General features: G+C 37.7%; 1 protein-coding gene across 2 annotated transcripts; it reads right to left on the bottom strand.

Annotated features, from left to right (window-relative positions):
- Positions 1–125,248: 125,248 nt before the first annotated feature.
- TDRD3 (tudor domain containing 3) lies at positions 125,249–288,156 on the bottom strand. Of its 2 annotated transcripts, XM_043580167.1 has the most exons (15): positions 287,990–288,156; positions 228,650–228,734; positions 223,315–223,380; positions 209,437–209,597; positions 204,850–204,991; positions 198,528–198,599; positions 195,831–195,980; positions 189,980–190,120; positions 187,040–187,196; positions 186,239–186,364; positions 166,236–167,086; positions 161,024–161,149; positions 130,551–130,676; positions 127,556–127,595; positions 125,249–125,510 (listed from the first exon to the last, which is right to left on the bottom strand). In XM_043580167.1, exons 1-13 carry the CDS (start codon positions 288,028–288,030, stop codon positions 130,560–130,562), a joined length of 2,235 nt encoding a protein of 744 aa, XP_043436102.1. In that variant the 5' UTR covers positions 288,031–288,156; the 3' UTR covers positions 125,249–125,510; positions 127,556–127,595; positions 130,551–130,559. The 2 variants fall into 2 exon arrangements, with proteins under 2 accessions (XP_043436102.1, XP_043436113.1); XM_043580178.1 differs by lacking the exon at positions 287,990–288,156 and having other exon boundaries at positions 223,315–223,376.
- Between the last annotated feature and the right edge of the window lie 202 nt (positions 288,157–288,358).

Genomic DNA, 288,358 nt, shown 5'->3' with positions numbered 1-288,358 from the left:
GTGCTTGTAGGTCCTAATTACCTACCTAATGATTACTATTTCCTTCCTGGAGGTTTATTGAGACCTCCCCTGAGGAAACTGCAGCCCGCACCCCTTCCAAATTCTGCTCCTTTATGACTTGTCTCTTCCAAACATAACAAAACAAGCACTTTACCCAAAGCACTGATGGCTTGGAAAATGGATTGCAGCTGTCATTTTGCTCGAGTAGACCAAAAGTCAACTTCCAAATGTCATAATGTGTTTGCAAGAACAGTAAAAGTGGCACCAATGTTCATAAAACAGCAGACATTGATGCTTGGAGGAATTCTCTTCTATAACAGGATTTGTGTTCTACTGCAAATACATCGAGTCTTGGGCAGATATTCTGAGGACGAGGGACCTTAGAATTACAGGACAGATTGCTTGGATTCATATATCATTGCTAGAGCCAACCCATCATTTTCCTCCCAATTCTCTACAGTACTATTTTTCAAACTTTAATGTGCTTACTAATTACCTGGGAATTGTGTTAACGTGCAAATTCTGATTCAGTAGGTCTGAGGCTGGGCCTGAGGCTGCGGTTCTAAGAGGCTCTCAGGTGATGCTGATGCTGCCTCCCTCAGGCACACTTTGAGCAGTAAGTACTGAAGTACTGCATAGTTAGCACACAAAAAAATTCCGGTAAATTCTCTCTGGAGCTCATAACCACATTGTGATACCTAAGTCCAGAAGAAGGCCTTTGCCCCACCACGTCCTCTGAAGGTAATCTGAAAAGGTGATGAACTAAAAACAAAACATTTTCCAACTATTTTTCAAACATTGACTTCATCACTAACGTCACATGATTGAATAAATTCTAAGGGCAGAAATTAGGTAATAGCCTCAAACTGTAATCGAGAAATGTCCACGTTCCAATTATTCTCCCTACTGCTACTGATGACTGAAAATCTCTGTCAAAACAGTATTTTAGAATGTACACAAAAGAACTTTAACATGAAATCCAAGGTAGCCAGAATTCTATTCTACGAGAAAATATCCAGCCCTTCTACAAAGCCACTCTGCACACAGCAGGCTCTTCAGGAGCATTAGAGCCACTCGTGGAGAAAAATGGAATAAACTACAGTGGGAAACTATGGCATGCAGGCAGCAATGCCCAGCAGAATCTGTGGGCAGCTCAGGTTTGCTCGGAGCACCACTTTCCATCTTCCCTCACCTTTATTACTGACTCTGAATTCACCCGTTTGCACAACAATCATAGAGGATATTTCTGAAAGTTCTATTGGGGATTGTCTAAACTTGCATTTGGGATGAGAAAGGTGAAGCAGATGTGTGGGAGTCTTCCTCCACACGTATATTCTCTCCTTTTGTTGAGCGATTCAGACTGAGACCACAGTACTGACCAAAATTTTGATAGTGGGTGTGTTTCAGATCAAAATGCATCATGAATCAAAAAGTAATTTTGTACTGGCGAATGAAACCCAGTCGGATGTGTGTCCTAATGTATTAATGTTACTTCCCTACATAAAATGAAGTGGTTAAGCCAGTAGTATATATCCTGCTTCCTCTGTCACTGTCTGAGTACTGAATAAGCCCCACACGGTTCAACAGAACAGCCTCAGGGATTAGAGAGAATCTGATCTGTCTGATGCACAAAAGTCAAGTGGGGAGATTTTGTATAATGTCTACACAATGCCCTATCTCTGTTTAGTAGGGTCCACACCAGTCTGGTCAGTTGACCCCCAAGCTCATCAGCCTAGGACAAAGCAGGACAATTTTTCCACCACTGTCTCAATTATAATGCTAAAATCCCACATCCTAGAAAGCCCCTCTGTCTTGGGCAAAACAGGACGATTGTTCATCCCAGCCCTGAATCCTAACTCTACTCCTCTAGCCCTACCTATGATGTGAAACACCTGTGCAGCTAAGCACATCTCCCATAAAGCCTCTTCCATCCCAAGGGTACATATACCTATACCCATGAGACTATCCCACTCCAATGAAAGAAATGGAAGCAGAAGGGTAGCAGATGGCATATGCATCTTTTTTTCCCCTTTTTAATACATGTATCACGTAAGTGGAAGTCTCTCAAGCCCTGAGTGAGAGTGCTGAATACTCCAACTCAGGGGTGAGAGATGGAGAACTGAAGTAGTTACAAACTACTGATTTGGGTCCATGAAGGCATGCTGGAGCCTACCGCATTCTCAACATGACTCACTTGAACATTCTGAGTTTCTCCTGCATCGCGCCCTAACTCAAGCACTGCCATGATCGGTGTCCGCATGTCTGTGAACCTGACTATTGGTTCTGTACGTGACCACAGTCCATCTCGTCTGCTCCAAACTCCCAGTTCATCTCCAGCTCTCCCCAACTCTTCATCTCCTCTCCAGGGACCATTAATGGTAGGGTCCACCAACACCCACAAAGGAATACTGAATCCTAACAAAAGTAATTTATCCTCTGAAGAGGCTGTACCTCAGAGAATTTTTTAAGTGGGAATTAGAGGATTAATTGAATTATAATATATGTTGCAAAGGACTACGTAGCAGCAGAGGAAGAGTGCAGTGTTAAGAGTTGTCAGCTTTACTCAAATGCCCATCCTCTTCTCAATAGAGTCACAAGGTTTGTGCTTTTCTTTCACAAATTCAACTGTTTGAGCTTCATGCTGAACAGAGAGTTGTGTCCTCTGATTGCGGGGGGGGGGGGGGGGTACAGTGCAAGTAATATCCCAAGGAATCTTTGACTACAAGAGAATTAATGAGGTGGCTGAGAGAGAAAGATGGGTGTTAACATTTTCATACTTAGAAAGTTCCTCAGAGATAATTTGGAATACTCCAGTACTGAGTATTCTAGATAGGCTTAAACCTTATCTGTCATGGCATCCCTAAACATACACTTGCCTGTGAGAGTCCTTTCTCCATATTCCAGGGACTTGGGCTAAGCCACATGGATCCCCAGGCTCTCTCTGATCCAACCTACACAGGTTAAACGTCTGGTCTTAATAAATCTGAGAACCTAATTTGACCTGAAAAAACTTTGGTCATCCTTTCCACAAATGTCCACACTGTAAGGTAACAGAAAATAATAGAAGACATAATTCTAACCAAGTCATTTTCCTCTTTGGAAAAAAAAATGTCTAGTTGTGAAAAATTGCTGACCTGTCCTTTTGTGGATGACCATGTGTTGCTATTAACTTTAAAAACCAATGGTTAGCCCTGGTTAATTTTGTGGTTAATGTTTTTCTTTTTTTGAAAGTGGGCATTTTTCCTGAACTCTCTCTATATACCAACAGCTTTGCACTCCTATACTAAGTCTCTTCCTACAGGAGACTGACAGTCATGCTAGGTTGAGCCCTAACAGATGGCTCTGTGGCTCTGTGAACCAGCTTGGACCAGTGATCATATTTTATTCCAATCCATCCATCCCAGGTTTTCCAAGCATGCACACCTGCCCCATAACTCACTCAGCCAAGTCCTGATAAAGCATTTCCTTTTCACTTCCTGTCATGATGTTCCATTCACAGAGAGAGTCACACATTGAAAAGAAATAATTCATTTTCTGCAAATTAACTCTGAGCCTCATCGTGTTGGGCCAGCAGCTGGCTGTTTTCCATGTCAGCTATTCCCGCTCGTTTGCCATTCTGATTCACTGGATGGGTCCCAAGCTGCAGAAGATGCCTTTGAGCCCTGCTCAGGTGGCTGTAACCTTACATCAAGCAAGAGGAGTCCAGAGATCCAATCACACCAATGGCACCAAAGCACCTTGGCTTCTCAAGGGGGATATCCTGAATAAAACAATTCATTTCTCATTTCAGAATGACCACAGAATCTTTTAACTGGACACTAGCCCACTGCAGCAACAGAAAATCTAATTCTTCAGCAGTAACACAAGACTACTAAAAGTAGAAGAAATTCTCATCATCATTTTCACCAAATGGCATCCTGAAAAGGTCCCATAAGGCTACCCTTGCTAAGGGCTCTAAGTGAAGGGAAGCTATAACAAGGTCCTTCTGGCACTTAAAGGAACAAACTGCTCTCACTGCTTGCAATGGATCTGCCTTACATGAAATTTTACGCTATAGTGAGGCTTCTGTGTGTTTAATGATGTGTTTGTCCTACATTGACCAATTAGGGAGGAAATCACGTACTGCAAGGAAAAGGACCCCTACATAGTTCCTTAAGTGCTTATTTATGACACATACAAAAATGGGCATACCAAAATAAAAAAAAACAATCAAGACAAAGCCCTAAGATATTTTAATCTGCTTTTTGAGTTTTATACCAATTTTCCTTAACTCTATACTTTGTGTTTTCCAATAGTGTTTAAGAGCATTCAAAAATTGACTTAAATATAGTTGCATATTACATAAAACCTGACTATACCTGATTTAGTGCTGTGTGTATACATGTGTGTTTGTAGACCTAAGAATCTTAGCACCATACCCAAGACTGAACAGGATATATACTTTACCTGTGTCTCTTTATTCTGAATATATTGTACATAAGGGATACTTTGTTCCAATGAACTTGAAGCAAATATAAGAGCAGCAGAGCAAATTGATAGATTGCTAATAATTAAAAAATTATGATGTGATAATCTTCCATGTATATTTTCAAACAAAAATCATACAATTATTCATTTTAACACATAATGTTTAACATATAAATCCTATAACACTTATAAACTTATAAAATGCATCACATAATTTCAGAGACCAAGCAGAGTGTCATCGTCAGACATAGAAGGGTTAGAATCCTAGACTTGCAATTAAGTAACTTTGTGAGCTGATGCAAGTCACTTAACTTCTTTGGGCCACATTTTCCTCATCTTTCAAAATGATAAAAATAACATGTGCCCTGCTGGTGTTGTGAGGACTAAAGAAGGATGCATATAAACCATTTAGCACAGCGGCTGGCACATATTACATGCTCAATAAAATGATATACATTATAAACTTCACTACATCTTTATAGTTATTTAGTCAGATTTAAAATGTACAGCTGACATCAAAAAATATTTTAGTGACATTCACAGATAATTACTGACAATGTACTGTGCTCCAAGTGCTATTTTAATCATGGGAACTATAAAGAATAATGAAAGTTTCTTGTGTCCAATGAAATCATTATATAAAGAGCTTTTTGATTTATACTTAAAATATTCCTACCTGCAAACTGGTGCAGCCACTCTGGAAAACAGCATGGAGTTTCCTCGTAAAGTTAAAAATAGAACTACCCCACGATCCAGCAATTGCACTACTAGGTATTTACCCAAAGGATACAAAAATACTCATTCAAAGGGACAAAAGCACCCCGATTTTACAGCAGTGTTATGTGCAATAGCCAAATTATGGAAAGAGCCCAAATGTCCTTCCACTGATGAATGGTAAAGAAACTGTGGTATGTATGTGTAATGGAATATTACTCAGCTATAAAAAGAATGAAATCTTGACATCTGCAATGACATGGATAGAGCTAGAGAGTATCATGCTAACTGAAATAAGTCAGTCACAGAAAGACAAATACCCTATGATCTCACTCATATGTGGAATTTAAGAAACAAAACAAATGAGCAAAGGGAAAAAAAGAGAGAGAGAAAGACAAACCAAGAAACAGGAGCTTTAACTACAGAGAACAAACTAATGGTTACCAGAGGGGAGGTGGGCAGGGGAATGGGTGAAATTGGTAATGGAGATTAAGGAGGCCACTCGTGATGAGAAGTGCTGAAGCGCTAAATTGTACATCTGAAACTAATAGTATACTGTATGTTATCTAACCGGAATTTAAATAAAAACTAAAAGAAAAAGAAAATATTCTTATCAAATGAAGAAAATGGGAAAATATGGATGTCTGGCCTTCCGTCTCACAACTTTCCATTTAAATACTAACACAGAGACAAAGAGAAATTTAGAGTTTCAACAGTTCTAAAAACTAAGAATATTGTAATATTGACCAGTGATCTACCAGACATTAGCCAAATCCATGATGAAGTCATGAGGCAGAAAGCAGGACCCTAAAGAAGTGACAGAGGTAGAGGAACAGACTCCATTCAGCAACCCCCACTGAGAAGCTCCTCTCTGCAAAAGCTAAGGAAATGCCCGTGCCGGAGCTTTCTAGGTTGGCCACTATCATTTCTCTGCCACTTCCAGGACCCTCGTCAAACCCCCCACTCTTTTTCTCCCAATGTGCACTGTGTGTCTTAACTTTTTATCTTCAAATAATTCCAGATCTACAAAGAGTTACATACAACGGAGAATTCCACATCCAACCAGCTTCCCCTAAATTAGTAGCTTACACAATATAAATATCAAAACTAAGAAATTAATGTTGATACAATATCATTAACTACACTACAGACTTTATTTACTTTTCACCAGTTTTACTATTAATGTCCTCTTTCTGCTTGAGGATCTAATTGATATTGCACTGAATTCATTAAATTAGATGATTGACATTGCAATTCATATTACATTTAGTTGTCATGTCTCCTCAGTTTTCTTGTCTTTCCTTGTGTTTCATCACCTTAACACTTTTTTTTAATCACCTTAACACTTTTAAAGAGTACCAGTCCGTTATTTTCATAGTACGCCTCCCAATTTGGGTTAGTCTGATGTTTTCTCATAATTAGGTCACAGCTGTGCACTCCTGGAAATGACACCAGAGATGGCAAGCCCTTCTCAGTGCCTCATATTGAGAAGTACATGACATTGACAGGTCCTAAATGGTAATGCTAACCCTGATCCTTGGTTAAGATGGTGTCACCCAGGTTTGTCCACTGAAAAATTATCATTTTCCCTTCTGTATTTAATAAATATTTAGTTTGACTCTCCCTTATTTTTTTTCTCTCTCATATTAGAAATTCCCTCTGTTTCACCTGCATTTCCGTGTACATTTTACATTTAGGGTCAACCATAACCTCACAACAGTCATTCCTCAGGTCAGTGGGGTTTCATGTAAGGCTCAGATACCTCACAATGAAACAGAGACAAGCAAGTACTGTCTGAATTCTTTCAACTACAAGCTACATAAACCCAGCGAAAACAAGCTTAAGTAAAAAAGGTATTTATTGGCTCACATAACTGTGAAGGCCGATCATGGATTTGTTCAGAAATTGTCAAATCTTTGGGCTCAAATAACACCATTAAATCTTTCTCACTTCTCTCAACTCTGCTTCTCTCTTTGTGTGTGTTTTGTTCTGTACAGTTTCTGTCCACATGGACTGGAATAAGACTGACCAAGAGCTCTCGAGCCATACCCTGTCAAACTAGCAACCCTGTGAATAAAGGCATTTCCATTGCTGAATACCCATATAGGAATTCAGTAAATGATTCTGTTCAGCTCCTACCCTATAGAGGACCACTGAGCCAATCTCAATAGCCCATGGGACAGTCTGATCTGTTAGATTATTTCTACTTGTGCTGCTTTGTTGTGTTTTCCTCATCTTTTACATGTATTACTCTTTTTTTTTTAACGTTTATTTATTTTTGAGACAGGGAGAGACAGAGCATGAACAGGGGAGGGTCAGAGAGAGGGAGACATAGTATCTGAAGCAGGCTCCAGGCTCTGAGCTGTCAGCACAGAGCCCAACGTGGGGCTAGAACTCACGGACTGCGAGATCATGACCTGAGCCGAAGTCAGCCGCTTAACCGACTGAGCCACCCAGGCACCCCAACATGTATTACTCTTAAAATACGTTTTTACTAAGTGGCAATTGAATAAAATAAATATTACATTTTCAATGATAAAAATGTTCATTATGAAAGCCCATAAATCCTTCTCACTTCATATCTAGAGAGGCTCACAGAATCTCATGAACTGTTTCATGGTCTTAGAAAAGGTAAGAAACCCTATTAGGATTCTCTGTTGCTGTGATCTTCTAGGGAACTCCCAATGCAACCACCTCCAATGCAGTCACTGAGAGGTGATGGTGAATGTCAGCACTTGTAGCAGAACTGAGCCTGACACCTAAGCACCCCATTAGGACTCATTGCTTGATTCTATGAGGCCTCCGTTCCTCTCCTCCATCCCAGTGTAATCTACCCTCAAGAGAAAAAATAAATAAAAAGTACGCTTTCACTCTCTACTTAACATTCAGTTATAAGCAGAGATCACTGACTTTTTTGTAATGTTCCTTGTTAAAGGAAGGAGTAATAATTCCTCAGCAGAAAACCTGATAAGACGTTTAGGGAGCCTGAAAATCTAGGTGGAAATTTGAATCAGCACAAACCTAATGGGGAAGGTTAATCTAGGGAAAAATAATTACCCTGAAGGGACTAAAATTAGACTATAGGCACACCACTTGGAAGATTCTGGAATACTGTACTTTAAGAACCACTGACCTGATAAAAAATATTCACTGGGAATTCTCCCAACAAACGGAATCATATATTCCAGCCACAGCAAAGCCAAGAAGGCACTGGAGAGATTTTTAACAAACATTACCAATGCACAGGGAAGATTACACCTTTGTCTCTGTATCTTGTGCCTTTATTGAATCAAGAACAGAATGGCAACAATGCCAGACCTAGATATTTCAGTCCAAATTATATCTCCAAGTAAAAAGTGCTAGATCTTTCCTAAAGTCAGCCACAGTCCCAAAAGCATCTGGTAAATTTGAATAATGTATGGACAGAGAAGGATTATGTAGACTTTCAAAACATAGACACCATTGACTGTTAGACATTTAATCCTCCTTTGCCTCCCAAAAGTAAACCTACATTAAAAGAAATCAAATCCAATACAATCTCACATTACACTTTTTGAAAATACACTAGTATACTCTGCAACAACATGCGTATAACTTTATGTATTGTTAGTAGTGGCTTTGTGTAGTAAAAACTATAATCTAGGCTTTATTTTCTATTTTCTCCTATATGCACACAAGGAGATGTTCTGGATCCATGCAAACTAGTATACTTGATCCTGAGAGGCCAAACATGTCTGCACTGTGGTTCATTCAAATTCCCCTGGCTAATTCCATAATTACCTTAATTAAGCATAATTAACTATTACTTTAAAATAACTTTAATTAAGCTACCATAATTAGCTAAAAGGGCACTGTGATTTTAAGGGTTTCATAACAAATCTTTTGTTCTTGCGTCTATCTCCTTGGATGCAGCAGACTCGCATTGCTTTATTTCTGAACTCTTCCTCTCTTCAGGGAAAGAAATGGGACTAAGTTAATCACCATCATAAACCCACACTGAATTAACTTCCTTTTTGTTACCCTCATTATCTAGATGTTAAATTGTAAGTGATTTCTGGAATATTGAGTTTATTGACTTTTATGAACTTACGTAAAACTTATACAGTAAATAAAACTCCAAATGCAGAGGACAGACAATTAAAGTACAAAACTGTTTTCTTACCCAGGAATTTAGTGGTAATGATTCTGAGGTTTTCTCTGGCAAGCACCTTACTTAGGTAAGAAAAAGTTGAGGAAAATGTCATATAAACAATCATATTCTTCTCATTAGAGAATGAATAAGATATGGGGCTTCAGTAAAAGATTATATTGAGTTCACATCCTCAGCTCTTCCTTCAATTTGCTAAATTGGACAAGTTTTTGTGTTTTTTTTAATGTTTACTTATTTTTTATATATATAGAGAAAGAGACAGAGCATGAGCAAGGGAGGAGCAGAGAGAGAGGGAGACACAGAATCTGAAGCAGGCTCCAGGCTCCAAGCTGTCAGCACAGAGCCTGACATGGGGCTCGAACCATAAACCCTGAGATCATGCCCTGAACCAATGTCAGATGCTCAACTGACTGAGCCACCCAGGTGCCCCACTAGACAAAGACTTTGAGCTTTACTTCAATTTCCCTTCTTTTGAAGGATTCTGCTTTGAAGATACGTTATGAGAACTCAAGGAGATAAAATTTCACAAGTACTTGGTAGTAACACCAGAGAAAAATGGTGGTGCCTTTCGTTCTACCTTCTTCATTCTTCTCTCAGATACTAATTCATGACTCAGAATGGCTTCCAAAATAGGTGGAGGAAAATTAGAGATGCCTAAAGAACCTCCATTAAATTAACACAAAAAAACTATTCTTTGAAAGAAGTCAACCATCAACCACCCCACTTCCCCATGTATTACACTTCGTCTCTCTTCTGTGGTTTTCATCACATAATTCTCCCTATGTGTGGTGCTCTCTTTTAGCTAACTGTAGCTGGTAAGCTCTTACTCACTGATTAAGATTCATATAGAGTCATCTCCTCCCAGATACCTCCCAACCTGATGTAATTTTTATCATCTGCTCTCCTCGAAAAAAAGGCCAAATTAGATGTCTTTTCATTAAGCTAACATGATGAAAATATGTATAGGTCCTACACATATCTGCATATGATGGCCCTGAATATATACCCATCAGTGCCTTACTAAATGTCATCACCATTGCCTATTTATGTGTCTGTTTCCCTCACCTGAATGAACTTCTTTAGGACTGAAGTTGGTGATTTTCATTATTGTATCCATTACCTGGCATAGTGCAGGCACAGAGAAAGCACTCAATAAATATTTCTCGTATGAATGAATGAATGAATGAATGAATGCAATACAGTGGTTTAGAGCATTAGCTTCAGAGCCAAAAATATGTGGGTATCCATCTCAGCTCAACTACTTGTATGACCTTAGACAAATAACCTTTCTAAGTCTCCCTTTCTTCTTCAAAAATAGGAATATTACCTACCTTACAGAACTGCTGGCAAGATTATGGGTGACAATACATGCAAAGTATATAAAGTGCTTAGCACACTCAATAAATGATATGGCAGGGGTGGAAGTGTGTACCATGGGTGTATATATATGTTTAAGAGTAATTTCATCTTCTAGCAATAAATTAAAGTGAAAAATGTAACTTTGGGCATTGATGCTCTTTCTTGTTATATCAAAGAGGGAGACACAGTACAGCAATTTGAGACTTGGAACTTTGTCCTTTGGAATGAGCGACAGTATTCCTTATTTAAGAAGGAATCTATATTGTCTCGTGTCCTGGTTAGAGGAGCAAGAAAAAACTAGGCTTTGAAATCAGATCAAATAGGTTTCAATGCTGAATCCACCACTTTCTAACTGAGAATCTTCAAAAATCACTAAACTTTCCTGAACCTGTTTTCTCAAATAAGTGCTAATGCCTGATTTCCATGGATTAAGTGAGATACTGCACAATGGAGCACCTACTGTAGTGTCTGCACCCAACAGGCAATGCATAAGTGTGACCTTCCCTCCACCACCTCTCTCTGAACTCCACTATGGGCGTGATGGTATCCACACTGCACCCATCCTCTTGCACACACCCTTCCCCTGGAAGGCAGTTGGAGGAAGGGAAAGGAGAGTGTCCTGGGCTAAGTTCATGGCCCTAAAATACTGATTTCAGAAAACTCAACCCCATCTATTTTGTCATTTTTGTTCTATCCTACATTGATTATCATTGTTTCTCTGGTAGGTGGCAGCAAGAGGGTATTTAAAGGAGAATAATGTAAAAGAACTCAAGAAATTAAAATATGAAAACAAAAAGGGCAGAAAAGTCTGTGATTTGTCTCCTATAATGCCATGACTTCCCCTCATGCGATGACCACAACACACATGATAGCCTTCAGATCATTCCATCATCCCTTTAGGGTATATACACAATGCTTTCTCCATGTTTCTTAGTTCCTTGACTTCTCAGTTTCAAAACAGCTTAGCTTCAAAAGTTCTTTGAAACATTTCTCCACTTTGCCTTTAATCCTCAGTTAATAAATTATAGGGGTATAATCCCTTGCTTGTTCATCATAATTTCTCTTTGCTTCTTTTAAAATATAGTGACAAGGCAAAGAAAAACAATGTCCTAGAGCAAGGTGTTTGTTAAAGGTCTCCTCACCATGCAAATCTTGATCCCATCTCACTGCCAGCTGCTTTGCTTGGTTGGTGTTGGAAAATGAAACATGGGGAACTCTATACCAAATACCTATTCTTGGTCTCTTCCTAGGTCTCTGCCCATCTGCTTTCCAACCCCAGTGAAATGGGTAAACAATTCCAACTACTCATTGATTCTCCAAGAACAATAACTTTTGGCACTGGAGATACAACAGCAACTAAAAGCAGACCCATTATCTGCTCTTAAGCATCCCATAGTCTGGTAGGGAAGACAGATGTTAATCACAGAGCCACATTAAGTTTATAGTTTCAGGCTGTAATATGATGTCACTCTGTCCATGAAAAAAAGAGGAAATGGGTGTTTGGGATATTATGACACACCTTGGCCTCAATCATCATTGAGAAGCAGAATAAAGAAGGAAAGAGGAACTAATATTGTTATCTACCTGTGATGGTTAATCCTCTATGTCAATTTGGTAGGCTTTGGTGCCCAGCTGTTTGGTCAAACACTAGTCTAGATGTTGCTGTGAAGGTATTTTTTACATGTGATTAACATTTACAATCAGTGGACTTTAAGTAAAGCAGATTGTCTCAGATGGGTGAAATCAGTTGAACGCCTTAGGAGTAAAGACTAGGATCTCCCAACTAAGAAATCCTGCCCTCAAACTGCAACACAGAAATCCTGCCTGTTTCCAGCCTGCTTGCCTTCCCTTCAGATTTCATACTTAAGACTGCAACATCAACTCTTACCTGAATTTCCGGCCTACTGAACTCGCCTTAAGGATTTTGGACTTAACAACTCCCATGGTTACATGAACCAATTTCCCCCTTCCCTAACAATTACAAGAAGCCAATTCTCTGGAGAATCCTGACAAATATATTACTGTTCTCCCTACACCATACATGCATCCCTCACAACACACATACACACAAAAAACCCACACACCCCAGGGCTGCAAACTCTAAACATCAAAATGCTGTCTGTGCAATGGTGGCTCTACTTTGATCCAAGGAACAAATTTTGACTTCTTTCTTTTTTTTTTTTTTTTTTCAATTTTTTTTTTTCAACGTTTATTTATTTTTGGGACAGAGAGAGACAGAGCATGAACGGGGGAGGGGCTGAGAGAGAGGGAGACACAGAATCGGAAACAGGCTCCAGGCTCCGAGCCATCAGCCCAGAGCCCGACGCGGGGCTCGAACTCCCGGACCGCGAGATCGTGACCTGGCTGAAGTCGGACGCTTAACCGACTGCGCCACCCAGGCGCCCCAATGCTAGATATTATAATAACCCATGAAAACATCTTAGCATGTTTAACAGTAAACTAAATGGAACATTTCCTGATACCTTAGAACTGAAAACACTACACTGTTCCCTGATTCACCTATCTCAACCTGACTTCCTGATGTGAACCCTACCCAGACTCTTGCAGTGGGTACCTTGCACCCGCCAGGTAGATTTCCTTGTCAAAATCATTCAAGATGACTCATTTCTGGCCACCCTTTACAGCACTCATTTAGCTCATGGGGTAAATTCAACCCCCAAACTCCTTCAAATGCTGGAAATGCAGACCATTTCCAGTGCATCCCCCTCTCTCTTCACTCTACTCTGGTTACCTGCTTATTTTGGACTTTTTCAGGCACTAGCCCCTGTGCCTTTAAAATACTAGAGTTAGATGTCAAACTCTCTAAACAGTTCTCTTGGGGGAACCACTTGGCTTGAGGTAGCAGTGGGAGTAGCAGAAAGTTTCCAACATACAGCACTTCTATACCTCACCGTAAAGTATTCTTGACTCAACGGTCTTTACTCATCCATCTCCTGGTGGCCCTTTCCATCCATCTCCTGTTGGGGAATGAGTTCAATGTTGCCTAACTAGCTTCGGGCCAGTTCTTAGCAAGTCATACATAGGTGTTTCCGTATAGGTATTTTGGCATATCTTTTTGGAGTATTATACTTTACTATGTTTGTCTTTACCTTTATGGCTTTCTCTAAAGCTTTGAGACAACAGGAAATGTTCCATTTAGTATACTGTTACACATGCCAAGATGTTTTCCTGGGTTATTATAGTATCCAGCATTGAAAGAAGTCAAAACCCAGAAGCGCCCCAGAACCCAGAAGTGCCTAGAACCCAGAAGTGCCCCAGAAGAGAAGGGCTCAGCTATAGGGCATTGTCTCACAGAGAGCACACATGACAGACCACACCACTGCCAATCAGATAAGCCCTTCTCCTCCAGTTCTGGCTCATCCTTCTCTCTGACCCGGAAAGCCTTAGACAGCAGTGAGTCAGGAAAGACAAAAATGCCTGTCACCTTCCCTATGTAGGTTTCTGACTCTGGGAAGAAACTTTTAAGTTAGACAAGTGGGACTAGATTATTAATACATGAACCTGGAGAAGTTAATGGATCTGCCACAACCTTAAAAAAAAAGTGGTTTAAAAGGAACCTTACCCAAGATTCTACCCTAAAAAAGCAGTCTTGCCCTCTCTGTGTCATTTGTTCCTCAAAAGTGAAACTTCTTTCCCTATTTCATTTCTTCTACTGAGCATGTGCTCCAAATTCCCATCTTACTCAACCTTCCTAGACCAAATGACTTCATTATAATTCCATTTTACCCTAACATAATTTTTAAAGCACACTTAAATAAAATATATTATCATTTTGAAATTGAGATAAACATGATTTTTCTGTTGTAAATAAGTTAAATATTATGTCTGAAGAACTAGTAACGGTAATAAAAAAGAGAAGATATGTTTCAGATTTTACCAGAAAACAGACAAGCAGGTAGAAATGATCATTTACTAAAACACTTATGGAAACAAACCTCACATTAGGTAACCTATATTTAACAAATAAAAATGCCTATGAATACTTTCCTAACAGCAACATATTTAAGGTGAATCAGAAAAAGATATACAGGTACATACCCACATACATGAAATAAGTAGTAGTTGTTTCTATATTATTTATGCCATGACAGATTGGATGGATGATGAGAGAGAGAGGAGAGAGAGACAGTAGGTGCACCAGCCAGCTATCAGTGCATTGTTTTATACTATGAGAGATTCAAAGTTCATAAAACATGAAAGTATCAGAAATAATGGTACAATGAGTAGAGACGGTGATGAGCAGAGATTCTTCTAATTAAAATACAATAACAATAGTAATTATAATAATTAATTACTTTTATAGTCTTTTAAATGTTTGAATTTGAAGAGCATTGGTCAATGGGCCAGATAATTTGATAATCAAGGCTCTTCTATTTACTAGTTAGGCCACTTTAAACAAGCCACTTAAATTCTCTCAGCCACCATTTGACCATTTATTATAAATGGTATGACCATTTATTATAAAATGAATAGATTAGATCAATCTTTAAAATTACAATGAAATATAATCTTCCATAAATCAATTTCATACTTCACCCCTCCCCATCTTAACATGATTCCTCATTTCTCTTAACTCTATCTTCCCCTTCCTATGGTAAAGGATATTACATGGTGGCAAAGATAGGAAGTAAGGAGGCTTGCAAAGAATGTAAATGAAATCTCAACCTCTGTCCCAACTGCACTGATTTATGCTGATTTGTTCTTTTTCTCAGTCTTCATTTGATCTCCTAATGGGGTGCCTCATCAGAGAATAAACTTGCTTGGTTTTCCTCCTTTGAGCTAGTTAGAGAGGAAGTGCTGGAAAGTCCCCATTGGTCATCCTAATGGAGCAGATACCCTTTGATGTACTGAAGGCTGCCTCCAGAGAGTAGATGTAGGACTCTTTGAATGCAAGATGCAAAAGTATTTCTAGGATGGTAGGTAGGAAATAAAGTGCAATCAGACCCATTTTTTTCTGCAGTTTGAAAAGAGAAATCTATACATTCAATACAATTTCAAACAGAATCCCAATGGACTTGTCTCGCTTTGGATCTTGACAAACTGATTCTAAAATTTGTATTAAAAGAGCAAAAAACTATTTGAAGTATGAGAAGAATAGGGAAGTCACTCTGCCATACATCAAGTCTTATTATAAACTATATTATTTAAGACAGTACAATATTGAAGCAGAGATAGATGACTAAACCAACAGAAGGGATGAGAGCGCCCAGAAACAGACCTGTGCATATCTGGTAACTTCATACAGGAGAGAAGTATCACTGCAGATCAGCCAAGAAAATAGGGACAATTCAATAAATGGTGCTCATACAAGTAGACACATGGAAAAAAAAATTGGATTCCCTGCCTCAGCCCATAAACAAAAATAAACTCTATAAGTAGTTAAAGACTTAAATACAGACAACACAATTTTAGAACATTGAGAGGAATATTGCTTTAAAAAAAAAAAACAAAGGGGGCACCTGTGTGGCTCAGCTGGTTAAGTTTCTGACTTTGGCTCAGGTCATAATCTCATGGTTTGTGGGTTCAAGCCTCATATGGGGCTCTGTGTTGGAGCCTACTTCAGATCCTGGGTCTCCCTCTCTCTCTGCCCCTCCCCTGCTTGTGCTCTGTCTTTCTCTCTCAAAAATAAACAAACATTAAAAAAAGACCAAAAAATAATCATAAAGGAAAAGACTAATAAGTTAGACCATATTAAAATTAGGAATTTCTGCATATCAAATGGCAATATTAAAAGGAATGATGTCATGTCAAAAGACAAGCTGAAGACACCTGTAACCAGTTTAACCTAGAAGGGATCAGTATCCAGAACAAGCAAGCCAAGAGAAAAACATGAGCATGCTATTTAATCATGGAAGAGAAAATTCAAGTGACCATTAAATATATAAAAAGATGCTCATCTTCACAAGAAATCAGGGAAATGCATAAGAAAGCGAAAACAAGTTAACATTTCACACCCATCTAATATTACCAACTGTTGAGAAGAATATGGAGTAATAGGAACTCTTACCCAGTATTGGTGCCAAAACACACTGCTTGGTGGCCTTGACTGGCTCATATTATTGAGCATAAATTGGTACAATCACTTTGAAGAGTAATTTAACAATATCTAATTAATCTGAATATGCACAGATCTTTTTTACCCAGGTAATCCATTGGAACAGACTACCAGGAGCAAAATCATGAAAGCAGAAAAGATCTGACATTTTGGGGGAAATGACAATGAATTCATTTTGGCTGGAGCTCATGTGAAAACATGCTGGATGAAATAAAATCTTTGATTTGGCAACAAGGCACTCTGGCTCCAAGCTGAATTTCCTACTCAAATTCTATTCCATAGGCGATGAGGATCATTTGAAGACTTGATAGGACAGCAAACCCAGCAGAGCTTTGAGAATTCAAGCTTAGGACAATGAGGAAACCTCTGAACGATTATAAACTGAAGAGTGACATGATCCAACATGCACTTTGGAAAGATAACTCAGACAAAAAATGATTATTCCGTCTCTGTGTGTTTGCTGCCAATCAGAGTTGATGCTCGGTGTAATCGGGTGGAGACAGGGCAAAAGGACAAATGGCCACAGAAACCAGTAAGAGACCAGATCACACTAAAGAGTAAGTCAAGACCTTCAGTGTGAAAAGTTTGTCCAACACAGACTTTATCACAGGAGAACATTTCCTGGTGGATGTTAAGAAACAGAGCTATTACAGGATACTAAGATAGTACAATAATTTGCTTATTACAGATTTTTACTCTTTTAATAAAACCTTCTTCTTATAGTAAAAAGCTTTTCCCTTTTTGCCAATAGACAATTTTGATACAAGAATTATGTAAGAATGCTTCCCATGTTATTACTCACATATTTTTCACTGTCCAGCTTTTTATACAGCTAAGAAAATAATCTACAGAAAAAGTACAGCAATGCTAGAGAAATGTAAGTGTAATAAAAGAAATATGCTCATATACCCACCCTAATTCCACCTCATAAATGAACAAAGGTGCTTTGCTATGATTTCATAATATTCTTTACAGAGGTCTGTAACTAAAAGAAATTTCCAAAAAATAATCTCCAAAACAGTAAAATGCTGCTTGTTATAGACTATTGCTTATTAATACAAAAGATTGTATTGCAGAACTTACTATGTAGAGAACAATGATATATTCTTATTTTCTCTTAAACACAGCCTCAGTATACATGAATGGGGCATATTACAAATGATTGTAGTATATTAACAATTCTTCTGAAAATAGTCCTATAGCGACTGTCAGGTAGAATAGTATAAGAAGTGACTCACATAGTTATTTTTACACCATATTTCTTTTATTTATTTTCCTACAGAATCTGAAACTGAAAGAACATCTGAAATAGTTTCTTCAAAATTTATCATAAAGAACTACTTATTCCACTTACTAAAATCCCATTCACTAATTTCTACGAAATATTAGAAGAGATTTCTGTTTTTCATCTCAAATGTACCAGTGAGAAATAAACAAAAATCTCCAGCTTTTATCCAAACATTTAAAAAATTAACACCCACTGTAAGCAAAATGTAACTGGTCTCGCTTTGTCTAAAATGCCCATTAGTTTCATTTTAGTGCTACTCTTCAGTATTTTAATACAATATTATTTGACAAAGTTTCTTGTTTATTTCCCACAATAAGAATGCCTGAACTTTGAAAAGAACATCTAAGTACCATGAATTTCAGGTGTGGATTCAAATATCCTGACTATGTGCTTTTTCTTCCTTCCAAAATTGGCATCAGTTAGCTCTTCTTGGAGAACAGATAGAGGTACCACAATTCTTAATGGGCTCTCCATTTTCAGAAGACGTTCTTTTTCAACTACACATAAAACTATGGAACTAATATAAAACTACTTCCTCTAAACACAGCAGGGGATAGGTTTCAATACTGTCAATATTTTGTCCAAACCAACTTCACAAAATGAACAAGCTGGACAAATGGAGCACACGTGGGGAATCTTGGATCACAACTCCATGTATAATTATTGTCATGACTATTGTTGTCATCATAAAGTATATAGCATGCTAGCACCACTAAGGGCACAAAGAAAAGGCTGAATTTTGGCTTCAATTTTGTAACATTTTTCTCCATTATTCTTCTTGATCTATAACTAGCTTGTTTCTGCTATTATAATAGGGAAAAAACACTTACTCCCCATATGAATGTAGGAGTATTTTTTCTTTCCTTTTCTTTCCTTTCCGTGTCTCCTGAATACCCACTTCAGAAAATCACAGGATGACTTATTCATACAGGCATTTTCCCATAAAACCAGCTTCTTCGGAGATCCTTAGTAACAGGAGAGCATCATTATTAGAATCACATCTAAATGCATTTTAGGAGTTCATCACAAAATAAATTAGAAACGCCACCAACATTATCTTTCAAAATTGCTCACACAATTCTATGAAAGAACAGTCCTTCATTTAGGCTTTCAAATTTCTGACCATTAAATCTGACCCATTAGTGTCATTTTGATTAGAAAATACTGCTTACCCAGTAAAGGACTGTATCTCTGGAAGTGAAAGTAAGTTTTTCCTATGTGTACAACTACATCTTCTTCAGAGAAAAAAAAGCACTCTCATGAATATCTAAAGGAAATTATTTTACCTTTCTGATATTCTCAATTACCTTTCAGATAGAAGCAAAACCAAAAATTTTGGTATTTCAGCACTAAATAAAAAACATTTAACTTTCTAGGGCTTTTTTTCTTCTTGCTACAGAGCTCATAATTATTAATATATGAATATATCATATCATATATCATATCATATATATATGATATATTCGTATATTAATTCACATCTATCCCATAGATTATTACTAATGGAAACCTGACACACCAAGGATGTACAAAACCTTTGAATCAACTCATTCCGTCTTTTGTTTTTCAAAAAAGGACCTTTTGCCAGAACTTGTGCTTTGTTTGCATAAAAATAATTTGTAATTGCTAAAAGGCAGAAAGTGTACCTCTGAGCAGTACCAGGCTCTACTGAAAGCCATGTCCCCATGAGCCAATCATAACCTGGATTCTGACAACTACCTCCATTTCCTACAGTTACGGTCCTTTCAGCTTGCATCCCTGAAATCTCCATGAGGATGGAAAAGCTGTCATTTCTTCTCTTTTAAAAGTAACTCATTGGGGCGCCTGGGTGGTGCAGTCGGTTAAGCGTCCGACTTCAGCCAGGTCACGATCTTGCGGTCCGTGAGTTCGAGCCCCGCGTCGGGCTCTGGGCTGATGGCTCGGAGCTTGGAGCCTGTTTCCGATTCTGTGTCTCCCTCTCTCTCTGCCCCTCCCCCGTTCATGCTCTGTCTCTCTCTGTCCCAAAAATAAATAAACGTTGAAAAAAAAAATTTTTTTTAAATAAAAAAAAAAAATAAAAGTAACTCATAACTCTAATTTAATATATTTAAACTGTGGGCTAAACATTCAGATGATGCACCAGGGGTACAAGATCCAGCCCTTGCTCTCAAGGGGATGTTTAATGAAGCTTCATAATGCTACAAATTAATTCTGGTACCCTGTCAGAAAGAAACAAATAATTAAGTGCCCATTGAAGCAAAACAAATACTCCAATATCAATATAGCACATAAGACACCACAACTTGTCAGGTAATTTAGTGTGCTGGAATTCTTTCAATGTAACTGACAGTAGCAGGCCCAATTTTCAAGGTAATCTGGAAATTTTATCATGTATTGAAATGCAGTTCCTTTTCAACGTTGAACACTGCACATTTTAACAGCACTTATTTCACAGCCTCATGCACAGCCCATTTATTCCGCTGTCAAAACCTGGGGCCAAGGAAGCTAGGAACAGGAAAAAGCACCAAAGAAACTCATGTATAGTACTCACTTCCCCTTTAGAAGGACCCTAACTAAAACTACTTTGCATTCATAACGAACTGAAATTATAAGAGCAAACAACAGTGCGATTTGACTGACTTATATGACACCTGTGACTGAAGATGCTATAATTTCCCTCATTAACCAAACACAAAACAAGAATTAATGAGTAGAAGCAGTAGGGGTTTGGAGATAGCCTGAAATTTTTTGGTCTCTTTTTTTTTAGGGACTATACTTGAATCTTACATTGACCCCCAACTCTAAAACTAGTTTACAATAGCTTTTCTTGTCTTAAAATTGAAATGGATTAAACCTACCTTTCTTCCATGGTTATCTTCAACAACTTAGGACCCAAAATAAAACCTCTTTCTCTCTCCCTCTCTGCCAACCCTCCCCCTGCCTTTAATTCATTTCTTAGGTTTTGCCTATATATGCATGGATGAATTCACATGCTTTTTCAGTTAGAGAAGCCCTATCTGCTGTAACAAATAAAACCAAAAGTTTCAGAGACCCAACATAATTAAAATTTCTTGATTTCTCACCTAATAATACTGAACAGGAAAACAGAAGGAATAGCCCTTCAATGAAGCCGTAGGAACTCAGGATTACATAAATTCTGCCATCTTTACCAGAAAGCTTGTAAGTTCATCCTGGGAGTTATCACCTTCCCAACTGGCTAGAGGGAAAGAAGAGCCTGGAAAAGAGTAGGACAGAAGAGTATGTGTCGGGCTTGAAAGTCACGGGCATCACTTGCAGTCCCTTTCCATTTACTAAACCCAATCAGCAGCTAAATCTAACAAGAGGGTCTTGGAAAATGTGGTCCCCAGCAGAACAGCCACTTCTCACCAACAGCTCCATAACATGTAAGCTGAAGGGTTGAGGGACAGCAAAATATTTTGCTTGAAAGTTCCATGTTCCATGTTTCTATCATACATGTGTCCTCATCAGAGACATGCACTCTAAGGCAGCTTGGGACCAAGCCTGGTTGGCTACTGCCTGATACTGTCAACCTCAGTTTACCTGTAAGTTACCTTTGAGATACATGTTGGGGGAAAGGAAAAAAAAAAAAAAAAGCATGAAGAGACTCAAGATGACCACTGATTTTTTCATGTGTTAAGTGATTTTGAAAATAAATGTTATTTGTGACATCCACAAGCTATCAAGTGTTACAATTCATATCTCAATACAGTTTTCCTATTCCATGCAACTACTAATTTTGATGCATAGGAAACTAAGAAAGGGTAGTAGAAATCAACTTTTATCTCCAGTAGTAGAATATGTGATATCCATGGCATTTCCAGTTTAAATCAGTGAAGAAGTGGATCTTTAATATAGTCTGTAATGGTCTTTAATACACTCATATATCTCATACAAAAGAGTTGTATGCTGTAAACATGACCTATTCATTTTCTACCAAAGGAAATCTGACCATAATTTCAGCAGAAACTTGTAGTTCTAGCAGTCAGATATGAAGAGTTTCGCAAAGGTATTTTTGAAACTTTTTAATGACATCAACCTCTGCCTCTGGCCCTCGTCTTTTTACTGGCAATTCTAAGAGGATTGAATAAATCTAATGAAACATTGAACTCTTTCAAGTGGCTAGTAATCCATAGAAAGTGCACTAGTTAGAAATCATTATTGCCTGAGCTATATCAAAAAAAAATTGAGTAGAGCACTAGGTCATAATCTTCCAAGAAGAAGTTATAAATAATTCAGTCTACATCTCATGAAAATCATCTGGAAAAAAAAATGAATACTATGCAGCTCTTTCTGCTACTGAACAAAATTGGAGAACAAAGTAATTTGCAAGAGTGGCAATCAGGGGTAAGATATTTGCCATGGTAAATGATAAAAATAACTGAGATTTAAAATTTCTAGAAAGAGGTGAAAAGTTATAATCACTGAGCCTTCTTTACATGTTGCACAACATCTCACCCATTTGAGACAGAATGAAAGGATACAGGAAACCTCCCACTTCTCCATACAACACACATCACCAACTGCCTCTGCAATATTTTCTACCTATTCCCCTGAATTGTACGCATGTCCTTGCAAAGTAGTTCTCTCTCTGAAATTCACAACAGCAACAAATTTACATATGAACTCTAACTCTGATTGAATTTAATTGAACACTGATGTGGTTAAGTATAATTAAGGGCACCAAGACTGGGGGGGGGGGGGCGGGGCAGGGGTGAAAAGTGTGTTAGAGCTGACAATATGTTATGCATAGCAACTTGGTCCAATTTAACTTTTGATCAATAGTGGTGTTTGGGAGTAAAGAGAAAATAGACTGTGCATATCAATTAAAAATTGGTCTGAAATAACAGGAGCCACTTCGGATGAACTTCAACTGCATTTTTAAAAAATGTGATTTTTTTTAAAAGGCCCATATAATGCCTGGCTACTGCCTAGATTCCACTTTTACATGAGATCTAGAAAACTGCAGACCCAGTGCTGGTCTACACAATGTATAACATTTCCCATTTTGCATTTTGTGATTTGAAAGAGAAATACACTTGTACCCATCCAGATGAACTATGCAGTGAATGGCAAGTACTCTCTGGCAGAAAACCACATGCTGTGGATTTATTTTCACTTGAGAGGCTGCTCCAACATGTGCTGCAACTCAGTTTCTTGGGTATTCTCTTGGGGGCTCTCCAATCAGCCACTCAGCAACCTTATCTGCCCTTTTCAACATAACTCATTATGGTAACAATGGAAGCTGATCCCCAAAAGATAGCAGCAATATAAATCAGAAACCTGTTTCCACTCTCTATATTTACAATTTGTTCTCTACCTTAGCATGGCATGACACTTTGCTTATTCTTGTTAGCCTCTCAGGGAAAAAAAATCATTCTATAATCTTGCTATAGTCTGTTTCTCATTTCATATATAAATATTAGACTCAGTTAGCCCTGAATAGCAGGAAGAGCACAAGCAAGATTTTTGTTCCAAATCACTCAATGCTATTTTGGGGCTGGGGGCTTTGGGCGAAGGGCTGAGAATCATTGACACACATTGTTACTTAGTTTCAGGTGTACAACACAATGATTCAACAAGTTTATACATGATGCTGTCCCCCCTACATCACTATTACAATATCATTGACTGTTATTCCTTATGTTGTGCCTTTTATTCCCGTGATTATTCATTCCGCAGCTCAATGCTATTTTGACTGGAGGAACTTTAATTTTGTAATGTGAAGTATTATTAAATATGCTACATAAATAAATTACTTAAACCAACAATCTTAGTGAGATAATTCAGTATCCTTGTTACCCTGAAATACCTCCACAGTAGATATATGATACTTCACACATAAACTCTAATTACGCTAATTACAATGCAGGGGGAAAACAGCCTTTGTTTTGTAAATGCCTAATAAAATTGAGCATCAGAGCATTCCAAATGAACACATTAGGCATTGGTTAAGCAACAAGTCTCTTTGTCAGGTTATTTACAGGGACCAAGAGAAACAGCCTTCTCAGATATTTCCTCTTGCCATAATTCTCCAACCTGGGCCCGAATATTTAATAGCTAAACTTAAGTTAAACTGGGGGAGAAACAAAAACAAACTGCTATTTACATTTATAACCCAAACTAATTTTGCCTAATTATCTTTGGTGAGACTAATCAAATAAAGTCACTATTTGATTCCATGAGGCATCTAACCTATCTATCTGAAGACATGTTTGGGTTGAATTAAGACAAAGCACAAGAAGAACATCACTGGTTCTTTATAAGCTACTCCAAGAAAGCTATAAAGCATTGAAAGATGTATATACCATCCTGAAAGCAGGAGGGAATTATCTAGAGAAAGAGAAAGAATATAGAAAGGGAAAATGAAAGAAAAGGACGACATATAGCAATAATATGGCTTATGGTGATCCCATGATTTTAAAACCTTATTTTCCAGTAATCATCTTTTCATTCATTCTATGATTATACACCAACTGAACACTAGTTATACTAGTCATAAAACTACTGAACTCAAGTAAAAGATCTAAATGTCTGGATGTAAAGAAGCAAAATAATGGCACTATTTCTCATACTATTCTCACTCCATCAGAAAAAGAATATTCTGGTTTCTTGGCCGTCAAAAAGAATAGAATCTTGCCATTTGCAATGATGTGAATGGAACTAGAGAAAGGCAAATACCATATGATTTCACTCATATGTGGAACTTAATAAACAAAACAGATGAACATATGGGAAGGAGGGGGAAGAGAAGAGAGGGAAACAAACCACAAGAAACTCTTAACGATAGAGAACAACCTATGGGTTGAGGGAGGTAGGTGGGAGAGGGGCTACATGGGTGATGGGTACTAAGGAGAGCACTTTTTGTGATGAGCACTGGGTGTTCATAAATAAATCACTGAATTCTACCCCTGAAACCAATATTGCACTGTATGTTAACTAAAATTTAAATTTAAAGAAAAGAAATATTCCAGGAATATGGTGGCCACATAGTTCTTGAAACTTCTTAAATCTTCACATAAACACAGAGCAGAAAAACAATTTAGGGACAGCATTTCTATCAAGCTAAGTGACAAGACATCCCCCACAAACCCTAAGTTTCAAGACAGTGAGAACAAATCACTAACAACCACAAGATCTGCAAGGTATCAGTGTTTGTGCAGAAGAAAACAAAGAGAAACAATACAGTATCTGATGATCCTGAGGACAAGAAATGCACCTGAAACTGGAGGGATTTTGCCCAATCTAACGGTGGGAGAGTACAAGGAAATGGCATCAAGGACTGAAGGAAACAGAGTAGACTAGACCCTATAAAACTGACCAGACAGGCTTCTCTTCTCAAAGAGACCCACATGCTGAAAAGAAACGGGTGGGAAGTGAATCAAAATTTCACAGAACAAGGAAGACAGAGATGAAGTGAAAAAGGAAACAGATGCAGGAAATCTCAGAAAGGAAGCCACCAGCTTTTGAACACTACTCGACAGTAATGGAAGAAGAAATCCGAAGTTAGAAAGCATTATTAACAGTAAGACTATGGTTTTGAGTTGTCTTTTCCTATGAAGAGGAGCCAACGCTTCTTGGACAAATAGTTGATTTCATGTCCGGGGCAGGCTATGTACAAAACAATCCTGAAATACCCTGTCAAAAAGAAGCAAAGACTACCAGACCTGTTAAAAGGACTCAGTAGACAACTTTATGAGGTTTCCACTGGTCAAAGATGGGACAATTTGGCTTCAATAAGGGAAATAATTCCCATGGATTGAAATCAACAAATATGCATAAATCCATTCATTTATATTTAAATTAAAAGTTAAATGATCATCTTCAAAGGATGTAAATAAAGAGAAAGAAAGAAGCATTTGTTCTGCCTTTCCTACATGACTAGACCACTGGATAAACAAATAATAGATGAGAGCAAGTGTCTATTTATAAAATATTTCAGATTACAATTTTTTAAATGATGGATTATCTTCATTTGCAACCACCCCCCATTCAATGCCTGATAACAAAAAGAGACAATCAGACATATGTACATTCTACTGACTTGCTAAAATGTTAAACATGAGTATGACCAACCCTCTGAATCCTGTGGCACATTTTCAGAAAATAGAGAGGAGAATAGAACGTGTTAACTTAGTCAAGTATATATAGTTAACAAAATCTAGACAATAGGAAACTTGACAGTTCAGATTATCTAGGTCCTTTAACAAGAAAATTTTAAGGAAAAGAAAGGGATGAGACAGGGGTGGGGAGAAAAACTGTAGATTAAAAGAGAATCTAAAGACATCATTTTTTAATGCAAAAGACTAAGATACAATGTATAAAGATGCACTGTTGGTAAAAAATGTATATATACAAGGACATAATTACTATAAAAGTCAAGATAATAGTTAATATGACAGAAGGGAGTGTTTGTAACTGTGAAGGGCCTCACCAAAGGGTTTCTGGGATGGCAGGCATGGTTCTGTCTTTTCGTTTGGGTGACAGTTACCACAGTGACTATTTTAAAACAATTCACTATCGGGGCGCTTGGGTGGCTCAGTAGGTTAAGCGGCCAACTTCAATTCAGGTCATGATCTTGTGGTTCATGAGTCTGAGCCCCACATTGGGCTCTGCGCTGACAGCTCAGAGCCTGGAACCTGCTTTGGATTCTGTGTCTCCCTCTCTCTCTTCCCCTCCCCCACTCGTGCTCTGTCTCTCTCTCAAAAATAAATATTTTAAAATAATATTAAAATAAAATAATTCACTATCAAGAAATATTAATAAAAGGAGAAATGAAAGGGGAAAAAAGGGGGGGAAAGCAACAGGAGACTTGTGGCTGTGGGAAGATGGTAGGGGCTATGCATGAATTTCTGTCTATGCAATCAGAAAAAGACTGAATTAAGATTCTCAAACACCCACCTTCCACCTCCAATGAAACCTTAAAGAATATTAAAGCAGAGGCCAATAGCAGGTCTTTAGTAGAAAGTACCCTGTTTCCCCCCAAATATCTGTGTGTTCAGATTTTTTTTTTTTGTCACAGTATTTTTGCAGGACTAGGTTACAACACTCACTATAGATCTCACAATCAAGAAATAGAAAAACTGGGGCGCCTGGGTGGCGCAGTCGGTTAAGACTTCAGCCAGGTCACCATCTCGCGGTCCGTGAGTTCGAGCCCCGCGTCAGGCTCTGGGCTGATGGCTCAGAGCCTGGAGCCTGCTTCCGATTCTGTGTCTCCCTCTCTCTCTGCCCCTCCCCCGTTCATGCTCTGTCTCTCTCTGTCCCGAAAATAAAAATAAAAAAAAAACGTTGAAAAAAAAAAAAAAAGAAAAAAAAAAAAAAAGAAATAGAAAAACTGTCCTAGGAAACTTATACTTTATACTGACAAGAAAAGAATTTGCCTCAATGTTCCATCATCTCATGTAAAAAACAAGAAGTTGGAATTGAAATGTTTCAGATGATTTTATTTTATTCTATTGTTTTTTTTCTTTCTATATCCATAACGTCTATAACAATAAAATAGTTTTGGCATGGCAATACATTGTTATGTATTGTATAATAATATATGAAAGTATAATTTGATGAAATGACAATTCTGAAGCCTGAAGCAACTACAAACGCTTAACATAAGACAGGGGAAGATGGGTGAGGAGGAAGCCAATTTCTTGAACTGAATTTATTTATTTTTTTTTTTCAACGTTTATTTATTTTTTTGGGACAGAGAGAGACAGAGCATGAACGGGGGAGGGGCAGAGAGAGAGGGAGACACAGAATCGGAAACAGGCTCCAGGCTCTGAGCCATCAGCCCAGAGCCCGACGCGGGGCTGGAACTCCCGGACCGCGAGATCGTGACCTGGCTGAAGTCGGACGCTTAACCGACTGCGCCACCCAGGCGCCCCTCTTGAACTGAATTTAAAACCATGCTGTGGTTGTTACTCTTCTGCTCCCCACAGCATTACCTGGATACAAACTCCCTTACTGTGGAAGGGAAGAGTAGCACCTTCAGCAAACAAAATGTCATTTCTACTACCATGTTATGGGGCCCCACGGAGGACTTTTCACCATACTGCCTTCTACCCTGAAGGAGTCAGGGCATCAGCTAGGGAGAGGGAAGGAAAGACCATCTTACAACCTATTTAGTCCATGAAGCACATATGCAGAATCTTTTTATTTTTTAAATTTTTTTAATGTTTATTTATTTTTGAGAGAGAGATAGAGACAGAGAGAGAGAGCAGGGGAGGGGCAGAGAGAGGGAGACACAGAATCCAAAGTAAGTTCCAGGCTCTAAGCTGTCAGCACAGAGCCCAACACCAGGCTCGAACTCATGAACCACAAGATTGTGACCTGAGCCAAAGTCAGATACTTAACCAACTGAGTGACCCAGGTGCCCATAGTTGGAATCTTAAAAAGCGTCCAGTTAGTTATTTACTGTAGGTTCAAACAATTTAGTCTACAGCGGGGGCAGAGATCTAGGAGGTTTCCTGCAAAGGAGTCATAGTCCAACTGGTCTCTTGGAGGATAGCATGCAAGCCCTCTCTGACCAGAAGAGACTCTCCATCAGAGCCCTCCAGGAACTCCCTCCTGCTCCTCACTGCCATTCCCTCCTTTTAACCCTACACCCCCACACCCCAATCCTACCCCTTTGTTCTCTTCTAGTTGGCCTCCAGAGAGGGATTTCAATCAGTCCCTTCTCTCTCTGGCTCTCTCACTGCTTAGGCATAAAGGATGCTTCGAATTCCCCATGGTGGTGTGACCTTCAAATAGGATATCCAAAAAACAACCAAGCCATCCTGTAGCGGGAGAAATAACCTACTGCCAGCATACCTCTTCAACCTTATTCTGCTGAAGCAGAAGCTTTTCCTTTGCCAGCTTTCAGTTATACTATCAAAAACCTCCATCCACTGCATCAAACTTAACATCCAGGAAAAAAGGCAGGATTGCCACAGAGCTAATGCAAGGAGAATCAGTGTTTATGACTTAATAAAAATTTCAGATTTATATCACAGATATTTACATACATAGACATACCACATATTCTGTGGTATGTGTAAGACCATTACTTGAAAAATAATAATGGAAATCCCCAGGAAAACAACACTAAATGGGGAATCATGAAGAATAAGAAACCTCTGATGTAAGGAAAAGTAGGGCTGGGTTTCAGGAGCTGGCCCTTAGGAGGCCTACATGAGTCTCCAAGAAAGCATACAGTCACAGAAAGAGTTGTTTCAAAAAGGGCTCTGAAACATCAGCAAGAGTTATGAGCAGAATTACAGAATATAGTTGGGGCACCTGGGTGGCTCAGGTCATGATCTCGCTGTTTGTAAGTTCAAGCCCCACATCGGGCTCACTGCTATTAGCCTGTCACCACGGAACCCACTTCAGATCCTCTGTCACCCTCTCTCTAGCCCTCCCCGCTTGCACTCTCTGAAAAATATTTTTTTTTAAAAAAAAGCATGACTATATGTAGTAGGTGACCAATAAATAGTTGTTGAATGACTGAATGATTAAAAAATATAGTGTGGTTGATGACACATGCCACCATTCAAATGTGCAAAAAAAAAAAAAGGAACTACTTTCAACAACAAATCTCATCTTGCTTTTGAGCCCACTGAACAGTAATAACCATCTTCAACTCATCAATGATCAGAACTGAGTCTCTCTCAGTTTTCAGCTATTATCTACTTTTCAGCTATTATCTCAGTCGCTTCAGGATTTAATCTCAGTAAATTACATCTTTTTTCCTCCTTCCTTCTGATGACCTCTTAGCCAGGGACTTTCTAAGTTCTTGCAGACTTGAGGCAGGGACGTTTTGGCAATAATGTGCTCTGGTCTAGCTTGTCCCAACTGGCTCATCATCCTGCTAATGTGAGATTGGTCCCATACATTTCCAACTTGCACCCAGTGTTGAAAGGGATAGGCCCTCCTCCAGACTCCAGCCACACGGTCGGTCCCCACATGTGGCAGCCTCCTTGTCCTGACTCTATGGCTCTTGCAGTCCTCTTAGCATTTATGCACACCCCACAAGCACTATGAGAAAGGTCCACTCCCCAGATGACACACACAAGCCACAGGAACTTGCTAGCACAGGCTGATTTGCCTAGACCTCTTCTTCAGACATTTCAAAGCAACCACAGCCGGCAGCTATGCATGCTGAATATACTGAAGGTTTGACTTCATTAAGAGAGTTGCAGTTTCTCCAGGCTATGCCATGAGAAACAAGGAAGCTTCCTTGTTCCAGACACTCCAAATCTCTCTGGCTTTCCCTACCCTTTGCCTCCTTCCCAAAGATTTGACTGTGGAGGGGGCGTGGGGGAGAGGTTCAGGAATGAAGACACTCTGACTTTTGGCTTTTCTCCTCCTCCTTCCTCAGGCCCCTGCATAAGAAGCATTTTTCTCCTTCCCCTTGGATATCATTTATCTGTGTCACTGTTCTCCATTGGTATTATACAAATATTAATTCCCACTCTGTAGGAGGTGGTAAGACTTGAATAAAATATTATGTAAAGCTTTCCTGCCTATTCAGTGCTCTCCTAATTTTACCCCAACAGTGAGTTGTCTCAGTCCCAAAATCTGCTTGGACACTTATATGCCCAAACCCACAGATACATGTCCAGAGTCCAACAGTGGGTCAAAAGACAGAATCCTGGTAAAAGCCAGGACTCCTGGTGTGTAACTAAACTTCTCAAGCTTTTCCACAATAAAAACTTCTTTCCTGAAAGATCTGTGAAAAAGAAGAGCAGAAACATTTGTTTATTCTTTCAGGAAACACATCTACTGAGAACTTCGGGTATATGAAGCACAGTGCTCATTACTGGGGAAGAAGAAGGTAGGAGGGCAATGAGGGGTCACATTCACAAAGATGAAAAAGCACTTTTGTGTGCTCAAGAGAACTTGGAGCATTTGGTATTGCTTGAGCATTCTAGTGAGATTCTTGGCTGGAGAGGTAAGAGACGTAGGTGAGGAGAGCCCTGAAGCTGCCCTAATGAGCTCTAACTTGGCTAAAGGGGGAAATGTGGTTAATACTGGTAATATATGGCTGCAGCGACAGTGCAGAGAATGCTTTAAGGAAGATAAGATTAGAGATGAAGAGACCATTTTATAGGCTGTTGTAGTAACCCAGGTCAGGTATTATTATATGGGCTACAATGAATAGTAATAGGGATAGAGGATGGGAAAGATACAAAAGAGGAAAAGATTTTTTTTGAAGTGTCAAAATCAGTAGTCCTATTTTGACTCATTTTTTTCTCCCTTTGGAGCCACAGTTAAGACCTTCCCATAAACCGAACTTGTGTACTTAAAGCACATTTTATATTAAAGCATGTTATAGAAAAACATTCCACGAGTAAATGAATGTGGAAGTGTAAGAATAAATTTTGTGATTAAAAAGGCATATATTTTCAAATAAATCTTTTCCTATATTGCCATGTTTAAATCTTGACTTTGGCTTTAGAGTAGGGAAATCTGGATTTAAATTTTGGTTCAGATACCTTTTTAACCACTCTGAGTAGAATATAACATTTATGAAATTAGTATAATCATTATTCTATCAAAGGAGATTTGGAGTACCAAACGAATTGACCAATGAAAGTAGAGTTCCCCACCATGGAAGAAAATGTGTCCTATTCATCTTAAAACTTTTCCCAAGTATAGAAACAAGAAAGCATCCAAAGCAAGCGAGAAGCAAGCTAACGTCTATACCAATATCTGATTAAGAAAAGTGGTTAAACTGATGAAGCACTATTCTAGGCATTTTTCATAGATTATCTGCAATCCTCACAATAACAGCCAGTAAGTGATAGAGCTGGGATTCATCTGGCACTGACCCATGTAATCTTACATTACATTCACAGCCTCTTAATAATAATCATTCTTACATGGCTGGGACAAAACTTATACACAAAAGTAAGTAGCTTTCTGTGTAAAAATAATAACCAATCAAAAATATAATGGAAAAATAACAAAACAAAGAGAAAAGATATCTAACATGCTTCGAAAGAAGTTTAGATGAAGAAAACATTAAAATGCAACTAAAGAGGGGTGCCTGGGTAGCTCAATTGGTTCAGCATCCGACTTTGGCTCAGGTCATGATCTCATAGTTTGTGGGTTCGAGCCCTCCGGTGGGCTTTGTGCTGAGAGTTCAGAACCTGAAGCCTGCTTCAGATTCTGTGTCTCTGCTCTCTCTCCCCCTCCCCTGTACGTGCTCTGTCTCTCCCTCTCAAAAATAAATAAACATCAGAAAAATAAAATAAAATGTAGGGGCACCTGGGCGGCTCAGTCGGTTAAGCATCCGACTTCGGCTCAGGTCGTGATCTCGCAGTTCCTGAGTTTGAGCCCCATGTCAGGCTCTGTTCTAACAGCTCAGAGCCTGGAGCCTGCCTCTGATCTCTGTCTCCCTCTCTCTCTGCCCCTCCCCCACTCTCTCTCTCTCTCTCTCTTTCTCTCAAAAACAAAATAATAAACATTAAAAAAAATTTTAATAAAATAAAATGCAACTGAAGAAACTAGAGACACTTAATAAATTAAAAGATATAACCTATTCTTGGGTGGATAGATAGTAATTCTGTATTAATACATGATCTCTACAACAATAACAATAGGCTTCTTTATTAAGAACTACTCAAGGGGCACCTGGCTAGCTCAGTCAGTTAAGCATTTCACTCTTGGTTTCCACTCAGGTCATGATCTCACGTGAGGTCGAGCCCCACCTAGGGCTCTGTGCTGATGGTGCAGACCCTGCTTTGGATTCTCTCTCTCCCTCTCTCTGCTCGTGCCCTGCTTGTGTACATGCACATACACACACTCTCCCTCTCAAAACAAATAAACATGTATAAAACAAAAAACAAAGAGATATATACACCCCTATGTTCATCACAGTATTATATACACAGTCAAGATATGGAAGCAACCTAAGTGTCCATGTATCCATCCATACATAAATGGATAAACAATATATATACATATATGTATATTTATAAACACAACACACATACATACATACAATGGAATATTATTCAGCTGTAAAAAAAAAAAATGAAATCTTCCCATTTAGCAACGTGGATGGGCCTAGAGGGTATTTGCTAGGTGAAATAAATCAGACAGACAAAAACAAATATCATGATTTCACTCACATGTAGACTCTAAAAAACAAACGAACAAACAAAACAGAAAGAGGCTCATAGATACAGGAAACAAACTGCTGGTTACCAGAGCTAGAAGCACTCATGGGAATGAGAAAAATAGGAGAAGAGGATTAAGAGGCACAAACTTTCAGGTATAAAATATAATTCATGGAGATGTAATATACAGCATAGGGAATATAGTCAATAATATTGTCATAACTTTGTATAGTGACATACAGTAACTACACTTATTGTGGGGATCATTTCATATCTATAAAAATACCAAATTGCCATGATGTACATCTGAAACTAATAGGACGTTGCATGTCAATGATACTTCAATAAAAAATTAAATATATGCATATATAAAATCTAAAGATGATCTAATTAAATGATCCTTTTTTTGATATCTGATTAAGAAACCAAAACATCATTAAAAACTTAAGGTTTCCAGATGTCATTATTTCCATTCTAAAGTGAAATTCCAATGATCTCTTTGCCAAAAATTAATGTTGAATTTTTTTTGTACTACTACAAAAGGCTTTTTAATGCTGAGATTCCTTCAAAAGCAAACAAATGACAAATAATCAGAAAAATACACTCATAACAAAGAAATGTTGCTAATTTATATGCTGCTTATACATCTTTGCATTTTTTTGTGGTATTTATCACACTGTGTTGCATGGCTAAGAACCAAGCACAAGCTTCACACGGTAAAGCTCAAGAAATACTGCTGTTCATTACAAAATTAAAAAAAATAAAAAAGTACTGGAACAGGAAGAGGCACTCCTCAATCTCACCACACCCCAGGACCTATGCAGCAGGGAATACTGCGGTGGCTTCAGTATAACTCACTGCACATTAGAAATACAATTCTACCTGTGTTCAGCTCAAGCAACACAGCAAAGAAGAAGTGCATTTTGTGCATAATGGAAATGTGCTTAGAGCAATCTGCCTTCTGAAAAGTTCTTACGGCACTAGGGGATGCTGCCATCCCCAAAGTGACAGACAATTTTAAATTATGGTTTGGTTTTACCATTTTCATAGAAAAATTACTGACATTTCTCTTAAGATTGTTTTCTTGAAAAATGAGATGTTGTTACAATTACTGCAAAATAAGTGAGAGTTGGCTAAATGATAACACTTAATACCTATTTTTTTCCTAGAAGAGTATTCTGTGGATCCTCAATCTAAAGAATCTGTCCATTTTCTTCCATTGTATTCTTAAATATTACAAAGCAGTAAAAGTTATGAGATAGAAGAAAAGCTAGTATCAAATACCATTTTTACTTATAATTTAGCAAATAGCAAAAAGCAGAAAAATTCGTGCAGTATAACTATGGAGAAATATATATTTTCATACTTTGTTGATGGAAATGTAAACTGTATTCTTTTTATATAAAAGATATTCCAACCATAGCAAAATTTGAAAACATCTGTAAAAGTAAATATACATATACCATTCTAGATGAGCAATTTTACTTCTAGGAAGTATTCTTCTCCATATACATGCACATGTGTGCAAACATAAACTTTTGAGCATATTCACTGCAACACTGCTTGAAATGGGGAAAAATGGAAACAATCTTCATCATAACTGTACTTAAATCATGACATTTATGTATACAGTATACAGCTATCAAAAAATAAATAAATAAACAGCCTTATATATACTAGCATTAAGTAATCTCAACTAAATATCCTTAAGGGGAAAAAACAGTTACAAATAGAAAACTGTGTGCATAATATACTACTCTGTATAAAGAAAGGATAAGTACAATGGCTAAGCCCAGCTCTAGTGTCAGACATTTCTAGGCTCTGCCACTTACTAGCCGTAGGCATAATAGTTTATGAATCTGTAAAGTGGGCATAATAGTAGCCCCTAGTTCATAGAACTGTTGGATGAACACATTAGTAAGGCAAAGACGGCTCGCTGATGGCCAAACACAGTTCCTCTTCATCTGTGGGCACAATAAACCATATCTGCCAGCCTCTTTTGCACTAAGGTGTGGGGACACGACTGAACTCTAGTCAATGATTGGCAGACCTGGCCTATAAAAGCCTCTCACATGCTATCCTTTATGCTCTTTGCCCTTTTGCCAGGCAGATATTAATGGCCAGGTCAGTCTCAATGACACATATGAAAGACTGCAAAGCCTCTTTTAGTTGGGGTCCTTTAATGACTCACTGGAACAAAGACTCCCTTCACCACACACACATACTGCTCACCTGGATTACTTTCCATTGGGGTTGAAGAATAACTTTTAGGGTCAATTGTCACAGCAAGCTCTTACTAAATGTTTGCTGCCATTACCACAGTTATTACTTTTTTTGTTATTAGCACATAACTTATCTCTGAAAGATAAGTAAGAAACCAGGAACAGTGGTTGCCTCTGGCAAAGGAGACTGTCAGGACTTTTACATCTCTTAAACTTTGTGCATCTGCATGTCCAATATGCATAGATCATGTCTGAATCAGCAGGCTAGCCTGTACTATGCTGTGATCAATTAGCCCTGAAACCTCAGAGTCTTAACACAGCGGAAGTTTATTTCTCATCAACACCAGAGTCTGACAGAGACCTGGAGATTCAACTGCCTGCAGCTCCTCCACAAGGTAACTCAAGAATCCAGACTGTCTCATCTGCCAACCCCTTCCCTTACCGCAGCACCGAAGGGAGAAACAGGCACACCCTTTCCTAACTGCCATTGCTGCTCCCATTTCAGGGGCACTGAGACCCCACTGAGAACCTGAGAAATGGAGCTCAGCCCTGTGTGCTTGGTAATTAAATGTCTTGATGAATGCCCTTACTTCCCCATGACCTCTGGGGAAACTCTGACAATACAAAAGACACAGGATAAGGTTACTTTCTTGGCCATTTGCTATGCTACAATGTTTCCTTTAGCTGTGACCCTACAGATTGAGGAACCTGTCTCTACAAAAGCATGATGTATGAAGGCCTAGGCTATGCCAGGTCTATCAGATAACTGATATAAGATACAACAAATAAAAATAACTAGAGCTTAGGTGTTCTTGTATCTTACACTCTATCATAAGAGCTTTGTTGTGTGCTTTCTGTTTTAATATCTCTACCCAAGAACTGCAGAAGTTCACCTCTCAGCACTCCAAATGAGAAAGTTAAATCTGTGATCAGATGCTTTCACTAGCAATATTCTCGAGTACATAAAAGGAAGGCAGGTCACTTTTCTTGAGATGAGAAGCAGTGACCAAGCTATGGTCCATCACCACACTTGTCCATCACCAGCCTCTTTTTGCCCAAATCTCCCCAGACTTCGAAAACAGAAGAGAGGTCACACATCGCTGCTTGGACGGAGACCTCATCAGGGGCTCAGAACTAATAAGAGTAACAGCTACTGATTTCCTGATATTTATCATTAAAGAACAGCTTTTGAGCTGAAAATCTTTCTAACTGGTATTTGTCTCTTTCATTTGCTAACTCATTCAAAAAACTATTAATTTGGATGCTATCGATTAAAGGAGTATTAATGATTAACTGACAATTAATGAATTAGATATTTGTCAATTATAACATACAATACCCTTTTTAATGAGGTACAATTGACATAACATTAGTTTCAGGGGTATAATGCAATGATTCCCTATTTGTATATATTGCTAAATGAGCACCGCAAATCCAGTTAACATCCATCGCCATACATAGTTACAATTTTTTTTCCTTGTGATGAAAACTTTCAAGACCCACTCCCCTAGGTACTTTCAAATATGCAATACAGTATTATTAACTTCAGTCACCATGCTGTACGTTACATACCCATGACTTTCCGAATTTCCAGTTATAAAATGAATAAGCCATACCCGTTTTTATACTGCAGAGGGCCGCCTCTCACTGACAACTGCATTGTTCAATCCCCTTGTGAAGGGGATGGGTGAAAAAGCCATCTTCCCCATCACAGTGTGCTGATAGATGTGCTGGGTCAGAAAGAGAGAGGAATGCTCTGAGGCATGCTATTCAGGGGAAAGCTTCAAGGAACAGGCAGCAATGGTTTCCTGGGATGAATTTTAGACACCTCGCAGCTGCCTGGTGGAATAACTGGCACCAGGGATGTGCGATGGGGCGGCACTTCGGGGCTGCTGCTGTCCAAGACTCGGACAGTCCCACAGACCAGCCAGGGCCTTTCCGGATTCGCAAGGCTTTGCGGCCCAGGCATGCGCAATTCACTCCCCAGTTCAGGCCTCAGTCATGCCTCCGTTCCTCGGCTTTTGGGCCACACCCCGTTCGCATGCACCTTTCCGGGGCTCTGAGGCGAGGCACCGCTGCATTGTGACTCTGGGTTGAGGGAGCGAAGCCACGAGGATTGGGTTTTGTGTGAGAAATGGAATGAGCCAGATTCCTTTGGATCGAGTCTCAGAGGAGAGCCCGCCAGCCCCCAGGGCGCCCAGGTTTTTCTCATCCCAGCTCGCTCCTGCTAATTTCCGGCGGGAACTCCTGAGATCCCGCGAGAATAGGTTAGGACGTGTACGCCCGGCCAGGTCAGTTTGCCTCCAGCCTGATTCTGCCTATGTCTGAACGGCCGCTGATGATCAGCCTGCTCCAGTACATTGGCCTTCCATGGGGACCTGCACTTACTCCCCCTACACCTCCTAAGTTCCATAGCCCACAATGTGGGACCCAACTGCACCCTGTTTGCCTTCCTGAAAAAAAAAAAAAAAGAGGGCGGGGAGGTGGGGGCGGGTATTCAAGATCTTTAGGTCACGAATTCCCATTTTTTTAATGAACACATCAGATGGAAAACTAAATGTAAATATTGATCATTGGATCCTACTTTGCTCTTTCTCCCTCTATGGCAGAGTCATTTCCTGCTGTTTTCTTCCACATTTCCCTGTCCTCTTGCAAATCTTTCACATTTCCCTGTCCTCTTGCAAAGGGCTGTGAGCAGAAGTAAGGTGTGTCAGTTCTAAACCAAAGTATTTGGGAACCAGTGCATGGCTCTCTTTTCCTACTATGGGGACTTGGAAGCCTCCTGTTTTAGATGGCAGAGCTACGGGATATTATAGGCTTGGACCTTGGAGTCACCATTTGAAAAGGAGCTGCTCTGTAGAATTACCAGGTCTGTGGTGCATTATGCATGACTGAGAAATTTTTATGTGATAAGTCACTAACATTTAAAGGCATGTTTGTTACTACAACATAGCCTAGCCTAAAATAACTGATTTCCAATTCTCCAATACATTTGAAAAACCTATTCCAATATAATTCAATTGACAACACATATTAAATATCTACAATATACAAATATGCTAGGTAGATAGATAACAGATACTATCCTACATAAAGTAGATACTCCATAGAAACATTGAAAATTAGACATGGCTAGAGTACAGAAATAACAGGAGTTCTTGGAACTCCAAGAGTTTCCAAACGAATTTCAGCACACCTTTATTTCATTTTAATAAACATTTATTAAATGCCTGTTATGGACAAAGCATCTGCAAAGCAGATGGCTGCAAACAACTCCTGCTCTCAAAGGTCTGTCAGACCAGTGAAGGAAACAGACAAGCTCACAGACAATTACTGAACAGTGTTCTGAGTCCAGCAGTCAGCATATGAGGCCATGGGAGGGACATCTACCTCAGACTAGAAGAATCCTGGAAGGCTTTCCCAAGGAAATGATTCATAAAGAACGATAGTTGGGGTACCTGCGTGGCTCAGTCAATTAAGTGTCCAACTCTTGATTTCGGCTCAGGTCATGATCTCAGTCATGAGATCTAGCCCCACACTGGGCTCCATGCTGCTGAGTGTGGAGCCTGCTTAAGATTCTCTCTCTCTCTCTCTCTCTCTCTCTCTCTCTCTCTCTTTCTCTCTCTCTCTCTCTCTCCCCCTCCTCCTCTCTCCTCCAAAAAAAAAAAAAAGCTATAGTTGGATTGATTCTACTTTGCTTTTCACAGAGGACAGCTGTCAAAAGTAGATGTTGCTTTTCTATTCAGTTGGAATTTGATGTATGTAAAGCAGTTGGCTCTTGAAGAAAATGGGGCAAAATTCTGACTGTACAATTCTTGGAATTTCAACCTTCTTTAATCAATCAGGAAAGAACATAAAACTCTTATCAACTCTCACTGTGAAGCCCAAACCATAGGAAATCCCACCCTTGATATGCATTGGCCCTAAATATAATTTCCTTCTGCACATTTATAAAATATGCTTCTAAAGCATATGCCTATATCCTGTATTTCTATTCCTTTGTGTAAGTTATATGTCCATATGAACATGGCTTAGAATGTTTGTGGTATTTAGGATGTACAGCTTGACAATTTAGTATAGTGACCAAGAACTTGGGTTTTAAAACCAGTTTTCCAGGAGCGCCTGGGTAGCTTAGTTGGTTGAGCATCCAACTCTTGATTTCTGCTCCCATCATGATCCCAGAGTCATAGGATGGAGCCCTGTGCTGGGCCCCGTACTGAGAGCATGGAGCCTGTTTAAGATTCATTCTCCCTGCCCCCCCTCCTCTGCTCATGCTCTCTCTCTCTCTCTCTCTCTCTCTCTCTCTCTCTCTTAAATAAATAAATAAATAAATATTTTTTTAAAAGTTTTTCATATCCTAGCTCTGACCATAACTAGTTTTGTGACTATAGGCAAGTTACTAAAATCAGTGTACTTTTGTTGCTTTGCCCAAGGAGAGGAGATTATTGTGGATTCTACCTCATAAAGCTGTTAGGAGGATTAAATAAGCTGATATAAGTTCCACCTACAGCACTAAGTGTTTGATGAATTAGTTAATATTGTGAGTATGGTTGTTTTGTTGTTGTCATTAACTCTATAAAGATGTTTTCATTTGGAATTTATAGTTCCAATCTAAAATTAGGTACATAGTCTTGTATGTAAAGCATAAAAATAACAAAGTTAAATGCTTGAGAAATACTATTAATAAACTAAAAAATGAATAGTGTCCCAGCATTTTCATGAAGGAAGGAATTAAGAAGGGAATTAAGGAGCTATGGTACCAGAGGAGTAGGAATATAGGAATAGGGGATTCATTCAGTGGCTTTGTGTCCTGTTTGTAAAAGGGATTCGTTGCTTTGCCTATTTAAGTAAAAAGGTGCTGTTGAGAAGAATATGAACATCAACACTTTGTCAATTTCACGTTTCTGGAGGTGCCATATCTGGAGCATGTTCTTTTCTACCTGAATAAGCAACATTGATTAAAAAACCCTAAGGTTAGGGACGCTGGGTGGCTCAGTCAGTGAAGCATCTGACTTCAGTTCGGGTCATGGTCTCACTGTGTGTGAGTTCGAGCCCTATGTTGGACGCTGTGCTGACAGCTCAGAGCCTGGAGCCTGCTTAGGATTTTGTGTCTCCCCCCCTCTGTCTCTCTCTGCCCGTCCCCCACTCACATTCTGCTCTAAAAAATAAACATTAAAAAAAATTTTTTTAACCTAAGGTTGAGAAGTCATCTGAAACAGTCCCCTAACTTTAGTCAAATTAATTTTAATTATTTCATTTTACAGATTACGAAGTGAATTCCAGAAATGTTAGTGTTATTATAAAGAGTTACAATGGGGATTAGAACTTGAAATTTCTCACTCTGGGTAAAATAGCCTCAGCAGACTTTAACTTCAACCATACAGAACCCAAAGTGTAATACCCCAGGAAACTGAAGAGGAAAATAGATCAGTTGAGTGACTATAATCCTGGAAACTAATAAATCTGACTGTTAAACACTGTTCTGGCCCGGATTTGCTCTATGCTAACATCCAAGTAATTTATCATTTTAGGATTTCTCATACTCTAACAATAGAAAACCAAAGCACTTTATAAGGATATTAATCCTACCTGCTTCCTGGGGATGCAATAATAATGCAAAGTTCTTTGAAATGGCAAGTACTAGAAGGAAAACTATCCGATTCAATGTTCTATTCCTATTTCAATATCAAAGCCCAATGCTGCGAGTTAAGGACAGAATGAAATCACTTGAAATCAAATGGTTGATGAAATTTCCCAAAGCCCAGCTGTATCTCATTACATCAGATCCTTTAGTTACTAGTCTTTGCAACTATTATTTAAAAAAAAAAAATTCCCTGTCTGTTCAGAAGGTAGACTGACATTCTTCCGTTCACTGTGCATTACCTCATACACGTGGTTCGTGACATTATCCCACACCTTCTTAGATTTAATGATAGATGTGTGTGCATGTGCATATGTGTGTGTGTGTGTGTGTGTGTGAGAGAGAGAGAGAGAGAGAGAGAAAGGGAGGGAGAGAATATGCAAAATATTCAAAGCAAAGTGGGTGCTCACAGAATCTGAAAAACTCACTCTTCTTTTTACAGAAGGAATTCCCCTCCTGCCATTTTAAATACTTTTTTTCAAAAATCTTTTTTTTTCTCCTTCACTCAAACAAAAATAAAAATCTGACATAAGGATAATGGGTATTGTAAAAATGGAAGGTGAACAATACGTACACTTTAAAGCAGAGACCCTTAAAGGACTGTTTAGCCCAGTTTCTACATGTTTGCTGCTATTCCCCTGCAGACTCTAGAATCCTTCTGTGCACAGTTCTGTACGACCACAAAGCTTCCATGAGTTTATAGAGATTTTATGTTCTAGCATATGACCTAATGAAATAACCATTCAGCTGCTATCCGCAGAAGTACAAAAGCCAACACCATCAATCCCTGGTTTCAAAAGCACCCCATTTTCCTCCATGATTCCTGTGGAATTCATTTCCTAAATATGGAATTGATAATGGATTAAATTGATTATTTCAAAAACAGCCACAAGTTGCTTTGAGTTCTCCAAGTAATACAGAATACATGGAGTAGATGGTGGAAGTTTAGGAAAAGAGAAGCCGAACAAAAGTCTCCGCCCATTGTAAGGATCAGATCTTGAGATATTGGGAACATATGCAAATGAGCTTAAACTTTAATCTGCTGGATACTTTGAGCGAGAGATCACCATAATAAGGTATGTGCTTTAGGAGCACAGATTATGCATAAAATTCAGAAAGAAAATTCAAGAGGATAATGTGCTATTTTGGGAGAAGTTGATGAAGAGTGAGTTTATCATTGACATTGGGGATGAAGAGAAAAGGATGAATTCAAGAGACAGTCAAGAGGTGGAAGTAAAAGAACAGGTGGGAGAATCTCAAATCCCTGGAAATTCGGTACACATTTATCTTCTGAGATTGGACAACCTACCAGAGGGTGATGCTATTCACGGAGAGAATAATTGCATGATGAGGATAAGGAATACATGTACTGAACACCTACCACACGCCAGGTGGTGTTTTAGGAGCTGGCATCACTAGGCTGAACAACACTTCTCCTTCAGTGGGCAAATGATAAACTGGTATATCCAGACAATGTAATATTATTCAGCGCTAAAAAGAAATGAGCTACTGGGGCACCTGGGTGGCTCCGTCGGTTAAGCATCTGATTTAGGTTCCGGTCACAGTCTCATGGTTTGTGAGTTTGAGCCTCGCATTGGACTCTGTGCTGACAGCTCAGAGCCTGGAGCCTGCTTCGGATTCTGTGTTTCCCTCTCCCTGCCCCTCCCCCACTTGCGTGCTCTCTCTCTCGTTCTCTCTCTCTCAAAAATAAACATTAAAAAAATAGTTTTAAAAAAATGAGCTATCAAGCTATGAAGAGACATGGAAGAACCTTAAATATATGTTAATAAGTGAAAAAGGCCAATCTAAAATGGGTACATGCTGTATAATTCCAATTATATAACATTCTGAAAAAGCCAAAATATGGAGACAGTAAAAAGACCAGTGGTTGCCAGGAGTTTGGAGGGAAGGAGGGACAAATACATGGAGTGCACAGGATTTTTAGGGCAGTGACACTACTGTCTATGATACTACAGTGGTCGTTATATGTCATCATACATTTGTCAAAACCTATAGACCATAAAACACCAAGAGTGAAGCCTAATGTAAACTATGGACTTTGGATGATAATGATGTGTTGATATGGGTTCATCATGTATAACAAATGTCCACTCTGGTGGGGGATGTTGATAATGGAGGAGGCTCTGCATGTGTGGGGGCAGGGGGTATATGGGAAATCTTTGGATCTCCCTCACAACGTTGCTGTGAACCTAAAACTGCTCTAAAAAATAAAGTCTATTTTGTAAAAACTATGTCCTTTGGGAGAAAAGGGGAGCTGCATACATTCTGGGGTGGGGGGACTCACATTCCAAAATAAAAACAAATTATAAACAAAGACAAATCATCTGACTGCCAATGAACTGAAAGGTAAAAAGAAGAAGGAGAGGAGAGGAAGTTGTTTCTGTACTGGACTATCAAGAGAATAAATATTACACAATTGGGTCATAGAAGAGTATGTGTGGAATGCAGGAGATCTTCAGAATGCACATTTTACTACTCCCATGTTCTAGGATTAAAAATAATGGATACAATATTGGATATATTATTGGATATTGGATAATATTGGGTATATGATTTCCTTTGTATATATTGGATATTTTACACACACACACACATTCTATGGAGGAAAAATACAGTCAGACAGGGGTTAGGAAATGCACAGAGTATGAGCTTGTTCCTTGAAAAAGGTGGTCATTGGGGGCACCTGGGTGGCTCAGTTGATTAAGTGTCAGACTTCGGCTTGGTCATGATCTCATGGTTCATGAATTTGAGCCTCTCTTTGGGCTCTCTGCTGTCAGCACAGAACCCACTTCAGATCCTTTGTTCCCCTCTCTCTCTGCCCCTCCTCTGCTCAGGTGTGCAAGCGCATGCTCTCTCTTTCAAAAATAAACAGAAATAGGGGCGCCTGGGTGGCTCGGTCGGTTAAGCGTCCGACTTCGGCTCAGGTCATGATCTCACGGTCTGTGAGTTCCAGCCCTGCGTCGGGCTCCGTGCTGACAGCTCAGAGCCTAGAGCCTGTTTCAGATTCTGTGTCTCCCTCTCTCTCTGCCCCTCCCCTGTTCATGCTCTGTCTCTCTCTGTCTCAAAAATAAATAAACGTTAAAAAAAAAAAACAGAAATAAATAAATAAATCAGGTGGTCATTAAATAAAGTGATTACGAAAGGCCTCATTGATTAAGGGACATTTGGACAGAAACCCAAGTACTGTTGATACCTGGGAAATAGCATTCCAAGAAGGACCTAAGTATGAAGTCTCTGAGGCAAAAGTATGTTAACGTGTTCAAAAATGTCACAAAGTCCAGTGTTACTAGAATGGAATAAGCCAGAGATTTTAGGACACAGAAGTATATAAAAGTAGATTGTTCCAGTAATTAAAGGATTTTGTAAGGATTTGAAATCTTACTCTAAATGAGATGAGAAGCCACTGAAAACTCCACAGCAGAATGGCATGATGATTCTTTCATGTTAACAGGCTCTAACTGCTACCCTGAGAATAGATCAGGAGGAGAGAAAAGGCAGAACCAGGAAGAATAATTATGAGTTGATGGCAATTATTCAGGTAAGATATGATGGCACTTTAGACCACCGTGGCAGCAATGGTGAGAAGAGATTGAATTCTAGATGTATTTTGAAGGTAGAGCTGGCAGGATTTGCTGATGCCTCTAAGATGGGCTGTGAAACAGAGAAGTCAAGATGGCTCCAGGTTTTTTGTCTAAGCATCTGAAAGTCTGAAGTGGTCATTTACTGAAGAGGGAAAGCTGTGGAAGGAACAGAACTGGGGATGGTTAAGAAGGTTAGGAATTTGGTTTTGGACATATTAAGTTCTTGGTAGACATCCAAATGAAGATAGAATCCTGAAGACCAGGATTGAGACCTGTTTAAATTTTGGCATCATCAGCACACAGGAAATTAAATAAGGCCATGGGAGTAAATGTACTCACCTAAGAGGTGAGAGTAAAAAAAGAAGAAAAAAGTTCAACAATCGACCTCTGGGACACTCCACCAATAAAGTTTGGAAAAGTAAGGAATAAACAGAAGAAGAGATTGAAAAGAAACAATCTGTTCTACAGAAAGAGAAAGACAGAGACAGAGACAGAGACCTTGGCCAAGTGAAGAAAGGGTTGCAAGAAGGAAAAAATGATCAATTGACAGGTGAAGTGATGTGAGGGATTAGAATGGCCTGTTGAAATTAGCGTTGGGAGGGGCGCCTGGTGGCTCAGTTGGTTGGTGTCTGACTTTGGCTCAGGTCATGGTCTCACATTTCATGTGTTCGAGCCCCGTGTCAGGCTCTGTGCTGACAGCTCACGGGCTGGAGCCTGCTTTGGATTCTGTGTCTCCCTCTCTCTCTGCCCCTCCCCTGTTCATCTTGCTCACTCTCTATCTCTTTCTCTCTGTCTCTCAAAATAAATAAACATTAAAAAAAAACCCAGAAATTAGCATTGGGAGAGCCGCTGGGGAACTTGAGAAATCAATTTCAGTTGAAAGTGCTGGGGGAAACCCGATTGAAATGAATTTCAGAAGAGAAAACAAAGGATAGGAGTTGGACACATTGATGATAGATAAATGTCTTAAAGAACTTTGCTATAACTGGAAGCAAATAAATATGGTGGTGGCTGAAAAGGGATGTAGAATTAAGGGTAATTGTTTGTTGTTGAAATGGAAGAAAACTATATTTGTTCACCTGTGGGAGTGATCTACTCAAAAGGAGATCATTTATGATGCAGAAGAGAGAGGAGACAATTGTAATATCAATGTCCTTGAGGAAGATAATCATTCAGAAATCAGTCACTCAAGAAGAGACATGATGACTAATATGGGAAGAAGAAATGTATTATAGAGGGGCGCCTGTGTGGCTCAGTTGGTTAGGCATCAACTCTTGATTTAGGCTCAGGTCATGATCTCACAGTTTGTGGGATCAAGCCTCATGTCAAGCTCTGTGCTGTCAGCAGAGCTTGCTTGGGATTCTCTCTTCCTTTCTCTTTCTGTCCCTCCCCCGCTGGTGCTCTCTCTCTCTCTTTCTCTCAAAATAAGTAAATAAAAAAATGTTTAAAAGAAATATATTATGGAAATTAGAATTTATGCTTATGTAAGAGATGCTGAGGAAGTAAAATTTGTAGGGTCAGAGCAAGAGTTACTAGTCAGCCTGCCTAGGTAGTGTGGGTTGGTAGTTTGGAGCTTGTGGAAAAATCCAAAAAACCAACATTTCTAGCTGCCAAATTAGGACCACAAAGCTCATGGAGGGATCTATGGAAGTTGTTGTTTCTGTGCAGCTACCACCTGTGTGGGTTCACATCCAAGCATCTGGTGGTTGGCCTGGGGCCACTGGTGGTCAGCAAGGCCAACAGTTAGGAAGATGAGCTAGACATGGAACAGAGTGAAGACCAGCTGAGACCCACTAGACACCTTCACATCTGATGGTCACAGTATCTGAGCACTATAACCTTCCAAAAGCAATGACCACTGATTCACTTCCACCTCCTAAATCTTGTGCAAGTTGCCCTTCGGGGCACTTCTAATCTAGCCATTCAAGGGATTCTAGAAAAACGTAGTTCCTAAATTGACAATAGCACAATCCAGGACTTTTCAGCCCTTTCAACTTAGAATCCACATACAACTCTTTCAGGCATACTTAACTTTCAGATAAAGATGGCAAAGGCAAAAATATGTTTCCACTTAATATAATGCAAATGTCACACAAAAACTGCTAACCCTCTCTCCAAAAGAGAATACATATATTTAATCCATCTCTAGGTAAATTTATTCCTTTTCTACCTGAGTCACATGCTCACTTTGATATCTTAAAACTTAAATCCTGAGATATAAAATTAACCACTATTAACTGTCTATTAGTTAGTGGAAGAAGAAGTTGTTGCAGTAATCAACCTGTCACCAGGAAAGAGAAGGGAAGAGGGAAAAAGAAATGTTTTCATTGGTTAATTGCATATTCAAATATATTTATATAAAAGCAAGTAAGAAAAACACATACCTCTACAAATTCTATAACTGGTCCCATAGTCATACTGGTATTTGCTGACCTTCTGCTACCTATTCTATGTTGATTTTGTCCTCCCCAAGAATGTCTGCTGGTCATGGTTCCTTGCCTGTGGAGTGACAGAGACTTTTATTTCAAGAGGCTCTGTCAGTTTGGGGCAGTTTCTCATGGTTTCTATCACAGAACATGGGAGTACTAAAAGGTAGCCCTGTGAATCTTCAGCATTCCATATGTACACTTCTCTGGCCAATTGTGTAATAGTTATTTTCTGGATGATATAAATTACCCCAATATAGTAACCACTTCTTTTTTTCTTTTCTTTCTTTTTTTTTTCTCTTTATGTATGTATGTATTTATTTATTGCCTATTGTTTCACTAGTGTGAGAAACACTAAGTTGCCAGGTGACTGCTGATGAACAAACTTTCTTTTAATGTTAAATAAGAGAAGCAGCACTATATGTAGGTCAGTAATTCAGAGAATACTCCATATTCTGGAGAACATAACCCCATATCACAAAGTTTTATTACCCTCAGAGTGGTATAATTGAGTCTTCAAAAGGACATTTCACCAACCCATCATATAAGCTCCTATAGGGTGAGAGAGATGGTGGTAAGACCAGCGAATTCCATAAGCACAAGCCCATTTCCTTTACAATGAGTTGCTTTGTCAGAAGCAATGGTTTGTAGAATATCATGACATGAATAAGGCATTCTGCAAATCCATGGATGGTAGACTTGTCAGATGCATTATAAGCAGAGAAGGCAAATCCACATGCAGAGTGTCTATTTCAATGGAACAAAATGCTGTCTTTTCCAAGATGGATGTGGTCCAGTATAATCAACCTGTCACCAAGTGGCTGCCTGGTTCCCCCAAGAAACTGGTGACAAATCAGTGGTTCAGGGTTGATGTTTTCTGTTGGCATATTGGACATTTAGCAGTGGCTGTAGACAAATAAGTCTTAGTAAGTAGAAGTCCATGTTGCGGAGCCCATGCATAACCTCCATCCCAGCCACCAAAGCCATTCGTTCATGAGCTCATGAGAAAGAATGGGGGTGTCTGGGAAAATGGTCTAACATCCACAAAACAGGCCATTTTTCCACCTGACAAATAAAATCCTTCTCTACTCAGGTTTTTCTTTAATGAGCACTCATATGGAACATAAAACTCCTTGTACTGTTTTGGAGAGAGTATTTCCACAAATCTCTTCCCAGATCTCCTAGCTACCTACTTTCTAATCATGTTCCTTCCAAGCCTCTGACCACCAAGCCAAATTGTTAGCCACTTACCCTGAAATAATGTAGATCACTACCTACCTCTGACCATCTCATCTCCCAAGAAAAAGGAAAAAAAGGGGTTGTACTCAAAATTCTGCCTTGGTGGCGGGGGAGGGGGGGTTCCCTTCACCACTATTCTTCAAAGACATCCCAGAGAGGATTTCTAGTGCTGTCACTGTCTGCTCCCACATGATACCATCATACTGTGCAGAACCATCTGCAAATTAGGCTTTGATTTTTCTTCCTCAGTCATCAGTTAATGGGGAGCTTCCCATGACGGGGATGCAGCAATGTGTCAGGAGTGAAGACCATGGGCAACTGGGCCACTCACCCATGCAACTTTCTTGAGCCTTCAAGATATGCTCGAGCCTGATCTCACATATATCACCTATACTTGATGATGGAATGCTGCTAAACATTATATCTTATTGAGTCAGGTAACAAGCAGTTTATGATGGTTACTTCGTGGTCCATTTTCAAGTGTAGAGCCTGGCAGGAAGCCAGAAGTTGTTTCTCAAAAGAAGAATAGTTATCTGCAGAAGGTGGCATTGCTTTCATCTAAAATTCGAAAGGTCTGTTTTGTCAGTCACCTATGGTGTCCCGTCAAAGGCTCCACAAAACATCCCTCTCTGCCACATTCACTTCATGTACCATCAAAGGGACCTACTGGGTCATAGAGCCTAAGTGGCAGAGCAGTTTGGCACTTTCAACCAGCTGCCGAGTTTCTCTTGTCTGAAGCTCCTCAAAACTGACAGCTCTTCAAGTTATTTGATCAATGGGTCTGAGCATCAGGCCCAAATGAGTGTATGTTGCCTTCAAAAATCCAAAGGGATGCATTTGGTGCTATGCCACTATCATTGTTGTAGGAAGGGGTTACAAGCAGCAACTTATCCTTCAATTTAGAAGGGATATGTCAACGTACCATGAGATGCCTAGAACTCTCACAAAGTAGAAGGCCGTCTAAATTTGGGGGCAGTTATTTCCTACCCTATGTTTTGCGTGTGTTTTACCAAGATGTCTAGAAGTGTTGCTACTTTTTGCTCACTAGTCCAATTAACATGATATCATCAAATTAGTGGAGCAGCATGGTGTCTTATGGAATAATGAAGCAATCAAGGTCCCCATGGACAAGATTATACCAGAAAATTGAAGATTTTTAATCCAGAGGTAGTACACTGAAGGAGTATTGATGACTTCGTGTATTGAAAGCAAACTGCTTCTGATAATATTTAGTAAAACATACAATGAAAAAGCATTCATTACATCAGTTGCTATATCAGTCAGGGTTAAACCAGAGAAACAGAACCAGTAGGAGATATATATTAAGAGATTGATGGCAAGCAATTGGCTTCTATGCTTAGGAAGGCTAGCTAGGCAAGTTGCAAATCCATAGCATAACTGGCATGGACTGATGCTGCTATCTGTAGGAAGAACTTTTTTTTTCATTAAGGAAGCCTCAGTTCTATTCTTGAAACCTTCCAACTGATTGAATCAGGCCTACCCAGGTTATCTAGAATAATCTCTCTTTCTGAAAGTCAACTGGCTATCTAATCACATCCTCAAAATAATCACCGCAACACCTACATTAGAGTTTGGGTGGATCACGAGGGCCCACAGCCTACCCAAGTTGCATACCAGGTGCCAGAGGTATTGACTTTCTCCAGCAAGGGAAACATCTGGAACAGCAGTTGGAATTTGATTCACCACTTCCTTAAGTTTACAAAAATCCCATCGTCATTCTCTAAGATCCAAGATCCATCTGTCCTCTGCAAAAACGAAATAGGTGAATTGAATCAGGATGTAGTAGGAATGATCATGCTTGCATCCTTCAACTTTTTGATCAAGGCACAAATTTCAGCATTCCTTGTAAGAATGCAATATACTTTTAGTTGGAGGTACAGGCCTTCCTAGTGGCTTCCATGCAATCTTTCCTACCAAAGCAGTCCTTTGGGTCAGAAAATTAGTGTGGAAATTCTCCTAGTGGCTAAGTATGTCTCCTATAACTATAAATTCAGACTTGAAAAAATAACCACAAGATAGACTTGGGAACCAACTGGCCCACTTTGAGATGGGCACAAGCCAAGATTCCATTAATTATCTGAACTCCTCAAGCCCTTAATCTTATAGGTGGACCATGGGGATGTTTTGAGTCTCCAAGATTTAGGGTCAGTTCAAAAGCATAAAGTCTAGTTAGTTCTCCTTCCCCAGTGCACAGACACCAGGTAAGTACCATGGTCACTTCAAGGAAATCTAAAAAGAAAGATTTACAGTATAATTTTTGGCATCATAGCAGGATTTTCCTCAAAGGGACTTAGTCTCCCCTTCATATAAGGGGCTCTTGATCTGTGAACTGGCTCCATCCAGGAGACAATTGAAGGACTGCAAACCCTTCCATGGTGACTAAAGTCAAGACTACTGTTTGCAAGATACAGAGATCTTCACTTATTTTAATCAAGTACAATTTTAGTAGACTGCCCATTGATTTCAGTCCAAAGGACACCATGATTGATTAGCCAATGCCAAAATAGATCAAACCACACTGTCACTATTTTACCTCTGCTGTTTATTTCAGTAACCACGTCCACTTTGTCTCATCTGACTACCTGACCACCATCTGACCCCTTCTTCATTATCGTCATTAAATCCCCATTATCCCCCTTGACTTCTAAATGGACTTCTGGAATTCCTATTATCCCTGCTAAATTCAGGAAGTTTATTTCAACGGCAGAATTTCCCATTCTCCTTTCTGACCTACAGAAAATTATCCACAGAACTCTCCAAAGATGTCAGTTCACCTCTAAGTATTCTTAATGTCCTGCTAAATGGGAGGCTTTCTGCACCACTCTCTCCCAGGTGGCATTTTTAAAGAGTGTAAGCATGTATTCATAATACATCTATGATAGAGATTTTCCCCCCATTTTACAGATGTGGAAATTGAGGGATGCTGTTTACTCAAGGTTATTCAATTTCCAATTTAATTGATGTATTTGGAATTTGAACCCTAACTCTATTTGACCCCAAATTCATGCTTCTTATAATTAGACCCTTAGCCACACAAAGTACAAGTTTACTCTAGTTACAGCTTTTAAGGATTTTTTTTAAAGTAGACTTAGTTTATTTTTAGAATAGTTTTAGGTTTACAGAAAATTGAGTAGAAGGTACAGAGAATGCTGATGAACTCCCTGCTCCCACACATGTATAGCCTCCCCCCATTATCACCATCCCCACTAAAGCATTTGTTTCAATTGATGAGCCTACATTGACAAATAATTATCATCCAGAGTCTATAACTTACATTAAGGTCCACTCTTGAGAGTGAATATTCTATAGGTTTGGACAAATATGTGATGATATGTATCCATGTAGAATAGTGTCACAGCGTGAAAAATCCTCTGTGCTCTACCTCTCTCCCTCTACACACACTTTTCATGGATTTTTATGTAATAAACAAAGTTTTTATGCCAGATTTCAAACACAAACATTCTTGATCAATTCTTTTTTGTCCAAAAAAATTCACATGAGTAAGAATATTTTGAGATACTGTTAAGATACTTAACTGGACGGGGCATAACCTGCCAATTATAATCAATATCTTGGTGCACATGATAGGCAAGTCAGGTAAGCAGCACCTTGAACAGGAATGCAGCCTAAAAGAGGTTTATTTCTGCCCATGCATGCTGCATGCTAAATGGTCCCTTTTCACGCCTCTGCACCTTGGCACATGTTGCTTTCATTTTTACACTGCTATCCTTTTTTCTACCTAAAAGTATGCCTACTCATCTTTTAACACGTTAGGTAACACGTCCCTCTTCTATAAGCTCCTACTGGATTTTCCTGAGTGAGAAAAGACTTCTCCTTTCTTTAGGACATACATTCTCAATGGAGGTGACATCACACCCAAATGGGCAAAAAATCTTGCCCTTTTTTATATAAGACACAGATAAAACATTAGTACTTAAACAGATACACAACATATGTGTGGTATTAAAATTTAATGTGGGAAGGAGTTTTTGAGATAAAAAATGTCTAGAAAGGCTCTTTTGGGACAGAGGATAATAATAATAATAATAATAATAATAGTAAAAAAGGCTAAGAAACATTGCCCCAAGATGACATTGTATCTGTACATATCTGAATTAGTCTTCATAATGTTTTATTGTCTCTATCCCCCACTCTATTATAAGATCTTGAGAACAAGACCCAGGTCTTATTCTGTTTAGTCCTTCTCAACACACAGTAGACACTTAAATATATGTTGAATACATTAATGAACCAATTTCCTCGTACATTAATGAACAAATCATATGAGTGACTATTTACAAACTCATGATGAGATCTCTATCTGGGAAAACAACCGCTCATCCATCATCTGTCTCTAGTTTAGAGAGCAGAAATTCCAGGTACAAGAACCTCCCCTGCAGCCCCCCAAATCCCTCTTTTTCTTTTTCCAAGGATGTTTGGGGTACAGAACAGTTGATGGAGGAGCGTCCTCATGAAATTCCTGAGTACTTTATGCACACGGAGAGTTTTCAAGAAAAGCATATGGACTAATTACTTTCCTCCTTTCTTCTCCCTACCCTTTAAACTGCTAGGTGTTAAGTTGGGTCATTTTAGGATAAGACTGCTTATAAATATAGTTTTGCAAGCCATCACCAACAACAGCCCAGAACCCCATCCCAAATCACTTTCCAGGTGAAAAATAGCTGAGGTCCAAGACTATAAGCTAACTGATACAATGTGTCCAAGAGAAAAGAGCAGAAACATTGCTATCAAATTGGATTTTCTGTGTCCCAAAGGCAGTGTTATTTTTGACAGGGTTCGATACAAAATACTTCTACAATTGTAAATGTATGATTCCTAGCACCTCCTTTACCCACGGTCTGTGGGAGGGCAGCATCAAAAAGCCACCCGGTGCTCATTAAAGACTGCCCTGAGAAAATAAGAAATCGTCCTCCACCAGCCCACAGTAAACACAAAGACTGAGCAATGTCTTCAAGGGTTTCCGAACAAGCAGTTGCTACTCGCTGCCAAGAGCAACTGTCTCTCAAACGGATTGTGCATTTGGCCTCCAATAAAGAGATTCTGTGCACTTGATGCAGTGAAATGATATTAGAGTAGAAATACAACTTTCATTGCACTGTTTAGCTTTCTTGGAGAAGCCAGGCTGGGGATGTGCAGGTGTAAAGCAATTAACCTTTTAATACAAACATTGAAAATTGAGCTAGAATTGACCCAGGAAATAGCTGACTCCACTGCCTGGCCAAGATGAGAGACGCCTCCTGCAGCACGCTAGCTCCTCGGTTCACAGGAAGGGAAGAGCATTCCAGGCCACACTAGGGTGTCAGTCACAGGCACTGCCCCGGCTCACCTCAGCCCAACTCAGCCTCCAAGCCCTCACATGTCTTCCAGAGCAGCTAGCACGGCTCAAAAAAGCACAGGTGGGGGGAGATTCATCAGAGCTGGGGTGGGGGGTGGCCAGGGTAAGTGTGACAGGGCCCCAGCTCTGCAGAGAGCACGGCTCTTCTGGATTGAAAAGGGAAGTGACAATACTGAAGGAAGATGCCCAAGTGAAGCACAGATAATAGAAAAAAAATCTGTTCCTTTGTTCACCCAAACTTTGATACATCAGAGGCTATCCACACACACACACACACACACACACATATATATATATATACACATATGAAATATATATGAATATATATGGATATATAAATATATATATGAAAACAATATATATATGAATATACATATATATACATATATATATATATATATATATATATATATATATAAACAAAACCAGAAAACAAACAAACAAACACCTCATGGTCTTTGCCCTCAGGTGCTTACGTCCTAGGTACACAGACAGAAAACAAACAATAAGCTAACAAATGAGGCCATTTTGAATCAAGGATTGAACAATAAAGGAGAATAGATGTTCTAAGTAAGAATACTACTGGGCTCAGAAGAAGCTTTGCTCGAAGCTTGTTTCCACCCTGAGATTCATGCTGTTGGCAGTCAGGGGGCCAGAGAGTCTGTCTTTTCTCATGAGCTGATTTCCTTTGGGAAGTGGTCCACGTGGATGAGCTCTCTCCACATACCTGCAAGACAACGAATGTAGGAGATGGAGAGGAGTTTTCAGCTAGAGCCCAGAATTCAGTGGCAGAGCAAATATTCAAAATTGAGCTTCCTGCCTTCAACTCCATAGTGTGAAATAGTCTGCAAGTTCTTGAGAACGAAGTAACAGAATCATATGAAGTTCTTTTATGGAGGCCTACATTCCTAGCCTCTCTCACCTCCCAACATACTTCAAACATTCAAAGTCTAAAAATCAGTGGTGTGTTTCTATTTTCTATCCCTCACTCTCCAGCATCCTCTCATCTCTACTCTGTAGTCAGTGACAGTCAAGGCTTGGTGTAAGTCCACCCTCCGTCTTAACTCCCTTCCCAGGGGAGATGGTTATAAAGAGTGGCAGGCAGATGAGCACGTTGGCTGGTCTGACCCTACTAAATAAAAACCTGGGATCCCAAGACGCCACTTTTCACCAGAGGGCTACCTGATTGCTCCCCTAAAATAGCATGCAATTACTCTTACCTTGCATGGAGTATGCCTAGCATCAAGCCTATAGGTTCCTAAATGGATAAAGCCTAAATAAAAGATTTCTCAATGCATCTTGTTTCCTCACTGTTTGATGATGGTTACTGTTTGATTTGTTTGCACAGTATCTAGAATGCCCTGGGTGATTTCTACATTAATACATTTAAGGTCTGAACTTGAGCCAGTGTTTTGGTTTCCTTCCATTTTGCTTGAAAATAAAATAAGGATGCCACTAAGAATACACTTGTTGCTGCAACCATATTTGATATTCCTCTAAGAAGTTTGAAGTCTAGAATAGAAAGAATTACAGACATTACCAAGGTTTTTTTTTCAAAGATTTCATGTATATTATTCATAATATTTTTGCCAGGAAAGTTCCTTCTGATGAGGAGAGTCTAGAGATTACACAGAGATAGTTATTGCCAAAAGACTGAATGTTGCATGAAATAAAACTGCCAATTTACAGTTGATTTTCAGCAGTTATGTAGTGTTCCTATACTTACTTCCTGATACTAAATATGTGTTCCTTTGCAACTGTGTAATAGCTGTGTAGATGATGATGATGATAAGGGAGGTAAACATCAAAGAATTACTGAATACCAGAGGTAACGGATTCATATCCAAGTGTGAGCATAAAGATCCAAGAACAGAACAAATCTTCTGTCTTCAAGGGAATATGTTGAACCAATATTCCAGATCACCACCATTAAGCATTGATTTGTCACATGGATTCTGAACTTCATCATGTTTGCCTTCCTTTAAAAACACGAACATCAGGGGAGCCTGGGTGGCTCAGTTGGTTGAGTGTCCGACTTCGGCTCAGGTCATGATCTCACAGTCTGTGAGTTCGAGCCTCGCGTCAGTCTCTGTGCTAACAGCTCAGAGCCTGGAGCCTGCTTCAGATTCTGTGTCTCCCTCTCTCTGCCCCTCCCCCGCTTATTCTCTCTCTCTCTCTCTCAAAAATAAATAAACGTTAAAGAAAAAAATGAATAAAAAAAAAGAAAAAACCACGAACATCAATTTAGAGGTCAGAGGAGAATAATCTAGTAGCAGTTTGTCCATTGGCAGGAGGCTCTCAGAAAGGAAAGATAATATAAATCTAGGGATAGATTCAGGATTAGAACACAGCAGTTGGTTGAAACCATTCAATACAATGCTCACTGGCTCCTTTGCCATTTCATGGGCCGTCTTCAGCAAATGTTCTACACATGCCTCTATATGCGCAGAACCCCAGTAGCTGGTGTGTTGAGGTAACAGGTGTGCAAACAATCCCCATATCTGTATTCTGACAACCAACTCCCACATCAGGCACCTACTAGCCCCAAAACTGAGAGCCTGACTCCAGCTGATACTCAAGGCAATCCCTTCACTCCTTCTTAGCCCTCATCTCCCATCTCAGCCCCAAGGAGCCTTAGACCTTCCCTGACCCATCAGTTTCCTCACCTCTTGCTTCCCCATCCTTGAGGGCAGGCAGAGCTAGGCACAGGTCACTGCAGTCTATATACAAACACACACACACACACATTTTATATATATCTACATACAAAGTACATTTTATAAATAATGCTTATTTTCATAAGTGATACCTATAAATATCTTAATCTATGCTCATATAAAAGTATATTTGGTATTCTATTAGTATGTGCATAATTATTTGTAATAGCTTGAGTTTCAAAAAGCAACTAATACCGGTTATGTCCTATTACGGATGTCAGGTGTTAGTGAAATCAGAAGTTCTGTAAACATCCTGCTTCTGCTCTTAGTTTCTTAACTACTTTAACCTGTAGAGTAGTTCCTGGTACACAGTGACAGCTCAGCAAATATTAAATCAAAAGGAATGGCCTAGAGGAAATACCGGACTTGGAGCTAGAATATCTAGATTCAAGTTTAGACCGATTCACTACAAATGTTCTTCAGCTATAATATGGGAATAATACCTCCCGCTTGTCCCTGCTTTCCTCAGAGGGATATTGATGGCAGAAATAGTAATAGTTCCAGAAGCAGTAATAGTATCAGAAGAATTAGCTTTAGTAGCAAGAAGAGTGACAATACGAAGGTAGAAATTACATTTAGTGTATAAACAGTACATTGGAATAAATTCATTCATTCATTTGATTGTACCAAGAACCATACAATTGGCTAGATACAGAGTCTTTACCCAGGGAGTCACCATCTAGCTGGAGGACAAAGTTGTGCATGCCAGGGAGATAACTACTCGTACACAAAGATATACAAGGATGTTTTCTGTTTTCCTTCTCAGGGTGAGATGCTATACCATGAACCTCAGGCAAAGATGGCTAGCCCCTTCAAAGTAGTTCTTTTTCATGCCATTTCCTGGAACAAATGTCTTATCTTAGGTAACTTTTTTCCTCTTGTATTTACCTAGGTCCTCTTTTGGCAGACCATTCATTGATGCACCGTACCAGGTGCTTTGCTAAACCCTGAATTTCAAAGAAAACAGAATCCCTCCCCTCAAGTAAAGAATTTTCCCCCATTGCCAGGAAAAGCAATAAGAACTTACCAAAGGGACTGCTTTGAAGATAGCTAAAAGCTCACTTTGAAATGAAGTCTCAATATCGAGAGGTGTAGTGTCATATCTGAAACTTGCCTTCAAATATTACAGCAAGAAATACATGTGTACACAGAGAGAGAATGCAAATATGACAAAATGTTTAAAACAGTTGCATATTGAGAGTATAAGTTCATAATACTATTATTTCAACTTTTCTATATGTTCAAAATATTTCAATAAAAAGTGGGAGCTAATAAGAACAAAACCTATAATGGAGTCGGATCACCATGAGTTGAGGTACAGCTTCAAAACAGTCTGGCAGTATGAGCTGGGGGAAATTATTAACCTTTCTAGACCTCAGTTTCCCCATCTTGAAATGAAAATAATCTTTGTACCTATCAGGATGGGTTGTTATGAACATTAAATTGGATTACACATATCGAGCCCTTCTCCGAATGCTGGCACTTAAGTAAAATAAATATTAGCTACTATTATTTTATTTTAAAGTAATACTTTTGTGAAATGGTGTAATCATTAAAATGTAGAAACCAGAAACAAAAAGAAAGTACAAAAAAGAATAAATAGAACAGACTAGAGATCCAGAAAGTCCTTCTAAAAATATGTTTAAAAGTCTTTTCCCAACATTTTAACCACATGGCTGAGCTAATAGTAAGTTAAAGGAAATCTGCTGATGTCAGAAAAAAAGTAGAAAGGGTGTTTCCGGAGAAAACCCTAGCAAGATCTAGAGTGGGCGCTGCTCTGGGGGGATATGCTAACCTCTGGTGGTTTTGATGCTGAGTTTTAATGGTCCCATTAATGAGGGAAACAAAGGCAAGAGACATAGAGCTTACAGTAAATCTCCTTACAGCTTGCTGCCCACTGATAGACACCTGGAACATGCAGAGCATGACCTTCCTCAAGGAACTCATGGCTGCCTTAGCGCCTAAATGTTCATGGTTCATTAAAACTGAAAGTAACCTTATCTTAACGGCAGCTAGCCCCTCAAAGTCCTGAAAGCCTTGCTTCCAAAATTCCTTAGAAACTTACTTCATCTCTATCCCCCGCCCCCCACAAACTTAAAAGTATATAATCAGTCACCCATCACAGCCCATCACAGGAGGCAAAGCTTAGGGCTTGCAAAATGCAAAATTTTATGTCAGAGACAAGTGAATGAAGTTAGGACTTCCCTAAGGCAACAACAGCAGTAAGTGGTCTTCAGAAAAGCCCTGATGGACAAAGTGAGATGGGGAAGTTACTTGCTTAGTTCTGAATGGAGCCCATACTCACATGCATTTAGAAATAGAAGCTCTATCCCTGGGTAGTCCAAAACCACAAGCTAAATTTTACTTGAAAATCTATTCACGTCGGTAGTACCTTCTAGCACCTGTGGAAACAAACACAATCCTATGTGAGAGAAGTTACTTTAAGCCCACACTTCAAAGAATTCCCAGACAGAATAACCCAGAGACATGAATTCATGATCAAAATTCATGGCACATGAAGACCAAGGTAACATGAGCAAAGGTCGACCTTAACAACAGACTACAGAATGTGATTCACAAAACTATGAGTTTGTTAAGATGAGTTTGATATATTAAGAAAAATAGTAAAAGTATGGCAATGGAATAAGACACTTTAGAAGGCCAAATTTTGACCTCTAGAAGTAAAAAAATAAAATTACATTAAAAATTCTATTATAGATTAAATAGCCAGATAGGACACAGCATGAACTGGGATATAGGTCTGAAGAAATTATCCAGAATTTACTATAGACAATCAAAGTGGTAGAAAATATTGACTATCATATGGAAAGAATAAAAAGAATAGAATAGAGGAAATATGCAAAGGGAAAAAAGATGGAAAACTTTCCAGAATTGGCAAGACTGGTCCTCAGATTCAGCAGCAAAGTGTCTGATGCAAAAACAAATGGAGATAAACCCACATTATGTTGTAACTGCTGAACACCCAAAGAGACTACCTGAAAAACATATAGGAAAAAAAGATCAATGGCATAAAAAAAAAATTATAAAAACAATGAAAGATAACTTCAATAACCACAATGGAAGCCAGAGGAGAATGGATTTATGTTTTCAAAATGCTAAAAGAAAATAGCAAAAAATTACAAAAACAAGATAACTTTATTTCAAAAAAATCAGTTGAGAAAAAAAAAAAAACCTGAGAGTATTTACTACCAACAGAAACTACAAAGAATTTTCCAAAGGAGGAACACGAGTAAAAAGAAAAATCATCTCAGAAGGGAGGTCTAAGATGCAAGAAGAAATTCTGAGCTTCAAAAATGATGAACATGGGGGTAAATGTAAACAAATAGCAACCTTATAATTTAATAATCAGGAAAAATGTCTGCATTTTAAGGCTTTTAAAAAAAAGCAAAGTAAAACTAAAATACTGCAATGGTGTAACACTCACACATTATTGACATGAGTGCTTTTTAGGACAAAAGTAATGATGTTAACGTTACACTTTGCTAAATTAAAAAAGGAACTTAAGAATTTTTAGTGAAACCACTAAATGAAAAGAAATGTAATATATAACTTCCTTACTTCATGGAGTTTCTTTTAAATGCAAAGAAATTTGTTTTTGTTTTTGTTTTTGTTTGTGAAATTTATTGTCAAATTGGTTTCCGTACAACACCCAGTGCTCATCCCAACAGGTGCCCTCAATACCCATCACCCACCCACCTCTCCCTCCCACCCCCCATCAACCCTCAGTTTCTTCTCAGGTTTTAGGAGTCTCTTATGTTTTGGCTCCCTCCCTCTCTAACCATTTTTTTTCCTTCCCCTCCCCCATGGTCTTCTGTTAAGTTTCTCAGGATCCACATAGGAGTGAAAACATATGGAATCTGTCCTTCTCTGTATGATTTATTTCACTTAGAAAATGCAAAGAAATTTGTATTAGGATCAATGGTCTAACAATAGCTAAAATACTCCTAGAAAAAAAAAAAGACTGGAAGTATCTGTCTTTCTGGATATTGAGTTAGGCGCCAAGGTATTGACACAGGAATAAACAAACAAACAAAAACAAAGTATTCAGATACTAAAAGAGAAGTATTTTCAAACTGGATTAAATAAAAACATAGCGTAGTATATGCCGTTTCAACATCATACTGGAGTGTCTAATAATAACATTTAACACTTATTAGGCATACATGTACCAGGCACTTTACATGAATTAATTTATTTAATCCACACACAGTCCTATGAGGTGTACATTTTTGCCATTTTTATCCATTTTTCCAGTGAGAAAACTCGGGTTATATAGCTTGTCCATGGTTACACAGCAAGTTAGTAGCAGAGGTGGGTTGACCCAGAAAGACGGACTCCAAAATCCATGCTCTTAACCACCACACTATACTTACCCAGCAAGCAAAATAGAAACAGAAATTTTAAAACAAGGGTTATAAAGGAAGAAACAAAACTGTCTCAGATGACAATTGTCTACATAGTTAACCCCCAAACATTTGCAGATAACATATTAGAAATATTGAGTGTTTAGCAAAATTGATGGATATAATATCAATATATAAAATCCCATTTTATTTCAATAAACCAAGTTAAGAAAGCATACTTTTAAAACAATCATTTAAAATAGCAACCAAAAGTAAGATCCTCAGTAGTGAATCTAACAAAATTTGTGCAAGGACTTTATTTAGAAAATAATTTTTTAATGTTTAAATATTAATGACCTAAATAAAGAGATATACCATATTCATGGACAGAAACAAGCAGTATTAAAAGATATTAATCTTTTCAAAATGTTTTATAGATTCAATGCAATTGCCATAAAAATTCGAACAGTATTTAAAAAAATTTTTTTAATGTTTATTATTTAGAGAGAGAGATCATGAGGGGGAGGGGCAGAGAGAGAGGGAGACACAGAATCCAAAGCAGACTCCAGGCTCTGAGCTGTCAGCACAGAGCCCAACGTGGGGCTTGAACTCAAACTGCAAGCTCATGACCTGAGCTGAAGTCAGATGCTTAACTGACTAAGCCATCCAGTCGCCCCTATCAGTATATTTTGTGGAACTTCCCAAACTGATTCTGAAATGTAGATTTGAAGATCAATTGTCTCAGGATAACTAAAACACTCCTGAAGGAAAAAATAAGACTGGGGGTATTTTTTTCTTATGGATACTGGCTTATTATAAAGCTAGAGCAATTTAGGCACCAACATCCTGACATAGGGGTAGACAAACCAATGAAACGGGATAGAGAGCCCAGAAATAGTCCATGTATATATAAAAGCCAAATATAAATTAGAGCTATCACACAGCTAAATAGACAAACAAACAAGAAAAAGGACTGAAAAGTCAAGCTGAAACAATTGTTACTCATATGGGGAAAAATGGATTCAAATACTCACTTTGTCAATGATAAAAATCTATCCCAGGTGGATCAAAGACTTAAATATCAAAGGTACAACTTTTAGGGAAAAAATATCAGGGAATACCTTTATGGCTTCAGCATAAGAAAGAATTTCTTTTAAACAACTCAAAAAGCCCAAACTATAAAGAAAAGATAAATGAATTCAACTACACTTAAAGTAAGGACTTCTATTCAGGAAAAAACACACACACACACACACACACACACACAGATGGACAATAAAGGTGGTAAAAGGTAAGTTACATTCTATGAGACTATATTTGCAACATGTATAACTGCTAAAAGGCTAGTGTCGAGAATATATAAGAAACTCCAACAAAGCAATAAGAAAACGACAATCCTTTATAAAAGTGGTCAAAGTACATCAACAGACATTTCACAGATAAGGAAACACAAGTGGCCATTAAAAGATAATTCAAACTCAGTGTTAATCAAGAGAAAGCAAAATGAAAACACAGTGATATGCCATTTTATTCTCATGAAATTGATAAAAATCTGAAAGTATTGACTAAGATATAAACCAAAAGAAATTCTGAGATAATAGTGAGTTTAAATTGGTGCAATTTGGAAAATAATTAGGCATTCTCTTGTAAAGTTGAACATAAGCATTCCTCCTGACCTTGTGATTCTGTATGAGTCTACATCTTTGGGAAATTTATATATTTCTACCAACAGATATATCTAAAACTGTTCATAGGAGTATTATTTGTAATATCAAAAAACTGAAAAATAACCCAATCGTCCAAGTAGAATAGAGTGGGGAAAAAATCATGTGTCATACACCTCACAATGGAATACTATACAGCATGAAAAATAGATGAACTATACCTACATTCATCAATTCAGATGCATCTCAAGAGTTATACCGAGAGAAGAAAGCTAGACACATAAAAACATATAGTATAATCCCATTTATATAAAGGTCAAAAGTAAAATTCTATAATTTATTTCTTAGGGAAATATACTATGTGGTAAAAGCATTTTTAAAAGCAAGCCAATAATAACAAAAATTTGAATTCTAATTCCTTTCTGGAGAAGGGAGAAAGGAGATGAGATCATTGAGAGACATATAAGGACACTCAAAGTTGCTGTTTTGCTCCATTTATTAATGTACCTTCTTGTTCATTTTGTTGCTTTTTAAGATGTACAAATATCTTAAATATTCCTCTGTTTATGACCTATTTCTCCAAAATAAAAAATACAGACCATCTGAAAACATGTACTTTGACAATACTTTCCATGAGTATCACCTATGACTTAATACATCTAGCTCAGATTTCAACACAAACCATAAAAATTAAAATAAAATAATAAAATAATGTGGGAAAAATTTACCCTTTGCAAAACACCCAACACATTTAAAGAATTATTATGATCACTTCAGTACTTTGTCCAACAGCTTGCATTGGGGACCGTTTACTGCTAGGGTAACATAAGTTGGTAGGAGTGCTTTCACTGCAGACAGCCCCCTCATAGCAGGTGGCAGACAATTAGCACCACCAAATATGGAAAGAATTCCATGATATTTGATGATCATGAATGGCCACATTATCTCCTTGTGATAGAGGCATTGTCTGCCCTGGCTGAACTTTCAGTCTATACAGTGGAATAGATCATAAACAAGGAAATGAGCCAATGAATTGTGAAGAGTACTGTTAATAAAATGAACAGGGTTCAGTAATAGAAAATAATAATAAACAGGTGTGTGGAAAGGGTTCGATCCTACCAGGCTGACCAAAAGGAGCCTCTCTGAAGAGATGGCATAGAAGAGATGACCCGAGGGAAGGGAAAGGGACCCATTTAAAGAATATGACAGGGAGAGAATTGGCCCCAAGAGGAGGCAGGATTCCAGGGTACAGGAAGTATACCTACCAAGGCTGGAGAGGAGATTTTGGTCTCTGAGAACATAGGGGCTGAAAGGTAAAATGTTGAGAAAGTCAAGAGTGGGACTGCAAAAGCGGACTGGGACCAGATCACGCAGGGCCTTGAAGGCCAGGCCAAGGAGGTCTGATTCTTTTTTCAAACATCACTAGAAAGAAATGGAAATGGTTACAGTGTAGAAGCCGCGTGATTGAATTTCCGCTTTCAGAGATTGCTCTGACTGCTAATTAGTGAATAGTAGAAACAGGGAGACAGTTACTGTAGTCATTGTACATTGGAAGAGAAGGACAGGGTAGAACTAGGGTTGTAGCAGTGTTGGCAGAAATCAAGTGAACAGATTCAAGCTACATTTTACACATGAAATTAATAAGATGTGCTGCGAAATCAGTTGTGGGGGAAAATGATATAAAACTGGTATGTCAAAAATGTACATCATTCTCATTTGCTAAGCATGCACAGTTGTTTTGGTTAGTTCAACTGATTTCTGTCTTCTTTGACAGAAGTTAGAAAACATAAGAGCAAAAACCTCCTGGGGCACCTGGGTGGCTCAGTGGGTTAAGTGCCGACTTCGGCTCGGGTCATGATCTCACGGTTTGTGGGTTGGAGCCCTGCATCAGGCTCTGCGCTGGCAGCTGAGAGCCGGGAGCCTGCTTCAGATTCTCTCTGCCCCTCCCACGATCACACTCGGTCTCTCTCTCTCTCTCAAAAATAAATAAACATTGGGGCACCTGGGTGGCGCAGTCGGTTAAGCGTCCGACTTCAGCCAGGTCACGATCTCGCGGTCTGGGAGTTCGAGCCCCGCGGCGGGCTCTGGGCTGATGGCTCAGAGCCTGGAGCCTGTTTCCGATTCTGTGTCTCCCTCTCTCTCTCTCTGCCCCTCCCCCGTTCATGCTCTGTCTCTCTCTGTCCCAAAAATAAATAAACGTTGAAAAAAAAATTTAAAAATAAATAAATAAATAAATAAACATTAAAGAAAATTAAAAAAAAAAAAAACCTCCTGATTACTCATAGCATTTGACCACACTGCCCAAGCCACTCTCTGGCACACACATTCTCCCAGGGGAAACAGGTGGAACGATCACAAACATGTCAGTATGTCACCAACTCTTTCGATCATCTGTAAATGTATATAAAACTCTCTCTATATAAATAACATCTCATTATTGTGTTTATTCTCCAGTCTCAGATTTTCACGGAGGTGGACGATTTGAAGCCTTTCGCTACACAGCCGACTCATCTGTGCCCCCCATTTCCAAACACAGGTGTGATACGCTGACCCCCCAACTTCTGGAATAATAAAATAAGCTAATGCTTCCTGAGAGCTTACTAGGCAGCAGGCACTGCTCATAACACTTGTAAATGTTAACAAGTGAAATCCTCACTTCAGCCCTGAGAGAAAGTTACTCTTATTATTCCCATTTACTGTACCTGAATTCAAACATGTTTACTGTTTCTGAAGCGTTAGGCTTTAGAAGGCAGCTCCTTCTGACTGACACCAAAGAGTGTGTTTTAAGCTGCTCAAATTGCACTTGAAGAATCTTAAATGTCTTTGCTGATTAATTGTGGTGAAAAGAGCCAATCAAAAATTTAGGGAACATACAAATATTGGGAAAACGAATCAATCTCTTGCCCAACAAAAGACCGAAAATAAGTGATTTCTCTATCACAAGGAGAGAAAAAGATGCAAGCAAATTTCAAGGAAATAAAGCCTTTATTACCAAGTATTCCAAATGTTACAGAGTATATAGAATGAAACCAGACAGGATCCAAAGATCCCCCTTCAAATGGGGGGGGAAAGAATCTAACATCTGGATGTATAAAACTTAGCTTTTATTTCAATTTTGTTTTGTTTTGTTTTTTTCTCAGCTGTCACACTCTAAAACAGCTAACACTGAAATCTTTCTCAGGAGCTGTAAAATCCACGTGTGTTGACAGCTAGAGGAGACACAGCCTCTGGAGTGGAAGTCTCTCGCTTGCATTTAAGTACTAAGCCCGTAATGAATGGTTTAGAGTCATCCTAAGTCTGTAATGCACAGTTTATGGTGGTTCTCAACCTCAGCTACACATTAAAATCACCTGGGGTGCTTTCTTAAAATACTATCCCCAGAGGTTGGTTTTTTTTTTGTTTTTGTTTTTTGGCTGTTCTCAGGTTGGCCCTGGGAACCAGTAGCTTTTACAAATCCCTAGGAGATTCTAGTGTACCACCAAAGCTTGAGAACCACTGCTTTGGACCCAAGCCTGTGGGCATTCTCATGGCGACAAAAGAGCCGTGCTCTTGGGTTTATCACTGCCCCCCAGAAGGTAAGAAAATCAGCAAGAAGCTAAGGGCATCTTCTGAATTAATACAGCCACGAGGAGCAAACACTGTGGTTAGACCTCTCCCTCCCCTTCCTGCGCTGGCATTTGGAGGAACTGCTTACCAGCAACGCCCTCTAGGGAACTCACCTGCCCATCAAGCTAGCCACTGCTGACAACTTCCTTCAGATTTATTTGCTTCAATATAACTTGTTAACACTCTGAGCATCAATAAACACTATAGTTTTCTTCATTGTAAGTGTGAATTTGCTAAGTATAGATTAGACAAGGAGAAGGCACCAAGTAGAGACATAGAGTACCTAGTATGTGTTGGACGTTTTGTATATTTTGCTTTTAATCCTTACAACAAGTGTCTGAGGAAGGTATTTTTTATTTTGGTCCTCCAATGAGGAAACTGAAGTTCAGCGGGATTATTAAGTGATTTCTCAAGGTCACGGGGCTACTGAGAGGAACATGGGGAGGAGATCCATTCGATTTTTTACTATACCACACTGCCCCCTAGGGCTGCAGGCGTCAATGGCAAGCAGGGGCCGTTAAAAAAAAACTTGAAATGCCTGAAGGCTGGAAGCCTGAAATCCCCTGGTGGACGTAATTGGCTGTGATTGTTCTTTCCTCTGAACCCTTAGAGCCTTTTCTGTTGGTACCACTGGCTTAGCACTTAACTCTTGCTGCCTTTTGTTAATTGCCAGTTCATGTGCTTTCAGCTCATTGCCATTACAAGCAAGCTCAGGCAGGGCAAAGACGATTCTTGATATTTTTAATCCACCTGAGAGCCTAAATTTGCCTTAGAGCAGAGCTCCTGTAACTGTATTGTACTTACGAATCACCTATAAACCTTGTTAGGAAGCAGATTCTAACAGACTGTCTGGGTGGGACTGAGACTCTGTATTTCTAACGGGGATACCGCCAGGGATACCAGTGCTACTGGGGAGAGGATCACACACTGAGCATCAAGGAACTCATTATTCCAAATAAGTGGGTTTTTTAACTATAATTTTGAAACAAGCAGTAGTGGGTGTAGTTTAGTAAATTATATTTCACCACATATTTTACTTCTTCAAATAAGTTGTCTCATTATCCTAATGAGACTGTCTACAATCGTTCCTTTCCCACTCAGTGAATCTTTGCAGATTGATTTGCTGATAGGTAGGACATTGCAACATGAAAAGAAAACACCTACAAATTACCGTTGCATTTTTTATGAATAACACAAAGAAACATTAGCTGGTTAATCAATGGTTTAAAACAAGGATGGTAATACACCCCTCTCGTCATTGCTCCTATTAGCTCAGGACCCCCTCCTGTGGGGCCGTGACATCCTTGGGGATGGCATGGTAATTAGGTTGCTTCTGATAGGAAAGCTGGAGGTAAGTCTAACTGTACTCTGAGTGAGACCAGTCATTAAGAACATCAGCTTCAGGGTCAGTAGACCCGAGTTCAAGCCCTTGCTAACTTTTTTACTTTTCAAAGCTCATTTCTTGTCCAGTACCACCCCAAAGCAAGACTTGTAACTCTGACTATCCCCAAAATAGTCCCAAGTTCAAATCATTAACGAGAAATATATTCATACACTCCATAGAAGAGCTTTTCTCATTCAAAAAATGAAGTATTTCAGTATTGATTTTGTGGTCCAACACATAAAAAGGCTTTATGTTGTAGTTCATACAATAAAACATTATAAATCCTTAAATATACCTTATCACGGTTTAGAAAAGGACATCTTTCTGACATTCACTTCTGTGCCTTCCCACCCCCAATGCACAAACACACATCCTGCTATTATGGAACAGTGCTTTACATGGATATAACTGTATGCCTCAGGCAGCCTCAGTTTCCTCAGCTATAAAAGGGAACTAATAATTCTTTATAGGTGTCTATGAAGGTTAGACGCATATCTCCCTTCAAAACTCCCTAGCAACCCCAGCCAGCAGGTCTCTCTAGACCATTTCTCCCCATGCACCCCTCTAACCTCCATCTTACCAGCCATACCCCCCAACTTTCTATGTCCCTTTTTAGAGTGATTTGCTGGTCTCTTGGCTTTTCCAGCTGGGATCCAATCCTTTAGATGACAGTGGAGAGTTAGACATAGCAAATAAATAATTTCACACACACACAGTCAGTTCTCTCTAAATATTTATTAAATTAATAAATGGCTGGCCTTCCTATAAGCCAGGAAACCCCAGGGGATCCTCAATATTGAGTTCCAGAAGATCTATTAGAAAAATTAGAGGTGGAAATATTAAGAAGTTTCAGATATCTATATCCCTCTTCATTGGATTTTCTCCAGCCCCTTTTCACAAGGAGAAAAGAACAAATCAAAGGCAACACCAATTTTTGATGGAATCTCAGACATAGTGCTTTAGAAAGGACATCAGGATGTCAGAAATGCTGTTTGATAGCACCTAGAGCTCACATCTCCCTATGGCAGTCTTAAAAATGTATTTAGAAACATAAGAAATGCCCAGCCCCATAAAATGTGTGATTCACTTAATACACACTTAAGCTGTCACATGGGTGAATTGAGGATATTATTACTTCAAATATAGGTTTGTTACAAAGAGTAATGGAAATGGCATGTATGTTTCTTATCCTGGCAGTTAACACTTAGTAGATATTTAGTAAATGTTCCATTCCAGCTTATCTGGGTAGCAATTTTCATCACAAATGTGCAGGAAGGAAGGTAGCAAATGCGTAGTCAACATCTGTGTTTGGTGAACTTAAAAATATAGAAAGCTCTGACCATGTCAAACAGTTTATATGTTAGGCAACCTTAGCTCTTGTAGCCTTCCAAAATCTTACGAAAGGAGGTTTCAAGATCTAAAAAGGATAGTTGTCCATGTACAATCAACTTGCATGTTATGGCCAGGAAAGAGGGAATAATAAAAACAATGTGATGATAGAAAGTCCCATCACTACAAAAAAAGAACTTCATAAGAAGAGATCAAATCATAGCACCAGATAACAGGCAGTCTAGTAAATCAGTGACATTAAAATATCTATAAAAGAAGGGTACCTGGGTGGCTCAGTCGGTGAAGCGTCCGACTTCAGCTCAGGTTATGATCTCACGATTCATGAGTTCGAGCCACATGTCGGGCTCTGTGCTAACAGCTCAGCACCTGGAGCCTGCTTCTGATTGTGTGTGTGTCTCTCTCTGCCCCTCCCCTGCTTGCACTCTGTCTCTCTCAAAAATAAATAAACATCTTAAAAAATTAAAATAACTATAAAAGAAAATCTGAAAAAAATCCTTACCTAAGGAAAAACTGAAAACAAGGAAATAATGCCTATTAATTGAATAAAATTTAAGCTATAAACTTAAGATAGACAAGATATCTTCACCAGAGAGAAATTTTCATTAAAGTCATATAAAGTCATATAAAGCGTACCTGCACACAAAACCTGGGGCAAGATGTCAGAGCTAAATGATTGTATGGCAAACCAAAAACACAACACAAGACAAAACAAGAAAAGACCGCAAGATACTTTACATTACATATTTATTTAGCAATGAAATCACCTTTTCTATGTCTCTTAGGGACTCTCAAGTATTCAAGAAGCAATTGCCCTTAAAGTACTAGCTGAAAATCTATCCAATACTTCATTAATTGAATTATACGCAGTAAAATCTAGGGACTACAGTGAACACATTCAGGCAGTGTGCTCAGTACAAAATCTAGTACATGCGATTAACATTTCTAAGGCCAGAAAGAAAGCCCATGGGAATGAAGGTAATTTCCAGATTTTATCCACGTATGGAACATGTCCACTACCTCCTCTCCTGGAGGTTTCTGAGGAATGCATTTTATTCCAGTTGCAGCCGAAGGCATGTTAGAACTTCTCAGACAATGTGTACTCTATACCTCTGTCTCCCCTGCGTGTTGGACGTGATTCCTTAAGAACCTGTATAAATGATCATGCTCAGGGATATCTTCTGTCTTCCTTTTCCTTTTCCTTTTTGTTTTTGTTTTTTTTTTTTTCAAATTCACATGCCCATATTCCTGTTGATTATCTTACTAATGCTATAACTTTAATAAGCCGCCACCACCACCTAAAAACCTGCAGAGTCTATTAAAACACATTCTCGGGGTGCCTGGGTGGCTCAGTCGGTTGAGCGTCTGACTTCGGCTCAGATCATGATCTCAGTTTGTGAGTTTCAGCCCCCGCATCGGGCTCTGTGCTGACAGCTTAGAGCCTGCAGCCTTTGTGGATTCTGTGTCTCCCTCTCTCTGCGCCCCCCCCACCAGTGCTCTGTGTCTCTCTCTGTCTCTCAAAAATAAATAAATGTAAAAATATATATATATTTTTAAACATTCTCAAATCTTGAGCTGAGAAAGAGAAGTACTAGCTAAACATCAGTAAGGACTATTGTTGCAAAATGTCAGAGACATACCAGCAGTCACCCATATTTTCTATTGAAAAATGAAACACTTAAAAGAGCAAATGTTAGCCCTAGTAAGGCAAGTACGTTGAGTGAAACCAGCATAGAAACGGGAGAGGGCTCATCTCAAACTCAATTCCCAAATAAGGATGGGGAATCGTGCCCTTGACTTCAGAACAGAGCTCATGACCCTCCAGAGCAGTTAGTCACTTGTGTGGCAAATTCCAAAAATTCCAGAAAATTATCCTCATCCCAGCCACATCACATAGCCATATCTACCAGAAATGCACGTCTCTTGGATGATGGTTGAAATTGCTATTATCTTCAGGGCTGCTTTTGTTGGTTTCCGGTTGTTGTCCTCCACTTGGATGAGAGTGGTATTAAAAAGGTAATGCTGGGGTGCCTGGGTGGCGCAGTCGGTTAAGCGTCCGACTTCAGCCAGGTCACGATCTCGCGGTCCGTGAGTTCCAGCCCCGCGTCGGGCTCTGGGCTGATGGCTCAGAGCCTGGAGCCTGATTCCGATACTGTGTCTCCCTCTCTCTCTGCCCCTCCCCCGTTCATGCTCTGTCTCTCTCTGTCCCAAAAATAAATAAACGTTGAAAAAAAAAATTAAAAAAAAAAAAAAAAAAGGTAATGCTTCGGACCTTGTGTAGTAGCGGGATCTCAATTTATCTGTCCCTTTCCCAAGAGCTGCAGTGGTGAAAAGATGGAATGAAGAGTTTAGGAGGACAGAAAGGCCCAGGGGGAGAGAAGGAGCAGGAGGGGGGCACTAATGACTCCAAAGACTGAATTTACCTAAGGCTGCAGCAGGGCAAACATTTGTTTAATGAAATCATACATAGAACAAAAACACAAAACAAAACAAAAAACCACCACCACCAACAGCAACAACAAAAACATTTGAAACAGATAAGCCTAGAGCTGTTCTGATTGCTGTTACAGTTGGAGCCTGGACCTCTGCCCACTGTCCTTTCCTTCCAGTCGCCCGCGTAGTTCCGAAGGTGCTAGGGTTCCAGGAAAGATGCTTTGAAAACCACTGGCCCATTGGAAGTTGATATAGTGAAAGCCATCATCTCTGATGTAAGAACCGTTCCTTCCTTTACACCTGTAATTATACAGCGGCGACGCATAGACCACAGGCACCATTCAAGGGCAGTTCCGAGCCCCCACCACACACAGCGCCCAGCCCCCCAACCCCCTTCAGGAGGAGATGCCGTGGGAGCAGCAGCCGGCGGGCGTCAGAAAGGTAAACTGAGTCCCAGGCAGCTGAGCTACGAACCGCCTATCCCTGAGCTAGAGGCGACGTGCCACCACCCCAGTCACCCCACTTCTGTGTGTCCTTCCACGCCCAGGTCGAAAAGCCTGGGAGGGCCGCTGAGCGACCCCCGGAGCAGGAGCCAGTTCGAGCCCAGGGCGCCACCACCGCAGGAGCAATGTGCAACAGCGTCGCTTTCGTGGCCTGCTCACCGAGGACTGTCCAAGTTCCCGGGATGCAGAATAACACAGCCCATCCAGCAGAACTAGTCACAAAACTAAAACACATCGGGAAAGGCTCCTTTGGAGAAGTTTTCAAAGGAATTTGATACCGCACCCAGCAGGTGCTTGCTATTAAAGTCCCAGACCCCGAGGGAGCGGAAGAAGAAACTGCAGGCATTCAGCAAGAAATTGCTGTTTTGAGTCAGTGTGACAGCTCATATGTAACAAAATGCTATGGAGCATATTTAAAGCGTTCAAAATTAACAATGGAATACCCGGGTGGTGGTGGTTCATCCCTGGCTCTTCCTCAAGCTGGTCCATTTGATGAGTGCCAGATCGCTACCCTGCTAAAGGAAATGTTGAAAGGTCTGCACTATCTCCGTTCAGAAAAGAAAATTCACTGAGACATAAAAAGCTGCCAGCATCTTGCTGTCAGAACAAGGAGATGTTAAACCTGCTGACTTTGGAGTTACTGTCCAGCTGACAGATACACAAATTAAAAGAAATACCTTTGTGGGAACACCATTTTGGATGGTTCTTGAACTTCTTCAACGGTGGGCTTATAACTCAAAAGCTGACATTTGGTCATTGGGAATGACTGCTATTGAACCATCCAAGGCAGAGCCACCTAACTGTGATGTGCATCCAATGAGAGTTCTGTTTCTTATTCCAAAAAAAATCCCCCAACTCTTGGTGGAGACTTTACTAAGTCCTTTAAGGAGTTTATTGATGCTTGCCTGAACAAAGAACCATGATTTTGTCCTACAGCTAAAGAACTCCTGAAACACAAATTCATTGTAAAAAAAAAAAATTAAAAGAAGACGTCTTATTTAACAGAACTGATAGATCAGTTTTAGAGATGGGAGGCAGAAGGGCACAGTGATGATGAAACTGATTCTGAGGGCTCTGATTCAGAATCCACCAGCAGGGAAAAAAATACTCCTGCTGAATGGAGCTTTACCAGCATGTGAAAGAAGCCCAATCCAAAGAAGCAAGATCTTGCACAGACCCTGAGCCATTGGTCTATGGTAATCACACCTGCATTTGCTGAACTTAAACAGCAGGATGAGAATAACTCTAGCAGCAATCAGGCAGTTGAAGAACTCCAGAAACATATTGCTGTGGCAGAAGCCGCCTGTCCTGGCATCACAGATAAAAAGGTGAAGAAATTAATTGAAAAATTTCAAAAGCATTCAGCAGATGGATTCCTTGAAGGGACTCCTTATTATTGGCTTCTACTTCATACAGACCCAGAGAAACCCACCAAAGCTATTTCAGCCTTAACAACGCTTAACTCATGAGCCCTGTGTGCCTTTTGGATCTTGGCAGCATTAAAGATCTGGGAGAAGCCATTCAACTACCTTGTGAGAGTGTTTATCATGTTATATATTTTAAAAATTTTTTTCAATGTTTATTTTTTGAGAGAGAGACAGAGCATGAGCAGGCCAGGGATAGAGAGAGGAGACATAGAAACCGAAGCAGGCTCCTGGCTGTGAGCTGTCAGCACAGAGCCCGACGTGGGGCTTGAACTCACAAACCGTGAGATCGTGACCTGAGCCAAAGGCGGACACTTAACCAACAGAGCCACCCAGGTGCCACTTTATCATTTTATATTTTAAAGAGATTACTTTGTAAGGAATAACTTCTAATACTATGGTTTCCCCTGTATTCTACTAAATGTTGAGAGACAGTTTTGCTTTTAGGTATCATTATTACCTAAGTGACTGGCATGAAAACCTTTCCTGTTTTGATCTTTAGTTAACTGTATGCACACAGGTCTTTCAAAGTCATCCTAAATATTTGACTTTTGTAACTCATCAAGCTGCAAAATGCTTTTTTAAAAACATGAGCATATTCTAAAAATGACTATTGGTGGGGAGATGGAAACAAGTCTTACCTTCTTAAACAGAGGTTTTTCATAACCTCTTGGAAATGAAACCCGGAAAAGTATTGACTCTTCTACGAAGTTGGTATGATATTCCAGGCAGCTCAGTGACAATCATATTTGAGAGCCCTGTGTTTGAAGCATTTATAGGCAACAGAGCTACCTCTTGGTGTGTGGTATTTACCTTCTCTTTTAGAAGAGGCAATTAACCCTTTTTTAACACGGTTGGAAATTTAAAGCAATGCTAATTAGCCATGGATGGGGTTTTGGCAATACTGAAGAAATTAGTCAGGCTTCATTTTTAAAAACTTCAACTCATATTACATATTATATACCTGGATTTGGGAAGCTTAATAAAAGCTGATAATCATATGATTAAATACCTGATCAACAGGTATAGAATATACTCATAGCAGCATATTTTTTCATGGTAGTAAAATGTCCTATAAACTATTTATACATTTTTGTTCTTCATAATTACCCAGTACATAAGTATCATTTGTTCATATGAAAATAACCATAGGACAGGCTGATCTCTGCCCAAAGTTAGGTTAGACGGTATAGTTAATTTTCAGTTATATTTATGGTACTGTAACGTGGGTAATACCTTTTCATTTTTAAGCCCAGTATGTATATTATGCCTGCCTAAGTTCTGAACTGGGGCTGTATTTCATTAGTTATAGAATTATTGATATTAATTAGTTTTGATAGTTAATGTTTGGATCTGCACAGTTTTGTTTTGTCACAGAAGTCATTTTTGAAAATCTGAATAATTGCCAAATATTAGAAGAAAAATGTTCTTCAAGAATACAATTTTTAATCAAAGTGGCCATTACTCCTCTTCTTCTGTAATAATACAGACATTTGAATAACTTGTGGTTGTGTCATACACCAAGAAATTTCTTTTCAGTGGTGCCTATACTGTACCAATTACTTTTAACACATTCTATTTTAAAGTAATAGTTCAGTTAAAATGTTCACCTGCTATGTAACTGAAACTGAATTTCAGTTTGTAATCTACAGAAATCTGGAAATAATTTTGCAACTCATCTCATGGATGAAATGAATATTTTTGTAAAAGTAAAGTCAACAAATTTATAAATTGATTATTTGAAACTACAAAAAAAAGAAAAAAAAAAGAAACTTTACAGCTGTGTCATGGGTAGGAATTGTATTGCTTATTAATTATTATTGTTATTAGTCCTGTAAACTGTTTCTAGATGAGGCATACTCCAGGGTTTTAGGAGGTTTAAAAATAGATATTTAAATTTCAAAAAAAAAAAAACCCTATGATCAAAGTTTTATGATTTCGGGTGTTAGTTTCTGAACCGATAGTTGGGAGGATGAACACAGAAAAGAAAGGTTTGATAGTTGTTTTTCAGCCAGATTCTCTGTACTATTATCCTCTGTACTATTAACATGCCTGTTTTCAAATACACAGTGCTAACTTAAACAAAGGTAAGGGGGCGCCTGGGTGGCTTAGTCGGTTAAGCGTCCGACTTCGGCTCAGGTCATGATATCACGGTCCGTGAGTTCGAGCCCCGTGTGGGGCTCTGTGCTGACAGCTCAGAGCCTGGAGCCTGCTTCGGATTCTGTGTCTCCCTCTCTCTCTGACCCTCCCCCATTCATGCTCTGTCTCTCTCTGTCTCAAAAATAAATAAACATTTAAAAAAATTTTTTAAAACAAAGGTAAGTAGGGTCAGGCAGTCTCTCATATCCATGCACGGAGGTACTCCTCATCTCAGATGCTAAAGAGCTATAGAAACCCAGTCATTCCCTTCTTCATATATCCTGTTGCTGCTTCTTTCTTGCTGCAGGTGGGCTTATTCTACTCTAACTCCATGTTAAGGAAATGGCCGCTCTAACTCCTGATCTATGTCTCTGTACATGAAACCAGCCAGATTCCCAAACTAGGTGTATTAGAAAGTACTTTGCTCAGCCCAGCTGGAGTTGAGCACCTCCAATCCCATCAGGATAATCCAGCTGGTAACTCTGCAGGGTTGTAAGGCAACTTTCAGAAAAGAGAGCAGGGTGCTGGTCAGACTAATGATAGCTACCCAGCACCCCCTTCCTGGAAGCCTGTGCCCCCTGACATAGCAGTGATGTGCTGGACCGGCTTGTACCAGTTAGCAAGAGCCGATTCTACCTATCACTTCCCAACTCTGTGTTCAATGATGTCATATTGGTAGCTTGAAATCAACCACAGTAGGCGTATTTATACCACACAAACTGGCAAAAGCTATAAATCAGGGATCTCTTTTATTTCAGAAAGTCCATTTATGAGCACCACACCATCACACAAGTCTCCATATTTGTGATGTTGGAGACAGTCACGTTAACATGGACTCACACACTGTGAAGCTCTGCAGAAAGCCTTAGTATCCTCTTCCTCACAAGTTTAGTCCTCTAGAAGGAACCCAGTGGACCTGTTCACTCAGGTGTGCTTATATGATGAAGAAAGCAAATAAAGCAAGACATAGGCATCACCATGGGCCAAATGCAGTATACCTCTGATTCTACACAAAGCCTTGTTTTCTCCTATACTTATTACAGGGTCAGACATAGATAAGAATGATCCTGAAGATTATCCACATTCTTGGTAAAAATAGAAAAACAGCAAATGAAGAACTCTAATGCAGAAGATGTGAAGAAATGGTAGAAAGAGGTTAGAAGAGCACTTCTTGGAATACAGTAGGGGTTCAATAAGTATTTTGGAAAGGAGGAAGAGAAGAAAGGAAATGGGAAAGGGGTGGGGGTACAGGAGCAAGAGGGAGATAGGGAAGACAGAGAATATAAAAGGAAATAATGAGCCGTCAATCAAAGGAAACAGTCCTCCACTGAGAGTAGAAGCAAATGGTCTATTAACTGATAAATACAAAAGCATTCATTCAACACATTGTATCAAGTGCTGAACCTGTGACAGGGCTGGGTGCACAATAGTTAGTAGGACAGGATCCCTGCCTCAGGCACTGTGCAATTCAGTGGAAGAGAGACTCAAATAAATCATCGTCTCAATATTGGTACATATGATGATTAGTTAACTGTGAGGTGCTGAAGGAGACCATAGAGAAGCTTTCATCCCAAATCTGGGAGTCAGAAAAGACTTCCCAGAAAGGGAACATATAAACCAAGCCCTGAAGAACACATAAAAGCTTCACAAATGAATAGGATGAAGCAAAGGGAAATTCAGATGGAGGGGAACATTTGTAAAATGGGTTTGGTGGTAAAGAGAAATAGGCAATCGTGAGTCTGAAGGAAGTTCAGACTGGTTGAGTATAGGCAAGAGAGTAAACTGAAGAGCTATACCACACCCGGTCATGGAGGCTTTCAGGCGTACTTGGAATTGGACTTTAAGGACAAAAGGGAGTTACGGAGAGGGATCTAAAGAAGAGAACGTTTTAGAAAAAATCACTCAAATTAGTTCTCTTCTTCACCACCACCACTTTTTTCTCTCAACAGGATTGATACTACAACCCCCAGCTGGTCTCCCTGATCCCCTCCATCCCGCCTCCAAACTGTTTTCCACAGGGAAAGTAGAGAGACCAGCTGGTGGTTGTAACATCAATGCTGTTGAGAGAAGAGCAATGTGGAGGTAACGAGAAGTTTGAGAGTTACTTAGGGGATAAAGTCAGCAGGATTGGATGATTACCAGGCCTTGGGGGATGAAGGAGAGACAGTCACTAAGAGAGACTCCAAGATTCCTGACCTGGGCAGGCGGCCGGATGGTGGTGCTATTGAATATAAGAAGGAAATGAAAGAAAAACAGGTTTAGCAGGGTGTATCAGGAGTTTAATTCTGGGGTGCTGTGGGGCATCCTGAGAGAGATGTATAGTAGGCAATTAATTAGAAAAGCATATGAGAGGGATTACCATGATTTACAATTTTTTACATGTTGGGTTATGAGAGAGTCGATAACATTGCTTTTCCCCATCCAAGCTAGCAATCAAATGAAACCTGGCCATGAGCAGACAGAAGCAAAATATCACCTTTGATTATAGATACATGCCATGTTTGTGTGAAAGGATTTCAATGGAACCAGAGGATATGAGATGTAGAATCTCACACATGTGCCCTCAGGATAATGGACTTTAAGAACCAAGAGACTGACTTTCATTAAGTGTATGATTTACAGAAGGCCAAGACTTACCTCCTGACCTGTGAACATCTGCCAAGAATCTCTCTACATCCTCAAGCCAATGAAATTACTTCTTGGACTCTGGCTCAACTTCCTCCTCTTTGCATTCCTTACCATAAATACATTCTACTCCAAACCCTCCACAGACTCACCTGTAGCTTGTTATAGCATGGGTTTCCCGAATTGCAATTCCTCTGCTCTTCCCAACTAAACTCAATTTCTGGTAATTTGTGTTGGCCTTCGTGTACCTCTTTATTTAGGTTGACATTTGGGAAACTTACATTGCCACTGTTGCATTTCTGATTTAGAGAGACTATGGTAGTCAGCCTCCAAGATGTCCCCCAATGACCCCTGCCCCATGGCATTCATGTCCCATACTAGGGCTGAATTTCATAACCAATAGAACATTGTGAAAATGGAAAATGTGATTTCTGAGGGTAGGTTATGAAAGACACTACAACTTCTCTCTTGCTGTCTTTTGGATCTCTTATTCTGTGGGAAGCCAACTTCCTTGTCATTCAATTATTCAGGCAGCCCTACAGAGGTGCTCACATGGTAAGCAACTCAGAGGTCTTGCCAACAGCCATGGGAGTGAGCCACCTTGGAAACAGACCTTCCTAGTCAAACCCCTAGATGACTGAGGTCCCAACCAACATCCTGACGGTAACCACATGAGAAATCCAGACCCCGAACCACCCAGCTAAGCTGATTCTGAATTCTTAACCCACAGAAACAATGAGATAATAAATGTGAATTATTTTAAGCTACTAACTGTTGAGGGGAATTTGTTACACAGCAACAGATTAATAATACAGAAACTTACCAGGTCATAACACACATGCGAAAGAACTACAGGCTTCACCAATGGGTGTCCTGCCTTATGAAAGACAGTGGTTCTCAAACTTCAGCATTCAACACAATCACCTGAAGCATTTATTAAAGTATAGATTACTGGTCCCCACCCAAGAGTAGAGACTTAGTAGGTCTGAGACAGGACCTGAATTCTGTAATTCTGTAGTGAGTTCCAAAGATTTGGGAGTTGATCAAGGAACAGATGTGATAGATGTGAACACTGCAATAACATACAACAAGCTTTATTTGGCTGACACTTTGACACGTTCATATGTGGGGCAGGTCTCTCACCGCGTGAGATAATGCAGAGACCACCACCCAGCAAGAGGATCAAGTGTTTGGGTGATGTTGTGCAGCTGTCCATGGGGAGGGTCTGGGTCACAGAGCTCTGAAGGGCAGCAGCATCTTGGAGTCTTCTTTACAGCTCCAGTAGTTACCTTATCTTATCTATCTTCTCTTCTCTTCTCTACGGTTAGTGGAGGCTGGATGCAATTATATGGGGTATGCAAAGCAGGTAGGATCTACTTGGCTAATAATCTGCTAATTTATTAGGGCTCTGCTTAAAACATTTGGATATGTAAAAAATTAAGTTTGGTGCCAGTGGGCTATTGAGCTAACTGGTCCCATACTGCTGTGAAGAAGAAAACAGATTGGGCCAACACCCAGAGGCCATCTTTGGCTCCTTTAAATTTTGTTTGTTTCTTTGTCTATTTTTGAGAGACAGACAGAGCATGAGTGGGGAAGGGGCAGAGAAAGGGAGACACAGAATCTGAAGCAAGCTCCAGACTCTGAGCTGTCAGCACAGAGCCCAACATGAGGCCTGAACCCATGAACCGCAAGATCATGACATGAGAGGAAGTTAGATGCTTAACTGCCTGAGCCACCCAGGTGCCCTTCTTTTTAATTTTTTAATATTTTTTGGGGGGGTGGCTCATTCAGATAACAAATTCTCACAAGTCTCCAGAGAATCTTGAGGCCTTTGGTCTGAGAACACACTTTTGAGAACAACTGACCAGAGGAAAAATAATGCAGGCTTCTTGTGAGCAGAGTGGCTCTAAAAAAGAGGGTGAGGTTCAGCTCTTCTCTCAAGTTGGCATACCAAATAAAGTCTCTTTTCCTGAAGACAAGTAAAAAGGAAAGGGGAAGATTATTGTAATAGAAGTTCTATCCACAAGGACCAAATATTAGGACTAAGGAATAACTGTTTTCTCCCTAAGATGATGACTCTATGTCCTAAAAAAACATATTTTCTCTATGGATTTTTGTCATTGTTGTGCTTGTTCAGAAGAAAAAGCTCCAAGGAGGGCTGCCTAGTTTTCTATAAGCAGAAACCAGTTTCATTACCCAGACAAACATCAGTACTTTGCCTGTGGGTGGTGCAAGCTGTTTATATATCCTTACCTTAATTAAGTAATCTGTGACTAAAAATGATTATCTCATAAGTGTTCTCAACAGACTTTCTTTAAAGAATTCCAAGAAATACATCTATTTTCAGTGTTGTAAAAGCTGTGTAAATTGTATCAGCCTGGATAATAAAACAGCCAGTTATTTTAATAGCAAAATGGGTTTATTTCTGAATAGCAGAGGAATTGCAGTTCAGGACAAGTAAGCTATGGTGAACCATAGGCAAGCCTGAAGAATAAGGGAGAGGCTCTTTTATAAAGGAAAGGGGGGAGCTGGGAAGGGCTTTTATAAGCAAAAAGTCCATTGGAGTAAACTGGGAGTTGGAAACGTAGTGTCTTTTCATTGGCTGATTTGTGACAGTCCTCATTGGCTGGGCTGTTGCTGGGGGAGGAGAAAATCTTCCTCCTGTTAGGTAGTAAAGTAGGCGTCTTCCCCTTAGGATCTGCAAAGAGTTTCAACCAGTGGTAGGTCTGTGAGAACTACCCCTCCTGGCCTCCTGACTCCATTTTTTTTCCCCTTCAGACTCCATTTTAAATACCTTTTCTTAAATGTTTGTTCGTTTGTTTAGACAAAGAGAGTGTGCAAGTGGGGAAGGGGCAGAAAGAGAGGGAGAGAATCCCAAGCAGGCTCCATGTTGAGCATGGAGCTCAGAGCATCGAGCTCAGTGCTCCATCCCATGACCATGAGACCATGACCTGAGCCCAGATCAAGAGTCCAATGCTCACCTAGCTGAGCCACCCAGGCACGCCTTAGACTCCAGTTTGAATGAGGTTTCCTTTGTTCAGTTTCATAATTGAGATCTAATATTGAAGCTCTGTCCCTCAGTTGGGTTTTTAGTTTCTTTCCTTTCTCCTTTACAACATTCATGTCCCCATAATCATCCGTTCATTCAATCATTAATTTATTTATCAAGTCTTAATAAGTATGTTCTATGCATTAAGAACTGCCCTGGGTACTTTGAAATGATAGATATTGAAGCCAGAGCTGGGAATTAAAAGACAAACAATAATGTTTTTTTGTTGTTGTTTTTGGTTTTTTTACTAATAAGAACCTATGTAAAGAACATGTTGGTCTGCTATTTATTTACTTCTTCCTCAATTCACATTTAAGGAAATTCACACTAAACTGGCACCAAAATTTCAGAAGGGAAAAGACAACAGAAGTACTAACCTAACAAAGAAAATCTCCACCTTGAGATTTAGTGAATGGAACCGTGTCACTTTATGCAGTAGTTTTAATGACAGATGCTGAATCTTCGGTAGGTGTTGCACATCTCCCTTCTGGCTCCAGCCTCTTCATTCTGTCAGTGTTGATACCATTTGCATAAGTACCTGTCATTATCCCCTATCAGGAGCCTCCTTTCCAACCTTGAACGTTTCTTCTTGATTCATTATAATTAAAGAGCTAATGTAGCCATTCAAGTTCACATTGTCAATGACCATGTAATCATCTTCCCTAGTGACCAGAATTCCTTTCTTTTTATGAGGTTACAATTAAATTCCTTCCAGCCATAAGGTCAAAAGAATCTGGAACAGTTAGCCTTCCCAGTGACTAATTTCACACCTGTGACTCTGATACACATAAAATAAGACCTCTTAAATAGAAGGTGTCAAATTAAGAAATAATATACATTTGACTACACCTCAACTGAAGTCAATTAGACGTAAAAATTAAAGACTGTGGATTCCTTTCCTGTTATTGGAAGTGATGCTTGACACTCTACTTATCAATTTAAGACACATCTGTGTCCCTTATAAATGTTAAAGTAATTTGTAAATTGGAAGGGAATTAAAATGGACCAAAGCCTGGGAGAATACTGGCCAGGAGATTAAGATAATGTTCTCATGTCTGTTCCATACAATAACTTGTCTATCACTTTGGTTTTTTCCTTTCCAAAGATTTGCTTAAGTTCTTCCAAAATGGATTTTGTTACTTTTCCTTCTCCTGAGGCTTTTTATATTTTGTAAAAGATTCTGATTATTAGATCACTATGCATGGCTAAATGCCACTGGCAGACTTAGCCTCTGGCTTCTAAGACGTAACACTGACCATGGAAGCCTCTTTTTCCTGTCATCTTGAAAGCTATTGTGGACTTTCCGTTACACCTATAGCTTTCAGTGGTTCTCATTTAACTCTTGCACACACACTCCTCTCCAACTCCCTATGCCTTTATCCTCTCTTCTTCAAGACAGTTGTTTTCAGCAGTGAGGCTATTTACTGGAAGTCTTGTGGCTCTAACTACAGTTGGAAGTCACTGTCAAGTTTCCATCAGTGTATCTCAAGGAGATTCCCCAAAAGGAGTCTTTCTATGGCAACCACAGTGCTACTGTCCACATGGCTCAAAAAGGTTTCTGGAATGTGAGGATCGTGACCCACAGCCAGCAACCTCCAAATTCTGTGGTTCAGTGGTCCTGGGATTCCAAGAAGTTAAAGTGAGCACCTCATCATGAACAAAGGCAAATGACATTCACTCAGAAACATCTAGGTGAGGACTCTGTGCCCTGAAGAGCAAACAAGATTTGACTTCTGTGCTTTTTGAAGTTATCGTTGGTGTCACAAGAAAAAATATTGTTGTTATTGTTGTCTATCTATTGTTTCTGCTGCTTGAATCCAGTTACTCTTCTTGAGATACATAAGTGTGTGTGTGTGTGTGTGTGTGTGTGTGTGTGTGTAGTGCCTTGATTTCCCTCCAAGTAACCATGCTTTCCCTCTTCTCAGGCCATATGCTTTGGATAACATTTTGCATGCTGTGGACTACATGTACCCAACTGTGGAGACAATGGACTGAGCAGTATGAGGTCTGGTTCCATTTCTCTAGCACAAAGAGAGAAATGTCTAAGAATAGGGACAAAACAAAAGAAGCAGAGTCCAGAAATAGAGGGGAGGGAAAAAAAAAAGATTCTAGTGATATTGAGTCCCTTCATCAACATAAAGCTGAAACCAAACCTACTTACAATAACTGAATTCTTCATTCATGTTTTCATTGAAAATATTTATCAAGCCCTTCTGTGTACCTTACTCTCTGCTAGAGCCAGAGAGACAGTGTGGTTCCTGATTTCCATGACATGTAAAAGGCGATGACCAAGCAGTGTGATAAATGCTGAGTCATGACAAAGCTGCATGGGGTGCACCCAGAACAGCAGCCTAACTCAAAAGAGATTATCTGTGTTCTAGAGGAAGAAGAGTTTGAGATCTGTGGAGACTCTGATTATTGTAAATAATATCAGCATGTGGATGAGTCCTCCCAGCCTCTGACCTCTCACTTCTTTGACCCGTTCCCAGATAGTGATATTCTCCACCAGACCATCCTTTGACATAGCACATCATGAACTGCAATTTTACCTGGAACTTCTGTACCTTTGGAAAAATGAGCCAAACACCCCACTCTCTGAGCACAATTTCAATTTTCCCAATTCTTTTACTCAGTGCTTCCTCCAGATAGTTGATCCCTCTATTCCCTATCACCACACTCTATCTTCAGGTGTTTCCCTACCCAGCTACAATCCTTAGATCCTTATTTCAACCCTCATCAGTGTCTTCCCTTACCCTATTTCCCATCAGCCTCACCAACCTGGCACATCACTTATCATATACTATTCTGATTGCCTATTTAATACTTTATCTTCTTTGTGAAACTATAGCCTATAAGAAGCAGGGACTTCTGAATCACCATTGGATTCCCAGTGCTTAGTGTCATTTTGCTTTACATATAGCAGACAATTAACAAACTCATCCACCCAAAACATATCTCTTACAAACTTCTATGGACAGACATCGTGCTGAGTGCCTAGAATTTGATGATTAGAAGACAGGAACTCAGCCCTGCCCTCACAGAACTAGACCATGGTGGCGGCACTGCACTGAGCAGGATGTAGTCCAAGAAACCTAGTCAGTAACCAGCAGCAAACAGAGTGGGGTTCACTGCAGAAAACCTGCAATTCAAAGAATTAGCTGCCAAGTAGTTAACTCCCTGACAAATACATGGTAAATAACTTCTTTTCCAAATATATTGAAGAAGCTGCCCCTTAAAGTTGGAGACTTTGACATTTATTACATATGTACTGAGAATTGGCCAAAAATCATAAAAGGGATAAGTAAGTCTTGATATGTTTCCTTGACAACAGGGTTAACGGAGAGAGATCACACAAGGAAGTGGTAACTCTTTTTAAGATTATCCTGCTAACGTGGAATCATTTTCAACAAGTCCAACTGAGCACATGCATTATGTCTCTCCCTGGGATTTTCCTGGCCTGTGCCTCTCAAAGATCCATAAACATTGAACACTAATAACAGAAAAGGAAAATAGAACACACCTGGTGAAATGTTTAGATGTTAGATGATGCTAAACTGGGAGAATATGCAAATGCCTCAAAAAAAAAAAAGAAGAAAAATTACAAATGGCAGTAATATGGATCCAAATAATAAAATAACATCCAAATCTCAAGTTTAAAAATTAATATACTTAGAGAATAAGCACACACTAAAAAAGAAAATACTGAAATGAAAACTGCATAGTAACAAACACTAAATTAGGTGAAAATTTTAAATATGAAAGGGTAGGGGTGCTTGGCTGGCTCAGTCAGTAGATCATGAGACTCCATCTCAGGGTTGTAAGTGAAAGCCCACATTGGATCTGGAGCCTACCTAAAAAATAAAAAATAAAATAAATAAAATAAAATATGAAAGGTAACCGTATGCTAATTTTAAATCCAGGGACCCAGAAAAAAACAAAAAAAACAAAACCAAAAAACATTGAAAAGGGCCCCATGATCAAAACAGGATGCATTAATAGGGTCCTATGTCAGAAGAGGGTGGTCTTAAATGTGAGTCTGGGCAGAATTCACTGTCCAATGAAGTAACAAAATTAAAATACTAGTTGATTTGTATACAAAAAAAAAAAAAAATGAGGAGGGGCCAGAGAGTTCGTTTCTCGGGTTTTCTAGGTAAAGCTAAGACTCCCTGTACTGACTGGTAGCCCAACACAGAGGAAAGTGAGCAAATCTGAAAACTCAAGATGTGCAAGAGGAAGGATTAAACACACACAAAGGAATTTGAACATGAATACCATGGTTTAGACAAGATTCAAATCAAGCTGGGGAGTTTGCCTTTGAATACCACATAGAAAAAGTGTCAATAATCAGAAAAAGAAAAATATTGGATATAGATAACATTCTGTTGTTACCAGAGCTTCAGGGTGCAAGATCTTACACCTGGTCCCAGGGTCCCAAAGGGACCAGGTTGTGCTACTCACTACTGACAAAATGTGAAGGCAGAGAGGCCAATGGTGGTGAAACAAGAAAGGATTTTACTTCAATGAGGCCAACGCCAGGAAGACAGCAGACTAGTGTCCCAAGAACTGCTGAGAATACTTCTAAGTTTATATAGGGAAAATGCAGAACAAAGATTGGTGGGTATGTGCAGCTGAGCAACAAAAGTCAGGTTGATCATTATCTTGGGATCGATCATATGGGGTCTTACTGACATCAGGGCAGTCGTTACTGCTTAAAGGGGCAATTTTGATTCCCATCAAGGGAAGTTTTGCCCACCACGCCCCCTGCCGGAGTTACCTGAGTAGATAGAGGGGAACACAGCCATTAAGTGGAACTGGTTGAAGGCAAAATGGAGTCAGTCGGGGCAATGACTGGGTCCTGCTTCACTATTTGATCTGTTTCTCTGGAGAACCCTGACTACTCCAGCAATCATCTTTTCTGTTGTTTATGACTCCTTAAGTCAATCTCTGTGTCTCTGTCTCTTTACTTTTTTATTTAGTTACCCAATAATCCAGATGGTAAACTGGATAGTAGTGGCTTGGTCTCTGGCTTCCCTATGCCAGTCTTTCTACTCGTTGACCAGCATTTCTCCATCGAGTGTGGACAGCTCAGATAAGTCTTCAGCATACGAGGTTTCACGCGATCCCTGGCCTGAGACAGCTGGCCTGAGACCCCTTAGTTTGGGGTTTCTAGTTAGATGGTTGGTCATATTACACAACACATTGTGTTCAAAGACCTCTCCTCAGACAAAATTCTCATCAAGGGGGATCCGTGGCGCTTACACATTGGGGTGTGAGAGCTGATGGGACTCTCGAGGCCACTGAAGAGTCATCACTCACATTCTTGCCTCTGTTAAGGCAGCAGAGTCTGAATGGAAGAAGCATTGCTTCATAAGAAACTTGCTGAGCTGGTGAGGACATGCTGTTTCTCCTTCTGGGATCTGGTTTTGAATAGGATTATGGAATAAAAGGAGAAGAGGGGGAAAGAATTTGTCCCAATACTCACAGTTAATTAGACAAGCATACCAATTTAATTTTGCAATGAAACCGATATTTTCTGCAACTGAAAGACAAGTGGTGAGGCAAAGCATCTGCTTAACTATGTGCATGGCTCTAAGTCTGACTTTAGTATTTAAGATAAAAGGCAGCCACCTCGCCACAGAGTGTGATTCATTAACGTTAAACTGGTCAGATCCCATTACTGTGAACTTCCACCAACACAGAAACAAGATGGGTATTAGCTAAGCCTTGTTAATCACTTAGGTGTATGGAGATTTTCAACATGACAGCATCTGTTGCTGTAGGATCTGACTCCTAGCATAGAAAAGGCTGAAACTCAAGTGCCTTCAGAGGGCAACGATAACAAGGAGTCATGCAATCCACCCTTTGGAAGCCTGAAAAGTCAGAGAAATCAGAAGTAACACATAATTCAGAGTGCACTTGAAAGCTAAATACTGGGATGGGTGGAAAGCTTCTTTAAGGAGCAGGTGGACCTTCAAGTCCCCATTTCCCAGTCTGTGTGGTTAGGCATTCCCCTTATGCTCACTCCTGAGGAGACCAAATGCTTACTCTCCAGAGGAAATGAATCTGAACCACCCTAGACTCAAGGACACCTCATACAGGGGAGGGCTGAGGCAGGGCGATTAATTGGAAGTCTCCATACAGAGTTACTGGGAAGCCCAAGGCCTTCTTCTCTTCTCCTGCCCAGCCCTAGAGCTCCAGCAGGCAGACTCATTCACCTAGGAGTCTCCCATGAAACCCTGAACTCCAAAATAAAGACCTACAGATATTGATATTTGGAAGCTCCAAAGCAAAACTCAGATGTGCCCAACAACCCCCTGGCAAACCCCACCTGCCAGTCAGCCCTGCCCTTGCATATAGAGCTTCCAAACAGCATCTTATTACTTTGCTTTAAGTATTAAAAGGAGCACCAAGTAATTGAGGAAATTTCCCAACATTCAAGAAACCAGAACAAAAATGTAAAATAAATAAAGAACTCCAAAACCAAAGTCAATTAAGGAGCAGGAGAGAACTAAAGAAACAGAGAAAGATGAGATATATGACCCCAAAAAAAGAAAAAAAGAAAAAGAAAAAGAAGATTCCAAGATCAAGAAAGAGATTTAAAAAAATGTTTAAATAAAACACCAGCTTTTTTTAATTTTTTATTTATTTATTTATTTATTTTAATTTTTTTTTTCAACGTTTATTTATTTTTGGGACAGAGAGAGACAGAGCATGAATGGGGGAGGGGCAGAGAGAGAGGGAGACACAGAATCGGAAACAGGCTCCAGGCTCTGAGCCATCAGCCCAGAGCCCGACGCGGGGCTCGAACTCACGGACCACGAGATCGTGACCTGGCTGAAGTCGGACGCTTAACCGACTGCGCCACCCAGGCGCCCCGTTTTTTTTTAATCTATAGAAGAGACAGAAAATAAAGCCAGGATTTCTGTGTGAAAGACGAACAAAAAGACACGGAGGTGGACAACAGAAAAGAAACGGTAAGAAAATCAGAGAATCAGTCCTGGGGATTTCACATGCAATCAACATACATTCCAGAAACAACATAAAACAGAGGGGAGATTGCTATCAAGGAGTTAGTACAGGAAACTCCCGTTCCAGGAGGGGGGCATGGGAACCTCTGATTTACAGTCAGTCAGAGGTACAGGTAACAATCTGGATTTGCCACCAGCGTCTGAGGGGGAGGGCAGTCTTCTGGGACGGAGCCAGGAAGCTGTGGAATCTGACTCTACCTCTCGTTAGATGGTCTCAGAATTGAGTTGAATTGTCAAATACCCAGCTGGTGTCCAAACATGGCTTGATGGTGTGGGGAAACCCTCTCACACGTACTGGACTTGAGCCTGAGGCCCTTTAGTAACCTTTGAGAGAACACTGATGGAGTCTCTATCCCAACACATGTTCCCATGATTTGAAAGGAAGGCAGAAGAGAAGATACAGACACATATCATATGCCTTAGTACATCAGTGCTGGATCATATAATCCACTCACAGGAGGGAACACCACTGGGCCCACATTTATTTTTAGCAGATATCTGCAGGAGTCAAGTAGCAATGATTCCTTTTGATGTGCACGCACACTCAAATTTGCTACAATTTTCACTATATCCTAACGTCTCCTAAACTGAGACCACTATTAGTTGCCATGCATGATTGCATTTTTATAGTATAGTATTTGCAATTTTTTGCAATTTTTTGCAATTTTTTAGAGTATAGCATTTTTAAATTTTGTTTTAATGTTTGTTTACTTTTGAGACAGAGTCAGAGCATGAGTGGGGGACGGGGAGAGAGAGAGGGTGACACAGAATCGGAAGCAGGCTCCAGGCTCTGAGCTGTCAGCACAGAGCCCGACACAGGGCTCAAACCCATGGGCAGCGTGATCATGACCTGAGCCGAAGTCAGATGCTTAATCGCCTAAGCCATCCAGGTGCCCCTAGAGTATAGTATTTTTAAGAGCAGATGTAAAAATAAAATAAAACATCTCCCGACACCCATGAAGCAACAAGAAATGTAGAACAAGATAACTGAATGTTTCAAGGAAAATGGAATAAACATCATATTTCATCACAGAAGTGAAGAATACACCTACCAATTTAGGGTATGCAAACAAAACATACTTTCCTGCACACTCATTTGCTTTACCTTCTTGTTGTGGTTTACACTGTGTCCCCCCGATTCATATGTTGAAGTCTGAACCCCTTATACCTCAGGATGTGACCTTAGTTGGAAATAAGGTCTTTGCAGATGTGGTTAGTTAAGATGAGATAATCTTGGAGTAGGGTGGGTGCTTAATCCAGTAGGACTGGTCTCCTTAAGAGGACAACCAAAGAGAGAATGTCATGTGATCATAGAGGCAGAAACTTCATACCACCACAAACCATTGAATGCCTAGGGCTTCCGGAAGCTGAAAGGGGCTGGGAAAGATTCTCCTCCAGAGGCTTCAGAGACAACAGGGCCTGGCAACACCGTGATTTTACACTTTGAGCCTCTAGAACTGTGGGAGAATAAATTCCTTTTGTTTAGAAGTTTAAACACACCAGACCGTGGTGCTTTGTTACAACCCCCCTAGGAAATCTCCTAACCCCCGTGGGACCAAACGGTCCAGCTTCCAATTCAGAACATTTCTGAGTAAGAGAGATGGCGGAGGTCACCACAAAACTCCTTACTCAAGGCCTGCATTTGTGTCTTTGAATAAAGCCTTCCTTCTTTAATCACATATTTAGTGATGACACAACAGACGGCAGAAATTATTCTGAGTCTGATAGCATCACTCAGCAGGTCACGAACAACTCGTTACCAGTTAGTTCAGGCAGGCATAGGGCTGCAGATTTTCTAGACTGTCAAGTGCAGTAGAAGCTGCAATCCCATTAGAAAACTGGGTTCTCCCAGGATGCGCATGTGAGCACTACATATCACAAGGGCAAGTTAAGGTCAAAAGTAAGAAATCTGAGCGGGTAGGAGGGAGCAAATCCCAGGTAAGCCAGTTGGGGTTACAATCCAAACAGAAGGGCATGAGCCAAAAGATCATTCCATAAAGCAGGGATGGGAGTGTAGTCTTGGGCTCAGAATAAGTAAGAAAATCCTCACAAGGAGCAGAATGGATGATGATGACTTATTCTAGGACAGAGATGAGCTGTTCTCTGTGGAAATGGAACTGGTAGGTCTAGGCTGAGAGCAGGTATGGTCTGGCAAGGCCAGGCAGCAATGCGGAGGCCCAAGGCAGCACATCTACAGGGGGTCTTCTGGCCCGTGGTACCTTTTCTCAGTGTTTGTGAACATCACCGCAATCAAAGTGAGATGAGAATATCTATTTGAGTCAAGTACCTAAACCACCACCTAGGGATTCGCTAAAACACGATAGTAAGAAATAGCACGTTAGGCCTATAGATGCCATGTTGTTTGGGAAGATGATGTTTTAATCGCCTTTTGGTAGTCTGGCCCTGCTTTTTATCTCACAATTCAGGGCTTACTGCCTTTTCATTTGCATCGTGTCAAAACTGCCCTCACTGCTTTCTCTAGTTTTCACAGATCACATACTTTTTCATTAGGGGATTACAATTTGTATCTTTATTTCCCATCATGTTCAATCAGTTATAAGTCTCCCAAATAATTTCTTTCTCCTGTATATACAAAGGCACATCAATACTAAAAGGCTAATTAATTTGGACTTTCATCCTGTGTTGTTTTCCTGTCCTTTTTAGTAAAAGGGCTGGAGCACATCATTTGCTAGTCACTTATATAATAAGCACTAATTTTCACTCTTAAATAGTTATTGATCTAAAGAGCCAACCATAGAAGAATCATTAAGAAAATGAAACAATTCCCAGTGATGGAAGATTAGCCACCGCTAAGCATGAGGCTTACACAGAATTTTTTATATCTTGGGGAAAGATTTGCTGTAGGATAAGTGAAAAATCAGAATCTAAAATACAAATATGGGATCAGTCTAAGTATATAAAAATACATATTAAAATCTAGATAGTATTTTCTTTTTCTTGTTCATTCTTTCTGTACTTTTCAAAATTCCAGTAATGAGCACATATTGTTTTTATAATCAGAAAAAGATAAACTTAAAAAAAAATTTTTGGAATATAAATGGTATTCATGTTACCCAATTTTATAGTACTACTTTAGAAGGATTTATATTTGCATTCAAAATCTTTGAACACTTTTTCCCAATAAAAAAGAATAGAAAACAAATGAATATTTACATTAGTGTCCAGGCCACAACATTCACACACGGCGTGCGGCCTCTCGGAAGGTATGTCCAGAATAACACTGGAACCCAGGAAGAGAGACTGCAAACTGATTCTTAAAGGGTCAGATGGGGGGGGGGGCGCGCCTGGGTGACTCAGTCATTAAGTGTCCGTCTTTGGCTCAGGTCATGATCTCACGGTTCACGAGTTCGAGCCCCGCGTTGGGTTCCATGCTGACGGCTCAGAGCCTGGAACCTGCTTTGGATTCTGTGTGTCTCTCTCTGCCCCTCGCCATTTGCACTCTGTCTCTCAAAAATAAACAAACATTAAAACAAATATGGGAAGTATTTCAGGCCTTGCAAGCCAGTCTCTATGATAGCTCCTCAGCTCTGCTGTTGTAGCACAACAATCCACAGGCAATGTGTAAATATGTATGGCTATGTTCCAATAAAACTTTATTTACAAAAACAAGTAGTAGTTTGCCAACCCGGCTGCAGAACAGTGTTTCTTAAAACTTTAATGTGCACATGAATCACCTGGGGTTTTAGCTGAAAAGCATCGTTTGATCCAGGAGGTGTGCAGTGGAGTATTTCTAACTATCTTCCAAGTGATACCATTGCTGCTGGTCTGAGGACAACACTCTCAGTAGAAAGACCGAACATCCATCCGCCACATAATATAGAGATGAAAGAGTCATGAGACAGACCTCTTTAGGGGACAAAAAGTACCTTATGTTTACCCATAATACGTTTGCATTACAGTAATAACACTTTGCTTATTTTTTTTTTCTTTTTATCTTATGCCTTGTTTTATAATCAAATTTAGGGCATTAAGTGGGAGATAGATTACTTCAAATGTCTAAAAATAGTTTGCTGAAACAAAATACGTAACTGACTCTCACATAGACAAACCTGTATTTATTCACTAAATAAGCATTTATTGCATCTGGACACTAGCTTGTCAATTGCTTGAAATACAGGGATAAAGACAGCGCAGCGCTGCCTTCAAGGAGCTCGTGATTAAGTGGGAGAATCAAGCACATAAGGAAATAATTACTTTCATTTCAAAAAATAGGACGATCCAAAGTAGTTTTGCCTGGAAGCATTCAGATCCTTTTACAAAGAGATGACAATGACCAGCGCTGAATATTGAGCCACTTCTCCAGCTATGCCATGGATATATCCAACTTCTAACAAGTCACACTCACGACTTCAACAAATATCCCTTCAAACCCTGCCAACTTAAGGTCATGTTGTGGATGTAATCCATATTTCCCCAGGATTCATCACTTGAGGTGCTCATGAGTTCACAATAACTGAAATAACTCAAGCCTTGACATCCCCACTTGAATGACCAATAGACATCTCAAACTCAATATGGCCAAAACCAAACTCCTGAAAGCCCCAAATCTGCACTAGCAATACCTTCCTATCTCATTTGATAGCAGCTGCATTCTTCCCATTAATCAAGGCAGCCATCCTTGATGCCTCCCTGTCTCTAACACAACAAATCTTGTTAGCTTTACTTGCAAAACTTATCCAGAATCTGACCATTTCTTACCACTTTCACTGCGACCAGCTGGTCTAAGCTTTCATCTACATTACTGCAATGCTGTCTTGGCTGGCTTTCCAGATTCTATGCTGACCTCAACACAGCAGCTCAAGAGATCTTTTTAAATTTTTTTTTTTTCAACGTTTATTTATTTTTGGGACGGAGAGAGACAGAGCATGAACGGGGGAGGGGCAGAGAGAGAGGGAGACACAGAATCGGAAACAGGCTCCAGGCTCTGAACCATCAGCCCAGAGCCCGACGCGGGGCTCGAACTCACGGACCGCGAGATCATGACCTGGCTGAAGTCGGACGCTCAACCGACTGCGCCACCCAGGCGCCCCTCAAGAGATCTTTTTAAACTTAAATGTAATCATGTCATTCCCTATTCAAAACTCCATAGTATCTCCCCATTTCACTCAGAGTAAATCCTTACAAAGGTCCACAAGGCCCTTGTGATCTAGACCCAGATCATTGTTCTGACCTTATGCTTATTTTCTCCCCCTTGTTTACTCCCCTCCAGCCATGCTGGCCTCATTGACGTTGCAAGAACATCCCAACCACCTTCCCACGTTAGGACCTAGGACCGTTGCCCTAGCTATACCTGCTATCTGAAACACATTTCAATCAGTTACCTGCTTTATCTCCTTCAATTCTTTGTTTAGATATCACCTTCTTAACGAGTCCTAGTCTGACCAACTTTGTTCCCCACACCTATACTCTTGATCTCATTTATCCTGCTTCTTTAAAAAAAAAAAAAAAAAAAAGTTCTATAGCAGGGTGCCTGGGTGGCTCAGTCAGTTCAGCATCCAGCTTGATTTCAGCGCAGGTCATGATCCCAGGGTTGTGGGATCGAGCCCTGCACTGGGCTCTGTGCTAAGTGTGGAGCCTGCTTGAGATTCTCTCTCCCTCTCTCTCTCTCCCTCCCTCCCTCTGCTCCTCTCCCCCATTCTCACTCTCTCTCTCTCTAAATAAAAATAAATAAAATTCTATAGCACGTATCACTTCCTAACATACTAGGTAATTTATCTATGTGTTATTTACATTCTTTATTGTATTAGTCAGCTAGGGCTGCCATAACAAAATATACCATAGATTGGGTGACCTAAGCAACAGGAATTGATTTCTCACAGTTCCAGAGGATGGGGATTCTAAGATCAAAGTGGTAGCCAATTTGATTCCCTGGTGAGGGTTTTCTTCCTGACTTGTAGACAGTCATGTTTTTACTGTGTCCTCACATGGTAGAAAGAGAGAAAGAAAGCTCTCTGATGTCTCTTCTTCAAGGACACCACCACCATCATGAGGGCTCCACCTTCATGCCCTCATCTGTACCTAATTACCTCCCAAAGGCCCCATCTCCAAAAATCATCACTTGGGGGGTTAAGGCTTCAATGTACAAATTTTTAGGGGAAACGATTCAGTTCATAGCCTGTATCATCCCCTCCTCCTCACTTTGTGTAAACTTCACAAGAATGGAATCTTTGTTTTCTTCACTGCTACGTCTCCAGCCCCAAGACGACTGTCTCACATAGGTTTGCTAATGACTGAATGAGGTCTATCTATCCCACCGTGCCAATATAGGACCTTCTGGACCCCCTCAAAGTCCTGCCCAGTAATTTGGGGGAGTCTCCAGGAGTGTCTCCAGTAAGTTCATGTATGCTCTTTGCCCTGCTGATGGCTGCTGTTCAGTATGATTCTTGAGGGAACCTCCCCCCACTCCTACTGCCAGTCCCACAACCACCAGAGCCAGCCCATACCTGTGTCAGGAACAAAGCCTCTTGAAGTTTCAAAGCAGCAAAGCTGTGCTGGATTTCCTGCAGCTCTTGCTGAGCTGAACATTGTGTTCTGGAAGTAGTGGAGACAATGCTCATCTTTCTCATCTGCGGCCACACATTGTCATTGAGGCACCACAACAGGCTTGCGCACAGAAGCCTGTGGGTGACTGGTCCTGCAGCCTCCTCCAAAGGGTCAGAAATGTCTGAAATTCCACCACAGACAACAGCTTCAAGTTCTTCATTCCAAGACAGTGCTTCCAAGTTGTGCTAATGGATGAGGTAGACTATGTAAATCTTTCCTTCAAGATGTTCTCAGGTTGTGGAGTGCTGCTGCTTTCGGTTCAAACCATTACTGTGGTATCCAAAATGTTACAGTTAAGTGAAAAAGCAAGTACCCAGCAAGCCACACCTAATTCAAAGTACACCAGGTATTTGTACTTCCTTGAAAGAAAGGTGCCAAATGAATAAATGTTCTTGTTATACATTATTCAGAGGCAATTTGAATACGCATCTTGTTATACATTATTCAAATGCAATTTTTCACAATAACAAATAAATACTCTAAAATGCCCCAGTGCCAAAGGACATATCAATATTGGATGAAGTTCATTCACAATATTTTATTTAGAAACAATTTAAGAATCAGAGTCTTTCTATTACTTTTATAAATGTAAATTTGGTGGCTTTTTTCTTGGTTGAATTACATTTCAGATCCCTTTTCCTCAAACCAATCTAACCGCGGTGTTTCTGTCTTCATCAGAGGCAGAATCGGTGTCTCAGACATGGAATCAAGCATCCCGGCTCTGGTAACAGCGGGCCCGTGTGCTCATGGGCACAGTTGCTGTTTCTTAGCTTCCTTGTTGATGAAATAGAATGGTTGGATCAGATCATCTCTACCTTCTCCAAAAATACATTTTCATGATCCCATGTTTTAAAGAAAAAGCAACACCATGTTAAGGGTTGGAAATGACCCACTATTCGAGTACATTCGAACTCAAGATCAAGTAGTAAGTTGCAATTTCAATTCGTCTTTAAAAATTCAAAAATTACTTATTTCTAGGCATTGTTTAAAATGTCCACATGTATTATTGGAAAATAGCTCTTTGAGGTATTCTAAACTAACATAATTATTCCAGTTTTCCAGATTCATTCATTTAATCAGGTGGTTGGTCAACATCTTTTGAGCACCCATTATGTGCGTGGTATTATGTTAGGTCCTGTGTCAGCAAAGTTACAGCATAGTCTCTGCTTTTAAGGATTAGATAAATAAGATAAAAGCAATGGCAATAAAAATACTGCAAGTGTCAGGTAGAAGTCTAAATAGGGTCCAAAGTGAACATAAGGAAAGAATATTGATTCTATCTGAAGGGGTAAGAAAGGTTTCCCAGGGGAAATGGGGTTTGACCTGAGACTCGAAAATGCTGAGGAGGGTAAAGGTCTTCTGAGCAAGGAAAATACACCTGCAGAGACAGTAAAGCCTGAATTAGGGTGGCCTCCTTGGATGTGCAGATACTTCACTAAAGTTGGTGCTTCGGTGTAAGGAGGGAAGATAAGGGAAGGCTTCCCGTGTCAGGCTAAGGAGATAGGTTTTATCTAGCATGTAGAAGACTCATTTAAGGATTTAAAGCAGGAGAATAACTTGATTAGATGTGCATTATTGAGAGCTTCCTCTGACACTGTTTTGGAAGTTGAATCAGATCATGGCCAAGAAGGGCAGGGGGGCTGGTGTATTGGTTCATCAGGGCTGCCATGACAAAGCACCACTGCCTCAGCGGCTTAAACAACAGAAGTTTATTTTCTCACAGTTCTGGAAGCTGAAAGTCCAAGATCAAAGTATTAGTAGGATTGTGTCTTTTAAAGCCTCTCTCCATGGCTTGTAGGTGGTCGTCTTCTCTGTTTGCACAAGAGCTTTCTTTTATGCCTTTCTCTGTCCTAATCTCTTCTTCCTAAAAGGACTCAGTCATATAAAGCCCATAAATATGGACTTACTTTACCTTAATTACCTCTTTAAGGCCCCATACACAAATACAGTCGCATTCTGACTGGGGTTAGAACTTCAACATAGGAATTTAAGGTAGACACAATTCAGCCCATATCAGATGGACCAGGCAGGGGCTGCTGTAATTGTCCAGCAAAGGATGGTGAAGGACATGAACTAAGACAAGAGCAGTGAGAACACAGAAGTTGTGATGGGAACAGGACACATTATAGAAGTCCTGCTCACCACCAAAATCTGGCAAGAAAGGGCAAGAAGAAGCAGGAGGACTCCAAGATTTCTGATAGATGGTAGTGTTCCCTGAAAGAGGAGGGGCCAGGTAAGATGAGGGGATTTTGAGTTAAGTTCCTCTAGGTTTTGATATGACATGTTTTCATTGATTTTTAAATTTTTTAAAAAATTTTATTTATTTTGAGAGACAGAGAGAGAGAGAGAGAGAGAGAGGAGCAGAGAGAGGAAGAGAGAGAGAATCCCAAGCAGGGTCCACACTGGCATTGCAGAGCCTGACCAGGGCTTGAAGCCACAAACTATGAGATCATGACCTGACCCAAAACCAAGAGTTAGACATTAACTGAATGAGCCACCCAGTGCCCCATCATTTTTATACCTATCAATATATCCTATGTCTAGACCTTCAGGGGTCATACATTGTGAAGAGGCTTAAATCAAAAAGAAGCTCACTGTCCACCACCTCCTATGTCATCTTCCCTCCCCAGAAACAATCACTTTCAACTGATTAGCTCTTTCTTCTGGTGTTTACCTCAATGTTTCTGAATAATATTCTGATTTTGTTGATAGGGCTTCACATAGTTTTTTCCTCCTGATTTCAGAACTGATTGGGAGACTGGTATGGAAGTCAGGTGGCTGAACATAAAATATCAGCCTGATTATTGACCAAAGCAGACGGGCTTCCTAAGGGTTCACTGTTAATTTAACTTACCTGCCCAGGCATGGCAGAGGTAGACAAACTGCAGGCCGAATATGACCCTGGGAGCTACGCTTCAGCAAGGGCAGAGGTACAGGACTCCCACAACTGGGTTGCTTCTAGAAAGAGCTCAGAAAAACCTGACCAGGCCTCACTCCAATTTCCCAATTTCCCAATAAGATAAAGTCTAGGTAGAAGAAACAGAAACAGAAAGGTATTCCAGCCTCCAAAATAATAATCAAAACAGCTCAAAATAAAATCAAGAATGAAGCTGATGATATTAAGGAATTGTTATCTTTAAGTTTACTTATTTATTTTGAGAGAGACAGAGACAGTGCAAGTGGGGGAGGGACAGAGAGAGATTCTCTCTCTAGAGAGAATCCCAAGCAGGCTCTGCACCGTCAGCACAGAGCCCCACATGGGGCTTTAAGTCACGAAACCGCGAGATCATGACCTAAGCTGAAACCAAGAGTCGGACGCTTAACCAACTGAGCCGCCCAGGTACCTCAAGGATTTGTATTTTTTTATGTGTAATGACAGTGTTGAGATTATGCTGCTTAAAAGATTTCATTTCTTTTGGCAATGAAATCTGAAATATTTGTGGGTGAAATAGAAGGGTGTCTAGGGTTGTTTCAAATTAACATGAGAGAGGAGTGAAGGTTCAGATGAAACAAGATTGGCCATGAGTTGAAGCTGGGCATTGGGTACTGGGACCTTTGTTATTTTATTTTTCCTTCATATCCATTTATGAAATTTTTCCATAATAAAAATTTCAAAGAGAAGTAGAAACAATTATGTTACAAAAGCTAAGATGCGTGGGTCTCACCACAGAAGTGCTCAAAAATGACAAAGCTCCTGAGAAGTCAGGTGAGGCAAAACAGGCAGGATTCATTTGCTTTGATGATTAGGGAGACATTTATTTATTTCTTGAGCAACTATTAAGTTCCGGGCCCTACTCTGGAGACAGGACATCCCGTGGGGAACAAAAGAGAGAAGATCCCTGCATGCATAGAAATTACCTTCTAGTGACACTGTGACTTTTCTCAGAACAGTTCCACATAGCGGTAGAGTGTGGCCGTCTCACAGCACTAAGGGAGGGAGTTACAGAGAAGTGAGGAAGTAAATACAAAAAGAATAAAATGTTCAAGGGAAAAAAGACAAACACTACAGTAGCTGAAAGAGGCTTTGGTTTTTTTTAAATATGAGAGACTTGAGAACGGAGGCAGTCTTTGGGTAAGGAGCCAATAGAGAGGGAGATATTATAAAACAGAAAGAATAACAATCAATAAATTCCTGGGAGACAATTGCATCAGACCACAGTGGAGGGATTTTCCTTGAATAAAACAAAGACCATGTTTTCCCAAGTTGAGGAAGGCAGGTGAAGGTGGATTCTGTGGGATGAAACTGGGCTCAGAAAAGTTAGGCTGGCCCAGGTTATATGCATCATGTAGGAAGTGGGCACAGATGTTCTTACTCCTAGACCACCCGGAGTGCTCGTCCTTCCCTGCAATCCACATCTGGATAACCCCTTTTCATATCGTATTCACTGCCTCAGAGATTCCATCCCAGACTCCATAGTTCAGACTCCTATATATCAGTTAGAAATGCATTCAGCAAGGGGTGCCTGAGAAGCTCAGTTGGTTAAGCGACTGACTCTTGGTTTCATGAGAGTCATGATGATTCAGGTCATGATCTCACCGTTTTTGAGTTTGAGCCCTGAGTCGGGCTCTGCACTGACAGCATGGAGCCTGCTTGGGATTCGCTCTCTCATTCTGTCTCTGCCCCTCCCCCACTCATGTGCATGTGTGCTCTCTCTCTCTCTCAAAATAAATAAAATAAGCATTTAAAACAATTTAAAAAATGAAAAAGAAATGCATCCATCTACAAATAGCAAAGGGGCTTACCAATAACAAGGAAGCCCCGAGCCTTGTTCATTCTTCTCCTCCACTATTTCAATTGGTGTTTCATCCTCATGGATGTAGCACCAGACATCATGTCTCAAGCAGGAAAAGGAGGGAAAGAACTGTACCAGATGCATCTGTCTCTTTTATCACAGAAAGCAAAGGGTTTTCCGTCAGCCCTCTAGCAGGCTTCTGCTTATACATACAGGCTAAAACCATGTCACTTAGCCATTTCTAGCTGCAAGGGAGTCTGGGAAAGTGAGTACTTCACTTTGTCAAACTATGAGGTAGAGCTAGGCAAGAAAAAACAAGGCAGGAATGGCTATAAGGTCACTAGCCAGCAGGATTTGTCATACCTTGTTACACTTTCTTACTAGGCTCCATGCTCCCAGTGAGTAGGGCTCATCTCTGTGCCTCTCACCAACATAAGCCGTGGCTATAGCAATGCTTGGGGGGCGGGGGGGGGGGAACTTTCTGAAAGTTTTGCTGGCCTGCATGCATCCTTTGTCCTTTCTTTTGGCGACAGAAACTTGATTTCCTCTGGGGAATGGCTCCTCCCCAATCATCAGGCAAGGGGGTCCTTCCTTTCCTTCCAGCCAAGGATAGCACAAGTTAGTCTCTTTACCTTCTCTCCTGGAAAGTTAAGGCTTCACAGGATAAAAAGGTTGGGAAGCCTGGATCCTGGAAAGCCTCTCTCTTGCTCCTGCTGTTAGAGCCCGGGAGGCTCCCTGGGTCCTATCCTGGGAGCTGGCTTGTTTGACTTTTCTTTCTATTCTGTTAGCCACTTCCTACTCTGACCACAAATTCTTCTTTTATTATTTTGTTCCCTTTTTTGACTGCATCAAAGAAGCCTACCTGATAAAAATAGGTGTTTGATTATTTGATGGATGACTATTGTTTTAACTAAAGGCAAACAAAATGGAACCAAACACAATGAAACTAAGTAAGATTGCAACTTCTTATTTCCGGCCAAACTTCTTGATTTGCAAGAAGCTTTACTTCTGTGACTATAAAATGTTCCTCTTTGTCAGTCTCTTCATCTCCACTGTCAATAATTGTGTTTTTTCTGTCTGACTTACTCCCCATGGTGTTTCCATTCCAATTTCCACTGTCTGCCAAGCCCATGCCCTCCTTGTTCCCTCACCTCATTCCTTTGAAAAGCACAGTTATCTCTAGACAAGCAGCCATCAAAGGAATGCCTTCCTCACACGTCTGTGAGTTGTCAAAATGACAGACTCCGAGGGATGTTAGATCACCGCCTCGAACGCTGAATGGCACATTTTCTTTTCCTTCAGCTTTGTCTCCTGGATTTACAGTTTCGAGGTCATCTTTGGAAATCTCGTGGTTGCAGTCAAATTTTGCTAAATGTTCTTAGACTTTCTAATCCAGACTGATGGAAGGGCAGAGGAGGGAGGTACTTTGGGAATATGCTTTTCCAACTCTCTTCCCTTTGTAGAAGAGGAGGGAGGCCCATGGGTTGCTGGGACTGTCCCAAGGTCACGCATTCAGCTCTTAGGAGAGCCCACATAAGCACCAGGTCTGGGAACTCCCCAGCAATTATTCTTTCCACCAGACTACATTTTTTTTTTTTTGGTTTTATATCTCTTCACTCTCCTTTAGAACCCCACATCATTTAAGATATTAAAATACTTCCTCCTAAATTCTCTACCCCTTGCCCTAATTATTTACCATCCTCAGCTAAACGGGGTTGCAGGTAGGGTTCTCCAAGAAGCAGACTCAGATGGGATTTTGTGTATAGAGTGTTCATTAGCCAGTGCCCTTGGGCCAAACACCTGTGTAAACAAGGGGCAAACTAGGAGTGGACAGAGAGAGAAGGCCACTGGCAATGCAGGCCACTGAGAGCCTGGCCAAGCCCATGGAGAAGCTCTGAAGCTAGAGCAACATTTCAGAGTTGTCCCAAGCCAGGCTGGGATGGGGGGCACCAGTCATTGGAGATGTATGGCCCCTGGAAGGGTGTGACCTGGGCCAAGGCAGCTGTCTGCAGCTGAGGGCATCCTCCAAAGGCTGCAAGTTGAAGGGCTCTCACCTGACAGCCTTCCAGCTGCCAGAGTAGCACATCCCTGACCCCCTTGAAGGGGGTCAGGCCCATCAGACACTACTCCTCCTTCCAACGACTAACCTTTACTGTCCTGGACACTTGTCATGATTCCTGCCTCTGAGATGCTTATAGTCTGATGGGAGAGACGGTGAATAAGTCATGATGACAATGTGAAGCATCCGATCACCCCCATGTGTCTATAGACACACAAGGAGGAGGTGGTCGTGTGCAGACACACAGCGGAGTCAGTGGTGACTGACTCAGGATGGAGAGAACCCAGAGAGACCCAAGGGCAGGGGGGTGAGCTGAGCAGCCTCCGACTTCCTCCAGGAGGGGAACCTGCTACTGTTTACATTGTAAAATCTTCATTTTCCTCTTTCCTTTCAGTGTCTCTCCCCTGATATCTTTCCTGTGGATATAATCCTCATAATTTTATTTCTCACTCATTTCATGCATTTTCCTTATTTCTTCTAACATCTAGGGAGCCATTTTTCTCCACTTAAAAAGCTAGTCCCTCAGCCTGTTTTCAGTTAAGCTTTAAAAACTAATTGGGCAACATTTTTGCACATTCACTGTGATTGCACACCTGGCAAACAACGTTTTCAAGGGATCTATCGACTTAACGGGTTCAGGTTTCAAATACGTCCATAATTAAGTTTCCAATCTTAATAAAAGACATTATAACTAGATGCTAAGTAGAAATAAAACCCTGAACACGGAGGGGGGTGGGGAATGGAGTAAGTTAGCAAGCATGTACGCTGCCAGATTCGAGAGGTTATATCGCAAATTTTACAAAGGGAACGCAATCGGGCAATACAAAATTGGGACTTAACAACTCTGTGGCATAAAAACAGGAAGGAAAAGGAAAGGGGGAAAAAAAAAGGAAGAGGAAAAGTTAAAGGAAAGCACCTTGCTACGTGCAGACTTGAGAACAGGAAGAAGGTAACACACCGAAGTGCCCCGGAAAATAATTGGCAAGTTGTAAGCCTCCTCCAAGAGCCTGGCTGCTTTCCATTTGCCGCACAGCGGACCTTTGATAAGCCCTGAGCGCAGAGCCGCCGCTTCGGTTCCCAGGGGACCTTCCCACACACTGCGGGCGCGAGCGAGGGCAAACCTCAAAGCCACAGAACACAGCGCTGGAACGCGTTCAAGCCAGGCACTTGGACCGCACACCGGCTGCAGCCTTTTGGCAAGTGGCAGATGGAAACGCCCCGAAGCCTTTGCTGTGCGTGCCAAGAAAAGCCTGTGCAGTCAGGGACCGACCTGGATCCTGCGCTGAGAGGGCTCTGGTCGGCGGTAGATGCCCCTGGGACACAGAAGCATTCTGTTAGATGCCAAGGCTGCTGCCGAGTGGTTTGACCTTTACATTCGGAATCCCTTTGCTCCAAAGATGAATGGCAGCCCAATACAGCCGAAAGGTGTGGCAGGCGTCTCTAAATCCTTGAATTAGGTGCGCTCCCAAGAGGAGGAAGCGGAGGATTAGGCACCAGTTCAGACGTTGGCGCCTTTCCCCCATTGCCTCCGAGCTCGCTGCGTCCCACTGCAATCCCCAAGCCGACTTCCGACATCAAAAAGCAAAGCCAAACCTCAAGCAGGAGCGCCAGGTGCTGTTAGAATAACAAAGAACAAATATGTGTGCGTCTGTGGTCTGTGCGCACGTCCAGGTAACTGGGAATGTGAAAACAAGGCCGTGAAATCAAATACCCAGCTGGCGCCAAAGACTGAAATGTTTGCATTCACATACTTCAACTTAAAAAGTAATTTAAAAAACATTTTTTTAAGAATAAATTATTCCCGAACATGGCTTCAGTACAGGTAGCCTTTGGTACATACGATTTTATTTAACAACTTAACCATCATTTGAGGGCATCTTTTATGTATCAAACATGGTGGTAGGAGAGGGTAAAAGGTAAATGTATTTAAGCTCAAAAAAGCTTATGTTATACAGGATGCTGGGAAATCATTTTGTGTTCAAAATGATCATAATTAAACTTTGAATGAACTCAATTATTTCCTTCAAAGGCACTTTCATAGAGATCATCCCCTCTGGCCTTGAGACATCCCTGAGGACAGGCAGTTTCCCCACTTTCTGGAGGGGGAACTGTTTCTACATGTGTGGAATTATGATGCGATGGAACAGCAGCGCTTTCCTGCCCGTTCTTCTTGCTGCCACACCAGATACCCCAAGGCAGCAATACGAGAGGGAGAATGGGTAACCGGGAGAACTCCTAAATCCCAGGATGGAAGGGCCCTTTTTATTTCTGCCATTATAATTGGAGCATGTCCTTTTAAAAAGAAAAACACCTATGTTAATGCTTGCAAGAAGGCTTAGGCAAGTAATAATAGCAGCTAATATAAAATATTTAACATGTTCCAGCCACAGAATGCAGCGTTTTACGTAATTTTTTGTTTCCATTGAAGAGTCAATGATATAGATAGATGCAGTTACTACCCTCACACGAGGAACTGGAGGCTGAGAGAAGCTAAATATCCTGCAGACAGGGGCGCCTGGGTGGCTCAGTTGTTTGAGCACCTGATTGCAGCTCAGGTCTTAATCTCGGGGTTTGTGAGTTTGAGCCCCACATCGGGCTCACTGCTGTCAACCTGTCAGGGCAGAGCTCCCTTCATAACCTCTGTCTCCCTTTTGCCCCTTCCCCGACTTGCACTCCCCCCTGACCCCCCGCCCCCCAAAAAATAAATAAATAAATAATAACCTGCAGACAGTTAACACGGGATAGCACACAGATACAGACCCAGGCACTTGGACTTTGCAAATCTGCCTCCCCCTGTTGGCAACCATTTTGCCTTCTTTATCACTTTTCATTAGTGTCTAATAAATGGGAGGATTTTTTAAAGAACTGCTAGGACTACTTGCTTGCAAAAAGTCTCCATTTGGATACATTTATGGAGTACCAGTTGCCAAGGTAGCCATAAATCTGAACCCTCCTCTCCCACCTTTTAAGACAGAGGCAATGCATTCTCTTCTGGACCCCTGGAGCCATTCTACTCCTCTTGTATTCTCTAGTGTGTCGATTTATTTATGGGTCTTTCTCCTCTAGTAAATGATTATACCCAGCAGGAATTTTGAATTATTCATCTTTGGATCCCCAGCACCTATCACAGTGCCAGGCATATTGTATGTGTTCAATGAATGTTTAAATGACTGAATAAATGGGTTAATTCCAGAGGTTTAAATATTTAAATTTTTCTTAACATTTATTCATTTTTGAAAGAGAGAGAGATAGAGAGAGTCAGAGTGCAAGCAGGGGTGAGACAGAGAGAGAGGGAGAGACAGAATACGAAGCAGGCTCCAGGTTCTGAGCTGTCAGCGCAGACCCCAATGTGGGGCTCGACCTCACAGACTGTGAGATCATGACCTGAGCTGGAGCTGGATGCTCAACTGACTGGGCCACCCTGGCACCCCAAGAGGTTTAAATATTAAAAAAAAAAATCCAAACTAAGAGAAATCGGATGAATGGGGTGGAACTGGAATTTATTGAGACCTACTATATGCAAAGTAGTGTGATTTGCTGATTTTAACTCAATTAATCCTCCGAACAAGGTTGTGTGGTAATGCTATAACATCTCCCTTTTTATGGACAAGGTAATTAAAGCTTAGAGTATTTAAGCAGGCTGCCCTGGGTCACACAGCTAGTAAAGAGTGGCACTAGAAATTTACCCAGGTCTTTTGCTTCCAAAGCCCATGATTTTTCTGTCTGTCCTTCTATCTCCTTTAAGGATGATCTCTATCTTCCCAAATGTTACCTCCAAGATTAAAGAAATCTATTCTTCCTCTGTTGCATCATGTCTTATCTTCTCTCTTAAACTTTGCACGGACAGCCTCATAATGTTAATCCTTTTAGAATCTCCAAAGCAGGTGATGTTAAGTTTCAGTTAGTGACTGATTTACTGAATGAATAACCTGATGGATGGATGGATGGATGCATGGTTCATTAACACCTTTCTTATCCTTACAAATACAACTGTTGTGGGAAAACTAAAGATGAAACATTTTGCTAACAGAGGATTTTGGTCTCTATTTGCACAAGTGTAATATCTGCAAAATTTTCATTAGTGTTTTTGAATTTCTTTAATTGATTTTATAGTAAGTATGGAAGTTAAACTTTAGTTTTGCCTGTATACTCCTTAAAATGTAATTAGAGTTTATGAGAAATACAAATTGCACATTTAGCCACTTTAAACAGTATGTGTAAAATGTTATAATTTTAAATGAAATTGCAACTGAGCTTAATAATAAAACCCAATTCTTCACATATTGTGTTAGAAAGCGCTATGTTAAATGAATTCTCAAAAGACAGGAAATTGCTATTTAGTACTCAAAAATCCTGACTTCTTCTGCCCTGCTATTCATTAAAATTGTACCTCAGAATATACATTACACTTTGAGAATTTTAGTTTTGGCTTGTAAAGCAGTGTTAAGATTTTTATCCTGAAATTTGTTCATTGAATTCTTTTATTTATTTATTACTTTAAAACAAATTTTTTAGCATTTATTTATTTATTTATTTATTTTTTTTTTTTTGAGAGACAGAAACAGAGCATGAGCAGGGGAGGGGCAGAGAGAGAGAGAGTCACAGAATCTGATGTAGGCTCTAGGCTCTGAGCTGTCAGCACAGAGCCCGATGCGAGGCTTGAACTCATGAACCATGAGATCATGACCTGAGCCGAAGTCGGACGCCTAACTGACTGAGCCACCCAGGCATCCCTGTTCAGTAAATTCTATAGGTCTTTTGTTGCATCCACACGACTCCTGAAACAGAATGCTACGGGCACCAGTGACAGTCACAACAAAGTTTATTACAATAGAGGCAAGGCGGACCGATCGGGACCAACACTCTTGATAAGAGTGCAGCCCCGAACAGCCGGGGTACAGAGTTTTTAAAGCCGATCACATCGTTTTATCATTATCTGGGAACAGAACAGAGAAACAGTTCCCAGATGAATTAGAAACAGTTGCCAGATGAGTCAGAAACAGTTATCGAATGAGGTGATTATTTTAGACTTTCTGCCGCTAAGTTGCAACCAGTGGATCTCCTTGACCTTGTCACTGATGCTCTTTTTTTGAGCTTTTGTTTCCTTCATTGGTAAAGCTGATTCACAAGAGTATGAAGCATGATTTACAAGAGTAAAGGCAAGGCTGTTATCTTTTGACCTTTGGTGTCAGAACAAAGCTGTTATTTTTCAAGGTAAGCATTAGCCCTACACTACAATTTAACCCTTACACTTTCTCTACCTCTCATTAGGGAGTAGATAAAGAGCCCTCAGTGGGTGAAGACACAGAATCAGAATAGACACTGACAATCAAAAACAAGTTGATCGTTCAGACAGCAAAGGAATGGGAGTAAGTGGCAACATGTGATTCTTTGGAACAGGAAGTACAACGGACAGTGGGCTTCAGGGGTGGGCAGAGAACCCTGGGGTCCATACGGGACACCATTGATATTGAACATGTGAAAGGGTCCAGTTTCAAGCCAGGAATGCCAGGCACTGACTGTGTATGCTCTGATTTAAAATCCCAAGCTCACAGATACAGAAAACCGATGGTTGCCAGGGGTAGGGGGTAGTGGCAGGCAAAGTGAGTGAGGGGATCAAAAGGTACAAACTTCTAGTTATAAGATGAATAAGTTCTGGGGATATAATGTACAATATCGTGACTACAGTTAACAATACTGTATCATATACTTGAAGGTTGCTGAGAGAGTAGATCTTAACAACCCTCATCACAAAAAAACATAATTCTTAATAATATATGGTGATGGATATGGTAATCATTCCACAATGTATACAAATATGGATTCATTATGATGTACATTTAGAACTAATATATGTTATATGTCAGTTATGCATCAATTTATAAGAAGAAAAAAGATGCTGGTGGGCACTGGCTGACCAGTCTTGGCTCTTTGCCAGAGCAGCCACTGTCTTGTATGTATCTGGCTCATCCATACCTCACAGCTGCCCTCTTGGATGGGGACTGAAGGGGTTCAGAATGAGCCTCTTCATAGCGGGCCACTTTGGCATGTGGAGTATTCTGAGCTGAGGGCAGTCAAGACCCAAAAGACTCCAGATGAGCTTTTTACCTCCTCCTTAACTCCTAAAAATTTAGATAGAGGACCTGGTCCAGGAGGAGAGCAATCACCAGCAAGAACAACAGAGTGAAGGGCAGGTGTGGTGAGTGGGGGGAGCTCAGCAGGGCCTGTGTGTTCCAATTCTTCTCTGTGTCTCATTGTCTCTGCCTGGTGTGACGAACATGTTTATCAAACATTCGCTCTTCCCACCCTTCTACCCCCGTCTCCTTAGCTCACAATGGTATATAAGCCTCAACTGCCTGACTGCCAGGGAGCCTCTCATGTGGGGCTCCTGTATGTACTAGTTAAATTTGTTTTTATCCTGTTAATCTGTCTTATGGCAATTTGATTATTAGGCCAAAGAACATAGAAGGGAAGAATGGAAAAGTTTCCCTCTCCTACTATGATGGGAACAGATAGGATAAAATAGGCAGAGAGGGAAAGGTTAGGGCCTGGAGTCCCTGGGTGGGAAAAAACACATATTTGGGAACAATGTTGGGAGCGTCTGACCACAGCAAACCCCCTCACGCGTAAGGTTCCTCTTACGAATGTAACCGACCCCACCTACTCCCCGTCAGGTTCCCTCAGGAATGTGACAATCAAAATACCTGACTAAAATAAGTAAACCATAAAACTTATGTCATATGAGGGGCAGTATGACCATAGTCTGATCCCTCACACAATGTTGTTGAACTAATCAGGAATGACATCCCAGCGCTTACAGTTATCAAGCCAATAAGAATAGAACCTGAGAAGGAAAAACAGGGAAGGGAAGGGGAGGGGGGTGACCAGAACCTTAGAAAACAAAGACCCTTACCTCTACTTGGGCATTTCAAATGCACCCTCTCTATAAAGAGAGTTTTCATACTATTCTTCCTTTCTGATCTTATACCCTAATAAACATTTGCCTGCTGCTCATTAAAAAAAAATTTTTTTATGTTTTATTTATTTTTAAGACAGAGAGAGACAGAGCATGAGTTGGGGAGGGGCAGAGAGAGAGGGAGACACAGAATCCGAAGCAGGCTCCAGGTTCTGAGCTGTGAGCACAGAGCCTGACGCGGGGCTCGAACTCACAAACTGGGAGATCATGACATAGGCCGAAGTCGGACGCCCAACCGACTGGCCACCCAGGCGCCCCCACCTGCTGCTCATTTTGTTGTGTCCACCTCTTCATTCTTTGAAGCGGTGAGGCAACAAACCCCATGTATTGAGGTAAAAATTCCTGCAACACTACTGTACTATAATTGCTATGTTCTGTGAACTGAAGCTCAAACTTAAATCAAATGACTAACATCTCACCAGGGAGTGGTGGGTGTGAGGTTCAAACCTCCAACCGACATTTGCAAAGCTGCACTCCAACACTAAGGTGTATCTACAAAGATCCACTCTACTACTGAACACGGGGGTTTCCTCTGGGTGGTCCAGAGAGTTCACTGGGATAGGAAGGGAGGTGATGCCAAAGGTCCTGGGATAGAGATCTATCCACTCATACACAATCCATATTCATTCAACCTTTCTTGTGTTCTTTCTTTAATACTTGAGTACAGCAATTATTGCCCAGGAATTGTGAACCTTGAAACATTTGATGGATAGTATATCTGTATCTCATATGGCAACAGAGCACGTGAAAGAAATTGCTTCCGATGTTTTGCAAAATTGCTTCGCCAGAGCTGTGGGTTCTACCCTAGGGTCAGTCTCACTATTTACCCTGAGGAACCTATAATAAAGACAACTTGCCCGTGTTGGAGGAATAGCATTAAAAAACAAAATCTTCTCTCAATCCAGAAAAACCTCGCCACAAAGACAGGAGGAACAAGAAACAGTTGTATTACTGAGACAGGGAGACTAAAGGGACCCCATGAAAAACTGCTCTTTTCACTCCTTTTTCTGCAGTTATTTTTGCTAGGACCTATACCCCTGCCTTACACACACCTTAAAGAACAGATAATGTACGTCCTCTTTGTAAAGGTCAAGGATTTAATGATCTTTTGGTGGCCCTCAGCACAGTAGGTAACATCAAAGGAGTTACCAGGTTTCCAAGACGACTGACTCACCAAGGCCCCGGGCTCCGGGCATACATAACTTATGGAGGACACTTAACTACTTGTCTTTGTTCCTGGATGCCTGAGAAGACTTGTACACAGATCCACAATCCTCAGTAAAAAGTCCAAACCCCAGGCAAAGATAAGACTCTCTCTTCTTTCCTTTCTGAGGCTCCCAGACACTCTGTCTATATCTGCTCTCTTTTTATGCCTTCAATAAACTCTGCTCTCACTTCCTCCCGGCTTACATTTAATTTCTATCCTGTGCAAAGCCAAGGGCCCTCTTGGCTGGCCTTATGGGACCCCCTCTTGATCCTTGGGCCCAGCCTGAGGGTATCATTAGTTGGGAAATAAGCCAGCTGACCCAATCAAAGGAGGGATGCTGAGACTCAGAGCAGAGTGAAGCGAGGTTTTAATCAACATTCTTGCAAGAGCAGTGTCTGAGGGACAGGCACACTCAGGACAGTTACAGCAGGCAATTTATCTCCTAGTGTGAAGCCCCTCCCCTGGTTCTTCATTGGCTAAGTACTACAGAAGTTACAGCCTTACCTGGCCGTCGCCTATGCCCATGTAAGGCCAAAAGTAGTCTGATTGGAACAAATGTCCAATTCCTAAGGTGACACAGAGACTTTCAGTCCCCCCTTTGTTCTTTGGCACATGCTCATTGCAAAGCCTGCGAAATGGAGAGGGGAAGCAGAACTAGGAAGTGAAGTGTCCAAGGGTTTGGGACTCCATTGTTGGGGGAGGCGGGTTCATACATATTTCCAATAGGTTGTAAACCTACTGTTAACTAGACAGCACAGCTTTTGTTTGGTATTTTTAAAAATGAATCATCTCCTTACTTCTCACAATTAGTGAATGAGCATTAAGCCTGAATGTGACACATATCACAGGCAGTCTGCTAAGAGATAGGCAATGACAGAAAGAAATCTCACCCCCTCCTATAGCCAAGCAGATAAACAATAACTAGTCCGCAAGTAAGGGGACAGCATCATTTGTTATACATAGTCTATCCTTATATCAAGTGGGGTGGTTACCCGGAACTGGGCTTGCCTCTTGGTGGATGTCAAGCTAAAAGACAGAGCCGAGAATAGGAAAAGAAAGGGTTTTACCTGCAATAAATAAAAGAAGACATGGGGATGGTTCCCAAAGTAGTGTCTCCCCAATAACAAAACTGGGGAAATTTTAAGCTAAGTGTGTGTATGTATTCATGAAGGGGCTTGTGTAATGGGGAATACAACATAGACCCCGGGCAAAACTCACCTTAAGGTGACTGCGTCCACGTCAAAGTCATGAGGACCTGCCGGAATCCACATCATTACTTCTCTGGCTCCGGTTGGTCTGGTATCTGAGTGCTCAAAGGGGTTTATCCTGCAAGGATAACTCCAGGGGATGTGTGGGTCAGTCTTCTCTTCTGAGTACGATTAGGCTATCTCCCGGACTGCTACTGGCTCTTTGCTTTTACATTCTTTCACAAGATGGCTGTGGGCCTAAAATGACTTTTCTTATGTCAAGAAAGCTATATGTTGTTGTCTTTCTTTTTCTGGGGATTCTGCCTGCAGGTCTGTATTAGTTTATCGGCTTTATCTAGTGGAGAAACAAATTCTCATACCTTTGCGACTGGCACTTTGCACCTTCTGCAGAGCACCCTGCCTCCCACAGAAACTAGGAGAAGGAGGGAGTACATTCCTTGTGTTTACATTTCAAAGAGATGCCTCCCAGGTCCCTGAGAACGGCATTCATGGGTCATCAAGCTGACAAAGGCCTATCTAGTTTTCAAAGGATTTATATACATTTCAAAGAGAGAAGAAACTACCAACAATTACAAGTTTTCTAAAGTAAGGTTCTGAGAAAACGGAGGGAGAGGAATCTCTTCCCTTATTTTCAACAGGGAGAATTAAACCTCTTATTTTTAAGTTTTACTTTTCCTTATTACACACGCCACCCCTAAGCCTTCTGATTCTGAGGCCATGACCTGCATTTCTAAAGCTGCGGGAGATTCTGCTTATCCTTTCTGAAGGGTGTTTCTGAGAGTTGCAGCTGGCCAAAAGCATCAGCTCAGGAGACTGGCTCACATGCATATTCCCAGGGCGGAGCTGAGAGCCACAGAATCAGAATCTTGGGGGTGGAGCCGGCAGCTGCCTGTAAGCCAGCCTTCTGGAAAATTCTGCTGGTCTCTAAACATGGGGCATTGCTGCCTTAGGCAACAGCACTGATATTTCACAAGGGGATACCTACATCTGGGGAGACCTGACGATTTCCATAGGCCACACAGACTTGAGTAGTTTGAAGGAAACATTTTCTAAACCCTGAAATTTTCATTTTTATTCTTCCAAAAACTGATCTTTCCAAATGTAATGCTTATGTCTCCTCTGTCACTTCTTCCTCTTCCTCCTGGCTGTTTAGGGTCATCTTTCTCTCTCTTACAACAAAGAAAAGGCATAAAAAGGGGCCTGTGCGTTTATGATTGTCCGATACTATGATAGGAGAAGATAGGGTTCAGTAGGCAGACAGGGAAAGCTTAGGGCCTAAGGTCCCAGGGTGGGGAAAAACATCTATGTTCGAACAATGCTGGGACTGTCTGACCACAGCAAACCCAAGGTTCCTCTTAAGAATGTAACAGACCCCACCTACTCCCCCTCAGATTTCCCTCAGGAATTTGACAAAAGACCAAAGTATGACCATAGACCACCCCTCATATGATGGAAACGAGCCAATCAGGAATGGACAACCCAGTGCCTAGAGCTATGAAGCCAATAAGGGTAGAACCTGAGGAGGAACAGGGGGTAGGGCAGGGGGAAGGCTGACCAGAACCTTACAAAACAAGGACCCTTGCCTACAGTCCTCGGGCATTCACTTTGCAGTGTTCCCCTCTCTGTGAAGAGAGCTTTCCTCCTATTCTCCTTTCTAATCTTATATTCTAATCAACTTTTGCCTGCCGCTTATTTTGTGTCCACCTCTTTCATTCATCGAAACGGGGAGACAACGAATCCCGGGCATTGCGGTGAAAAATCCTGCAACAACACCCCTATCTGAAACCAATATGCTTTTGATAAAAAATAGATACATTTAGAACAAGAAGAAGAAGGGGAAGGAAGAGGAGAAAGGCATAGCTCTTAACTTCCATGGATCTGAAAATGCTGCTTTCTTCCTGGTTGGGGAGAAGGGGTGGCAGTGGAGAAGACTCAAGAAGAACTATCCCCTGAGGGAGAGTCCCGGAGCTGCTGTGAAGAGAAGGTGGCCAAGGCACCCTGAGTCAATCTTTCGTTGTGACAAACACACAGCCAGGCTCTATCTACCTTAGAATTCAGGACTGAGATGAATGTTTCAAAGAAAGGTATTATGCCATATTTCTTGATTCGGGGCGGGGGGAAGAAAATTAAAACATTTGCTGAGCCCCAAGCCCCCATGCTTTGATTTGGCTGACCGGTCTGGCCTGAGCACCGGCCTTGGCTAACCTATGGAAAATGGAGGACATGGTCCAAAAGCTGAACCATGTGCAGCTCCAAGGTTTTGAAGAAAATACATAAATACGTTAAAAGCACACCATATACACCATGGGAGGAACTGTATCTTTGCAACTTATAAAATCCTCATATAATTTTTTTACATCGCCTTAAAATTATGCCAGAAGCCATTTGGCTGATTTTGCTTTGTATTTTAATGTTTAGGGATCATGTGGGGAAAATATTCAAAAAGCACAGCCTTAAAAGTCTGGGATGCTTATGACCTTAGACAGACACCCCATTCAGAGCTACCCAGCCCAGAACAAGCAGAGACCAAAAGAAGGAAGCATTGTCCCCCACCCCCCACCTCACCCACTCACACCCCTACCCCACCAGCCGTGGAAGCTCTTATATTTGTGGTAAGTGTAACAAGATTGTGAAGGACCCTAATAAAAAACTTACTGTTAGGAAGCCCATGGGATGCTGAGCCCATATGATGCTTCCACAAAAGTGGAAGGGTATAGAAATTAGAAAAAGAAATGTCGAAGGAAATTCTCTCATAGCTAGAAAATATTACCAATTCCTTGTAATATGGAAGGTGCTTATCAACTTACCTGTTTAATATATTATTTATTAATTAATTTTTTAAAGTTTATTTATTTTGGAGGGAGAGAGAGAGAGAGAGAATGAGAAAGTGTGTACAAGCAGGGTGGGGGCAGAGAGAGAGAGAGAGAGAGAGAGAGAGAGAATCCCAAGCAGGCTCCACACTGTCAGCGTAGAGCCGAACTGGGAGCTCGATCTCACAAACCATGAGATCATGACCTGAGCTGAAATCAAGAGTCGGACACTTAACCGACTGAGCCACCCAGACACCCCTAATTAATTTATTATAATTAATTGTTATGTTAATTACATCTGTGAGGATTTGTTTCGGCTGAAAGTAACATACTTAGTCTCCCTTAAGCAAACTGTATTGGGATTAATTAGGATCCTGGGGTATCTCACAGGATCCAAGGGAAGAGACCTCACCAGACTCAGGGAATGGGCATAAACAAGATACTGGTGAGGAACGCAGTTAATTCTCTTATCACCCCCACCCCACCCCCACCCCCCACTTCTCTGTGAGCATTAAATGCTTTCTACTCTATCATAGTAGATGGGTTCTGATGAAGGAGCGTGGGACAGGTTGAGGACAAAGTGCAAGCTAGCCTCCCCGCCATCCCAGGTGGGATGTGTGTGATATTCCTCTGCCACTCCTGGCTGCCCAAGGACAAAGGAAAGGAAAGAAAACAAATGGCCAAGTGATAGAGATCACACTCATACAGGACATGGGTCTCCACAAGTTTCAAATATTTTAGTAAATTGCAGGAAAAAGGCAATCTTATCAGTAGCGATCTCCAGAAACCTATAGACTTGGTTTCCTGGATCCCCAACATCACCCTTCCATAATGATATGGGAAACAAAGGCAGAAGGAAATGAATGACAGATAAAATTAAATTTCCTTATAACCTGCAGCCCATTGACAGATACTAGACGCTGGCAGAGTTAAATATTTCTCCTGGAACTCCCTACTGTCTTAAAGCTAACTAATGTTTTGCTAGAGGGAAAAACAACCTCAGCTTGACAATAGCCAGGCCACCAGTATCCTGTGAATCTTCTTCAGCATATGAAAATCTCATTGAAAACTTCCCCTTGACTTTACCTCCCCCAACTCCCAGATATATTACCTGTCTCTCCACGGGGTCCATGACAGTGCTTTCTGCCCACAGGTCCTGTCCCCGCACCTTAATAAAACCACCTTTTTTTACCAAAGACGTCTTTGAGAATTGTTTCTTGGTCGTTGGCTCCGGACCCGCCCCCCCATCACTCCAAACCCTCATCAGGTTCTATTTCCTAGATAGAGAAAACAACAAAACAGGTTCAGGAACTTCTGAAGTTCACTTGTTGCAGGTCCATTTGTCTAAAGAGAAATCTCATTGGTCCCCCAAGGTCATCTCCTGAGCCAATGACTCATGGGCAAGGGAACCAGATGACATTTTTAATGATATCATTGAAGTGTTTACAGTTTTCAGTGATTGATCTTTACAGGCATTACTTCACATGACCTCATATTAACGTTCTCCAGCCAAAGACCACAAAAAACATATGTGCCGTAAAATGAACTTGGCTTATTGGCTCACTGAAATGCAAGAGACCACATGGCATGGAGAACTGTGGAATGTGTTAGTAAGAGGATGTTGGAAAGAACTTACAGGCATTTGAAAATGTACGTGAGATTTTGCTTTCATTCCAGTTCGGTGAGAACGACACAAGACAATTGCCATCGAAAAGATATATTTTTTTGTACAGTTCCCCAGAGTAGGGGATACGCTACAGGAAAGAACACTGAGGCTGGCAGAGAGCGAGGAGAAAGGGGAACGCCTTTATTGTGGCCTCCCAGGAAGGAATGGGCTTACTAGGTTTAGGAGAGGTGGAATGATTTCACTGGGTTGTGGGGCTGCCCTTAGTTGTCACTGCCTGGTGCCTGGGAGATTAGGACAAGGGGTTAGTGTCTCAGGAGGGTAAATAGGCTCTGGAGTGGTTAGTTTGCATGTGAAAGTGTGGATCAAGGCAGCAGTGCCCCAGAAGGCAAAACATCAGATACAGAAACTAGAATAGTTAATAGTTAATAGGGTCTGACCTGGTGTTAGGGGACTCGGGATGGTGCGAGAAAAGTGGGCTTCGCTCGGCACTGGATGCTGTCAGGAAGCAAGAACATTTTGTGATTGGACATCACGATCATTTTTATCCAGATGGTGGGACAAGTGAAGTAGAACAAAAGCTGTACCTGGCAAAGCAGCTGTGGAATTATGGTCATTCCAGTAATCGCCAGAAAAAGGGGACATTCGGTCGTTTTTGTGGTTTGAACAATATTCTTCTTACGGTTTTGATTTTTTTTCTTATGTCTGTTGTTGATTTTTGATATTCAGACATGATTATGGAGCGCCTTTGTTGTTTCTTGCCTCAGCATGGTCACAGTGACCTTGTCTGCTGTCGGTATCCTGTGAAATTGCTTATGGGCAACAAGAGAGTTGAGTGCCAGGCCCGGTTCTGAAGGCCAGAGGCTGTGTCTCTCTCTCTCTCTCACAATAATCCTATAAGTACAGTTGACCATTGAACAAAGCAGGGGTTGGGGCAATGACCTCCATGTGTAGTCAAAAACCCATGTATAACTTTTGACACCCCCAAAACTTAACTGCCGCTAGACTGTTAACCAGAAGCCTCACCCGTAACATAAACAGTTGATTAACACATATTTTGTACATTATATGTATTATATGCAGTACTCTTACAACAAAATAAGTTAGAAAAAAGAGAATGCTATTAAGTAAATCATAAAGAAGAGAAAAATATATTTACAACATTGTACTGTGCTTACTGAAGAAAAAAATCTGCGTATAAATGGAGCTGTGCAATTCCAACTCATGTTGTTCAAGGGTCAAGTTTACTACTATTATCCCCAGTTCACAGATGGGGAAACAAACTTAGGAAGGGTTAAGCTGAGTTACCAACGTCACAAAGTCAAGAAGCCATAGAACCTTTGTTTCCTGCTATTTCACGATTCTACTTTCTCTCTATGCTAAATACTATGCAAACATAGTATTTTGGGCCGCCTGGGTGGCTCAGTCGGTTGAGCATCTGACGTCAGCTCAGGTCATGATCTCATGGCTCTTGAGTTCAAGCCCCACATCGGGCTCTGTGCTGACAGCTCAGAGCCTGGAGTCTGCTTCGGATTCTGTGTCCCTCTCTGTGCCCCTCCCTCACTCATGCTCTGTCTCTCTTACTCTCAAGAATAAATAAAACATTTAAAAAAATTTAAATAAAAAACATAGTGGTTCTCTCTGAAACCATGTGCTGAAGACAGTGGGGAGAAGCAATGCCGAGAGAAGAGGGTCTGGATAGACAACAAAAACGATGTCCACTCCTCTGCAAAAGTGTTTAAGTGAATTAACAAGTAATTCCATTGGTGCATTGTAGTATGACTCTGATAATATTAGTAGCTTTCATTTATTGGTATCTTAAATCTAAGAATCAGATTCAGGGTTTAAAGTAGGAACATTTGAACCCAGAAAATCCCACCTTGGTAACTGGGCATGGGCTTGCTAAGTAGGAACTATTTGCCATGATGGATCTAAGATTTAAATTCCAAGAAGCAGTATGAATGGAACTTGGAAGGGACAATTCTGCTGATTTTACTTAAGCAGCTTACATACAGCATACGACACAATTTTCTACTAAGGTGATTAAATTAATTCATGGAAGAAATTATTTTGGGAGATAACTAAACTGTAATCTGACCAGGCCAGAAATGCTTCTACTTGTATTTTCCATGAACGAGGAAGTAGCAAATGGCCTGAATTCCTTGGGCCATGTTCCTCAGCAGGACCAAAAAAAAAAAAAAAAAAAAAAAAAAAAAAAAGACTTCTCAAAGCTTTTTTGAGAGCTACAAAGAAAAATTTAGATGGAAACCATTATATATAAAGGGGGTTATGTTGTGTGCATACCATGAAGACATGGAAAAATTACTGTTTCATCTCAAAATGGAATGTTTCCTATACAATGGTTATGAAAATCTTCAACCTTGTGATTATCACATGTATCTGGATTCCTCTATTGAGCTTATGAGTTTTAGCATGTTATAAATCCAAAGCAACAGGTTAAGGCAAAATGTGCCAGTTATTTATTCAGTGTGCATAAACCTGACTACAAAAAACAGGAGAGTTACAATAGTACGTAAATACTCTGTAACTGTATTTATTTTAGGGCGTATATGTCATGCAGATCTAATATTAAATTGGTGGGGGAGAAATTACTGCATGTTTGAAAAAGATGCCATGGAAAGCTTAGAAGAATTCAAAGCACTGTAAAAATGCCAAAGTTATTCACCTATGAGCTGTATTTTCCCAAGAGATGTAAAAGATGTATAAAATTAAAACAAGTACCTATTAAGCAGCAAATTAAGCCTCATGTACTAGAGTTACTTCTGTCAGCACTTGAAAACTGTATAGTAAATACAAAGAAAAAAATTGAGAGGGCTCATACAGACAAATGTTTATAAAAAACCCTAGTCCTTCTAAGGAAGTGCCTGGGTTTTCTGACAGATGAAAGTTTAACAGTAGAAAATTTAGACACACATACATATACATAAAACCTCAGGCCACAAGAAGAGTTAGTCTAAGTAGCAGTAACACAACAAATGTATCAACAATTATAACAACCTCTCTGTCCTCTGAGAATCAAGAGCTTTACAAATAACAGCAATAATTTAAAGTGTCTAAAATGATCATAAAGAATTAATATTTTTATGTTAAATATTTCCTAACAAGGACAATTGTAACTGTCAACATATCGTTAGCATAACCCAATGAGGAGTGGAAAGTTATGAGTGTTTCATTGAATGCAGCCATAATGCCCACTATTATTCCAGTGAGTTAGTAAGGAGCAAGAAAATACTCACATTGGGTTCACAATTGTTTTTATTGAGGTGTAACTGGCATACAGCAAAGTGCATATATTTAATGGTCCCATTTGATAAATTTTGGCATATATATACATATATATATGTGTGTATATATATATGTATATGTATATATATGAAACCATCACTACAGTCAAGAGAATGAACACATCCATTGCCCCAGAAAGTTTCCTCATGCCCTTTGGTGATTCCTTCTTCCCACTCCACTCCTCCCCAGCCTTGGCAAGCACTCATTATCGGCTTTTTGCCACTAGGGATTACTTTGCATTTTCTATAGTTTTCTACAAATGTAATCCTCCAGTGTGTTTGCTCTCTCATTCTTTTTCTCTCAGGAAGTGGGGTTGGTGGGGTGCTAGCCTCTTTCACTCAGCATAATTATTTTGACATTTATACTTGTAGTTGCTTTTCATTCTTAAGTTGTATTTCATTTACAGATATACTACAATTTGTTTATCCCCTTACATGTTTGTTGGGGAGGAAAAGTTTTTCTCTATGCTTCAAGATTCTTTTGGCTGGCCTAAGAATTAAATTGATATGAGACAGATTAATAGGAGAAAATCTAATCTAATTACATATGTACAGGGCTCCATAAGAATACGAGAATCACAGGTAGTCAGGCAAGTGAGGCTTTTATGCCATGCAGAGCTAAGGAGAAGGGGGTTGGGGCCTGGAATGTCAAAGAGAAGGGAAACAATTTACAAAAAAATGAAAAAGAGTAAATGTTTGGTAAACAAATGTTTGCTGAGCCATACAGAAACAATGGGACATAGGAATTTTAACAGACTTTGCCAAGTTCCTCCCTGTCTACCACTCCTAGTTCATAATTATCTATGGTGACAGCTCCTTTCCTGGAGTCGGTCCTCTATCTAAATTCCTTCAAACAGTTTTTTTTTTTTTAATGTTCATTTATTTTATTTTGAGAAAGAGACAGAAAGCACGAGTGAGAGAGGGCCAGAGAGGAAGGGAGAGAATTCCAAGCAAGCTCCCTGCTATCAGTGTGGAGCCTGAGGCAGGACCTGATCCCATGAACTGGGAGATCATGACAGGAGCCAAAACCAAGAGTCAGACACTCAACCAACTGAGCCACCTAGGTGCCCCCTCTATCTCAATTCTTTTAAGCAGTGAGGGGGAAGATCAAAAGTTCTTCCGGAGCCTTCTGTTTCTTCAAAATTATCAGCCATTGCCAAAGACACATATTTTGGGGTGACGAATTTTGCTCCCCTACATGTTAACAGATTTTGAGTTGTTTCCAGTTTGGGCTATCACAAATAAAGACACTATGAACATTCATGTACAAATCTAAGTATGAACATATGCTTTCATTATCATGAGTAAACAGGAATAAAATGGATCATTCAATAAGTATATATTTAACATTTTAAGAATCTGCCAAACTATTTCCCAAACAGTTTGTACCATTTCACATTCTCACCAGCAGTGTATGAGAGTTCTAATTCCTCCACATCTTGGTAGGGTGGGACTTTTCAATTTTGGTCATATTAATATATGTGCAATTGTTATCTCATTATGGTTTTAATTTGCATTTACTTAATGTTGAGCATCTTTTCATGTGCTTAATTGCCATCTGTGTATCTTCTTTGGTCAAATGTATGTTCGAATCTTTTGCCTATTTTTTATTGGGTTGTTTTCTTACTGGATTTTGAGAATTCCTTATATATTCTGTATAGAAGTCCTTTATCAGATATGTGATTTGCAAATATATTTTTCCAACTCTGTGTCTTGTCTTTCTAGTTTTTTAACAGTATCTTTGAAAAGCAGAAATTCTTAATTTGATTAAGTGCTATATTTATCAATTGGTTCTTTTATGGATCACATTTTTGGTGTTATAGAGTTTAGAACTCCGTCTACATGCAAAGTCATAAAAATTTCCTGTGTTTTCTCCCAGCTTTAGGTATTATACCTAGGTCTATGTGCCATTTCCTGATATTCTGCCCTGCAAAATCTTCCTACTCTGTCTTCCCTACATTCCCTCCTCCATCTCTCAACTCACAGAGAACAAAACACACTGGCTGGGTTCCAACCCCCCCCCCCCCCCCCAACAGTCTCCAAACTTTCTCTAGGCAGTAGTCTGGAGCAATTGCAGGGCTCACCTAGTTGCTTCCCATCCGTCAAGACTCACAGTACCTCATTGCCTTGTGGCCAATGTCTGGAGTTCCAGTGTCTCATATATTTTGTCTAGTTCTTTAAGGGTTTCAGGCAGGAAGGCAAATCCATCCTCTGTTGCTTTATCCTGACCATAAGCAGAAGCCCTACAAACCCTTGAACTTTAACAAAATTGCCTTTCTTTAATGATGAAAGGGCAAGAGTTTGCCACTCATAATTAGTATAGGTCACCACATTCTTCTAAGTTTTGTTCTTTTCCTATAAAACCCCAAAGCACTTAGCCTGTGATAATTATGGATATTTCTGTACTCCTCAAACCATCAACATAAAAATAGGTATCCCCCCCCAAAAAAAATCCTGTTTGCCCTTTCCTAGGGGTACTTTTCCTAACAACAGCTACTCTAAAATTATTGTTTAAATAAAATAAAAACACCCTACCTAGACCCTGCAATACAGGCAGCTAGTCTCTCAAAGTCATCTATAAGACTTATTGAGGGTACCCCAGCAGTCTTTGAATTGAATCATTATATTACTTCAGTTAAGGCTATCCTAATGTGAAACAAAATATGATGCCATTAGAGTTCCCTCATGTTATAATGTTCACTATCTAGGATTGTATTATAATGTGCACCTGACAATACTAGCAAGCAAGGACTTGAGATTTTAACCTACATTAGCGGTCTAACCATGGTCATAAAATAAACCTTGTTATCTGAAAAGAAGGCAGATGGAAAAATTAGCAAAGAAAAGAGAAAGGAGTTACCATGTGCCAGAAAACCCATCCACTGCCAGAGACCAACTTGAGATCATTTAGCAGAAAACTCTTAACATAAGGGGTAATAAGGCTAGGGTTTTTACATTCTGAGTGGGCGGGGGAATTCTCCTTTATGCAGATGGCTTGCTCTCTTGGAGAATGAGAGCCAAAAGAGTCTGCTCTTCCTTTTCAGGTATTTCCCTAAGAGCCCTTTCCTTTGTTTAATACCCTTATTTTGACCTTCCACTTCCCCTCTGACCACTGTGTTCCTCGTACCTACTAGTCTTCGTCAAGGGAAACGGTTTCATCCTCTTGTGAGCAGAATCTCTATGCCTTTTTGAGCCCCATAATCTCCAGGTAGCAAACCCAGCTTTCCTTGTTATTTCTATAGACCAGAGGGATCCCAAGTCTTTTGTAGCAGGCACTGTGCCATTGGTGTGTTTCACGCCTATGTTCTCAAAGGAGACAAAATAAATGGGAGGAAAATAAATGTTCGCCAAACGTGTCTCTTTATCAACCAGTGTTGGCTAAGAGTCACAGAGGCAGGCCCACGAGACAAGTTAACTACAGAGACACTAGGAGACTATACGAAGCTGGGGTTGTTGCCATTATGGCTCGAGCCTGGAAGGTCAAATATACTACAAACTCTTTATCTAATAGGACAAAGACAGTCTCATAGTCCTAAAAAGCTCGAAGTGAGTAATTAGAGAGAGAGAAAGAGGGAAGCAGAGAAAGAGGGAGGGAGGAAGAAAATAGGGAGAGACAAGGAGGGAGGGAAAAGAAGAGGGGAGGGAGCTCAAGGGAATCTTCTTCTGGCCAAAATAAGTGACAAAATCTAGTACTCTGCTTTGAAGAAGAGGGCTTAGGAATTCTCTTAGAGCCTACCAACTCTTAGTCTTCTTCATTTATTAAGTGATAGTTGTTTCTATAGTATATTTTTTAAAGTTTATTTATTTTTGAGAGAGAGAGAAAGAGAGAGAGAGAGAGATGGCACAAGCAGAGAAGGGGCAGAGAGACAGGGATAGAGAGAATCCCAAGCAGGCTCTATGCTGGCTGCACAGAGCCTGACATGGGCTTGATCCCACGAACTATGAGATCATGACTCGAGCCGAAGTCAGACGCTTAACCGACTGAGACACCCAGGCGCCCCCTCCAGTATCTTAATAAGTGAAAGGGTAGGAAAGACGTGGTTGGCAGTACTAACCATCCCACATGGTGTCAGCCACCTGGGGAAGGTGGCAGAAGGTTTGGAGGCAGCCTCGGGTGCTTTCCCCAAACTGTGAAGACTTCCTTCAGAAAACTAATACCCATGGCCCAGAGGGGGAAAATACTTTAAAATTAAAAACATCAAAAACATAATAGAGAACAGAAGGTAAAATATTAAAACTAAAAAAATGGATAGTTTTTAGCAGTTTAGCAAAACTAAAAGTGCACAAAAAACTGTGAGGGAGGAAGTTATAATAAATAAAAGGAACATGAAAAGGATAATATGCCCAAAGCAAAGCCAGCTAAGGGAGCCAGACCACGAGCACTAGCAGACTGGAGAGCAAGCTGGGCTTGGTGACAGCACAGTGCCCAGCACCCCGTTAGTACTCGTGAAGTAGTGACTGAACTCACACAGAAACATCCACTTTTGAACTGTAATTAAAATCTTTTTTTTTCTTTGAAAGGAGAAACGAGAAACTGAGCCAAGAATACGGATATGGGAAGTCAAAGGACAAGCAGGGTTTGAAACGTGAGGGAGAGCCGGAAGAAAGGAGAGGGATGGTGAGTCGGAGAGACAAGGATCCACCACAGAACTAGGAGGAACAGTCAACTGTGAACATCACCTGGTACGACAGTGACAAATTGTGGAGCAAACCTAAGGGGCTAATTCACATGACAGAATATATCCACAACGCAAACCAAAACAAACAGTAAGAGGGGAAAAGAGGGAAGAGAAAAGGCACTCCGCTGATGCGGGTTTCTAACCATCTTCCTTGAGCGTGCTTGTCCACTGTCCGCTTTGAATCCAGGCTCTAACCCTTGCACTTTTGTCCTGGGCAAGTGGCTTAACCTCTCTGAAGGAGCTGCTTCAGCTGCAGAGTGGCGATAGAAGTGCATATGTCAAGAGTTGCTGTGAAGGTTACAAAAGACAACAAGTGCAAGGTGTTTAACGCAGTCCTGGCACCCAGGAAAACCTTTGCCAATCATAACGATTATTATCACATACCACTTGCACATGCAGGCCAGCGGCTGCCCTACTTACAGAAAGACACAGAGAAGCTTGTCTTTTGGTATACTTAGCCCAGTATATCTTGCTCTGTCAGGAACGGACTCCTGCCCTTCTGTGTTCCAGCAGCCACAGTGAGGCTGGCTCCCTGGCTGTACTTAAACTTTCAGGTCAAATCATATATATCACATCTTTCATACAAAGCTGTTCTTAGGGACTGCTGAGTTACCAACCACTAGCCATTTCTAGTGCCAGCCATCGAGAGTCTATTCTGGGTAACACTGCACTCGGTAGGATTGTTCTGTTAAACGAGAAAACGTGGACAACCACTTACCTCAAGTTTAAGCTCTTCTGCCTCTTCCCTTACTGACCTATCAGCTGTCAAATTAATCAAAACTACCATGGTTCCTCCCCTGGTTCTCAACCCAGGAGACACTTCAGATTCCTTGGAGATCTTTTTTAAAATACCATGCCTACGTCATCCCATTCCTAGTTGATTACGATGCACAGCAATGGTAACGAACAAAAGACAGAAAAGAGAAAACTCAACACTGTTAGCCATGTCATTTTCACCTGCACCCTTTCACTTATTATGATGTTGTAGAAACAATAAACTGTGGATTAATAAAGAAAATGTAGAATTAATAGGCCTTGGGCAACATCCTAAAGCCCTCTCCTTCAAAGCAAAGTATGACATTTTGTCAATTACTTTGACCAGAGGATTTTGAAAACAAAATCCTTCCTTCCTTCCTTCCTTCCTTCCTTCCTTCCTTCCTTCCTTCCTTCCTTCCTTCCTTCCCCCCTCCCTCCTTTCTTCTTATTCTTTCTTTTCAACTGTTCTCTTCTGGCCTCACAGGATTGAGACTATGGGAAGATTGTCTTCGTCCTATTACACAAAATTTATAGTTTAGACATGTTTGTTCTCTGTAATGGACATTCTGGTCTCCCTCTCCTTTTGGCAAGTATGTTGGCTTTCAGACACGTATTTCTGCCTCAAAGTGTGCTTCCACCTCCACTTATAATATCGAAGCACTTGGATCAAAGCACTTGGATCGAAGGCCTAAACTGATCCACAGACCCTTGCTGAAGTCACTGGTTCCCAGGCAGAAAAGAGCACAATGTAGGTAAATGCAGTATCAGGAGAAAGGCTTCTTTTCTCTTTTGAGAGTACTTCTGGAAGTGACCCCAACCCCATCCCTGGACTTCACAGCTCTGGGAGTTGAAGCCACCTCATGGTCCCGTGGGGCAGCCTGCTGTAGGATGAAGCTGATGCCAGAGAAAGCAGAAATGAAAGATGCAAAGAATCAGGGTCTTTGTTGACAACTCTGAGTCCCTGAATTAAACCAACTGAAACCTACTGTTTCAGTGAACGTGTGGATTCCATTTAGTGTCTTAAGCCGGTTTGAGTTGGGTTTTCCATTGTCTACAACCAGACACATCTTGAAAGATCTGCTGCAAATTTTAAAAGGAAGGGAATGCCTGGCTTTTGATTGAATTACATTTGAAAAAGTTAGCAGAGTGTTAAACACAACATATTCAAGTTTTAAATACTTTTGGCTATCACATTTAGCAGCTATTGCCTTACCAAGAACTGCTAATTGGCTACACGTTGTTTTTGTATGACATGTGGCAAGCTGTGTCAGTCAGGTTATTCTGTAATTATGGGGAGGATCTTCAGTATGCTGTGATGCTATAATATGGGGTGAATACCAGATGAACAAGAAAGATAATATTCAGCAAATAAAACATACAGTAAAACAATGTATATAACAGCGCACTGGTTTTATTGATGGCAGAAGAAAAGATTCTCTTTCACTTGTAAAAGGTACTTGCTTTAGTTAACTTAGTATTTTTCCCATTCTCCATGAGGGCTGGGGTTTTTTCCCTCTAAAATCTGTTGTTCCATTCTCCAATAATAATATCCATCATGGCTGCACCTTATTTATTCTGAAGGGAAAGTAGGCGGTCTATCAACAGGTTTTGACCAGGATGTTTCAGTCAGTGGCTCCTTTCTTCACAAAGACTCTATTTAAAAAGAGAGGGGAAGGTGAGATTGGATCCTCAAGTTGACTTTTCCGTACTCAAGATACACTTCTGCTGAAACATACCTAAATGTGGAGTGCTTGTATAAACATTAACAGATCTCAAGTAGAATACATTGGGTACTGCTATCTAATTTATAAACATAACTTCTATATATCAATATATAAACAAAAATAGAAATCTTCCAAAATAATTTTTCTTCTAGAAATTCTTAGAGCACGTGTCTGTCATCGTGAGCCCTATTATTGCTGGCATGCTGATTTTAGGAATTTGGATTAACTGAATAGTATTTAACAGAGGATGCCCTAAAAAAGATACGCACTCTCCCAGTGAACCACTTCTACCTGCATCCCACCTCCCTCCATTTCCTCTTTGAACACCTCTGGATTGGTTCATTCCACACAGGTAATTGATGGGGGTCTGTCGCCCGCTCCCAGTCTTTACCAGGCACCGCTCTAGGTGAACCTCTTTGGGTGGTGATGACAGACAGAGCTGAGAGAAGCGGAGAGAGAAGCTGTTTGCCCTGGTCGTATTTCAGCCTCATGCACTAAAGAACACTCGGGCAGGGGCGGCAGAGTGCCCTTGCTGCATACAAACAGCTCACAAGTCTTCCGAAGTAACAGTGTCCTGCTCAGAAATGAAGAGCTTCGGGTATTGCTATCCTCACATGACGTCTAGCCTGCTGGCACCAGAGGGCTCTGCAGTGGCTATCTTTAGAGCAATAATTTCCCTGACCTTGATTTGCAAAGTGTTGCAAAAGGATGCTGGATCAGATTTTAAAAAAAAAAAAAATTGACATTTAAAAATGTATCTTTTACCAGCTGAAAGCTAAACCTGGATTTCGGAAAAAACTAAGTCACAGCATTTAGGTAATAAGTCTATGCATGGCTCTTGGGTTTGTGGTTTCTGGCTGATACGTGAAAGCCTGAAGACCATTCTTTCATCACACAAATAAGAAACTGGAAGTGAATACTCAACGTGAGTCAACGTTTATTAAACGGCTTCCTGCGCCGAGCATTAGCCTTGGTGGCCCGGTGGTGGGTAGGGGGACTTCATGCTGATGTGTCTTACAAAGTCGTCCCACCCAGGTCTGCCCCTCCTCTCTTTTCACAACGGGATGTGCACTCTTCCACTGGAATGCTGCGATAGCTTCTTACAGTCTTTCCCATGGATTACAGGGCTGTAACCCACCCCATCTCCAACAGCAATATTTCCTAAGCTTAATTTTCATCACGTTACTCTTATTCAGAAGTTCATTATCACCAAACACATCAAACTCTTAATGCGTCTAAAGCTACATTCTTGAGTCACCACCAATCCATACGTTTAACATGCACTGTTTGGGTTCACACGTTCTACTCCTGCCACTGGAGCCACTTCCTGTGAACTCTGCCTCTCCCCCTTCAGTCCTCCTTGGACTTCAGAGTGTCTTCAGAGGGCTCTCCCCGACCAAGAAAATGAAGCTTCAAACTATTTCTGAGCATTTTCCTGCCCCTGCTAATTGGTACATAGTTCCCAGGACTCCAGTCACATCAGAAACCTCTTCAAATGCACACAGCTATGGTCGGTTTCACTGATTAAAGAATTGGGTATAATTTCTCCATCCATAGCTACTCATATTTCTGAGTTGTCTGTGACAATTATAACAAGTCCAGGAACGAGAAGTTTGGTGTTTGGGCCCTCTCCCCCCTCAAGGCCCAGATTTGACTCTCCACCACGTTGTCTCAGACTTGGGCCTATCTGCCCATGTTGGTCCCCGAGACCTCCTTCTCCCACCTTGCCCAGACCCCCAGGGAGCTCCTGCTTTTGCGAGTCACTGACGGTGTGTTTGGGACCAAGACCAAGTTGAAGCCAACTCCCTCTGCACCTTGAGAGGAAGTGTATGTGCATGTGACGAGGTGGTGGTGGTGGGAGAGAGGGCTTATAGGAAAAAACTCTCCAGGACAACCAAAGAATGTGTAAATTATGTAATTTACAAAATCTTACCAAAAACTTTATCAAAATATACTTATTTAATAAACACTTACTGAACAGCTACTATGTGTCATTCATCACCTAACAAAGTACCTGAAACATTAAAAAAAAGTATGACTATGAAATTATAGATTTTTTAAAAGTGAGAATAGAAAGTGCCTGAAGTGTTTCTTATAATCTTGAATAATTTTAGACAACAAAATCTGAGAAAAATTTCAGCACATATTAGAATTCATACTTATACCTGCTGGAAGTCAAATGGCCAGCTACAATGTATATCTTCTTGTTAAATGCTTAGGTTAATGGAAACTAGGAATGAGGAAATAAAAATACCTTTTCTCTCAAGAAGAAAATAATATATTGGGTTGCGTGACAAGAACAAAAACTATAACTCTTACTATTGTTGAACCTCCCATTCACAGACAGTATATCAAAAAGATAATTCTACTTCATAATCTTTCCATGTTTGAACTAAAATAAAAAAATTATAATTGTTTCAACCAAGATCACGTGTCTTGACTATTTATTTTTCGGAGTAAATTTTGTAGTGAGAGGTTGTTTTAGTGATGCTATCATGAAACTGCCCCCCACCAGCAAAGTTATTCTCACTGATGTCAGGAATCCAGAATCTCTGTCACACATTTCCCACATCAACAGTACAATCCAAAGCAAGCATCTGGGAAAAATGGACATTTTAAGCCAGGAAGCAGAAAACCACTAACACTGTGATGTTTCAGCTGATTGGGAACAGTCTGCATTGTACTGTTTGGTATCAATGAGCCACAATTACTGTGGGGCTATGGTTCCTGATTTAGGCAGTATGTTCTTTTTCAGAGGTAATTTTCCATGGAAGCCTAACCTAGAAAACATATGAAAGAAACTAAAGAAGGGCCAAGAGGATGTTGTTCCAGGCTTCTGGCTGCAGCCTTACTCACTCTCACCATCTCCTTTCCTCCTTTCCACTTGTAGCCCTGCCAGGCCCTACCCCCCTTCTATTCTGCAGCCTCAGGACACCCTTGAGGAGTCCCAGTCCTGCATCCGCTGCTAGGGAACCACTACCCTAGAGCAATCAGGAAGTTGAGAACCTTCGGCTTTATTTTATTTACTAAAAAAAATATTCTGAACGTTTTATTCATTTTTGAGAGAGAGAGAGAGAGAGAGAGAGAGAGAGAGAGAGAGACTGCAAGTGGGGGAGGGGCAGAGAGAGGGAGACACAGAATCGGAAGCAGGCTCCAGGCTCTGAGCTGTCTGCACAGAGCCCAATGCGGGACATGAACCCACAAACTGTGGGATCATGGCCTGGGCCCAACTCAGGGGCTTAACTGACTGAGCCACCTGGGCGTCCCACTTCAGCCTTATTTTAAAACCTTGGTTTAAACAATGCGAAGCCCTCAGAAAGCTATGAGGGAATTCTCAGGTTTCATTCACCTTACATGTGATTTCATTGTAAGCAACTGAACTTATGTCAAAAGTGGATGTTCAATCTTGTACGGTGTGAAGCTGTGGAAGTCCTTATCTATACTCTGACTCTGCTTTGGTCAGTTCTCGCTATAGAAAAATGCCCAAAGTCGAGAATCAGTCCTTTTGTGATAACTATGGATGGTAGGTCACGTCTGTTTACTCGATGGCCTTGTATTAGGCACAAAGAAAAGCCAGTGATAAGAGAAAAAGATGGTACTCTGGCCTGCTCAGGTAAATCAGAAGTCAGGTAGCACCAGACTTCCACTCCAGGCAGACTACTACACAAGGCGCTAAGGACCAGAAAACAGAAGAAAACGTTCCTTCACTTAGGATGACAGAACTAATTTGTAACCAGAGAAGGAGCTCCGGAAGAGCTGAAGGGGATCTAAGACTCCGGGACAGTGCTGCCCAGCACAGGCACGATGTGAGACACACATGTAATTTCAAATTTCCCTCTAGTCTCATTTAAAAAAGCACAAATAGGGCGAAGTAACGTTAATGACATATTTGATTGAATTCAATCTATCAAAAATACTCTCATTTCAATACATAAATACTGCAAATTACTAATCTTTTACTTTTTTAAACTAAGTCTTTAAAATTTGGTGTGCATTTTTCATTTACAGCACATCTCAATTCAGACTAGCTGCAATTTCAAGTGCTAAAAAGTCACAGCTGGTTTGAAAAATTGAGAGTCACTTAGGAGGGGGGAAATACAATGTGGATAACAACCTTAACAAAATGAATAGCTGAAATGAGAAATGGAGAACCATTGCTTTAAATTCTCAATGGTCTTGTTACTGAGAAGAAGAGACTGAGAAAAAGATATAGTTAAGTCTAAAATAGTCTCATAGTCTTTACAGTGATATATAACAAAAGCTGTAATGGGAAAACTCTGAATATATTCAAAAATCCTGGCATAATGAAGAAACAGAGATGTTACCAAAGATGGCAAAAGTATTACCTTCTAATAACACATTAAAAACTAAGGTCTTTATTGATCAAAATGAGATGCCTTAGATTGCTCCCATAATTTCCTGACTTTTCTGTTATATTTCTCATCCTTCCTATTGAAGATGATTTTCAGATAGCAACTCTCTGAAACTCTACGATGAAAGTTTCTGGATCAATAGCACACAGCCGCCACATCACGTCTCAGTAAGCAATCATGTTACCTTCATCCAATTTCTGAAGATATACAATGAAACATTTCCTCTTTTTTAACAAGGACTGAAATTTGTTAAATAATAAAAAACCTCAATTATCCAAGTTGGTGGTTATCTGGTCCTTTGTTTCCTTTTATTTTCTTCCTGCTTTCAAACTTACTGACATTTTACTGATTGGCATCACCTCTGACAGAAGAGAGTAAGTATAGAGAAAAGAGGGGGTTAGGGGTTATACGTGTGAGGAAAGATTTGGTGCAAAAGTAGCTTGTGACTATGGTATAATCTTACATACTTTATAATTGAAAGGTCTGAAATATCAGTTTTTTCTATGATGTCATAAAACATCAATAATTGTACTTACACGTTTAGCATAAATAGCATCTTTCTTTATATGGAAACCACCTCACAATGTCAAGTTTACCTTCTCGTATTAGTTCCGCGCCCGGGGAGGTTGGTAAAACTGCTGTGTGGGCCTAGTGGATCTTCTTGGCTGACCATCACCTCCTCTGCGGAACTCAAGCGTTTGGTCATAGGTGCCTTCTTCCTCCTATTTGCAAAGAATAGTGATTTAAACATGTTCAAAATAGCTCCAGGTTTCCTAAGTTAATAACTCTATGATGCCGATTTTGATATGCCCTCTTAAGCTGCCTTGGGATTCACATCTGTCAACTTTTATAACAGAGGGAGGCAAGGGGAAAGGAAAAAAAAAAAAAAAGCAGGGACATTGTTAACAATCTTTTGGTCCTTGATAACAGAAGAATGAACTTGACAGTGGTAAGATCAGAATCAAATTTAATTTCAGAAAAGGAAACTATTTCCACATAGTAATAGCATGATTATCTCACCAAATGACTTGACACAAGGGCGTGAAAACACAGAAAAACAAGCATTATAATAAAAATTTTCCTGAGTATTTGGGCTTCTAAATATTTGTAGGTATTTGTCATGGAAGAGGATGTTGGTAAGATATGGAAGAGGGGTGAAGAGCCAGAGAACATTCACCAGCTGTCTGTCCTCATCTGATGAGATCTCCAACATCGTTAAGAACCTTACATCTAGAGACAGGAAAAAATAATGGATTGGAATGAGGAGGGAAATACAGTTTACATATAAAGAAAGCTTCATGCAAGACATAGCAATCACCACAGTAAGACACAAACTACTTTCTTCTCATTTTCTTTCTTATTGAGGGGATACATCTATCAGCTCAAGGAATAGCATGGAAAAATTAGGATAAGCAGATTAAACAGCAGAAAGAATACAGTTAATTGTAATATTTGAAAAGAACTTAGAAGCAACAGAAATGTAGCCAAAGCCACACTGGTTTCTTACTGAGTGCTGCCACCCTGTAATTTTAGTATTTTTAAATGAATGCAGCTATGAAGTATGCTCCCTCTTAAAGACAGAAAAAAATTGGCTCTCAGTTTTGTTTATGAAAGGAACAGTATCTATTTCAAAAGTAGAGTTTAAATTCCAACTGAATTATCAGAACATAATAATTTGCATGATTTTGGAAATGTATCCCACATCTTCCTCCTCCTCACTTTATCTCTGACTCATCTTTCCCAAAAGATTGCTTTCTTTTGACCCTATTAATAACATAAGAAGTTATATGAGAGACTGAGTTCTATTCTTCGAATTTTACAGATCCAACTATTACAATTTTACCTGAGAGAAGCAGAAATATGCGAAGATAATTTGATCAAATCCTATCATTTAGAAATGATTATTTAATATATGGCACGGACATAACTCTTATTCTTAGGCATCCTCCACGGTATTCTTAAAGAACAATTATTTCCATTTTATACAAAGGACACTGAAGCCCAGGAAAACTTTGTGACTTTGCCCTAACACTTCTAAGGCAAACCTGGGTTTTGATTCAAGTGCAACTGAACTGCTTAAATGTTTACATCTCAGCCTGCATGTAAAAAGAAATAAACCAACAGCCAAAAATTAATGATCATCCTTAAGGGGCCATCATCACCTAAATAAGAGAATGGAGAAATGTGACAATGTATCGGCATAACTCAGTAACTGCCTCTTAGAGACAAACTTTCAGGTTAGCTCTCCTTTCCTGTGTCCCTTTCATTGACAATCTCAAAATGGTTAGAAGTGTCAGATACTAGGTCTATAATTTAGAATATCAATTAAATGCAATAAGAAAAATTACAAAGTGTTCAGGAAAGGAAAGAATTATTTTTAATTACTCTGGTCGCTGTTTTGAATGATGATGGTCAAATATTATGGCTAAATTTGAAAAAAGGCTATTTAATTTTATGACATAGGGCAACATTTGAAGCTTTGCATATTAACTGAGAAGAATGAACATATATTTGTTACTGTAGTAGATGAAGTAATTATTTCAAGAATTAGAATGGAATGCTTCTTTTTCTCCACACCCCACTGCGGAACTGGCTGAGAGGACATCTAAAAATCTATAATTTATCAATAGAAAACACTGCTAAAGGTAGGAAGCTACATTTGTTGAGTGAGGGAGCTGGATCTATATAATATGGCATTGCTACTTGAAAAGCTGTCTCTTCTGTGTTTAAAAGATTCACAGACTATACTAGCCAGAGCCAATTAAATGGTTTTATAAAGATGACCGACCATGAGATTTCTTTCACGTTATTTGATGTCTTCACCATCTTTTTATGCAAGATAGAAGCAAAAAATAAAAACGATTCTGACAGCTTGGTTTTCAGTGATCGTCAAAGGCACAATCTTGCCTTTTTAACTTTTAAATATTCCTCTTGCAGAGTACTTGAGGGCAAACCTGGTCACCCACAGAAACTACTTCATATATTCCATAGCTAGTCATTTTTAGCACTGAAGGAATACCTCTTTCCATTTTATATAATACACAGCTAAACTTAATAGGTGAGTTTACTTGGAGTCATCCTTGAATGACATTTATACCTAGTTCTTGCTCCTAACTTTTCTTTCTCTTTTAGGTTTTGCTACTCTGTAATAGATTTAAAACTCAAAAAAATTAAATAATATGATAGTTCAAAACATATTTTTAAAAATCTGACACTATGTTTGAGCTGGCACTGTTCTGGAAAGCCATATAGTCTTGTCCCTCCCCTTAGATCTGACAGACAAGGAATCTCTAAACCCTGAGAAGTGAACTCAGTTTTCCATGTCACAGAGCTTATTCAAGGAAGGGTCCAGACCAGCGCCATTCTGTTTCTGACTCTCAGGCAAGATTCTTCACAAATTCTGCGATAACTTTCATAAAATGAAACTGACCAATGTCATCTTCACCTAAACTTTGAGATTCAGAACTATTTTATTGGGACTCAGATTTTTGCCCCCCTAAACCATGTTTTCAGATTAAACCTGGTTTAAAAATACTACATAACTAAGATTCAAAGTGCATCCTCTTTTCATGCCAATATTTACTAGTTTATTGCTCCTTTTATTGAGAAGATAGAAAATACAATAATCACCGTGTCATCAAGCATGAATGGAATGACAGTTTGAAGAAAATAAAAAGTCCCAGGACCAGTGCAAAAAGGAGATGACAACTTCACCTATGAAACATGTTTGACAGGTCACATCTTTCTTGAGTATGATCTTCAGCATACACTGTATCTGGAGTGAGAACACAGACAAATACATATTCCCTCATTTATAAATGAGCTCTGGTACAAAAGCTCATTGGAAATCAGTCACTCGGAACCTGAATCATACCTCAGTAAAAGGTATGGAACATTTAAATAGAGGTAGGGTTCTCTGTTCTACAAGGTGAAGTGCAAAAATAACAAATCAAAAAACAAACAAACAAACCAAAAAAAAAAACCCCAAAACAAAAATTAAAAAAATGAAAAAACAAGGTGAACCATACAAATGAGTATTTTAAGGAAGGTGCTGGATCAGTGGTTCTCAACTGAAAGTGATTTTTTGTCCCCCAGGGGACCTTAACCACTGTCTGGAGACATTTTTGGTTGCTACAACTGAGGGATGCTACTGGCATCTAGTGGGTTTGAAGATATTTCTGGTTGTTACAAAGTGAGAGGGTAAGGTGTAGGCGAGTTGTTACTACATCTAACGGGTGGAGGCCAACGATGTTGCTAAATATTCTAAAAGGCACAGGGCAGCCTACACAACAAAGAATTACCCAGTTCTAATGCCATCAGTGCCAGAATTGAGAAACCCTGGGCTAGGCCAATGGAGGAGGAGGAAACTTCCTACTCCTAAGTGCCAGCCTGGAAAATAATTCTGAAATTCAGGAAGCTTGGGTTTGCCACCTTTCTTGTCTGTCTCTAAGGCTGAAACACTAACCCAAATCTCTATGGAAATTTTGTTGGGGGTGGGGAGGGGGCTCTATTTGCCAACAATGCCACATTTTCCTCTGCTTCACTGACATATTCATATATCTTATCTTAAATTACCATTCCTTTGGCATTTTCCCACAACCATGACTCTGTGAGGAGACAATCAGAGATTATTTGGTTGCTGAGAGTGGGGAGCAGGGATGGCAATTCTCTTCATAAAAAAACTTAGAAAAACTTATTACTACTATCACACATCTTTTAATAGGTATTTTGTGTGTAATTTAATAAAATTTCTTCTAGTCAGTTCCTTCTCACAGAATTTGTATAGTAGTCACAAAAACATAATCCAGCATATGAAATGAACACCATGTACTCTCAACAACAAGCCTTGAAATTTAGGATACTTTGAATAATGAAATATTAATGAGTACATATCTCTATCAGTGATTCACATATGAATCACTCACTCTGTGAATTTCCAGGCCACCTTTTGCCTGCCTGGTGAGCTTCTGTAGCCAGTTTATAGAAATATAAACTCATTTTATTTATTTTTTTATTTTTTATTAAAAAAAAATTTTTTTTTTCAACGTTTATTTATTTTTTTGGGACAGAGAGAGACAGAGCATGAACGGGGGAGGGGCAGAGAGAGAAGGAGACACAGAATCGGAAACAGGCTCCAGGCTCTGAGCCATCAGCCCAGAGCCTGACGCGGGGCTCGAACTCACGGACCGCGAGATCGTGACCTGGCCGAAGTCGGACGCTTAACCGACTGCGCCACCCAGGCGCTCCTATAAACTCATTTTAATACAAAACCTAAACAAAAGTTAAAGACAAACTTGCTTTCCCAAAACATCATGTAATAAAGGCAAAACTATGGAGACAGTGAAAAGATTAGAGGTTGTCCAGGGTAAGGGAGAACAGAGGGATGAATGGCAGAGCACAGGGGATTTTTAGGGTAGTGAAACCATTGTGTTATGATACTATTATGGTAGATACATGTTATTATACATTTGTCCAAACCCACTGAATGTACACACCAACAATGAAGCCCAATGTAAACCACGGACTCTGAGCAAATGCATTACTCTAGTGGGAGATGTTGATAATGGGGGAGGCTGTGTGTAGGGGTGGGGGGCAGGGAGCATATGGGAAGTCTCTGTATCTTCCTTTCCGAAGAATCTAAAACTGTTCTAAAAAAATGAAGTATGTTAAAAAAAAAATAGGCTGTAAAATAGGCCACGTCAGTGGGATACTTTGTGACTTGAATAGTGCTGATGATGTCGTGGATCCTTAATATTTGATAAAATGTTTCTTGACATGCCTTATTAATAAAATGGCACATTTCAATCCATTCAGATTCTTCCTGTGGTTATCAGTAACTAGAATATGACAATTAAACTGCTTTCATCCTTGGGATGCCATGAGAATGAATTAATGTGTGAAAGCCACTTTGAAGTTTATGGAGCTTTCTGAATTGATTTTCAGGTTGTGTTCAATTTTGATTATGCCTTGGATATTTATAACATTTCCTCTTCATCCGCACTGAAACTCTGACCTTTGATTTTACATTACAGTCCAAACAGGTGAAATAAAGTATCTCTGCCCCATTCAAAAACAAGAACAAAAAATCATGTAAAGAAGAATTTAAAATATTTTTAAGTAACCTATTTTAAATCAATTATACTAACATTCCATTATATTAGAGTGACTTAAAATTGAAAGTAAAAGCTGGATTGGTTTTTTTATTTTCTGTGAAGGTTATGTGTAACATCTGTGCCCACTAGAATCATGTATTATGATCAACGCTGAACTTAATTTACCAATTATTCTTGTTTAAGAAATATGTTCCAATTGAATATTTACAGCTGTATCACAAAACAAACCAGGCTTGTGGTAGCCTGGAACCACAAACTGTTTTCTATAAAACAGAAAGTTTCTGTAAAGAACAGTAATCCAAATACCTAAAAAACTATTATTTGCTCAAGGAATTAGTCCCGTAACCTGAGCTAGAACACAAGTCTTCTGACTCACAGTCCTGTCTTTCACTCTGCTCCCAAAGAATGAGGGTGAGGAATGTAGTTATAATGAATGCCAGAATTGGAAGAGGAATTGGAGATACTCGAACGGAGCAGATTACATTAAAAAAAAATATATCAGAATTATCGTTTATATTTTGGGTAAATGTGGCACTCTGGCTTCATATGAAATTTTATATAGAATTTCACCCTAAAGTAGATGGGCCCAGGTTACAGGGAGTGTTTTACATGTGTTAGCAAGCAGTATCCCCTTGGCTTTCTCTTCCTCAGCCCCTCCAAGCTCTGTCACTCCCTATGGCACAAAAACTAGCCCCATCTAGTTCAGCCTCTGCTGAACACGGGGAACTAGCTGGGTCGACTGACTTGATGAATATAAGAAAGTGAGCTGGTGGAAGAAGAGGAACCAAAAAGTAGGCCTCTGACTCGGAGTTCGGAACCCTTTTGCCTTTGCCTTCTATCACAGAGAACACCTAAACACTTCTTTTGACTTCAATGAATTAAATGCCTCATTTGGGAATAAAACCTTCTGCACCTAGGTGAGGAAAAAAAAAAAAAATCTCAAGTTTCACTAACATATGAGAGTGTCATATATAACCAAAAGAAGTAATTTTGTAATAGACTAATTTCTCTATGTTTGAAACTTTGGGTAAAAGAAGATACCATTTTAGAATTATACCACTTAGAATTAGAGTCTCCCCTTCCCTCAGAGCAGATCTAAGATCATCCCTTTAATACGTACCATGTCCAAGAATATTTTATTTAAACCAGATATTTTATAGCAGAAAAGAAAAATACTGATTCAAGACCAAAAAAAAAAAAAAAATAATAATGATGTGATTCAATCTGATCTAATTACTAAACAGCTGTTCCAAAATGCATGGCTGACAGAACCCAATGCTTTCATTCCTGTATCACACAGGATTTCAGGAGAAAAATGAGACATTTCACTGTGGTTCTGATCTTTTCAGAAAAGAGTATATTTTTTTAGATTTATACAAAAATTGAAATTGTTGATGATGTTATATTAGGAAATTATCAGAAATCTTAGTTCAAGGATTTTACTCTATGCGCTGCCAGCTAGAGCACAACCTACATAAGACAACTAACTAACACAGAAGAAAACTAGATGTTTAAGTGACAGTAAAAGCAAACACCGTACTCTTCATCATAGTCCCTCCTCTAATTTCATTAAGATCACCGACCCTTTAATATAAAGTAGACAAGCCATTTTTGGCAGTTTAGGCACTTAAGGAAATTGAGCTGAACTTCAAAATGCTCCATCCACATTTTAACTACGAGGATATGAAAAAGAGACTAGTAAACATGTCACCCTTACCAAATTGCAAAAGTACAGACACTCCTACGTTCAAAAACACACCTGAGTTTATTTACAACTTGGAACAGAGAAAAAGGAAATGGATGTTTATTCCATTGTGTGTCTGGCATTTTGCATTCTATCTCATTTAATCCTTGCAACAGTGCTTTGAGTTACCTAATCTCACCGTTCTACAGATGAAGAAACAAAGTAATTTACCCAAAGCTATATAAGTGGCCATGCTTGAATAAGACTCCGGGCTGTCTGCTCCAAAGTCCTTTCCATTGCATCACATGGTGCATATTTACATATCTTGCTTCAGACAGTTTGGCTTACTTTTTTCTAATAGCTAGCTTAAGATCATTTTTAAGTAAACGGATGGCCTCTGTCCCGAGGTCTCTGTCCTAGCACAAACATCATTTACTGGTCATAGTTTTCGCTGAAATACTACAGTGAGGTCCAAAGAATGAATATATGTTTTATAATAATGTGCACCTCTCTAAAACTCATTGGCTGCTTTAGCTTAAGATTAAATAGATTCCAAAAGCTTGCCCAGAAATCAAGGTACGGAGTATATCCTGCTCCCAGATATGCCGATGTACTCAAAGATTTCCTTGAGAGATACTTCATGACATTGGTATTTGAGACCTCAGTCTCTTAAGTCAGATCTGAGTCTCAGTTTAGCCTCTACCACTTTGAGGCATGTTACTCAACTTCTCTTGGTCTCAGTTTTCTCACACAGAAAGTAATAATGAACTCATAGGTTTACCTGGAGAACTATATGACGTTTTAATACTTAGGAAGGGTTTATCAAATAAGCCTTCTATGTTCTCTACTGTTGTGAAATAAGTAACCCTTTGACAATACAATATATGTGCCCACTTCAATTAAACTATCTAGACTCACAGACTTTACTAAAATTTAGGAAGTTTGCTGCTATCCCTCAGGTTGCTTTGGGCAGATAAGGAAAGTGGAAGAGTCACTGGAAAAAAAAAAAAAAAATGAAAGAGCCAATGCAAGTAGGAAGATTCTTGCCACACACTTGCCATTTTTATCTACTGAAATTAAAAAAAAAATGATCTACACATTAAAACGAATAGTTTGTTTGTTTAATTGTTAATAGTTTAATTCTATTGTTACCACTGGTTTTGTTTCTTTGGGAGGTATTTTTTTTAAATTTATTATAGAGAAAAAAGGAAAATAGAACAAAAAAGGGGAGGAAACCGGCAAAGAAACACTCTTGAAAATCAGTCAGAAGTTATGGACACGATTTGCATAAAATCTGAACATTTTAAGAGGAAGCCAAAAATAAGTTAATGTGATCAGTCTCTTTGAATATCTTGCCTTTAGATCATACCCTTTAAATTTTGGTAAATGCTATAAAAAGGAACCAGTTAGAAACACTATTTAAAAAGTTGTACAGCAATGACAATTCATAAGAGACAATGCTTATCTATGTTGATCTGTTTTTAGGTCAATGCCTACAAATTATCTATGCAAAAGCAACCAATGTTTTAGAATATCTTACGGTCAAGACATATGAGCACTAATCACAAGTGGTTAATCATTTCGCTCTCATAATTTATATCATTTTTACATCTTAAATGGGCAGGCTAATATAACGCAATTTAAGATGGGTTAACTAATTCTTTCTCTGAAAGTAATGATTTCTGCACCATAATGCCAGAGCACTTCTTACTCTAAAAGTCAGCCCAATGCATATTATGTAACTGACCACCTGAGACAAACACTTACGGTATGCTACAGTGACGTGTAATACAGATTTAAGAAACAGAAATAGAAAAAAAAATCTCCATGTCAAATTGAGGAAATATAGGTCAGATCTTTGCCATTAAAAAGTATGGAAGGTTGGAGGAGGGAGGGGACACGTGACTTGACATGCTTTATTTAACTATAAGAAAAAAGTCGCCATGCCTAATAACACAGAAATGAAATCACTGCTGATGTGTTCACCCCCTTAATGAACATAAAGGAAGACTGACAGGAAAAAAGTTAAACACTTAAATCTTCAAGCAGAAAGCGGCCCAATGTGACAAACATCATTATACATTTAAATCCCACTCATACCTAAAAACCCATACTAACAAAGTCTGCATAATGAACTGAAAATATTTCTCTTTAGTGAACCATAATAACAGATGTTTAGAAACCCTTATCCGTTAACAGGCCAGTTAACAAAGTCCTGTAGAAGGACTACAGGAGTCAGTGATCTGATCTCAGTACAAGATCCACCTAACCGCCTTCAGGTAACTCTGGTGAGGGGTACTCAGGCTCTTTTAGGCTCTCTGTTCTGCACAACAAAGTACAAATCTGCATGTCTAGAAGTCCCACCTACATTTCTAGTTGAGTCTGTTTCCTTTGCCATATGAAAGATTTTAAGCTATTTTAAACACTTTAATAGTTACTATTCTTTAGAACCTAGTTTTCAGATAATATTCCATGTAAAGTCTGCTTGGAACATAATACTATTATTTCCCATAGTGAACAAACTCTATATAAATCTATTAGTGCAATCTAGCCTTGCTTTAATGTTTTCAGCAGTTGCTCAATCACTACTTTTTCATATTGTGCTTGTCATCAAGCAGAGTCCCTATAACCTACTCGTAGGTCTATATCATTCTGTATTTGAAAATAATTATTTCTCCAATCTAAGGTCTTAAATTTCATTGCAATTGAAATCCATACACTAATGAAAGATATTATTTTGGCACAGTATTATCATTGGTGTATTCTGAATATATAATATTAAGTCAGTTTTTCCGACAAATGGTGATTTGGTGATCCTTCCTTCCTTCCTTCCTTCCTTCCTTCCTTCCCTCTCTTTCTTTCGAATAGTGAAAATTAGGACTACTATCTAAAAGGGTAAGACCTAAACAGATGGCTAAAATGTAGTATAATCCTAAAACTAGGTTCCAGGGAAATTTAGAGGATAAAAAGAGAGTCTCGGTTTGAGATTAAATTCTCTTAGCAATACAATAGTAAGTGAAAGGAACAAGTTGATTTTTTTTCTGCCCTATGTAAGATACTTTCTAGCTGATACTTCTACCCACATGTCTTCACTTTTCCATTCAAAATTCTCTAAATTCATGAGAATTAAGGTTGAATAAACTGTTTGAAAGATACCTTAATCAAAACAATGTATCACATATTGAAGTACACATTTACTTACAATGCTGAATATTTTTATATATACTATTTCATTAAACTCCCACAAAAATCCTCAAGTAGTTTGGTATCATCTACGTTCATTTACAGGTAAAACGTAGGATCATGTGTGATGGTGTTAGTGAATCCAAAACTTGAATATCAGCTTTGTAACTTACTAGCTCAAAGATTTTAGGCAAGTTACTTCATGACTCTGAACCCGTATTTGTAGTTTCCCGTGTATGTAAAATGGGAATGCTAATAATTATTTCATAGGGTTCCTGTAGATATTAAATTGGTTAATGCAGCTCAAGAGTTATACATGGTGGTCTGGTGTATGAGTGTTCCAATTATAGTAAAGTCTTGAACGTAAGGACTCTAACCTTCACGTTTTCAACCATTTATTCCCTTTTCCCTCAATAAGTTAGTAGAAAAATAACATTTCATCTTGGTGTTAACTATGCTTAAATTTGTGGATTTCAGTATGCTTAAATTTATGGATTTCTTTTCCTCCCATTGAGATTTCAAAATGTTCAGTATATGAGGAATTAGCTTTAAAAAAAAAATCATTCTCTTTCCAAGTTTAGGAGACCTTCTCAATCATTTTTGACGGTTAGATAGCTGAAGAAAGAGAAAGGTATCACAAAGATTTTCTCTAAGAATAATAAGGGAGAGAAACTTATCTCTGTCAACTCAGGTAAAGGAAAATTAGACAGCATATATCACCTGATTTAATCAAGGCTATTAAACATATTATATTTTCCTGTAATAATACTATTTCTAGTTTACTGAAATTCAGGAACTCTGTTTTAGATGTTCAACACAGGCTGGGAGAACTGATAATATACTCTTGAGGGTAATTTGCTCATCATCTTGTACAAAAGAAGAACATAATACATATTTGTTCTTATTAAATATGTGTTTTGTTCTCCTTGTTTGAGAACGAAGCTATTTCTCCTTGTCCATAGAGTCACAGTGGAACAATGACAGCAAGGACAAGTTAGGAAGTATTACGGAGTCAAAAGATTTTCTTAGGTTTTTCAAACACTTAATATGTGCCCTTCTGAAAAGAATCAAGGTAAAACAATCCACTTTTTAATAATTCTAAATTCATCCGTAAGATTATTTAACGTATATTCCTTTACACAACTTAATACTCCTCTCTTCTCTCTCCCACCACCACCCCCGCCCCTCCCACCACACACACATGATGTTAGCTGCTTATTAAAGTAAAAAGTAAGGCGAGTAGGTCCTCTGGACTAGAAGGAAAGGCCAGTGGACAATTAGTGATGATGTCATTTTTGTACAGGAATTTGTAAAACTGAGGATTACTAATTAAGGCTTAACAACAACAACAAAAAAATCAGTAAGACTAGGAATGTTTATGATGCTCTTCAGAGTTTACAAACTCTGAAAGTATAAAGTGTATGATGGTAGTCAAATTTCACTTTCATTACATATGAATAAGGACACGACAGTCTTTTAAAAGCTGAACTGAAATGAGAAAAAGCCTGTCCAGGGTTAAACACTAATTTATGCAATCCCCGGTTTTGACAAGAATCCTGTCAATGGCAAGCAGCAGGTACACCGACAGCAGGATGGGCTGAACAGGTTTGTGTCAGAGCCAGGATAGGGGTCGCCAATTTATGAAGGCTGTTGCAAACACAGGACTTCAAAAGTGTGAAGGAAAATGGTTTTGCATTAAGAAAATGATGGAAATTTTATAGCTTTGCAGGCAATACTATTAGCTTAAAAGAACACAGTTCTTTTAGTTTGTGGGAAAAACTAGTTTGCTTTTAAAAGATTTGTGGATTTTTATATTAGGATTGCATTTTATTAAATTTTTTTTTCAACGTTTATTTATTTTTTGGGACAGAGAGGGACAGAGCATGAACGGGGGAGGGGCAGAGAGAGAGGGAGACACAGAATCGGAAACAGGCTCCAGGCTCTGAGCCATCAGCCCAGAGCCTGACGCGGGGCTCGAACTCACGGACCGCGAGATCGTGACCTGGCTGAAGTCGGACGCTTAACCGACTGCGCCACCCAGGCGCCCCTAGGATTGCATTTTAAAAGTCCTAATACAGAAGTTCATTATACTAGTAACATCCTAATAGAAAAGAAAAATTTAAAAAGAAATATAAAAGAAAAAGGAATTCATTTGAAGAAAAAGATGGCACAGGGAAGCAGTCTGGTTTTCCTTCGAAGAGGGATAATTTGGGATGGACACCCAACTCCTGATTTGAAAGTTCCAGTTAGTAGCTGCTGATGTTGCAATCCAGGATCAACAAACGTCACTTTAAAGAGATGGGCAGTGAAGGAAAGCTGCTCTTTCCACAGCCCAGAAGGAAAGCTAAAGAAATAGAACCAACAGTAATTAAAAACCTATGTGTGAGGCGTTTCAATCATTCAATGACTGAACAAAACGCTTATTGAACAGCTACTATGATCCTTACAACAACCCTATCAAATTGCATATTTTTATTGCTATTTTTCAGAAGAGAAAACAAACCTGAGGCTAAAAAAGAGGATATATCTTGCCCAGGTTATGCTGCTTTTTTCACACATCCCAGTGGATGCAGAGGCTGAACAAGAGAATTAGATTGATCATGTTAAACTCTTCGAAGTTTATACAAAAAGATAAAAATCAGGTGCTTTCCATCTAAGTTGCATTTTAAGCACATCGTGAAATTAATAAAGTAGATATAATAACACTTAGGTGCCACAGTTCCTGCTGTAAAGCACCAATTATCCATAATGCTATCTACTCTGAAGGACTCAATTGAGAGAACAAAAGACAGTGAGGTGGTTACACTCTTCATAAACAGCTACTATACTTTACATGAATTAAAGTAAATAAAGAGCTTAGAATCATGTCTGGTACAAAATTAAGTGTTCGATAAAGTGTGCTATTATTAATGCTTCACAAATGTAAAGTTCTATTCTTTATAATGCCACATAAAACATAAACAGTTTTTCTTTCAGTGGTTCGAGTCAAGCAATTTGACTATATTATCTTAGTGAATTATAGAAGTTAAAAACCTAACACGCAATGCTAAATGAGCCTCCAGGTGGCACTTTACATCTCCAAAGTGATTCTTAAAATTATCGGCGTTAATAACCAATGTCAAATATAAAAGAGAGGCTGAGAATCTGGTCAATTAGCAACATACTCATTTTTCTTCCAGTGAAGAAAGGAACCCAGAGGCAAACTTCTTTACCAGGGCAAATCCTATCAGCCTACCAAATATAGTAATTGTCTTTATAAAATTCATCCAAGTTAATGTTCCCCACCTAGGTATCTACAGATGGGAGCGTTAACACTCCCGAGAACATGACAATGAGAAGGAGAATATAATAAAGCAGTAAAATGTACCAATACAAACTATTACATGTTCCAAGATATTTATCCTCAGGGGCTTGGATTAACACAAATAATTCTGTTGTATACTTAATTATCAAGGTCTTAACTTTACCTCAGAACCTTATTTTTTTTTAAATAAGGGATGTTCCTTAATTTCAGAATTTGATGCCTCACGTAGTAGTAGTATTATGCTTCTCTGTTTGAGTGTTTATCACATTCAGCAGCATAAACTTGAGACAGACTATTTTTCTAAGCTCTCTCTGGTCTTAGCGAGAGACTATAAGTTATTTAGGCTCTTTTTAGAAACTCTATCAATTTTGTGGTGTGGTATGTCCATGATGAGCCATCCCCTTTGGTGACAGAACAAGAGTATCCCATGGTAGTTTATAAATTAACTCCAAAACTGTGAAGAGTATATGTTCTTAACAGGATTACTTAGTTTCTTATTTGGATTCTGTTTTATACTTCCATAGCTAGTAAGTGTCAACTCTTTATAACTGTCATGCAAAAACTGTGATGAACATTAACAAAAATTCCTTATTTAAAACCATGTCCATGTAAGGAAAATCTTTCTCCATGAATCAGTCAGTAACAGGTGGACAGGTCAATAGACAGATGAGGTCTCACCAGATTAAACAGCAGTTTTTAAAAAATTTTCCTACCTTATTTTGTTCTCTAAATGAACAATGTAGTAACTATCACAGCTTTTAAAACACTAATATCTTTCGTGTGCTCCCATGCGTACACACACACACACACACACACACACACACACACACTGTGTCTTAGAATGTTCAAGTACCTAATTAACATTTTTATCTATTTAATATATCACTGCCTGGCATCAAGATGAGCTCAAGAAGCCCTGAAACTTTGGGGCGCCTGGGTGGCTCAGTCAGTTGAGCGTCCGACTTCGGCTCAGGTCATGATCTCACGGCTTGTGAGTTCAAGCCCCGCATTGGGCTCTGTGCTGATGGCTCAGAGCCTGGAGCCTCTTCAGATTCTGTGTCTTTCTCTCTCTCTCTGCCCCTCCCCCACCCACACTCTGTCTCTCTCTGTCTCTCAAAAATAAAAAATAAACATTAAAAAAATTTAAAAAAAAAAAGAAGCCCTGAAACTTTGTTAATATTCCTAGGATTGTATTAATGTTAATGGTATGCTTAAATCCACCTTCACAGGGCATTTTCCAATACTAAACTTTGCTGAGGTCATAGAGCAATAATATAGTCACTATGTTTGTGCAGACTTTCAAGTATCAGGTTCCTAGTAAAAACCTCTAGCGAAAATTGGCTAGGAGTTAACTGTTAGTTTCTGTTTAATAAACATGGAAAGTTCTTCTCATTTATATATCCACTTACACTTTTCTTGTACTAAAAGACTAGAAACTGAGAATGAACTGTCGCAGTAGGCTTTACACATGACTTTTACTAAGGGTTGAAAACTTCTGCTGTGAAAATACATTCTTGGTTAACTCCCTCTGTCATATTCCTGGGCAGTCTCTAAATCTTTACCTTGCTCTTCAAAATTCATCTTCTCTTGATCTCATTACTTTCAACTGATGACCTGATTTTACTTCATAGAGAAGAGAGTTCATTACAGTTATTCAGCTTCCTTCCCTGAAACCCAACAACTTAACCTCACCCACATCTTTATTTACTTCTTTCTCCTCCTTTCTCTAGTGTTCCTCAACATACCCGAAATCACGTTATTGTGCCCCACTTTCTTACCGTGGCCTGGGATCTTAAAAATCTTTATTCCCATTTTTACAACTTCTCCTTCCTTCTTTGCTTCACTGTGCCTTTGATGTAAACACGCTTGGGCATTTCCCTTGAGCTCCTTTACTCTTTATTCTCATCCTCTATGCTCTTTATCTTCACAACCAAGGTCTTAAAAGTAGCCTACACTTCATTTTCTTTTTGCCCATTCTCAAGAAACCCTAAGTTGCGATCCTCCTGCACCAATTCCACTGGAAATGCATTCTACAGTTACCAGTCACCTACTGATTGCCAAATCCACTAGGTACTTTTTAGTTCTTATCTTCCTTGATGTTTCCAGCATTATATTTTATGGATTCAGCAGTCATTCCTGTTGGCCAAACCCCTGTCCTCCCTGGCCAGACTTTCCTAATGCCTCTCCCCAGCCCTTAACGAATTCCCCAGAAGTCTGACTCCCGTCCTTGTTTTTCTCTTTGCACACTTTCTCCAGGCAGTCTTACTCATACTCTCTAATTTTGCCAAAATTTTGATAACTCCAGGGTCTCACCTCTTGCCTTAACTATTGCAACCACTGGTCTCCAGGCTCTCTGCTTTCACTGAAACCCATTTTCCATACCAGGCAACAATCTGTTAAATCAAAGATCACATGAATGGTAGGTAAGTACAGATTAAAGAAACATTTCATAGGAGAAATGTATATGACACTCTCCTGCCTAAAATCCTTCCATAGTCCCTATTCTGAGGGATAAAATTCAAACTCCTCACCATAACCCACCTTACTCTTCACGCTTTGACCCCATCTGCCTTGGCAGCCTCATCTACTGACATTTACTACACCCACCTGTACTGTTGCCAACATACCTCACCCTACCATGCCCTCTAGAATTTCCCTGGTTACTCTGTTTTCTTACTTTCCTCTCTTTTTTTTTCCCAAACTAAGTTCTAAGTTCCCTTCACGACTTTCGAGATTCACATCAAACTTCATTCATCCAGAGTTAACAAATATTTATTGAGAGCCCCTTATGTTTCAGGTACTGTTCTGAATGCTGAAGTATTAGCTGAGACAAAGTGTCTGTTCTCACACTGACTTCACTTCGGGGTTGGAGACAGGACCAAGATGTGAAGAAAATAAAACAGGGCAAAAGGGAAAGAGAATTTGTGTGATGGCACACTGCTGTTTTTATAACAGGAATAGTCAGGGAAGGCCTTGATTCTTCCATGAATTGGTTCCTGACTCAGTTAGGTATTCTGTGCTCTGCTCAGGATGAACAGGTGTCGGCTTACTTGCTGGGCTCCTCTGCTAGTCTGTGACTCCTTGAGGGCAGAGACTGCTCATCTGTGTGTTTCCACTGCCTAGCACATAATCATTCTACGGAAATGTGCTCACCACTGTTCTGGGTGGAGAGGTAAAGCCACATAACAAGTGCTCAAGAAACAGGCTGGTGGAATAGACTGATACATATTTGAAATGATAATAGGAAAACCTCAAAATAAAAACTTCACCTTTTACTTAATATTTTAATAACATATCAAATGCTAACCAGGGACAAAGAGTCAAACAAAATATTATAACTACATAGTAACATATTCCTAAAATTATGAATGGTAGGTAAGTACAGATTAAAGAAACATTTCATAGGAGAAATGTATTTTGCTCTGTATTTGAAAGCACTTGGGAGAGCCTGAATTCTGAAGGTGTGTAAGCATTTTGGGAACAGTATAATTGAGGGAGAATTTTGCAAGGAATTGGGGAGTAGGCTGTATGGACAGAATGAAAATAGGTGATAAGACTTTGCAGAAGTAACTCTATTTGTTCAGTTGTTTTCATTTACTAATTACAGACAGGAACAAGTTTAAAGACCATGGTATTTTATCATGAAAAAACCATAACTGCATTGCCATTAACCTCACTGAAGGCAAAGGCAAAATTAAAAATTAAAAGGTGATGTTTTGTTTCTCATACTTTTTTAAACTCTCATATTTTCAGATCCTTTTTGCAAATTTTAGGGATTTTTAAGACTAAAATTCCCTAATTATGATCAACTTCCTTCCTGCTAATTTTATTTTGCTTGCTTTTACTTTTTCAAATAAAAAAATCATAATACAAAATGACAGAAAGTTTATAAAATTGAAAAAGTGTTTGTAGACACAGAGTGTACATAATTCTACTACACTAAGCCATTACCTTGAATGTATTCTCATCCAAATCTATAAATTGGCTTTATTCACTCATCATAAATATTTCTCATGACATTACAGCCTTCATAATGATCTTTTATGACAGCTGTATCATATTTCATCCATTAGGCGGAAGATCACTTATTTTACCATTCTCTTATTATTGTTAGGCATTTAGGTAACTTCTAGTTTTTATCACAATGCTGCAATGATCATCTCTCAGCAATTAGCTTATTTCCTTTGCTCTTTCCCTAGGAGAGATTAACAACTGTGGGATTATTGGTTTTAAACACTCTTTAGGCTTGGAAAAAATCAGAAGGATTACATCAATTTACACTGCCGTTGGCCATGTTTAAGAGTACTCACATCACTGCATCCTTGCCAGCATGAGCTTTACCTAATTTTTCCCCACCAACTCATACATTTAACCCTGCATGTAATTGTTTCAATTTGCGTTTGAATACTCCTAGAGTTCAATATTTCTAATTCTTAGTTATGAAAGATGACACTGCTACTTCAGCAAGAAACCATATTGAGCATAAGTCAAAAGGTCAAGGCTGTAAAAACAAAAGAAAATAAATAAAATCTTTAAGAAAGTTAATCTAATCATGGCATGATTAACTGTTATTGTGACCCATGATAATTAGGCATTAATGGCAAGCAGTTCATGGTAAGTGGCTATTATTGTTATTATTTACACATAGCCAGATCAAGCATTCTTAGATTACGGGGAGGGCTGGACCAGGTAGAGATTTAAGCTCTTTTACGCCCTCATAAAGATCCCTTGATCTGGAACCAGATGTGATCCAGAAGGCAAGTTCTCTTTCCTTCCTTAGCTCCACACAGCCTCTATACACCGAGCACCCAGAAAAGATCCTAGGCATTATGAGCATAGTTTGGCTGAGGGTGGGCTAGAACTTACTTTACTGAGAAGCAAAGATGAGGCCCAGTCAGATATAACTCTTTGAGAGTTATGGTCATTAAATCCCTTTTCCCATCTATGATTACACCTCAAGTTGAGGATCTAGGTTTTCAGTGAGACTTCTCAAGAGCTTTTAAATCCCAAACTCCTTCCATCTCTTTTCCCACAGAGAAAGGACTAGAGGCACAATCATATTCCCATTTTCCCAGTCCACCTTACTAATTCATGGTAATAGGATTTAAGGTAATAGGATTTCCCTCTGCCAAAACATTGCTCCCCAACACTGTCTGAATATTCATGCAGTAGATTCTTCACGTTTCTAAGCACATAATTCTGAGAAGAATAAAGGAGAAAGGTAGGAGTGTGAAAGGTAAGAAGCGGTAACAGTAATCCACACTTCATGGTGAAATTAATTTAACTAGACTGGTTTTGTATTCTTAGAATATTTAACTCTGAAGCATGCAGAAGATAGGAATAAGAATTCCAATGTGGAGAGGACATAGGGAGAAGCAAAAGGAATTAAGTCATTTTGGGTTGCTTTAAAAATAACATAGCTGAGGACACTATAATATAGAAGAACAGGGAAGAAGGCCAAGGTTACAATGATAAAAATGTATGTTTCTATATACCTTGGGAGTTTACAAAGCACATTTCCATTGATCGTATTACTTAATCCTCACGACAACCCTGTACTGAAACTGAGACCCAGAGATATTAAGTAACTTACCCAAAGTCACTTAGGTAGTAAGTGGCAGAGCCGGGACTCGACCCAGGTCTTCTGATTCTTCCTGTGCATTTCCAGCTCCCCTGGAGCTGAAGCAGGGGCAAAAGGGAGGTGGAAGTAATATGCCCAAGACCAGCCTTGCCCTCTCCCCTTCTTTTAAAGGCCAAGCAGAGCAGACATGTAACTCTTGCAGTGGCCTCTTTGCATCAAATTCTCTCAGGATACAGCACACAGAATCTGAAAATGTTTCTCAGGCTCGGGCTCAAGAATAGCACTAAGTAGTAAATGATGTCAGAAGTAATTTTGGCAGTACTTTGCCACTGATGTGAAATTTACTGGAATCTCAAAGTATAGTAATTCTCACTTCAGAAAGTAAACAATTTTTTTTTATAATTGAAATTATTCAAAGCAGTTTGTTTGAAATGTTTTGTTTAGCAGTTTGAGTCAAACCTTTTTAAATTATACCATTATAAAAATTATTTTGAAAAATACCTAAGAACCCAGATACCAAATATATATTTAACCCTACTCTATGGCCATTTTTTTCTATTTTAATCATCATCCCTCTGTGATTATTTTCATTAAAGCAATTATAATCATTAGAATGGACAGAATATTCAGTCTTTTTATAGCCAAGTATTTTCAACAAATTAATAGGAAAATGTATCATCTTCTTATAAATGAGATGTAAATCTCATATTTCTAAATTACATCTAAATGGTCTTTAATGTAGCCTTTTATAATTAATTTTCTATGACAAAGTTTAGAGTTTTCAGTACCTAGTTTCTTGAATAGTTCCTTAATTTTTCTTAAAGAATTATATATTTTAATTTCTCATCTTGATTACTTACATTTCAAGTAAGTTTTAAATATATTCAATGAGAATTTTTTTCTTTTCTTATTTCCTAAGAATACAAGGGTACAATTTAAATCAACTTGGCATTTAACCAACTTTTTAGCACTTCTAGATCTTTTTGTACTCAGCTCCAGTACATCTGTCTCTAACAGTCTTTGCATTTATGAGAACTTGTGTCAGTTAGGTCTAGGTGCTAAGTAAGCATCAATTATAATCAGGGCTTATAAAAGATCAACCAAGGATATCAATTCATTTGTTCCCAAAGCTTTCAAAGGTTTTCTGAACTTGAAAAATGCTCTATTTAACCAGACTTCATTTGAGGATCAGTCTTGTCTGAGATGGAACATACCCAATCTAATAGTTAAAAGCCACGTGAAACCTTTAAGATGAATAAAAAGGCAAATACTCAGACACAAAACCAAAGAGGAAGAGGACAAGGAAGAAGAGTCTGGGTAAGGGGGAAGAGGAAAAGGACAGAAAATGAGCAAAATAGAAGAAGAAAAAAAGTTTACCTAGAATAAACAAAAAATTTCGAGTAAGTACTAATACTTTCAAGCTTTTGATATGCCTCCCTTTTCCCTTTGCTTTAAGACTTCAATTACATATTTGAAAAATCTAATTAAGCCTAACATTCTTTTGAATACTGATGGTCAAATTCAGGAATTCCTAATAATAATAATATTTATATTATCTAATGATTTTATGAGGTAAGAAAAAAATTAGTATATTTTCTCCACATTATTTTAAGCTTTATTTACATTAGTCTCTTCAAGATAAAATGATCATTATATTCTCCTAAAATCATTCATTAAATAGTACCAAAAATGGTTTCCAACATTAAAAAAAAAAAAAAAAAGAACACAAGCCCATACATTTTAAAATTTGAACCAGAAAGAAACAGAATTAAACTGACTTCTAATATCTTACTTTATATAGTAAGTTGTTGGTTAAGCATGACCAAAAAGGCTTACCCTAATTTTTTAATCACATGATCTGGGAAAAAATGAGCATACTTCAGACAAGATAAAAGTGTCAATATAAGGTCTTTAAAGTTAGTTCTAGTTTTGAAAAGTCACTGTTAGCCTTCCCCACTTCCTTCCTTCACGCTATCCTATTCGTTTAACATGCATAACAAAATTGTAATCAAGAACCATTCCAACAATGGTTCCCAGACTGGAACCATCTAGGTCTGATGGAGGCCTTATTAATATTTATTAGGTGGTTTCTGGAAGGAAGGAAATCTATCTTCTACTTCTCTTATATCCTTTTAATCCTTTGGGTATATAGGGCAATCTATTTTCTGAAGTAGCTTTGCTACAAAAAGCATTCAAAGACTATGTATTGGAAAACTATCATATTAGACTATTACGCTCAGGCTTGATGTCTGACAAAGGACTCTTCAGTAATAAAGGTGCCCACCAAGACTACATAAATCATCCATAAATCATAAATCAACACATAATTTCTGACCTCCTTCTACTGTTTTAGTTATCAAGCCCGTTCATGTGCTTACTTAAAATTCTAATCCCTTCAAGCTCTAAAAGAGCTGGTACTTACAGTATATATCTACCACTTATTTAAAGAGTTCTTTTGCACTCTCACTAGCTATTATCTAACCATAAATTCTGCCCTTGTTTATAATTATAAGTGCCTGGAAAAGGCAGGTTTCTTAAAATAAGAATATTTCCCCCTCTAGTTCACTCAAGTGACCTGTGGAATTCTATCCAAGATTATCAATTCATCTCACTTAACTGTTGTAACCAGGAAAAGTAGAAAGGGAGATCAAGAGCAGTTAAGTATAAGAGCTTGCTTATTTTCCAGGAGGCTTTTAACAAGCTTTCAACTAATTAAAACAATATTATTCAAAAGCTTTAGAACATACAAGCCTATTAGTAAAAGAGCAATATAAATGTTGAAACAAAACAGAATTTTTGGTCTTTTAGGAATCTCCTTCACTTAACAATGTTCACTTACCCACTGGAATTAACTTGCTTTGACACTTTCTTTTTGAAATGTCATCTTAAAAACAACAAAAAAGGGATTTCAGATTTTGTCTCAGACTAGTTTATTGGGGAATAACAAATTCAAAACCCAAATAGATGATGAAAATGCCTTACTGCTGGAACACGTAAACATCATGTAGGTTATTGGGTGAGAATTACAGAGAAGGACAGCAATATTATAAAAACTCTAATGGTAGTCTCCACAAATGACAATTTCTAAATGTTAATACATAGAAGTTTTTAGAATTAGAATTAAGTTAAAATAAAATTAAAAGACCAGTGAGTTATAAGATGAGAGAACATGTTTGAGGACAAACTGCCTTTTACTATATATTTAGTCTCTATTTATAACATAAAAATATAATATTATGTTCCTCTTAAGAAGTTTGGAATATCTAAAACAATATATTTAAAGCTAAATCTTCACCCTATCTTAAAGCTGGGAAAATTTGAAAACTAGAAAGAAGGTAACAAGACAGCTAAGACGTTTTCCAAAATATGTCCTATAGATTTTCTGTAACAGGTTCTATAACAGTTTAAAAAAAAAGTTCCATGAACAAATAAGTTTGTGAAGCAATACACAGTATCTCTCCCTCTCAGAGATTAAAATATGTATCAACTGATGTGAATGTTCAACAGTATTTTCTAAATAAAAAAAATAAAAAACAAAAGCACTCAAAGCAAATGAACATAAGCTCATAGATCCAATAAGTGATATTAGCAAGGTTGCATGTTAACTACAAAGCACTGATGAAGGAAATTACAGAAGACTAATTCTCTAAATAAATGGAGAAAAACAAGATAAAATAAAATACATATTAGTCTGTTATTGGCTCAAAGAGGTCCCATAAAAAAAAAAAAAAGCATGCTTAATTTTTTTAACCCAGCATTTTCCAAATGTATTTAACTAAAAAGCAGAACTAATATTCTCAGAACACACCTTCTAGATGGATTAGGCATAAAACCATCTGCACAAAAAACTAATGACTTTTGTATTCTTACAGTGGTCTAAGTTGCTTAAATAGAGCCTCTTCAACTATGTTTACTCTTAATAAACCATATGGGTTTTTTTTTTTAGGCAAATAAAATGTACTCACTGTTGTAGTACTTCCTTTCCCTTCTGAATGGTGCTCTCAGTCAATGACAGGTTGCTAAGGGAGTTATTTCAAGCCAAGGTGTAAAACTCTTGCTAGTAGTTCCCAAGTTTAATGGAATTGGAAGCTCTATAACATTAGAGTATTTCTCACAAGGAGACAGATCAAACTCCACTCTTTCCTAGTGAAGCCTATCACACAGGATTCTAGAGTAAATAGCATAGATCCAGTAAAGTTCAGAAAATTAAGATCAATAGGAAAAGTAATCCATATATATCAAGAGATACCACCTACCAAAGGTGAAATAAAGAAAGAAAGGAAAGAAAGAACGGTTAAAAAAAAAAAAAAAAAGCCAAGAGGATACAAGAATGTTTTGGAAATAAAAATGAAAACAGAGAGAGATGACTAACAAACAAGATGACCAAAGAATACACAAAAACAGTATTAAGTGGAGACACAAGATGAAAGGACAGTTGACAACTCCCTATGGTATGCAATCCAATATGTATGGTCAATCCCAGACTTTAGGGGAGGAAAGATGTATTGCGGGGGCTCCATCTGAAAGTGCTGTGGTCCAACAACGCAACACTATTTTTCAGCTTCTTTAGGTGCAGATGGAAGAGGCTCAGAAATTCACTAGAAACTGAAATAGAACTGTGTGTATTTTTTTAATTCAAGGATGCCTCTTCGGATTGAAAATAATCTTTAAAATATACTGACATAAGTGTCTAGTCAAGGCACATGACCAGTACAAGAGTAACACCGTTGGGACAGAGAAATAAAACAAAACAAAAATATTCCTTAGATTCATTTATTTTACTATTTTATTTTCTGTGCAATAAGTATATTAGCAAGTCTTTTGTATTATATGCAAAGGAATGGTAAAATTCAGTGCAGTTTGAAACGGCAATTTTAAAAGCCCTGGTATGTAAAATAAACGAAAAAACAAAAATTTACACTTCGAAGAGAACGCGGCTTGAGCCTACTAAATCAAAAACGCCAAAGGAAAAAATCAGTTCACCTGACAATCCCAGCACCCTTCGGCTGCAGCTCTCCCCCATGATACTACCTTAAAGACTACTTTGAAGGGAAATGTAAATCAGAGGATATTTGGCATAAATCTAAAAGCAACATGATTTTAACTTTAACTAACAAACATCGTAATTCAGGGCACCACACTTTAGGTTGCTATTAATAAAGGTGAGACTTAGAAGATAAAAGATTAACATCATATCTGCTGGTATTCATTTATGCAAAAATAATTGCTGTGGATTTTTCAAACAGTTATGCTAGCTTGATTCTTAATATTGATAACCAAATAATGTAAGGCTCAAATTGTCTTATGAACTATAGTTAAAGTTAGAAACAAACTGACTAGTATGACTATAATAATTTTAAAAAGACGGCACATCTTGGGTAATACCCTGCCATGTTATTTCACTTTGGAAGTTATTTCACCTTCAGAAAAAAGGAACATGACATAAACAAATAACCTGTACATTCAGTGCTTAATAAAGAAAACCTCAGATTACCCAGAAACGTTTTAAACATGTCTTTATATATAGCTCCTTTGGGTAGATTACAATATACGAAGTTATCAAATAGCAAAATTCAAACAGTACTTTTTGTATAGGTTTTTAAAATTATCTAGTTTATTATTCTGTTAGGATTAATTTAAATGGTGAAATAAAATGTCTCTGTTAAATAATATAGCAGGGTCAAACGTAGATGTCAACATTTTCATAATCAACTGTTAGGTTTGGCTATCACAAACCTAAAACAAAATTTGGGCTTCAGGGGGTAGATACCAACAGTATGAAGTTGACATCTCTATGTATATGGTACGCATTTATGAATGAATAATCTCTCCCTCTTCATCAGCAGCTTTCATATCTCCAGTAAAGTCCTTCTGTGTAATCCACAACCTCTGGTGGGAATTGTGAAAGGCTGAGCAATTGATGAAGAAATAAAGAATATCAAGTACAACCAAACTTTATGAAATCAAAGCTTGAAGACACTGCATGGAATCCCCAAATTCCATCACCCATATGTTCTTAAATTGGGCTAAGCTATCAGTACAGTTTCATTCTGACTAACTCTGCTTATACTGCAACAAAACAAGACAAAACAAAATGGGCATGGCCTGTAGGACAATGTTTGAAAGGAAAGTTTCCCGAAATATGTATGGTGGAAGAAAATGTATTTCAGTATTTTAGTGACCTTAATCAACTTATGCTTTTAATGCAGAAATTTAAGTGTGGTAAATTATACCCACTAATTTATTTAAGAATTTATCAGCAAAAATTAAAAACCTTTGGACTATGATCAAATATGTGCTTGTACTTTTTATTGGCTACTAATTGGCAGAACTTCACTGTTACATAATTCTAATATTCCTTTGAAGTTAATGATTTCGGTAACAATTGTCCTCTTTTTAATATCTATTATGATCTTTTAATATCAAACACAACCCAGATATAGCCTAACTTTATCACTACATCATTAAAATTACTAACATGACCTTGTTCTAATACATTTAGGATCCATTTTAACTCGTTAATTTATGTATCATAACTTTCAATCGCTGTCATTAAATAGGTTAGGGGTTTTTTGGTAATATGTTCCTTTTTAATATTTTTATTAGTGGTAGAATAATTTATAGCTTTTTGTGAGTGTCATTTGAATTTGAAAAGATAACTTTCAAATGTGTATTCCAGGATGTCATTATAAAATTTTGTGCAAACGTACTTCAAAAGTAAAAGTTCAGATCGACAGTTCCTTTTGTAAAGTACAGTAAAACTGAAATATATATATATATAATTATTTAAAAAGGCAAACCCCAAATCCTCCTAAAAGCAAATTTTACTTTTCAAATAGATACGAACTTTTGAATCAAGTAAAATTCATTAAGTCATGCTTTTTTCTTCCACATTAATTTTATCTTCAAGCTATGGTGGAATAAAATAAAGACCTAAACATTACTTAATTAAAACTTTAGTAAACAAGATTTTTTTCCACTCGCATTTTGTTTTAAAACTTCAAGAAGAAAGAATGAAGACCCCCATGAGATATTTAAGTTTGATTCACATAAGTGGAACTATAACTTTCTTCAACTTTGTGCAGTGGGCAGGGATTTTTGTGTGCTTTGTGCACTAACATATATCCTTCACTTAGAATAGAGCCTACGTAGTACCTAATAGATATGCAAAGAATATTTTTGAATATATGAATACAGAAAAACATTTAAAACAGGATGATCATCTAAAACACAGTTAACAACCCATCTGTCCAGAATTAATGACCAAGATGATGTGTATGTTAAGGCCTTGGAACTAAGCATTACCTATGTAATCATAATGGTTTTATTTGGAACAATAGCTGAACAATAATTATTTCCTGATACTAAGAAGCAAATACGATGAATTTATAAAAAGAAAGTTTAGAAACTAGCAAGTTCTAAAGCATTTCTTGGGATATAGAAGTCTCAATAGAATCCAGGTCATAAAAATACTTGGAAAATCAAGACTTGACAAGTGTCTCTACAGGCTTAGGAAGGCAATTCAGAAGAAACCACACTCTAAAAACACAAAAGGTTTGTCTGAGCAGCAGCACCAGGGTATTTTACAATAATTCCAAATTGCCTGAGGCATCTTTTTACTGGTTTCCTGGTATTAGTTTTAGAGTTAAAAGGAACCAATTTGGAAAGGGCCTGCAGGAAACACAAACAGCAGTTTTCTTTGCCCCTAATGTTTTCTCATACAGTAAACAGAAATATAAAATAATATATGTATACTTTTCTTCCTATATAATTTTATAAATAATATGAGACTCCCTAACGCTTCATTTACTTTGGAAAAATAAGGAAAATCATATGATGTTCAAAGAACATTGGGGGAAAAAAGCGAGAGCATTTATCCAGTTAAGAATAAGTTATGTGGGGCGCCTGGGTGGCGCAGTCGGTTAAGCGTCCGACTTCAGCCAGGTCACGATCTCACGGTCCGGGAGTTCGAGCCCCGCGTCCGGCTCTGGGCTGATGGCTCAGAGCCTGGAGCCTGTTTCTGATTCTGTGTCTCCCTCTCTCTCTCTGCCCCTCCCCCGTTCATGCTCTGTCTCTCTCTGTCCCAAAAATAAATAAAACGTTGAAAAAAAAAAAAAATTTTAAAAATAAAAAGAATAAGTTATGAACCCCACATTATGTGTGATAGTTAGAGAGTTCACTATAATAAATATGCTAAAGTTAAGAGAGAATATTTAACGACATCTAAAAGAACCAGGTGAAATCTAGCTAGAACAAAAAAAATCAAGGATGACTTATTAAAAAGTTTACTAAATCATTTTGGAGGAAATAAAGTACTTAATCAGAACATATATTTTCACCATCTGAAATATCATCACTGAATATGTTCTGGAAGGAAAAATACATATCCATATGGAAAGGGAAAAGTAGGTATTTAGTGTAGAGAGCATAGGCAAATAATTCCTAAACTTCGTGAGAAACATACTAACCCTTAGAGTATTAGGTAGATTTTTATTTTAATTTTCCATATGAGAGACTATTAACTTAGTCATTGAGTCTCTTAATATTTCATGCTTTTTATTTAATGATTTATCTTTACACCTTTAATAGATAATACAGGCAACTGATTTCTATAAAAGCTTTTGGTTTATATGTAGGCTTTTGGGCTGTTTTTCCTGCAAACTATTAGAGACATCTTCAATGAATGAACACTGCTACATTTAGGAAAAGGAGGTTTTTCCCAAATCTTACACCAATAAGAAACAAACACCTTCTAAGAGATAAAATATAATTTCACAATTAAAAAGAGACCAAGAGTTAAAAATTAAAAATTACACAATCCATGGGGTGAATGAACACTGTACCTTTGCAGCCCTTTAATTTTTCTAGTATGTTTACCAATTAGAATCATCTTCTTATTGACATAGTGAATATTTTGCTTTAATTTAAAATTTGTCACAATTCCAGTTACAATAAGAAAAAGTGCTCATAGACCCCAACATTAATACTGTCAGAGGCCAAGAGAACTCCAGACTAACTCTACACTAAATGTATTGACAACCGCATAAACAGCTTTTATTCAGGGCCTTTTTTATGTATATATGCACATATGTATTTTTAAAAAATGGAGATGGATGAAGTTATGTTAAGCTAGTGGCTTCTGAATATCAAGGAGATGCTTCTACAAACTAAGTCAATTACTCATGCAGAGAAAGAATGAAGAATGATCTTATCCCCAATAACGATGTTCATGATCCAACTATATTTGTCATATTAACTTATGCAAAATCATAAAATATCAACAATTACAGCAGAAAAGTAATACCAGAATCTCCAAAAGATTTAGTGATTCTCTCGTGCTTCTCACTGTAAAATATTTCAAGCATATTATAAAAGATTTTTAGGTTGACTGCAAAATAAAGTAAATAAGTAAAAAAAAAAAAATTAGAAAAGAGAATAGATGAGTATTCACAAATGGGTAGAAAGTAGAAAAGTATTGCTTGGCTCAGAAACACTACATGGACTGTGACATCTGAGAAATTTATTGTCCAGCTAAGTTTACATTGACTTAAAAATTAATGATAACAGAAAGAGGGGTATTAAAGGGGGGAAGGAAAAATCACTGACTAGAAAGAAAATGATCACTCAGTAGCAAACACCTTTGAATGGAAGAGCTACAGTGAGGAATGACAATGTGCTCATCAGTTATGGCCACCCTGAAACAGAAAAAGGAAGTAGAAAAGAAGTGAAGTAAGGAAACTAAATTTTTCTCTAGGGAGAAAAGAATAAAATCAATCTCTTATCAAATCCTCTTAAAAAAAAAAAAAAAAAAAAAAACCTGAACGTAAAAATTCTAGTTTGACTTTGACTGTAATGGTTAAACACATTTGGGAGCACATTACAAATAGCAAACAAGGACTCAACTTCTGGGAATATATAACCTATAAATAAATAATTAATTTTACCATCAAAACAAGATTAAGATACATTAATGGAAAAAGAGAATGAAAGTAGCAGTCATAGGAGAATCAAAAGGGCAAACATATGATTACATCAAGTTTCTCCATTAAAAGAAAGGCATAGATTAGATATTGACGGTATTTCAGTCCTTTAGAGAAAAAGTGGCTAAACTTTAGACAATGAGAGTGAGGGAAGAGATCTAATAATTAAACATATGAATCATTAGTAATATACTATAAAATATAAAATGATAAATTATCTAGAAATTTCCATGGCCCAAAGCACAATTACTGGTACTAGGCTTTTGGTTGTTGTTTTCTTTATCTTGGGGAGAGTGGACGGTGGGCTGTGTGTGTGAGGGGAGTGGGTGACACTGAGGTGGTGACAGAAAAATGTAAGGAGACCAAAACTAAACTAAACTAAACTAAAAGGGAGCAACTGAGAGAAACCTGTATACTTCAATGATAAGACTAATGTCTGGATAATACCATTTTATAGTATATTTTGATACTTTAGAGAAATACAAGCGAGTTAGACATCTAATGATAAGTTTATTAACAGCTACCCATAAAGTGGAAAAAGGAAGTTAAAAGAAACTTTATGAAACCAATTTTAATGTGCCTTGTCCTCCGTTTTTGCCTAAATGTAGCTGAGAATCTATATAAAGTCACATAAGCCCTTATATATAATGGACTCCATGAAGTCAACTGTTCTCAGTTACATCATCAAAATTACCACAGAACATTGACATACATTTGGCAACAAAATCAAGTAATTACTAAACAGAGATGTTATAGTTAGTCTGTATGTATACATATATAAACATATATGTAGTAAATGCAGCATGACTTCATATATAAAGTGTTTTTCTTAATTTGATATGTAACGAAAATAATAAAGAACATACACGTATTCATCAGAGATTTAAATTTGATAACTGCTGGACATAATCTAGTCAAATTTAAGGTAACAAACTGGGAAAGAACAAAATATGCATAAAGGCTTGCAGCTGTAAATAAGGGCACCCATTTCCAAAGCATAATATAACAAAGCATTACACAAGGAAAGTGAATTCCAATGCATTCATTTTTATTGTAGTTCAATGTAATTATTAAACTAGAATCTTACTTTAGGAGTAGCCAGTTTTAAGTAAATTCAAAATATTTTTTCCACTGGCAGATTTTGTATTGCTATGACTAAACTTTTAGAGCTATGTATTTTCTTCAAAACAGCCTATGCCTTCGTACAGAATTTGAATCACGTACCCATGCCTCTGTCTGAATGGGCCTCATGTTGCTTAGTAGCACCTCTTCATAGTTTCCATAATCAATGAATTTAACAACCGCTGTCATGCCAGAAGAATGGAGAGCTTCAACTTCTGCTCGGTAGAACTGAGGAGACAATAAGGAGTTGGGAATATGACAATCCACATTGTCTACAAAGGGCAATGTTTGATGGAAATATAAATACAATGTATATTTTTTGAAAGCTCATTTTTTAAAATTATTTTTTATTGAGCTATGTATATATTGTGAAAGGATCACCACAACAAGTTTAATGTCCATCACCAAAGTTACAAATTTTCTTCTTGTGCTGAGAACTTTTAAGATCTACTCTCTTAGCAACTTTCAATTACACAATATTTGAAAGAAAATTTTTAAGAGAATAATATTTTTAAGAAAGAAAACTTACCTGCAGATAATCATAAATTGGCTAAAAAAAGAGATAAATTCTCTCATCCAAGTGAGTTCTGACATACACTGGGCAGTAGTAAGATTTCAGGACAGAACTAAGAAGGGTCAGTAGAGAAGAATATTCACATGTTAATGGGAATAAAAAAAAAACACCCCACAAAACTAGTGTTCTGTTTTGTTGCAAGCCACTGAAGCCCTTAACCAATATTAGTAAGATTATTCTTATGTACTAATCAGAACATATAACTATGGAGCATAAATATATGACAAAAATAAATCTCAGAGAAAAAGGCTCCCCGCCATAGTCATCACAGGTTAATGGGGTGAAATAGGGATGTCAGATAGGGAGTAAACACATTACTTATATCCAGGATTATCAGATTTGAGACACTGAAAGACCAAATACTTTTATTTTATCAGTTTACCTAGTATAATTTGGCTCTGGGAATTAATTCACGTTAATAAACTCAGAAGGAGCTGATTTACATAACAACAACAATCTTAATTTTTTTCTGTTAATGTAACCACAAGTAGGTCAACTAATTGGAGTACTTCTCTGCTACAGGTCAACCCATTCAGGACCCAAATTATAGGTCTGAATGTTGCTTAGTGAAGACAAAATGAAAAGTAAAAACTATTTACTCTTAAGGAATATTTCCTTCAAATTAGGGTAATTGGATGCTCTACTATAACACTCTAACAGTATCTCTTAATAAGCCCACCAGAATCAGAAAATGTTAAAGGCAACAAAAATTCTTATTCTCTACCTCCTTCTAAAATATGTTATCCTGAGTACACCAGGGTGGGGGGGGGGGGGAATCTGTTTTTACTGATTAAATAGTATACTTTACATCACAAAGGTTATTAAGTTAATCCATGGTGTTTCCTTCCCAGTTCTAGATGCTAGCAAGTTTAAAAACACCATGCTGGAATTCTTTTTCTTATATTAGAGTTCCTGACATACATTCACGTCTATCCTTTTCTCCTTTATTTCTTAGTGTCACACTTCTGTGATCTATGAATTGCTGTGAGTTTGTAAGCTTCTCAGATAATTATGTCAGTTCTGGTAAGTTCAACAAACAAGAGTCATATAAGTTGACATCCTTTTAGGAGCTTAGAGTCTAACAAAAACAACTGTGTGAAAAATGACTTCTATATAACATGGAGAGTACCGTAATAATAGTGCAGTGACATGGCACTTAATAGGGCTGAGGAGTTGGGGATGAACTTCCTGTGGCAGATAACAATGGATACAGTCTTCAAGGGTGAAGAAGGTTTAGCCAAGCAAACAACTGGGGACGCTGCACCATGGGAAGTTACAGAGACCTAAAACATGGAGATGAGTGCAGGAAACTACAAACAGTTTAAAATTAATTATGGCGTGATGTGAGGAGGGTCAACCAATAGGAAATAAGACGGGACAAGAAGGTAAGGACCAGCTGAAAGAGGCTCTGTATGCATGCTGCAGGCTCTATTTATTCCACAGGTAAAAGATTTTAACTAGGAAGAATGACAAGGTCTAAGACCAGGATCAGTGATGGTAATTCCAATGACAAATTTAAGAGGAATAAGGTTTAAGGCACAGAAACCATTTTGGAGGTTGTTACAGCATTCCAGTAGAGAGAGCAGAAAGAGCTGAACTAATTATAGCAGTCTAGAAGGAGAAGGAGAATTGGTCCAAATTCCCAATCCTTCTACGGAAATAAAGGCTGAAAGAAGGCAAGGTAGTGTAAAGAATTTTTTAAATGATAGATTATACCAATTGGTTAATTATCTGCATTACATCACTATAATGCTATTATGGCAAGAGTTTCCTAAGGACCGTTACAACTCATGTTTTTCTTAAATCTTTATCTTCATTGGTCTCTGGTTAGAAAATTGGAAAGTTGCTTATTCTTGACAAAACATTTAAAATCTATCTCTTAAATTAGGTGTTTTCAGAAGATAACTAATCTCATCTTTTTCAGAGGGTAAATACTGTTTATTTGTTTAATGGTGTAATACAGAGAGAGCCTACAGTCCCTCATTCTAAACTGAGAATGCATATCCAATTAAAATCAAGTTAGTCACCTCAGAAGATCATGCAATTATTCTAAGAACAAAAGCTCAAAACACTTTGGGAATTGTTAAGTACTGTCTTTCACAAACTATATGACACTATATTAAATATATTCAGGAAAGGCAACAGATGAACTCATTGTTATTGATTTTTTTGAGATAATTACAGTTAAAAGTAAACTTTATTAATAATTCCATCAGGTGTTTGAAGAAATTAGGAGAATAGCATAACCAGAACTATCTGATATATCCCAAGCACCTGACTCTTAGCAGCTACTCAATTACGGTTTAGTCAATATTTGTTGAAGAACTTGTCTGTTAAATCCAATATCTAAATATATGTAGCTCTGTTAATATTTTCTGTTGCTTTATTTGTTCCTAGTCATTCATTTTCTCTTCCTCTCTCTCTCTCTCTCTCTCCCTTTTTAACCATGCCCTCTAATTTTTTATAGGATTGTAGACATTGCAGATGAAATATTGAAGAGGTCTTAGAAAATGTTATTTTTCCCAAAAAAGGGGATTATATTTTCCTTTGGCAGACAGAGTACAAACAGGTATCTTTGAGCCTGTAAATCGTTGGTTTTAGCTGTGTAATGGCTTATTTGTATGAGTTTTGCACTTACTACTAGGGCATGATCCTTGTGGGATTTCAGTGGAAATCCTGACTTATCTACTAAGACTTTTGAAAATTATTGGCCTTCCAACTCCAATCATGTACTTTCTCTGCTCATCAAGATCACCAAAAATCTCAGATTGTCCAATAAAAAAAAATACTTTTCCATTATCATCTTAATCAAACTTTCACAGAAGCATGTGACACAAGTGGCCACTCATCCTAAGATAGACACTGTTAGCCCTATAAACCTGCACTGATTTCCAACTACTTCACCTTTTCTTGCCTTTATCATGAGGCAGAAACAGCTAAACATAAGTAATCCCCCACTACCCAAATCAAATAGTTCCTGTATGTTGGAAAGTGGTCTGAGTTGTTAACAGTCAGAGTCTGAGTAGTGAAGAACACTTGCTTCCTAAGCCTTCCTAACAGCCGGGGAAGAGCCATGTGAAATAGTTCCAACCAGTGAGATTGTTGAGATTTCTGGAAAGGCTGTTGCTTTTCTGGAACTAAAAAAACACAAAACCAAAACAAAAACAAAAACAGCTGTCTCCCCCTCCTTCTAACCTTGAATGAAAACTTGACAGTTGGGATGCTGCTTGTAGATAGATGCTATCCCACCATCATACAAAAACCTTACAGGACTGTGCCATCTAGCTATACCAGCCGATACCCCTCTCGTTGCTGCTCTCATTAGGAAACATCTAACATCTTGCTTATACTTCATCATTCACTGAACACAGTAGGGCCCATTTCCTGATCCCAGGACCTACAGCATCCTTTTAAAAGATCCAACCACATTCCCTAGCCTGAATTTCAGTTCCTTGAAAACTGTAGTTAACTTTGCCTCCACCTCTCTGTGTAGCCAAAGATACACTCTCATGGGCACAGCCTTACTTTATGAACTGAAACTATTCTACCCATGAAATAATTCAAGTATTTTTTTTTTTTTTTTTTTTTTTTTTGCTGGACTTGATCCACCCAGATCTATACTATGAGTCTGTTTATTACTATCTTGCTGGTATCTCCAGTCCCCTACCACTCTACTTTTTTCCTACATAAGTGCCCTATTCAGAATTAACTAATTAACAGAGTCCATAAATAATTATGAAATCTCTATATTACAGGAGAAGCAGGGCTGCAGAGGAAAACTAGACAGACATAGCCCTGCCTTCAAGAAACTCAAAATTATGGTAGGGGAAGGAGTTATCAATCCAAGAACCAAAACCAAAAATACAAATTGTGGTAAGTTTTAGAAGGTGAATAAGGCACTGACTGAGAAAGACAACAGTGTAGAAGGGAGGAGGGGGCAGGTCAAAGAAGGCTTCTCTAGGAAGTGATATTGCAACCAAGCTCTCAATGATGAGAATAGTTGGTAGAAGAGTATGTTGGGCAGAAGGGAAAATATGTGCAAAGGTCCTTCTCTCTGAGGGTTCCTTTTTCCTCTTTCCTTTCCTTTTCTCTATTGGTCTTCTCCCTCTCACCCAGGCTCTTTTAACTGATCCACCGTATTCCTTCTTGACCACATCTTCTGTCTTTCCCTTACCTTTTCTCCATGATTTCCCTCTTTCCACTGTAGTCAGCATATAATGTAGAACTAGAGTGTTTAAATTATTGGCTTAATAATTATCATTTATTATTAGCTAAATAATTAACCTTTCTGTTATTTCTTTAAGTAGGCTGATTGTATATTTTCTTTAATTTAAATGTAATCTGCAGAATTTAACTCTGTGCCACTCAATTCATTTTCTTCTTTGTGAATCAGTATAACTTTACTAGAAAGAAAAGCAAACATTGACAGTTCAGTTGGTAAGTGAAATAACTGATCAACTCTACTTAATCGCTTTTAAATACTATTCCGATAGGCGATCTAAAATCAAACCTTACTTAACCAAATCTTATGAAACTGATTCTCTATAAGGATCCATAAAAAATATTAAATATTTTATTTTTCCTCTTTTATAAATTACATATCTATAAATCTGTTCAAAGACTTTAAACAGATACAGCCATAGAACAAAACTCATAGTCCCAAAGCAATGGCCTTCTACAGTCTCACTAGGAGGTAACATTTAATAACATTAGAATATGAAAACCTTACAGCATGCATACCTTGTTGTCTTCCCAATAAAGTGCAAAACATTCATCTCCAGGTTTCCACAATTTTGCATACTCCATAGGAATAGATGATTCTAGTACTTTTTCTGGTTTAATTGGCCCAGATCTTCTTTTAGGCCCACTATTGTAAAATACTTTATCATCATAGGGTGTAGCTGTGATGGGTCCTGCTGGCTTAATAGGTCCTACTCGCCTGCCCTTCAGTGGCATTTCTGTCTCTCCATTTGGAACACCAACGAAACTATTAGTTCGGACGGGATTCTGGAAATCAGTATTTACATTAAAATGTTTTTCAATTTTTACACCACTGAAACTTTCGTTATTTATTGTTCGTGGTTTCCTGTCATAAAAATGATCAGGATTTGTTGTTTGGTTTTCTCTTTTCCCACGTTTTTGATTATTATAGTCAATGGATTCTTGAGGAAGTGGATTTTCTTTTGCCTCTGCATAGGACGGACCTTTTCCTGATCTGCTTTGCATAGAGTTATCCCTTTTTTTAAAAGCACCATCATTGTGCTGAGAGCTTAAAAGGTAGGAAGCATCTTTAGTTCTGTCATATCTAGAATAGGGTCTATCACACTTGATTCTCTCTTCAGCCCATGCTTCGGATCCTGAAGAAGTACTTGGTCTTTCAGAACCTCTGTTTCTAGGTAATCCACTGCCTTCTAAAACTGACTTTGAATTTTGGGGGTCTCTTTGAAAACGAGGAGGCTTTTCATTTCTTGGCTGTCTGGTATCATTTCGAGGCAGATACCGTGGTTGATTACTATCTTTGACTCCATTTTGCTCAGTATTTGACAATCGGTGTTGTCCCTGATGAAGCTGCTGCGGCTGTGGTTTAGGTTCTGAAAAGTAAAAGTTATTATATGCATATTAAAATGAAGACTCTGAATTAATACTGAATTATTTAAAAATATCAACAAATTATTATATTAATACAAATTATCAAACTTCTATTTTAACATTTTCCACTACCTTCCCACCTCATTATCTTAATCCCTCTCTGCTTCCTTATAGTTCTGTATTTCTAATGTAGTTTTCCTGGTCAGCTGCGTTAATGAAGTAAAGAATAATTCAAAAGGAATTCGTCTTTGTCCTTGAATGTTTGTACTCTTATAACATAGCTATCTATATGTGCTGTTCTGGTAATTCACTTCCCCCAAACAGTAATGAAACAGAATTGCAAACTGCTGACCCAGAAGCTGCTATGAAAGAACACAAGTACAACCGTGCTCAACCCTTTCCTGAATCCCACTTCAATTTAAATATGTACAGCTATCATTGGCAGTCAGGTTCTAGCCTTTGCAAAAATGTTATTCCTCAAATCTTTCTGCATCTAGAATTGCTAAGTGTTTAGATTACAGGGGCACCTGGGTGGCTCAGTTGGTTAAGTGTCCTACTTCAGCTCAGGTTATGATCTCATGGTGCATGAGTTCGAGCCCCATATTGGGCTCTGTGCTGATGATAGCTCAGAGTCTGGAGCCTGCTTCTGATTCTGTCTGTCTGTTTGTCTCTCTCTCAAAAATAAAGATTAAAAAAAATTTTTTAAAAAGATTACAAACAGATACCCTACTTACAGAAAAGAGTAATTTCTTTGACTTAATAATTAAGAGCAACTACTACTTGGAAATATGGAAAAAAGTGTCAAAAATATGATTAAGCATAATAGCACAGATAATGTCAAACTAGAAACCCAAAGCAGTAACATGGTAAATATATACTCATAGATAATTTAATGGCTGTATTTCAGGTAGTGATTTTCATTCTATTTCGATTAGTAACAATGCCATTTACACTTTCTTCCTTCACTGTTTCACACAGCATGTCTGTAACCTTATTACCAAACATATTGTGTGGTCTTTGATGTGCATGTCTTGTTTCTCTTGTCATACACAAGGTCACAATATTTCTCAACAGTGGCACTAATGACATTTTGGGTGAGACTGTTTCCTGCAATGCAAGAAAATTAACCTTTCTGACCTCCAGTTACTAAATGCTAAAGAATCAAAGCATCCTCCGTAGTTACTGTGACGAACAAAACTGTCTCCATACATTTTCAAACACCCACCAGAGGCAAAAGGTGCCAGGTAAAATGTCTCAAACAGGGATAAAGAGAAGACCTTTAAAAGTTCGTGAGTGACAAAACAAGTCACAGTAAAAATCAAGACTCGAACTGGCAAGAAACCTCTCAACAGAACCACTGGAAGCTAAAGCCAGTCTAATAGGCTTTAAATGTCTTTGAAATTAAAGGAAAATTATTTCCTAAGTACAATTCTACATCCAGCCAAATCACCCATTAATTTCGACAAAGAATACATGTTTCCAATATGCAAGATCTCAAATAGTAGCCAAGACTGTTTACAGGGATGTTTTTTAAAAATCACTTTTCCCAAGATTTTCTTTATAAATATAACACAACTATCCTATTTTTAACAACTGTAGTCAATATTAAATCCTTCTTTAGAGAGAAGAAAAATGGTCACCTTTGGTTTCTGCTGGCATTATTATCCAGGAGTGAAGATTTAGGAAAGCAAGAATAGTGAACATAAGCAGGACACAAATGAGCATTTTCAGCATAAAGCATGTACTGGCATTTGTTCCACTCATTACTGGAGGATAAAAACAGCAGCTGCCTCTTGCTGACTATCTGCTATGTACTAAGCATGGCACGCTAGCATTTCACACACATTATCAATAGGCCCCACCAGTCATCTTCAGATACAGGTGTTATGAGATTTAACAGAGAGAGGTCCCATGTACAGTGAGTTGAAGACAATTTTCAGCTTCCAAAATAAGTCAAATATGAAGGTATTTTATTTGTCATCAATTAGGTTTGAATAGATATTTCAGAAGTAAGCATTTTGGATGTACTATGATTAGGAACAGATTTTTTCTTAAATTATTCCATTAAGGGCCACCAATATCTATGATGGTCAGGAAGCACAAATAACTTAGGTCATCATGAGAGTAACTAAGTATTCTGCACTACAGACAGGGATCGGGATAACCATGTATACACAATATGGGAGAACTTGACTTCAATTCCTCTAAAAGGAAAAAAAAAGATTGCCATATTTGTTTAATTGATGTTGTACATTAGAGTAAAAAATAAAATGAGTAACTTACTAATACACATTCATTGTATATTATAACATACATTATATATGAATATACTTTATTATTATGTTGAGATAATACTGTCAGGGAAAAATCCATTAAAAAAATTATTCTTTTAACTAAGTGGGGTGCCTGGGTGGCTCAGTCAGTTAAACGTACGACTCTTGATTTTGGCTCAGGTCACAATCTCATGGTTCCTGAGATTGAGCCCTGCATCAGGCTCCACATTGACAGCAGGGACCCTGGTTGGGATTCCCTCTCTGTCCCTCCCTGCTCTCACACCCACGTGAGCATGTGTGTGCATGCTCTATCTCAAAATAAATAAACATTAAAAAAAAATTAAATAAAAATAGCTCTTAGAAATAAACTAAATAAGGCAGAAAATACAACTGTGCTTTTGAAAGAATATAGTTTTCATATACATCCATTTTTTTTCAAAAATAAAATAAAAGTAAGTCAAGAAAGGAAGGTTCTTAAATGTTTCATCATTCTTGAACTTCCTTAACCCTAAGATCTTTTGTCCTACATTGTTACGTAAGGAAGTCAGATACAGAGTAGGCATTTCGAAACTGAGCTAACATATTAAATAAATAGCAGAATATGCCTAATTACTAAATTGTGGAAAATGTGATTTTAAATAAATTAATACCCCAAAATCAAACAGAAAGTTCCTCAGTTCTCCACTCAGAATCTACTTGCTCTCTGCCACATTCTTCCAAAGGCATGATGATTTCAAACCACCCAAAATACTACTCAACACTACCGGCCAGGTCTACAGTCACTCTAATAATAAATATACCGAAATACTTTTTTGTATAGGCAGTGGAATAAAATGTAGGGTTTTTTTTTTTGAAGACCTGAAGAAGAAACATGAAACAAAAACATAAATAGAAATAGGTAACATTTAGTATTTAATGGGAGAAAAAAAGGGATATTAGCAAAAATAATGGAAAAATTCATCACAAAATAAACGAAACTGTGACATCTAAAAGATCAAAGTGATACCCTCATCTTCTTCTTTTTTTCTGTTTGTTTGTTTGTTTGTTTGTTTTTGTTTTTTTAAGTAGGCTTCACACCCAACATGGGGCTTAAACTCATTGTTCTGAGATTGAAAGTCTCATGCTCCACTGACTGAACTCAGTCAAGTAAAAAAAAAAAAAAAAAGCTTTTATGAGGGGTGTCTGGACGGCTCAGTTGGTTAAGTGTCCAACTCTTGATTGTGACTCACATCATAATCTCACAGTTGGCGGGATCAAGCCCTGCATCAGGCTCTGTGCTGACAGTGTGGAGTCTGCTTGGGATTCTCTTTCTCTCCCTCTCTCTGCCCTACCCCCAGTAAGTTCTTCTTTCTCTCTCTCTCAAATAGAAAATTAATTAAATTAAATTTAAAAAAAAAGTTCATATGAAAAAACTAATAAAAGATTGCTGTATGAGTTCAGTCTGACTTATGATAAAATGTTCCTATTACACTAGATCACAAGTTTCAAATGTATGTTTATAAGATAACTGATTATACTGTTTTACATTCCCATGAGTTGAAATCCAAGGATCATTAAAAATTTTTATTAATTGCCACAAATTATTTGGGTTTGTATATAAGAATGTGCTGAATTAATCAGGCATCTTAAACTATTAATATTTCTTTGCTGAATATTCATTTTGCAGTCACAGTTGTACCTACATTTTGTAGTAGAAAATCAAGTATGTTTTGTTTCCCAAGATGACTCTTCAATTTATTCTGAGACATCTACCAGAAGAAGAAGTGACTTAATATTTATTTAGATTTTACTATGTGCCTGACAACTCTACTTAGAAGGTCTTTTGCTTACATTATTTCATGTAATTCTCATAACCACTCCGAAGGGCAGTATTATCTTTATTTTACAAAAAGAAACAAAGAAGCCTAGAAGCTAGAAAATGTTGGTGCCAGAATTTAAACTCAAATCTAACTGAAACCACTACTTTCCACTATGCCAAGCTGCTTGCCTAGAGAAACAAAACAGAATGCAACCAACAACATGTTAGTTACAATTCTGTCACCTACATCTGTTCATTTCTGGTGAGATGCAGAAATCACAAAGGCTTTTTCCTAATCCCTGTTGGGCTAAAAAAATAAATTTGGATACCAGGAAACTTTGGATATTACCAGAATCCTGAGCTAAAATTAATAATCTCTATCCATTAATGCAAGAACAAACAAACAAACAAAAAAACAACCCAAAACCCCTATTAACAGTTGGCTGAACTTAGAATCTCACAAACTGACACCCAGAGATAGCAAGTGTGTGGGTACAACCTCTGCAGAAGGGCTGCATAGGTTACACCACAGCTCTGCCAATTAATAGTTTTGTAACCTTAGGTAAGATACAGCTTTTCTGAGCCTCATCTTTAAGGTATGGGATAACAGTAGAGCCTACCTCAAAGGATTGACTAAGTTTAATACATGCAAAGTACTTAGAACAGTATCTGGCTTTAATAAGCACTCAGTAAATGTTAACGGTCACTGTTATTATTACGATTACTATTAGCATATAATTATGCAAGCCAATTAAAAAACACTTGGATGGTAAGGCACTTCCCTATTTACACGGCTCCCCTACCACAATCCCTAACTTTAGTTAGGATCCTTACTTGACTCTATTTATTTTTTGTTTGTGTTTGGTTTTTTGTTGTGCTTGTTGTTGCAAATAGGGCAGAAAGAATGCTTTAGTAAAAACTTTACTGTAAAATTATGTAAGTCATAGAGAAAATTTAGATCAGAAAATCAAAATCTTACTCTAATACTGTTTTCTACTTAAAATATTATAAACATTCTCTAGATAAAATTTCTTTTATATACCCTTTAAAATGTTTCTATCTTAGAAATACTAATAAATATTTTAAAAAGTAAAAATTCCTTATAATCCTATCATAAAAAATACATACAGAATAAAAGTACTACCTTCTGCCTAACCAATTCCACCTCTAGGGATGGCCACTATTAACATTTCAGAGGTTATTCTTCCTTTTTATATAAGCCATATAGATATATCTATACATATTTTTTAAATTTTAAACAACAAAAAAAAGGCAGACTCACCCATATCTCATAGGCTGTAGTATACTTTTTTTTTTAATGTTTATTTTTGAGAGAGAGAGAGAACGCGCGCGCACACAACAGAGCATGAGCGGGGAAGGGGCAGAGAGAGAGGGAGGCACAGAATCAGAAGCAGGCTCCAGGCTCTGAGCTGTTAACTCAGAGCCCGATGTGGGGCTTGAACCCGCGAAATGCGAGATCACGACCCGAGTCAAAGTTGTAAAATTAACCAACTGAGCCATCCAGGCTCCCCGGCTGCCATATCTTTCCAAGTCAGTACCCAGAGTTACCTCATTCTTTTTGATATTGCATGTTTTTTTTTTTTTTTCTTAAAGGAGGGTACTTTAAATATTATTAAGTATTAACCAAATTAAGGGTGGAGTGTAGGCCTTACTTGGCATTTTTTTTTCCAGTGCCTGGCTACAACAGTCAGGCAAACAGATGGTATTCAGTAAGTATTTGCTCAAAGAAAGATACAGTTACTAAAAGCAATGGGCATGGAACAAGTTTCCAAGTTCAAAACCATTACCTGTTTAACACTGTCACCTGGGCTCAGCTAAGAGGGCAATACTGAAATAGAAAATACACTTCCCTGTATTATTTTCTGTATGAAAGGTTTGCATGAAAGCATTGGGACAGAGTTAGATTGAGTTCAAGTGATTACAGAGAAAGACTGCACAACATATAAACACTGAGCTCAAGCAAAATAAATTAATTCTCCCGCTTCCGAGTGATGCGTCATTAATAAAGTCCCAAAGAGCCCCAGTTTCTTCATCTGGAAAGTGTGGATAATTATATTTATTACAAGATTATGGTGAAGAATCAATTAGAAAATATTTGTGAAATTGCTTTTCTTATGGCCCATATAGGGCCTTTGGAATTAGACTGACAATTGAAAGTAAGTCCCAGTCCTACCATTAAGCAGCTGTGTTACCTTTTAAAACTGGAATAATGCTACCTACCTATTTCCTTCATTAAGTTACTCTGTACTATAGTTAGTGAGCACTGACTATGGACAAGCATCAACACCGTTCTAGTCATTGTATACAAAGCAGTAGTAAGGCTCCTAAGTGCTCTATCTGGTGCTGCTTTAGGTATAATGGGAAGAAGTAAACCACAAATAAGTAAACCAACTAATAACACAGCTTAAAATTGTGAAAAATACAAAGAGGGAAATATATAGACTTCTATATAAAACTGGGAGGAGTGGGTATATACCAACTCAGGGGGAGCATTTCTCTGAAGAAGGCGTGCTTCGGTTGTGCTCTAAAGAATGAGAAGCAATGCAATGAAGTCGAGAAGAGTGGTCCAAGGAGCAGGAACAGCACGCGCAAAAGTCCTGGCCTGGAAATTTGCTTCGTGGAGTTAATGTGTTCCTAAAAAAATCTTGGCAGGCCCAATTTTAGGTAAAAACACAATCACTGGTAATTATTAATTTCAAGGGAGGAACAGTTACAAATAGCAATACCCCAAAATTGATGTCCTTTATGCCAAATAAAAACAGCAAATTCCAGAAAAAAAGACACAAAAATGAACATTAGTAATTGGACATGGCATTTTCTTTCGTTACTCAAAGGCGTAATTTTTCTTTTTTTAATTTTCATGATACTGTCTCTTAATTGTGATGAACGTTAAGCTTAAGGCTAAGCTCACAAATAAACATGTGTGATACTCAGTGTTCACAGAATTAATCCTTTAGTATCGCAAATCCTGTTCAAAAACAGAGAGAAAAAAGTCCATGAAAAAAAAAGGGTGGGCATGATGCCTAAAATCACCGCTGCTATAAACGAATGGATAGAAGAACGCTGAGGAAACACAATGTGCACCCACAGTACAACTGCTGCCCGTTCTCCAGTCCTGCTCAAAAGGCAGGCAGAGTCTGAGCCAGTGCTTACAGGTGCCAAAGAAAACAAAAGGTTTATAGTTTGGGGAGTACACTAGGATTGCTCACATAGGTAAATGACCAAATGAGCTTAGCTCAGGGTACAACTATAATAACACCCTCACCTTGCAAATATGGAAGGGGGAGAAGCTTATCCAAGGGCATACAATGAACTGGGGTAGAACTGGGATTAACCGAGCACTCAGGTTCCAGACTCCAGTATTAACCTCCCTGCTATACATCCTCAACAACAATACCATTGTGCTGGTAACATTAAGTCATTAATAACCAGGAGTCATTTTCAGTATTTCCTCACAGAACACAGGTTAGCATTACCATAAAAATATTATTGCCAGGGTAAAAAAAAAAAAAAAAAAAAAAAAAAAAGCATTTGCTATACAGGTCAATTCATTAAATGAAAATACATATATTTAATTCAGCTGATTTTCCTTCTTCTTCTTCCTTATAAACAAATTGCAGGAGTATAGCTCATCACACATCTCATATGCAAAATATGCCACTGGATTCATTTAATTTTTCTTCTACCTCTAAACACATTAAACGCATAATGTCCTCTTTAGAAGGCTTTTCTAGCCAGTTTGGCCTTTTCTTCATCCGTAACTAATAGACACTCTAAAACAGAGTTTTGTTTCCTGGTAAATGAGAAAAGTCTTGTTCTGTTTTCTTTTTTTTTTTTTTTAAGTTTATTTATTTGTTTTGAGAGAGAGAGAGAGACAGAGAGAGAACAAGCAGTTGAGGAGCAGAGAGAGAGGGGAGAGGCAGGCTCTGCACTGTCAGTGTGGAGCCAGACACGGGACTTGAACTCATGAACCCATGAGATCACGACCTGAGCCAAAATCAAGAGTTAGACACTTAACTGACTGAGCCACCCAGGGGCCCCTTGAGTGTTTTCAGTATATTTTGATCACACATCCTTGCATGCCTGCACAGTGCCTGAAGGTGTCCCAGGAGTCGTCCTTCTGGCTTCTCTTCAGATCTCAACTTAGATTTCACTTTTTCTCCTTCAACCCCACAGACAGCAACCAACTCTAATACCAAGTGAGCACTGTCAGTCATACTTCTGTGTTTCTTGTAAAACTCAAGCTGGATTATTTCATCTTCCTAGAGTATTGTGGACACATAATAACACAAGAATTTTTTTAATCCAACATGGCACTGCAGCCTTACTGTCAGCCCCATACTACTCACTGCCATTGATGCCTTTCGTTCAGCTGTTCATTGGTCGACTCAGGTGAGTCAGGTAATGTCCCCCTTGTTGATAAACTGGGAGATTATACAAGAGATGCTAAACTTGTGAGTCACAAACCACTTAGAAATACAATGTGTATCTTTCTGCTTTAACTCAAATATCAATGTGTACTGCAAAAACACACTGGAAACGTCAACTAAAATGTCACTTACTATCAAACTTGTAAAAACTCAAAGGATGGTGTGTCAGAACAACTAAAACTCTCATACAGGAAATATCTGTCAAGCGTAAGAAACTAAACTTAACTTGTGTGATCTTTTCTTCCAAGCTGATTAGTATTTTCCAGGATCATGACTATGATAATTTTAGACTCCACATTATCTTTGTAACACATTTCTTGCAAATTTCACAGAAAACTATAGCAAAACAAAAATGAGAACTTTCACAATTTGAAGCCAAAATATGCTAGTGACATTTAAAGGTACTTTATTTTTAGGGGCAAAAAATGAAAATAAGGAGAATTTTTAGAGAGAAAAAGCAAAGGAATGTCCATTTATGGGCTAGAATACTATTTTTAAAAAGCCACAGTACCCCACTGCAACAGGTTACCTACTGATACAGAAAATGATTCCGGCAGAATAGCTGAAACTGAGAGTAATCCTCCAACAAGTGAAACAAAATAAACATAAGTCATTAAAGGTATTTGCTACAAAAAGATGGTCTCAACTGATTAGTACATGAACTCACATCATAAATGAAGCATAACACATTCTAATATTCCTAGATCTATATTTCAGCCATTTTATACATAATTCTCAACTAATTTTCTCAATGATACAAATCAGGGCTTTTTGTGTAAAATGTCTTTAGATGTTGTATATATTCTGCAATAATCACAAAACTCTTCGGCTCTGAAAATTAGTCTATCAGCTCAAAATCTGTATACTTTGTTTCCTCAATTAAAAAAAACAAAAACAAAAAACTTTCCTCTACAAATTTATTCTGAATAAGTTCTGATTTAGATTACAAAATATAAGAACAGGGACTATATCTTATGCCTTGTAGGTACATGCAAATACAAGTACTTATTAAATGATTATGTTTTCCAACGTTTATTTTATTTTTTGGGACAGAGAGAGACAGAGCATGAACGGGGGAGGGGCAGAGAGAGAGGGAGACACAGAATCGGAAACAGGCTCCAGGCTCCGAGCCATCAGCCCAGAGCCCGACGCGGGGCTCGAACTCCCGGACCGCGAGATCGTGACCTGGCTGAAGTCGGACGCTTAACCGACTGCGCCACCCAGGCGCCCCTGATTATGTTTTCCAAATACTGTAAAAATAAAATGTAAACTTTAAAAAATATTATGTGATAGGCAGGAAGAGAAATCACCCATCATCTCAAGCATTTAGCTTCACTTTTTCATGCGATATTAAATGTGTTCTCTCTTATCACTCTCTTCAAAATCATCATTTTAATATCCATATAACAATTATCTGCGGGATATCCTTCAGCTTATCTTTCAATCCTACCACTTTACTAGCACTATTTTTGTCAAGGTCTTCAATCAGTGGTGTGCTGGACCCAATGTGAACATTGTATAAGACCTAACATTAAATTTTCAGAAAATCTGGAAGCTGATTGTTAAACTATTGATTGTCTGAGATCAGCCACAGTGGAAATATTTCCACCACAGAAATGAGGAAAAGCTAAAAAACAGGGCATTCCCTCACCCCCGCCTCTTCTCCCACAGCCTGCTGTTAACATTCACCTGTGTGCTATTTATGCTATGTAAACTCAATGGACACTTTTCATCTTGTCTCTCACTCACTCTCATACTCCTCCTACTTCTTTCAGCTCTTTTCTCAGTTTCCTTTGTTGGCTCCTCCACCTCTACTTGATCTCTAAACACAACTGCTTGCTTGATGTCTCTCCTTGGTTTTTAAAAATTGGTGTATCTTAAAATTAAACTGTCGGTTGCTCTTTCCCCAAAAACCCAACAGATGTTTAGAAATGGGGCATGGTAGAAAGAGTTCTGAGTTGGGAATCAGACAGACAGAGGTCCAAATTCCAGATCTTTAGTTCTTATGGGTAATATGTTTTATCTCCAAGCCTATAACTTATCTGTCAAATGGAAATAACAATGTATCTTTTGCATTTGCGGATGATTAAACGATTTATGAATTAATAGTATGCAAAGCACCTAGAACAGTTCCCAGCATATAGTAGATATTCAATAATGGCACGTATTTTATTTTATGGTCATTAAATGCTTAAATGAATGGACCATTAATTGAGGAGGAGGAAAACAGAAGAATGGCAAAAATGAAAAAGAGGCTCACTTGCCCTAGTATTCTGAGCAAAGCTGTATCTCTTCTATAGATCTAAGCACCAAAGAAAATTAATTATATGTCATAACTGATAGCATGGTTAACATATTTTAAAAATATGTATGCCACATAATTTGATTTCTGTACATTTGTCTGAAAAAATAATCATCAATATGTAAATTTAACCAAATTTAACTAAAAGACTATTTTAGAAGGTTATTGTTATAAGCAAAATTTGGAAACTTTCAAATTACTAACAGCATTAATGGAATTATAATCAATTACTATGCAGCCATTAAAAATCATGCTGACAGAAATATATAATTACATAGAGTTATATTTTATTGTTGGGAAAAAACGCAGGTTATTTAAGTATGATCTCAAGCAGAAACAAAAACAGAATATGGTGATGAGACCATGGGCCATTTTTCTTTTCTTTTGTTAACTATATTTTTAATTTTTTCTAAACTTATCAGGTAACACAGATACAACAGGAAATAATACACTTCTGTGGTACATGATCAAAGAATTTATTAACCTCAGTTCTTAGCTCCTATTTTTAAAATGCCCTTCTAAGACATGTTTTAAAAAGTGCATTTCGAATTTTTGGTAAGCTAATTTTAACCAACTTTCTATATATTTCCTTTAAAATTTTTCACTAAAATTATCCCTAAATCCACATACAATTTTTGTATATAATTATCAAATTCAAATAACTACTAAATTCACATTTATAATTAGGACATTACATGTGCAGCACTGCAGAATATTTTCACAGTATGTTCATTTGAGAATTCCACAGATTACATGAGACATTCAACACTTTGTTACAGAATAGGTTTTATATTAGATGATTTTGCCCAATTGTACGCTGATGTACATTTTCTGAACACGCTTAACTTCGGCTAGGCTAAATTATGATGTTCAGTGTATACACCTTAGGCTAGGTGTATTAAATGTGTTTTGACTTGCGATATTTTCAACTTACAATGGGTTTACTAGTAAGTAACCCTATCTTAAGGAAGATCTCTACTTGGGCAATCCTTTCTTGAGGAAACCCTTCTCAAGAACATGTAGCCTAACACATACACAATCTCTTTTCTTGACTTAGTTTCCTGCTTTTCTAATTGAACTATTACCATTATATCACATATCCTTCCCATACTCCCTATTCTTCAGTCTTTAAAATTTGAGCTATAAATCTATAAGCCAAACTATTTAAGCTGACTTGAAACCTGATTAAAAGAAAATAAAACAAGACCAAAATAGACACCTAACAACTATCAAAAGCATGAAACTTCATGTCAATTACCCATCAACCACCAATATTATATCTGCCAATATCTAAATGTATTATTTACAACTGAATATTACACAGAATTTGAAATTAGGCAGTAATGTTAACCAAGTAAATACTACTTCTCACAAAACCCACAGGAAATAGAGTAATAGAACACCACAAAAACAGTATGCATAGCAGAGTCTGAATATTATTCTGACAATGAGAAGAGATAATAGAGTATTTTAAGCAAGGGGGTAGTGGGATTAAGTTTGTGTTTTGAAAGATCGCTGACCACATATGGAGAATGGGATGATAAAGTTCTGCAAGGAGTCAGGGGCGGGGTGATGAAGGCCTGGAGTAGAGCAGTGGGGGTGGAGATGAGGAGGTGATGAGTGAAGGAGGCTGTTTGCTACTGTTGCTAATCATGGAGATGATGGTAGTGGTGCTGGTGGAAGAACTACCGTTATGTGGAGGCTTAAGTGTCAAGCACTGTGCTTAGCATTTTATGCGCCATATCTAATTTGATATTCTCAACAACCCGACAGCTAGGTGCTGTTACTATTCCCCCATTTCCCAATAAAGATGTTAAGGTTTAAGAGGTTATGTAACCTTCCCAAAGACATACAACTAATAAATACAAAAGTTGTAATTTAACTTAGTAGTAGAATCAGTTGTACTTCTCTATTCCAGCATCTTGTCAATTCTCTCCTTCTTTTGGGAATAGAATCCTGCTTTCCAGGGGAAGGTAGTGGTGGGAACTACTCCTTCCTCCTTATATATAATACTGATGAAATCAATTATATCAGTTAATCAATTAAGATGTCCCGTGTTTTTCTGACTAAGGGGACAGAGGCCTTTTTCTATCTGACCTCCTAGATATGAGGACCATTTCCCTGTTTCTGACAAATATATTTTTTATTACCTTTTATCTCATATCTGACACCAATGGTTGTTCAAGTCTTCTGGGTTTCTGTCCTAGCCACTCCACATACAGCAAGGCCAATATCATTGGTGGAACTCAGTTGAACTTGGGTAACCAATAATTATGCAATGATAGATACTTATCTTTCCCCGCCAAATATTTACTTGCAAAATGGAGTCTTTCTACCTACATATCTTTATACGTCATTATGCCCCCTTATATGTTGGCCTTATGCTACACCTGGAGCTACCTGGATCAATTATTGTTACCACACGGAGACAGTCTGCCAGTATACAAAAAAAGCAGAATTCAGAGGCAGAACAATTTTCCAGTTATTGAGGCAAAAAAAAATCTTTCTTTGTATTTCTCTGGCTTACATCTTAAAGCAAACTAATTTATAAGTTGGTGCCAGAAAATAGGGTGATACAAGTGACAGAACCTCAAATGTAAAACTTGTTTAGCAAAAAAAAGAGTGCTGGATCGTGAGAGTCTCTGCATCCCCTAACAGGAAGTTTGAACTCCTCACTGTGCAGTAAAACTGTAGTCTATGGTCTTGAAACTGAGACCATCTAATGAAGGAAGCTGATGCTGTTAAAGAAAGTAGCCAAAGAAGGTGTTGGGTACTTCCTAGTTCCTTCAGTATGCCCTACAAGAAAGACACAAGCTGGCAAGTTCGAAAGCAGAAGGGGCACGATATAACTAGGTAAGAGGTGCTTTTCTCAATTATTACCAATAAGCCAAAAGGCAGAAATAGATAATTGTGCTTCTTGAGGAATTACAGAACTCTATGAACATTTATAAATGTTAGATGAGTTCTTAGTTCCTATATTTGTTTAATTTAAATCTTATCCTCATAAAAATATCTCTATTTGGTGGAATATGTTCTTCATATTCTTCCAAGTGTTTACTCAACATATGAGTAAGTTATATTCTTTATTCTGCTTTCTACAATTCCGATGCAAGACGTGAAGAAACATAAATAAAATTGATAACATACAATTACAGGATAGGCTATATCAAAGAGGGAATAATAGATAAATAGAAATGTAAGACAGTTACTCTGTCCAGTATTCTCACCAAGTCTTTTGTTCCCCATTCAGAACAAATTAAGGTTTTCCTGGTCTAATTTAGATGTAGAAAGTTAAAACAGTAAAGTTATTGTCTCAGGGTATTCCTACTCCCATCTCTGGCCAACCTAAGCTTCCATAATAATTGAACAAATCAAACCCATTCTTTCCATCTCAAGTTGAAATTTAAAACACATATTCCCAATGGACATTGATTTAAATGGTAGTTATGTATAACACGGCGATATATTGATAAAGTATATGATGGCACAAAGTATATGATTTTTGAAAGTTGGCTTGATAATCTAGTCACCAATTATAGTATCTAGTCTGTAAAACGAAATTTAAAAAAATCTCTATATAAGAACCTTTTGGACATAATCCTATCACAAGGTGGTCAGTTAAATGTTCCCAAGTTGACACCAAGTCATCACATATCACAGAGAAACACTTTAATTAGTGATTACTCTCAGAAAACAATGTAATGCAGCCTCATTTTTTTCAGAATACTGATAAAAATGTCAACTAGAATTATGTTTTATTCCAATTTAAAGATACAACAAAAAGTTAATGTTAAGAGAAAATCTCTCTAAAAAAAGTACATGTGATGATCAACGACCTCTGATGGAAGTTTTAAAAAATTAGAATAAAAAATGATAGCCCACTTTTAGACAAAAATATATGATATAATGTGGAAGTAAAAGTGTTACTAACATGCCTTAAATTTGTCAGAAGCTCATTCTTAAAAGATGCATTTTTTTTTTTTTTCCAGAAGCCTGACACATTACACAGGATCAGATATAATAATAACAAGTCCATCCAGGCCTACATTTGTTTACTCAGCCAAAAGATGATTTCTAGGGTATTAACATTAAACAAAATCCTCAGACAGATCATATGATACAAAACATAGAAGAAAGATTTGATTATTCAGCTAAACTAGAAACAAAAATTTAAAAACCCCAAATATATGTATCACTGAATAATTATTTCTTTATAATCAGTCTGGGACTATAAAAGACCCACATGATGACACCCATGTTTTGAACATTAAAATTATAAGATCCTACCGTTTTTCGTTAGCTATCCATAAGGCATTCAACCATTAAACATTATGGAGACTCCATCCTGAAAAGCCTTCTAGGTTTTCCTTCGGAAAATGGACAACATTTTCTCCCATCAACGAAGTGTTAATTTTAGAACATAGTATTTATGGAACAATGACCAAATTCTAAGAGAAGACCAACACGGAGACTCAATTTTATGACAGTAAAAAGTTATTTCAGGTTTTATTTTCAATTTAAAAAAACCCATAAAACCATAAAATGAGCAGAAAAACAATTCAGTTGTTTGCCTCATCCATTTATTTTACTATGAACCCCGGCTCACCTAAGAAAACTCTAGTAGTATAGAGTGGGTTAGCGAGAGAAAGAATAATGGTGAGAGCAACCACACACAGAGCACTCACATCTATTCCATCACCTTCATTGTAATAGGATTACATGAAGGCAGAGACAGGACAATATGAGAAACATCTACAAGCACAATAATCTTCAGGATATATATGTATCATTTTATTGTCCAGCTGTTTGTAGTCATGTGTTATAATCAATCTGTTACGAATGATGTCAACATCATCAAAGAAAAAGTTTAGGGTCAGAAGAGCTGCTACTGACAGAATCAGGTTCTGGCCAAACATTTAAAACAATGAAATATTAAACCAAACGCTATTTTCAAGTCTGCCTGATTAAAGTATATTCTAGACATTCAAAATAACTAGTTGGTCTTATTTTGGCACTAAAACTTTTAAATATTATAGATTACAAGCATACCTCATTTTATTGTGCTTCACAGATACTACATTTTTTATAAATTGAAGGTCTGGGGCAACCCTGTGTCCAACAAGTCTATTTGTGCCATTTTTTCCAACAGCACCACTCACTTCATGTCTGTCACATTTTGGTAATATTATTATTTAATCTTTCAAACATTGTTATGGTGATCTATCATCAGTGATTATGACTTTCTGAAAGCTCAGATGATGGTTAGCACTTTTTAGCACTAAAGTGTTTTTTAATCAAGGTATGTACATTGTTTTATAGGCATAATGCAGTTGCATATTAAATAGTCTACAGTGTAATGTAAACATAACTTCTATATGCGTTGAAAAATTTTAAAAATCATTTGACCCACTTTATTGCGATATTTACTTTATTACAATATATGCTTTATTCTGGTGGTCTGGAACTGAGCCTCTAATGTCTCCAAGGTGTGCCTGTACAAATATAAATCATGTCTGATTACTGTATTCGAAACAGCCTCTGCTAAGCCTTTATATGCTGTTCAGTGTGGTTTATACTAAGTAAATGATAAAGTCCTTTTTAATTAGTATTTCTGTGTCTCTTTAGTTTGTGGTTTCTTCCGGCTCACAAAGTAGACAGTAAGCTTCTTTGGGGTAAGAGCTACAAGATCCCTGTATTTCCCTCAAATGTTTTGAAAGAGCTAGTTTATTATATTCTGTATCCCCACCACTTACCATAGGCCTGGTACAAATAAATACTACATAAAATACATCTACAGAATGAAGAATTCCTCGGAGCCCATATAATGCAGTCTCACTTCAGTCTCAATCCCATGTTCCCCCTTGCAGACACAAAAAATTTTTTTTGCCTGAAAGCACCGAACAAACTCCATTGTTCTCACAGTGAAGTTTCACAGCCATCACAGTTTTGCACTGCCATCTACATGAAATAAAAACTCTTTAGGACAAAATGTTTTTGATCCATCCCCAGCTTACCACTTCTATCTCTGGCCCTCTGGCCCCACCTCTCCCACACTGTCCCAAAGATAGGGAACTGGTGATCTGATGCCTCTAAGCCTGGATGCCCAGAGCTCCCTCTACTTGGCCTGTCCTTGATCCAATATTCCTCTGCACACGTGTCTGAAGGTCAGATTATACACCTTTTAAAGGCCAAGGATCTGGAATATTATTATTATAAAGTCCATATTTTTTCTCACATGCTATCAGATTCTGTGTCATATTAATAGCAGTGTCATAAATAAAACACATCTACTAAAACAATACCCTATATTACCAGAAGTCTTCATAAACTTCTGTCTCCTCAGAAGACACTGACATTTGTTTTTGAGTGTAGTATCCAGGTCATGTATCTTAATTAACTTTCATACCTTTTTCCAAATGGAATGCTAATATCATTTCATTTTGTTGGGATAGAATATGTTCTGTGAGAACTGAAGCATTATAGGCACATAGGTCACAGCAAAATTAGTATTTCAGTCTCAACCTCATTATGATTTAGGAGATACTGCAGGAGTCAAAAGCAAATGTAGGGAGACAGAAAGGTAAAAGAAAATCACCAAAGTTCTGACTGGGAGAGTATAAAGGAAGTTGGGAGAGTATCAGAAAGGCAGAGATTTGAAGAAGCAGTAGAGATTCTCTTGTTGGCTTTACAGAAGCAAACAAACATGACGTGAACTGCCTACAGAGGCGATCAGGTGGCAAGAACTCGAGAGCTTCCAGGAGCTAAAAGCACTCCCCAGGCAACATCTAGCAAGAAAATGGGGACTCTGGTCTTAATCTACAAGGAACTGAATTTTGCTAACAACCAGTGAGCTTAGGAGAGAACCTTAAGCCTCAGCCAAGGTCATAGCCCCAACTGAAATCTTGATTTCAGGATGTGAGATCTTCAGCAAAGGTCCCAACTAAGTTTGCCTGGACTCCTGACCCACAGAAACCATGAGATAAATTTGCATTGTTTTAAGCCACCAAATTTGTGGTAATCTATTCAACAGCAATGGAAAACCAATACATTATGTTTTACAACCAAGAAAACATTGCTGTTAAATGTGTGCTTACAAATCTCACCTACATCAAACACTTTTTCAAAATACATTGCCTTTTCTATATAATCTAGCAATGAGCTTCCATTTTCATGAAATCTGGACATTTCAAATTTGTTATCATAGCATTTTATCTCCAACTGTTTTTTTTTTTTTTTTTTAATTAAAAATATATCTGAAAGAGAAAACTGAATTTAAAAGTATATCTCCCTGGGGCACCTGGGTGACTCACTTGTTTAAGCATCCAACTCTGATTTCAGCTCAGGTCATGATCTCACAGTTGTGGATCTAGCCCTGCACTGGGCTCAGTACAGAGTGCTGAGCCTGCTTGGGATTCTCTCTCACTCTCTCTCTCTCTCTCTTTTTCTGTCTCTCCCCTGCTTGTGCTCATGCTCGCTCTCTTAAATAAATAATAAATTTAAAAGAAAAAAGGGTATTTTCCTAATGTTTTGGACTCATATTTTTAAAAATATACTATTTTAGAAAATACTTATCCCATGCTTAGAAAAAAGATACACATTTAACATTCTTTATCTTTTCAGTATTTATGTTAATCACTAAAATATCTCATATTAAGGAATACATCATATTATGGGAGCATATTCACTCATTGTGTGAATATTTCCATAAAATATGTAATATGTGGAGAAAGAAGAGATCGGCCAATTTCACAAAGTGTTATATAAAATTATATAATAATAAATTCTCCAACATAACAATCAGTTTTCATAGCTAAATCTGTTATCTAGTGAAGTTGGGGGAAAGATCTTGGCAATAATACCTATTTTAGCGTTAGAGGGCAAAATAAGCTGCCTTTTGTATTTTCAGACTGTAACAATCAAAAATTTTGTTCTGTGCTTCTGTTAAACAGTAAATTTGTAATTTAAAAATTTTAATTTTCAACACCCAGATAGAAGATTGTGTTGTCAGTTCTTTTATTAAACTTTTTTTGGTGCGATTCCAAAGTTTGGTCTTTTTAAAAGAAATCTACATTAGGGGCGCCTGAGTGGCTCAGTCTGCTAAGCGTCCAACTCTTGATTTTGGCTCAGGTCATGATTTCACAGGTTATGAGTTTGAGCACTGTGTTGGGCTCTGTGCTGATGGTGCAGACCCTGCTTGGGATTCTCTCTCTGCCCCTCCCCAGTAGTCACTCACTGTCTCTCTCTCTCTCTCTCCCTCTCTCTCTCTCTCAAAATTAATAAACATTATAAGAACAAACAGACAAAAAGCAATCTACTTTAAGGTCGCCTACCTTCCACACTCAAAGTCCCCATTTTAGACTCCAGGAAATCAAATAACGTGCTTGGAGCTGACGGCCTTGCATTTCCCAGCTCCTCCTCTTCTTCAGATCTTATTCTCCCCCTGCCTTTTCCCTTACCTGAAGAAGTAAAGCAAGACACGTTTATTGTACGTGCAAAAACAAAAGGCGAAAATACACCAAAACAGAATCATCAGTCACCTCAAGTATGATTTTGTATGTCTTTCTTTTCATATTTTTCTGTATATTCTGCATCTTTTAAATAAATACGTTTTTAAAATGATTATATCAACTAGTACCTTCAGTCCTCTAAATGATCTATCTGGAAATTTGAATTTGTTCATGTAAATTATCTTTTAAGAGAAAAAAAATCATTCTTATAAAATTTTTCTTTAACCACTAATCCTTTAAAAGAATAGAGGATTAAGACTTGAATGACCAAAGAATAACACTAAATAAAAGTCATGTTCTTGATAATTTTTAAAAGTCTGCAGACTAGTCACTTATACAAGGGGCATAGTTCTAAAAATAATTAACAGAACTACTCATTTCATATTATATTTTCTCTATTACGTATAACAACCCTGTTAATTAAGGTATTATTAGACCTACTTTACATAAAGATGAAGACAGAGAAATTTGGAGGAACTTGCACAAGTCTCTGTGATGCCCTAACTGGTGCTCCTTCCTCTTACCACAAAGAGTAAATGAAGTTATACTGTCCCCCGCCCAGCAACAAAACCTCAGCCAGAAATGCAAACAATACTATCTGTCACATGGCTTAATGAACTCTACCTCTCAGAGGTGGACCTGTAACAGGTTTGTGTTTATTGCTGTTAAGAAGTACATTCAGCGCTGCTTCTAAGTTGTTGCCATTATCCATAAGAGCTTGCCTCGATGCTTCTTTACTGAAGCCCATTTCTGTTATGTGTTTCAGAGCCTTCTCATCAACCTGTAAGAAATTAAAAGCAAAGCTATGCTAATGGCCAATACATAAGCAAGGTATATGTTTTTAAGTATATGTATAGTTTCTTTTTTTTTTTTTAAGTTTATTTATTTTGAGAGACAGAGTGAGTGGAAGAGGGGCAGAGAGAGAGGGAGAGAGAGAATCCCAGGCAGGGATTCGAGCCCAATGCGGGGCTCAAACTCACAAACCGTGAGATCATTATCTGATCCAAGAGTCAGACACTTAACCGACTGAGCCACCCAGGTACCCCTATGTATACTGTTTTTAAATTAAAAATTACATTCATGGTTATAGAAAAAATGCCATACTAATACAACATCCACTTGCTGTTTGTTCATATCAATAGTCGAGGAAAATTCTGTATGATATGTGGGGTTGTGCCCCAAGTACTCTCTGACTTTACAACTACCATTACAAAAGAGTGAATGAATGAATGAAAGAAAGGAAAAGAAAGAAAATCATATATGTCAGAAAGAAGCTTCTGAAAATAATACAGTGAAAACTATCTAATGAAAACTTTTCTTGCTTAATATTTCACTTCTCCAAAACTGCAAAGTATAAAATGAAGCTAACAAAAAGGTGCTATCTCAGTAGTTTTATTTTTTTTTTTTACTCTCTCTGTTCCAGTATTCTTTCTATACTCATTAGCAATACTATCTATGATGCTGTGATAGCCTGTACCTCAAATAGGAAAATCTACCTTAAAATGCCATAAACCAAAATCTCCTTGAAAAATCTAGAGCTGAGTAGAATTCAAGAACTTTTTAAGTAACATAAACATATCCCATAAAGAAATTTCTTGATGGTACACCATAGGTCCCTTATCCTCTTTTTTTCTTCACTCTTTTCTCTTTCCGCATCTTAGACTGGGTAATTTCAATTGCCCAGTATCAAAGTTCACGGATTTTTTTTCTCTGCCTGTTCCAGTCTGATGTTGAATCTGCTAATTTTTCATTTCAGTTACTGTACTTTTCTGCTCCAGAAATTCTATTTGGTTTCTTTTTTTTTATAATCTCTCTTTACTGATATTCCCCACTTGTTCATATATTGTTCTCTTGATTTCTCTTTGTTCTTTGTCAACAGTTCCCTTCAGACGTTTGAGCATATTTAAGATAGTGCATTTAAAGTCTTTGTTTAGTCAGTCCAATGCCTGGGCTTCTTCAGGGAAATTTCCTGTCAATTTCTTTTTTTTCCCCTAAGTGGGTTGTACTTTGCTGTTTTTTGGTAGGCTTTGTAATTTTTTTTTTGTTGAGAACTGGACATTTTGAATACTATAATGGCAGTAATTTTGGAAATCAGATTCTCCCTCCTCCTCAGGGATTGATATTGTTACTTGATGAAAGCTGCTGTTGTAAGTTTGTGTAGTGACTTTTCCAAACTTTCTTTGCAAGGATTATATTCCTTGTGATATGTGATCACTGAAGTCTCTGTTCCATTATCCTCTTTCTTCATTACTCACTATTCTGGATCCTCAAGTATTTGACTACCAGCCTTCAGAATTCTAAAACCGTTGTTTCAGAGAGTACTTGTCACCTAAATAGTTGTTTGGGTGGAGAGGCCAATTCCTGGAGCTCTCGACTCCACCATCTTTGCAATGTCACTCCCTTCATATGTTTAATCCTTGCCACAACCCCAAACTGCTGGTCTCTGATGTTCTATGGCAAGACGTCCCCAGAGAAGTATTCTCAATTTACTGAAGTTTGAAAGCTTCTTGAGTTAGGGACCATATTTTTTCAGTTCGCTGTATCTACTCTAACCTGAAATTGATTTTTGTAAAAGTCCATGAAATGGTACCATGAAATGGTACTATGTTCAAGGAAGAGACAGCCTGGCCCATAGTTCTCCTTGGCCAGTGACTGATTTAGAAGTGGACATGTGACCTATCTCTAGTCGTTAAGACATAAATGGAACTTTCTGGAGATTTCAGAAAATATTTTCTTGTCTGATAAAATAGACCTACACCCTTTCCTTCCTGCCTTTGAACTTTTTGTGTGAAGACTTAATACACAAAGAGTCCTGTATCCCTGAGAAGAAAGCCAAAAAAATCAGAGATGCTCACCAGAGCTCCAACATTGTTGTACTGCTGGATTTATCAACCTTTGTAACCATCTACTTCTGAATTGCTAGTTATGTGAAATAACAAATCCCTATTATTTAAGTCAGTCTTAGTATCCCCTACTCTACAGATAAAAGCATCTAAAGTCATTCAACTTCTAAAGGCAGAGGAAAAAGAATTCTTGTCAGTTCTCTCATGTATGAGAACACTGCAGTATACCAGAAATAACTTTGACCCCTATCATTTATCTTAAAAATCCAAGTATATTTTGCAAATGAGACCAGAATACACATTTACTTGTTCTAATACATTTTTCCCAAAGAGCAAAACAAAACAAAACAAAATCACTTTACAGAAAATTTGAGAAGGATATGGAGAAGGGAAGGGAAAGGATGTTCCTGAGGCATCATCTTATACAAAATAATCTCCATTAAATGTCCTCTATTAAATGTGATGGCTTTTCATCAAGCTATTCCAAAAGACATAATTCAGACATTAGAAATTTAAGTACGATGGAGGTTTTAAGTAAATTATCTTTCAAACAATCCAGATGCTCCACGATTAGCGACAATCCTTAATGAAAACCTTCTTAAGAGTTGTAAAGTTCATTCATAACGCGCTGAATAAAGCCAGGAGTGGTTGTGAGAAAGGACAGAAAAATCATCCAGGTAAGGCAGAACACATTAACTCTGTGTTGATTCTTTGGCCTTACCAGTTCTCTGTAGACACCCTCATGTTTCCCCTCCGGTTTGGCTGACTTTTCTTTTTGTAAGATTTCTCTAGTTCGGTTCCCAGCAGCACTCATGTTGAGGTTACTTCTAGCACCACCACCACCACCTCCAAATGTCTTGGTCTTTAAATAAGTGAAAGACAAAGAGATGTAGGTAAGTAACATGCAAAGACAGTTCTCAAGACTAGTCTGCAACCAAAAACATCTGGTAAAACAAGTAACGAAACGCTTCTCAATTATGCTAACTGATTCTTCTCAAAAAATATGTACTGGCCATCATCTCTTCTTTCCACAAGTCCGGGTGAAGCAATAAAAAATTTACAAAATTAGCATCGTTAAGTCTTCAAGGCAACGCATCAGAATAAACTGAAATAGTAGACAACAACATAGAAGAAAATACAATAATATTAGCATTATGGAGTTCAGGTGTTAAAATAATTCTACGGCACGATACGCGACTGATAAATCACGAGAGCTGGGTTATAAACCCAGATAGGTAGCAAGTCTATTTTTAGCAAGGCACTCAACATGTCTAGGAATCATAATGTCATGGACATTATGTCCATGATCCAATAATATGATTATTTATACAAACTTAAAAAGTAAACAAATAATGTGAATTTTAACACTGGATTAAAATTCTCATCACTAACTTACTATTTACATTAATTACATAATATGCTATCTTACTAATTATGTATAGAAAACTTTAAAGCCTTTGTTTCTTATTTTGTTTGAATTATTTCAATAATTATGTGTAATCACATTTGAAAATCTGCTCTCTGGGGCGCCTGGGTGGTGCAGTCGGTTAAGCGTCCGACTTCAGCCAGGTCACGATCTCGCGGTCCGGGAGTTCGAGCCCCGCGTCAGGCTCTGGGCTGATGGCTCAGAGCCTGGAGCCTGTTTCCGATTCTGTGTCTCCCTCTCTCTCTGCCCCTCCCCCATTCATGCTCTGTCTCTCTCTGTCCCAAAAATAAATAAACGTTGAAAAAAAAAAAAAAAAAGAAAATCTGCTCTGATCTCATTTTCATCAAAACTATTATAAAAAGACAAGAATGTAAAGGACATTAGTCATAAAGATACAAATTCATGATTGAAAAGTAACCCACTGCTGTTACTTGTACAGTATCAAATTAAATATGTGGTCATACAGCATCTTTACAGCTCTAATAGATCCAATAAAAGAGGAAGAAGTCAAGACTTGATTTTTATTAGTGATAATAATAAATATTTTTCCATGTGTTTTAAAATTATTACAGTAAGAAAACATCCTAGATATAAATTTATGAGATACTGGGAAATTATTTTCAACCTGATGAAAATATAAAGAAACAGAACCTGAGAATAGAAAAATGATAGTAGATAAGCATTAACCAGACAACGTATAAAATATCTATTATGTAGTTGATACACCACCACAATATTTAAATTTTATTTAAACCAAAATTAAAACCACACCTTCAAAGACCAAAGGTGCATTACTAGATTCATTCAATTTTTGGTTTATGCAATAGATTTGGAAGTTTGGAAGGTCATCACTTATATAGCCTCATGATTTTAAATAGGCATCCATACATGCTTACAACTTCCAAATGCATCTCTTCCAAAGCTCACTTTTCCAATTATACTCTTCTGTCTCACTGCCTATGAAGCCACATGATGTCTGACAGGCACACTTCAACATTACTATGTTCAAAACAGAATACCAAATCTTTATCCTCAAACCTGTTCCACTACAGTCTTCTCTAATTCAAAGTAAGAAGCTCTAACCTGCCAATTTCTTAGGGCAAAACCCTTGGAATCATTCATGATACCTCCCTCATGTACCACATTCAATATCTCAGAAACTGTGATAGTTCTACTTTGAAAATTCCAGAATCTGACCACTTCACACCACCTATGCAGCTGCCATCTTCATCCAAGCTACCATCATTTTTCCCCTCCCTGGATCATTCAATAATTTCCTAACTTGTTTGGTTCAATCTTCTTCTCTACAATCTACTCTGAACACAGCAGCCAGAATTATTAGCTTTTTATTTATTTTTTTAATGTTTATTTATTTATTTATTTTGAGAGAGTGAGAGTGTGCACAAGAGGGGGAGGAGCAAAGAGAGAGGGAGAGAGAACCCCAAGCAGGCTCTGCGCTGCCACTGCAAAGACTGACACAGGGCTCAATCTCACGAACTGTGACTTAACCGGCTGAGCCACCCAGGCGCCCCCCCCATTAGCTTTTTTTTTTTTTTAATTATTTTTTTTCAACGTTTATTTATTTTTGGGACAGAGAGAGACAGAGCATGAACGGGGGAGGGGCAGAGAGAGAGGGAGACACAGAATCGGAAACAGGCTCTAGGCTCTGAGCCATCAGCCCAGAGCCTGACGCGGGGCTCGAACTCCCGGACCGCGAGATCGTGACCTGGCTGAAGTCGGACGCTTAACCGACTGCGCCACCCAGGCGCCCCCAATTAGCTTTTTTAAATGTAGGTCAGTTGATGTTACTGTTGTGAACACCTCTAAAGGCTCTCATTTCTCTCTGAATAAAGACCAGTTTTTTAAACATGGCTCACAGAGCCATATATAAACTGACCTACATTATCACCATTGACTTTATGGTCTACTTCTTGTCCCTTTGTTCTCTCTGCTTCCACCGGCTACCTTCCTATTCTTTGAACACATACTCCTGCTTTAGAGCCTTTGTAAAGACTTTTCTTTCTCAGGTAACCACATAGCTAATTCTCTTATCTCCTTCAAGTCTTAGCTCAAATCTCATCATCTTGGGACCTAATTAAATCACTCTATTTAAAACTGAAATCTGAAACTTACTTATTTAGCATGTTTATATTATTTAGTGTCCTTACTAGAATGTAAACTACACAAAAAGAATTCTTAATTTCTGACCATCCTATGTTAGGTGCACCCCATCCCCAACCAGTACTCCCAACTCCCCAACCTACTTTATTTTTTTTCTTCCTATAGAGCTTACTGATTTCTAACTTCCCATACAACTTACATATAAATAGTTTTCTCCTTTACTAAAATATAAGCTCGATAAGGCCAGGGATCTTTTGTCTATTTTGTTCATTGACTTAACATAAGCATTTATTTTTTTAATTTAAAAAAACAATTTTTTTGGTCTGTGTTTATTTTTGAGAGAGAGAGAGAGAGAGAGAGAGAGAGAGAGCGAGCAAGCAGGGGAGGGGCTGAGAGAGAGGGAGACACGGATTCTGAAGCAGGCTCCAGGCTCCGAACTGTCAGCACAGAGCCCAACACGGGGCTTGTACTCATGAACTACGAGATCATGACCTCAGCTGAAGTCAGTGCTTAGCCGACTGAGCCACTCAGGTGCCCCTAGTTTTTACATTTTTTAAAAGTTTATTGATTTATTTTGAGAAAGAGAGAGATCCAGAAAGAAAGCGTATGAGCAGGGGAGGGGCAGAGAGCGAGAATCCCAAACAGGCTCTGCACTATCAGCCTGATGTGGGGCTTGACTTCAGGAATCAAGAGATCATGACCTGAGCTGAGATCAAGAGTCAGATGCTTAACTACCTGAGCCACCCAGGGACTCTTAATCTAAGCATTTAGAACACTTCTTCGCATACAGATTTTCATAAGATTGCTGAATAAACAAATAACGGAAAAAATATATGAAAATCATGGCTTGATCATGTGCACTAAATTCCACCAAATCCACATAATTGTTTGAATGGATGATCATAAAACATCTTTCTAAAACAATTGCGCTCTTATGATTTTGCTGTTTAGACATTTATTTTTTTAAGTTTATTTATTTATTTTAAGAGAGAGAGAGCACAAGAGCAAGTGGGGGGAGAGAAGAGAGACAGAGAGAGAGAGAATCTCAAGCAGGCTCTGTGCTGTCAGCACAGAGGCCGATGTTGGACTCAAACTCACAAACTGTGAGATCATGACCTGAGCCAAAGTCAAGAGTCAGATGCTTAACTGACTGAGCCACCCAGGTGCTCCATTGTTCAGGCATTTAGATTAAATATAAATCTGTGCTTGTGTGTGTGTGTGTGTGTGTGTGTGTGTGTGTATGTACTTACCTATATAGACAGATCTATAGATATAAGGATAATCTATAATACACATAGGTTTAGTCCTAAATTTGCCATTGAGTAACACTGGGCAAGTTCAGGTAGTTTTGAACCACCATCAGTTCTCTCATATATAAACTGAGTAGTTTTAAGTTTGCTTTGGAAAGCTAGGATTCTTTATTTATCAAATATTTATACAAAATACAATGTGATCAGTTATGGCTTTAAAAAATGAAGCATATTACAGTTTAACTATATTCTAGAAAATAGCCATACCCTGCATCAAAGTTTTGGAAGGAAAGTTTGTGTGAGAAAAATGTACATCAAAAGAACAACTTTCCTATAATCATTAAGAAATTGATATATATCCCATATACTCTTTTTAAATTCCATAATTTTAACAGCCTTTTAGGAAAAAAGAAATATATTTTATGTAAACTATGCAAAATGCATTAATTTCAGAAGCATGAAAAACGATTTTTAAAAGCATGTACCTTAGAACATAAAAGACACTAAGGAATGACAATAGTCACATTTACGGAGAGCTTTCAGTGAAGGAAAATTTGAACTGTGCCACATGCAGCGTTGTAAATGTTTTAAAGATTATCAGTTTAATTCTAACAGCAACCATATGAAGTGGGTGCCATTATTATACCCTTTGCAAAGATGAAGAAAAATCAGGTACGAAAGCTAAGTAACTTATCGAAGGCTGTCAGCAGGATGCACTTCCAGGCTGCCTGACTCCAGAGCTTGTGCTCTTGGATCAGACTGATGACGGAAAGACACTGCAGGAAGAACAATCAAAATTCAATAAATCTCTTACTTATACTTCAAAATTAAATAGGAAAGCAGTTGTTAACTAAGCTTTACTACTGGTTTTAAATAAAGGAAAGTATTCTAATCTCACTGGTTAAGAGAAGGAGAGTCTGTCTAAGCAACTAATTCATGAACTTAAATTTCTTCTCAAAGTCTAAAATGAATAACTAACTAGAGAAAACACCTATTTCAAATAAGCAAGAAATTTTAAATAATTAAAAGAAAACCATTTGGCTGTTAAGAGAACATGATGGATTGTGTGTGTGTGTTGGGGGGGGAGGGGGGAAGGGCATAAATGTACAGGATCCAAAGAAAAAAATTATTTTTTACTAAGTAGACTGAAGAATGAAAACTAACAAAAATGTTAATACTAAGCCATGATTTATCCTCTGATCAATCTTTTGTTTTTAAATGTTTATTTATTTTTGAGAGAGAAAGAAGAAACTCATGCATGCACATGAGCAGGGGAGGGAGAGAGAGAGGAAGACACAGAATCTGAAGCAGACTCCAGGCTCTGAGCTGCAGTGCAGAGCCCCGACACGGGGCTTGAACCTGCGAACCGTGAGATCATGACCTGAGTCAAAGTCAGATGCTTAACCCACTGAGCCTCCCAGGCGCCCCTGTTCTGATCTATCTTTATTTGCATTCCTCACAGGTGGTATCTAGCCCAACTAACAACAGAAAATCCTCTGCCATCATGAAAAGTGTTGTGTTTCGTTGTTACTCTATTAAGAAGAAAAGGAAAAGGGAGGAAAGAAGAGTGGTTTGCTAGCAAGAACTTGTGAGCAAAATGTGTGAGCTTAAGGCTCCATAAAGGCCCAGGGCATTTCTACTGTTGAAATATGCAAAAAGGATGTCGAAAGTTTGTTGAATTAGTTACCTTATATGGAAAGACAATAATAATTCTGAGTGACTTAAATAGAACATAATGACAAAGAATAAGAGTTTATAAAGATCTAGTTTCTTACTTCTTTGCTCTTTGCAACTTCCGCAATAGCAGCAGTCCTTTGTTTTTCAAATTCATCATTGTCATTTGTAGGTTTGACAGGCATTGTGACTTGCAATGTCTTTCTTCGGTCAAGTTCTCTACTATCCACTTGGACATGAGACGTGCACTTCTGGTAATAATAGAGAAAAATAAAACACTTCAGTAGTTCCCAAAGAGATCCAAGTTTTTCATAAGAAAGTAACACCTCAAAAGAAAGGTTTGTGTTGCTTTAACAATTGAGAGCTCATAAAAGTTTAATTCTTTCCCATATATTTAAAAAATAAAGGTAGAGAATTGATTAAAGTCACTTGTAAATAAATGTAACTGGTAAATAAAATGTAAAGCTACATAATGGCCATCTAAAATAGGGCACATATTTAAGACACACATTGAACCAAGAGATTTATGTAGCATTTTAGGATAATAACTTGAAATAATTTTAAACTTCAAACAGTCTATACTACTGTACAAGAAGAGACAAGTTCAGTTTTTTATTAAGAGTTTGATTTCCATATTATGACACAATATGCATATGATGGTTAAGTAGTATAGTATGGTTATTTTAAATATAAAGAGCTGTCTCTGAACTTACAAACTAAAAACTAAAAACATAACTGCTCTCCCAATCAGGCTACAAAGTTTTTGATTTTTAAAAAAAAATTTTTTTAATGTTTATTTTTAAGAGAGAGAGAAAGAGAGAGAGACAGAATGAGAGTGGGGAAGGGGTAGAGAGAGAGAGGGAGACACAGAATCCGAAGCAGGTTCCAGGCTCTGAGCTGTCAGCACAGAGCCTGATACGGGGATTGAACTCACGAACCGCGAGATCATGACCTGAGCCGAAGTTGGACACTTAACTGACTGAGCCACCCAACCGCCCCCAAAGTTTTTGATTTTTAATTTCTTAGGATAATTTTAAAAAGCCAACACTGCTTAAAAATAAGCCCTGAATTCTGTTCTCCCTTCCAATCCTAGCAGTAAAAATCCTATAAAATGAGCCTTTTCTCAACTCACTAATAAAAAAAGAAAAACATATACTCACACAAATGTGTTGTACAAATACAGGTTTTCAGCAATATTAATATATCCTGTTGCTATTGGCACACATCCAGCATTATCTATCTTTAACCCATGTACAAGGCTAAGATAACTGAACAAGAATATTTTAGAATGGACTTGACAAGAAATATTAGTGAAACTATACCTTTTAATATATTCCTAATTTAAAAAACCATAAGGGGTGCCTGGGTGGTTCAGTTGGTTAAGTGTCTGTCTGACTCTTGATTTCAGCTCAAGTCATGATCTCATGATTCGTAGGATTAAGCCCCACATGGGCCTCTGAGCTGATAGCGTGGAGCCTGCTTGTGATTCTCTCCCTCCCTCTCTGCCTCTTCCCTGTGATCTCTCTCAAAATTACGTTTCTCTGAGTAATTCATAAAAGAAATATTATCACCAAAATGTTTAAGAGGAAAGCAAATTCTTGCAAACATGTATTTATATTATTAAAATATAAATCATTCGACTGTTTACACTCTGTTTGCATTCTGAAGGTTTCTGTGACATTGGTGGGAGAGAGAATATCAGCAACATGGATCAGATCACAGGGCATCATGCCTCCTCTCATCTTGACTGTGCCTTGCTCCAAAGCACAGTAGAGTCAACATATTTTTAAATTATTTTCAAAATAGCCATAATGAGAGAATGACTTTAATTCAATTTTGAGTTGACCTTACAAAAATGTGTTTCAAAAGGATGCCAGTCAACAGATTCCACCCATTTATCTGGGTGGAATGAAGCAAATGAAGAGCAAACGCAAGGCAGATTACCAACAGCTAAATGTTGGTGCTATCATGAAGCAAAGAGCAAGCTGCCACAGGGATGAATCTCAGACTCATCAGGGATAAAACAGGAAAAGGCTGCAGGAGACTGTTGTGAATAACAGTGGAATGCTGAATAAAATCAGGAAGGCCCAAGATTCCAGGCAGCTAAGGAGTTACCTCACTGTAACATTTTGCAGAGGGTGGGTTGAAAAATAGTGAGGAGGAAACTTTTAGCTTCTGTAAGAGAAGGATCAGGGCTGCTGTGGTTAAAAAGAAAAATATCAAATGGAAATAAAATTAAGTTCTTGATTGAGACAGGTAATTTGGATCAAGGCCGAAGATTAGAATCCAGGAAAGAACAACTGGGACAGAAACCCCACTAAAGTGCAGTCATGCCCTTCCCTGTCTCTGGGTTCGCACCTTTATGTCTCATCTCTCTGTTGACATTTTCATTTTTTCCTTTCCCTCTTTTGTGTCTACCGAAAAAAATGGGAAATTACAGCATACATCTGTCTTACTTTTGAATTTCTCTCACTCTCTCAAAAAAACAAAAAACAACAACAAGAACAAAAAAAAAAAGCCTCTACCACCAGGCTATCTTAATTAGTTATAAGTTGCTCTTCAAGTATGCCTCTTAACTGCTTCAATCTTTCGGTTAACAGCTCTTGAGAAAAGAATCTACACCAACAATTTAGTTAAAGAAAAAAACCACAATTATTAAATTTCTGTATTTAATAGATTTCCACATAACTCCATGACCTCTAAATGAATAGTTCCACACAAAACTAAACACAGCTTGAATACAAATGAAAAACACTTTTTTGCTGATTAAATTCATCTGCCAACATGGAAGTCATTACCTGTCCAAAAGGCACAAAAGGAGGTGGTCCACCTTCAGTTCCAATATTACTTCTATTGTGTTTTGACAAGCTCTGTGAGAAAAGTGAGTCATAAGACAGAAATTATACCATTTACAATGTACCAGGAATCCACTTATGTTAGTAGATTCTTATATAGAATAGGAAAAAAAAAAAAAAGCCTTGTATAAATAATTTTAAACTACATAAAAACATTTTGTGTAATTAGGCAATAATTAGGCAAAGGTTCTCTCCTCATCTCCCATACTAAACTACACATTCACATAGAATTTTCAGAAGTACTTACCAACCTGCTCCCATAAAAAGAAAACACAGTAAAAAAATACCCTCTTCAACAAGGAGTTAATTCAAGACAAGAAACAATGGTAACAAAAATTTTAAAAGCGCACTAAAACTATAATCCGACAAATATTACCTGAAAATTATCTTCAAAATAAATTTTTATACATAAAATCTACTAGCAAATATTTGAGATACTGCAATGTAATAAAAATATATATATTTGGGCTTCTTCCCCAGTTCTTGGAACAGAGCTCCTAAAACTTTTGGAATTTCCTGAGTGATTGGGGTCAGAGGAGCATCTTCTGTTATTCATAATAAGCTTCTTTGAGGATACCTGAGTTTATGCTAATGAGGTGACTATTGGGCCCCTGAATAGCTCCAGGATGGGGGCTGGCTGCCAGAAGCACCAATAATATGATTGGAAGGTTGGAGAATGAGTTAGTCGCCAATGTTCAATGGTTTAGTCAATCATGCCTATATAATGAGCCTCCATGAAACCCCCTATACAACAGGGTTCTGAGAGCTTCCAGTTTGATGAACACATCCATGTGCTGGAAGGGTAGAACACACCAAATTCCACAGGGACGGAGGCTCCTGTGTTCAGGACTCTTCTAGATCTTGTAGCTTCATTTGGGTGTTCATTTGCATCTTTTACAATATCCTAAATTTATAGTAAACCTGTTAATAGTAAGTAAAGTGTTTCCCTGATTTTTGTGAGCCATTATAGCAAATTATCAAACCCAAGCAGGAGGTCACAGGAACCACCAATTTGTACCCACAACGTACTGACATGTGGGTAACCCAGGGACCCGCTATTTGCAACTGGCACAAGGAAGTAGTCTTGTGAGACTGAGTCCTTGAGAGGCAGGGTCTGTACAAGACTATTCAGCTGATTAAGCAAAGAATAATATAAACTTTATAGGACTGTCATATTTCTTTACAAGCTGTACATAAGATGTTAACCTACTTTTTAAAAACCAGCAGCGTATTCAATTATCTAGGGGTCTTTCCTCAGATAGGAAAGACCTATCTTGAATAATCAAGATATTCAAGCATCAATCATTTCAATTTATACTGTAACTTCCTTTAAAAACTCACACAAACTGCTAATAATGCCATCCGTCAATACAGATTATCTAATTTAAAACATATTACAGGGTTGATACTTCTCATCCTCATGAATGTACAGAAGTCAGACTTCACCTCCCTCTACAAACAAGCAGGAATCTGGACAACTTGGAAGAAAAAACTGTTTTAAGACATAGGACAGTAAGTAGTGCAGGACTATGGTCCCTGAAAGAAAGAGAAATAAACAAAATCGAACCAGATGAGCTATGCATGTCTGCTCAGAGGCATGATTCAGTCAGCGCAGAGAGCCAACCTGAGAGAATCAACTTCAGGCAGGCTGATGCTGGGGAAGAGTTTTGTAAAAGAGGGACATGTGGAGAAAAGAGGCTCCAGAAACCAGCATATGAATTCCCTAAAGTCATTGCTGAGAACTAGACTGAGCAAAAAACCACTGTAGATTGTAAGCTTCCCTTTACAATAGCATCAAAAAGAATAAAACAATTGGGAGATAAACTTAAGAGACTTGCACACTGAAAACTATAAAAGACTGCTAAAAGAAATTAAAGATAATATCAATAAATGCAAAGATATCCCATGGTCAAGGATTGAAAGAATTAATATTATTAAGATATCAATATTATTAAGATTCAATACAATTCCTATCAAAATCACAAGAAATTTTTTGCAGATACAGAAAAATTCATCCTACAATTCATATGGAATCTCAAGGGACCCTGAATACCATAACTATCCTGAAAAGTCCTCATGTTTCTCAGTTATACAACCTACTACAACTTACTATAATCGAAACAGAGTGGTACTGGCATGAAGACAGACATAGGGAACAAAAAGAATAAAGAACCCAGAAATAAACCCTTGCTTGCATATGTGGTCAAATCATTTTTGAAGAGTGTGGACAAGACCGTTCATTGGGGAAAGAGAGAAATGATGCTGGGAAAACTGGATATCCATAGGCAAAACAATGAAGTTGGACCCTTAACTTGTATCATATACAAACATTAATTTAAAATGGATCAAATACCTAAATTTAAACCCATAAAACTCTTAGAAAAAAAGACAGAAGCAAAGTTTCAGGACACTGGATTTGGTAATGATTTCTTGGATATGACATCAAAAGCACAAGCAACAAAAGAAAAAAAACATGAAATCAAACTTCATCAAAATTAAAACCTTTTGTGCATCAAAGGATACTATCAATAGAGTAAAAGGACAACCCACGGAATGTGAAAAAATATTTGTATTTCATACATCTCAAAGAACTGATACCCAGAAAATATCAAGAATAGGACAAAAGCTAAACAAACCAGTTAAAAAATGGACAAAGGACATAAACATTTCTCCAAAGAAGACATGCAAGTAGCCTATGGAAGGCACTAAATATCACTAAGCATAGGGAAATGCAAATCAAAGCCACAATGAGATTCCACTTCACACCTATTAGAATGGTTATTATAAAAAATGAAATACCAAGGATTGGCGAGGATGTGGAGAAATTAGATCCCTTGTGCATTGCTGGCGGGAATATACAATGGTGCAATTACTGTAGAAAACAATATGGCAGTTACTCAAAAAATTAAACATAGGATTACCTGCCATATGACTCAGCAATTCTACTCTGGTTGTATGTCCAAAAGAGCTGAAAGCAGAAACCTGAACAGATATTTGTCCAACCTTGTTCATAACAGAACTGTTCACAATTAGCCAAAAGGTAGGAACAACCCTAATGTCCATCAATGGATGAATGAGGAAAACACTGAAATGCTGTATGTGCGTGTGTGCGTGTATATGGAATATACAATGGAATAGTACTCAGCCTAAAAAAGTCCAGCAATTCTGACACATGCTACAACATGGATGAACCCTGAAGACATTATGCTAAGTAAAATACACCAGACACTAAAGGACAAATATCACAGGATTTCACTTATATGACGTACCTAGAGTAGTTGAATTCATAGAGACAGAAAGTAGAATGGCAATTACCAGAGACTGGAGGTGGGAAGTTGTTTTATGGGTACAGAGTTTAAGTTTGGGAAGATAAAAATTCTAGAGATGGATGATGTAATGGTTGTTTAACAATATAAAGGTACTTAATGCCACTGAATTTTACATTTAAAATGGTAAAAATGGTAAATTTTATGTTATGTATACATTACTAAACACACACACACACACAAAGAAAAAACAAACAAACCCAGATCTGTCATGGCAACAGGCTGGGGGGCACTAAAATGTTACAGAAACTACATTACTTTGCAAATTACATCTGGCACAGAACTCTCTAGAACTGGTCTTTGCCAAATGTACAAAACATTTTGAGGTTTGAGTTTTTCTTCTTCTCTTCACCTATTACAATTTGTTATAGCTACAAAACATGCACATAGTTTAAATACTGCCCATGTCCCCTTAACCCATTTATTTTACAAAATGCTTAGGGCCCTTTTTGAAAATTAACTTTATGGTCTATGGTTTCTATGCGTACATCTGATTTCTATGTGTACCACCTGCCAGATGCTTCAGTAATTAAACTCTCCATGGTTTCTACATGGCTATGGTTACCAAATTAAAACAGCAGCAACAACTATAAATCAAGAGAACTATAATCATTGCAAGATGTTTTAAACACTTTTTAATATAAATTTTTATTGCCCCCTAAAAAGAAATATTAACACAGTTTTCAAGAAACAAAGTGTAAACATAATATAATAAAATATTACAAAGATAACTATCAAACTACTAATAATCTTTGTGTGTGTGTGGGGGGGGGGTGTTTTAGGAGTGAGGAAGTTTCTAGGAATGTTTAATGGATTTTACAGTTAGTGAAGTAGTTTTGGCTGGCATTAGGAAAATAATGTAAGATGTTGGTCTGACTTAATGGCATCTTACCACACTCTAAAAAATGTCTAATAATAAAAATATAATTTATCAACTTGTGAAAGGAAAGAGTTACATGAAATGGGTGGGATTTCTCTGGGAAATTCAAGGTTCATAATCTTGGCTATTTATGTAAAACTATCAAGCCACTTCTGCTTTTGTAACATTTTAATTAAACAATGCAGGTAGGGAACATTATCTTATACTGCATAGTACAGCAGACCTAAAGGTAGCACATTAGTATTGTAAGTAATTAGTACTCAGGAATAAAATATGTGCCTAAATTTCTTTATCTATTTACCTCCCAAACAGAGGCACTTTCAAAGCAAGAAAATAGAAAAGAATAATGTATCATAAAATAGGAAAATCTTCAAATGTTACTAGGTTCCTTGGCTCATTCCAGGTAACAGGCAAGATTTGGAGCAGCACAGGAACATCAATTTTAGATCAAAGAGTAATTAGATTTATGTGCTTTATAATTCATTCATTCCACAATCATTTGTTATAATGTTTTTCCATGTACACATCCTGAGCTTCTGTGTTAGAGGAGGCTCAGATCTGTCACCTATTAGATCTGTAATCATAAAATAAATTATTTAACAGTTCTTTAAGTGCATTTCCTGATCTATATGGACATAATACTCCCTTATAAGACTGTTAGGAGGATTACATGGTTTCCTGATCTATATGGACATAATACTCCCTTATAAGACTGTTAGGAGGATTACATGGTTTCCTGATGCAAGGGTCCAGCACAGTATCTACAGACTGTTCAACAAATATTCATGGAATTAAACAAAGGCACAAACAATTCTGACCTCAAGAAGCTTATAATCTATTAAAGGAGATAAGTAAACATAATTCTAGTGCTAGGTAAAAACTAATATACTTAACACAAATAAAATGTTCCAAGAATTCAATAAAGGACCAACTACTTCACTTGGCAAAGAAGCAAGCATTTGATCTGGGTCTAAAAGCATGGGACAATTTGGCCATTCAGGGATCAGCAGAAAGAGAACAAGATGAATGATGTAAATGTGGAAAAAGATTTTACCCCCGAAAGTATAACTAAGGAAAGCATAGAGAAGCAAAGAAAGAGTAAGTGGTTCCATTTGGTTAGAACAAAATCCATGTAAAATAATATAGGAAGTTAAAAAGGTAAACTGGAACTAGGGCTAGACTATAAATAGCCTTGAATGCCAAATAAAGACATTTGAAATAAAAGCAGGGTATGACATGTTCTGAGTGATACTGAAGGAAAATAGTCTTGCAGAAGTAAATAAAATAAATTAGAAGATGGAGAAAGGATATGTGGAGATACCATTGAAAAGGCTACTGCAGTAGTCCAGGTGTGAGATGCAAAAGACGTAAACTAAAATAATCAAGTTGTGAATATTTTAAAAATTAAGAAATAAACTGAAAATAAAAAGACAAACTATTGCAAAAGCAATGGAACTGGAGAGCAAGGGAAGGATAGGAGATCTGACAGCAGTGGATCAACAGAATTGGTTGCTGGAAGCAAACTAGACACACAACCCTTAGATAACCTATGACTAGAAGGATGAAGATATCATTAACATAAATGGGAAAAACACCAACTAATGTGCCTAGGAAAACAAATACAGTAAGAATCTCTCCGTTATTGCGACACTCTATACAAACAACTTGCTTTCAGTTGTACATACGCGTGTTTGTAGCTGAGACAAATAGACATACGTTATATTCATATATATTCACAAATATTTGGTTTTTGCAGAATTACACACAAATACATTACACATAGTTTATAACAGGTATCTTGGGAATTTTGAAAACTTGTCAGTAAAGAATTACTTTTAAAAATATGAAATAAAATGTAGCAAATACTGAAAAATGACATCTTCTGAAGACAAACTATGCTAATCAAAGGTAGTTTTCTGTAAAGATCACTGTTTTCTGTTCTATTCAACTCTGACACAAAAGACTAATTTTACTTTTTACTGTGGGAAGATCTTAAAACCCAGAATACATTAAAAAGAGTATTTTAAAGTTCTAGCCATTTTTCTTAGTTTACACTTACTCTCTGTAACTCCCACTTCTCAATAAGGTGTTCTACTTCACCGCCAAGAACTGTGGTGTTTGAGTCATTCAAGAGCAGGAATCCATTTTTTATATCCACGATGCCTGAGAGCTTCACTTTAGTTCCAGGTGGTGTGTTCAGGCTAAATCAAGGAAAAAAGAAAAAGAGTTAAAATACATTGGCACTCCTTCCCCAAACTGGAATTCAGTCCTGAACCTGGTCAAGTTCTTCAAAACACACTCATAAAGAAACTTTTTTTCAGGAGACTGGCTACATAGTCTCAAGCACTTAGGATGAATCAGAAAACCATACTGAAATGGCTTAACATTGTTCACATTTTTTAAAGTTCAGGATATTCACCATGTGCTGATAGATGCAACAGCAAAATCAGTGAAAGTGTTGATATCATTGGTCTGTTTTGAAGAAAGATGGTTGTTAGAACAGCTATTAACAAGAAGGAATACAATATGTCTGTTTTCAAAGCCTCAAAGATCCTATACAGAGTAAGATATTATCTGATAAAAATTATTCTGAGGATCCCAAGCTCTGTCACTCTGTCATCCCACGTAACTTACAGAACAAAGAGTCATGAATAGCCTTGCCTAACCTAACCCTTAAGTAGAGACTTCTGTGGTAGTAAGTATAGTAAACTAAAGACAATATTTATCAGCACAACTGAATACAGTGACACTAAGTGAAGACATCTTTCCCAACTTCAGGTGAACGACAGATCCAGATTTTCATAATTCTGTATCATCATTTAGGGATTAAAAACAAAGTTCTAAGTACAGGGTGCTGTACTCTTTAAAGAAACTACTATAATTACTGAATTATATCATTTACATAAAACTTATTTTTCAGGGTGCCTGGGTGGCTCAGTCGGTTAAGCGTCCGACTTTGGCTCAGGTCATGATCTCGCAGTTCACCGGGCTCTGTGCTGACAGCTCAGGGCCTGGAGCCTGCTTTGGATTCTGTGTCTCCCTCTCTTTCTCTGCACCTTCCCTGCTCGTGCTCTGTCTCTTTGTCTCTCTCAAAAATAAACATTAAAAAAAAAAAAACAAAAAACACTTATTTTCAAAACCATTTTTAGCCAATAATTTGTTACAAATTGGTAAAATTAGAAAATGTAATGAAAATGTAGAAACATAAATTAGCAGAAAAAAAACTACGTAAGAACTTAAAAAACAACCGGATGCAAATTACAGGGACATTTAAGTTGTGGTACAATAATTTAAAACTAAAAGCTAATTTTAAAACAAATGATAAACTACTTTTTGTATAAAATGACTGTACCTTTCTTAAACTTTCCTTAATAGGTTAAGAGGGAAAAACTGTCAAATTATTTGAAGATGGACTTACAATTTCATTAGGATAAATGATAAAAAGTCCCATTCACCACATTAAATGATAGCTCTAGTCCCAAAAAGGATAAATAGGTGCTAAAATTTTAATATAATTTTTACTACATCACCTTTAAGGCCCTAAGTAACTCTTATTCAGAGAGTACATTTTGGTTTAATTACTATTTTTATTGGCGCCCCAAAGTGCTTTTACTCTCTTTTCACTGCAATTTTTAAGAAAGCAAAACAAGATAAAAAAACAAAAACAGTGAGAAGCAGGTGTTTAAAAGTTCAAGCCATTCAGGAGGTAGGATAAAAAAATTGAAAAAAAAAAAGCAAAAAAAAAGCACCCCAGAGAAATGCAATGTCCACTGGAGGAACCCAGTCGGTACCAGATCCCAGTGTATCTTCTCTAGTGAGTTATTCTCTGTTTGAGATAACCACTAACCACACTTACTTTGAAAAATGTCTTCAAATATTCACACGTAAGAACAGTTCTGAAGACTATTGCTTTTACAGCCACAAAAGTAGACATACTACTTCAGTGATGGGTCAATGATCAAGTGGTAGTATTTATTTTCAATTGTCAAACTGCAATAAATTCAACAAAAGACAGAGGGCAACATAAGGGACCCTTCTCTCTGGATAATCTTGTGTTTTCATTTACCTCAGAGAAATACACAGCAGTAAAATCAGAGAAGGAGCCATTACATGGCAAGTCTTCCTGAGTCATCTGTGAACTCCCTTGTAGGGAGTCTGACTGAATTTGTCAAAAGAAGAGAGGCTGTCTTTCTCCAGAGAAACAGGAAACCTACTCTTCAAAATGACAACATTATCACAAAATCAATAAAACCCAATTTATATATGAAAATCAATATTTCAGACAAACATATATCTCCTAAGGAAGGAACTTCCTTTACCAGAGGCAGATACAGATTGAAGGGGGGAAAAAAGAAGAGAAATTAATGAGCATGGCATAGAAGACTTCCACCTACCACATTTCTGCCTACATACCACCATCTCAAATCATGTAAGCTCTTCCAAATGGAACTTTTCACTCATTTGTTTTCAGGACACCATGTCTCTACATGTGCTATTCCCCCTCTCACCTCTCTCAAAACACCTATTCATATTTTAAGTTTCACTTCTGGCTCCCCCAAGTAGAGTTAAATTTCTATACTCCTACCTTTCAGTTGATATATACTTATTATAACTTGCCTGCCTACGTGCCTACCTCTTTAGCAGAGGAGCTACTGGAGGCAAAATCTAAACTTTTTTTTTTTTTTTTTTTTTTTTTTTTTACCTTTGTACCTCCACTCATTTAGGAGAGAAGTGTGGTCTAGGAGTTTACATTAAGTGAAAAAGCTCACAAGACCCAGAACAGCAAACACGAGCATATAAAATGACATAGTAAATTCCCAATGAAAACTGCCACCTCATAAAATTGCTCAAATTGAACTAATGGGGACACTGAAGATAAAGTCCTTCTCAGTGCTTTTATCCATTCCAACAAGTATGACTCTAAAAGCCTTTCATAGAAACATGAGCAGAACAGTGAAACTGGACTCCCAACTCACAACCCTCACAAAAATTAACTTGAAATGCACCAAAGACTTAAACATGAAACCTGCTACCATAAAGCTCTTAGAAGAAAATGCAGGGAAGAAGCTTATCAGTAATGGTCTTGGCAATGATTTTTTTTGGAGAGGACACCCAAAGCACAAAAACAAAAGCAAAAAGCAACAAATGGGTTTGATAACTCAAAAGCTTCTACACAGCAAAAAAACAACAAAATGAAAAGACAACATACAGAATCAGAGATAATTTTTGCAAATTATATATTGGATGAGGGGTTAATATCCAAAATATATGAAGAACTCTGTCAACATAATAAAAAACAATCTGGTTAAAAAATGAGAAGAACAGACATTTTTCCAAAGAAGACATCAAAATGACCAACAGTCATGTAAAACATGCTCAACATTACTATTCATCAGGGAAATGCCAATCAAAACCACAAAGAGGTATCACCTCACACCTCTTAGAATGGTTATCATCAAGAACACAAAAGACAACAGATGTTAGTGAGAATGTGGTGAAAAGCAAACTTTTATACATTGTTGGTAGAAATGTAAATTGGTCCAACCACTATGGAAAACAATATGGAGATTCCTCAAAAATTAAATTAGATCTACCATACAATCCAGCCATCCCACCTTTGGGTATACACCCGAAGGGAATGAAAACAGGATTTCAACCACAAATATGTACTCCCATGTCTATTGCAACATTATTCACAATCTGGAAACAACTAAAATGAATGGATAATAAAGATGTGGTACATATACACAATAAATATTATTCAGCATGAGAAAGGAGAATATTCTGCTATTTGCAACAACATGAATGGACCTTGGACATATTATGCTAAGCAAGATAATTCAGACAGAGAAAGACTGTGTATCATTTACATGTAGAACCCAAATAAGTTATACCTGTAAGAAGAGAATAAAATAGTGGCCACCAGGGAATGGCAGAGAGGGATAAGATTAATGGTATTTAAGGGCACAAACTTGTAATGAGTAGTATATAAGCCACTGAAATCTGATACACAGCATAATGAACACAGACAATAGTATTATACTATAATTATGTATTGTAATAAATTCTGTTATGTTAGCAATCATAATATATGTGTATCAAAGTAACATGCTGTACAATTAAACGTACACAATGTTATACATCAACTTTATTCAAATAAAAATAAAAACTTCTCATAAAAATAGCCAAAAGAGGGATTTGGAAAACTGTTTCTTATGAAGTTCCTTCTCCTCTCAGATAGTGGAGTGGCACATCTCTCTAGCTTCAATCATTTCCTAAGAAAGTTCATTCATCTATAAAACTTCTAGGGTGATGGACACAGCTGTCAAAGAAGCAGCAGTAATACACTCAAAGAAATTCTGTTCGTTCTTAGAGATTTTTGAATGACCTAAAATTTACTGAAAAAAAACTCTCCATACAAAACAACTGAATTTGTTTTTATAATTAACATTTAAGGAAGGAGGAAGTAAATCCATTCCTATTTTCCTATACAGATAAAGCAGAAATACAAACACTCGTTAATATCTTCTGAAAAATTGTAACATGAACTTAAGAGTTCATTTCTTCTTTCCAAAATGTGTAAAACAAAATCCATTTTGAATAGCACCTTCAAACACTGTGAGAAATATACAAAATAAAGTTTCACCTTATTTTGGACATAAAACTAAATTCAACAGCGGTGCAACTTATATGACCATCAGTCATCTGCAAACGCAGCATTCTTGGTGCAGCCTGAGATTCCTCGTTGTCCTTTGGTGCAGAAACATTGCGAATTTTTTGAATTTGCAAAACACATGGACCTTCAAGCTGTCAAAACACAAAGGAATAAATATCACTTTCTAGCCATGGCTTTGTTTTTCATTTATTGTGTTTCTCTTTTCCTTTGTCATTTATAATAATTTCAGTTAAATAAGGTCAAAAGTGAAACTATATTACATACATCAGAGTTTGGGGGAGACCCTTCAGAAGGGTCTCCTGAATTCACTAATTCTGAATTCATTTTTGGAAAGTAATGAGAAAACTTTAGGAAAACAAAGTTGTGTTTCTGGATTAAAGGTGTTTAGTGTTAATAGGTGTTTTTAGTGTTACGTGCTCTAAATTATTCACATACACCTCCCCCCATCTCCTCCCATGTACATTAAGGGACAATCTGAAATTAAAGCACTTGGTAATTTTTTAAGGGACATCCACTTTACAGCACCAGTTGGAAGGAATGTTTACTGTTTAAAAACATCAAGTTTAAAGTACACCCTCTTCTGGCATTAATGAAGAATACAAAATTCCAAAATTTAAACCATATAAAGTTCAAGAAGTGTAGGCTATACCCGACTTATTTTTGCATTGCCTTTTAAAGTATATTTAAATCTAATGCCTGGCCACATTTCAAACACAAAAATAAAATTGATGGACTAACTGCTATTGAAAATTTTATATAATAAAATATTTATGAAATAATTGGGAAATGATGGTAAAATCTGCTTACATGCCTGAAAAATAACTTTACCATAAAGTGTTATTTTCCACATTATAAAATATTATACCTTCAAGCAGTATCATACCTACAAATGGAAAAAAAAAGGCTACTTTTTTGTTACATAGTCTTTTAAGTAAAATCTTTCTGTGCACATTAATTTAATTTATATTTTCTGCAAAGAAAATGTGAAATGATTGACATTTACACTTAATTTCTCAAGTAAGCATGTCCCAAGTTAACAAATTTCCGCTTCATATTTACCAGTATTTTGCCTACAGAGGAATAATTTTGATATAAATTTAGTCCTAAAGAATATAATTAGAGACAAGAGACTAAAATTTCATCCAATTTTCAGTTATAAAAAATTCCAAGTTAAAACAAGTCCAAAACCCTTAATAAGTACAGATAAGCTGCTAATTCAGGATGAACTTTTTCTTCTGCTTTGTTAATGCCATTAAAATAAGGACATTTAAATTAAGCCATAGGCAGATTATTGTTATTATAATGTTCACCATTCTCTTTATTTTACTACTCTCAGTATTTTTTGCTTAGACATTGACATATATGTAGCTTGTGCTGTCCAATATGGTCCACCAACCACATACAGCTATTTAAATTTATATTTAAATTAATGAAAATTAAAAGAAATTTAAAATTAATTCTTGAGTCACATTAGCTATATTTCAAATGTTCTGCACATGGACAACACAGATATAAAGTATCCATATCACTACAAAAAGTTCTGTTGGATGATCAGAGATGATCTAGATTTAGGTGTTCCAAAGTGAGACTTATGCATCCAAGGGAGAGCATATCCATTGAACTGTGAGAGTAAAACATTTGCTTCTATATAATTCTTAGTAAGAAAGAAATGGAACTTTCCTAGTATTTTTTATCCAGCCTGACAAGGGCACCCTGACTCGGTCCATATGACATACAGATCACAATGCATCTTTATGGAACTGGGCAGTTCTACATCCCATGAGGGTTGAGAGAACACCTTTGCTTATTTTGTTTGTTTTCAATGTGTTGTAATAAATTGCCTCTTATTTGTATGCAGTTAAATGGATATGTAGCTTATATTGTTTGCTTTTAATCTCTAATACAAAACAGACAAGTAGCTTTAAGATTCCACCAAAGAAACAAAAATTGAAGATAATGCCAATGACACAAAAATTGGGTGGGAAAATGACCATTTTGTTGATCTCATACATCCTAGCTGACCGTGGGAACAAAAAGCTGGGGAATAATCAGAAGTAACACCTGTCCCCAACTCCTAATATTTCCTAGCAAGCAACAAGCTTACTTATTTGTAAAAAAATGTTTATGTTTGTTTATTTTTGAGAGAGAGAGAGACAGAACATGAGTGGGAAGGGCAGTGAGAGCCGGAGACACAGAATCAGAAGTGAGCCTCAGGCTCTGAACTGTCAGCAAAGAGCCCGACACCCAGCTCAAACGAATGAGCCATGAGATTACGACCTGACCCCAAGTTGAACGCTTAACCGACTGAGCCACCCAGGCGCCCCAAGTTTACTTATTTAATTACTCCAATTCTTGGCCTCTCTGGCCTTTCAGTGGATTGAATAGTGGCCCCTCCAAAACATAAATCTACCAGAACCTGTAAATGTAACCTTATTTGGGAAAAAGGCCTTTGCAAGCATAACTGAGGTCAGGATCTAAAGATGAGACCATCCAGGGGTGCCTGGGTGTCTCAGTCGGTTAAGTGTCCGACTTCGGCTCAGGTCATGATGTCAGGTCATGATGCCATGATGTCTCGTGAGTTCGAGACCCATGTCAGGCTCTGTGCTGACAGCTCAGAACCTGGAGCCTGCTTCAGATTGTGTGTCTCCCTCTCTCTCTGCCCCTCCCCCACTCGTGCTCTTTCTCTCTCAAAAATAAATAAACATTAAAAAAAAAAATTTAAAGATCAGACCATCCAGAATTAGGATGGGCTGGAAATCCAGTGATGAGTGTCCTTACAAGATAAGAGGAAATAAACACACAGTATAAATACACACAGTATAAATACACACAGAAAGATGCGCGGTGTAAAGGCCATGTGGAGATGGAAGGAAAAATTGGAGGTTCACATCTATAAGGCAAGGAATGCCAAAGACTGCCCACAGCTACCAGTAGCTAGGAGAGAGGCATGAAACAGATTTTCCCTTGGAGCTTCCAAAGGAACCAAAGTTGCTGACACTCTGATTTTAGACTTCTGGCCAACAGAACCATGAGAGAATACATGTCTGTGTTTCAGGTCACCAGGTTTGTGGTAATTTTTATAGGAACCTTAGAAAACTAATACACCCCTTATGGAATGACTGACTTATCTGACCGGGAAGAAGATACTGTATATACTAGGCTCATCGTCAACTTTCTTTTTCTTGGGATCTAGTTAGGAGTCCGGAGGTGGAAGGTATTTACTCAGCATCTTCACTGGATTGGCACTATCATAAAGGAGTATTTAAGTCCTCTTGGTTTGTGGTTCAGTTAATAGGCCTGTTCGGGTCTTCCACTAAAACCACAACTTTCGAAGTAATTTTTATCAATTATAAAGTTGATATTTTGACCCACATCTCTCACTCTTTACTTCTCGATTGATTCAAAAGCTAAGTGGAAAAGGAGGTACTATTTATCAGACTCCTCTTAGAATCTCCTAAATTATACAGTCTTGTGATAATCACTTCTCAATGTGAATCATCAAGCCTTAGTATCAGTGATTACATAATTCAGAAAGATTCTATAAGGAAGCCAGCAGATAAAGATTCTTTTTCATTATTATGTTCACAATATTCAGTTTACTATACTCCGTAGCAGACAAAATACAGAAGTACGGGATCTAAATAAAACACAAATAGGAGAATAAAATGCTATATATAGTTCTAAGTTTATAAATCCTAACTTTAAACCCTGAAACTGAAATCATCTGAAGGCATCCACAAAACTGAATAAGATTTAGCCTCAGAATCTGTGTCCAACTAGTGTCAAGGGCAACTCTAAAGTGAAAAAAGAAAAAATATATATAAATTTTAAATGAAAGTAATAAAAACCAAAGATTAATCTTTGCCCAAGATTCCTTTAATGTCCGGTTTTCTCTTTTGCCTAAGTAATAAGGAACAAGTAAAAGAAATGACTGTGAAAAGTTTAAATAGGTAAGAAGAATTCATCATTGTCTCTCTAGGTAAAGATTTCTAATCATAATAAATGATATCAAGTATCTGCCAGAAATATTATCTGAGGCCCCCAAAAATTCACCCAGGCTTCATTCCTTTCTCTTTCTAAAAAGATGGACACCTCTGTAATCTGAACTCCTAACCAGTCATTTAAACTGATATGGAATACCAGATTTAAATGACTCCATCAGTTTATTACTTTACTGATCATAGTCAACAGCACTCTTGTTTATCAGTCTCTCTAAAGGCTGGATGACATGGAACGAGTTATCTACAGTCTGATCACACCTGGAAAAACTGCTGAAACTGTAATTTTTTAGGACTCTAGAAACCATTTAAGTTTGGACAGTTTATTTTACTTACTGTGAAATATCTGGTAGCCATTTCTTTTTATAATCATATCAATTCCCTTGAGAAATAAATTTGCTCCATCAAAACCTAACAACGTTAGCATCGCATTATTGCAAAGTGAGTTAAAATTAACAGAATAAAGACAGTTCCATCCTCCAGAGTCCTTTTAAGTACTTAAAATCATAATTCATTTCATTTTTATCACTACTTCCAAAGTTTCAATAAGATTTTCTAGGGGTCATTTTTTTCCCCTTCACTTTTATCTAGAGAAGTTTTTGGCTAGACTACTCACATCTCTACCTTAGGGTCCAAGCAACTGGGCAAATGATTCCAGAAAACTGCCTTGAAAGAAGAAATAGTGGTTCTGCTTTACCTTCTTTAAAAGCCTGAAGGACAGGCCTTAAATAGCATTTATGATGCTCTCTTTCTTAACCTACTTCTTTGCTTTAAAATCATTAATATCTTAATACCATTTCAACAAAATTTATTTTAATAAACACAAGGGTAGGGCAGGAAAAGAGCACAGGGGGATAAAAGTATGATTTGTCACACTCTGTCCCATTATAAGGATAATATCAGACTCAAGAAACTAGAGTGAAAGACAACTTTTTATAATGTTAGAAATTTTAGAACATTCCTCACACCATCCATTCAGGCATCTATGGTAAGTCTCAATTTGGAGGGCATTTTCCTCCAGAGAATATCTATGTTTGCTTCTGGTAGTAATGGCATTGCAGCTGAGAGAGCCTCAACTCCAGGCTAGTGAAAACGTAGCAAAATTAACCTTAGCCAAAACCTCAACTCATTGTAAATTAGTAGTACCCCCACTAGCTCCACATGTCCCTTCTAGAAGAAAGCACTGCTGACTCAGGTGCCCAGGATTCCCATATAAAAAGATCAAGAAACATGAAGTCACAAGAAAATATCAAGAGACTCACAAAGAAACAAGCCACAAAGCATGAGAATCATAAAAAAATAATAATAATAAAGAAACAAATTTAAGTTTCTAAGGCCTGGAGAATTTGGAATTAATCAAAAACAGACTATAACCTAATAAGCCTGTCTAGAAAATTTATACAGAGTTGTGAACCTAACAACTAGGGAATAAATATTCTTCTCAAGCAAACATACAATATTCACAAATATATATCAAGCTATAATATAAGCCTCTAGGAAATTTCAAATATAGCTCTCAGTTCAAGTTCTCTGATCACAATATAACTAAATGAGAAATCAGTAACAAAAAGAAAGACAAGGACTCCTGGATGGCTCCATTGATAAAGCATCTAACTCTTGATTTTGGCTCAGGTCATGATTTCAGGGTTTGTATGATTCAGCCCTGCGTTGGGCTCCACGTTGACAGTGTGGAGTCTGCTTAGGATTCTCTCTCTCCTCTCTCTGCCCCTCCTCCCATCCCCTCTCAAAATAAATAAATAAACTTAAAGAAAAAAGGCAAATGATAATATTTTATGATTAAAACAGGCAAAGAATACATCTTAATATAAACTGAAAAATGTTTAGAACTGAATGATTATGAAAATAACACACATAAAACCTCTGGGATGTAGTTAAGGCAGTGAGGGGAGAAAAAATTAATAGCTTACATTAGAAAAGAGAGAAGAAAGTGAGCTAAACTAACAAGCTATGAAAAAGAACAACAGAATGAGCTCTACCAAGGTAGAAGAAGATAATAAAGAGAAACTAATGAAATAGCAAACAAAAATACAAGGTTAGCAAAAACTAATGAAACTACTACTTAGCAGGACTGATCAAGAAGCAGAGAGTAAAGATTCAAATCAATGATTTAAGAAAAAATAATAAAAACATCAATATACTTTCATTAGCAGTGAAAAAATAAAACTATGCATAGCAGCCTAAATGTGCATCAATTTGTGAATGAAAAGAAAAAAGTGGTCTATCCATACAATGGGATACTATTCAGCAATAAACAGGAACAAACTACTGACACATTAACCTCAAAAACATATTAAGTGAAAGAAGCCAGATACAAGAGAGTACGAGTGGTGTGATTCCACTCATGTGAAATGTCAACAAAAGGCAAATTTATAAAGAAAACAAAAAAATAGAGAGAGAGATAGTATTAAGAATATTAAGTACAAGGTAGCAGAATTTGAAGTCAGTGTACAATTATCAAAGAGAAAAAAAGTAATCTTTAAAAAAAAACACTTTATAGCAATAAAAATAAAATACTCCAGGAATAAAGCTTACAAATGATACAAGACCTGTATACTTTTAATAAATTATAAAACTATGGAAAAGCTAAGTAAGTGAAGAGATACATCTAGGAATGTGCTAGAGGCAGCTTGTCCCAGTTTACAAGAGCCTTTGATGCACATTTCTTCCCAATTCCGGCATCAATGGTTTCATGGTGTAGCTTATAACCAGCCATGATAGTAATATTTTTGCTACAAAAAGTAGCAAATGCTACAGATCAGGGCTTTTTTCTTCTCTTGACAGAGGCAACTTATAAACCCTTCACTGGTAACATAATACCATAAAGATGTCAACTGTCTTTAAAAGCTCATCTGCAAGGGCAGTTCAATTTCAATCAAAACCCCAACATACTTAAAGAAACTTGATCATTTGATTCTCAAGTTTATACGGGGGTAGGTGTGGGCAGGGAAAGAATAGCCTACGGGAGAATAACATATTTTAAAATCACAAGATTAGAAAAAAATTGATAATTTCAAGAGTCACAAATGATGCAGATTAATGGTATCTCCCATACCCTACTGAAGTTAAGATAAATCTGGCACAACCATTCTGAAAAATTATTTGGCATAATCTTATAAAGTCAAACATTTGCTTAGCTCTAGCACATAATAATTCAATCCCTGGTTATGTTCCCCAAAGAAACTCACATACATGCATCAGGAAAAATATATAAATTTGTTCCTAGAAGTAGTTCATCTATTATCAAAAGAAGAAAAGCACCTAAATATCCATCAGTAGAAGAATGAATAAGTAAACTGAGGTATATTTACACAGTTTATGTTACACAGAAAACAAATGAATAATAGCCATGTGCAACACGGACACCTACTAGAAATATAACACTGAATGATGAAAGCAGACAATATGTTATCATTTTATAAAGCCTAAAAACAAAACTACATATTGTTTAGGAATATTTTTAGAAGTCAAGTAAAACTGAACTCCATTTCTTGGTGTGGGAGGAAGGAAGCGCCAGGGCACATAAAGTAGGCAGGGTGGCACTTTAATGTTCTAGCTCCTATATCAGGCTGAGGCTTCACAGGTACTCACACCATTATTAAGCTTTAAAACATACATATTTGTACATATCAAATATTACCTTAAAATAGTTAAATAATGTACATGATATTCTGAAATTAAGACACTGCGTAGTCCACAGAAATGTCAGGAGAATGAAAGAACTAGGTCTGCCGCCTACCCAGCGGAAAAAACCACTCACAGTCAAACCACAGAACTGGTCTGGGGGCAGGGGTGTGTCGGTAAAAGAGTTCTGGGACGGGTGGGGGGGAGATGAGAAGCCTTAGTGTTGGTGGCATTTGCCAGTGACTGATTTCAAGTACCAACTAGATGTCACTGAACTCTAAACTGGGAAGACAAGCTGATAATCGGCGTTTAGGAGCTGTTAAGGAGCTGGACCCTGCACATTGCAAGCATCACCCTACATGCCTCGTCCCTTCAGTCTCACCCGCCCTGGACGCTTACCTCAGCACTTCTGCCGCTGTTACCCCAGAGACTCAGCCTTGCTGTAGCTTCTACTTCCGGCAGAGAGCATTTGCCACAGTTCCCGCTTAGTTGTGTGATTAGCCCAAGCCCAGGGCAGCTCACCTGACGAGTAGAGCTGAGAGGTACGTATGCATAGCATAGTTGCAAGGGAGGCTGGGGAAAAACTATTTCCAATTTTCTTCTTCTCCACCACCAAGACTCTAAAGATGGGAAATTCCTCCCCACCCCAACACAGGAAAAGAACTCAGGTTCTAGGAATCATAAACGTCCACTACACTTATCTTACCAGTCAAGATTTTGTCAAGCTCTATTTTTTACACTTTGTACAATAAAATAGGTTTTTAATTGTTCAAAAATTTCCAAATAGAAATAATACTGAATATACAGAAATAATACTGAATAATACTGAATATACACATGTATATACATATATACATGTATATATATATACATATACATGTGTGTGTGTTTGTGTGTATACACCCTACCCTAAGATTTTAAATATGTCCCCAAATGAGGATCTGCTCGCTATTACCTCATTGAAAATCACATCTAAGACCTAATAGTCTAGCAAGAAAAGCAACCTCTCCGCCTCACCAAGCTGAGACAGCGGCCTCTTCATCACGGGTACTTCTGACCTAGCATGTGTTTCACTACATTAACATGGAGGTTTTTTCATCTCTCATTAGGCTGTTTGTTCCAACAAGGCATGGGCTGTCCTGTTAATCTCTGCATCTCTTGAACTTATTAGCACAAACACAACATTCAAAACTCCTTGATAAATAAAGTATTTCCTTGTGTTTTTACAATAATTTACCTGCATATCTATAAAGTATGTTAGGATCACTGTGTATCTTAAATGAGAAAACTGAGAGCAGAGGGTAATGTACTCTGCCAGAGGTCACTCAGCTAGTAAGAGGCAGAATTAGAATTCAAATGTGGATCTGTCTTACACCAAAGTCTGTCATCTTTCTATTACATGTTCCAAAACTACAACATTTGTTACGTAGAGAAGCATATATAGGTATAAAGGGCAAAGGAAATGTTAATGCTTAAAAATGAATTCTGCTCAAATGGGGTCAAGAAAATTAGGAGATACGTGGCATCTGAGTGAGGATTTGAAGAATAAACAGCAGTTTGGCTGGCCAGTGAGGGAAAGACATTGTGTTTACATGGCAATATGAAGGTGCTGTAGCAACAAAAGACAGATTTTAAGAAAGTTCCAGTTACTGCATCTCTGCAGTAAAAAATCTTTTCTGTTTTCAGTGTTCTTCTGAAGACTACATAGATATTGGATGTAAATTACTTAACATAGTATCTGGGACAGAATAGATTTTCAGTAAAGAGGAGAAGCTGGAGAAAAAGAAGAGTTTGCTGAAAATCAGGGTTCTCCTAGACAGGACAGGAGCTTGCACCAAAAAAAAAAAGCCCAAAAAACAAGAGGAAAACAAGTCAAAAGCACTGGGGATGATGAAAAATAGCTTTGCGAAGGTAGTCCCTCATCCTTATCTCAAAATTTTCAAGTGATATTCACATACAGCAAGAGTGTAAATGTAAGAAATAATAATGATAATGAGCAAAAAACAAAAAAAAAAACCCTTTCTGAATCATAAATATGGTGATATTTACTAGAAGATCTAAAAGTTTCTACCTCTTAGAAATTTTAAAAACAGGATATTATAAAAGCCTGTTAAGTGAGAAATAGACATACTCTTGAATAGGTTTTCCCAAACTTGAGATCCCCTGCAAAAAGCATCAATTTATACATCAAAGTACAGCACAGAACATGATTTCTCTTACATTCAGAGCAATTACAGCAAATGAAACATGAGGAAAACATTGCAGGACTCCCAGTCCAAAGTAACCCTTCTACTAGTGTATCATTTCCCTATTTCCACACGTCTATCCTTCACCTGGTTAGCTTTTTGTTCTCTGGGAGAATTAGGGGAAAAAAAAAGTAAAGTGAACAGAGTATGTGGCTAATATATATTGTTTTATGCAGTCGTTTTTAAACTCCACAGTTCTATTAATAATTGCCAATGAGCACTTGTATTTATTTTATTTATTTACTAAGCTTTATTGCATAGTAAAATCAATGTTTCAGACTAATCCACTGTTCTGAAAAATAAACGTGTATGCTTAATTTTAATAACTCATTAGAAGGAACACTGACAAACTGTATTATTAGCACAGAATAAATTAACATACATAAAACATGATACAATTTTATTTAAATTAAAACTTAAAAACTTTTTTCAATTATTTTTCTTTTTAAAAACATCTAATTTTCTAGGCTGCTGGTAAGAGGGCATTCACTTTGAATTTTAAGGCAGTGAAGCCATCTTGTGGTTGATGTTGGTATTCCTGAAGCTTTGAGACAGTCCATCCATTTGTAAAATCAGGTCTTTACCCACAGTTTCATGTTTAAAAAGGCATGTACAACCAGTCGTTTCTAAAACTTAGAAGAAAAAAATAAACGCAGACCTGAAAGCCTTTCCTTTTTAGGGTTCCACAATAATGCATAAAGTCATCACATAGCTGGACTGGTAACAAAGCATTTTTACATTAACCTATATTTTATAATTCTATTTATATACTTTGGTTCAGAGGTGTAAACTATGAAAATGATTACTGTAAAACATTAAGCTTAAAAAATATTAAAAATATTAAACAGTTTTATAGAAAGAATGGTTTTACTTTTTTTTTTTTTTTTTTTACTTTGTTCCATGATTTTTAGACTATAAGCCACTAGGTTCAAGACTTTATATCTAAGAAATGCAAAGCCTACCGTGAACCACTCAGTAAAGAAGTTGCAAAAGATGGTTTCCCCGCCACAGTTCCCTCCACTCTCACAATCCTTATGGCCAAAAGCTCAAACATAAACTGTTTATGGGAAGTTAAGCATATGCTTATAACTATGCAAATAGATGATCTATTTGGATGATCACTGGACAACCCAGCTCTTGTATTCATTCATTCCTTTTTTAATATAAAAGATAACTAAAAAATAGTATTATAACAAAATCTAACATGTCCAAAAAACAGATTATTTATTGAAATACTCTGCTTACTATTGCCTATCTTATGCACAGATTAAAATAATTTATTTTGAATCTTTTTAAAATTTATTTTAAACACGAACTATGACAAACATAATTTAGTGACTGGAGCCATATCTTTATAAGGATTCAGTCATCATTAACACGATAAAATGCTGGTTAATAAAGCATTTCAATAAAGGCACAAATAAAGTAGCTTATACTGAGTTAGTACTATCTTTGGAAAAAGCACAAATAATTCATGTCAAAAAAAAATTCCTTAAACATTTACTTAGCCTAAAAATAGTTATATATTTATACAACATATGGAGTTTTGAACAAAAGGCAAATAAAATGAGCAATTCCCTGTGGGTCAGCTTCTAAAATTTCTATTAAAATTATTTTTCAAAACACCTTCACATATTAATACAGGTACTATGAAGAGTTATTTTTAGTGCTAAAAATAGGTAATTAAAGGAAAAAATATAACCAAAGGACAGAAAGGGATATCCAACACAATTCCTGTTTCATGTGTAAAGGGTTTATTTTAAATCTTCTCATTTTATGCATAACCTAAAGTCACATTAGTATTAAGAATATTTTAAAAGATAAAATTTGGTACAGAAAATTCTACATTTAAAGATTTTAAGGTGTTTTTCATTGTTGTTAGCTGCATTCAAAAGAAATCCTAAAGAGATCACTGGGCAAAAACTCTTTGAAGCAAGGATGCTCTGTCTGAGAACAAGCTTATAGCAGAGATGGGCTCTCAGAATCCCTGAAGACACATCAAGAACATGGAAAACAATAACCTAGAAAGCTCTGAAATTTTCTTAAATAAACTAATGTAAGGTATGCACAGACTGCTTTCATGTTCGTTACTTTTCTGGTAAAGAACTGTTACACTCATCAGACCTACCTAAGATTGCTGCCTAATCTGGGGTTCTATAATCCAGAAGCTTGCTAAATATGCTTCCCAGACCAGCAGAATCGATATCCTATGGAAACTTGTCCAAAATACAAATTCTCATTGAACTATCCCAGTTCAATGGAATCAGAAAGTGGGGGGGGGGGGGGGGGGGACGGGGAGGGGTTGGCAATCTATGTTTTATGCAGGCCTCACCGTGATTCTGGTGTACACTGAAGTCTGAGAACTACTACAACCAAAAAGAAGAGATGTACAGAAACCAGAGAGAACTCTGAGAACAATGAAGTTCAATGAAAAGTTTGTGACAGAGTAACAGAGGAATCAAGATAAACTAGCTTTAGCAAAAATAAACCTGTGGCAATGACATTTACAAGTCCTCTATATGAAGAATTACTCCCAAGAGAAGGTAAGCAGATGTTCTCCACTTCCAAGGGAAGATAAAGAAGACATGAACTTTAAGTTGTAGCATAAGAACTTTAGATCAAAATATAATTAAAGTCTGCTGACACAGGGTGTTGTTAAACATTAAAATGAATCGCTGAGGAGTTTATAGAACTTCTTCTCTGAGTATTTGTGTCAAAAAACTAGATAAGATTCTGAGGAAACTGAGTGGCTCAGTTGGCTGCGCATCCGACTTCAACTCAGGTCACGATCTCATGGTTCGTGCGTTCAAGCCCCATGTCAGGCTCTGAGTTGTCAGTGCAGGTTTGGATTCAGTGACTCCTGCTCTCAGTCTCTGTCCCTCCCCCACCTGCTCACTCTCTGTCTCTCTCAAAAATAAACAAACATTAAGAACAAAATTTAGAAAAACTAGGTAAGATTAGAAACTCTTATGGTTCTTTCCACCTAAACGATGACCATTATTTACATAAATGGATTAATCTTTAGAAAATGTGAGAAACATGAGAGAAGTTGTTACATCATAGATCTTTTACAATTATCTAAAATTTAAAACATCTGATAACTATATGAAATATCTAAATGTTAAAATTATAAGACTATTTATTCAAAGTCTAAACATAAACACTGAAAGTATTTATTTAAATTATAGATAATGATGTTCTTTAAAAGTTCAAAAAGTGACCAACAGCACATAAAATTCTTGGCTGACGCAATTTACATGTATTTTCAAATAAAAAGAAGAAATTGAATATAAATAAATAAGTAAAAGACTGAGTAGCTGGTACCTAAAAACTGTATCCCGGATTTTAAAAAGATCACTGAAAAAATTCATAACATGAATATATATATATATATGTATATATATATATATTCTAAGATATCTAATTATATGCTATATAACTTATATTATATTATATTACATTATATTATATTATATTATATATATTATGCATTTATATATATATATGTGTGTGTGTGTGTGTGTGGTGCAAAATGACAGCAATAACCAAATGCATAGCTTTGACAAACTGCTTCTGATATCCCCTCGCAATCTTATAATTTTATATAAATAAATGCATTAAATAAATATGGAAATAGGTAACTAAAATTAAAAGGTACAAAAGGATCCTTGTCCTGAACTCCAGCAATATCTGGTAGTCTCACATGTAAGTGTGCCATAATTATAATTCCTGAAACAGAAGTTTTGTTTTAAACGTTGAAAAAGTCACCAAAAGTTTAAAAGTTCAAGTCAATTGATTTCCATTTGTATAGAAAGTTACTATGAGGATGACTCTATAATCTATTCACTTCTAAAATATTTTGCAGTTGCAGTCTTTACTGACAAAAAATAATTGCAATAATTTAGTAAATGTTCATATTTATTGTAGTTAGCATAACTTAGGAAGTTAACATTTTTCTTTACCTTTTCTACCTTTCCACCATTGATGTCACTGGGGAGGAATTTCTTGCCAATTGTTCTTAAGTCTGTCTAAAATAAAAATATTATTATTAAAATATAATTGTAGAGAAAAGTAAATCTAAATCTAATCTTACTCATAAACAAAGATGAAGTTACTTAAGGTTTATAGAATGAAATTTAAGTATCTTTTAGTTGATTATGAGATCTAGACATATAATCAATCTTTTCAAATAACATAGTCCCATACATATGTTGTTTAAAGTACACTGCTAAGTTGACTAGTAATGTTTAAGGACTTAATTCTGGTCATATTCCTTTTGATAACTTTTTAACTTACTAAATTTTCTCTCTTAAAACCTAACACTTGCTTTTATGTAAACTGTAGTCTTACTAAAAAACTTAATGCCCAAGCCCAAACCAAATGACTACTTTTAAATACACAAACAGAATATATTCTTGATAACCGAACCCTATGTGACCTTGCTATGCAGAGCCACGAAAACACATTATTCTACAAGCTGTGATACCCAAAACAAAGCTACATAACATACAAATATCCTAGGGAACAACACAACTGCAACAGCAAGAACAGTAAGATATTACTGTAGTAAAAGTATATTTCATTTGCTTAAATAAATTATAGAAATCTAAATTAGTGAAGAAATGACTAACTCTATGAAAGTGCAGAAGTACATATTTCTCAGCAAACCAAAGCAAAACATCGAAAGGAAAACATAAGGACTGACATAAACAAAGTTATAGCATTTCTGATATAAAAACAAAACTTCAACTGTACAATTTACATAAAAAGCAGAACCGCAAAGGATACTGTCTTCTTTAGGAAGTGCAAACTAAAGGAACGGTAAGAAGTTTGCTCAGAGGAAAACTGTCAATACTCATGAAGGAGGCCTAATTATTTAAGCTAAGAAATTATCTTGGTGACTGGGAGTGTGAGGTTAGATTGCTAACCAAATTTATATTGTTTTGCTATTCCTTAAAATATAATAACAGTAGCTCGTCATCTCCTTAAGAGCAAAATAAAAGAAAACAGTGCATTTAACCACATAAATTGTTAAGGCAAAAATTCATGTTAGACTCAAGGGGAAAACACTAGATGATTAAAATTACTGTAATATAAAATGAATACATAGAAGTAGGATAGTCTCCTTTGACCACCTACAATAATAGAACATCCTCTTATTTGAAATATCAGCATGTGATCAGCTTAAGAAACGAGCATAAAATTACACAATCGCCCAGTCTTTTACCACCATAATTCATATTTTATTTCTCAATGTAATTCAAGGGTTACTCCCAAGCTACAAACTCACCAAATGGAACTGCCAGGCAAACTAAGCCCCAAATCAAAACACTTGTGAAACAATGCATCAGCTTTATCACGTTTGTAGCCTCTAACCAATAATGGAGTGAAAAAATTATAAAGCATATCTCGAGTTGCAAGCTTTTTCATCTTGAAAATACTGAGTAACAGATGGGCAAAAACTATTTATATTAGCCTTCCCTATGTTAGGATTGTTTTGAAGATTAAATATCAATATACGCAAAGCACTTAGTCAATAAACTGCAAAGAGTAAGCACTTAATGAATATTAGCTATCATATTAATTTTAGTGAATATAAGACATGTACGTTTTGCTATCATCTGAATATGAATAATCATCAAGCCAGTAATACAACTAACAGTTCATAAAAATATAGGCATTATTTTGAAGTCATTCAAAGGCTAAAATATTTAAATATGTATAAGAAACAGAATATATACAAATTTTATGATACATCATGGTCCCTCATTTCTGGCTTTTAGCAGTAATTACGAAATGTAACATAAACTAAAATGAGAAGTAGAAATAAGCATGACACTAAAATCCTAAACTTTGATTCATTACAAACTGTAATTAACTAATAGGACTGTGGACACTGTCACAAATTCAGGTAATTTACTTTTTTATGAAATGGAAAAAATATCATGAATCCTACCTCACAAAGTTGTTATCAGGCTAAAAGGAGACAATATATTCAAAGTTTGCCCAACTTTTAAAGTGCTGTGCCCACATAATGAATATTATTTCATTATTCTTTTAGCAAAATGAAAATGACCTACCAAATCTTTAAGCATCCTAAAATCAAAGTCAATTTATAAATACTGCAAAGGCAATTTTCTGATTCAGATGCCATTATATCAGGATCAGTAGGACAAGTGGGTCCAAAAATTCATTGATATTGTACATAAAAATTTATGCAGGAGAAATATTTAGCCTATAAATAGACATGCATGTGTGCACACATACAAAAGATTCTTGACTATTTATTGAGTGAGTTCAATGGAATATCTATCTGGCAAATCATTTTATATTGTACAGAATCTTAAAAGAAATTTTTAAAAATCTATTTTAAAATTTTTACCAATACATAGTATTCAGTAATTTAAGACTGAGCTATCACTTAATTTACTTCTGAATAATTCAGGTATTTGATCCCCAAACTGCATGTTGGATTTCAATGTCATTTCTTAATATTCCTACTCCCCATTCGGTAGAGTAAAAACTTAAGAGTCTTCCTTTTCAACATAAAAATCTATACAGAAATGAGTTATGTAGCTGCTCTTTTTAGAAGGGCCTACTTTCACAAGGTTGGCCCTAGGCTGACATCTGGGAACTATGTACTTGAACCATCTCCTAACTGAAAATGTGGTTCACTGCCTAGACTATATATATTTGTATAAACAATGTGATTTATGGTGAATAGCTGCTTTTTGGAAGGAGGAGTCTAGAATTGTTTCATTTAGGCACAGAGTACTTTCGTAAGCAGTCCAATCAATGCCTTGGGTGCTGGTCTCCAGTGGACTTCCCTGAGCAGAAACACTGCCCAGTTGTCCTTGCTTTGCAAAAGTTAACATTATGCCACTTTGCTGTCACAAAAGACCTACGTGAGTTTTCACTAACTGAAAGAAATTTGAAGATTTTCATTTTACAGAAAAAGGAGAAAAACAAAAATAGGGTTCAGTGTTTGTTTTATAGTAAGCCTTCATAGAAACAGAACACACCGCAAACAGTGAGAGGGCCACAGCTAAGCTCCTTCCCCAGGAACCACACTCAGCATCTCAGCATCAAGCCACAGTAGGTTTGAACTGTGTTGTATGCATGTGTGTTTTATCTTGATTTATTTTGTGCATCCTTTAGCAAGATATGCCCTATGGTGTCAGAAAAGCCTAAGAGAGGTTACTTTTTAGGTCTGGGAACGCTCTAAAATCTTTCCACATAAATTAATGGTAATTGCTTCTTCACTTTACACCATTTTGGCTTATAATATTTTCATAGGAATGCTCTACTTTTGGATAGCAGGGAAAACCTGCACATATATTACTGCATTTTCACTGCTGGACAAAGGAACAAGCTCAGTGTGCCCCCACACAGGAGAAGGGGGACATAAGAAAGCTGATGCATGGATTATTCTCCCAATATGTAATAAGTTATATGTAATAAGAATCAATAATACAAGCCTTTTTCAACTACTGATCACTCAAAAGATGAAAAAATTCAATAGAAATGCCTGATTTTATTTAAAGATGATAAGTAAGGTTCAAAGTAGATTATCTGTCTGGTGTAGACCTCATCCTAATTAAAAGTATTTGTTTTTCCTATTATGTGGCATGATAGCTTAGGCTGGAATTTAACCATATATTTCAGAGAAAATTATAAAAAAATTAATTCATAAAATAATGGTTATCATTACCTCTTATGTGCATAGGACAAATACTTCATCTTGATTTATTTTAAAGTTTTACAACTGAACCTGGGTGACTCAGTCGGTTAAATGTCGGACTCTTGATCTCTTGAGGTCATGACCTCAGAGCTCATGAGATACCTCCATGTGGGAGCCTCCTTGGGATTCTCTCTCTCCCACTCTCTCTGCCCCTCTCCCACTCATGCTCACGTGTCTGTGGGCTCGCTCTCTCTCAAAATATATAAATAAGCTTTTAAAAAATAATAAAGCTTCACACCCAATTATAGATAGCTCATTGCTATTTATCTAAATATATAAGAAAAATAAGAAAAGCAGAGATTGTCACGAAATCTCTTCCTCATCATCTTTAGAAATTTTTTTCAATGAATAGAGGTCTTTCACTATTTTTTAACAGTAGAATTCACTTATTAGGGTACAGGTCAAAAAAAAGTGTATAGGGAATATTTCCCTTTGGAGTCATAGATAACATGCATAACTTCTAAAGCTTACTTTAAAAAATTTTATAGTCTATTATTAAAAACCTACATTCTCAGCTTAGAACAAAAAATGATCTTGTTAGTTTTATTGAATAAAATTTAAAGAAGCTGAAAAAAAATGACAGAATTGAAACACAAATTTTATCTGTTTAAGTCCATTTAATTATATATAAATTTAAGTAATTTGAAAAAAAAAAGTTATACACAGTTATACATTTATTTTATCTTAAATGTTCTTATCAGTTGCTACCATTTCTGCTTCATGTTATACCTCTTTTGCAGTGATATGATGGATTCATCAGGCAGTAATTCTCTTATAAATTTAGTTGACTATGTATCATAATGTATAATTTTAACTGAATAGATTAAATTATAATTTAATAGGTTGTTATTATAAAAGCAATATGAAAAAACTCTCACTGGGGTAACTACAAAACTGAAAAAAGAATATTCATTTAACTTACATCTAAATTTCAAATAATTTTTATAACTTCAAAAAAAATTCAAAAGCCAATCCCAATCATGAAAAAGATACAGCTATTACAGACAGGTGGAGGGAGAGAGATTGGAAAGAAATAAATATGCAACATTAACAGTAATTATAAATAGCCCTAATTTTCTTATTTTACTTTTGTATTCTAAAGTGTTCTACAATATATATTACTTTTGTTAACAGGAAAAGTTATTTTGAAACAATAAATACAGCTGTCAAAAAGCTATAACCTACCTACAGTTCCTATGTTAACTGGTAATTTGTTTTAATAAATATGATCAGTTTTTTCTGCTAATATGTATCTACTATAAATGTTATGAAATTTTATAACTGATCAATGGGAGGAAATGAGAGTTTAGTTGCATTTTTTTTCTTTTCACTGGATTCTGTATAATAGATGTTACAAGAAACATATATTTCTAAAAATTGGGCTGATATGAGATTACCAAATTCAACAAACATCACTGCAACTTAAAATGTACAATAAAAATAAAAGATGTCCTCCATATTACTTATCTTAATATCCAATTTATTCTATAAGAGGTTTCTCATGAACATAGCTTCCAGATTTAAAATGTTTATATAAGATAATAAACAAAACCTACATTGAGAGCAATCAGGATGATGTCATTTATATTGACTTTGTCAGGAGAACTTGTACAAGCTTCAATGCCTTCATCTGAAAGATACCTGTTAAAATAAAATAAATGGCTTAATATTTTCTAAAATAAAAATTAACCAAGATTATTTTCTTAAGTCAACATGCAGTTTTGTTCTGTACTATAAAATGCTTCTACTACAAATACTAGGGAAAGGGCCTTAGATATTCCCTATTTACAATCTCTGATAGAACAAGAATGGGCAATGCATGTTTTCTATCTTTTGTATCCTTAAAAGGATGTTGCATTAAAAATTATCCAAATGCTTTCTGAGAAATTTAAATATCAAAATACTTTTTGGGGTGCCTGGGTGGCTTAGTCAGTTAAGCATCTGACTTCAGCTCAGGTCATGATCTCACAGTTTTGTGTGTTTGAGCCCCACACTGGGTTCTGCACTGACAACGTGGAGCCTGCTTTGAATCCTCTGCCTCCCTCTCTCTCTGCCCCTCTCCCGTTCTCTCTCTCTCTCTCTCAAAAATATAAATGAATAAACATTAAATAAATACTTCTTAATGAACGTATGAGCTATTCTTACTGTTAAGCAAATATAATATTTGACTTAAATATTTGTTAATACAGAAGTTCTTAGAGATTTGAGATGTGCTATAAAATAGAACTAAAAATAACATAGATTTAAATTTAATCCCTGATAATTTGCTTCTCCGCTACTTTCTCATTTTATCTTCTCAGGTCCCCTGTCTTGGACATAATATTCACCAGAATGCTTAATATGTATTATCAACTTAAAGTGGCAGAAAGAGAGGCAACTTTTTATCTTATGCCTTTTACTTTCCTATTCTCTTTTCAGCTTTTTAACTCATTGCCTTATTGCCTTTTGATCTTTTATCCAGTCCAAACTAACCACACATCTATTGCACACAATAATTAATTCAAGAGTAAAAAGATGATTGAATCCAAGGGGGTGGGGGATCATCTCTACCCATTCATACATGCCCAACTCAAGCATTTTATTTTCTTTGATAAATTCTAGAATTCAGGTATCATCTCCACCTATACAAATGACCATTAACATCTCACAACTTTCATAAACAGTATTAAGACCTTTAACCAAAGGGCCGGTGCCAGCATCGCCCCTACATATATTCTTCCACTAAAAAGAGACAGGAGTGTTAGTCTGACAGAACTAACTAGAGGTCATTCCTGATGGCCAGCAATTCCACCATCAATTCCCAACATCAGACCGATTCTAAGACACTTGTCAATGTAAACTACCTGGAGACAGTAACCAAAGAGCTGACTACATGTCATTAATCATTTTATAAATTCATTTCTAGAAATATTAAGTCCCTCTTTAATATGTGAAAAGTATTATGTGCATCACTAATAAGATTAGTAAAATGATGAAAATTAAACACCTGCCTTCAAGGAGTTCACTGTCTTATATACAACACCACACAATAAATATACAGTTAACATGCAAGGCCAAAATAATTATAAACAAAATGTTATAGTGCCTCAAAGTGGCTGGGGGATGGGAAAGAGTGCAAAAAAGGGAATAGTATGAAGAACGACGTGAAAGTAAAAATGTGTAAAGTACCTTCTACAGACAAAAACCTAGAATATCCTGGCTAGAAAATGGGGAAGAAATGAGAGATGAATATAGGTTGAGACCAATTATAGAAAGCAATGGTACACAGAGAGATATGGGTGGTATCTTAAATCCTGAATAAGTGAGGGGCGCCTGGGTGGCGCAGTTGGTTAGGCGTCCGACTTCAGCCAGGTCACGATCTCGCGGTCCATGAGTTTGAGCCCCGCGTCGGGCTCTGGGCTGATGGCTCAGAGCCTGGAGCCTGTTTCCGATCCTGTGTCTCCCTCTCTCTCTGCCCCTTCCCCGTTCATGCTCTGTCTCTCTCTGTCCCAAAAATAAATAAACGTTGAAAAAAAAAAAAATTAAAAAAAAAAAAATCCTGAATAAGTGATAACAAAAAACACAATTTTCAAAATTCCTATACAATGTGGAAATTGTATACAATGACTAATACTTTGCTTTTAGAAAGGCAAGTCTTAAGATTTAAACGATCATAGGGTGACAGATAAACTGGAATCAATCTTTAAAAATAATCAAAATTCACCTCTTCAACCTACAGATGATGGAAAGAAGGCCCAAAGATGTTAACTGACCTTCCCGAAAACACAAACGTCAGTGACACAAAGTTAAAATAAACAATGCCTCCTGAGTCCCAGTTCATCAGTCTTTTCGTTACAACACACCATTTTTATTTATCAACTACAATCGCTAATATTAGAAATACTATATGCTCACTAACATAAGCCAATACCTACACAAATCAATTTCCTGAACAACTAGGCAATTTCACCAATACACACACAAAAAGCACAACCAGGCAAATTCAGTCAGTGAACTCCAAAATAATATATTAAATAAAAATATGCCTAGTTTCATCATAAAAGATCAGAGAACTAAACTAATAATTAAAGATTCAAAAATTGTTATCACAACAAAAATACCTAACTCTATATATATAAAAAAGGGAAAGTCTAACAAAAATTGTAAAGGCCAAAGCCATAAGGAGGTGAAAATTTGACTTGATACATGTGGAAGTCAAATATCATGTGATTTCTTTCAAATAATGCCTTTAAAAGGCCTCCTGAACGTAACAAATTCTAAAATGTGGCTGAGTCTCAGTTTCCATGTCTTACAAGTCTCCCTTACTCATCCTTCATATTTTGAAAAATCAAAGGTTTGAGCCTTACCACTACACTCCTATCAAGAAACAAGAGACCCATTCACAGGTCTTCCCAGTAACACCTTGGTGATCCTTGTATAAATACTGTACCATTTTCACTGAAGGACTGAATCTAAATTAACAGTAACCTGAGATTTACAAATTAATCCTTTTGTTTTTGTAAACATTTAATACTCCAACATTATCCATGAATAAAACAAATAAAAAGGGATAAAGCAAATGATAAAAGTCAAATGCCCAAACTGGCTTCAAGATGCACCACAGTAACGCAGTTAACTGAAAGAACAAAACACAAAATTCACCAGCCGTAATGTGGTCACTGGGAAAGAAAGGAAGTAAAAACCAGAGCAGGTGTGCCAGATCTGATCCCTGTGCACATCTGCAAGATGCACCTGGAGGGAAGAGAATTGTAATCAGTTCCCATGTACCATCTTTGAGCTCACAAAACCCAAAGGCATAGACCTTAAAGAAGAAACAAACCCCAGAGAGTTCTTGTTTACTAAAACAGCAAACACATACATTTTTTTCCATTCTAGTGGAGATTTTGGAACAGTAACATAAAATCACTCATTGCTGTTCTGTACTAAAAATACATTGAAATACATTTTATTGACAAGCAAGGCACTAGAGGGCTAAATTTCTTCATGATACAGAATAGACTAACATTTCTCACAAATTTTAACTTCAAATAATGCCATTTTAAGTCACAGTTTAATAAGTGCTCATTTAAAAAAAAGATTTTAGAAACTGCTTCCTTCATTCACAAATAGAAGACATTAACATCCCATCTTACTCAGAGTCACTTAATTTGTAATCCTGAGCAACTCTTTTCACTTTAGAAGTAAAAGCTCCAAAATTAATTGTTATCCACCAATTTGGGGAAGAGGGGATTTCCTATTCCAAATATTGAATATATATTCAATAAGAAAGGTCACACAGTGTAAGTACTACTGCCAGAACCATCTTCATTTCATGTTCAGAACCCACTTGGGCATATAAAAACAAACGTGCCCAAACTATAGTTCAAGAATCTCAATTGATAGAAAACTTTGATAAGACAAATATAATCATTTTAATCTCATTTATCTGATTGAGATAGTGGATCACCATCAATACCTCTTACTACCAGTGAGACAAAAGACAGTCAATTACCCTTTGATTCATTCCTCTGAAAGCAGGTAAAATCCTTAAGTCTAACTTATTCACTGGCTACACTGAAAATCTAATGAGGAAGACTGGGACAAGCTGAAGACTACATGCCCCATCTAAAGGGGATAGCCTTAATTCGCATCCAGGTGACTGTCTGTAGGAGGACAGGTAAAGCAATTATTGTCAGATCTTCTCATTTTTAGCTCTTAGTTTTTTTGTAAAGCAATATATAAGCCAAACAAAACACAGTTCAGCCTGCAGGTGGAACACATACTTTGTACTTACTAATCATATTAGTTTATTAAAATTATCTGCTTATTTGCTCCTCTATAGTTTCAAGTTGTCTTCCACATGCAAGTTTGTACCACAAGTATCTCTCAAATGATGTAATATTCATGGCTGACTTCCTGTTCAAGCAGAAGAATAAAAGAACTTTCATTCAGATCACTTTGTAGGATTCTTGGAAAGCAATGCATATAATTATATATGTAATAAATATTCTTACCAGAGTTGTCTACATCAAAATAAAAAAGTGTCAAATCATTTAGCTTGGCCTAAACATTTTACTAACTAGACATATGGAACTCATCCTTACTTCAGATTTCCAGACTCCATATATATTTTTTAGGGAAGAGGAATGTTCTAATTAATTAGCCAGAAATACTAACAAGCAAACATTAAAGTTTTCTTCCCTTCCACCCATCTTCATCCACTGAAGCAATGAATGCCCATTCAAGTTTGAACTGAGACCTGAATTCCTAAAGTAATCAAAGACAGAACCAATTACTGCACATACAAATTAGGCTGATGACACAAGAAAATTCTTTCAAATGCCAATGAGAAAACTAAGAATGAAAACCTTCTTCCCAAATGGATAAGAACTCAATCAAAAAATAACAGGGGGCACCTGGGTGGCTCAGTTGGTTAAGAGTCTGGCTCTTGATTTCAGCTCTGGTCATGATCTCACAGTTTGTGGGATCAAGCCCCACGTTGGGCTCTGTGCTGAAAGTACAGGACTTGCTTGGGATTCTCTCTCCCTCTCTCTTCCCCTACCCACTCATGCTTTTTCTCGATCTCTCAAAGTAAATGAATAAACTTAAAAAAAAATGGACATATCTGAACACTGAATGGTATACAGCAGTCTTAACTGTCTCGCAATAAAACCCAAGTCAAATGGCCTTGTGTGGTTTTTATGGTCTTTGATCTATACATGATTATTTGCTACCACACTGAGATTACTGGCCCAAATATTTGTCTAAATATCAAAATGGGAATTTTAACAAATGAATTCCTGCTTAGACACAATAAAAATAAAGATAACTAACTTCCAATTAGCTAAGCCTGTATGTGGAAAGAAGGGAATAAAACATGAAATAATTTTGAAAATCACTTATCTTAAAAGGTATCTTCAGTCCTATCAAATATGGAAGTTAATAACCTACTGTAAACCTTCAAAACATTTAACATATACATGTGTACACACACACACACACACACACACACACATTTGTAAGCTCTTCACCCAACATGGATGGGGCTTGAAATCATGACCCTAAGATCAAGAATCACACGTTCTACCAACTGAGCCAGCCAGGCACTCTGTCAAAACATTTAAAAATACTTTTAAAAACTGTCTAAATAAACGTCTCTCTATCCTCTCTGCCTATCCTGTTTCCATCCCCATAGTGTAAGTGGATTGTAACACGCTTGCCAAAAAATTCAGTTTTTGCTATTATATCCCAGAGACACTGAAATAACTTGCTAATTCCCTCCTCTAGGGAGGAGAAAATGGCTTACAAGTTCCTATTTATGAATACAATTTGGGAAAATATAATGCGGGCATACCTTGTTTTATTGTACTTTGCTGTACTGTGCTTTGCAGATATTGTATTTTTTACAGATGGAAGGTCTGTGGCCACCCTGTGTCAAGCAAGTCTATCGGTGTCGTTTTTCCAACAGTATTTGTGCACTTCCTACCTGTGTGTCACACTTTGGGAATTCTCACAATATTTCAACTTTTTCACTGTTATCATATTTGTTATGGTGATCTGTGACCAGTGATCTCTAATGTTGCTATTGTAATTGTTTTGGGGTGCCATGAACCACATCCATGTAAGACAGTGAGCTTAATCGATAACTGTGTGTGTTCTGACTGTTCCACCAACCACTGCTCTCTCATCTCTCCCTTCTCAGGCCTTCCTATTCCCTTGAAATCAAGCCAATTGATAACCCCACGTTGACCTCTAAGTGTTAAGTGAAAGGAAGAGTCACACATCTTTCACTTTAAATCAAAAGCTAAAATGATTAAGCTTAGTGAGGAAAGCATGTCAAAAGCAGAGACAGCCTGAAAGCTGGGCCACTGCACCAGTTGCCAAGTTGTAAATGCAAAGAAACAGTTCTTAAAGGAAATTAAATGCACTACTCTGGGGAACACACAAATAAGAAATAAAGAAAAATAAGAAAGTGACACAGCCTTATTGCCAACATGGAGAAAGTTTTAATGGTTTTGATAGAAGACCAAACCAGTCATGACATTCCCTGAAGCCAAACCCTAATCCAGTCCAAAACAAGGCCCCAACTCTCTTCAGTCCTATGAACGCTGAGAGAAGTAAGGAAGCCACAGAGTTGGTTTGAAGCTGGCAGGGATTGGTTCATGAGGTTTAAGGGAAGAAGCCACCTCCGTAACATAAAAGTGCAAGATGAAGCAGCGAGTGGGCAAGTAGAAGCTGCAACAAGTTCTCCAGAAGACCTAGCTGAGATCATTAATGCCAGTGGCTACACTAAACAACAGATTTTCAATGCAGATGAAACACCACCTTTCTATTAGAAGAAGATGCCATCTAGGACTTTCATAGCTAGAGAGGAGAAGTCAATGCCTAGCTTCAAAGGTTGAAAGGACAGGTTGACCCTTTTTTTACTGCCTAATGTAGCTGGTGATTTTAAGTTGAAGCCAACAATCATTTACCATTTTGAAAAACCTAGGCACCCTTAAGAATTACATTAAATCGGGGCACCTGGGTGGCTCAGTCGGTTAAGCATCGACTTCAGCTCAGGTCATGATATTGCAGTTTGTGAGTTCGAGCCCTGCGTCGGGCTCTGTGCTGTCAGCTTGGACAGTGAGCCTGAAGCCCGCTTCGGATTGTGTCTCTCTCTCTGCCCCTTCCCTGCTTGTTCTCTGTCTGTCTCTCTCAAAAATAAATAAATATTAAAAATTAAGAAAAAAAGAATTACATTAAAAATTAAGAAAAAAAGAATTACATTAAATCTATTCTACCTGTGCTCTATAAATAAAACAACAAAGCCTGGACTACAGCACATCTCTTTACAACATGGTTTACTGAATATTTTAAGCCCAACGTTGAAACTTACTGCTCAGTTACAAAGCTTCCTTTCAAATTAATTATTGCTCATTGACAATGCACCAGGTCACCCAAGATCTCTGATGGAGATGTACAAGATTAATGTTGTTTTCATGCCTGCTAACACAACATCCATTCTGTGTCCATTCTGCAGTCAAGGAGTAATTTAGATTTTGAAGTTTGTTATTTAAGAAATACATTTTTTAAAAAAGGAAAAGAAATACATTTTGAAAAGCTATAGCTGCCATAGATAGTGATTCCTCTGATGGATCTGGGCAAACTAAACTAAAGACCTTCTGGAAAGAATTCACCATTCCAGATGCCGTTAAGAATATTCTTTTTTTTTTAATTTTTTAATTGTTTTTATTTATTTTTGAGACAGAGAGAGACAGAGCAGGAGCAGGGGAGGGGCAGAAAGAGAGGGAGACACAGAATCCGAAGCAGGCTCCAGGCTCTGAGCTGTCAGCACAGAGCCCGACGCGGGGCTCGAACTCACGGACTGTGAGATCATGACCTGAGCTGAAGTCGGACGCTTAACTGACTGAGCTACCCAGGTGCCCCAAGAATATTCCTGATTCATAGGACAAGTCACAATAGCAACATTCACAAGCATTTGGAAGAGGTTGATTCCAACCCTCATCGGTGACTTTGAGGGGTTCAAGGTTTCAGTGGAAGAAGTAACTGTACATGTGGTGGAAATAACAAGAGAGCTACAATTAGAAGTGGAGCCTGAAGATGGGACTGAACCGCTGCCATCTCCTGATAAAAAAACAGATCAGGAGTTGGTTCTTATGGATGAGCAAACAAGTGGTTTCTTGAGATGGAATTTGTTCCTGGTGAAGATACTGTGAAGATTATTAAAATAAAGGACTTAGAATATTACATAAACTTAGTTGATAAAGCAGCTGCAGGCTTAAGAGTACTGACTCCAATTTTGAAGGGAGTTCTGCTGTGGGTAAAATGCTATCAAACAGCATCACATGCTACAGAGAAATTGTTCATGATAGGAAGTCAAGTGATGAGGAAAATTTCATTGATGTCTCATTTTTAAAAATTGCCATAGCCACCCCAATCTTCAGCAACCACAGCTTGATCAGTCAGCAGCCATCAACATCTAGGCAAGACCCTCCACCAGCAAAGAGATCACAACTTGCTGAAGGTCAGGTGACAGCATTTGTTAGCAATAAAGTATTTTTAAATTATGCACATTGTTTTGGACTGTACATTTAATAGACTATAGGGAAGACATAACTTCTTATATGCACTGGGAAACCAAAACATCAGTTTGACTAGCTTTGTGGCAGTATTCCTCTTCCTGCAGTGATATGAAACCAAACTCACAATATCTCTGAGGTATGCCTGTGTTTAACCACACTGAGTAGCAAGATTAGTACAATACCAAGGGCTAACAAAAATTGGTACAAAATTTGCTTCAGATCCCTTGGTACAGATGGAATCAATACATCATTACAGTTTATAGATACATTATGGGTAAAAAAAATCACTGAAAACAATACAAATTGATATGCCAGCAGTTAAGCTGAATGAACCCATGGGTTTCTATGCCCAAATCGCTATTAAGCACAGAGAATAGGAGGAGCAAAACACTACTAAAGATAATTCAGAAGAGAACGTACTATGACACACAAAAGATAAAAATGAAAAAAGAGGTCTTCTATTTCATTTCCATTAACAACCAAGTATCTCTTCTATCACTATAATTTTCTTTCCTTCTTTAGGTAACATGGACACCTACTATGTCAAAATAAATACCAGCGAATTCTTGGAATCTTTATTCCAACAATTAAAATAAGGACCTGAATCAACACTAGCTCGAAATTTAATTTTCTCTATGGTTTATGTATGAATGGATCAGATGAAAAAAGTTATGTATTACTTAAAGTACCACTAAAGTACAATCACCTACTGTTGATCTTAATATAGTAAACTATTTTTAATATAAAACTTATTTTATTCAGAAGTAAACTATTTTTTTAAAAGTGTTTAGTTTTATGATTTCTTTACATACACAAATGTACACCATTTCCATTAAGCTAACCTATGGCATTAAATTTTTTCCACAAGTACATGCTTACACACACTCACTACACCTCAGAAAATCTATTTAATTTCTTCTATGCTAACTTTTCAAATTTTTATATTATTCAAATAGAAACACCAAAGCAGAGATCATAAAAACCTTACCATTTTAAATGCAACCATTTCAGAAAATTAACCTGCATAAACAGGATGAATATGTAAAAACTAAGAAAAAAATAGATACGTGAAGCATTACAAAAAGCCTTGATATACATCATGATTAATACCCATACTACTCAAGCATTTCAGTGGCCAAAAATTTTTTGACCCAACATTAAACATTGGACGATAGAAATTAGAAAAAGTTATAAAGGAAAATCCTTTGTAAAGTTATTATACCTAATTTAAAAGATTTGAAAGTGTTTAAGTTCTGAAACCTACATTTGTTTTTGCGAAGCACTCCCTTTAAAATACTGAAGATTTATTAGTGAATTCTGAAGATGTACTACTTGAAAACACCACTAGATGACAACCTTGCTTCACAAAGGAAAATATCATCCTATTGCTGAAAGGTATGACTCCAAAGATGCACTACCTTTAAAATAAAAGTTTTGGCATTTGCAGGTTTTTTTTTTTTTAATGTTTATTCATTTTTGAGAGACAGAGAGAGACAGAGTAGGGGAGGGGCAGAAAGAGAGGGAGACACAGAATCCGAAGCAGGCTCCAGGCTCTGAGCTGCCAGCACAGAGCATGATGCAGGACTTGAACTCATGATCCATGAGATCATGACCTGAGTCAAAGTCGGACACTTAACTAACTGAGCCTACCTGGGCACCCTGGCATTTGCTGGCTTTTAAGGGGTAGGAGAGATATCAAAGAAAATAAAATAGACTATTACAATTTTAGAATTTGTGTTTGCTATAAAGATCACTCAGGATTTAAAAACAAACTTATTTATTAGTATTTGAGAGAGATCTCATAAGAAAAAAAATTAAAGAGTATCAAAAGATAATTTATCCTATGTTCATTCTTTGGAAATAGAGACTTATGAAAAATATACATAAATTATTAGAGAATAATGCTTTTTTGCTGTGGAGTAGTTACAAAGAATAACTATGTTATTTCGATAGTTGCTTTTCTCCGACATTAAAATAAATAAGCACGGCAATTTTAAGATAATAACCATAAGAAGATAGTTGACAATAAATTATAAACTTCTATTTTTTAAAACCCATTTTTATTTATTTATTTTTTTTTTCAACATTTATTTATTTTTGGGACAGAGAGAGACAGAGCATGAACGGGGGAGGGGCAGAGAGAGAGGGAGACACAGAATCGGAAACAGGCTCCAGGCTCCGAGCCATCAGCCCAGAGCCCGACGCGGGGCTCGAACTCACGGGCCGCGAGATCGTGACCTGGCTGAAGTCGGACGCTTAACCGACTGCGCCACCCAGGCTCCCCTAAAACCCATTTTTAGATATTAAAATATTTTCCCCATACATAAACCAACCTATGATGATGATTAACCCTGGAATGCTTATTTGGTATAAAAAAGTTATAACAGCTGAGCAAGTAAAATTTTATAAGTAATTCTTGTGAAATCCCATAATTGATATATTACAAAGAATAGTGGCAATGGGAACCTCACCATGTTATTATTCGTTTTTGCTAACCAGACCTTCACATAAATTTAAAAGTATAAAATGAATCCTGGATATTTTTACTTTCATCGGAGGTTATAATTTATATCCTTCATCTAATTCAACATTTTCATATTTTAATTCAGAAGCAGAGCTGAGGTTATGTTTTAGTAACTCATATTTTAAAATGTAAGAGCATTTGATATTTCTGTCATCTTTTCCTCAGCCCAAAGGTGACAGCTATAAAACTACATATCAGGTGGAAAGCCTCGCTTTAGGCTCGATGCCCTGTGCGTGGACTGCTACAATAGAGCATCAGTATCTGCGGAGTTCATGCTGAGGACCTCCCAGGATTAACTCCAGGAGACTGCACACTCAGTTAAGTCTGTATAAGAAAGGTTGTTTAAAAATGTAAGATACCACAGCAAAAACTAGCAGGCATTTTTATGAAAAGCTTGGAGAGACTGCCATCCGATCTGTGCCGTTTAGTAAGGTAGAACTACATGTACATCTCAGCCTCACCCTGTAATGCATGTGGAATCCCGGCCAATTGAATCTTTCTGCACCTCAGTTTCTACCCCCAAGGAATAAAAAAAAAAAAAATGGAGATAATACTGAAAATGTTGATTTACAGAGTTGCTTTCAAGAATAAAAAGAGAAAGAACTAGCAAATGCTTGGTATAAAGTAGATGCTAAGTAAATAATACTTCTTTTTCCTTCTTAAACACTATACTCTTGGTGTTTGTTCTGGAAAATATTTTCAAAACATGATATTCAAAGATGCCCTCTGGGTTCTTAGAAGAAAAAGAATGAGAATTGCTAAACAATAAAGGGAATTTCTTCAAAGGCTACAACTAATAGTCAAGGTGTGTATGTTTCTTTATAGGAAGCCCGAACTCCATATTTCTAACATATTACTGACAAAGAGTTCATTGAGAATAGAAGGAAACTGTTAGGAAGATGAAAAAATGTTATTATTTAATTTGTTGATATCTTCCAATTTTGCATATATGAATAAATATATATAGTTTGTAACAAGAAAATAACTCACTCCACCAGACTGTGCAACTATTTCTGCCCCAAACAGAATTTCCAATGCAATATAAATACATTGCCATCATTTTTGCCCAATCTTCCATTTACGTCAAAATATAAAACAATGATGTCAAGAAATATCTGGTGAGTAATAAACTTAAAATTCTATTGTACAGAGAGTTATAATTATAACTAACCATAAAATTAGATAATTTATCATTTACTTATAATTTATTTAAACTAATACCATTTACTTAAAACTTTAAACATAAAAATCTACTTCAATTATCATAGGCAATTATGGCAAATACCTATTTGTTTGTAATATATGTAATCATATTTTTACCATCTTTTAGGATAACATTTCTCCATAAATTAAAGTGAAATGACAGAGGTCTAAAATAAAAGAGCGTTCACTTAAATATGCAACCAAATTAAGTAAATATTAAACAAGTAAGTGACTTATTCGCCCAAACAGTGAAACAGCCCCCATACACACACACACACACACACACACACACACACACACACACACACGTATGTGTGTGTGTGTGTGTGTGTGTATATATATATATATATCTTAATAAATATGGATTCTAATTTTCATTTTTTTAAATGTATCTTACACACAAAATGCCTTGTGTTGATCAAATTTTTGATACTGAAAAGCTGTAATACAAAGTGTTAATTTTTAGCTTGGAAGACATCATTTAAATATATCTTCATATCTCTTTGTAGTGGGCTAAATGGTGGTGCCCAAATGTCCTAATCTCTTGGACCTGTAAATATATGCCTTTATTGGAAAAATGGTCTTAACGGATAAGTGAAGGATCTTGAGATGATTATCTACGAGGGCCCTAAATCCAATGACAAGAAAACTTAGAAGAGAAAGGCAGAGGGAGTTCAGAAACAGATACACAGAGGGAAGAAACACAAAGAGGAGGAGAAGGCCGTGAGACAATGGAGGCAGACACTGGAGTGAGGAGGTCTTAAACCAAGGATTGCCAATAACCCCCATAAGCAAAGAGAGTCAAGGAACTGATTTGGCCTCCAGAACTGCTTGAGAGCATAATTCTGCTGTTTTAAGCCACACAGTTTGTGGTAATTTGTTACAGCAGCCACAGCAAACTAATACACTTATTATAAATTTAAGTAATTATGTGGGAAGTACTAGTTAAATTCAGTGAGAATACATTTTTGAAAAATAATCCTTTAGATTAGAATCTACAAAGAAGCACGTTTTCTATTCAAATTAAATGCCTTCATTAGCTATTCCTGATTAATTCCTTGTATAAACTTGATTGACTTTTTAAGTCTATAAAAATAATAAAATACAAACTGTAGAGAGGTATAATAAAAAGTTAAAAGTGGTCCTCCCCTAATTCTTCTAAAAAATAAACACTATTAACAATCCCTTATTACAGGGATATATATATCCCTGTAATATACATACACATAAATAAGAGTGGAATTTAGAAGAAAATATTTGTTTGCTTATAAAAACAGAATCATTTTATACAAAAGTTTTGGCAGTAAATCTTTGTATTTAAGAATATATCATGGCCAACTTTCATTTTAAGCATATGGATTTCCCCATTTCATCTTTTTCAATAGACCAAACTAGTCCCTTCCACATAAGGGCTATACCATAATTTAACTATTCAGGCTGTTACTAACTTTATATTAACAATACTCCTTGGGGCTCCTGGGTGGCTCAGTCGATTAAGTGTCCGATTTCAGCTCAGGTCATGATGAGTTCAAGCCCCACATCAGGCTCTGTGCTGATAGCTCAGAGCCTGGAACCTGTTTTGGATTCTCTGTCTCCCTCTCTCTGCCCCTCCCCCTCTCATGCTCTGTCACTCTCAAATATAAGTAAACTTTAAAAAAATTTTTTTTTTAAAAAACACAACACTTCCTTGTGTAGATTTGTAGACATGCAACAGAGGACAAATATTAATATTTTATTCAAGATATTTCTAAAAGTGGTGCTGCTGTGTCATATGTATTAGAACAGAAGAAAAGAACTTTAAGCTCTAAAATTATGATTGTGCTTTTGGAAATACTTAAATGTTTTAATAAAAATGATTATTTATAAATAATTTCTAATTTTAAGAAATTTTACTTGATGAACAAATATCCCCCAAAAGCTTTACAATTAACAAGGCACTTTCAATGACTGAATAAGAATTTAGATAAATGACATGATCCCTCCCTATGCTCTCTCAGACTCTTGAGTTCAAGTTGACATATTTGACTCCTGGGATTTCCATACCTATTAGGGGTGTGTGTGTGTGTGTGTGTGTGTGTGTGTATGTGCGCGCGCGCGCATGCTTGCGTGTGCTGTTAGTGCTATTCAAAAAGACAGGAATCAGGAGCATCTGGGTGGCTCAGTCAGTTAAGCGTCCAACTCTTGATTTTGGCCCAGGTCATGCATCGGGCTCTGCGCTGACAGTGTGGAGCCTGCCTAGGACTCTCTCTTTCTGTCTCTCTGTCTCTCTCTCTCTCATCTCTCTCTGCCCCTCCCCTGCTCACACACTGTCTCACAAAATGAACTTAAAAAGAAAAAAAAAACACAGGGATCAAAATACGATCTCTAAAGTGCCAGTTCTAGGTATGATGGAGTAAGAACCTATTGGAAGTATGACACCCTCAGCCCCCTGCAAGAACAAGCTGAAAAAAAAATACAAAAATCAACTAAAGCTACTACAAAGTGAGCAGAAAATACTGGGAAATGCATGCTCACTTGGATGTGGAAGACAGGGAGCTACAAGCACCTTATGGTCTTTGGTGCTTTAAGCCCAGGTCAGAGTGCAGTTCATTGGCAGTCCAGAAGCAAGTGTGCACAAGGACATATCAACAATCTTTCTGCTCTGGGGAACAGAAAAAGGAAGTAAGGAAACCAGAAGCACTGAAGGGTGTGGGGGAATCAGGCAAGAGACAAACCCAGAGAGGGGATCTGTAGGCTCTGTCTACCCACCTCTCTGACAACCTCTGAACAACCCATGTGCAGAAAAGACTCATGGCAAACCAGCTCAAGACAAAAGATTTGAACGACGAATGGAATTGCTGCACAAATGAAGAGTCTTCAGTTCATGCCCAGCCAAAAAAAAAAAAAAAAAATGCCATCTACAACTTAGGAAACAATATCATCAGTAAAAAGCAACGGAACCAAAATCTCCACCACTTAACAACCCATAATACCCAGAAAACAATCCAAAATTACCCAACATACAAAGAACCAAGGAACCAAAAAATAAAACACATTCTCTAGAAAAAAATAAAATTTATCAAATTTGATCCCAAGATGAACCAAATGTTGGAACTAAAATATAAGAACATTAAAATAAATGTTATAACTATTCTCAATTAAGAAAAAATGCTTTCAATGCAGAGAGATGATGTTTCAGCAGAGACAGAAACAATTAAAGAATCAAGTTAAAGTTCTAGAATGGAAAACTATTTGTGAAATGAAATAGAATTAACAGCACAATAAGCACAGTGGAAAAAGTTAAGTGAATTATATGACAGATGCTGCAACATGTCTATATTTTACACAAAGTAGTACATTATTAACAATAAATGCAGTATGAAAAGTTAAGGATATCATATACTATACTCCTTAGGAAAACCACTATAAAAATAATGCAAAAGAGAAATGATAGTACACAAAAGTGTGTACATGACTGTTTAAAGCATCATTATTTATAACAGCAAAAACTATAGGATCCCAAAAGTCCATCAACTGATGAATGGACTTTATTAAAATTGTAACATACTTATACCACTATGAAAATAAACAAAATAAAAATACACATAATGGCATGAGTGAATCTCAAAAACATGATCTCAAGTGAAAGAAGGCAACATACAAAAGACTACACGGTGTGATTCCATTTAGATGAAATTTTAGAAAAAGCAAAATTATTGACAGAAAGCAGATCAGAGTGTACTCAGAGTTGGGGTGAGGGAGGGTATCAAATACAAAGGAGCTGAAAGGTGAAAAATCCATTTACACAACTGCATATATTAAAATTCCATCAAACTGCACTCTTAAAATTGGCAAGTGTAATTGTATGTAAACAATACCTTAGTAAACATAAAAAGGGAGAGACATAGAAGAGAGGAACCGGAATTTCAGATAAGTTTGCTAATTTATTAATGATACACAGAAAGTAGCAACACTAGACAAAACAAAAGCCTTTGAATCCTTAGTCCAGTCTTTACAATAACCAGAGCTGCCTCACAGCTTTTTTGTTATTGAAAATAATGATAAATACACTCAAAATATAAAACTTAGCAAGATATGAGCCTAAAATTAAATACAAACAGAAATAAATGATCTATATGTTAATTAATACTGTAACTACACCAAAATAAACTAACCAAGTAAACAAGAAATTAAACATTTAAATTAAACATTAGAAACTCTAAACAAATCTTGAATTCTAGTAGGTTTCTTTTTCCACAGTGATGTAGCAACACTAAAACTACTCTGAACAAATGAGGAAATATACTGACGATGTTAGGAAGTCAGGGTTCTCACTGTTGGAGAAGGGAGATACAAATATAGATGGTAGACGGCTAGAAATAAACCTCTGGTGTTGTACTAGAAATAGAAGTTTCAGGATAAACTCATGATTTTATATTTATATATCAATGTATTCATTCTCATGTGTGTGGATTGTCCAGAAACAGCACGTGTCATGTAATAGTCACATCTTCATTAATTTCATCACGAAAAAAGCCTTGATATGACTCTTAATTTTAAAAGGGCAGTAAAGCATTTTTTATAATATCTGACATATAAAAATCAGGCACTACTACAGATTATAAAATCTGAACATTTATAAGACAAGGCCATCATCTTTTCCAGTAAAAACATGTTCCCACTTTAAAGATGTACACATGAAAAAGATGATATTTAATCATATAACAGTAACAAATAACTAAATATGTACATTTCTATTAAACACATGTTAATAATAATCCTAAAATGAATAAAAGTCAAACTGGCAACAGGTAAGGGTATTTGGGGAAGTATTATTTTAAAAACATGTCTATACAAAAAACTGTACATTGACAAAATTGTATTTTGTGCATCTTTTTTAACTTCCATAATTTAGAAAATATGAAACCCATATTTTGGCAGTACATTCATCCTGCAGGTAATGTTAAATAAAGACTCAAACCTTGTTATTTTATCTGTCAAAAAACCTGAAACTTCATTGCCAATGAATATAGACACAAATATAGTTTCTAGTGTGTGTAACAGCACTCATGTAAATCAGGTTGCAGAAATTAGGTTACAAGAATTTGGACTTTTACAGGACCAAAAACACCAACAAAACTTTTTTAAAGTTTCTTTAGAGCTAATTCAGTCTCCTGAATTATTTTTTTCCTTCCCTCAGCAAAATTTTTATTTGGGACTTATTTGGCACTACAAATAATACAAAGGTAAAAGCTCAGACCCATCTTGAATAAGCTATGGTCCAGGGAAGCGTGGGTGGCTTAGTCAGTTAAGCATCTGACTCTTGATTTCGGCTTAGGTCATGATCTCACAGTTTGTGAGTTCCAGCCCCACATTGGGCTCTGCACTGACAGCGCAGAGCCTGCTTGAGATTCTCTCTCTCTCTCTCTCTCTCTCTCTCTCTCTCTCTCTCTCTGCCTCTCCCCCACTCATTTTCTCCTTCTCTCTCTCGCTCTCTCTCTCAAAAAAAAAAAAAAAAAAAAAAAAAAGAACAGTCCATGGTCCAGTGAACTGGTAGACATGAAAACAAAAAGCTATAATAAAAAGAAACAAAACTGTTCCAATGTACCTGGTATGAGTAAGATGAATGAGGCAGTTAAGTTTGCATGGAAAGATCAGCGTAGGCTCTTAGGAGAAAGTGCTATCATCAACTGAGATTAGAAAGAACACAACTAATTATCAGTCATTTCTGTGAATGGTAAACCTTGCATGAGTGCAAAAAAGATCAGAGTTGTAAGATAGGCAAATTATAGTAGTCAAAAGTATGTTCTATATGCAAACTGTAGCATCAGTAATACATTCCACAATTGTGAGGTTAAACTGGCATACAGCATCATAAAGTCTGTGATAAGTAAATAAGATATTATTTGTTAATTTTATACCTTTCTCAACTCGCAGTTTTCTTATTTGACAAAGTTGAAATTTCTTACATCATCTACCTTAATAAAAGAAGATCTCAGGGCACCTGGGTGGCTCAGTCGGTTAGACATCTGACTTCAGCTCAGGGCATGATCTCATGGTTCATGGGTTCAAGCCCTGCATCAGGCTCTGGGCTCACAGCTTGCTCAGAGACTGGAGCCTACTTTGGATTCTGTGTCTCCTTCTTTCTCTGTCCCTCCCCACTCACAGTCTATCTCTCTCTGCCTCTCAAAAATAAATAAATGTAAAAAAAAAAAATTAAAAAAAAAAAGATCTCACTTATAATTGAGCCATGTTAATACAATTCTAAGGCAATTGATTATTGTTCTACAAAATCCAGTAGATCACCATTTGCCAAAACAACCAATCTCAAGACCAAATAAGTCTGGCTATTTACCATATTGCCTTTTAAGAAAGTCACAAGAGAAGCTAACCTAAAATAGTAAATGATTTGAAAAGTCCTACAATCAACAACCTGTTTGCTTTTCTATTTTTTTTAAATACAGAGTTAATTAGATGAGGGAACCTAACTTTGCCATTTAATTCCTCAGAACATCCATACACACACACACACACACACACACATATATATACATGAATGTTTTGGTTTTTTTTTTTTGAGTAGACTTCATGCCCAGCGCAGAGCCCAATGAATTCACGACCCTGAAACCAAGACCTAAGCTGAGATCAAGAGTCAGACGCTTAACCAACTGAGCCACCAAGGTGCCCCAGAACATACTTTATATTAACATATTAGTATGAGGATTTAACACTATTTGTAAGTAACCCTAAAAGTCTCAACATAGTAACGTGTAGTTCTGCTCAGTCACAAATTTGAAGCACATCTGCTGAATGGCTGCTTTACAGGAATGAGTCACAGAAGAATTCTGCCAACCACCACATATCCACGTCTCAGGGCAACTTTTCAATACTCTACAGTGGTATTCACAAGGAATCAGGCCATATCCTTCACCAATACCAAGGGTACACTGTAATCCTTGTAACACATGGAGAACATATTATAGCACCATAGCTATTTCTTATATTATAAAATGAAAATATTAAGTGACACAGTGTATAAGTTAGGCCAATGAAACTCGGGATGCTTTACATTAATATATAACAGCAGCTAACACTATTTAGTATGTGTTATGTGCTTACACCGTTCTAAGTGCTTTGTGCATATGAACTTATTGAGTCCTCACAACAATTCTATGAGGTATATACTAGCATTATTCATCTTACAGATAAGGAACCTCAAATACAAAGAGCTTGGTGAAACTTGCTCATGGACACATAGCTTACAAATAGAGCTGGCATACTAATCCCAGGAGTCTGGCCCCAGTTTATACTCTGAGTACCTACACTAAACCCAGAGTAAAAAAAATGTCAAAGTTCAAAACCTGTGTGACCTGAGATAAGGAACTGACACTGCTGTGCCTCAGGTTAATCACATATAAACTAAGAGAATTAGAAGAGATCATCCTTAATGTCCCATCTAGGTCTGAGTCATTAAAGACTTCTAAAGCCAAAATATACCTTCTTCAGCTTCCAACAACTATAGTTTCACCTTTCCAGGCCTGCTGCTCCTTTCCCTCTGGTTCTTCCACCATCTCTCTGAAAGGACCTCATCATGCCACAGCAAAACTTGAATTTTCACGTTCAGGATAATATTGTGAGAAGCCTTGCTTTTGCAAAAAAAAAAAAAAAAAAAAAAAAAAAAAAGGTACTTTCCTCAGACCTCTTCTTTTTCTAACTCTCATGTGGATCAGCTAGAAATGTTTTTTTTATATGAAATTTATTGACAAATTGGTTTCCATACAACACCCAGTGCTCATCCCAAAAGGTGCCCTCCTCAATACCCATCACCCACCCTCTCCTCCCTCCCACCCCCCATCAACCCTCAGTTTGTTCTCAGTTTTTAAGTCTCTTATGCTTTGGCTCTCTCCCACTCTAACCTCTTTTTTTTTTTTTTTTCCTTCCCCTCCCCCATGGGTTCCTGTTAAGTTTCTCAGGATCCACATAAGAGTGAAACCATATGGTATCTGTCTTTCTCTGTATGGCTTATTTCACTTAGCATCACACTCTCCAGTTCCATCCACGTTGCTACAAAAGGCCATATTTCATTCTTTCTCATTGCCAAGTAGTATTCCATTGTATATATAAACCACAATTTCTTTATCCATTCATCAGTTGATGGACATTTAGGCTCTTTCCATAATTTGGCTATTGTTGAGAGTGCTGCTATGAACATTGGGGTACAAGTGGCCCTATGCATCAGTGCTCTTGTATCCCTTGGATAAATTCCTAGCAGTGCTATTGCTGGGTCATAGGGTAGGTCTATTTTTAATTTTCTGAGGAACCTCCACACTGCTTTCCAGAGCGGCTGCACCAATTTGCATTCCCACCAACAGTGCAAGAGGGTTCCCGTTTCTCCACATCCTCTCCAGCATCTATAGTCTCCTGATTTGTTCATTTTGGCCACTCTGACTGGCGTGAGGTGATACCTGAGTGTGGTTTTGATTTGTATTTCCCTGATAAGGAGCGACGCTGAACATCTTTTCATGTGCCTGTTGGCCATCTGGATGTCTTCTTTAGAGAAGTGTCTATTCATGTTTTCTGCCCATTTCTTCACTGGGTTTTTTGTTTTTCGGGTGTGGAGTTTGGTGAGCTCTTTATAGATTTTGGATACTAGCCCTTTGTCCGATATGTCATTTGCGAATATCTTTTCCCATTCCGTTGGTTGCCTTTTAGTTTTGTTGGTTGTTTCCTTTGCTGTGCAGAAGCTTTTTATCTTCATAAGGTCCCAGTAATTCACTTTTGCTTTTAATTCCCTTGCCTTTGGGGATGTGTCGAGTAAGAGATTGCTACGGCTGAGGTCAGAGAGGTCTTTTCCTGCTTTCTCCTCTAAGGTTTTGATGGTTTCCTGTCTCACATTCAGGTCCTTTATCCATTTTGAGTTTATTTTTGTGAATGGTGTGAGAAAGTGGTCTAGTTTCAACGTTCTGCATGTTGCTGTCCAGTTCTCCCAGCACCATTTGTTAAAGAGGCTGTCTTTTTTCCATTGGATGTTCTTACCTGCTTTGTCAAAGATGAGTTGGCCATACGTTTGTGGGTCTAGTTCTGGGGTTTCTATTCTATTCCATTGGTCTATGTGTCTGTTTTTGTGCCAATACCATGCTGTCTTGATGATGACAGCTTTGTAGTAGAGGCTAAAGTTTTTGACTGCATACAATAGAAAATCAGACTGGAGGAACAATATTAAAGTCTGAGACACTGACTAGGAAGCTACTACATCAATCCAAATCAGAGATGAAGATAGCCTAGAACAGGGCAGTGGCAAGAAGGGTATAGATAACCAGCAAGAGGCAAGAGGCATTTAGAGATGAAATTCTATAGTAGTAGCTGGTGAGTCAGGGGAAATAAGGAAAGTGAGGATGGATGGTGAGAGTTAAGAGTGAGAAGCAGTTTTGGGGGAAAGATGATGAATTCAGTTTGGGGCAGGTTGGCTCTGATGTGTCTGCCAGACAGCCAAATGGACATGCCTTGTGGGCAGCAGACGTTAAAAGAGTTGTCTGAGCTGCAGATAAACAGAGGAATAAGAGGAAGGGGGAAACAGTAGAGGAGAAAACTGGCTGACATTTTCTTACTCCCTCTGTCCGTACTCGATGGCATACACTCGAACTGTGGCAGCCAGGTGTTTGCCATATAAAACAAACAAACAAACAAGTAAAAAGACAAGACAAGACAAAGGAAAGGAAAGGAAAGGAAAGGAAAGGAAAGGAAAGGAAAGGAAAGGAAAGGAAAGGGAAGGGAAGGGAAGGGAAGGGAAGGGAAGGGAAGGGAAGGGAAGGGAAGGGAAGGGAAGGGAAGGGAAGGAAAGGAAAGGGAAGGGAAGGGAAGGAAAGGAAAGGAAAGAGAAAGAAACATATAATAGAAGGTTTTTCTTTAAAGAAGCCAGAGTCTCTTTGGGAAGAACTAAGATAGCAAGTACAGACACTGAGTACCAGGGAATAAGTTCATCCCATTCTAGCATTTATAGGTCCTAAACTGAGTTATTAAGTAATCCATTTTGTCACTCCAGAGCAAAGCCTTTCAGAAAGAGTCGCTCCCAGGTATACAGTTTTGCTCCTGGCTCATCTTAAAGTAAGAACTAATAACCAAATACCAAAGATAAAAGGGAAAAGTCTATAACATGAAACAGAGACCAAGAACTACGAACAGAAAAAAATGGCACTAGAGGAAACAGAAATAATTCAGAAGAGGAAAGGATCTCTGATTACTTCCCTTAGAGTCAAAAGATCAAAGAAAAACAAAACACCATGAAACATATTAAAGCATCCATAAAAGAAGACTCCATAAAAGAGCAGTGTTATAAAAAAATATTTTAAAAAGGGGAATTCCTAGAAATTAAAATATTTATCAAAATTAAAAACAAAAGCAAGTTTGGAAAATGTTTAGGAAGTCTCTCAGGAAGTAAAACAAAAAAATACAAGATAAGAAAAAAAAGTAAAAGAACTACTGAATTGTTCACTTTCAAATAGTTAATTTTAAGCTTTGTAAAGTGTACCTTGATAAAAATTATTTTTTTAAAAGGAGAAATAATTGGCTAACATAACTTAAAATCAAAGGTTAACTCTTTCAAGTGTCAGGCATGACTGGATCCTGGGCTGTAGATTACCATTCTGAAAAGCTCACAGTCTCCAAGAAAGAATAATGTAAAACTAAAGCTCCAGGATGCAGAGCACTCAAAGAAAAGAAAAAAAAAAAAAAAAAAAAAAAAAGGAAAAATAGAGAGCACATGTTTCCAAACCATGATTTTAAAAGTTACAAATTTTAAATATATTTCCCACAACCCAACCATCCCACTCTAGGTAAGCAATCTTGATAAAAATCTGAAACACAAGTACAAAGAGATGCAGCATATAAGGGTGCTTCACAACACTTTTATAAGAAGAAGCATGAAAATCAGAAATGACCTAAATTGTCAATCTGTATGGGAAGGAATAAAAAAAAACATGATATGCAGTACATTCACACAGTTTACTACTACATAGCAATTAAAAACAAACTATATTGACTCACTTAAGAAATGTGTATTGAGGCCCAGCCATATGCCAGATACTGTTCTAGGTGCTGGGGATTCCACAATGAGCAAGACAAAGTCTTTGCCTTCGGGGAGCTTACAAATAGATGTTTGTATACCAGCATGGACAGAGGACAGAAAGAGTAAGATGTGAAACAATAACTACATAAATTCTTAAATTATTCACTAAGCAATCCTACATATTATTTATGTACACATAAAGGTCAATGTATTCTTTAATGACCTTAAAGAATATATGCAGGGATGCCTGGGTGGCTCAATCTGTTAAGCATCTGACTTCGTCTCAGGTCATGATCTCGCAGTTCATGGGTCTGAGCCCCGCGTTGGGCTCTGTGCTGACAGCTCAGAGCCTGGAGCCTGTTTTGGATTCTGTGTCTCCCTCTCTCTCTGCTCACCCCCCACTCGCACTCATGCTCTCTCTCTTTCTCAAAAATAAATAATAAGCATTAAAAAAATTAAAAAAAAAAAGAATATGTGCCAAAATCATAGTACAGTTGCTTCTGAAAAAGGAAAGAAGGAGATATGACTAAGATATGAGTCAAAGGGAACTTCTACCTGAGACATCTTATCAGGAAAATTTTTAAATTTTTTTAAATTGCTTTATTTACTGCCAAAAAGAAGAGAACTTAAAGAAAAAATCCAGAGGGTCATACACATATCTAAATAAAGGTTATAGAAAGAGAAGAGTATTGAGGAAACTGGCAAGGAAAAAATATAAGAGAATTTCCCAAAGCTAAAGATATAAATAATGAAATAACCTAGTAAAAAAGTTCCCAATACAATAAATGGGGGAGGGGGGAAAGTACCCAGATACTTAATTGTAAATTTTCAAGATACCAGGGATATAAAAAGAGGATTCTAACAAACTTACAGTCAGCAAATAAAAAGGAAGAAGGAAAAAGGAAGAAGAAATACGAATGAGGCTGGCATCAGACTTTTTGTAATTAATGCCTTCAAGAAAACGATTTCTACTTATAATTCTACACCTATCCAAAATATCATTCAGGTGTGAGGGCAAAATAAATATAGTTTCAGACATGGAATGCCTAAGAAAATTTACTTTTATCCATCCATTCATAGCAAATTAAATTACATAAGGGTATGGCCTAATAAAGAAATGGAAAAAAACTAAGAAAGAAAATGGAACCAGAAAGTGAACCCAATACAAGAAAATGATAAATTGAAATCTCAAAAGAGAGATGCGCAGCAGAACTAAAAAAAAAAAGAAAAAAATCACTTCAGACTAGAAAAAGGAAGGAACACTTCAGAAGGAGCTGCCCAAGGTGGGAAAAACAAGGAGAAGAAGGCATTCCTCACATGTGATTATTTTTGTTTCTCAACCTTAAATATTAACACTTGGGGTTGGGTAATTCTTTGTTGTAGAGGGCTGTCCTGTGCAGTGTAGGATGTTTAACAGCATTCCTAGGCTCTAGATGCCAGTGACACTCCTTGAGTTGTGACAACCAAAAATGTCTCCAGACATTACCAAATGTCATGGGGGTGGGGGTGTTGGGAAAACTGCCATTGAGAACCACTATCTAAAAGAACTGAAAAATAGATAAAGCAAGCAATGTAAAAAAAGTAAATAAGTAATAATGGCAAATAGAAACTCCAGGAAGTACAAAAAACTATATAAGAAAGAAAATATCAGAGCTATTTACATGATTTTCTGTAAAGAAAATTTACAGTCACAATAATAGAAACACTATGAATTTAATTGTGGCCACAGTGTCAGCCAGTATAATAGCTATGGGAGACTTAATTATGGTTACATGACAAAATGGACATATCATCTATCTTGACACTGGAAAAATACAGATAAGAAGTGGGGCAAGCGATAGGCTTCTAAAAAATAACATTAAATTTATTAGGGAGGGTAGACAAGTAGTAGGATAGGCTAAATATTCATCTATCCCATGAGTCAACAGATAAATATAAGAAAAATATATATAAATTTAAAATTTATAAAGTCAAAACAGCTTGATAAAGGCTTATTATTCTCAAGGAGGAAAATAACCATCAGAAATATTTAAGAATTAAAGTAGGATGGGGGAAGGGGAGAGACAGAGGAGCAGGAACTACGGTTTTCATTGTTAAGTCCTTCAGTATCCTTTGGTGTTTTTTTTTTTTAGCTATAAGCATATAATACTTTGATATAAATTTTAGGCAATTGATAAAAATCAATGAGTATAGGGGTGCCTGGGTGGCTCAGTCGGTTGAGCGACCGACTTCAGCTCAGGTCATGACCTCAGGGTTTGTGAGTTCGAGCCCCACGTGGGGCTCTGTGCTGACAGCTCAGAGCCTGGAGCCTGCTTGGGATTCTGTGTCTCCCTCTCTCTCTGTCCCTCCCCCACTCATGTTCTGTCTCTCTCTGTCTCAGAAATAAATAAACATTTAAAAAAAGTAAAAAAAAAAAAAAAAAAAAAATCAATGAGTATCTGGGGTGCCTGGGTGGCTCAGTCAGTTGGGCGTTTGACTTCAGCTCAAGTCATGATCTTACAACTGGTTGAGTTTGATCCCCATGTCGAGCTCTGTGCTGACAGCTCAGAGCCTGGAGCCTGCTTCACATTCTGTGTCTCCCTCTCCCTCTGCCCCTCTCCCCCTCATGCTCTCTTTCCCTCAAAAATAAACATTAATTTTTTTTTAAATCAATGAGTATCTTTTATAAGAAATATTATTTATATAGGGGCGCCTGGGTGGCGCAGTCGGTTAAGCGTCCGACTTCAGCCAGGTCACGATCTCGCGGTCCGTGAGTTCGAGCCCCGCGTCGGGCTCTGGGCTGATGGCTCAGAGCCTGGAGCCTGTTTCCGATTCTGTGTCTCCCTCTCTCTCTGCCCCTCCCCTGTTCATGCTCTGTCTCTCTCTGTCCCCAAAATAAATAAACGTTGAAAAAAAAATTTTTTTTAAATAAAAAAAAAAAGAAATATTATTTATATAAATAAAAACAGAACAGTATCATCAACCGTTCATATACTGAATTTTCACTGTAATCTAATCTTATAAATGGTATAATAGAACCAATGATTCAATTTATTCAACAAATATTTAATTTAAAAAAACCTGCAAATTTTGAGTAAGTTAAGTGAGTAATAATAAGTTAAATAAAAGAAAGGTTTGACCATATGAGCAATGAAAAGATATTCTTGAATTAGGCAGTGTCCTGATTAAAAGTTCTGCTTTAAGTAGACTAGTCTAAAAAGTATAAATAAATTCTATCACACAAGTTTAAGTGCAAAGTAATAAGAAAGTGTGTGCAGAATATGATAGTAATCATCAGAACAGGCAGAAAGAAACAAAGATGGGGCGGGGATAAAAATGATGATGATGGTAATAACAATTATTATGACAATGACAAGCAAATACTGTACCTTTAAATGCCAGATATCATCCTAATTATTTGATACATAATGTCATTTAATTGTCATAATAACCCCCCATATTATTTTATCTCCATTTATCTGTCATTCATAAAAATATCAAACAAAACTTGTGGTGGCACCTATTCCTGGAAGACTGCATTTTATCTTTTTATCTTTCTCTGATTCAACAAGTAGTCATTCATTGCTAACTGTTTATTACATATTTGAAATGGTTAGCTTTTCATTTTTATAATTAAAATAAACTGAAATTATTTGTATTGGAATCCCATATCTCAAAAATTAATATCAAAGTCCAATTTTTATGAAGAAGTATATTCTGTTGCATAAAATAATTCAAAGAAAGGCATTATTCATGACTACTAATCTATATTTTAATTAAATAATGAACTACATACACAGTAATATCAAGAGTTTTATGCCACTGTAACACACTTTAAATCCATTTATATGTATGATCCCATTTATGTTACAGGAGAAACAAATACAAATAATTAGAACCCCAGAGAAATAATCTGTCTTTGTAAACATTTTAAAATTCAAATTAATGTCTGGGGGAAAAAAAGAAAAATAAGGATAGCCAGAGCAGACTGAAGATTACAAAGTGGAAATGTAAAGAATAAAAACATTGCACTAAAGACAAATGAAAGTGTACTAGCTAGACTACCAGGAATTACACGCAACCTCATTATGGCCAGCTAGAACACAGCGATATTTTCCCATGGGGGAAATAAAGGAGCCGGGCTACAAGACCTTGTAGTTTCCAATTCAGAAGTTCCATGTCACGATCATCAAGGTGCACTCAAAGGAACCTTTCTTTGCTCGGTAACAGTCTAGGGTAACGAGCTAGCTTCTGTTATTTTAAATTAAGAGTAGACAGTCAATATTCTACCTCAAGTGCATCAAACTTGTTATACTGAATGAAGTTATAAAGGTACCCAAAATCAAGAGAAGAATGATTCATTGGTTATTAATTCCACATTTTTCTCACTATGAAGAGAGGAAGTTTTATGAAATTAGAAATATCAAGAAGAGAAGCAGCTCCACAAAGTGGCAAGAGACCATTACTCTCAACCGTTCAACCAAAGCAAACTGGTAAAACAACGAATTCATAGGTTTTTAAACCCATTAGAGAACTGAAGCCACAAAGAAACTGCTGGGGATTAAACTCCAGAAAGTGACTAGTCCTTCACAGGAGAGAAGAGATCCACAGTGATTCCATCCCTGGTGAAGTAAAAGGAATTTAACCCTTTGAGCAAGGAGAAATCAGCTAGACTTGTAACAAACTTTATAGCCACATGTAGTCTGGTCTCACAGATTAGACACCCAAGGACCATCTGTGCCATCTCACACCAGTCTTCAAGTGCTCAGGTATTGTAGGCCAAAAGCTGGGACCAGAAAAAAGAGACAGAGAGAGAGAGAAAGAGAACGAGGGAGAGAAGTCTGTCGGAGGCACAATGGACTTCTAGCTACAGAAGAATAATTCTAGAGCAGGAAATCTGAGAGGTAACCTCTGAACACATCAGGCTTTCAGCTACAAACGACTATGGCAGGGCAGGAGAGAAGAAAGAACTTCTCATCTCCCCCCACCTTTCCCCACTCCTGAATCTCCAGGTATGCCAAGTTTTCAACTATAGGGAGTAAGGTAGAAGCTGAAAGAAACCATTCCAAGGCACTCCAGGCTTTAATAGAAGAAACATGCAACAGAGCTGAAAGAGGCACAAAAAGCAGAACGTGAATCATGAGTCTGATAAGGCAGCAAAACGGAGAGAAACAGATCTCCCACAGTTTTAAAGATGGCAGCTTAACTGTGAAGCAAGAGCAGATCCTTGGAATCTGCCAGTGTTCAGATCCCAGGTCCTATCAAAGAGAAAGTTGTGACCCTATCCTCAAAGCAACTGAACTAGTGGTGATTTGCCACAAATTAAAACTGAAGAAAAAAAAAAAAGCCATAATAACCACAAATTTGATTAACTCATCCCTCCTCACTGCATATCTAGAAGAAGGGCATGGGAATGAGTATTATTTGTTTCATTCTCTACAGCTGTTTTATACAAAAACAACGCAATAAAAAATTAGATGGCATACCATAAAGCAAAAATAGATTGTAACAATCAAAAGATAAAATAGTTTGGGCACCTGGGTGGCTCAGTCGGTTAAACGTCCGACTTCAGCTCAAGTCACGATCTCACGGTTTGTGGGTTCGAGCCCCGCGTCGGGATCTGTGCTGACAGCTCCGAGCCTGCAGCCTGCTTTGGATTCTGTGTCTCCCTCTCTCTGCCCTTCCCCTGCTCACACTCTGTCTGTCTCTCTCAAAAATAAATAAATTTAAAAAAAAATGTTTAAAGATGAAATAAAAAAAAAAAAAACAGAATAGAGGTGAGTCAAATGTCAAAACTGGTAGGCACTATAAATAAAAAGGTATGGAAAAATTGAACAATAAGCAGGAAGAGATGAGGAATTTCAAAGGATAGGTAAACAATAAAAAATAGAAATGCTAAAAATGAAAAATACAGGATCAGAAATAAATTCAATAAATAGGCTTTATAGCAGACATAAAAGAGTAAAGGATTGGTGAAATTGAACATTAGATAAAAAGGAAGTAGCTAAATTATTTAAAAAAAAAAAAAGTGAAGAGTTAACAGAATGGAAAATCCCAGATAACAGAAGCTAATAATATGGAGTGTCAGTAGTGCTCTAAAAAGAAATAAAAGAGAAAATGAAGGAGAACATATAAAAAGTGTCTACGTAATTCTAAAACGGATCAAAGATACCAAACCACAGATGAAAAAGCTCAACAAACCCCAAACAGATCAAATATAAAGAAAACCACAGCAAGGCACATCACATTCAAACTGATAGTGAAAAACAGTGTAAAAAAAAAAAATTTTAATAGCAGCGAGAGAATAAAGACACATTACGTATTGAGGAAAAATGTAAGAATTTCCACTAACTTGTCTTCAGAAACAATTCATTCCAGAAGAAAATAAAGCCACATCTTAAAAGTACTGAAATAGGAAAAAAGTCTGGATATAAATCTATATCCAGAAAAAATATCTTCAAAAAGGAAACAGCTGAGAGAATTTACCACTAGCAGAGACACAATATAAGAAATACTAACAGAAGTTATTAGTCATAAGCAAAATAATACAAGATGAAACCACAGGAAAGAATTAAAAGCATCTGAAATGGTAAATATGTATGTATATACAGACAATCTTTTAAAATACCTTTACATACATATGTAAATTTCTTTAACTCTACAGATTGCTTAAAATGAAATAATAAAAATACTGTGAAGGATACATACATGAAAAAAAAAACAGAAGAACAACGGGCAGGCTGGGATAAATAAAATTACACTGCTATAAAATTCTTACAGTGTTCATGAAGTTATTATTATTTGAAGGTAAACTATGATAACGTAAAGATTCATACCAAAATCTCTTGAAGAGCAGCCATTTTTAAAATGACACTAAAAGGTATAATAAAGGTCAATATAGGAGCCAAAACAGTATACTAAAAAATAAATGTTGGGGCGCCTGAGTGGCTCAGTCGGTTGAGCGTCCGACTTCGGGTCAGGTCATGATCTCATGGTTTATGGGTTCGAGCCCCACATCAGGCTCTGGGCCGACAGTTCAGAGCCTGGAGTCTGCCTTGAATTCTGTGCCTCCCTCTCTCTGCCCCTCCCCCACTCACAACGTGTCTCCCTCTGTCAAAAATGAATAAATGTTAAAAAAAATTTTTTTTAAATAAATGCTATACCAAAAAAGAAGGTAGAAAAAAGAGATACAAAGATCAATGGAGATAAGGAGAAAACAATGAAATGGGAGTCTAAAATAAGCCATATTAATATTTATATTAAGTAATGAATTAAACACTCCAGACTTTCAACTACTAAAAGCAGGAAGTGGGGCAAAAGAATTGAGAGAAGTCCCCTGAGATGCTCAGATTGTTCAGCTACCAGATTGTTAAATCTCTCAGGAGAAGTAGGGGAAAGCACTCCAAGGCATTCCAAGTCTTCAAGACAGTTGAAGAGAGGAAGCAGGGCCAGATTTCACTCTGCCATAGTTATACCAATTTGCATTCACAACAGCATCCTAGGAGAGTGTCTGTTTCATCACAACCTTGCCAACACAATATGTCATTTTTTTTTTTTTTTAAACTTGCCATCCTATGGGTGTTCTAGGATAACCCAGGGTCACTTTAATTTGCAGGTCTCCGTAAGTATGAACAATTTCTCATATGTTTGAGAACCATTTTTGTCTCTTTTTGTATATGAATTGCCCTTTCCACATTTTCTTCTACTACATGTATGGTTTTAAGTAGAATGTAATCAATGTGGAGTTTATTCTGTGTATGGTATAAAGACACGGATGGAATTTTACCTTTCTTTGAATGGCTACCAAGTGGTCCAAGTACTTTCAAAATGAGCCTTCATTGTACTGCCTTGAGATGCTGCTTACACCATAAATCTGTTTTTCAGCCCCAAATGTTGCCTGAACTGTGAAAATAAATCTGAGCCCTTTACATATTTTTTCTTTGCCAGCTGGAATGATGTTAACCTTTGTAGCAGAGAGCACTGGGGACTGCAGGATAAAAGGGTTTTGCTTCGTGATTCCAGTGTTCTTGTACAATAGGCTCCTACAGGGCAGCATGGCCAATACCATCAGGGCGCACCATCTCTCAGGTGGTTGCATAGTGGAGTGACTCCAGGAAGATTTGTCCCTTGTGAACAGTTTTTCCTTACATCTTAAAGGTAAATTTTAAGAAGCTACTGAAGTGACTTCCAGCGCAGGACCACAAGCAGTTCCATTCCCATTTACTGTCTTCTTCAATGTGGTGTGAATCTCAGCCCCTTAGGATAGAGGAAGTTCTTCCTCGTAAGGGGTAATAGCTGCTCCTTATATCTGTTATTCCTATATTCTTTGGAATTGTCTTTGCTTCTTACTAGATACGGGCTCATTTTTCCAATATCCGGTTACACTTCATAATTTTTATTCTAAATTGTCTCTGTTCAGATTACTGTGTGGGTTTCTCTCTCCTCATTGGAACCAGAATGAGACATTACCTTTGCCACATACTAAGTTTCCATTTGTACTTCAGTCTAATTCAGGACTTTCTGCTTTTCTATTCACGCAACAATACCACACTGCCATAATTATACAGACTTTATAACTTAATGTTTGATAGGGCTATTCCCCCTACTCATATATAGTTTTTTTGTTCCTTTTTAAGTGGTTTCCTGGATATTCTCACATTTTTTTATTATAAATTTTAGTATCAATTTGCCTAATTCTATAAAGTAACTTGTTGATATTTCTATTGTGATTTTATTCAATGTATAAAGTAACTTAGGGAGAGCTGACATCCTTATAATGTTGAGTTGTTCTATCCAAGAACAAAGATGTCTTTCCAATTTTACTTTTGTATCAATTTTGTTCCCTGTTTATTATTCATGTGTATGAAGAAATTGATTTTTGTGTGTTAATTTTACATCCTGCTACTTCTCTAAATTATTTTATTGTCGGATTTAGTTTTTTCATTGATTCTCTGGGGTTTCAGGTATATCATATCATCTGCAGACTGAGATAGTTTTATAACTTCTTTATCCTGATTTATCTTGATTAATACCCTGACTAATATCTCTGGTACAGTGTTGAATAGTTAAGAGTACTGGGCATCCTTGCTTTGTTAATGATTTTCTGTGTTTCTCCATTATGTAAGACAAGGGCTTTAAGACTAAATGATATAACATTGTATCCAGTTTAAAAAGTATTCCTTCATTCCTATTTTCTTGAGTGTTTTTTATCATGAATGGATGCTAAATTTTCTCAAAGGCTTTCAAAATCAGCATCAATGGAGATAATATGATTTTTTCCTTATATTTATTAATATGGTCCATGATACTAATAGATTTCTTAATATTCAATCAAGCTTATATATTTCTTTCTTAATGTAGTACTGAATTATGTTTGCTATTATTTGTTTAGAAATATTGTGTCAACATTAATGAGTTGTATTTGTCTGTAGTTTTCCTTCACTGTACTGTCCATATGGTTTAGGTTTCAGTGTTACACTTCCTTTATAAAAGAAATCGGGAAGTTTTCCTTTCTTTTTTTCTGAAATAACTTACAAAACATTTAGATTATACATTATATGAAGATTTGGTAGAATTCCCCTGCAAAAGTATCTGAGCTTGAATGCTTTTGGGAGTTATTCCTTGATAACTTTATTATTTCTATGGTCATTGGTTTGCTTAAGCTTTCTAACACCAGTAGAGTCAACATCAGTCATTTGTATTTCCCTAGAAAATTAGTTATTTCACATACGTTTTCAAAAGTATTTGCAGTGTGGTCTCATGATATTTTTAATTATTTGGCTTCAATTACTAATTCTCCTTGCTATTTCTTATTTTATATATTTGTATTTTCTTTTTTCCCTTGAGTAAGTTAGGTAATGATTTCCCTATTTTGTTAACTTTTTCAAAAACAACAGGACTTTTCATCAAGCGATGAATACATATAAAGAAAATGTGGTTATTTCCATAAGTGGAATACTGTTCAGTCATAAAAAGGAGTGAAGGGCTGATACATGCTACAACATGAGCAAACCATAAAAACATTATGCTAAATGAAAGAAACCAAATACGTAATGCCACATATTGTATGATTCCATTTACATGAAATATCCATAGGCAAATCCATTAAGACAGAAAGCAGATTAGGGGTTGCCAGGTGCTTGAAGATAAAGGGGTGAGGGGAGGGAATGATTAATGGGTATAAGCCTTCTTTTTGGGTAATAAAAACGTTATAGAATTAGATAGTGGTGGCGACTGCACAACACTGTGAATATGCTAAAAGTTACTGAATTGTACACTTTAAAAGGGTGAATTTTATGAGATCAATAAAGCTGCTAATTTTTAAAAAGCTACTATATAGCCAGAGAGAAAAACACACCAGGAATTTGGTTTATTTATTAGAGTTATTGTTTTTCTATTTTCTTCCTCATCAATTTTTGCTTTTTGTCTTTATTATTTTTCTTCCTTCTGCTTTCTTTTGGCTTGCTTTGTTGTTCTTCCTCTAGTTTTTTCTGAAACTAAAAATTTAATTCATTTACTTTTATTTTTTCATTTTTATTGGTAACAATGGTTAGTGCAAAGAATTCTTCTCTGATCATTGCTTTAAATGCATTGCATAAATTATGATATGCAGTGTCTTCACTGCTGCTATGTTTAACTCCATGATTTTAATTGTATTTCCCCTTTTACCAAGGAACTGTTTGATTATTTTTTTAAATTTCCAGATGGAAGAGACTATTTTACTTATGTTAGTAAACTAGTTTTATCACAGTGTAATCAAAATGATGTAATACTTCTACTTTATGGAAGTTACTAATGCTTTCTTTGTAATCTATCATGAATTTGATTAATGTGCCATAGGTACCCAATAGGAATGTATATTCTCTATTATCAAGGTGTAGCATTCACTATGCACCCATAAGATCAACCTCATTGATTATGGTATTTAGATCTTCTACCTCCTTATTTGTCCTCTTGATTTACTTAGTAGCGAAAGCAGTGCAGTGAACTACGCTTCTATCTTTGTGTCCTTACATCTCCTGTGGGTTTTGTTTCAGAAAGGTAGTTGCTATGCTCTTAGATGCATAAATAGTCATAAGTGTAATACTTTAATTGTCCAGGATGGGTTTTAGCATTAACCTTCTTTGTCACATTTAATGCTTTTGGGCTCGAATTCTACCATATCTGATGCCAAGATCACTATCCTTGTTCTCATATTGTTCCATATATCTGGTCCTTCTGTCCATCCTACTTTTGTCCATCCTTTTACTTTTAACCACTCTGAATCACTTTATTTTAATTTTTTAATGTTTATTTATTTTGAGAGAGAGAGAGAGCATGAGCAGGGAAGGCACAGAGCTGAATCAGTTTATTTTAAAGTATCCCTCTTATAAACAGAATATAGTTGGGTCTTGTTATATGAGACATTTTATCCCAATATTTTATAAACTGTGTATTTTGACATTTTTAGCATGGTTCTTTGTCTACAAGATGTGTATAATTTGCTAACTTTAATTTTTTTGTTGTTGTTTTTACAAAGTTCTATATTCTTGTTTTAGTAGTGCCTTTGTACGTTATCTTTAATTCACTTAGGTCCAGTTTCCTCATTTAACTTTTTAAAATCTGGCTTATCAGGTGCTTTTGGCACCCACTAACTATTTTCCTCTTTCCCTCTCCCCTCTCCTCCTGCTTTCTAGTTTCATTATTTCTAATGTTGTCACAATATATAACATTTTTACATTAGTATTCCATCCTCATCCCCATCTTTCTTTCAACCTTATACATATATTTATATATGTTTTAAGAGGCTCACCATCAAACCTTTTGATGAAGTTTCCCAAACATCATTTGGTTGAATGAAACTCATCTTCTAGACTTCTCAAAAAGGCATGAGAAGTACAGAATTCCTTAAGTTATGATATATTGAAAATTATTTTTATATGACTTTAATATTTAAAAGATACCTTCAAGCATACATAGAACATTCTCCAAAGCAGGTCACATGTTAGGTCACAAAACAAGTCTCAATAAATTCAAAAAGACTGAAATAATATTATGTATCTTTTTACACCACACTGGTATGAAACTAAAAATCAACCACCTGAAAAAAATCTGGAAAGAACACAAATACATGGAGGCCAAATAACATGCTGCTAAACAATGAATGGGTCAACCAAGGAATCAAAGAAGAAATCAAAAAGTACATGAAAACGAAAACAAAACGGTCCGAAACTTTGGGATGCAGCAAAAGCTGTTCTAAGAGGGAAGTTTACAGCAATACAGGCCTACCTCAAGAATCAAGAAAAATCTCCAGTAAACACCCTAACCTTACACCTAAAGGAACTAGAAAAAGAATAACAAATCTCAAAGCCAGTAGAAGGAAGGAAAAAATAAAGATTAGAGCAGAAATAAATGAAATAGAGGCTTTAAAAAAGAACAATAAAACACACCAATGAAACCAGAAGCTGGTTCTGTGAAAAGATAAACAAAATTGGTAAGTACTTAGCCAGACTCATAAAAAAAGGGGAGGGGGGGTGATTCAAGTAAACAGAATCAGAAATAAAAAAGAAGCAACCACTGACCAAAGAAATAAAAAAGATGGTAAGAAAATAATGTAAAAACTGTACACCAGCAGATGGAAAACGTAGAAGAACTGGATAAATTCCTAGAAATACATAACCTTCCACGACTGAATCAGGAAGAAACAGAAAATTGGAAAAGACCAATTATTAGCAGTGAAATTGAATCAGTAATCAAAAAATTCTGAAGAAAAGACCAGATGGCTTCACAGGTGAATTCTACTAAACATTTAAAGAAGAGTTAATACCTATTCTTCTCAAACTATTCTAAAAAATAGAAGAGGAAGAAAGGCTTTATCTATTCTACTATTTATTTATTGTACAAGGCCAGCATTACCCTGATACCAAAACTAGATAAAGACACTAAAAAAAGAGAGAGAACTATAGGCCAATGTCTCTGATTAACATAGATGCAAAAATCCTCAACATAATATCAGCAAACTGCATACAATAATATATTAAAAAGGTTATTCACCACGATCAAGTGGTATTTATTCCTGGGATGCAAGGGTAGTTCAATATTTGCATATCAGTCAATGTGACACATCACAATAAAACAAAGGATAAAAATCATATCATCTCAATAGATGCAGAAAGCATTTAATGGAACTCAATATCCATCCATGATAAAAACTCTCAACAAAATGGGATTAAAGGAAACATATCACTACATAATAAAGACCATCTATGAAAAAGCCACAGCTAACATCATATTTAGTGGGGGAAAACAGAACATTTTCTTAGATCAGAAGATAAGGATGTCTACTGTCACTACTTCTATTCAACAGAATACTGGAAGTCCTGGCCACAGCAATCAGACAATCAGACAACAAAAAGAAATAAAAGGCATCCAAATTGGTAAGGAAGAAGTAAAACTTTCACTATTTACAGATGACATGATACTATACATAGAAAACCCTAAAGAAGCCACCAAAAAAAAAAACTATAAGAACTAATAAATACAGAAAATTGCAGCATACAAAATCAATATACAGAAATCTGTTGCATTTCTATACACTTTCTGAAGTAGCAGAAAGAGAAATTAAGAAGACTATCCCACTTACAACTGCAACAAAAAGGATAAAATAACTAGGAATAAACTTCACCAGTGAGGTGAAAGACCTGTATCCTGAAAACTATTAAACACTGATGAAAGAAACTGAAGATGACACAAACAAATGCAAAGATACTCCATGCTCATGGATTGGGAGAACTAATATTGTTAAAATGCCCAAACTAACTCAAAGCAATCTACAGATTTAATGCAATCCCTACCAAAACACCAATAGCATTTTTCACAGAACTAGAACAAATAATGCTAAAATTTGTATGGCACCACAAAAGACCTCGAATGGCCACAGCAATCTGGAGAAAGAAGAACAAAGGTGGCAGTATCACAATCCCAGATTTTAAGATATACCACAAAGCAGTAGTAATTAAAACAGACACCTAGATCAAAGAAATGGAATAGAGAGCCCCAAAGCACATGCATATATGGCATCTAATACTCTTTAAGTTGTATGCCTGGCAAACTCTACAGTATCGATCTCCTTAAATCTCCCACCTGGGGGCCTTAATTGGAACCTGGTACCTTTAAGATATGCGTACTTTAAAATACTCTTCTGGTGTACCAAGTGACTTTAGTATTTTCAGATTTAGGGTAGATTTCATCTTTCTGGTAGTCATTCCTATTCACTCTCAAGCCATTTCATTTGCATCTCTCTTCTTCTTTTCCAAAAGTTTTACAAAGTCTGCCTTGAATCACCAAACCCTACAGCAAGACAAGGTTGGAGTGGTAGTGTGTGGAAACATGGTGCTGATTTCTGTTAACGTTTTCTTTTTACCCTCAGCTGTTTGATGGTTTCAGCATTCTCTGCCTTTACATAATGTTGAGAGTGTGGTTTTTACACAGAATTTTTATATGTGTGCAGTTATTTGTATAGTTTAAGGAGACTGGGGGCTTTTTTTGTAGTTTAAGAAAATGTGTATTGGGGCGCCTGGGTGGCTCAGTCAGTTAAGCGTCTGACTTCGGCTCAGGTCATGATCTCACAGTTCGCGAGTTCGAGCCCCATGTCAGGCTCTGTGCTGACAGCTCAGAGCCCAGAGCCTGCTTCAGATTCTGTCTCCCTCTCTCTCTCTCTGCCCCTCCCCTGCTCATGCTCTGTCTCTCTCTGTCTTAAAAATAAATAAAAACATTAAAAAAAAAACACCTATATAAAAAAAGAAAATGTGTATTGTAAAATCTGAATTTTTATTTATTATTTATTTATTAATTTTTTAATATAATTTATTGTCAAGTTAGCTAACATACAGTGTATATACAGTGTGCTCTTGGTTTTGGGGGTAGATTCCTGTGATTCATCACTTACATAGTTTAAGGAGATTTGGAGAGGTTGTTTACTACACTATTACCATCTTCTAGCTATCAGAAGTCTGAATGTGTTTTGTTCAACACATACATAAGGTGATTCTAAAATTTATATGTAAAGGGGCGCCTGGGTGGCTCAGTTGGTTAAGCATCCAACTTTGGCTCAGGTCATGATCTCATGGCTTGTGAGTTTGAGCCCCCATATCAGGCTCCATGGTAACAGCTTGGAGCCTGGAACCTGCCTCCAATTCTGTGTCTCCCTCTCACTCTGCCCCTCCCTCACGCACATTCTATCTCTGTCTCTCAAAAATAAATGAACATTAAAAAAATTTGTTTAATGTAAATGCAAAAAATCAAGGATAGTCAAATTACTCCAAAGAAAACATGAGGACTCGCACTAATTGATTATCAGTTCTTCTATTAAGTTGTATTAATCAAGACAGTATGATATGGGCATGGGGAAAGTCAACTGGAACAATGAAATGGAATAGTGTCTAAATATAGGCCCACAGGATATGATCAATAGATCTTCAACCAAAATGTCAAGTCAATCCAGGGAAAGAAAAATCTTTTCAACACATGTTACTGAAACAACTGAATATTTGAACAAAAAAATAAATAAATAAAACAGCCTTTTTCCCACGCCATACATCAAAATTAATTAGTTCATATATCTAAATATAAGCCTAAAGCTTCTGAAAGCGATCATAAAAGAATATTTTCACAAACTTGAAGTAGGGGAACAATTTTTAAAGAGAACATGAAATGCACTAATCATGAAAGAAAAAAAAATGACAAAATTGATCTTTACCAAAATCAAACACTCTTAGTATCAAAAGATACTATTAATGAAATAAACCAATAAAAGATAGAAAAAGACATTCAGAGCATATGTAACTGTCAAAAGACTTTTATCTATAACATATAAGCAACTCCTACAAATCAATATTTAAAAGTCAAACAATCCAATTTTTTTAAATGGGAAAAAAAGTCAAATAGGTACTTCATAAAATAATAAGCACATGAAAAAGGGTTCAATATCTTACTATCTTTAGTCATCAAGAAAAAGCACATTAAAACCACAACGAGATGCCATATCATGTAAGTATGAATGGCTAAAATTAAAAGGACTAAAAACACTGAATTTTGATGAGGGAGTAGAGAAACCAAATGTCTCACACATTGTTGGCTGGAATGGAAAATGTCACCTCCATTGTGAAAATGAAGTGCCTATTTCTTATAAAGATAAACATAAAGCTGCCCTAGGATCCACCAATTCTACTCTTAGATATTTATCCAAAAGAAATGAAAACATATGCGCACAAAAATACTTGTACAAGATGTTCACAGTCTTATTCCTAATAACCAGACACGAAAAACCACCCAAAATGGCTATCAACAGGAAAGTAATTACACAAATTATGGCATATGTAAACATGAAATTCTATATAATATTAAGAATAAACTAACTGACACAGGCAAGGGCATGAATGAAACTCAAAAACATGTTAGGCTTCTAAGAAGTCAGACAAAAATAATTCCATTTTTATGATGTCTAATTACAGGAAAATTAATTCATGGTGACAAATGTCAGAAAAAGATGACCAGGAGGGAACAGGCCAGTGGAAGAGACAAAACAGGAGAACACTTGCTTGCGTGACAGTGGCATTTTGTATTTTGTTTGGAATGGTGATTACATTCTGTGCACACAACTATCAAAACTTAATCACCACTAAACACGGCCTACACATTTTAATGTATGTTAATTATGCTACAATTAAAAAAGAAAAGTCCCATCACTTTCTTTATTCAGTAAACATTTGAGTCTGTAGTCCTGGGAATTCAAAGATAAAAAGAACATGGACATTGACCTGAAATAAATTCAGTTTCAGTGAAGCTTAGCTGAGTTGTAGAGATAGCACAATTAGCTAGAGATACAATATTGTAGGAATTCAGAGAAATGACACCTTATTCCTGTTAGAGACTTCCTATAAAAGATGACGGTTATGTTTTAAAATGAAAGGCAAGGTACACCTGGGTAGCTCAGTTGGTTGAGCATCAACTCTTGATCAGGTCATGATCTCACGGGTTCATGGGACTGAGTCCCACCTGGGGCTCTGTGCTGATAGTGCAAAGCCTGCTTGGGATTCTCTCTCTTCCCTCTCTCTGTCTGCCTCTCTCTCTCCCTCTCAAAATAAATAAACATTTAAAAAATAAATCAAATGAAAGGAAAGAATCAACTAACTTAAATGGAGCATTAAAGACAGAAACAGCAAGATGAGACATGACACAATAATTGGAACCAGTATACCATGTACATGAGAGACCAACGAGCAGATGTTGTTAGAATGGAAACTATGGAGAGGAAGGAGCAAGAAAGGAGGCCAAAGAGAAACAAGAGGCTGCACAAATCTTTGTAAAGAAAACAGACTTCATCCTGCAGGTGAAGAGAAATCTAAAGGTTAAACAGCCATTTTAAATAACTTATTCTAACAGCCCTGAAAAAGATGGATTTGAGAGAGGAAGAAGACCAATCAGGAAGCTACTAACGTGCTCCCAAGAATGAAGGCCTGAAGTGGAAAAATACTCAAAAGGTAAAACAGGCAGGACTGATTCATCATTTAAATATAAGAGAATATGGTAAAACAGACTCTTAGGTAACTGGTGAGATGAGTGTACCACCGACTAAGCCAGAATAGAAAGAGAATTTGGAAACATTCTTCTGAGAAAGAGAAGCACAGTTAGAAACACTGAAGTCTGAGGTGCCTTTATGATACTTAGTTCAAATTGTACAGCAAGATAATACAAATTGTGTATTTCAAAATGTGTCACATTTTAAAATACAGGTTTAGGCAGATTTAGGAATCATCAGCATGTAGAAACTAGTCTAAATATGAAATCAAATGAGATTCATCAGTTAAAGTAAGAAGAATGAGAATGTAGAATAAAAACCGAACTTTGGTAGTACCAACAGGGAGAGTAAGAAAAGGCAGGGAAGGGTGGGATAAGAATACCATAAAAAGACAGCAAATGAAGAATCAAGAAGGATAAAGAGAACAAGAATTCTGCAGCGTTAAGGGAGACAATAGTGAATTTCAAGGAGTGGGTTGACCAATACTCTCCAATGCAGCAAAGAGGTCAGTCAGGAAAGGCCTGAAATGTACCTCATTGGGAGGTCACTGGTAACTTCACCAAAAGCATCTCAGTAGCACATGTCAGACTACAGCAGGAAGGAGAAGCAATGGTAGGCGTAGGTGATAGAATTCTACATATGAACACAGTCATACATGCGCTCAGCATTAAAGCGACTTTCAAAACAAAGAAAAATACCAGAAAAGGAATACATAAAATAGTCTCTTAAAAAGGAAATGCAGATCTTGAAGAAAAATATCTTGCTTAATGAATATTTACTTATTAAATGAATGTTTTAAATATAGCTTCACCTACTGGCTTGGAAACAGCACTAAAATAAGAAGGGAATCCATAGCTGACTGTATCAGCTCAGTCATGAGAAAAGTGAGAGCAAGTATTCCCATCTGACTACTTTTTCATTAATATGCTCCTAAAACATCATTAGTTAAAAAAAAAAATAACATTCCTGCTCTTCTTCAGAAATCTAGATCTAAGAAATACATTATGAGGTCTTCCTGATCTTCCTTTAAAAATCCTTAACCCTCAGGGGTGCCTGGGTGGCTCAGTCAGTTCAGCGTCCGACTTTGACTTAGATGATGATCTCATGGTTCGTGAGTTCGAGCCCCACATCAGGCTCTGTGCTGACAGCTCAGAGCCTGGAGCCTGCTTCAGATTCTGTGTCTCCCTCTTTCTCTGCCCCTCTCCCACTCGTGTTCTCTTATCTCTCTCTTTCTCAAAAATACATAAACATTAAAAAAAAATTTTTAAATAAAAAAATCTTTACACTTCAAAATACCTATCTTCTAAAGCTTTTTTACATAAATATAAACATATATATCTCATACAAGTATACATTATTTACAAAAATATGTATTATATTTTTATATAGTGTTTAAAACCAATAAATACCTTAGTTTTGAGGCATCCAACAAATTTAAGAACTCTAAAGCAAAAAACATCAAAAAGCTGTCAGCACTAACACCAATAGAATAAGTTGTATTAGCTGATTTTACTTTTAAATTGCTGGGGAGGAAAGAAACAAGTCAGAGGCACTGAGAGAGAACCAGAATTCTCCATTTCTTCAATTTCCCTTAAGAAAAAATTCATTGATGAAGTTTATCTCTAAAGATTGTTTTTCTTTAAGTTGTCCCTGCCAGAATATTAATCCCTCAACCCATCTTTGAAATAAAAGCCAGAGTGATCTTTGTAAACTCAGCAAATCTGATTTTTTCATGGTCCTGATTTAAAACTCTCAATGGATCCCTGCACCAGGGTGGTACAGGGAATCCATTAAGTCATTCATACAAAACTTGGCCATTTGAGAAAAGAAAGCAATTCAATTTGCATATCTTACAATATGATATGTAAAAATAATCATGATTTTTACAGAAAAACTAATGTACTCTTCCAAACTATGATATTTTTCAAGTGTGTGGATGAGCCATCAAGATTGCAGTAGTCTATTTAATTTAGCTAAAATTCAGGGTCTGGTTTTCTCAGTAATGGCATTTGCCTATTACTGGTTACATTTGTTAAATGGCACATTTGCTTGTTATCACTGTGCTAGTTATACCCCAGGATACCAACGTGGCTAGATGAAGTGTAAAAGTTCTGATGAAACAGCAATGTAATTTCTATGATCAGAATAATGTCAAAAACGGAAATTGTGTATAGATCCCAGTGAATATGAATCTCCACATGGTGGGACTGGCAACTCTACAAGTTTGAGGACACATTCCAAAAAAGGAAAAATATGAATGAGTATAAGAACGGATATTGAAAAACTGGATCTTATTAGACCCTTTGTGCCTAATCCCCTGAACACTGTTAAAAACTTTATCTTCAATCTTTGTCCTATCAAGGCATGAATTTTTTTGTCATGAATTCTATTTCTAATCTAAAACAGCTTCTTACAAATAAATTAGGTTAATTTAAGTATGATTGGTTACCCAATGTGTTATTTAATGACTGACTTCTATATTTTACACAGGATTGATATGTTTTAACAAGTTTTTCAACTTCACATCCACTGTTTCCTCTCCTTAAACAGTATACTGATTTGATAAAAACTATCTGTAGTCTAGGTTTTCTATAAAATCCAAAAGTTGTCCAGGTGTGACAGAAATTCTCAATTGAAACCAATGAAGGATTTCTATCTGCCCTAGGACATAATGGAAAAGTTCTATTAAAATCAGTAGACCATTTCAAAAACACCTAACAATTCTGTATTTGATAGAAAGCCCCACTACAAGTACCGGCACATTCCTATCAAATGGTTAGGATTTACTAATCTGTGAGGCAGCTCCATTCATACCAGTCATTACAAATAAGGATATAAACAAGGATTGTGGTTGTTTTAGAAAGTTATTTTTGATAAATACTGGATAAGTAGCATGTACTACTTATTCCAACTTCTTCTAACTAATAATTGACTAATAAATCTACCTCACTAATTACTTAGAGTAAAGCTAAGTAAACTTTTTCTGTAAAGGGCTAGATAGTAAAACTTGTAGGTATTTTTGCAGGCCATAGGATCTCTATCACAACTACTCATCTCTGTCCACAGCACAAAAGCCTGGTCTAACTGTGTATGAGTACTTTATTTACAAAAGTAAGCATAAGGTCAAATTGGGCCACAGTCTGCCAACTCCGTACTTAGGATAAAGCTATATAACCCTTTTTCTTTATATATATTTTTTTAATTGTTTTTCAACGTTTATTTATTTTTGGGACAGAGAGAGACAAAGCATGAACGGCGGAGGGGCAGAGAGAGAGGGAGACACAGAATTGGAAACAGGCTCCAGGCTCTGAGCCATCAGCCCAGGGCCCGATGCGGGGCTCGAACTCACGGACCGCGAGATCGTGACCTGGCTGAAGTCGGACGCTTAACCGACTGTGCCACCCAGGCGCCCCTTCTTTAAAAACCATAATCAGGGCACCTGGGTGACTCAGTTAGTTAAGTGTCCTACTTAGCCCAGGTCATGATCTCACAGTTCCTGAGTTCGAACCCCGTATCGGGCTCTGGGCTGACAGCCCTGAGCCTGGATCCTGCTTCAGATTCTGTGTCTCCCTCTCTCTGTCTCTGCCGCTCCCCCACTCACGCTCTGTCTCCGTCTCTCAAAAATAAACAAACGTTAAAAAAACTTTTTTTTTTAAATTAACGTTTATTTATTTTTGAGACAGAGAGAGACAGAGCATGAATGGGGGAGGGGCAGAGAGAGAGGGAGACACAGAATCGGAAGCAGGCTCCAGGCTCTGAGCCGTCAGCCCAGAGCCCGACACGGGGCTCGAACTCAGGACCGAGATCATGACCTGAGCTGAAGTCGGACGCTGAACCGACTGAGCCACCCAGGCGCCCCCAAAAAAACCTTTTTAAGCCAGACTCAAAATGTATTTAAAATGTACTTCAAAAATGTATTTAATCTTTAAAAAAGTATATTGTTCTGGGGCGCCTGGGTGGCTCGGTCGGTTAAGCATCCGACTTCGGCTCAGGTCATGATATCAGAGTCTGTGAGTTCAAGCCCTGCGTCGAGCTCTGTGCTGACAGCTCAGAGCCTGGAGCCTGCTTCGGATTCTGTGTCTCCCTCTCTCTCTGCTCCTCCCCTGCTCATGCTCTGTCTCTCTCTGTCTCAAAAATAAAATAAAAACATAAAAAAAAATTTTTAAAGGTATATTGTTCCATAAATTTACATATTACATAACTGGCTCCAAACATTTAATTTTTAAGGAGGATATCCCATTGCTCCTTAAATAAAATCCTTATTTATAACACTAAAAGGTAAATACTTAATAACAATGCAACATTTCAACAAGAATGTTAAATTACCTGCCTTCAGCTTCTGAGACTTAACTAAATTCATATCCAAAATAATAGATTGCATATTGACATTTTTCTCTCTCAAATGTCTATTCTTCCTGTACAAGTAAAATAATATATGAAATATTCAACCTGTATTATTTATCTTTAATTTGAGGCACCAACATTTATAAGACTACCAAATGCTAAAACATACTTTATAATGAGATTCAAAACCCACACTGAAACCCGTAAGATATAAGGATTTTGTCTTTATCAAGGTAACCCTTTAAGAGACTATATATTCTAAAATAAAGAACACATTTTTTTCAAAGGTAACACAATTTCAGAAATCCATACATGTGCAAATTACATGAATTTATTTACTGGCTACAGTAAGTTATGAGAGTCCAGGCTTAACACGCAATAGAAAGAGTGCAAGTATTTATTGGGCACTCGGCATACGACAAGCAGTGTTCTGAAACACTTTGTGTGTATTAACTCATTAATCCTCATAAGTATACTATGGATTAGGTGCTACAATTGGCACCATTTAAGAGATGAATAAACTGAGGGAGGAAGCAGTTTAATTAATGTACTCAAGGTTATTTAATCAGTGGCAGAACCAGGACTGACCCTGGTTCTAGAGAGTTGGACTTCAGAGCTCGTGCTTTTAACACAAACTATATCAGGTATATTTGTGTGTCAACTATACTTCAATTAACACTTAAAATTAATAAAAAAAAAAAAAGTAGGTATAAATTTAACTGAAAATCAAGAATACAGAGTTTTGTTTTCACAACCACTCTCTTTTCAAAGTAATCACTCATGAAAACCCAGTTTTGTGATATAATTCTAATTAACTACTAATTCTAATATGAATTAACTATGTAAAATCATGTAATTTACGGGGGCACCTGGGTGGCTCAGTGGGCTAAACAGCCGACTTCGGCTCAGGTCAGGATCTCACAGTTCGTGTGTTTGAGTCCTGCACCAGGCCCTGTGCTGACAGCTCAGAGCCTGGAGCCTGCTTCGGATTCTGTGTCTCCCTCTCTCTCTGTTCTCCCCAACTCGCACTCTGTCTCTGTCTCTCTCAAAAATAAATAAAAGTTAAAAAAAAATTTAAATCATGTAATTTACTAATCTCAGTTTCAAACACAAATCAATTCAAGCTTGCAAGCCTATTCCTCTTTCACAATGCTGACATCCTGCTGACTTCTTAGTTCACTCATAGCGGGTACTTAGGCAAAAAAGAAAAAAAAAATGGTGCTGCAGGGCAATACCAGGCAAGCCATAACAGCAAAAAGCAAGCTGAATATAACAAAAACATTCAGTCAAACAGCCTATTTTTCCACTTTGAAAATACATGTCTTAGATACATAGAAATCTATAATCATACATCTTTTAAATATACTTTTGCTTAAGGCAGGATAGCATTACCAGTAACGATAAACAATTCAATTTACACATGAAAGTTATTGTGATAAAGTAAAACATTTTAAAAGACCACCAACAGTCCAATTCAATTTTATTTTTCATGAAAACATGTTTAGGCAGGAATAATTCAAACCATGTCAAGCAATGTCAGCCAATATAAGAGCTGCACAGATAAGTCTCATAACACCAACTATAAACTAATATTACTTCATAACCAAAAGTATAAGAAAGTTAACAAAATGCAGCGGAAAGGTACTTTCTCATAACAAACATGATCACTCTTTAATGTGTCATACTAGGTATCAGCCACATGACTAAACCAAGAAGGCTTGCAATCACCTTTTATAAGCAAATATAATACATACATACAACCTACTTATTATAGAATGACATATAATTAGAGAAAGAGGGCTTTGCAAACCACAAAGTCCTTTCCACACATTAGATCATCACTAAAAATAAAAAGAATTAAAGTAGAATATTAGCAAGTAATTAAATCAAATCAAAAGTACAAAATAAAAAGTGCTTCACTTCATTCACTCATACCAAATTCATACGACTTTACCATAATTTGAACAGTATCAGTAAGTGAAGAATTCAAAATGTGTCCAGGTAGAAGGGAACTACTTCAAGTGTGGTCCACTGATCAGTACCAATCTTCAAACTCTTTGTTACTGCTTCATGATGGAATAAGTACAGAAACTGAGGCAAGCCATTTAGAAACTCTAAAAGCAATCTGACATTGCTGCAAGATGTTATACTTCAGAAAGGTAGTGATGTGTGAAAAACTGGAAATTTTAAAAATTGGAAGACAGCTTGAGAATCACTGAGCTAGGCCACATTTCCCAGAATCCCTTTTAGGTAGGTGAGATTAAGTTCTTGGAAACCAAGGAAGTGATGTGTGCCACCTTTCCCATCAGGGAACTCACTCTATGGCTCTCAGCCGTCCTTTCCCTTCTGCTAACTAAAACCCTGATGTCGCAGCTACCCTATGTGCATGAAAACAATGACACTACGTACCCTACCTAACTAGTGCTTCTCAAACTCAAATATACAAAAAAGTCACTAGGAGAACCCTGTTAAAATACAGATGCTGATTCAGTAGGTCTGTGGTAGAGACTGAGACTCTACACTGCTAACAAGGTATCAGGTAATGCTAATGATTCTGGTCTTAGGACCACACTTAGAGTAGCAGGAGTTAGGGGACAACTAAAGTTAGATGGAAAGAACTTGGGTCCATAAATGACAGCACAAAGCAGATTCCCCAACACTGTGGGTTTTTCTGTGATGAGGAAAAAAAAAGAATGAGGAAAAAAAAAAAGGCTATGTTCTTTAGACCTTTGTAATGTGGGGTCTCTGTATATCAGCCTAACTTTCAACCTAACTAATAGAAAGCAGTTTTGTAAATATCAAGAAGGGTATACCTCAGGCCAGTTTTACATTTTAATTAAAATAATATCAACATAAATGCTTATTCACATAAGTATAAATTGGAAAAAAGTTCAAGGCCTTATTGCCCTTCCAAGACAATCCGACTCTAGAAAGCATGCTATGATTTCTGTCATGTATCATTTAAATATTATTACTCTACCCATTAACATTTACACCACTACACTGGACTAACTTTTTCATGATGTCAAAACAAAATCTGAATGTTAACCTCTCATTGTTAAGAAGCTACATCTAATTATATGAAGACATCTTTCAATTGGGAATTATCCCTACAAAAGAAATCTTTCCCTTATAACTGGTAGAAAATTTATTGAGTAAAATGGCAGGTGTCTCTGTGTAGCAAAGAATAGCTAGATATGTCTACTGACAAAGTTAATGTTATTTGGGATCGTTATTTTGCACCAGCAACGATGTAAAACACAGACACAATTTCATGGTATTGTTGCAGCAATCATATTTTTAATATATGTATATGAAAGTTTCATTTTTTAATGAAAGGAAACACCTAATTAACATATGCTTATGAAGACTTCTGACAAATGTGTAATTAACACAATAAAGAAAAAAAAACAGTAAAAACAAAGCACATAACCACAACCAGAAAAAGTGGTCAAAAAATTTATCAGCAGCAACCAAAATAAGGAAAAACAACATCCTGATCTTGTAGAACTCCAAAATGTCCAAAGAGGAATCTGACAGAGCCTGGGTACTAACCTGTACCAAGAAGCATAACTAAGGAAAGAAGTCAAATTAACACAATCCTGGAGAAATCTCACTGTTACAATGTAGAGTGAAACACAGAGATTCAGCAAGCAGCCTGGACAAAAGATCATGGCAAACTCCCAGGAACAGAAGCCTCTGCATACCAACCTAGGCTCTCAGCTCAAGCAAAAAGGGTCAATGGTATGTGCCATTCTGAGTTTGGTAAACTGAGGAAGGCCACGGAGAAGAAGGCCTTCCCCTAACTAGTAACATATATATGACCTTTTCTGTTGTTCATAATTGAAAGTTAACAAAAGAGCAACCTGTGCTTGGCAGGGTCCTCACGTAAAACCCAGTGGGCTGGAACCTTATGCCAGCTTAATAAACTGGGAAGTGTCCCAGAGTCCACTTCTTTGCCTCATCAAAGGCCACAGAATGAATGATAACCTCCTCTCCTAATGCCTTTCTAACCAGGGACCCCGATATAACAAGCAATTATGAAACATCAAAAGGAAAAGTAAAAATTTGTAGTATCCCATAAAATATCAAAAGTGTAAAGAAATAATTAGGACCTAGGACAAATTTATACTAAAAACAAACTTCTGAAAATAGTTTCTATTAACATTGGTTTGAGAAAGAACATTTCAAACCCCTCCCAAAACAGTTGGTTGTCCCATGCAAGAAATGTTATCAACATATCTGTAAGTGTGTATGTTTGTATTCAGTTAGAAGCAAATATCAATAAATAGAGAAAGTTTTGGCTCAGTGGGTTAAGCATCAGACTCTTGATTTCGGCTCAGGTCATGATCTCTTGGTCTGTGGGATTGAGCCCTGCTTGGGGGGTCTGAGCTGACAGCGCAGAGCCTGCTTGGGATTCTCTCTCTCTCCCTCTCACTCTCTGCCCCTCTGCTGCTCCTGTGCTTGCACACACACACACACACGTGCTCTCTCTCTCTCTCTCTCTCTCTCTCTCAAAATAAAAGAATAAAATTAAAAAAAAATTTTTTTAAGGTTTATTCATTTTTTGATAGAGAGAGAGCGTGAGTGGGGGAGGAGCACAGTGAGAGGGAGACACAGAATCCGAAGCAGAGTCCAGGCTCTGAACTGACAGCCCAACATGGGGCTCAAACCCGTGGACTGTGAGATCATGACATGAGCTGAAGTCAGACGTTCAATTGACTGAGCCACCCAGGCGCCCCTAAAACAATAAACATTTTTTTAAAATAGGGAATGCTTGTATAACAGGTTATTTCCTACATTACTGTAAAAATTACACTTTTTCATAAAACTAGTTTTTAAAATTTCACAACATTCATTTCACAAGTAACAATTTTCTCCTCTACACAAGGCTTGAAAAAGTTTCATATTCCTGGAGAACACAAAAACAGTATGATGAAACATACTGAGACTAAATTACAATGGTACTAACATTCATTCCACAAGCATGTACATGCCTACTGTGGACCCTGCACCCCGCTAAATGCCAGAACACCTCAGAGATATGACTTCATCCTCGTCTTACAGGAGCTTACAAAACAAGACATCAATCAAACTATTTTAACTATTTGGAAAAACCAAATATTTACTTATTTCTTTTGATCTAACAATATTAGAATATATTAACGGCAAAAGGAAAAATTATTTCACTAACTTTATCACGATCATCTACCAACTTTCCAGACACTTAAGCTTAAATACATCCCTATTTCTCTTCCAAAACAAAACTTAAACTGAATTAATTCTTAACTCCATTATAAACTGTTGGCTTAATTTATGTAAGTTTTTTCCCCATCAATATTTATGCTTAATGTTTCATATTCTGTATTTTTAAAAATTTATTAATTTTCAAACTTCTCAAGGTCCTGCCTAGGAATTTAATAGAATAAAAAAATTTTTTTCTTAATATCTTTCTTCACTTAATATCCATTATAGACTGACTGTCTTCTGAAAAGTTGCAGCTGAATTTTATAAGCATTTTATATATGCTTATATATAAAAAAGGAGTTTTTTTATATATATATTTTTATATATGTTTATATATGCTTATATAAGTTTATATAAGTTTATATATGCTTATATAAAAAAAAGGAGTTTTAAGGGGACTTGGGGGGGGAATTAAAAAAAGAGACCTTCAAATATCTGAAGTTTTAAAAAATGTTTTTAAAAACTGCTGAGTCTCTAATAATCCAATCCAGTAATCCAATACTGACCTAAGCAAATAATCTTATCACAGAACTCTTAAAGACATATCCATTTTCTCTTTTCAGAAAAGTCACTGATTTCATATTCCAACGCTCCCCCGCCCTGCCCTGCAGTTCCTAAAAAGCTAAGTCTCCTTTAAAATGCTGAAATTCCCGGGTGCCTGAGTGCCTTACTCGGTTGAGCATCTTCGGCTCAGGTCATGATCTTGTAGTTTGTGGGTTTGAGCCCCCGCGTCGGGCTCTGTACTGACAGCTCAGAGCCTGGAGCCTGCTTCGGATTCTGTGTCTCCCTCTCTCTCTGCCCCTCCCCTGCTCATGCTCTGTCTCTCAAAAATAAATGAATGTAAAAAAATTAAAAAATACATAAAAAAAAATTTTAATGCTGAAATTCCTCAGTGCTTGCACCTAGCCTCCTCTTATTTAAAGTTTGATTTTTAGATCACTGATAGGTGCTATCTAATAGAAATGTAATGCAAGCCACATACGTACTTTTAAATTTTCTGGTAGTCACATTTCAAAAACTAAAGAGAAACATGTGCAATTAATTTAATAATATATTTTAACACAATATAGTGATGGCATTATTTCCATATGCAAACAATATAAAAATGAATGAGAGATATTTATATCCTTTTTTGGTACTAAGTCTTCCAAACCTGGTGTGTATTTTACATTTACATCACATGCAAATTTGGATTAGACATATTTCAAGTATTCAGTAACCACATGTGGCTAATGTCTACCATACTGGACAGTGCAGCCTTAGATGATCTCATCCATGTACTACTTCAGTCATCAGCTATACCCAAATGACTCCATATTTATATCTCTAATCCAGTCTTCTTCCTAGTTGCAAGATTAGTATTTCCTAATATCTAATTGACATCTTACTTAAGATGACTCAAAGGCACCTCGTACTCAAATAATGTCCAACTTCAATTCATGATCCACCCCTCAAAAATGTACTCCTTTTCTAAGACTCCCTATCTAACCATACTGTAATCAATTTAGGTATACAAGCCAGAAACCCAGAAATCAACCCCTTGACACCTCCTTCTCTCTCTTTCCTATATATAGATGCGTATATTTAGATGGATATAGTCCATCTAAAAGTTCTGTCCATTTTACCACTCAAATACCAATCAAATCAATCTCTGTTCTCCATCGCAATCATCACCACCATTCTACCACTCTACTCAAGCCAAGCTCCGAGCCATTTTCTTCAATGCAAGCATTTCTCAACATCTAACTATGATGTCATCCCTACTTCAACCGTCCCAACCCCTGATAAAACTTTCCAACTGATTTCTACTGCCTCCAGAATAAAAGCAAGGCCTGAGCTACATGATCCAGACCCTAAGTGTCTCACAGTTCCGCCTCACTATACCACCTCTGTCTTGCCCTCCACTCATCCTGGTCTTTCAGACCTTTGTACTCACCATGTTCCTTACTGCCCTATAAACTCTGCATATGCTGCTTTACCCTTAGTCTATTTAATTCCCACTCATCCTCCAGATCTCAGGGAAGCATTCTCTGACCACCACAAAGACACCAAATTTCCCTTCTATAAGCTCATCTAGAACCATGTCCCTTTTCATTTCTAATGTACTTTATAGATGCAATGTTTGAATATGTAATTAATGGCTTTCTCCCCTTAAGACTACATCTGATTGAACTAAAGAGTCTGCCACAGCAAGATGTTTAATAATTATTTGTTGAATGAATGTGTTAGTGAATCTGCCTTGTTTTTTCCCTAGACAAAGACTAGACACCATGTGAGATGGCGTATATAACATGCCCTGCTTATACAGCACTAGTTCTGAAAAGCTTCCCAGACTTCTCAAGCAAAATACCAGTATATGACATGTTTAAATTCTGACCAACTAGTATATCATCACCAAAACAAACAGTGCCTTGTGTACAAGATGCATAAACATTTACTACGTGTATTTCAGTACACACATTACTATATAGGGTTACATCTTTCTCTGCATTATTGCAGAGACTTACTTATTGTTGTAAAGATACCATATCTTCAGCAGCACCATCCTAAGATGAGGGTAGCTATCTGTCTCCACTTTAAAGGCTGTGAAACTGTAATAAGTATAAAAACTGCTCATGCATGCACACAGACTTACACCTATCAAGTCAGGGTGTGAAACCTATAGGGGTTATAGTAATAAGGTACAGGTAGGCTCTGTCCAGTCCTGGAGCATGATGTGGTTCTTTCCTCCTTCTCCATATCACCATTGTGCTTCCTTTCTGCTCTCAGTATCCTTGATTTGACACCCTTGTTAACATTTTATATTATCACCACATATTTCTTGCCCCCTCTTCTCTGCTTTTGTTTTCATTCTATGACCTCATAAAAATGTTTCTCAATTTTTACACAAAAATTTTTGCATTGTTGGGAGTGCAGTCTACTTCTTCTAAAGATCATCTGGAGGCAAAGTCTTCTTCAGCTACTTCCAGAGCCTACATCTTACAAAAAAAATCACAGTTTCTAAATAGTTGGGACTTAACTGCAACATGGTAAGTCAAAATGCCAATATTCTTCTTTTGTCAAAAGGAGAAAACATAAACCAAAAAAGTTGATATAGTTATATTTTTATGGTTCTTGAAATGTTACTATGTAATTTTTACTTGATTTAGCAAATGCTGCTGTGTGAGAGGAGAAAATTATTTTCAACTTGCTGAGGTAGCAAGTTTCTTTTTATACCCCCTTTATGCTTGAGGCAGTCAAGTCTACAGGCAGTTGAAACTAGATTTATAGGTTATTCACCAAAAAAAAAAAATCACTGCAAACAGCACCTTGAAACCTGAAAACTTGCACAGTTTAACAGAATATCCAGTCATTTTTTTAGCACTTTATAGTATCAGAAGCTGCCAGGCAATGTGTAACATATTTTGAGGCAGAAGGTCAACAAGGCTTATTACTGTTGAACTATAATTTCACAAACAAGGTAAACCAAAGAGATAGTTACAAATGCTCATTAAAGAAATGGGAAATGTTTCAAAATAGGAGGTCTCTGATAAGTCCCCTGAAACCAAAATATAAATCAACTGGTTTCTTCTAATGTTCTTGAACATGATCTATTACTGTTTCAGCTAAAAAGTGTGTTCATGGTTCTTATCCTTTCCAAAAGAGTATACCAAGAGTATGTTTATATCAAAGTGGTAATGATAGAATATAATTTTAGATAATAGAATATCCTGCACTTAATGTACAACCTTATAAAGAACTACTAATATCCTTTACAAATGTACTTATGTCTAAGAATTATGTTGGAATATAAGGGAGCAAAATTTCACATACTCTTTGTATAAACTCTTATTGTCTGACTATTACCAACAGTGTAGTGCATAAAGGTATAGTTATATTGATGGTACTGCAAAAGTTGCTTTTCTTTTTTTTTTTTTCTTTCATTTTTTTATGTTTATTTTTGAGAGAGAGAGAGAGAGACAGATGTGAGCGGGGGAGGGGCAGAGAGAGGGAGACACAGAATCTGAGGCAGGCTCCCGGCTTCCAGCTGTCAGCGCAGAGCCTGACATGGGGCTCAGACCCACAAGCCACTAGATCATGACCTGAGCGGAAGTAGGACGCTGAACCGACTGCAGAACCTGGTGCCCCAGGTTGCTTTTCACTTAAAGACTGGGATCAATGACCAGCAGTCTCCTGAGGAAGTGTTGTGTCTCTCAGAAAACAGAAACCATACAAGAAAGGTGCAGGGTGGACTACAGGACAGGAATCTGACTTTCTTGGTCATGACCATTAATGTATTTGGAAGGAAGCTTCCACGTGATGGAATGGGAAAAGAAGCTCTCCCTCTGTGGCCAGGTTAAAAGTCAGGAATTACAAATTCCAGCAAAATGTCCTGAAGTACCACTTTGCAATATCATTCTCAAGGCAACATGTGGAATAGGGCAGGCCCCCTTCAAGACAAGACAGCATTCACTTTATACCCATACTGCCACTGTGCTTCCTAAATAATAAATGGACAGAACTTGTAGATGGACTATATCCATCTAAATATATATCAAAGTTGTTCTTCTTCAGCACTAAATTTTGATAAATACTGTTACAAGCTATCATCTTGCTTAGGTGTCTCCAGGTGAAAGAAAGGGAGAGGAGTATACACTTGGGCCAGAGGATGGTCAGTGTGGTCGTAGCAACAGTCATCAAAGAGAGAGAATCCAAAAGGGAAGGTGAAATTCAAGGCGAACAAGGTAAGAAGACCTTTGTGTTCATCCTTCTATTTTCCCTCTAACCCTGCCCTCCTCACCAAAACACAAAAACAAAAATCCCAGAGCACAACCTGGTTAAGCCTTGTTATGTTAGAAACCTGGAGTTTCTCAGAAATTATGTTCATAACACAAATGGAAACACACTATTTCTAATGGTACCTTATGGTGTCTTCAACTCCAAACTGCTGAGTAAGGCAAAGACATACAATATAGTGTCTTACTTTTTCAGACCTTATTCTCAGACTTAGAAAAATACACAATTAACCAGATTTTCAGATAACCCTAATCAGCCCTTAGGTGAGCCACCGCAAGATAAAGGTTTCTTTGTTTCCAAAAATCACCATTCCTCAGCATAAGCACTTTATCTTTCCCAAAGAAGAAAGTAAATTTACACACCACAAAACGCTTAAATCCAATTTTCTATTTTAAAATGTATCATTTTTTTTATCAACAATTTAAATTAGAAGTGGTCACCATGGCTTGATGGAAATGAGTTTTGAATCTTTATTCCGCCCGTTTGGGCTCTATTCTTGGTTCTGCTACTTGTAACTGAGGAAATTTTTGATTCCCATGGTGTTTCAGTTTCTTCATCCGCACCTGAAGACATTAAGCTATACCACCACTAATTCTATGGAAAATACCTTTTCTTTTTTTTTCGTTCATTTTTTTAAATGTTTATTTATTTTTGAGAGAGACACAGACAGAGATAGAGACAGCACAAGCAGGGGAGGGGCAGAGAGAGAGGGAGACACAAAAATCAGAAGCAGGCCCCAGGCTCTGAGCTGTCAGCACAAACCCAGGGACCATGAGATCATGACCTGAAGCCAAAGTCAAAGGCTTAACTGACTGAGCTACCCAGGGCTCCACCTTTTCAAAAACACAATCACAACTAATTGTGTTCTAACATGTTTCTATTTTTTTAAAGTTTCAAAAGGTTGGGGCACCTTTTGAAAGTCAGTAGGGCATCTGACTCTTGATTTCAGTTCAGGTCATGATCTCCTGGGTTCCTGAGTTGGAGCCCCAAAATGGGCTCCTTCCTGACACTGTGGAGCCTACTTGGGATACTCTCTCCCACGCCCGCTCGCTCTCTCAAAATAAATAAACTTTAAAATAAATAAAAATTTCAAAAGATTGACATCTCTATAAAAATTTTAAAGATTCAAATGGTTAGTAGAAATATACAAATCCCCCTTAAGGGATTCTCCAAGGAGAAAAACCAAAAAGGTATTAAGTAAATCTGTTATCTAGACAAATTAAGTAAAATCTCCTCTCATACTGAAGTCTATTCCACACATAACTAAGTACCACAAAAGATCAATGTACTATTTAGTGCATTATTTAAACATAATCACCATACTGTGTAAGTCCCTGAAAGTTTTAAAGTTCAAATCATCAAAACCTGATGTTTTCTATGCTACTCATCACTAAAGAAAAAAATTATTGTAAAGTCTGCCAGGGTGGCTACTGTTGGAGTTATATTTTAAAATATTGATTTTGTGGGGGTTCTAATGAAGATTAAGGACTTAGGAGGGGGAAAAATACTCAGAAAATAACAAACTGGAATAATAGATTAGAAACCTAAGCTTTTTTGGCATAAGATATTACCCTAACCTATTGTTTTAGGTGAAGATAATAGAAAGGATTTAATAGTTTAGGTTAGCATCTATTTCTTTTTAAGTCCTACAAGTCATTAAGTGAATAGATTAAGTACTAAGAAAAATGGTTTTGTCAGTGACAATAACAGAGAATCTCAAGAGTTAGAGGAAACTGAAAATATCAGAACTGGAATGAACTGGTCAGAGGTACTCTTTGGTCATCAATTCTCCTTCTGGTACTCTTCTCTGCCTAAACATTTGAAATTCTGTATTTTAACATAGTAAGTCTGTACTTAAATGTAAGATCTATACAGGCCACCTGAACGCCTAGGAGATCCTTTTGTTTGGCACAAATCTAACCCATTCAAGACCCATTAGGAATTACATGTAACTCCAAAATTCCTAGAAAAACAGTCTTATTAGACCCATGGCTTACTATTGCCTTCATTAGTCACTGCTTTACAAAAGCAACAGAAATCTGGTGGAAAAAGAAACATGTTAAACAGATAATTTGTGATATAAAGTAACAAATGTTACAATATAACATTCCTTTAGCTTTATAACAAAGGGAGGCACTCTATCTAAGATTGGGTGGAAACCCCTGCTAGCAGTCTGATTGGCAGGGTCTGAATTCTAATTGGCAGGGGCATCCCAAGGTCAGTTGTATGAGACCTTACTGAAAACCTACACTGTAGTGGCTCCCTGGCACCAAAAATACACAGAAAAATCAGTTATAGTTCCCCACCCTTAAGGAGTTTAGGGTCCAAAACCAAAAAAGAACAATTTAGTATGTGTTTGGAACCAAAATATGAGACTAGCCTTTCTAAAGGAGGTGGGGTCATGTTGGAAAGAAGTAAAAGACCAAGTTTGTACCTGAAGTCGTATCACTAGGTTGAAGAACTAAGGCTCAATCTAACGAAGCATGGGAAAAAACTGAAATAGAAGAGTGATCCAAGGAGGCGCCTGAGTGGCTCTGGCAATTAAGCATCCAACTTCACCTCAGCTCATGATTCCTGAGATTGGGCCCTAAATTCAGCCCTGTGCGGACAGCTTGGAGCCTGCTTGGGATTCTCTCTCTCTGCCCCTCCCATGCTTGCGTGCTTTCTCTCTCTCTGAATAAAGAAACTTTAATAATAATAATAATAATAATAATAATAAAACGAAGAGTGACCCAAGAGTCTTCAATACATCCTTTGAGGTAAAGAAACTGAAGGTAGAAATTCCAGAACAAAAGTAAAACTGGGTAAGGTTAGCTTTTAACTCCACAGTCTGTTATGCTAATGGTGTTCACGGAAAAACTGTAGGAACAAGGCATAACAGTGGGAAGTACCAGCCCCCCTGTGCTCACCTTTCAGCTCCACCACTTTCTAGATAGGTAAAGTTGCTTTTAACAGTTCTGTGCTAGTCTTCTAACCTGAACGGCCAGAAGCCCCCTCTTCAAAAGACAGGTGTTAAATCTGGCCCAACCTTTCGGGTCTTAAGCCTCAATGGACACCCTCCTACTTCCACGAACCACAAGGATCTAGTGTCAGTTCTGCAAACCAATAAGCGCTTCCCTACTTCTGTGTTGCATCTCCAGTGGCTCTGCCTAGAAAGCCCTTTCCTCGCCGACTTTCAAAACCCACTTCTCTAGGAAGTGAGCTCTCCTTCCCCTCCAATTCCATAGCACATTTGCCTGCCCCTCTGTACAGTTTGCCACTGTCTCCGTTTTTGTGTTCGTTCTTTGAATGCCTCCCTCTCTGCTCTTTTCCCTAAGATAGGGAACTGCCAGAGAGCAGGGGCAAATCTTTTTCATCCTTCCTACCCCTCCTCTCTGTGCCTATGAAGGCCTGGAAAAGCGTTACTAAATTAAACAATGTTAACAACTGCAATGACCTCAGTTTCAGAAACGGCTTAATTTCGCATAATTTTTTGTTGCTCTCAGATGTTAAAATCTTGACGTGAAACGTGTTTAAAAAAATGAACACTGCCATCGCTTCAAGAAAAGTTCTACGGAGCACCCACACGAGTTGACAATGAGGTCATTCTTAGCTTCAGAAGTTGTGAGTGTGCCACGGAGGGCAGCTTCACACCGGTCGGTACACTACTCAGAAATCACGGAAAAGAAGCGGCGGCCCCGGCAGCCGCACAGGCTTTGCTTGGGTCGACCCTCAACTTCCCGCGGGCCCGCGGGCCCGCGGGCTCCGGCCGCGCTCGCCCCTCTCCGCCGCACACCGTTCTCCAGCCCTCGCCTCCCCTCGTCCCGCCGCAGCAACACCGCCCGGAGCGGCGCGCACGGCGCGGCAGGTCCTATCGGGCGGATCCGCTCGGGCCTGGGCCGCCGGCCGCCCTGCCTGCTCTGCCAGCGGCCCCCCGGCCTCTCCCCGGCCCGCGGCCCAGGCCGCGCCGCCGCCGCCGCCGCCCCGAGGGGAGCTGGGGGACTCGCTCGGCTCCGCGTGGCGCCGGGGGCGGAGCCGGCCCGGAGGGCCCGGAGAGAGGCCGGGGGCAGGCGGCGGCCTCCGCCTACCCCGACACGTACCCACCGCCCCCAACCCCAACCCTCCTCGGGGCCCCGGCCCGCGCCCGCGGTCGGGCGGCCGGCGGGACTTGCCACTTACCAACCCGCCTGGGACAACGCCGCGCCGGGGACCTCAGACATGGTAGCTGCTTAGGTCGGGGGTGGGGGTGGGGGGCTGGGGGTGGGGGTGGGGGGGGTAGGCCTCCTACTTGAGACCAAAAAAAAAAAAAAAAAAAAAACCGAAAGAAAAGAAAAGAAAAAAAAAAAACTCCTCTGGTCGGCTCTGCAACTGGGCATGCTCAGTGCGGCCGGCGCTTCCGCGTGCGGGTTCCACTCGCCGCGTTTTCCGAGCGGCCGCAGGGGCAGGCCTGGCGTGGAGCTTGGTAGTTGCAGCCCGCCGGAGGCCTTGTTCCCCCCCGCCCCCGCCACCCCCCGCTAAGGACCGTCTAGGGCCGGGAGGTCGCTGGCC

Source organism: Prionailurus bengalensis, chromosome A1 (assembly GCF_016509475.1).
Source record: "Prionailurus bengalensis isolate Pbe53 chromosome A1, Fcat_Pben_1.1_paternal_pri, whole genome shotgun sequence".
NCBI lineage: Eukaryota > Metazoa > Chordata > Mammalia > Carnivora > Felidae > Prionailurus > Prionailurus bengalensis.
Note: the sequence above shows the minus strand (reverse complement) of the source record. Positions and strands in the feature narration are given on the sequence as shown.

Bases quoted from the DNA above. Each gene is read 5' to 3' on its own strand.
- TDRD3 (XM_043580167.1), bottom strand. From the start codon at position 288,030: ATGTCTGAGGTCCCCGGCGCGGCGTTGTCCCAGGCGGGTTG. The intron at 204,992-209,436 runs GTGAAACTTTAT...TCCTTGATTTAG, and splicing joins AGTTTTATGTCCAAAATAAG to CCTGAACACACCACCTGGAA. The intron at 198,600-204,849 runs GTAAGTGTAAAC...CTTTTCTCACAG, and splicing joins AGAAGTGGGAGTTACAGAGA to AGCTTGTCAAAACACAATAG.